This window comes from Tamandua tetradactyla, chromosome 21 (genome assembly GCF_023851605.1).
Source record: "Tamandua tetradactyla isolate mTamTet1 chromosome 21, mTamTet1.pri, whole genome shotgun sequence".
Classification (NCBI taxonomy): Eukaryota; Metazoa; Chordata; class Mammalia; order Pilosa; family Myrmecophagidae; genus Tamandua; species Tamandua tetradactyla.
This window is the reverse complement of record NC_135347.1, coordinates 13,211,619-13,463,054: the sequence shown is the minus strand read 5'-3', so window position 1 is coordinate 13,463,054 and position 251,436 is coordinate 13,211,619. Positions and strand designations below refer to the sequence as shown.

At 36.8% G+C, this 251,436-nt stretch overlaps 3 protein-coding genes and 4 pseudogenes across 9 annotated transcripts; 2 read left to right on the top strand and 5 right to left on the bottom strand.

Annotated features, from left to right (window-relative positions):
• Nucleotides 1-15,944: 15,944 nt before the first annotated feature.
• CDO1 (cysteine dioxygenase type 1) lies at nt 15,945-27,894 on the bottom strand. Its single transcript, XM_077138909.1, has 5 exons — nt 27,421-27,894; nt 23,478-23,555; nt 21,828-21,982; nt 17,489-17,658; nt 15,945-16,688 (listed from the first exon to the last, which is right to left on the bottom strand). Exons 1-5 carry the CDS (start codon nt 27,588-27,590, stop codon nt 16,659-16,661), a joined length of 603 nt encoding a protein of 200 aa, XP_076995024.1. The 5' UTR covers nt 27,591-27,894; the 3' UTR covers nt 15,945-16,658.
• A 6,367-nt stretch (nt 27,895-34,261) lies between these two features.
• On the bottom strand, nt 34,262-51,035 carry ATG12 (autophagy related 12). Of its 3 annotated transcripts, XM_077138906.1 has the most exons (4): nt 50,583-51,030; nt 45,720-45,856; nt 37,054-37,116; nt 34,262-36,269 (listed from the first exon to the last, which is right to left on the bottom strand). In XM_077138906.1, exons 1-4 carry the CDS (start codon nt 50,743-50,745, stop codon nt 36,210-36,212), a joined length of 423 nt encoding a protein of 140 aa, XP_076995021.1. In that variant the 5' UTR covers nt 50,746-51,030; the 3' UTR covers nt 34,262-36,209. The 3 variants fall into 3 exon arrangements, with proteins under 3 accessions (XP_076995021.1, XP_076995023.1, XP_076995022.1); XM_077138908.1 differs by lacking the exon at nt 45,720-45,856 and having other exon boundaries at nt 50,583-51,035; XM_077138907.1 differs by lacking the exon at nt 37,054-37,116 and having other exon boundaries at nt 50,583-51,033.
• Nucleotides 51,036-51,118: 83 nt separating this feature from the next.
• On the top strand, nt 51,119-237,101 carry AP3S1 (adaptor related protein complex 3 subunit sigma 1). Of its 3 annotated transcripts, none has more exons than XM_077138902.1 (6): nt 51,119-51,300; nt 128,319-128,410; nt 131,706-131,817; nt 166,002-166,073; nt 227,085-227,192; nt 236,385-237,101. In XM_077138902.1, the coding sequence occupies exons 1-6, from the start codon at nt 51,232-51,234 to the stop codon at nt 236,511-236,513; spliced, it is 582 nt and encodes a 193-aa protein (XP_076995017.1). In that variant the 5' UTR covers nt 51,119-51,231; the 3' UTR covers nt 236,514-237,101. The 3 variants fall into 3 exon arrangements, with proteins under 3 accessions (XP_076995017.1, XP_076995019.1, XP_076995020.1); XM_077138904.1 differs by lacking the exon at nt 236,385-237,101 and adding an exon at nt 235,069-235,161; XM_077138905.1 differs by lacking the exon at nt 236,385-237,101 and adding an exon at nt 230,504-230,554.
• On the bottom strand, nt 119,068-120,611 carry LOC143665469 (abl interactor 2 pseudogene; annotated as a pseudogene).
• On the top strand, nt 137,935-206,779 carry LOC143665473 (HIG1 domain family member 1A, mitochondrial pseudogene; annotated as a pseudogene). The gene is made up of 5 exons (XR_013166987.1): nt 137,935-138,792; nt 142,122-142,274; nt 166,002-166,073; nt 168,563-168,662; nt 193,337-206,779. The product of XR_013166987.1 is annotated as an HIG1 domain family member 1A, mitochondrial pseudogene (transcript).
• On the bottom strand, nt 138,861-163,093 carry LOC143665472 (homeobox protein Hox-A1 pseudogene; annotated as a pseudogene). Its single transcript, XR_013166986.1, has 4 exons — nt 162,976-163,093; nt 160,606-161,550; nt 143,033-143,093; nt 138,861-139,075 (listed from the first exon to the last, which is right to left on the bottom strand). The product of XR_013166986.1 is annotated as a homeobox protein Hox-A1 pseudogene (transcript).
• Nucleotides 199,071-203,480, bottom strand: LOC143665744 (putative E3 ubiquitin-protein ligase TRIML2 pseudogene; annotated as a pseudogene).
• Nucleotides 237,102-251,436: the final 14,335 nt, after the last annotated feature.

Sequence of the window (251,436 nt, the reverse complement as noted above, 5' to 3'; positions counted from 1 at the left end):
AAATGTGTGGATGTGCATCTAACAAGGTAGCTCATGTCTCTGATGTTTCCAAGAAACCATGATGTTACCTCTAAAAGGTTGACTAGTTGTCAACAATAAATGCTTCAGTGAAATTGGATGACAAGTACCTGGAGATTTCACTCTAGATAGGGTTGTTTGGAAATCTCTCCGGACAGATGACACTTGTGCAGAAATCTAATGGGCAAGTCACGTAAAGAGCTGGGAAAAGGTGGACCCCAGGTGGAATGAAGAGCGAGTACAGAAACTCAAGCATTGCATATGTAGAATGGAATGATTTCTAAATGTTGTGTTAGTTAATTTTTTTTTAATTAATTAAAAAAAACCTCAAGCAGGATGTAAGATGGGAGGTCCTGGCTTCTAAAGTAAAGGCTCCAACCAGCCTTTCATTGCCTACTCCTCCCCCACACAGGCTTATTCTTCTTCCTCTTCTAGCCTCAGGTCTTTACCCTCTTCTTTCTTTTACATCCCATCCATCCTTCCGCAACTAACAGGATTCCAAACCTCTATGTTCTCTCTCCTCCTATAAACTTATTTGAGCCCCTGATACCATCACTGCCACCATGTGTGACCTACGTGAATGTTGAGCTTGTAGAGGAAATGCAAATAGTCACAAATGGTGGCAAGCAGGGCCAGTCATGGTGGTGGGGGCAAGCAGGACAGCCAGGGTTGTCTAGGGCAGCCGTATAGAAAGAGCCCAACATTCTCAGGGATCTTCAAATTTAGATTTTGCCATTACTGCCACACATAAAGTTGTAGCTCATTTTTATGCTTTAAAAGTGTTATTTGTGGGTAGGCTGTGGTGGCTCAGCAGGCAGAGTTCTTATCTGCCATGCTGGAGACCCGGGGCTCAATTCCTGGTGTCTGCTCATGAAGAAAAAACAGAAAGAAAGAAAAGAAAAGTGTTATTTGTTAAACATTTGAAATGTAACTTTTTTTTTGCATGTGTTTCTTAAAAAAAATTGAAACCACAAAAAGTGAAAGTGATGCAAGCTTCTCTTTTTTGTAATACTTTTCTTTTAATTGTGAAAAATAACATATATAGAAAAAAGCAATAAATTTCAAAGCACACCACAACAATTAGTTATAGAACATATTTCAGAGTTCGGTGTGGGCTATAGTTCCACAATTTTAGGTTTTTCCTTATGGCTGCTCTGAGACACTGAAGACTAAAAGAAATATCAAAATAATGATTCAGGAATCTTACTCAAACAGTGGGAAATTCTGATTCTAATAGTATTCCTGAATGCAGCCTTTGGACTGTATTTTGAAAAAATTGTTAAGATTGTAGTTATGCGCCTATGAAAAAAAACAAAAAATAGTTTATTTCTGTAAGACAGTCTGCCCTCAATGTGATTTAGAATCAGGAGAGCAATGGCCTGAAAATGGGCCTATAAAAAAAAAACAAAACAAAACAAAAAAAACCACTGTCTTATAATTAGATTTGTCCTGCAAAAGAAAGCAAAAATGGGATGTGATTATGTATATGCAATCCTTTGTCTCTTTCAAAAGTCAGTGTTAATGAGAAAATATAAAAATTTACCTGCAAAAATTAGTGGAGAAAAGAAATACGTTCTCCCTGATTCAGGTCTAGAAGATGCATCAGAGCCTTTCTTTATTAATTCCGCCTTTGAATACCTCTTTACCAGAGATAAAAGAGCCTGAAATACAAATAGTCTCCCCATCTCTTATGCATCAGGGTACTCACAGCCAAGGTTGATGTCTAAAACCAGCAGCTGCGTCACAGGTAAAATATCATTTCCTTTGGCAATTGCTTACAGGAAAGACAAACAGGGAGACCCAAGAGGGTTTGTATATTTGCATACTTCATTCTCCACATCAGATTTATATAACTAGGAAAATAATATTCCACTCTATACAGAAGGCCCAAAGGAAATAAAAAGCTTAGTTATTACAATGTTAGTAACTTATAAGCCAAATTAGGCTAATATTCAAGAATACCAAAAAAAGAGTGAAAAAATAGGGTACAAATTAGTGAATTTTACATTTCTATATTTCTGGGGTTTTGTGTCTAACTTTATATTTGTGTCCGTTTGGTCAATGTATATGTTGTAGTTTGCTAGCTGCTGGAATGCAACACACCAGGGACAGATTGGCTTTCAATAAAAGGGAATTTATTTAGTTGACATATAGTTCTTCAGAGGAAAGGCAGCTAACTCTCAACTGAAGTTCTTTCTTACTTGGGAAGGCACAGGGTGGTCTCTGCTGGCCTTCTCTCCAGGCCTCTGTGTTCCAACGGCTTTCCCCGGGGTGATTCCTTTCTGCATCTCCAAAGACCTGGGCTAAGCTGCAAGTGCTGAGATGAGGTATGCTGAGCTGCTTGGGCTGTGCTACATTGTGCTCTCTCATTTAAGCACCAGACAATTAACTCAAACATCATTCACTGCAGCAGGCACACCTCTTAACTGACTGCAGATGTAATCAGCAACAGATGAGGTTCATATGTCATTGGCTCATATCCACAGCAATATATCTAGGCATCTTCACCTGGCCAAGTTGACAATTGACTCTAACTACCACAGTATATTTTCCTACCTCCAGATGGCAATACCAAATTAGCAAACAAAATTTCTTATAAGAGCTCGATTTGAATTTCCCAGAGATAAATAAGCATTTATAAACTAGTAGTCCTGGAATACCAGAAAGGGTGCAGATCCTCTAGGCACCAGTCTCCAAGGCCTTAGTACTTATAATTATGTAAACAAACCTGGACATTGGAAAGAGACTTGGCTACGTAGAATTTCCCAAAGGTAGCAGAGAACTGCCTGGGGAAATGGCAAGACTTTCCAAATTGTCAGGGTTACATCTTCAGGCAAAATAGGTTTACTAATTGGAAACAATAAAAAGAAGGGTGTAATTCTCATCAATACCAGGGCCACCTTATCTGTATTAAATCCCACCACGCTCATTTAGAACTTTTAAAAGTAAATTCAACAGACCAGGTCTCATTCTTTCTGTCTCTCTTATCCTTGTCCCCAGGGCCTCTTAAAATTTAGCTGAATATGAATGAACCAGTTAAGGCAGCTGATGGGGGAAAAGTTGGGTGCAGAATCATGGGGCAGTTGTGGGATTGGTTTTGAATTCTTTCTACTGGGCCTGGAGATTAGAAATGTTGCAGACGGGAAATGTTGCAGAATAGGTCATGTTTGTTTGGAATGAATTCCCCAATGTAAAATTATTTTTTTCTTTTATTAATACCTTTGCAACAGTAGCCATAGAAGTAAATCAATTATTAAAACATAAATAGCCTTGGGATGGGGGTAGTTGAATAAAATCTAATTTTGATACCATACAAAACTCAGGGTTCTCTGCCTGATGTGCATAATGGTCAGTTGATGACACTAGGGTTTCAAAGAGAGAGAAGTTTATTGCTATACATAATGCAGGAGATCAGAAGGCCTCTTAGCCCAAAAATCTGTCTCTCAAAGTTTAGGGTTTTCTCTATGGATTTAAACAAGGGAAAGGGGTGAGGTTATCAGTACAATAGCAAGTATAAACAAGGGTTGGGACTAGACTAGAAAAACCAACATAATCAGGGCTGAGACTAGGCTAGAAAAAAACATTACAGTAGTAAGTATAAACAGGACTGAGACTAGTTCAGCAGAGTTTTAGTGATTTTAGGTATTATCTTTTGGCTATTCTACAATATACTAGAAGGAAAAAAAAATCTATCATATATTGACTCAGTAACCATAATCATTTGTTAATTCTTAACTCTTGGTTACAACTGCAGTAAGTAAAGGAGAATGTCCTTGAGAGGTATGGAAAGTTATCCTGGATTTATATTTGGAACAAATTAAACAACTGTATATTTTCCAGAGCTTGATAGTGTGCTTTTGAGGTTGTTCGTAATTTTAGGATATTATCAAAATGAAGAGATATTTTTAAGTTCCAATAGAAGAAAAAAAAGGTTAATAAAGTTATATAAAATGCAGTGACAAAGTCTAGTCCCGTTACTGTTTTTATGATGACTTTTGAACCAAACAAATACAAATTGTCTTTTACTTGGGTATATTTTCCCTAAATTTATGCAAATTTTCTGACAAAATAAGATAGCATGATATTTATCAGATCTTTAAGATGGTGAAAAATGTAAGTTTCTGTTAAATGAAATTAAGTTATTATTTTTACAAACTTTATTTTAAGAATAATTATGTTTTGTAGGATGTTTAAAGACAGTATCAAAGATCTTTTTTGGTAACTGTTCCAACCCAGTACAACCAGGAGAGCAAAGAACATGATAGACAGAAGATTACCCATGAATCTAATTAGGGGCTTACGGACAAAAGGAAGATCTTCCCTAATGGTGGTTGGGAGATAAAACTCTTACTCTGCCCAAAGTCAAGAGAGAAAAAGTGTGTGTGTGTGTGTGTGTGTGTGTGTGTGTGTGTGTGTGTGTGTGAGAGAGAGAGAGAGAGAGAGAGAGAGAGAAAGAGAGAGAGAGAGAGAGAGAGAGAGAGAGGCTTGATCAGGAATAACTTATAAAGTTTAACGGTCTAGAGATTTGGTTACAATGGAGTTTCCACAGAATGTCATAAGATTTGGTTATTAGGAGATAACCAAAGGAGGGTTATCATATGTCCTGGTCATGTAGGTGGCTGTGTGACTTGCTCTCAAATGGAGGGAAAGGTGTGGCCTAGGCCCTTGGTCCTTTAAATACACCCCCACATAGCAGACTACATAGGCCATAGGACAGACATCGCATTCATTTACAGTATAAGAGACATAGAATATTAGGAGTCCCCTACACAGAGATAATGCTACAAAAGAGAGGCCGCCATGGCAAAGAAAGGAAATTAAATCATTTTACTGAAAATTGATGAAAACTGTGATTTCAGTCCTAAATGAGATTCGGTTCCAGATTTCTGATGTCCTGAATTCTGCCAGGCTAGCAGGGTATTCTATGTCGTCCAGCACACAGGGTCACAGTCCAAGGCAGGCCAGTGGCACCCGACAGCTGCAGTTCAGTGTACACTCAGCATTGAGATGTATTGTGCATTTAGGTTACTGCAGAAGCCTATTGCAGAAAGGTATTTGCTATGACATTAAGGGCAAAGAAAATACAAGTTAAATTTCCATTAATAGACAGATCCACACCTTTTCTGCCTGCGATTGCAGGGAGCTTTTTGGAGTCAAATCCACAGTTAGCCTGGGCATAATAAGTATCCAAAGACAGACATGCTGTCTCTGGGAGGTATGGGAGGTCATGGGTTGGTTGCATATACAATTTTACTCATTTTGTGTATAGGCTATAGTCTAATACTTAAATTTTGGGCAACCCCTATGCCCCGGGGCCTTGGATTCCCAACCAGCATGGCTGTACTGGGCAGAATCATGGCCAAGTGATTGTATTTTTCCCAATTTCTAATGCTTGTGGTACAGGCAAGAGCAAGTTGCCTTGTATGTCCAATACCTCATTGTGGCTGTAGCATTGCTGGTCCTTTTACCTGAATTTTCAGTGCTTGCTTGAGCTCTCATGGTTGCCAGTTCAACAGGGGCAAGTGCAGCTGCTCAGCCATGAATTGAGGCTGCTGAGGGCTGCATTCAGCAGGCATGTCCACTGCTGCAGAGGTTGCCTATCATCCTTGAATTGCTCTTTTAAAAGCCCATTCATTCTTTCAATTAACCCTGCTATAGTGGGGTTGTAAGGCAAATGAAATGTCCATAAGACCTCAGATTCAGTAGCCCAGGCTTGGCTTAGTTGTCTGGTAAAGAGGGACCCCTTCATCACCACCCACCATCATTGTCCACATGTGTGGGGAAACCTAAAAAAAGCATTGAACTTTTCTAAGCTACATATTGTAGCTCTTTGGTTAGCTTTCCCTACTGGGGAAGCCAGCAACAGTCCGGTAGCCATAAATATTGCTATTAAGGCATATTTTTCACCTTCAGATAAAGGAAGGGGCTCAATATAACTTGACCTGCCACCTGGCAACCAGAACCTGCTCACAGCCAATGTGACTGTGTTAATGAGGAAGCATCCTTGGGTGTCACAGCAAACAGGAGGGAAGGTGTCCATGATTTCTTTCAGTTGTTGCCTGGCGATGGGCACCTGGAATTGCTGTGCCAGTCTCCACAGAGTCTGGTACTTGCGTGTCCTGTTTTTCTATGTAGCCATTCAGCAGCCTCATCAATATTGGCTTTAGACTATGAATTTTTGCTAAATCAGTTGCTTTCAGTATTGTCAGGTAAAGAATCAATGTTACAGGCAGAGACATAAAACACAGTTACATTTCACTTGTTGCAAGTAGTCCAGATGTCTTCCCACATTTCTTTTCCCCATAAGGGGCAGCAGACAACAGTCCATTGCTCTTGCTTCCCTGTGGCCATCCACACTGCCAGGTCCTGGTACTTTACCCAGTTGTCAGCAGACATAGTTAATGCATCTTCTGGTTTGTGACCAATGACCATCTATCTATACAGGCCTTACTTCAGTCCATCAGCTAGTTTGCATAGTCCCAGTTTCCCTCCATATAGCGTCTGTACTAGTTTGCACAGCTACTACCATCCAGGTGACAGGCTGCCCATGTGCTGATCCATCAGTTTAGCAAGCAGATTTAGATAGACTGCCACATCCGTCAACGTTGGATACAGAGACAGCCACCTCGGGCAGATCAGCAGGGAGGGGTAGCATTGTTCTTCCACATTGGAAACCGGTCTCAGGATGTCTTGCAGTTTTTCATTTAAGGGGCTGTTGTTGAAAATGCTGCACTGTAGCAGATAAGCTTTCCATTTCATTAATGTGCTCAATTGCACACTGCCGGAGTGTGACTCAGTGACAGTATTCCATATCCACCCCTGTCTGGGGGATGGCCGTTCTTAATGTCACAGAGTATTTCTGAGTTAGTCCTTCAACTTGCAATAAGGCATTATGGGCAGCCCACATCTGTTTTCCTAAGGGACTGTACCACAGTTCAGCTCTTTTAACTTGCTTTGTTGCTTTGCAACAAGACCCACCCAAAGTCAGTATTTGTACTGGCCTTATCTAATTCACTAGAATTATCTGTGTCCATCCCCATAAAGTCTGAGCCAGTGCGATGGCCCATCTGGCTTTTTCAGAAGCAGCTTTCTGGGAGTTATCCCTTTCCCAAGGACAGCTTTTACTAATCAAAACATACACAGGTTTTAACAGTTGGGCTGAATGAGGCACAAAATGTTTCCAATACCCCAACAATCCAAAGAAAGCTATTAATTGTTTTGGCATATGCAGCATAGGAAAACAGTGTACCTTATGAATGATTACAAAAGGAATTTTGCCTTTCTTAACCATACAATACCCAAGAATTTGACAGGGCGGCCAAGGCATTGCAGTCCACATAATCAATTATCCATCCCTGGTTGTTAAGATGAAACAGCAATGAGCCAGAGGCATTTTTTAGTTTTGAAAAAGAGGTACTGGTTAACATGATATCATCAATATAATAAAAGAGAGTTACATTTTTCCATTTAGCAAATCCTTTGCCACAAGCCCATGGCAGATGGCCAGTCTATGTGAATAGCCTTATGGGACTGTGATGGCATTTTGTTCTTCCCAGGTGAGGGCAAAAATGGTTTGACTGGCCCTATTTAAGGGAATACCAAAGAAGTGAATATTAATTCTCTAAGGGATAGTGGACTCCTTTCACTCAAATCAGAAGTAACTTAAGCCTCGACCTTCTAACCTGGCCCACATCCCCTCTCCCCCAAACAACATATGATAATGAAGGACTCAACATACCTTCATCTGTGGATGGTCAAAGACAAATGAATAATTATGACATTAAGATTAGAAAACTCACTTTTTAATTGGCTAGTTTCTGAGACTAGATAGTAACTCCTAAGTAGCCAGCCAATGATGAACTGGGATAGAGACTTCTTTACGTTAGGGACTAAGACGAAAGGATCTTGTGTGCTCCTGCTAGCTGCTTGTACCTGTGAGTACCCTTTCTCATAAGGAAGAAATAAAAGAGCTTCTGCCATACTACATGAGTGTCCAAAGAACTAACTTGAACTAGCAATGCTGAGCTGGTAACGCTGAGCTGGTAACACTGAGCTAGTAACACTGAGCTGGTAAGGCTGCTCCATACAATTTCTTGTAGTAAAGAGGCAACCTTTGGAAATGCAGCATACAAAGGTGGTGTCACTCCACCCTTTGCCTCCCAAATTTCTTTTTTCTCCTTTTCATTATCAGATAAAGAATATATGGAATCCCAGTCTGGAGAAGTTAGGATATGCTCTTTTAGCTGGTTTGAAACCGTTGTCTACTCCATAAAAGCCATGTTTTTTAATCCTGATTTAATATTGTTTGGTGGGATCTTTTTGATTAAGTTGTTTCCATGGAGGTGTGACCCACCCAATTGTGGGCGAGACATTTTGATCAGGTGGTTTCCATGGAGATGTGTCTCCACCCTTTCAAGGTGGGTCACTTACTGGAATCCTTTTGGCGAGAACCATTTTGGAAGAAGCTTCAGAGCTGACACAGAAGAAACCTTTGGAGATGCAGAAAGAAATGCCCCCAGGAAGCTGTTTGAAAGGAGAAGCCAGAAAAGAAAGCTAGCAAATGTCACCATGTGCCTGCCCAGCTGAGAGAGAAATCCCAGATGTCATCGTCCCTTTCTTGAGTCAAGGTATCTTTATCTGGATGCCCTTTGTTTAGACGTTTTTATGGCCTTAAAACTGTAAATTTTTAAATTAATAAATTCCCTATGTAAAAGCCAACCCATGGGTTGTGAGGGTAGTTCAGTGGTAGAATTCTCACCTGTCATGCAGGAGATCTGGGTTTGATTCCTGGACCATGCACTTCCCAAAACAAATAAACAAAGAAACCAACAAAAACAAACAACTCAACAAGTGGTGCTGCAAAAACTGGTTACTCACATGGAAAAAGAATGAAATGTGATCCCGCCATACAGCATACAAAAAAAAAAAAGCCCAACCCATTTCTGGTATATTGCATTTTATCAGTAGTCATAAAACCAAAAGAGCCCTCTTAGTTTAGCATAGTGTCATGCTAATATTTCTAAACTCTTATCTACAAGGCGTAGCCTCTCACTCGATGCATCCTCCAAATCTGCTGATTTCTCTTTCTGGAATCAGTCCACCGCAATAGCTCCTGCAGACTAGTGGATTTCTCTATCTGCCTTGAGACAACCTGCCATAGCTGGCTGCCCCATACATGATAGCCAAATGACTGCAGTGCAGTCAAGCATGGAGGTGACCAAGGAAGCAGACCACCCTGGGATTACCCCAACAAAGCCCCGCCCCCAAACTCATGCTCTGTGTGGTTGGCAGCTATTTGGTCTCCTGCCTAGCTCACCAAATGTTCCAGCCCAGCACAACCCTGAGATCAACTAACATGCTAGACAGAAGCTTACCCATGAGTTTAATTAGGGGCTTATGGACAGGAGGAAGATCTTCCCCAGTGGTAGCCAGGTGGGAGATGAAAGTCTGTACTCTGCTGAAAGCCAAGAGAGAAAAAGACAGAAAGAGAGGCATGCCCCAGGAACTGCTTATAAAATTTACAATCTTGTGAAACTTGGTTACAATGGAGTTTTGGCAGGCTCACATATGATTTGGTTGTTAGAGGAGGGGAGGTTTACATTCTTTGACCTTTAATGTCTATCCTGGTTGCATCAGCTGCTATGTGACTTGCTCTCAAAATGAAGGAGGGGGCCTGGCCTTGGCCCTGGGTCCTTTCACTGACTTAAAGAATGTGAGTATGGAAAGTATACAGGATGTGCTTTGTTAGGGAAAGGAGAGTGGATTTGGTCTTATGAGTGTGTAGGACAGAGCCTGGGTGATTTTGGAAAGTTGTGGAAGTTTATGGAAGTGAATTTTGTACATGGTATTCAAAACTTACTAAAATCAGATAAGCTTGTTTATAATATTTTAAGAGCTTTTGTATCAAACTCTTTTCATGCAAAACTGAGGTTTAGTTTTCTCTCTGTGAAAATAATGCAGATTGTAGATCTGCTCTTCTTTTTTTTTTTAGAAAACAAGTATTACCCCAATGTTTGGAAAACAGACTTGTTATCTTTGAAACCAACGTTTTGCAAGGAGTCCTGTTCTTTAAAAATGTACCAGCAAAATACTGATTATATTTTTACAACATTGTTCCCTTTACATGTGCTATATTACAGTGTCAAAAAGCCTTTTCTTTCATTACCATTTTATGAAAATTTTTAAACATGAAGACAAGTTTAAAGAATACTACAATAAACACTCATTTAAATTCAACAATTGCAAAATTTTCCTGAGTGTGCATCTGTGTGTCTTTACAGGCATTTTTTTCCCTATTGAAAAACCTGAGAGTTGCTTTGATCATGGCCTAAATATTTTAGCATGTATCTCCTAAAAATAAGGAATACTTCTTACACAAACATAATGTTACTGGTAAATAAAATAATGTTAATAAAACAGTATGTTATTGATGTATAAAGAGTCAGATTGGTCAGTGAAACAATATGTTATTTAGAAAATAGATTCAAGAACTTTTGTAATTATATGATAAAAGTTTTTCAATTCACTGTGGATAAAGATAGACTTTTAGCAAATGGCGTTGAAACAACAGGATAGCCTTTTCTAAAAAAAGGCAAAATTGCATCACCACCTCCAACAGAAACAAGCTCCAGTAGATTAGATAGCTAATGTAAAACAAGCAGTATAAGGATTAGCAGAAAATATGGATCAATTCCAGAATATCCTGAAACTAAAGAAAGCATTTCCAACATGATTCAATATTCAGCACCAATGAAAGAAAATATAAGTTAATTAAGTTAGAGAGCTATTGTTTTGCATGACCACTACGCCTGGATACCAAGTAAAATTGAAACATGACAAAATTTGAGAAGGGAAAAAAAATATATATTTTTCTAAGTTGGGCAAAATATATGAACAGAAAATTAAAAGGAAGCTGTATCTTCAACATGTGAAAAGATCTGCAACTTTGTGAATAACAAGAGATATAAGTATAAACTGTATTTCTCACCAGCCAGTTTGTATATAAAAAGTTAATATTCATGTACATTTTAAATAATGTATTTTATTGATATATAATATATATTCCCATTCCATGTACTCGTCCAATGTGTACAATCAATGGTTCACAATATCATCATATAGCTGTGCATTCATCATCACAATCGATTATTTTTCCTTGTGAAAAATAACACGTACAAAAAAGCAATACATTTCAAAGCACATTGCAACAATTAGTTATAGAACAGATTTCATAGTCTGGTATGGATTACAATTCCACAATTTTAGGTTTTTACTTCTAGCTGCTCTAAGATTCTGCACACTAAAAGAAATATAATGATTCAACAATCACACTCATTTGTTAAACCCTACCTTCTCTGTGTAACTCCACCATCACCTTTGATCTTTCTCTTACTGTTCACAGATATTTGGGGTATGCCAGTTCTAACTCTTTCATGTTGAAGGGGGCTATTGATAATATGGGATGGGGGATGGAACTAGTTGATGTTTTGGAGAGGCTGGACCTTCTGCATTTCTGGACTTATCTGGTCCAGGGATCCATCTGGAGGTTGTAGGTTTATGGAAAGTTACCTTAGTGCATGGAACCTTTGTAGAATCTTATATAATGCCCTAGGAGTTCTTTAGAATTGACAGGAATAGTTTTCGCTGGGGGTTGGTAAGCTGTGATAGGTACTAATGTAGCTTGCACGAGGGTGACCTTCAGAGTAGCCTCTTGACTCTATTTGAACTCTCTCAGCCACTGATACCTTATTTGATACACTTCTTTCCTCCTTAATGTGTATGGGTAAAATTTTATTCATATACTTAGAGATTGTATAAAATTCCTAAAGACTTGACAATGTTCTCACTGTCCATATTATATCCTGATACTGATCTGTGTATGTTGTCAACACTATGATGATATTAGCCATGATTTCATATTCTTATAAGAATGTTACAGATCAAGGAAATGAGCAAATTTCCTTCTCAGTTACGCTACTTTGCTCTAAAGCTTCTCTAAAGGTACATGTAAGCTATAAGTTAGAGCATCATCTTCCACAAAATGGACTTTAAAAGAGAGGCAAGCCGGGTATATATATAAATTATGTCCTACCTACGTGTTAATTAACATAACCCTGGTAAAAGTGTAAAGGTGAGACAGGACAAAACTTACAATCTGTATTTGTGTTGATGACCCTAGGATAAGTCAATTGTCAGATGTTTTTATTTCTGTAAAAAGTTTCATTTAGAAAATGCTTCTAAGAAAATTAGATTCTAGAAAAGTCCTTACAACAGTCACATGTATTTCTGAGCTTTAATAATTTTTTTTTTAATTCTGAGGTGCTTTGCTCTTTTTATATAACCTGGTAGTTCTCTGGAACTTAGGGTGTCTGTGTAATGCCTGAGAATTAAAGTCAAAATACTCCAGCTCCTAAAAGACTAAGAAGCAACAGTAATTCTAAAAAAGATGACTTCAAACAACAACTGTTAAAAAGGCTCAAGGTAGAATCAGATTTCAGTTAAAGAGAAGAATGAGGCTGATCTAGTTGAGAACTAAAGTGAATTGGAATACATGGTAAAGGGTGATATTAACTGTGTTTTAAAACTTTAATATCTATAAGAGACCAAAAAAGGAAAGACTTATTTTGTACAAAAATTTAAGTGTTCCATAGCACACTATCTGACTTAACCTGTCTGGCCAGTTTATTTGAACAACTTAATTTGGGTTTATTTGACATGGAACCCAGTCTAGGAAATGAGATCTTAGTATTCTCTACAGGTTAATGTAATACCCTGGTGCATTTCAAAGTATTTGGGCTTAAAATGAAAAAGTATCTGCAAGATCCCTTGAGGACAGAGGAAAGAAAGTGTAGAATTGTTAAACTTTTCCACCTGAGGAATTTTTGCTATTCTCTCAAGGAATAAGGGCTCCTAATTTACTAAAACTATAACCAAAGAACTTTGTAAAATCTAAATCTAAGAATCTACTCCTTTTTGAGAAACATAAATGATCTCCATTTAAACTTGTGACAGACCTATAAAAATAAACTCTAAAATATGTGAGTCCTGCCTAATAAAAGGAAATATGCTAATAAACCAAGCCTTCGATCTTGAGGCATGCTCTTTTAAAACTTATTTTTGTAATGATGTAATGCCTAAGAGTCAACCCCTGAAAATCTCTGTGTTGCCTGAAAAAGGACTCTCTCTCTCTAAGCCAAACTCTGAAAATGAATTCACTACCTACCCCCCTGGGGGGCTATGTGGAACATGACTTCAGCGGTAAATTTTACTCACGCCATGGGACATGATTTCCAGGATAACCTCCTGGACACTGGATTTGTGATCAAAAAGGGGGTAAAGAAATAAAATAAAGCTTCATTGTCTAAGAAATTTCAAATAGAGTTAGGAGGTCATTACAGAGTTTACTATCATACAGGTCTCAGCCAGATATTGCCAATACTATTCCTGAAAAACCCTAGGGAACACTCTGTGTTCTACCTAAAAATTTGTATAAAGTTATTTCCCCAATGTAATAGTTATAAACTGCCTAATCATAATTCTTCTACTCCTTTTATTTATAAGAGTGTTTTATTTTTCAGATTAAAGCCTCTGGCTTGCTCTTAAATCAGTTATTACCTGAAGCTCAGAGATACCAGTCTCTCCAGGAACAACCAGTTGCACTCCTCTACCCCATAATGTTGACACCCCTTTTCAGCATGAAGACGTTAGAATGGTCCTCTCCCAGATAGCTCTCAAAATTGAGGAATGACCAAAAACAAGAGGGGCATTATAACCAAGAAATTATGATTTAACAAATAATTGTGATGAATCATTATATAGATGTCTTTTTCTTACTGATATATTGTAGAATAGCCAAAAGAAAATACCTGAAATTACGGAAACCCATGAATTGCAAATTATAAAAACTTCATGAATGACACCACCTTGTACCCCCTTACCCTGTTTTACAACTTTAGAGTCCTATAAGCACAAAGACAACCGTCTAATATTAATGATTCTGCCCAGAACTAACCATTGACTCCTTAATGTAATGGTTGGCTTAATTCTTCTAGAGCTCCACTGCTTTGCATTTATAAGTTGTCGTCACTTATACTTGTTCTTGTAAAGGTAACTCCGTCTTCCCTTGTTTGAATCCCTAGACAGAATTTTAGGCTAGTAGGCCATCTGATCTCCTGTTGTGTGCTTAGCAAAAAACTCCTCTCTTTGAAACTCTAGTGTCTCAGGAATTGGCCAGTTGAGCACGTCAGGCAGACAACCCTTCACTTTTATTCATTATCAGTGATTTGGGAAATTCTGAGTAAGGAAGAAGATAAAATTAACAGATTCACTGTCAGCCTTTTGTTAATTTCTCACAATATATTCAGAGGAAGAACATTTGGCCACACAAAAAGCTCTTTGAAGAGATTAAATAGGTGATTCACAGCTCCTCTCAATCAAACTAGAAAGCACCTAGGAAATTTAAAGGCATTGCTCTCAGCCACCTCAGTAAGTCAAAAATAGAGATGAGATTGTCTAAGAAATATCTGTGGATAGGCCCTTGTCTAATGGAGCAAATTCCCATGATTCAACAAGATTCTTAATTTCATACCCACAGAAACACTGCCAACTTTGACTGAAAGGGACAGGGGGTGGGTGAAGATTGTCAGACCCCCAAAATTTGATAAGCAGGAAACTGGCTGATTAAATCACTTAGATGCAACTGTAAGCTACTGCTTATGAAAAAAAAGAAGGATGACAGAGGGCAGAGCCTCAAACCACAGAGGATATTCCCAGTCCTTGAAACTAAATGGTGTTGGCCTGATTGGATTTTGAAATTGCTTATGACTTCTGACTCTTTTTCTTATGCCTGTTTCACCACTGTATTTTGGGAGATTAACTTTTTCTTTAGTTTCATAGGCCAACAGATGAATAGGAATTGTACCCAGTATAGATCATACCCAGAACCTCACTTATGCCTAAATTTAGATGATTTAGATAAGATTTTTAAGCTTTGAGTTGATACTGCAAAGTGATGAGACTTTGGGGATTCTAGGATAGCAGGAATGTATTTTGCACATAGGATTTATGTAAATCATTGGGGACCAGAGGACAAACTGTGGAAGGTAGAATCGCCACCAAGTACATCCATGTCCAAATCCCCAGAACCTATGACTGTGATCATACACGGCTGTACAATGCATCATTAAGGCCACAACCTTGTGATGAAGTTATCTAATCACATGTGTCCTTTAAAGAAGAAAAGCGAGTCAGGAGTAGGTCAGTGTGATGAGATGAGAGGACTTGATGCACCATTGTTGGCTTTGAAGAAGGCGCCTTGACCCAAAGAATGCTGGCAACTTCTAAAAGTTAAAACACTCAAGGCAACAGTTCCTACCTAGAGCCTACAGCAAGGAATCCACCCCTGCTGACAGCTTGCTTTTAGCCCCGTGAGAGCCATGTCAGTCTTTTTTTTGGGGGGGTGGGGGGGTGGCGGGAAGGTGCATGGTCCGGGAATCCAATCTGGGTCTCTCACATGGAAGATGAGCATTCTACCACTGAACCATCCATGCACTCAAGTTGTGCTGTTTTAAACAACTAAATTTTTAGTAATTTATTGTATCAGTAATAGAAAACCAATATCATACCTAAATCATAAAGTTTCTCCAAATTAAGTTAATATATCCAAACAACTTATAAACATACACACACAACTCACAGGCCAAATTGATTGCGTCTGTGGATCACATTAGGGCCAGAGGCCCTCGGGTCATTATATTTGGCCTAATTTGGGAACCTATTTGAAGCCCAAAAAGATAAATTGCCTTTTATTGTATATATTTTTTGCCCTCTCACATTCCCTAAGAGTGCTTTCAGCAGTCTATCAAAATCTACAAACATTTGATTTATAAGAAACTCTTATGTTCATCAAAAAGACAACAAACATAAAATTGTTCAAATTTACTTTTATTAAAATTATTTGGCAATTTTGGTAGCAGTACAAAGTCTTTGACTGTGACTACTGGAACATTAGACATGAGTTTATGTTTTGGCTTGTTATAGGTTTGGGTACATGTACTTTCTAAATCTCCTGCCCTGCATTTCATTACCTAATGTCAAAGTGCCTTAAGTTTCTCAATCTACAATAACCTATTATTCATAGAAAAGGAATTTGTAAAGTAAGATTGAAAAAAATAAAATCCACAGCTCTAAAAACCTTCCCTTCAAACATTAAAAACATACGAAGCATATTAAGGACATGTACAATTAGTCCACCAGGTAGCAAGGCAGGAATTTGAAGTCTGCAGTTTCTTGTTTTCACTTATTGCTAATTACAGTTCAGTTATCAAAGATATTCCAAAAGCTATAAAAACCCTTATTGACATTTCCGGTATGGCTCCAAAGGCATTAGAGGACAGAACCAGGAAAGCACTTGGTTTGACCTTTAAAATCACAGACCTTTTTCTTTATTGAGACTTTTCTTCTGTAGTAGCTCAGGACACTATTTGCTCACTTAATGCCTTACAATTAGCATCTGCCTTAGAGTAGATCTAAGTACTGGCTTATTTAAGTGTATTACTGGACAGCAAATGGTGGGAGGTCTTTCTCTCCATAACAAAGCATTCAGCAGACTTAAAATAAAGCTTCAGAAGGTTTGGTGCTCCTTAGTTGTTCTCCAGCGAACCTGAATTTGTCTTTAAGGAAGAAAGGAAAGTTACATAGGAATCTTTACACAAAGTGCCATGGCATGTTTTAAATTGTATTACTTTTTCAGCAGTGAATGACAACTCAGCTATGACAATGGAGCCCTATGGTTTTGTTCTGGCTTAAGAATCTCTCTTGGGAATTGGAATGAGGAAGACAAAGCAGGGCTGAAATGGCCAATTTATTTCACTGCAAGTAAAAGATGGCCACACCGTATTAGTGCTGCGTGCCTTATCATTTTTATGCGGAAATTGTTTCTTACGGAGGAATGTATTATTAGAATTTACTTTCACTGATAACATTATTCTCAAAGAAAAAGCAAACTTGCCAATCAAAACAGGAAATTTCTTTAGTTCTATCATTGGAAAAGTTTCTTAGTTTTTCAAGGCTGACTATGCAAGTTATTTGTGTTGTCCCAGCAAATAAGATCCATGAGTATTACTTAATAGCAGTAACAGTCATATCTAATAATATGGTTTTCACTCTAGTTTCATAACACACGAAAAAAAATTTCTTTGGGAATGAACATACATTTTAAAGTTTTTAGGAAGAAAATTCTTTGTATCTAATTTAATGTTTATTTATAAATTGAAACTATAGTCTCTAAAGTTAAAGAATTAAGATACAGGTACCTCTCCCAGAGTTGAGATTAATGTCATTCTTCAGTTCAGGAATACTTAAAACTTAAGATGTTCAAATAATATTTAGAACAAAATAGCAATGCATACAGTGTAATGTCAACCCAAACCTAGCAAAGCATTTAAACATAGGAGAGAGATGTTATACTTACTAATGGGGTCCTGATTCCAAATTTGCTATGGAACATCATGGTGACCTTGTTTTTATGTCCTGTTCTTTGATCAAAGGCGTGACATGTATCAAAAGGTGGACTGTACAAGTGAAGGCTCACAGCAGGTTCTGTATGACTGATATTCTCTACCCGATGTAAGCCAATGGAATCTAAACAATATCCAAGAGGGAAGAATAGATGAAGGAGTTTAGATGATATCAGAAGGTAATAAACCTTTTATTTACCTAAGCTCATGAATCAATTTTGATGGATATGGAGTTATAGAAATTATCTAGAATTGAAATTCTATTTAAAGATGGAAAGTGACATATATGTATTTGCTTCTGGTCCTTCCTGAAAACCCCCTAAAATGGTAGCAAAAGAATTTTAAAAGGAACAGATATCCAAAGACAAAGAAAATGGGAGAAGAGAAAATAGTAATGAAAGTTTGAAAGTTGAAAGTGTATGGATGACTTCACAGAGCAGAGAAAGTTAAATCCTAAACTCTACATGGGGAAAGTCAAGAAACAACCTGAAACTCCCAATAGCTCAGGAATTAGCAGCACATCACTTCTAGAAATGGGGGTGAAGGTAGAGCTAAAAATAAGATAGTTTGTTGAAAACCTATTTAAGAAGTAGAGTCTCAAATCCTTTTCACCAGCTTCTGCTCCTTTACCACCCCAGAAAACAGCTTTACTCTATGGAAAATATTACAATGGGTGAACGAAAGATTGGTAGATATCAGGCACAATAACAACAGAAGAATTAAGGAAAAATTTACACAATGAACGGCAAGATCCTCACTTTCTTCACCACCAGAATGCTATCAGACAGGGTTTTGTTCTCTAGGCAGAAGATGGAAAGCAGCTTCTCAAGCAATCTGATTAATTCAAGAAAAAAGCCTTAAAGATATTACCATCTGGAGTTCCTTAAGGAAAAGTCCCCACCAGATTATCCTAGATGTAAGTCCAGTCGAGAAACCCTGAACCAAATACCCAATGAGATTTATCATCCCTTATTCTAAAATGTGAGCACAACCAGAGACATCAGCATGGCTTTCAGGCTCTCGGCTGACCTGGGCACTGTCCACTGACCCTGGATTGAGAAATAAAGTGGCCCAAGACTGTGAAAAGAAAATAACATGAACACATAGTGCCAAAGACACAAAGCATTTGACCTAAGGTTCTAGTATGAAAGACAGTGGCCAAAACAACCTTAAAAAAGCAACTTGAAATACACACTACTCAGGAGAAGACTTAAACAAACAAAAACCCCATATCATTATTATCCTCAGAGAGATTTAAAAAATTATAAAAATGACAATTCAGAGAAAAAAGAGCATTGAGAAATAAAAAGATAGCAAAAATAAAGAACTGAATAGAAGAGTTTGAAGGAAAAAACTGAGGAAGATTCAAAGAACAAAAGGAAAAGAGAGAAAATAGGAAAGGTTGGTGCTTTTTTTTTTTTTTTTTAATCAGAGGAACAGTCCATGAGGTGTAATATCTGAATATTAGGAGTTTTAGAAACATAAAAAAATATATATCTAAGAAATAACTTGAAAGTATTTTCTTGAATGAAAGACAGACACAAATCTCCCGGTGGAAAGAACCCACTGAGTACTAAGCACAATGAGTGAGTCACAAAACAAGACACTTCTGGATCTTTCTCTGCCCCTAGTATTCTGAAATTTCATACTAATGTGTCTTGTTTGCCAAAGTTTCTAGAATGAAAAAAATAGGTTTCATAGAAAGGTCAGAATGGTATGTAAAATGGTGCAGGTGGGGAAATAGTCTGGCAGCTCCTCAAAAAGTGAAACATAGAATTACCTTATGACCCAGCAATCCCACTTCTAGGTATATACCCCAAAGAACTGAAAACGGGGATTGAACAGAAAATTGTACGTCAATGTTAATAGCAATATTTTTCACAGTAGTCAAAAGATGACAACACCTCAAGAGTCCACCAGCAGATGAATGGATGAACAAAATGAGGTATATACGTTGAACGGACTGTACTAAGTTTTAGTACATGCTACAAAAATGGATGATACTGATGAGACCGAAAGGAACCAGACATTAACGGAAAAATATTGTTTGATTCCACTTTTATTTCATGTATATATCTAGAATAAGAAACTTCATAGAGAAAGAAGATAGATTAGAGGTAGTCAGGAGTGGGGAATAGGAAGTTATTGCTTAATAGGTAGCATATTTGTTTGTGGTGATTGCAATTAATGTTGGCACCAATTTGGTTTGTTTTATTAATGATATAACTTCATGAGCTGGCATGATGATGAAGAAAGAGCAAATAATAAAAGCAGACAACTTAGGTTCTATTCCCAGCTAGAGAAACTAGGTTAAATTGAATAAATACCAACTTCTAGGATCTTCCATTTTCCTTATATTTAAAACAGTGGCCTAATTCTCACATCTGCAAACTCTGATTCTGTTAATATTCTGCCCTTTATACAAATAATTATTTGTTCTACCAATTGCAGGTATATATGCCATCCAATGCTTGCTAAAAAATCTTGCAAGGCAAGATCCTGCAACAACATGCCACCCATTCTTCAGAGAAGCCTCCAAGGCTCATGCATGAGTTATTCATTCTAGAATTTTTTTTGTCTTTGCCTCTTTGAATTTCATATACATGGTGTTTCCCTTATATTTGATTTTTTTTTTTCATACTGATGGATAGCAGTTTGGTCCAGGCCCATTACTCTTGCCCATTACATAGTCTTTTTGCCTCAATTCTCCCTCTCCTCATCTTATAATGTACAATGTTACCAAATGGATCAAGACATTGCTAATTAAAACTCTTTTTAAGCTAGTCTTGGAGGCCCAGAACCTGATTTTACTTGACTTTCATACCACTTCCCAGCCTAATCCCATTCTTCTTTCTTCTCTACAGATAAACCATTCCTGAATAGCTTTCATTCTTTGCAACTAACTATTCTGCTTTCACTCACCCTACTCCCTTGTATTTGAAACATCCTTCCCCCAGATCATTATCTGTCTCAACCCTATTTCTGCATCTGTAAAAGTTAGAGTTTGAAAATTTGTGGTCTTTGAGTTGTGTAATTAGTCTATAGAAATATTTAGTTTATGCCACCTAGTATTTACAGACTGGCAAAACCTAACATAACATTCAGAATTTCAACTCTGCAAAGGAAAAGACATCAGGACAATCTTGTGGAGCTGAGTGGCTACTGCTCCCCACTTAGCTAGTGTGGTAGACATTCTCCAGCTCATCACTGTCTTCACCACAGCCTTATCCCTGACCTGCATCACCCACTTACCTGCTTGGCTTCTACAGGTTTTTGCATTGGAGACTTGATAAACCTTCCTCTATACGTGACCTTTGTAAGTGACATACATTCCTAAACTAATGATCTAACACATTTAGACAAAGTATCAATGCTAATATGATTATTTAAGATATATGAAGAAAAAAACGCTTTGCCAAAGAAACCTCTGGAATACTTTATTTCATGTAAACAGGATAGCATCCCAATTTGAAATCAAAGCTTGGGTTCAAATCCTGGCTGCCACACTAAGAGCTATGTGACTTTGGGCAAGTATTTAATGTATGGACATCTTCATCTATAAATAAGAATGAAAAATATCTACCTCAAACAAACTTTAATGAGCTTCTTGGAAAGTCACTATCCCCTTGAGGAATATAAAAGTTATCAATGCCTCTCCTGAAAAGCATTATGGCTATTCCTTCTCATATTTAGGGAAAAGACTGAATTCATGGGGCAAGATATCTAGAAAGCACTGATATATAATATGCTTCGTAAAGTTATTTATTCTAGAATTTTACTCTTTTTTGGGGGGGTGGGGTACATGGTTTGGGAATCAGACCCGGGTCTTTGGTATGGAAGGTGAACATTCTACCACTGAACTGCCTGTGCACCCTCTTAAGGATACTCTTTTAAGCATCCTGTATATGCTGTTATGTATTTAGGGACTAGCTAGCATTCTTAATCACCTCCAGAATAGTTCTTTACATTTTCTAACACAAAGATTAATATTCCCAACTTGTTCTATCTGTTTTGTCCAAAAATTCTTTTGTCATATTTGTTCAAAAACTGTCCTATGTCTTGGCAGGTAAATCACTTTTCAGTGGATACTGATCTGCATGCATATGTGTTTTTTTAAGTGATTCCAATTCAGATGCAAAGGCTTAAAAAGCAAAACCCACTACTTTTAGGTCATTTCCCAAGTATATAAAATCATGACGCCATAATCCAGGACATGTCTAAACAGCCAGAAATTCAGTTAGGAGCTCAAGGTTATTCCCACCTGCCCTTAGAAAAAAAGGTATAAGATTTTACCATTAATGTAGGCACACTGGTTTTCCCTCAAGATTCTTTCAGACTTCTTGATCATCTCATTGGATTTTTTATCAGGCCAGGCAAACAGTGTCTCCTTTAGATTTCCCTGTAGCATCTTCATAAAGCAGTGGGAGTCGGTGTGATCATGGATACTGCTATATATACACAAAATGACAACGGAACTCAAAAGACGGCCCAGTATAGAGACCTGCAATAACAGTCTGCACAGACCTTCAGCTGCATGCTGTCAACAGGACATCTTCCAGGCCCAAATCTATCTGGTTGCATTTTTGAGATGTCCTCAATTTATTACTCAACATTGTTCAGGGGGAAAAAGTAATAAAATAATATGTCATCCCCATCAAAGCATATAAGGGATGCAGTTTTGATACATATTCTTATTAAAGGCCAACAGTTAATTTTCTTTAAAACCTTATCATAACACTACTTTGGTAACAGAATAACAAAACAAACTATTTTCTGCCTTCCACAATATATGGTTTTTAACAAGTCACTTAAGCTGGGCTAGAGCTTGATTATAAAAGTACATCATACTTTTTAGAAATGCTAAAGATAATTATCTATACCAATTCTACCATACTGTTTAACATTTAGTGTTCTTCCTGCCCCAGGCTTTTTCTCTCAAGTTCTTTTGGGCAAGAGAAGGAGGGAAGTATGTGTATTATGCTATCTTCCTAAAATTATACTGCAAAGTATATATAACGTTACTATTTTGCAGATTTAGAGCATATCCCTGTGATTACCTCCTAATTTTGGTGGGAGAAAGTGAATCGGATTTGGGAAAAAAAAAAGATTTATTCAAGTGATCTTTGTAGCAGTAAGAAAGTATTAGTTATAGAGTTGAGGAAAAGTCTGTACCTGTATATATTATTGGCATTTCATATGTTGAATTCTATTAACCCGTGCGCTCGCACATGCACGCGCGTGCACGCAGATAACTTGTTTCCTAAATCCTCAGAGCCTAGTGTTACTCCTGGTTAATAGGCTTCCAAAAAAATATTGAGAACGAATGAGAACAACTCCATTCCACCTAAGTAAATAAATATACTCTGTGGAGACCGTGGAGCTCGCCCTCAACTTCCCAAAGCCTTGCGAATTCATGTTTGTCTTCTCCCATCAAAAATGGGTCTTTCTATTTGTTCATTTGTTTTCTACCATTCTCAAGAGACAGAAGAGAATTTGTTTAAAGAGATAACAATACTCAGCTGGTCATAAAACCAGCAAACGTAAAAACTAAAGAAAAGTGGAGGAACCGAGTTTCAAAGTATTGTATCGATCATATTTGTTTAAAGTTGTTTATCCTCTAGGTAAAGAAGCTAAATAATTAACTTGAAGTAGAAATACCTTTTCTGAATTTGTGAAATGCTTTTCTATCTCCAGTATCTAGATCTTTGGTCTTTATTTCCACAGTCATTTTTTGGACTAGTTTTTATATTCATGGTGTGTATCTAAATCCCCTATGCTAATTTCCATGAACAATTTTTTTTATGGGATTGGGGAATACGGTGAAGAAATTATACAATGAGATTTGTTAGTACTCAAAAGATTTGTGGTTAGCTTGTCATTGCATTTCTCAAATGCTGTAATAGATGCTCTTAATAAATACCTGTGAATGAATGGTTGTATTACCTGCCATGTCCTTCGCCCCAACACAGAATCATCAGATTAAATTTTCCATTTCCTTGATCCACAAGATTTCGAGTATACCTAAAAAGAAAGTACTGGGAAGTTTGTATTTGGTTGATGGAACAAGCACTGGGAAAAATGAGTGTGTCACAAAGCATCATTCATTTACAAATCCTAATGTTTCTACTTAAACAACTTTGAAAGTGGGTTTCTAACTAGAAATCCTACACAGATGAAAACAAATATTTTTCAGAGTTAATTTTGGACATTTCTGTGTTTTGAATCACCGCCATTTGCTGAGATTGCTATTCAGTTTTTATGAATGGCATGGGAAAGGCAACAGAAAATAAATACAACCATATTCAAGGATTCTACATGAGACAGCCTCAAACTGAAAAAAGAGAATAAGAAGTTCTCACAGAAGGGATTGGCAAAGTCCATTACCTTTCTAGGCAAGAATGCTGCTATTATTATTGTGTGTTTTTTTTTCCTCCTTAGAGGAAATCCAGGACTTGAGAAGCAAGATTTCATTAAACAGATGCTCTACAATTCTCTTTAGTTCTTACAATAGCCCAGACTCAAAGCACTTCCAAAAGCACTCATAATGAAAAGTCCTTCACAAGGCGGGTGGGAGTTGACTGATGAACCAGAAGAAAGGAGACTATATTAGATAAATAAGGAATACTCCAAACCATTTACAATTAGGAAAAACCATAAGTGACCATAAAAACCAAACCAAACCAAAAAAACCCCTAAACCAAACCAAAACTACCACCATTATACCACCAAAAAAAGTTTCTTGGGTCAAGAGGTACTACAACACTATCTAATTAGCAAAGTTTGATAATTATGATATACATTTAGATTGTCATTTTTTAAGGAAAGGGATTTTTACTGTATTTTATTTAAATGTTTTATTTGGAAATACTTTCAAATTTACAAAACAGTTACAAAAAAATAATATAAACCCCATACAGAGAACTCTAACATACCCTTATCCCCCCAGATACCCAGATCCACCAATTTTAACATTTTGCCATCTCATTCTCTCTGCCTATCCATCAATCTATCAATCCATCTATCTGTCTGACTATTTATCAATTCATTTTCTGAACACTTGAGTAGGTTGCATACATTGTGCTCCTTGAACATTTAATACTGTCATATACGTTTCCTAAAAACAAGAATATTCACTTATGTATCCACCTTAAGTGCAGTTATCAAATTCAAGAAATTTAACATTTATGTAACGATATAGACGTATGTTCCAGAAATGTCCTTTTGGGCTTTTTTCCCTCCATTATTAGATCCTGTCCAGGATCACACACATTACATTTAATTATCACTATCTCTTGAGTGGCTTATTCTTTTTTTGTGTGTTTTTAATTATGGGTACATATCTACAACATAAACTTTCCCATTTCAACCACTCCCAAGCATGACATTCAGTGGAATTATTCATATTTACACTGCTGTAGTATCCTTACCACCTTCCCCATTTCCCCAAACAGAAACCCTACATCCACTATGCACTAACTCCCATTTCCCCTGCAGAACAGCTACAAAAATAATATAAACACTTTACACCCCACCAACAGTACTCTAATATTTTGCTTCTTTGAGTTTGCATATTCTCCAATATTTTCTTTGTGACTACCATGAGGCTTAAATTTAACATCCTAAATTTGTAACAATCTTGTTTGCTTTGATACCAACTTAACTTCAATGATATAGAAACTGTTTCTTTGCCCCACCTTTATGAAGTTATTGTCACAAATTGCATATTTATATATTTTGAATAAAAAAAACATTGATTTATCATTACATAGCATTTAATTCACAGTGAGCTCACTTTTGTGTCAAGATTCTACAGCTCCTTCTGACAGCTTAGCTGTCACCTCTCTAAGGTCTCCCTGGGAATCTAGTGCCTGGCCCACCCAGGAAAATATTCTGCTTGGGTCTTCTGTTTTGACCCTCCCAAGATCAGAGATAGGAATCCTCAGCAGTACTAGGACTCCTATTATATGCAAAAAAATACTATGGAATTGAATGCTGCTTTCCCATCTCCACCCCCAACTCCTCAGCTTCAACTACAGCCTTTATCTTAAAAAGCTTCATTGTTGAGCATTAGATAGCAGCTTTGATCGAGCAACACAATTGTTTGCACTTCAAAAGGTATGGAAGTCGAGATCTGGGTTGGATTCCTGGACCGTGCACCCCACCCCACACCCCTGCAGAAAAAGAAAAAAAAGGTACAGAAGCTGCCAATCAAATTCAAGGTCTTTTGTGATGCTCTTGTTGGAAAGATTAAGAGCTATTACAGCCTACCCTAGTTATTTTCACTTGGCCAATACATAGCAAGTCAGAAAGATATTATTATCTTAACATATATATGGAGGAAGTTTAGTAGTGATTTAGAATGTGGACTCTGAAATTATATTGCAGGATTTGAACACTGAGTCACTACTTGGTGGAAATATAACCTCAGAGTAACCAACCTCTTCATTGCCTACTAGTTTTTTCACCTCTAAAATGGGGATAAGAATGGTACCTATCTCATAGGGTGGTTGTAAGATAAATGAGTTAAAAGATACACAGTTATTAAAAGAATATGTGGCCCATAGCAAGATAATGCACACAAAAATGAAACAAAAACTAGACTTTCAAGTAGCTATATTATTAGCAACAGAATAACCTTCCTGAGTTGAAAGGAACCAAAGGAATTTCCTAAAGCCACTTGCAAATGGAAAATGCTACCTCAGCTAGGCTTTACTTCTTCTATTTCAAATCCTATTTAAAATTCAGCTGAAACAGTTCTTGTGGACAAAAGTTGACCAAACTTAACTGCGCATTTGTGGTGTGGTGACTAAGAGAAACTATTCCCAAGGAAAACCAACTCTTTCCTTAATCTTCCCTTTTAACTATCACTCTCCTTTCTCCCTACACTCAACACACCCAACCAAAATGCTCGAAGCGCCGGTTGACTTTCGAATTAGCAGAATCTCCCTCAGGCTGATTAACTTTTACTTCTGTCTTGGTGAAGAAATTCGTTTTTACTTTATCACCAAGCCGGGGAGGCAAAGCTTAACAGGGCACCTCACTGGAGCACATCTGGGAAACAGAGGTCTTTCGATTTAAATTCTAGATCCTCAGAGCAAAGGACAAGAGAAAGCAGATTGTTTAGGGTCTGTTTAATTGGTGAAACCTGATGGTGGGTTTAATGAATCCGAGTCGGGGAGGTATGTCAAATCAGCTTGGAAGAACGACCAGCAGAAATTGACAACGCTAGGACGCTATTTTACGGTAGTGAAAAAGCCTGCTGGCAGGTGCCTGGGTGCCGGCAACCGGTAGTTGTGTCCTACACTGACACTGCTTTCTCCTGATAGCTTGCATTCTCTCGGGAACAACCTCCCTTAGTCCAGACGGTCGGTCCTCAGGCGGCCGGCGGGACCAAGCCTCTTTGGGTCCGGCCGCGGGGGCCTCCCCGCATCACCCTGCCCGGGGTTGGTGATCCGCGCCGGGCCCAAGGCAGCCAGCTGAGTCCGAGACGCGCGCGGCAGGGAGGCGATGGCATTGTTCTCAAAGCCAAGAAGGCGAGCAAGAGTCGCGCCTTTGCAAGCGCGGGGCTTGGCGAGCAAGGAGAAATCAGAAACCCCCACAGCGGCGTGGTGGCCTCCCCTCGCGGCGCCAGCTAGGAGCCTTCGGCCGGCAAGGCCAGTGGGATCAACTTTCCGCGGCGCGCGGAGCTGCCCCAAAGCCTCTGGAGCGATGGGGGAAGGGGTCAGGGGCGCGGGGAGCGCAATCTGGGCTCCCCCGGTTCCAACCCCACCCCCCCTCCATGCCTTCTCTCCCTTCCCTCTCGTTCTCGGACTAAGAAAGAGGGCACAGCCTGGATTGGAAGCCCTCGCCCAGCGATCCTCGGCCGGCAGGGCCAGCGCGCGCTCACCTGTATTGGTCGAACTTGGCGTACACTGCCCACTCGGCGGGGTCGCTCTCGTAGGCTTCCATGACGGCCTGTACCTCTTCCACATTGATCTCGTCGCCGGCGAAGAGCTGGTGCAGAATGCGGATCAGGTCGGCCAGGGTCCGTGGCTTTAGCACCTCTGTCTGCTCCATTTCGCGCGGAGCTGGCGGCGCGCGAGTCTCACTGCTAGACTGCGGTGGACGGAATTGAGTCAACCGCGGAGCCGGGGCGAGGGACCCTTGCTGCCCGTTAGATATAGCTACAGGGACACACACGCACACGCACACATACAAACACACAAAATCCCGAAACTCTTCAGAGCCAAAATGCAGGAAACCGTTGTAAAGATATCAAGAACCACCCCCCCTTCGCCCTCGGCAGCGTGGCGGGTCTGAGCTCGCAGAGGACACACGACAGACAGAAATCAGGACCAAATCTGCAGGATCCAGACTCCCAGCCCTTTTTAAGCTCTCGGAATCAGCGGGAATGTACCAACGGCCCTCGGGGAAGAAGGGGTGGAGAAAGGCGGGGAGCAAGCAGAGAAAGGTGGCGGAGGCTGAAAAGCGTGTGGAAAAGACCGACGCACACAGCCCAGGCTGCCGGAGCACTCCAAGTCCTCTCTAGGGCCCCTTCTCTTCGGTTGTTATTGCGCTCGCGGTGGGCTTCCCGCAGTCTCTCCCCCAATCCAAGGGCCGCCCATCCCAAACCCTCTCCCTGCGCGCCCCCGCCGACTCGCATTTCTGTGTTGTGCGTACCACCTAGCGTGTCAGCACAAATTCAAGTATGGTGTAAAAAAAAAAAACCCTCTTTTTCTCTCACAAACACGCACACGCTCATGATTTCATCGATCACCTCTATGTGGATGCCTTCCATATTCCCCTTCATGGAACTCTGCTTCTGAATTTTACATGCAGAGTTCTATCTCCATTCAATGCCTTTTGGCACCTAAAACGTAGTATGTTTGAAATTCCTTTCAAGTATGCTTCTCTACTTCTGGAGGTTGTTTTTCTGCAACCAGGCACCTAGGGTAAAAGAAAACCTCACCTACCACTGCCTACTCTCTCCTTTTTGCTTCGTTTTTCCCTGTACATTTTTAACCATTGCCAATGATTAAATGATTGCCAATCATTTCGTATCTTCATAATATCTCTTGTTTTCCTGCCTTTCTATTGCTACTCCACTTGTTTAAAGCCACTATTCTATTTTGGCTGAATTACTGCACCGGCCTCTTTAACTAGTTGCCCTGGTTCTAGCTTTTCCTCATGGGAATCCTTTATTCACAGCTCCTAGATTAGATTAATTATCTTGAAGCTCAGAATTGATGATGCTGTCTCAAGGTCAGAAACTTTTCAATAACCCTGAATTGCCTCCGCAATTGGTTTGTCAGCTTAGCATTTAAGGCCTCTATATTTTGGTTCTTAACTACCTTTCTGATCTCTCACCCTTTACTATTCTTAACAAATATAACCTACAGCCAAATTGAATTGTCACTGTTTCGTGTGTTCATCAAACCCATTCTTTTGCTTAAACTTTCCTTCTGTCTAGATTCTAGAAGGTCATTTCACTATGTTCGAATCTTACATCAAGGTCCAGCTCAAATGTTTTACTCTCAGATGAATAACCTCTTCTTCTGAACTAGAGCAATTATCATTATCAGTATGTTTCTTCTGGCACTCACCATTACTAGCAGATATTGTATTTACTTATGTGGATCATCTTGATAGGGAAAACGTTTAGGTCCATTTATACTTTTTTTATATTCCCCTCAATGTCTAGCACACAGTGCATTGTGTAGTAGGTACTCAAGAAATATTTCTTGAGTGCACCCATGAATGGAGTTCAGAGAAGTATATGGACAACTGACTAGAGTAATTCAATTCTAGTTTTTCTTCAGGAACTCTGGGGTTGCGAGTTCAATTTCAACCTAGATCCTACCTCAAATCTGATTCTTAGTTTTATTTTTTTTTTTAAGTTTCTCTGCAAAGGACACCTGAATTCTTTCCAAAAGAGTTGCACACGAACATAATTCCTAACTGCCAAAAAAAAAAAAAAAAGGTTGGCATTATGAACTGTATTAACATAAGCAGAATGCCTACATCCAGAGAGATGGTAGTCCTACTGTCTCTGCACTGCCCAAAACAATGACTGTCACATTTTAAGGCAGATATTGACAAGGTGTACCTATCAGAGAAGGGAAATAGAATTATTAGAGCTCTGGAAATGTTCTTCTATCTATCCAACACATTTTTCAAAGCACGTACTATGTGTCAGGTACTGTTCAGAAAACTAAAAAGGCTTAAATTCTAATGGAGGGGAACATATATGCTGTAATATATGCTTTATACAGTATCATGGAGAAAATGCTGGGTACAATATACAATTGTATAAATACACAATGCTTTTACAATCTACAATTGATAAAGGTAAAGCAGGGGAAGGAGGGCAGATGATGGAGAGGGGTTGTGATTGTAGAGGGAGTTCAGGCAAACACTTTGATGAAGTAACATTTGAGCAGAAACTGAAGGAAGTGAGGCAAATAGTTATCTGGGGTAAGTTTCCAGGTAGAAGGAACGGTGAGTGGAAAAGCTGTGGGATGGGAGCGAACTTAGCGTTAGGATAACAGTACAGATGAACATGCATGTGGGTGGCAGGTTGTAGAGGAGGCGAGCACTGCAGGTCACATAGGTGTGAACTTCAGCTTTTATTCTTAATGGGAAGTCACTGAAGAATTTTGATCAGAGGAGAGGGCAGATATATAGAAGGCAATTAATATTAACAATTTGAGTAAAAAATAGTGGATTTGGCCAAGGTGATAACGGAAGAGATGAGAAGTGGTTAGGATTCTGAACACATTTTGAAAGTAAAGCTGTCAGGATTTGCTGATAGATTGGATGTGGGTGGGAAGACAGGAGTCAAGATACAGTCTAAGCAACCAGAAAGAAGGATTTGCCACTTAGTAAAAGAAGACTTGGGACTACTGGGGAAGGGAAACAAAAAGATATGCTTTGTAGACCTAGATATCAGAATTGGGAATAAATAGAATCAGCAGAGAGACAGATTTTGGCATGTCGAAAGAAAGTTCTAAAAGCTGTCTAAAAATGGATAGGGCTTCCTTCTGTCCCTACAAGTAATCAATAAGCTTTAAGTATTTTTGTTATGACAAATGCAAGGAACTAAGCTAATTGCTTTATAAGGATCTTTTTAACTCAAGCCGTCTTATCTTTCATAATATTAAGAAAACAGGTAAATCTAATGTCTAGTATCAAATGTCTTTTTTACTTATCATTTCTAAAAATTTTGGAATTAAATTCAATCTGAAAATCTCCCTCCTCACCCCTGCCCCATTAGAATGAAAGGTCAGAACAGGGATCTCAGTCTTGTTCCAATGTCGGAGAGAAAGTAAGCACTCAATTTGTGATTAAACAAATGGAAGGCTATGTGGTAGTTGGATTCAGTTGTCAACTTGGCCAGATGAAGGCACCTAGTTCTATTGCTGTAGACATGAGCCAATGGTACGTGAACATCATCTGTTGCTGATTACATCTGCAGTCAGCTAGGAGGCGTGCCTGCTGCAATGAATGATGTTTGACTTAATAGGCTGGTGCTTAAATGAGAGAGCTCAACGTAGCACAGCCCAAGCAGCTCAGTGTACCTCATCTCAGCATTTGCAGCTCAGTCAAGGCCTTTGGAGATGCAGAAAGAAATCACCCTGGGGAAAGTTGTTGGAACCCAGAGGCCTGGTGAGGCCAGCAGAGACCACCCTGTGCCTTCCCACGTAAGAGAGAACCTCAGTTGAAAGCTGCCTTTCCTCTGAGAACTAACAAAATAAATCCCCTTTTATTAAAAGCCAATCCGTCTCTGGTGTGTAGCATTCTGGCAGCTGGCAAACTAGAACAGATTTGGTACCACGGAGTGGGGTGCTGCTGCAGTTTACAAATACCAGATATGTTGGAATGGTTTTTTGGATGGCTAAGGGGAAGATGTTGGAGGAACTGCGAAGAGAATGATGGAGAAGTCCTGGAGTGCTTGAAGAGTCTGTTGGTGTAAACAGAACCACTGCCAATCTGGACAAAGGGGGATACAAAGGGACAAATTGGAGTTTGCAGAGTGAGAACCATGCACGCTCGGGTCTGAAGCCAAGAAACCTCAGTCAGGAGAGTGGACCCACCCATAAACATAGAAAGTGAGTTTGCCCTGAGGGCAGATGAGTCTCCCATTTTGTTGCAGTGGAAGAGTTGTGCAGCCTCAGGCCTTGGAAAAGGTATAGCAGGCTCCTTGGGGGGACTGGGGAGAGCCTGGCTGCCACCACATGGAGGGGCTGAGCGTGTGCACTGGAAATAGCAGAGAGCCCAGGGGTGGCCCTGATGCCTGGAGAGAGTGGAGCCGAGAAAAAGACGGTCTCTTTAATGTTCCGAGGTTGATTTGGAAAGAGGCGGGCCACTGCATAGGCCCTTGAAAGGGTGGGACTGCCACTTTCTAAAGCCAAAGGATAAATGACTTTCAGACTTTGAAATCCCATGGCGCTTGCCCAGCAAGTTTTACATCTGTTTCTTCCAATTTCTCCCTGTGGAAATGAAAACCTGTACCCTGTGAATATCCTCCTTTGCACATTGACACCAGACAACTTGCTTTGAGATTCACAGGTCCACTGCCAGAAGAGAATTTTCTGCACCTTAATATTGTTTAAGGTGATGCGTGTAGTTGCCAAGTTGACAAGGAGTGGACATGTGGTAGATTCAGTTGTCAACTTGGCCAGGTGAAGGCACCTAGTTCTGTTGCTGTGGACATGAGCCAATGGTACGTGAACATCATCTGTTGCTGATTACATCTGCAGTCGGCTAGGAGGCGTGCCTGCTGCAATGAATGATGTTTGACTTGGCTGGTGCTTAAATGAGAGAGCACAACGTAGCACAGCCCAAGCAGCTCAGTGTACCTCATCTCAGCACTTGCAGCTCAGTCCAGGCCTTTGGAGATGCAGAAAGAAATCACCCTGGGGAAAGTTGTTGGAACCCAGAGGCCTGGTGAGAAGGCATGCAGAGACCACCCTGTGCCTTCCCACATAAGAGAGAACCTCAGTTGAAAGCTGCCTTTCCTCTGAGGAACTAACAAAATAAATCCCCTTTTATTAAAAGCCAATCCTCTCTGGTGTGTTGTATTCCGGCAGCTAGCAAACTAGAACAGGTTATAATTAGTTTTAAGGCTTTTGACAGATAATTGTCAAACCGTCCCTTAAAAATCTAATACCAATTCACATTCCATTTAGCAAGGATATGACAAGGCCTATTTCCCCACAACTTTGCCAGTAGTGAGAATTACACTGTTTTAAACTATTGCTGATAGGCAATAATCAGCATCTCAAATTTTGTCTGTATTTTTTTTAACTGATGGGATTGAATGCTTTTTGTGCTTTATTGGCCATTTGTATTTTTTCTTTTGTGAATTTTAATTTTGTCAAATTTTCAGTTGGCTTTTGCCTTTCTTATTAATTTAGAAGTTTTTCAAATCAACCCTTCTATATGTTGTGTACAAGAAATATTTATATAAAAATTTAAACTATACACATTTTTATTCATTTGCTTTTCTAAATTTAATCATACTTGTTAGCCATACTTAAATTTATTACTCAATAATGAATATATATTGTATATATTACTAAATTCATTACTGATTACATATTTATAAGGAAATGTACTAAGTATTATGTGGGTGAGAACGGGGAAATAGAAAACAAATGGTCAATTTCCATGTACCTTACAAAAAAGGTATTGGACACATGCCTATAATAATACAGTTAAGTACTGTAATTGTGGTACAAGTTTGCAAAAAGAGTTCTTATGAAGGAATACTCAAGAGATTAAGATAAGCTTTAAGGAAGACTTACAATCTGAATTAGACCTTGAAGAAGAGACAGAATAGGCACTTTCAGAAAAGCAAACTGCATAAGCAGATGTAGAAAACAAAACAAAACACAAGGGTATACCCAGGGAATAGTAAATAACATAGTTTGGACTGAATAATGCTCTAGGGAAACAGTATTTGCAAGATAAGAGCAAACTTGCCGAATTATTATTTTCTGAATATTTTCTCCATGTGACCTATAGATGATTTTCCTACTGCCAGAAGCTTAAGCAGCATTATAATGCCCAGAAAAGAGAATCTGCATCAAAAGCAATTTTCATTTCCATGCCTCTTGAACAACACAGGCTTTCCCACTTTGGGTTACACCCAACTGAACTGGCTGGCTAATGCCACATAACTGGAGGTATAGTCTGCATTTCTTTTTCAGTTTCCTAATCTGATTATAGAATAGATGTTAAAGTCTCTTCAGAGTTAAAAACCTCTGGAAAATCAGAGATCCCATCTAAGTACCCAATCTTATTTTGATAAATGTTCTTAATTTACCTTATGTTCCAAATATGGGGAACTCTTTATAAAGCTCTTGGTATAGGCACTTTTAAATATGGAAGGATAATATTCTAATATCTATTTGTGTGCTGTGGGTCACCTTTGCACAGTAAGATAAAGCGTGACCTTATTAACATCTACTTTCTTATAATATGGAAAATTTAAAATATAACCTGAGAACACAACCTTTCTGCCCCCATTTCAATTATACTTAAGACAGTTTAAATCAGACGTCTGCAAAAATACTTGTGAATAAACCATATTTTAGTTCTAGTCACCCAAGAACTTATGGGATCCAGGCTTACAAGTAAATGTTGTCAAGTCAGCAAAGAATGATCAGTTTTTATTTTTTAGTGAGTATGAACAGATAATGTAAATATGGTTTGAAAAAGCATAAAGCCCTATATATATATATATATTTTCAGAGTTTTTGGGGAGAAAAACAAGGTATACATATTTAGCTAACCTTAATTTAATAAACTAATAAGTTATTTAGATAAAAAGAACAAATAAATCAATTTACACATCTAAACCTCAAGTATTTTTGATTGCTGAGGTAGTAAATATTCTATCATCTAAAACCTCAGAGGCAAAAATACATAAATTCAACATTTTTGCTACTTGTTAAATATATATGTGCATAGATATTGAACCCTCTTCAGTAAACTGTAAGTAAACAAAGTTAGAGAACAGATCTTTTTTACATTCAACTTATTTGACTTCAAAATTATACTTGTTTTATAGGGGTATGAGGGTAGTTCAGTGGTAGAATTCTCGCCTGCCATGCAGAGACATGGGTTCAATTCCTGGACCATGGACTTCACCCCCAAACAAACAAACAAACCCAAACATGCAAAAATTCAACAAAACGGTGATGCAATAATGGGATACTCACATGGAAAAAGAGAATGAAATGTGACCCTACCATACAGCATAGAAAAAAATACTTTCTAATTTTCAGCATATATACAAATTTCTTAGAAAAATTTCTTACCTAGTTGTTTAAGACATATTTGCACATTTCAACCTATATTTTTCCAGTGCTAATCACTGGCTATATTAATTTATTACAAAGGTTCACAGGTATAATGGGACTCAAATTCACATTTTTGGGTAGAAAATGAAAAATGAACAATGATTTCAACACTGTAAACAGAATTGTTCCTTAGAATTCCATAACATCAATGTATGGCAGATAACTAACCAAAAAGCTCATTCAGGGATTTAAGGGATATAAGTGTAGTTCAAATCTTTGAAAAAAGACACTTCTACTTCTAGTATGCATCTTACATACTTGTTATTTGGATATTCCGTTCAATTACTGGAATGTCTTTTTTATTAAAAAAAACAAACAACATAATATAGAGTAAAAAGTAAAATCTAACTTCATGCAATTACCTATCTAATAGCATCAGAAAAATGGCATGCTTTTTAGTCATTGCATGAAATACACGTAGTATCTAAGGCTATTATTTTCAATTATTCTTTGAAGGTTTTGAAGTTGGAAAATACACATGAAATAAAGATATTGCCAGGATTACCCAACAAGTGCTTTCGACACTACATAAATAAAAGATAAACACTGCAGTTATACCATTTGGATTCAAGAATCATTAAACGATAGGACAGAAAAAGACACTAAGATTCATTTATCTAGAATTTGTTAAATTCCTTGTTTCCCAATGAAATAATTCATTTTAAACTATGCACATTCTCTAACGCAGTCTTCCAGCTTGTCCTGGCTAGGTGCTTGCTAGAAATTATAGCAGCAGATTTCCCCCCATTACTACATGGCAAAAAAGTTAAACTAAACTGCTAACCCTTCTGCCAGCTAGGCTGCCCACTTCTGGTCAATGTAAGAAATACAGCCAGAAGGTCGGAGTTTTACAAGATAATAGTAGATATAAATGTAAAAAATAGGTATACCCTACACCCCAGACAAACCAAACGTCCCTGAATAAGAAAAAATAGGATGCTTTAGTAAATGAACTTTTATAGTGAAAAAAAAAAAATCAGTAGAGTGCTAATTCTAAAAGTAAACAATTTTAGTCATTTTTGAGACCTGGGTAATAAAGAAGCTTTATATAGTTAGTCTCTTTTTCAATATCTTGGAGGCAAGTCTGGATTATGACTAGCAGGCACAAAGGGTATACTCTATCTTCTATAATGATTTGTGTATTAAAGCAAGTTACATTTCTTGTGAGTTAACACTTTTTCAGTGGATGTTTTCTTAGACATAAGCATAAGTCATAGTAGATACATGCTGAGTAGATCATATCCTTAAGTCTCTTGCCACAAGCATCAAAGTGTTTTGGAGCTGTTTCCTCTGTGAAGATTAGTTTTAAGCAGCAAGTTGTTTTTCTGTTTCATCCCCATGCCTGAGATTTGCAGTAATGTAGGACCAGTTTGCCATCACTGCCAAAACACTATTGAAAAAAAAAAGGCAAAATATTAGTTTATTTTTAAAATAAGAAAACCATGTCATATGTCTCAAATATTCTCACATGTATGTTACCTATGTTATAAAGCTATTTCTTTCAAGAGATGCAAACTGCTATCTGACTTATTAATAATCATAAATGTTTATTAAAACCTATTCTTCAAACATCTTAGGTATGGATGGGCTTACATATTTTAATCTCATCCCTTCTTTACATCTTCATCCATAATGTCTGTACTCTGGCTCTTTTCTAATAGTGGTACCAGTATCTGGACTTTAGTCATTAATGCCATGAAACTGTAAGAAGCTGTAAAAAGACAGTCTTGTGTAGGAATTTTCCTCCTTTGACACTCCCTGGAGACTGATCTGGATTACTCATTGTACCAACAATGTAAAAGAAACTAGATGTAGGTAAAGAAGGGGACCTTAGTTTCTGAGTACATCTTTTGTTTGTATTAGGCATTTTTTGATTGTTCATTGTGAAATTTACTGTGATCATACTACATTTAAGGTATTAGAAAAGTAACAAGTAATATAGAACAAGACAGTCATTTCTTCTTTCCTCTGTAGACAATTAAAATGGCATGGGACGCACAGGTGGTTCAGTGGTGGAATACTTGCCTTCCATGCAGGTGACCCGGGTTCGATTCCTGGACCATGTACGCCCCCCCCCCCCCTAATAAATAGCATGTATCTCTTAAAATAAAAATGTGAATTAATGGTCTTATTATACATAAAAGTACAAACTCAAAAGCCGTAAATGGTTTTACCTCATAAAGCGTTCCAACTTCTTGGTCTGGTGAAGGGGCAAAGGACTGATTTACATAAATAAACTGCCAGAAAAAAAAAAATTAAGAAGATTTATTTCCAATGGCACCCTGATTTAAACAAGTAGTTATTTTAGGTTTCCTGATACCCAACTTTTTTTTGGTGCATGATCTGGGAATTGAATCTGGATCTCCCCCATGGAAGGTGGGCATTCTAACCAGATTTCCAACTTTTTATAACTAAGAAACTTAAAATTATTTTTTTTACAAATGGTTTTGGAAAGATTAAGAAATCACATTAAACATAATATTTTTTCATTTACTCATAAATATAGAATGTATGCTAACAAAATTTGATACACATAGCCAAAATTCAAGAAACCTTTTATTTTAGATAGTCTGTTCATTTATCTTGGGTAAATACATGGCATATGTTTAGGTTTTCTTTGACCTTTACAAACTCTTAAAGGTACTGGACTTCAGGCTATGTGTCATGACTTGCAGTCAAATGAAATAGAAAAAAAGTAGTATAACTGAAACAATGTCCTTAAGAACCTTATTGTTTAAAGGACCCATAAGTTTAGTCCATTTTTACCAAAATATTTCTAGTACTTAAAAAAAAAAACACCTAGAGATATTGAAACAAAACATCACAGCATGGAAGTGGCTTTTTTTTTTTTTTTTTGCACTTACTTAGTTTGAGTTGCTCTCTTCTGCTTTTGCCAAAATGCAATAAAAAAGAACATTTTTGTTGGAGAAGATGTGAGGCAAAGAGAACATTATATTTTTTGAGGGGAAAGTAATATGATGAAATCTTTATATTTCAATAACTATTTTTTTTTCAGTTTTTTAAAATTTTTATTTAAAAAAAAATACAAGCACATACATTCTTAACATACAAACATTCCATACACAATATACAATCAGTGGCTCACAATATCACTAGTTGTATACATTCATCACCATGTCAATAACTGTATTTTTTTAAAATTTTTTTATTAATCAAAAAAAAAGAAAAGAAATTAACACAACATTTAGAAATCATTCCATTCTACACATGCACTCAGTGATTCTTAGTATCATCACATAGATGTATGATCATCATTTCTTAGTACATTTGCATCGATTTAGGAAAAGAACTAGCAAAACAGCAGAAAAAGATATAGAATGTTAATATAGAGAAGAGAATTAAAATAATAATACTAATAAAAAAAATATATATATATATAAAAAGGAAAAAGAAAAAAACAAAAACAAAAGATACAAACAAACAAACAAAAAACTATATTTCAGGTGCAGCTTCATTCAGTGTTCCAACATGGTTACATTACACTTAGGTATTATTGTGCTGTCCATTTTTGAGTTTTTGTATCTAGTCCTGTTACACAGTCTGTATCCCTTCAGCTCCAATTACCCATTATCTTACCCTGTTTCTAACTCCTGCTGGTCTCTGTTACCAATGATATATTCCAAGTTGATTCTCGAATGTCGGTTCACATCAGTGGGACCATACAATATTTGTCCTTTAGTTTTTGGCTAGACTCACTCAGCATAATGTTTTCTAGGTCCATCCATGTTATTACATGCTTCATAAGTTTAGTCTGTCTTAAAGCTGCATAATATTCCATCGTAGGTATACGCCCCAGTTTGTTTAGCCACTCGTCTGTTGATGGACATTTTGGCTGTTTCCATCTCTTTGCAATTGTAGATAATGCTGCTATAAACACTGGTGTGCAAATGTCCGTCTGTGTCTTTGCCCTTAAGTCCTTTGAGTAGATACCTAGCAGTGGTATTGCTGGGTCGTAATCCATTCTGCCAGTCTATGTCTTTTGATTGGGAAATTCAGTCCATTACCTTTTAGTGTTATTACTGTTTGGATAATATTTTCCTCTACCATTTTGGCTTTTGTATTATATATATCATATCTGATTTTCCTTCTTTCTACACTTTACTCCATACCTCTCTTCTGTCTTTTCGTATCTGACTCTAGTGCTCCCTTTAGTATTTCTTGCAGAGCTGGTCTCTTGGTCACAAATTCTCTCAGTGACTTTTTGTCTATAAATGTTTTAATTTCTCCTTCATTTTTGAAGGACAATTTTGCTGGATATAGAAGTCTTGGTTGGCAGTTTTTCTCTTTTAGTAATTTAAATATACCATCCCACTGTCCTCTAGCTTCCATGGTTTCTGCTGAGAAATCTACACAAAGTCTTACTGGGTTTCCCTTGTATGTGACAGATTGTTTTTCGCTTGCTGCTTTCAAGATCCTCTCTTTCTTTTTGACCTCTGACATTCTAACTAGTAAGTGTCTTGGAGAACGCCTATTTGGGTCTATTCTCTTTGGGGTGCGCTGCACTTCTTGGATCTGTAAATTTAGGTCTGTCATAAGAGTTGGGAAATTTTCAGTGATAATTTCTTCCATTAGTTTTTCTCCTCCTTTTCCCTTCTCTTCTCCTTCTGGGACACCCACAACACGTATATTTGTGTGCTTCATATTGTCATTCAGTTCCCTGATCCCCTACTCAAGTTTTTCCATTCTGTTTCTTTTTGGAATTCAGATCTTCCATCCTCCAGTTCACTACTTGTAGCTTCTGTTTCTTTAGATCTACCATTGTAGGTATCCATTGTTTTTTCCATTTTTTCTTCTTTGTCCTTCACTCCCATAAGTTCTGTGATTTGTTTTTTCAGATGTTCTATTTCTTCTTTTTGTTCAGCCCATGTCTTCTTCATGTCCTCCCTCAATTTATTGATTTGGTTTTTGAAGAGTTTTTCCATTTCTGTTCGTATATTCAGCATTAATTGTCTCAGCTCCTGTATCTCATTTGAACTATTGGTTTGTTCCTTTGACTGGGCCATATCTTCAATTTTCCGAGTGTCATCCATTATTTTCTGCTGGTGTCTGGGCATTTGATCAGATTTCCCTGGGTGTGGGACCCGGCTGGTTGAAAGGTTTTTCTGTGAAATCTCTGGGCTCTGTTTTTCTTTTCCTGCCCAGTAGGTGGCGCTTGTCTGTCTGAGGGTCCCACCAGTAAAAGATGCTGTGGCTCCTTTAACTTGCCAATCCGAATCTCGCAGTTGGCCCGGGAAACCGCGCGTGGAGGGGGGGGTCGCCGGCCACCGCGGCTTGGGGGAGTGCTGGTCCAAATTGCCCAGCTGGCCCGAGACACCAAGTGTGGCGGGAGGGCCCTGCTATCCAATGTTCCCAGTCAGACCGGGGAGCCACGTGCGTGGAGGGGACCCCAGTCGCCAGCCGCCCCGGCTGGGAAAACGCGCGCCCGTCGGGTATCTCACCGCAGCGGATTCTCCCTGCCCGTTCAGCCGTTCCAGAATGGGGTACGCTGTCTTTTTGGTCTCTGTCGTGGCTCCAGGAGCTGTTTCGTATTGTTTCTGTTTCTTTAGTTGCTGTTCTGGAGGAGGAACTAAGACCCGCGCGTCTTACTAAGCTGCCATCTTCTCCGGAAGTGTATTTTAATAATATTTATACATATACAAATATATGTGTACGTAAATATATATGTATACATATACATACTGACTCATACCTGATAATTTATTTTTGACTTAATAGCACTGTAAGTATAACTGCACAAGTGTAATTTCTTCAATTTAATGGAAAATAAGTGGAAAAAGTGCCCACCAAAGGAAATATTTAAATAATTTAAAGAACATACATGCAATATATCGTATTAGCAATTATAAGGACAGATTAAATTTATACTGAAAAATTATAAATTTTGGAATGAGGTTGCATCAGAATAGTAAGAAATGTTTATAATATGATACCTGGTAAAATGAAGACTGATCAAAATTCATTTATGTATTTATATATTATTTTGGTGAAAATGGAGGCTTATTACAGCTTGTTAACATGGTATTGGTAGGAACTTGGAAGAATTCAGTGGAAAATAGGAATGGAGGCAGTTGGAGCAAAGTTAAATTTAAAGAACAAGTAAAATGGAATAAAAAATCTATGCTTTATGTAAAATTTTGCAAGTATATGCGAGAATGTATGGTTGTGCTATGCTAAATATTTTTTCAAGAGTTTGATGTCTGTCAAAGTAGCTTTTGATAATTTTCTTTTAAGAAAACAAAACATTTGCAAATAACATTCACTTTTCCTTTTAATGTCTACAATCAAATTCTAAGACTAAGCTTTCCTGAATTCACCTTTTTTTTTTTAAAAAAAAACAAACCAAAACTATATCAGAATAGTTGGTTGACAGATACTATCTTGGTCATAAACTATAACCAATAAATAGTGCTTTTGTTTCTCTCGCTGACAATACCGAATGGTGATTAAGAATATAGACTATACTGAGACAGATCTGGGTATGAATCTTGGCTCCAAATATAAATAACTTTTCTCAGCCTGTTTATTTATTTTTAAGATATGGAAAATAATAGTTCTTATACTTCTTGGGGCAGCTAGGAAGGATAAAATGAGATACTATTTCAAGTATCAACAAATGGTTCATAGTGTGTGACCTCAACAGACAGTTATTTCTGTTATATTATTTTTTAAATACTATTTTTTACTAGAGCAGTCGTAGGTTTACAGAAAAATCATGCAGAAAGTACTATTCATTCCAACCTAACACGTGTGGCTTTTCTCATTGTGTGTTACTGTGATACCTTTGTTTCAACTGATGAACAATACTATCATAATTATATCATTAACTACACAGTCCAGTTTACTTTGGGGTTTGCTCTTTGTACTGTACATTTTATGGGGTTTTTACTTTTTTCTGGTTACATATATACAGCCTAAACATTCATAATGCTGTGCTCCCATCACCACCATCCAACACCAAAAGTTTTTCATCACCCCAACCAGAAACTTTGTAGCAACTGAGCATTAACTCCTCATTCTCCTTTTTTTTTGTAAAACAAAACTAAACAGAAGTATCTTATTCCTTAATTGATGAGTTGGGGAATTTCAAAGTTCATAAACTATATAGGGGAACCCTAGTAAGAAGTAGGTTCTGCAAATCTCAACACAGGAAATAAAAAAAAGAACACTGATCAAAGAGGATCACTGGCAAGGGTATTTCAGGAGTGAACAGTGAGTGCCAGGCACTGGGGTTTATAAAGATTATGTACTAACTGTGCCTCCTGACAAGTGATTTATATTTGGGGAGTCTGTTTCTTTATATGCAAAATAGGTATCAGTGTGGTTGAGTGTCAAGTAAGGTATCACTTTATGATAAGAACAAGAGCAGCTAATATCATTGAGTGCTTACTCTGTGCCAGATACTGCTAAAGGTTTCTTTTCATTTCATCTCACATGAACCATGGGATAGGTACTGATATGTCATTCAAGTAGTTAAGTCAGGATTCGAGTCCATATCTGACTCCAGAATCTTCGCTCTTAATTTCATTATGTCACCTTACTTACAAAAATGCTAAAACACTTTGTCCACTCTAAGATACCGGGTAAATTATGTGGGGCCATTTTTGTGTCAGACTCGGTTCCCCAATCCAGGTGGCAAGATTAAGAGCGTATGATCCTGGAGTCAGTTTGAAATGGGAGAAATCCTGCTTGGGAGACAACAGCTTATAGTTGGAACTGCTAAACATTTCATCATTCTCCCTGTGGTAGAATGCACAGACACACTCTTTCTTTTTTATATTTCAAAGTATGGTTTTATCAATGCACTTTAGGACAAACCCCATTCACATGCCATTTTCTTCTGGAAGAAATACTGCCAATTATAAATAATCCCAGGAAAATTGTTCAAATATTATTTTAAATTAGGTTCATGCTTACATATCAGTTGTGCCTGGTTCATGGTTAATACAGTGTAAGGTTCTAACATAAAAAACTTAGAAATGTAACAGAAATCAGGGTGTATTTTAATGTGAATTCCCTGTAATACAGATATAATTTGTCTTTAGCTCCTGGTGGTTTAACTTTAAATTAACATGTTTTTCCTCTTTTGTTACATTTTAAATTAAGAGAAGGATGACACTAGTTTGTTTCAGCAAACATTCACTGAGTGCCTATCACGTAGGCAACTGTAGAAGGTGTAGAACTATGAAGATTAATATACTCTCTTCTCAATGAGCTTATGTATGATCTATTGGAGAGGAAGATACATACAAATAAATTAAGGAAACTATGGAGGGGAAAAGAACATCTTATGAGGTACCTGGCATACAGAGAAGTGGCATTAGGTTAGCCTTGTCAGAGAAGGCTTCCTGGAAGAGATACTTGAGCCAAGTGTTGTGGGATAAGCAGGACTTAACCATAGGTGAAGAGAGAATTATTAGAGAGGACTCTATAGACAAAGGGGACAAAGTAATACAGTGGGAGTGCTGGAGGATAGGACAGTAGAATAGATGAAGGAGAGAACTACAGAAATTCAATGTCTTTTTGTAACAGAAGTTAGCAACTGGAAGTGAGTTTAATAAAAAAAAAATTCAGTTAGTTCAGAGGAGATATACATATTTTTGTATACCATAAAGCTCCATATAAATACAAATTATCGCCATCATGAATCTCTTTGAAGAAAGAAGTAATTGATCTATATTGTGATCTGTCACTTTTAGAGTATGTAGTTACCCAATCTGTCACTTTTAGAGTATGTAATCATGGAAGCAAAACTTCTAAAATGTAGTCTTTTGCTAACTACTAGAATTTGGGAAGAGAATGTTATTTTAATTTTAATGAATAACGGCTTTTTTGAAATCCTCAGTGCCTATTTTTTTTCTATGTCTCTGATAGTTAATTTAGTTGTTTGAAAGCTCTTTCTCTAGTAGAATCCTCAGGAAAGATTCATGGAAAAGGTATTTCGTTTTTGTACATTAATAGTAGTCTGTGCCCTAATTCAGAGTCAGTCTTGTACAATATAAAATTCTTATCTCATGCTTTCTTTCCTTGAGTATCTTTGTTGTCAAAGTTTTATGATAATCTAATTTTCTTTCCCTTATAAGCCATGTCCTCTTTCTTTCCCTAGATGGCCAAAGGATGTTTTTCTTTTTCTTTCGTCTAGCAATTTTACCAGGATATGTCTTTGTGTTGGTTATCTGGGCTGATAGTCTCTAGTTTATGCTATGTTTTTTCAATCTATAGTTTCAATTTTTTAAAATTTACTTTAGGAAAGTTTTCTTGAATTATAGCTTTTAGTATTTTTGTTCCCTTACTTTTGTTTTCTTTTTTTAGGGATTCCCACTTTCTGTATATTTGTTCTTTGTTCATCCTCAAATCTAGTACTCTCTCTTGAATCTTTATCTTTCATTTCTTTTTTATTATTATTTTTATTTTACCTCTTCTTTCTCTTTAGGCATTCTCTGATATTTATGTGCTCCTATGTTACTTCTAGTTTAGGTTCTGTTTTAGAAATAATTCTTTCTTTTATTTGCAATTTTTTTCTTAAGCTCTGTCATTTCATTTCTGAGTTTTTTAATGATGATTTTTGTTGTTATTTCATCTCTGTATCATTTTCTTAAATGTCTTTCAGCTTATTCGAAATAGTTACAGTTTTGATCTGTCTTGTAAGCACATCTTTCTGGCATGATTTCATTGTGTGGAGGGATATTATTCTGTTCTTTCTCTCATAACATTATATGGGATTTGACCTTGATATGTGCCTGTTGCTCACTTTTACATGAAATTAGTTTTCCCCAACTTTTAGAGTGAGGTGGGGTCAGTGTAGCTTTTCTAACTTCACAGAGTGCCCTCTTCTGTTATTTTTCTATAGTGTTCAAAAATACGGTGACCTACTACCTTAGTTTTTTAGGTACTGTTTTCCTCTACTTTGATGGCCTTCCTTTTTGCTTCCTCATCTGATCAATTTTAATTTCACTCCTAGAAGTTTCTCCTCTGTGTGAGGTTCTGCCCTAGAAGGGAGCTAGGGTCTGTTTGGAGAGTTTTCAGAAGCTGGATTGCTCCACCCCTTCAGTCCTCCTTACTGCAGATATATTATAATCACCTGCTACTGAAGCATAACCCTGTCTCAATTTCAGCTACTCGTCACAAATTGGCCCAACTGCACTTTTTAGCAAACCCTGTTAACTATTTTGGGGTTCTCTTTTTCTCAGTTTTGTAAGATGCCGATCTTGTTGCTTGCATAGTCTGTCAGTACAGACATGGATAGCATGCAGGATCCTGTGGTATTGGTGGTTTGTCTCCACCAATTGTTATTTGAAGTTTACAAGGGTACTTTACAACCTAATCTTGCTATAAATACTGATCACTGCTGTCTAGCTGACTTTGTTTTTGGTGGGGATTTGGAGATTTAAAAACATGTATTATAACATAAAGATACGTTAGTTCCTTCACAACATATGGCAGAGATAAATGACATTATCAAGAATAATGGGAAAAAAGCAACACTGATTAACAAACAAACAAACCATAAAAACCCCAAACTTTTCTGTACTTATGTCCTCTAACAAATTTTTCTGCAAGGTATTCATTCAGTAATTTTCTGAAGAAAACAACCTATACGATAGGGAAAAATTGGTTCATAGTAAAAGCAAATCTCAATTTCATTTCAGAGTTTCCTAGAAAATCTATCAATAAAGCATAAAAATTCTACCAGCAAAACAAATAAAAAGACATTATTAAAGGCTCCATATGCATTTCTACATATACAACTAGATTTTCTTGCCCTTAGGAGTTAGGAACTACTGTGAATTTTTGTTGGAAATGATCAACACTGGTCTCATACCAACTGTTCTGAGGCCACCAGTTTAAGGAACTTTTTGATGAAGTCAATGAGTCCTTGAATGGTTCGGGTTCTCTCTACAGCCCATTTCTTTGTTTTCATGATGGGTGTGTCTCCCACAGCCTTAAGCAAAATGTCAACTGTAAAAGAAAAAATTACAATTACACCAAAATATCTAAAGAGAATGCGAATATAAAAGACTTTGAGAAAACTTTTTATCATGTTTTTGTTATTTTTGGATTCTCAATTCCCTAAAGGTCTCCTATGGGACTAATCGTTCAAGTGTACTGTATTGTAACAGGCAATTCCAAGTGAAGAAATTAATAGTAGTGTAGATGATACCACTGAAGTGAATACAAAATGATATGCCCCTTCTAGAGAGCAATATGGTAATACAAATCCAAAGGTTTAAAGATATACACTGACTTTTAGGAATCTAGTCTAAGAAAGTATGAGATGTGTAAAGGTTCACTTAAAAGGATTTCCCCTTCAATGAAGCATTTTTAATAGGGAAAAACTGTAAAATTTAAATATCCAACAAGAGGGAAATAGTTTTTTTTATGAGGATATGACATGATAGTATTATATGCTGGCATATCTCTCATTTTATGGCACTTCGCAGATACCGTGTTTTTTACAAACTGAAGGTTGTGGCAACCCTCCATCAACTAAGTCTACTGGCACCATTTTACTAACCGTGTGTGCTCACTTCATGTCTGTCACATTCTGATAATTTTCACAATTATTTCAGACTTTTTCATTATTATTATATCTGTTATGGTGCTCTGTCATCAGCTTACTAAGATAATTGTTCTGGGGCACCATAAAGTACACCCATATAAACTGGTAAGCTTAATCAATAAATGTTGTGTGTGTTTTGACTCTTCCATAGACGAGCTGTTTCCCTCCATAGGTCTCCCTATTCCCTGAGACACAACAATATTGACATTAGGGCCATTAACAACCCTACAATGGCCTCTAAGTGAAAAGAAGAATCGCACATCTCACTACACATCAAAAGCTAGAAATGATTAAGCTTAGTGAAGGAATGCCAAGGGAACAAAAAAACCTGGGTAACAGCAAACCTGTTGACAAAATGATTACTGAATATTTTAAGCCCACTGTCGAGACCTACTGTTCAGAAAAAAGGACTTTTTCCAAAATATTACTCCTGACAATGCCTACGGTCCTCCAAGAGCTTTGATGGAGATATGCAACGAGGTACATGTTGTTTTGATGCATGCTAACACACCATCCATTCTGCAGTCCATGGATCAAGGAGTCATTGCAACTCTCAAGTCTTGTTATTTAAGTAATACATTTTGTAAGGTTATAACTGCCATAAATAGTGATTCCTCTGATGGATCTGAGCAAAGTACAGTGAAAATCTTCTGGAAAGAAGTCACCATTCTAGATGCCGTTAAAGAACATTTGTGATTCACGGGAGGAGAGTAAAATATCAACATTAACAGGAGTTGTGAAGAAGGTGATTCCAACCCTCATGGATGACTATGAGGGGTTCAAGTTTCAGTGGAAGAGGTAACTGCAGATGTAGTGGAAATAGTAAGAAAACTAGAACTAGAAGTGGAGCATGAAGGGGGACTGAATTGCTGCAATCTCATGATCAAACTTGAATGGATGCGGAGCTGCTTCTTATGGATGAGCAAAGACAGTGGTTTCTTTGAGATGGAATTTAATCCTGGTGAAAGGCTATGAAATTGTTGAAATGACGACAAAGGATTTAGAATATTACGTAAAGTCAGTTGATAAAGTAGTAGCAGGGTTTGAGAGTACTGACTCCAATTTTGAAAGAAATCCTACTGTGGGCAAAATGCCATCAAATAGCATCATATGCTACAGGGAAATCTTTTGTGAAAGGAAGAGTCAATTGATGCGGCAAACTTCACTGCTGTCCTATTTTAAGAGAAATTGCCTCTGCCACCTCAACCTTCAGTAAGCACCTCTGATCTATCAACATCGAGGCAAGACCCACTACCAGCAAAATGACTGTGACTCGCTGCAGATCAGACCATGGTTAGGATTTTTTATAATAAAGTATTTTTTATTTAAGGTATGTACATTACTTTGTTTTGACATAATGCTGTTGCACACTTAACGGATCATAGCATACTGTAAACATATCTTTTATATGCACAGGGACACCAAAAAATTTGTGAATCACTTTACTGTGGTGGTCTGGAACCGAACCTACACTATCTCTGAGGGGATGTAGTAAAGAACATACTCTCTAAACTGCCTCTGTGTTCAAATCCTGACTCTACCATTTGCTAGGTATATGTATCTGGATAACCTTCTGAATATCTCTGTGCCTCCACTGCTCATCTGTAAAATGGGATAACAGCACTTACCTCATAGGTTTGTTGTGAGGAATAAATGAGTTCATACACATAAAGTGCTTAGAACAGTATCCAATAAGTGATTGATACTGAATTCTAAAACAATTAACCAGGCATTAAAGAAACATGCTATAAAACATTTAAAAGCATGAGAAAGTTCTCAAAAACCCTACATACAGAACAGTAGGTATTGTATGATCCCAATTTCATTAAAAAAAACCAAAATGCAAACACATGTTCACATAAACATGAAAGAATATGCACCAAAATGTTATTTTTCAGTAGTGACATAAGCAATTATTTAATTTATGCTTTTTTGTAACTACCAATTTTCATCAATGGTTTTTGTAATAAGGGAAAATGATAAGTTACTTAAAAGAAAATACAGGAATTAGGGGACCAAATAAGTTTCAGGGAGAGAAATCCTAAGGTTTTAATGATCCAATAAGCAGAGATGCAAGCCCCAAAGCTTTGACATTGTCTCCTGAAAAAAAAAAAGGCTACTCTGCTTAGGAAAAAAGAACGTACAATAATTTATTACTGCCCCCTAGAGTTAATTCTATGCTATCACATCCTTCTTGACCATTTTCGGTATTAAAAATTGACTCTATGGGGTCACTGAGGTTAATTTAAGTTTACACCTGAATAAGGTCATCTAGAACATATGATGCACAGCTTATCTTTCTGCTAAAGAAATAAGGAATTATCCTAGCTTCGGTTATCTTGGAAATGAGGATAATGGAGATAATTGAGGGGGTTTTGGTTAACTCAACTTCCATGCTTCTCTTTCTTGCTCCCTTAATCCTCTGGGGCTATAGATAGCAAGTCAACAATTAGGCAACTCAACAAAGTGAACCAGAAAATATTACAGATTGCTACTGAGAGAAGAAGGGTAGGAAGAAAACAAGGTAGAGGAGGAAAAGTACTTATTTATTTATTGCTGTACTCTGATTTCTTCTTGAACTGTAAAATCGATTTGCTTGTAGTTCTAAATCCTAGCTATACACTAGAACAGACTAAGGAAACATTTAAAAGATTACAGGCATCTTCATCAATTAAACCAGAATCTAAGTGGGGCCTTGGTACCGGTATTTTCAAAAGTTCCTCAGGTGATCTTAATGTGCTGCTAGGGCTGCAACCTTGGCCTGCTTCAAGAATCTTTTCTTTTTTTTTGGAAGCCAAAACTTAAATGAAAATTTAAATTAACCATATTTTACCAGGAGATGACAATCTCAGAATAGATATTCAATAGCCAGAGATTAAGCAAGGGGAAACTCAAATGCTAATAGGAATCAGAAAATGAGAACTGGATTTGTAAATGATGGCTCAATTAAAAAACAAAACGAAACAACAAAAACCCTTGTGGAGCAAAGAAAACATGCCTTTGGGCCAAATGTGGGTTGTGGGTTTTTATTTATAGCCTCAGTTTCACACCTTCAGGATCAAGTGATAAGTTTTTAACAGACCTTAAACAAACCAACAAACCCTTTTTTAGAGGACTATGTGCCTCTGCTTACAGTAAATTGGGAAGAAAAAATGGAACAAAAATCTAGAAACCCGTGAGACTCCTGTGAAGAAAGGTATGAGTGGTCATCTATAGAAAAAGTAACAGCTTTCTGTTTGTTTCTCCATTAGTGAATCATGTGGAGATGTCAGAATTAATTTCCCCAAAATGTAAAGGCAGTTTGACTTAAAAGGGGTCAGAGCTGGGAGCGACATATCCTCCACAGCCACAGAAACCGAAGTTCCACGAAAGGCCATGAGACCATAGAGCAGAAAGTATGCCATCACTACATTTTAAGACTCTATGGACTGGGAAAACTTGTTTAAAGACCAAGCTCAACTGCTCCGAATCCCAGATGTTGATTTTGTTTGCTCATAGGCTAACTCTACATACACTGTTTCCGAGCAAGTATCCTTAGGAATTTCTTTATTTTACAATGGCGAACTAATAAGTCTCAAGCAGTAAAGGGTTGAGAACAGCTACTTCTAGCAATGAAATGACTCGCTTACATAGATTCCAAAGTAGCAAAAGGCGATATCTATGTCTTTAGTTTTCCATTAGAATTTTTTATATCAAGCAAACTTTCCATTCTTTTGCTTCAAGGAATGAATTCACATGCAAGTGAAAAAAGAACAGGGAACTAGTTGGCGTAGATGCTAAAAGCTCCTGGGTTAAGTACCTGGAACTACCGAGAATCAATTCAGCCCCCACCTTCAAGTAGCTGGCAGTCAGGCCAACTGAAAGCGAGATTAGAATCTAATAATGCTGCGGAGGTCAAACACCGGGCATCACACTGATAGGGGACCCAACCAAGCCTAAGTAGGCATTAAGGTGCGTTCAGAGATGGCTTTCTTGAGAAACTCAACGTAAAGTCGAAAAATACGACCACCCTCCTTTCTTAGAGGTCAAGAAGCACGGGCCCTTCTCTACATTTTGTTCATTATTGGCTGCCATCCCATCACACGCGATCTGCCCACGGATTCCCGCCTCTGCCCACAAAATTACTTTTTTTCTTGGTGTCGCCGACAGGTTCTTCTGTCCCTGGGGAGACTGCAGCGGAAGAAGGAGGCTCCGGAGTAGCTGTTTCTGGGGAGACCTCCGTAAGTCCTTCGCCTCCAGCAGCAGCTGAGGCAGGGAACTGCAGCACTGCCTCGGGCTCTTCGGCCATCTTGCTCGGTGCGAGTCGAGAGCGGAAGTGGCGGCTGCACGCGTGCAGTGGGCGGGCCTCGTCCCGGGGAGCGTCGCAAAGGTGACGCCGCAGGACCCAACAAATCTAACAGCGAAAGTTCGAGTCCCCGCCTAATCCTCTATGGCGAATCCCTATCGCAGACCCCCGACGGTTAATACTGCCACGATTATTTTTCCCCTCAGCAACAGGCCTCCGGAGGGGTGTGGTAGGAGCGCGCTGGCGACCTCCGCCTGCGCATGCGCTCCTCAGACTAGTGCACTCAGGTCTGGATCTGTTTCCGCTCCCTGCACCTGCCCCACCCACGGCCCGTCCGGCCCCGCCCAGAAGCTCGGGAGCGCGCGCGCGCTAGCGGGAGAGGGAGGGTGGGGAAGGATCGCCGGCGAGATCCCGAGACTAGGCTCGCGCGCCCGCCCGCCCGCGCCCTGGCCCCCAGCGCCCACCCAGTCGGCCCGGCCCGGCCCAGCCATGATCAAGGCCATCCTTATCTTCAACAACCACGGGAAGCCGCGGCTCTCCAAGTTCTACCAGCCGTACGTGAGTATCCTGCCGTCGCCGACCCGGGCGAGGGGGCGTCGTTGGCGGTGGGCAGCGCCCAGCTTCGCTTCTTCAGGGCACCCCGCTCGGGCGTTGTTGGGCTTTCTCGCACCTCGGCGGCATTGGGCTCCCGCTCTGTCAACCTCCAGCTGGTGTGGGCAGGGTACTCCCTCCCCGCCCCATTCCCGTTCTCCGACGTGGCTGTGTGGGCTCCGCCTGTCGGTGGGCTGGGTGCTTCCCGCTACCCTGGCGAGGCCGTTGGAGACTTCCCGGTGCCGGGCCCACGCCCTTCGGGCAGCCGCAGCCCACCTGCGCCCCTCCCTTCTCTGCGGGACCCCCGGGTGCCGTTGCCTTTCTGCTGCGAGCAGCTTCTCTGAGCCGCCGACAGTCCCGCGGAGCTCCACCTCGCAGCTCCCTGGTTCTGAAACAGCCTTGGGGACTTCTCTCTGTTCTCCTGAGCACAGACGGGCTGCTGTTTTTCACTTCATCCTCGCATAGCGCAGGAACTTGGGCTTCCTACGTTTCGATAGCTGCATACTCTGCACAGCCTGTCCTGTATGTTTCGATACATGAGCGATTGCCCGGTGTGTCTTTCAGGTGTTTCTTGAATAAAGAAAAAGATAAATGAGAGCCTAACATTTTTATCAGACTTTCCCCCTAATGGTTATACCTTATTTATTTCCCACATACCTGGCGACGTTTGTAGTTGACCGATTAGAGCTGTGATTTTCAGCTGCTGGCTTGGCATTTTTCTGTGTAAGGAGATTTGCCCCAATTTATCCCCTTTTCTTTTGTTTTACTTCTCGTTTTTTTTCTACGTGTCTTGAATAGTAATATTCGTAATGATTTTCTTTTAGAAGTGTAAATATGCTTGATAAACCCAGGAGGGCTTAAGGTAGTAAAATTAAGGAATTTATAAATGATTGAAAGAGGACTGTCGGCTTCTATGCCTAGCTGAAGGTGAAGTTCACCAGGAGGCAAAACACAAAATTGAACTCTCAATATTAGGATTAATATGAAGATGTAACTGTTATGTTGTACTGATGCATTTGCTTAGAAGCAGAAGTAAACTTTCAATTAAATATTGAAGTTGTGCCAAGGCTAACATTTTTATGCAGATAAATCTCAGATGGAAATCATCGGTTCATTAAAAATTAAATGTCAATGTACCACTTTGCCTAAAATGATGATACAGTCTGTATAGGTGTTAGTTGAATTGAAAAATCTTGAACTTATTTCTTATTTCCTTAAGTAGTTTTGCAGAGATAAAAAGAGTATTTTCTACTACTCCTGTTTGGTTTTAGTTTAATATAATTTAAATTTTGATGCTTTATTTAAGCATTCGCTAGCGTTCTTTAATCCAGGATGAAATTTTACTTGATCCTACTGAGTTAAAAGAGTGCCATTAACTTTACATTGCTACCCATTCACCTAAAATATTGTACTATCCTTTATCGAAGGAACTTTCTCTTAACCATTTTGCCAGTGGCATCCATTCTCGGTGTAGAAAACGTGTGTTCTACTAGTTAATTTGTAAGATGGTTATGTAGAACTGAAAAAATTTATTTTTCCATATCTACATTTAATAATTTAGCAATATTCAAAATAGTAGGCTTCCTGGCTAATCTATAAAACCATGTAACCATTCATGCAGTGTAGAATTGAGCCACTCTACAGAAAAATGTATTTAACTTGAAAAATACAAGAAATTTCTTGTCCAACAATGAGCAAAGAATATCCTTGATCTCCACTCATTATGTAGCAGGGAAGAGGGAGTTACTAGAACAATGGCAGCCAAGATGATACTTTAGCCATTGCATGAGTGAAAGTGCTTGTGGAGACAGGGGACTAGGGGGTCATTGACAGTGTGGAAGGCGGACTGCAGGAGCTCTCTTTTTGTGTTATTCTCATACATTGATTTTTAAAAATTATTTTATTAATATATATTATATATTCACATGCCCTGTAATCATCCGAAGTGTACAATCAATGGTTCACAATATCATTACATAAATTGGGTTTTGCCTAGTGTATTTATTTTTGCCTTTCAGAAATAATTTGAGATAATTTGTTTATATATTTGCTTCTTCCACTAGACCATAAGCTGTTTGAGGGTGGAAATCTTTTTAATTCATTTATTCTGTCAGTTTGTCAACGGTTTTTTTTTTTTTTTTTTTTGCATGGGCAGCCAGCGGGAATTGGACCTGGGTCTGCGGCATGGCAGGTGAGAACTCTGCCTGCTGAGCCACCGTGGCCCACCCAGTCAATAGATATCTATTACATGCCTGCCATGTGCAAGCACTGTTTTAGAATCTAGAGATGAACAGATAACTTCTGCTCTTTGGCAGAGGGACAGACAAAGCTAAGAAGTAATAGAATATTTGGCCAGTCAGATAGTAATAAAATGCTATATTTTCATATCACTTTATTTATAAAAATAAAACAAGGAAAGGTGATAGGGAGTGTGAGGATGACTGTGTAAAATAGGGTAGTCAGGTAAGTCCCCACTGAAAGTGACATTTGAGTAATGAAAGTTCTTCCCTTCCATTGACCATTTCCAAATTCAACCTCTTGTTTTCAGCACAACTCAAACATCATTTAAGCATTCTCTGATGCTTTTTTTCATGCTGAAGTTTCTCTTGGTTCTCAGGATTTAATTTTTATCTTTATTATGACATACATTCTGTTTCACAGCCTATAATTCCTTGGGGACATCCTATATATTCCTTCAGGGGAGGTGTCAGATTTCAAATATATTTCTGTCACCTCAGCAATCAACACAGAGTCTTGAAGATAGAAAACTTGGTAAATCTGTATGAAATGAGTGAATGGAGTCTACTGGCTTAGAATGGAGTTTGGATTAGAATTGACTTTCTAAGATTCCTTTTAATTCTTAAAATTTAGTCCTTTGTTTAGTAGGGGTTTTAAGAATCCATGCTATTAACATAAAAGTAACAGTGGAATATCTTTTACTTCATATGTTTCTGTTTTAAGTTGAGAATAATCGCTGAGAAGTTCAGTGGAATTGACAGTTTTGAGTTAATTAAGCAACATCTAGGGTGTTACTACACTAACAGTTCCATACCCTAATAGGATGCTGTTGTTTCAGTCCATAATAATGGTTTAACACTGCGCAGTTTGAAAAATTGTTTCACCATTTGCCAACCAGTTTCCTATACTGCACTGGATTTCTGTCCCTCAGTTATCCTTCCTCATGATACATTTATAGGTTTATCTCATCCTTTAATAGCATGAATTCCTATTTCTGGCTGTGGTACAATTTTTAGATTTAATTGTGTTTCCAGGATACTAAGTGTAAGACATATCAAGAGCCCTATTTTGCCAAACAAAGTTTTGGTTCTTGCTGCCAGAGTCAGACATTAAGAATTCAAGGGCAGACTAGAATTTGTCATCTCTGTTTTGCCTTCTTTATCCTTGAGCTATGCCAGCAGAAGTTCAAATGTTTTATTTGATTTAATTGCCTCTTTAAATTGATGTTAACTCAGTAACTTGGCAACAGTAAACTTTAATGTTTTATTATTTGTATATTGTGGTAAATGACTAATGAAACATATTTGGTAAACTAAATGTATTGTTACATAGACCTCAAATAAAACAAAAATCCCCTTGGGTTATGATTCTTGTGTTAATGAACCATGACATATCTTTTGGTGAATCATGTTAAGAAGATAAAAATGTATTTCTTTTGTATTTGCAGATTTCAAATATATCTGTACTATAATTTGTGTCTGGATATTTTGTATCAGTGGAAACAATTAAAATAGTATCTATATGTTTGCTTTATATGTTTTATCCTTATTTATTTGTTACATTTGTAACACAGTATGAGTTACCTTAAGATCTTGAGTGAGAAAGACTTCCAGCCAAGAATTCTTTATCTAGCCAAGTTCTTCTTCAAAATTGAGGGAGAGATTAAAGATCTCCTCGGACAAACAGAGGCTAAGAGAATTTGTCAACAAGATTCCTGCCCTTTAGTAGAAAAACTAAAGGGGATTCTGTTGACTGGAAAAAAAAGAGAGCAGAGAGATGTCTTGAGGAGAGCACAGAATTGAAGAGTATCAGTAAGGGTAAATGAAAGGATACAAAGAGAGAGAAGAAAAGAATATATAGATCTGACAAATAAAAACTAAAGGATAAAATGGTAGACTCAAGAACTGCTCTTACAGTAATAACTTTGAATGTTAACAGGCTAAAGTCACCAATTAAAAGATACACATTGGCAGAATGGATTTTAAAACATGATCCATCTATATGCTGCTTACAAGAGACCCAAGAATATAAATAAAGTGAAAGTGAAAAGATGGAAAAATATCTTCTATGTAAGCTGTAACCAAAGGAAAGCAGGAGTAGCTATACTAATATCAGATAAAATAAACTAATAGAACTGAAATTTTCTGTAGTGCATAATCTAATTCAACCTATCTGTATAGCTCATTTGAACAATTGAAAAACAGGGAGCACAGAATAAGAAAGAGATCCTTTAATCCTGTATAGATTATTGTAATGCTTGGATACATCCTAGAGTATATTAAGCAGGTAACCAAAAGTATTGGCAAAGTCCCTTGAGGGATGGGAGAAAGAATATGGAACTGTTAAACTTTACCATCAGGGAATCCCCTGATACTGTGTCAAACTTTAGGGACACCCAAATCAATAGACCATCCTCAAGCAGGAGGCTTACTCTTGTGAAGCTTATGTAGGTGAGAAGCTCAGACTACTATAGGCATGCCTAAGAGTTACTTCTGGAGGGCCTCTTTTGTTGCTCAGATGTGGCCTCAGTCTCTCAAGTCCAACTCTGCAAGTGGAATCATTGCCCTTCCCCCTACATGGGCCGTGTCATCAAGGGGTAAAAGTCTCCCTGGCGACATGGGAGATGACTCCTAGGGATGAATCCAGACCTGGCACTGTGGTATCAACAATTCCATCCTGACCAAATGAGGGAAAAGACGTGTAATTAATAAAGTATCAGTGGCAGAGAGAGTTCACATAGAGTCGAGATGCTACTCTGAAGGTTGCTCTTATACAAGCTTTTAGTTAGACCTTGCTACCTATCATAACCTGCCAACCCCCAACCAGGACCATTCCAACCAATCCTAAAGAACACCTAGGGTAATATATAAGATTCCACAAGGGTTCCATGCACTAGAGTAACTTTCCAGAAACCTACAATATCCAGATGGGTCCCTGGTCCAGAGAAGTCCTGAAACCAACCCAGCCTCTCCAAAACATCTGATAGTTCCATCTCCCTACCCCATATTAGTGACAGACCCTTCCAATATGAGAAATTTAGAATTGGCATAGCCCAAACACTCCTAAAGAGATGGATGGAAAGATCAAAGGTGATGGTGGAGTTATACAGAGAAGATAGGATTTAACAAATGAGTTCGAAGGCTAAATCATTAAATTGATACCTTTTTTAGTCTCCAGTATTTTAAAGCAGCTAGAAGTAGAAACTGTAACCCATGTCAAACTCTGAAATATGTTCTACTTCTAATTGTGATGCTGTGCTTTGAAATTTATAGCTTTTTGTATATATGCTTTTACAAAAAAAAAAGGAGGGAGGGAAGAAAGTTGATTGTGATGATAAAAAAATGTTTAAGCCCTCTAGCTTTCTATATTCTGGAGCAGCTAGAAGGAAAAATATGAGAAGAACGTATGGTAGCCCATGAGAAACTCTGGGATCTGTCCTTGAACTACTTGTTGAAGAGTACTTTGAAAACTATTGCTTTTTTATTTCTTTGCTTTGAATATATGTTATACTATACAATAAAAAAAGTTAAAAATAAAAAATAGATTAATATCAGACAAAATATAAAGGTGCCATAAGAGACAAGGAAGGACACTATATATTAATAAAAGGGGCAATTCACCAAGAAGAAATAACAATCATAAATGTTTATGACCCAGTCAAGAAGCTCCAAAGTACATGAGGCAAACATTGGCCAAGAGTAAGGAGCAATAGACATTTCAACAATAATAATAATAATACTCTCCCATTCAATAGTGGGAGACTTCAGTACCCCTCCTTCCTCTATAGTTGAACAACCAGACAGAGGATCAACTGGGAAATAGAGAATTTAACGTGATAAAGGAATTAGAACTAATAGACATATATATAGATCATTACACCCCCAAAACACCAGGACATATATCTAGTGCTCATGTTAAGTTCTCCAGGATAGATCATATGCAGGACACAAAACAAGTTATAAATTTCATAAGATGGAAATTATTCAGAGCACTTTCTCTGATCACAAAGGAATGAGGCTGGAAAATTAATAATCATCAAAGAAACAAAACTTTCACAAGTACATAGAAATTAAACAGGCACCCTGTTCTAGTTTGCTAGCTGCTGGAATGCAATATACCAGAAACAGAATGGCTTTAAAAAGGGGAACTTAATAAGTTGCTAGTTTACAGTTCTAAGGCAGAGAAAATGTCCCAGTTAAAACAAGTCTAAAGAAATGTCCAATCTCAGGCATCCAGGGACAGGTACCTTGGTTCAGGAAGGCAGATGAAGTTCAAGGTTTCTCTCTCAAGTGAGAAGGCACATGGTGAGCGTGGTCAGGGTTTCTCTCCTGGCTGGAAAGTCATGTGGTGAACACGGTGTGATCTGCTAGCTTTCTCTCCTGGCTTCGTTTTTCATGAAGCTCCCCAGGAGGCATTTTCCTTCTTCATCTCCATAGGTTGCTGGCTGGTGGACTCTGCTTCCCTTGGCTACATTGTTCTGCTCTCTCAGAATCTCCAAAATGTTTCCTCTTTTATAACATTCCAGTATACTAATCAAGACCCACCTGAATGGGTAGAGACACATCTCCACCTAATCCAGTTTAACAACCATTCTTGATTGAGTTGCATCTCCAGGGAGATGATCTAATTATAGTCTCAGACATACAGTACTGAATAGGGATTAGAAGAAACACTGCCTTTACAAAATGGGATTAGGAGTAAAACATGGCTTTTCTAGGTACATATATCCTTTCAAACCAGTACACACCCTTATAAATAATCAGTGTTGGTCAAAGAGGAAATTGCTAGAGAAATTGGTAAATATCTGGAGACAAATGAAAATGAGAATACAGCATATTAGGATTTATGGGATGCAGCAAAGGCAGTGCTGAGAGGGAAATTTTAATGCCCTGAATGCCTATATTAAAAACTAAGAATGGGCAAAATTGAGGACTTAAGTGCTCACCTGGAGAAATTAGAGAAAGAATAGCAAACTAACCCCAAAACAAATAAAATAAGAAAAATAGCAAAGATTAAAGCAAAAATAAATGAACTGGGTAGGCCACAGTGGCTCAACAGTCAAGAATGCTTGCCTGCCATGCCAGAGGACCTGGGTTCCTCTGGTGCCTGCCCATGTAAAAAAAAAAAAAAATGAACTGGAGAATAATAAAACAACAGAATCAACAAAACCAAAAGTTGGTTCTTTGAGAAAATCAACAAAATCAGAAATGAGAGGGGGTCGTTACTATGGATCCTAAAGAATTTTAAAAAATCGTAAGAGAATATTGTGAACAGCTATATGCCATGAAACTAGACAACTTAGATCAAATGGATAAATTCCTAGAAAACACGAACTACCTATACTTACTCGAGAAGAAATAGAAGATCTCAGCAAAACAATTACAAGTAAAGAGATTCAATCAGTCACCAAAAGTCTTCCCACAAAGAAAAACCCAGGACCAGAAAGCTTCACAGGAAAATTTTATCAAACATCCCGAAAAGAACTAACACCAATCCTGCTCAAACTCTTTAAAAACAATTGAGGAAAGAGGAACGCTACCTCTCATTTTATGAGGATAACATCAGTCTAAAACCAAAACCAAAACCGGATAAACATGCTACAAGAAAGGAAAACCACAGACTAGTTTCTCTCTAAGGAACATAGATGTAAAAATTCTCAACAAAATATTTGCAAATTGAATCCAATGGCACATTAAAAGAATTATGCATCACGACCAAGTGGGATTTAAACCAGGAATGCAAGGGTGGTTCAACACAAGAAAATCAGTCAGCGTAATGTAGCACATTCACAGATCAAAAGGGAAAAATCACATCATACTGATTGATGCTGAATAAGTATTTGACAAAATTCATCATTTTTTTCCTCATAAAAACACTTCAAAAGGTAGGAATCGAATGAAACTTCCTCAATATAATAAAGGGCATATATGAGAAACCCATGGCCAGCATCATACTGAACAGTGAGAGATTGAAATCATTCCCCCTATGATTGGGAATGAGACAAGGTTACCTATTGACACCACTATTAGTCAACATTTTGCAACAAAAGAAAAAAAATAGATAAATGGGAACTCCTCAAAATCAAATGCTTCTGCACCTCAAAAGACTTTGTCAGAAAGGTGAAGAGGCAGCCAACTCAATGGAAGAAAATATTTGAAAATCACATATTGGAGAAAGGTTTGATTTCCTGTATATACAAAGAATATAGAGGATTTTACAGCTCAACAACAAAAGAACAAACACCCAATTCTAAAATGGAATAAAGATATGAATAGGTGTTTTTCTGAAGAGTAAATACAGATGACTCAAAAGCACATGAAGAGATGTTCCTTTTCAATGGCTATAAGGGAAGTGCAGATCAAGACTACAATGGATAGCACCTCACACCTATAAGAATGGCTGCTATTAAACAAACAGGAAGCTACAAATGTTGGAGAGGATATGGAAAAACTGGGACACTTATTCATTACTGGCGGAATGTATAATGACACAGCCACCGTGAAAGACAGTTTTGCAGTTCCTCAGAAAACTAACAACAAGTTGTTCTATGACTTGGCAATTCCAATACTTGATATATACCCAGAAGAGCTGAAAGCAGTGACATGAGCAGACATTTGTATACCGAAGTTTACAGTGGCAATATTTACAATTGCAAAAAGATGAAAACAATCCAAGTGCCCATCAACAGGCGAATGGATAAACAAAATGTGATATATACGTATGATGGAACATTATGCAACAGTAAGACAAAATGAGGTCTTGAAGCATATGATAAATGGATGAACTTTGAGGAAATAATGCTGAGTTAAATAAGCCAAACACAAAAGGTTTGTTACTGTATGATTTCGCTGTTATGACTCTGGTAAAGTTAAACTCAGAGGCTTACAATGTTGAATATGGGGGATCTAGAGGTACACAGAAGCTAAAGATGGGTGAACGGTTACCCAGTGAGGTTGAACTTAAAAGTAATTGAATGAATAGAAGTAAAGATAGTTCATTAGTGGGGTTATAAGTAATATTACCATATTGAAGGTGATAGGATTGAATGGGGTTGTACAGTCATACAACTGATTAACTCTACAGTTATTTATTTTTGCATGAACTACTTCAAAAATTTGTTCTTGTACAGAGAGTCAACAATAGAAGAGTATAGGGGGAAAACTGATATTGCAAGCAGTTGCCTATAGTTAACAGGAAGACATCAATGGTATCACAGTAATAACCAGGGGTAAATAATTGAGGGGGAGGGACAAATGATCAGGAGAAGTTCAGATTTGATATTTGGTGAGGCTGTACTTATTGGTACTTTATCTCTTTGGATCAGTGAAAATGGTCTAAAATTGAGAGTGCTGATGATTGTATAATCAAGTGGGGACACATCAGGCATGGATTCTGTATTTTGGACGTTATCCACAATGCCCAGTAGATGAAGGGGGCTGAAGGGTACAATGACTGAGATGCAGAATTGGAAACTGTGATGTATATACATGATAGAATATTGCGTGGCTACAAAATGTGATGAAGTCATGAGGCATACGATGAAGCAAATGAACCTTGGGGACATTGTGTTGTGCAAAGTAAGCTAGAAACAAGAGAACAGATATGCCAAGATCTCTTTGAAAAAATACTTCTAAGAAAATTGGAGCCTAGATTTTAAGCTCTTATAGCAGTCACACTTAGTCCGGAGTTGTAAGTGTATTTCTAGATTATAAGATGTGTATAGGTTGATATTTCCCTGCAACTTTGGGGACCTGTGACACCTGAAATTCAGAGCAGGAGTTCAGCAGCTCTGAAAGTCAGCATTACTACATACAACAATTGTTAAAGTAATGGAAAAAAGAGGTCAGGCTTCAGTGAGAGAGAAACAAAGCTGAATTGATTGGGACTAAGGTAAATGAAAATACAGGGCAAAGGACTTTAGTGTATGTATTCTTGAGCTTCACCTACTGTATGAGACCAGAGGCAGAGAGGTTTATTGTTTATTCTGAAACACAATCTAATTGACTTGCTTGATTAGTTCATTTAGACAACCCAAACAAATGGAGAGCAGTACGAGAATGATGCCTTGTCATTCTTGGTTTTAGTTTGTTAATGCTGTTGGAAATACAGTATACCAGAAATGGGTTGGCTTTTATAAAGGAAATTTATTAAGTTACAGGTTTATAGTTCTAAGACATTCAGAGAAAGATACCTTGACTCAGGAAAGGACTGATTACGTTCGGGGTTTCTCTGTCAGCTGGGAAGGCACATGGCAGCATCTGCTAGCTTCCTCTCCTAGCTTCTCCTTTCAAACAGCTTTTCTGGGTTACAACAGTTTCACACTGGCACTTTTTTTTATAACTTAATGTAAGGCCCAAATACATCCCAGACTCTGGTGGGCTGATAATTAAAAAGTATTGGTAGAGTCCCTTGAGGAACTGGAGAAAAAATATGGGACTACTAAATTTTTCCACTTGGGAAACCCCTGTACTCACAAACATTAGAGAATCCCAAGAAAATAAATGAAGCCCTTGATTTTGAAACTTGGCACTTATGAAACTTATTTTTGTAGCCGAGAAGCTAAGACTACCTATAATTTTGCCTAAGAGTTTCTCCCTGGATGTATCTTATTGCTCAAATGCAGCTTTTCTTTTTCTAAGCCCACTTTTCAAGGAAAACCATTACCTTTCCCATTACATGGGACATGACATCCAAGAGTATTTAAGTCTCCCTGGCAACAAAAGACATGACTCCCCAGGATGAGTCTGGCCCTAGTACTTTGAAATTTACAATGCCTACCTGACCAAAAGAGGGAAAGGAAATATAACAAAATAAGGTATCAGTGGCTAAGAGATTTCAAGTAGAGTTGAGAAGCTATTCTGGAGAGTATTTTTATGCAAGCTTTAGCTAGATATTGCTAATTGCCACAGTTTGTCAAACCCCAATCAATATCATTCCTGTTAACCTAAAGAACACCCAAGTCTTTATCTTAGATCCTTCAAGAGTTTCCTGCGCTAAGTTTACCTTTCAGAAACCTAAAATCTCCAAATGGTTCCTGAAACCCAGAGGGGCCAGCCTCTCCAAGAGCATCAACCATCCTCCTATTTCATATTTTTAACACCCCTTCTATTCTTGTTTGCTAGCTGCCGGAATGCAGCACACCAGAGATGGATTCGCTTTTAATAAAAGGGAATTTATTTCATTAGTTCTTCAGAGGAAAGGCAGCTAACTTTCAACTGAGGTTCTTTTTTACAAGGGAAGGCACAGGGTGATCTCTGCTGGCCTTCTCTCCAGACCTCTGGGTTCCAACAACTTTCCCCGGGGTGAATTCCTTCTGCATCTCCAAAGGCCTGGGCTTAGTTGCGAGTGCTGAGGTGAGGTATGCTGAACTGTTTGGGCTCTGCTGCATTGAACTCTCTCTTTTAAGCACTAGCCAGTTAACTCAAGCATCATTCATTGCAGCAGGCATGCCTCTTAGCCGACTGCAGATGTAATGAGCAATAGATGAGGTTCACATACCATTGGCTCATGTCCACAGCAACAGAACAAGACATGTTCACCTGGCCAAGTTGATAACTGAATCTAACAACTACACCTTCCTAACATGAAAAAGTTAGAATGGGCATAGCCCAAATATCCCTAAAGATTTGGAGAAGGAGGAGTTATAACAGAGAAGCTAGGATTTAACAAATGAGAATGACTACTGAAAAGTTACCTTGAAATTTCTTTTTTGTTTCCAATGTTTTGGGGCAGTAGCAGGAAAAAAACTTAAATTATGGAACTGTAACCCATATAAACTTTGAAAACTGTTCTATAACTATTTCTTAAAATGCACTTTAAAATTTATTGCTTTTTTGTTTATATGTTTATTTCATAATAAAATATGTTTAAAAAAATGTAAAGGAAAAGATCACTGTGCTCATTTAAGAGGATTATGTACCCTAGAAAAGCCATGCTTTAATCCTGATCCATCCTGTGGAGGCAGCCGTTTCTTTTAATCCCTATTCAATATTGTAGGTTGGAAACTTGGTTAGATTATCTCCATGGAGATGTGGCACACCCAATTGTAGGTATTAACCTTTGATTAGAGGGAGATGTGACCCCACCCATTCCAAGTGGGTCTTAATTAGTTTACTGGAATCCTTTAATAAAGGAAACATTTTGGAAAAAGCATGAGAGCAAGAGTTAGCCACAAGAACCAAGAGAACCCATGCAGACAGAGACCTTTGGAGATGAAGAAAGAACATGCCCTTGGGGGAGCTTCATGAAACAAGAAGCTTGGAGAGAAAGCTAGCAGACATTGCCATGTTTGCCATGTACCTTTCCAGTTGAGGGAGAAATCCTGAATATCATCGACCTTCTTGAACCAAGGTATCTGTCCCTGGGTGCCTTAGATGTACATTTCTATAGCCTTGCTTTAATATTGGATGTTTCCATGGTCTTGAACTATTCTTGCAACTATTTTTAAAAGCCATTTAATTTCTGGTATATTGCATTCCAGCAGCTAGTAAACTAGAATAGTCACCTAAAGTGGTAAGATCTTCAGGCACCCAGGCTGGCCCTTTTTGCATCCCCTTTCTGACTTGGAGTGGAGCTGGTTCATACGCTCAGTGTGGAACCTTAGTTCTGGTTCTGGAGGGTGTGGAATAACCCTCATACATGTACTGGGTACATGTATGTCTGGTCCAGTCTGTCTGGTGGTGGCCTGAGTGACTTGCTGTGCCAGAACTTGCCCTTTGTGTATAGAAATCAGCTCACTGCGCTTTCTTAAAGAATGTTGTGGGAAAGTAGTCTAGTCCTGCTGCATGGGGCAAGGGATTTCTTGCCTTAGGACACACACTGCAATGCCTGGGACCATTAATATACTAGTTCCCTAGGGAAGAGGGGACATTCATATCCACAGAACCAGAGGGATTCCTGGGACTGTGCTCCCATGCCCAACTCAAGAAGTATGCACAACAAGGATCATGTAGGCCCCTATGATTTGGCCCGGAAATGTATCTGAAACTCAAATGGATAAATCTCAAAGAAGAGCACTCACAAAGGTCAATCTGCAGAAAATGGGAAAGCTGTTTCCTTACCTTTTTGTTGTTGTGAACTCCTAACATTCAAGGAAGTTCTGTCATAACACTAACTGTGTATAAGCTTAATGGATCAACACCAAAGAATCTGAATTCCAGCAATAACATAATAAAATGTCAAACTATCCAAGTTCTCACAAAAGATTATGAAATATACAAAGAAACAGGAAGTGATGACCCAGGTCATGTTGGAAGTAAAAGCATTAGAAACCATCAACGAGGAGGATCAGATCTGGGACATTCCAGACAAAGACTTAAAAAAAAAAAAAAAGGTCCTAAGTATGTTCAAAGCGCTAAAGGAAAACATGGACAATGAACCCAAGGAAATCGGGAAAATGATAGATGGACACAAAGAAAAAATATTAATAGAGGGAAACCATAGAAAGGTGCACACAGAACTGGAAACAACAGTAATGGAAATTTAAAATTCTCTACAGCGTTCAAAAGCAGATTGAAGCTGGCAGAAGAAAGAAGTTGAAATTATTCAATATGAGGAACAGAAAGAATAAAGAATAAAGAAAAGTGAACAGAGCTTGTAGAATTTGTGGGATACCACTAAACGTACAGATATGCTATTTGTAGAAGTCCCTGAAAAGAGAAGGAAAAAGGACAGAAGGAATATTCAAAGAAATAATAGCAGAAACCTTCCCAAGTTAAACAAAAGACATGAATATGGACATTCAAGTTGATATTGAACTTCAAACAGAATAAATCCAAAAGGACCTGCAATGTGTCATGTTATAATCAAACAGTCAGATGCTGAAGATAAAGAGTGAAGTCTGAGAGCTACAAGAAATAATAAATTGTGTACAAGGAAGTCTCAATAAGATTAAATGCTGATTTCTCTTTGGAAACTACGAAGGAAAGAAGGCAGTGGGAGGAAATATTTAAAGTGATAAGAGAATCACCAACCAAGAATTTTTTTTTTTTTTTTTTTTTTTTTTTTTTTTTTTTAAAGGAAAGACAGAGAGAAGGAAGGAAGGATAGAAGGAAGGAAGAGAGGAAGAAAGGGAAACATCTTTTTAAACATTTTCTTGTGTTTTTATTGTATTTTGTTTCTCCATTTTCGTTACATGGGCTGGGGCCGGGAATCGAACCGAGGTCCTCCGGCATAGCAGGCAAGCACTTTGCCCGCTGAGCCACCGCGGCCCGCCCCCAACCAAGAATTTTATATATGCCAAGACTGCCTTTCACAAATGAATGAGATATTAATTCCCAGATAAAGACAAGCTGAACTTGCCGAATAAGCAATGATAGAGAATTCTTTAGACTGAAAGGAAAAGACACTAGACAGTGGATTAGAGCAGCATAAAGAAATGAAGCCCTTCTGTAAAGGTAAACATATTGGAAATTATAAATTCCTTTACTATTCTCTTGTATTTTTGGGTACATAACTCTCCTTTTTACTTTTTAAAGGTTCTAAAAGGCAAATGCATAAAATGTAATGCTGAATCTGTGGTTTTGGTCATATATCTTTGGCTAAAGATATAATTTGTATCAAGTACACCAAAAAAGGTGGGGGAATGGAGGGGTATAGGAACTGTATTCATGTATGCTATTGAAGTTAAGTTAGCATGAAAACAAATATGATTATTAGTTATTTAGGATGTTAAATTTACACTCCATGGTAAACACAAAGGTAATATCTGGAAAGTACATATACAGAAGCAAATGAGAAGGGACTCAATATGGTTCACTGCAGAAAAACTAAATATGAAGGTAGACATTAACAGAGGAATAGAGGGCCAATGAACATATGATTTAACATGTTAATACCAAACAGCAAAATGGCATAAGGAAGTGCTGCATTATCAGTGGTTATTTTAAATGTACATGGATTAAACTCTTCAGCCAAAAAGCAGAGGTTGACAGAATGGATAAAAATAACATAACTATATTCATTTACTAGAGACTCAACCTAAATACATAGATACAAGTAGGCTTTAAGTGAAAGGCTGTAACAATGTATCATGCTATTAACTGAAAGAGAATTTGTTCTATACTGATATCATATAGAATGGAGTTTAAGTAAAAGACTGCTACAAGGAAAAAAGAAGGTCACTGTATACTGATGATGGGGTCAACTTAGTGAAAGAGTCATAACAATATAAATATATATGCACCTAACAGCAGAGACCTAAAATACATGAAGAAAATATTGACAAGTTTGAAGAAATAGACAGTTCTACAACATTAGGAGACTTCAGTATGCCACTTTCAATAACAGAACATCTAAATAGAAGATCAATAAAGAAATAGAAATCTTAAATGATACTATAACCAACTAGACATAATGGATATAAAAGACACTTAGCAGCAGAATACACTTTCTTCTCCAGTACACAAGGGTCATTTCTAGGATAGACCATATGTTAGTCACAATAAAATAAAAATAAAAGTCACAATAAAAAAACTGAAATCATAGAATGTATCTTTTCTGACCATAATGGAATGAGACTAGAAATTGATAATAGGAAGAACTAGAAAATTCACACGTATATGGCTTAAACAAAACACTCTGAAACAAAAGTGAGTCAAAGAAGAAATCACAGGGAAATTAAGATACATTTTGAGACAAATGAAAATGAAGACAAAATATTCCAGAATGTATGGTATATGGCAGAGGCAGTGGTGAGAGGTAAATTAACAATTCTGCATGATTACATTAAAATAGAAGAAAGATTTAAAATCAGAGACTCACCTTACAACTGGAGCATCTAGAAAAGAAGAGCAAAATGAAGCCAAAACTAACAGAAGGAAGGTTAAAAATGAAAATTGGAGGGGAGATGTGATGGTTTGAAAGGGTATATGTACACAAGAAAAGCCATGTTTTAATCCTTTTATTTGTATTATTTCCATGGAAATGTGGCCCCACCCATTCAAGGTGGGTCTTAATTAGTTTACTTTGTGTTAATCATGGAGCTTTTAATTTAACATCCTAAATCTCTTAACAGTCATGATTGATATGTTACCTGCTCAGCTTCTGTAGCATATGCAAACACGGTCCCTGTACTCCTCCTTTCCTCCACCTTTATGTTGTTCTTGCCAGAAATTGCATCTTTATGTATTGTATATCCAATACCTTATATTTCACATTCTTTTATGCTTTTGCATTTTAAATCCTGTAAGAAGATACATATGGAGTGTGGTTATTTGAAGCTTTATGAACCCCAGAAAAGACCATGCTCTTTATTTTTTTTATTGAGAAAAACCTTCACACACATACTTTCTATACATAGTGCACAATCAGTGGCTTACAGTATCATCACATAGTTGTGTATTCATCACCATAATCAATTTTTAGAACATTTATTGCATCACTCCAGTAAAAGAAATAAAAAGAAAAAAGAAAAAACTCATACATACAATACACATTACCCTTCCCTCTCATTGACCACTAATGTTCCCAACTACCCAATTTATTTTACCCTTCCCCCCATTATTTATTTATTTATTTATATCTTATTTTTATCTTATACCCTAGTTATAAGGAACATCAGACACAAGGTTCTCACAATCACACACATTGTAAACATTGTATCTTTTTTTTTGCATGGGCAGGTACCAGGAATCAAACCCGGGTCTCTGGCATGGCAGGCAAGAACTCTACCTGCTGAGCCACTGATCTGCCCATATTCTGTCTTTATATGTTCATCTTCAAGAATCTAGGCTACTCGCACACAGCTGTACAGTTTCAGGTACTTCCCTCTAGCCACTTCAATGCACCATAAACTAAAAAAGGGTTATCTGTATAAGCCTAAGATTAACCTCCAGGATAACCTCTCGACTCTATTTGAGATCTCTCAGCCGTTGAAACTTTATATTATCTCATTTGTCTCTTCCCCCTTTTGGTCAAGAAGGCTTTCTCAATCTCTATTTTTTTAAAATTAATTTTTAAATTTTTAAAAAGTATAACAACAAACAAGCACAAACATTCTTACCATATGATCATTCCATTCTACATATATGATCAGTAATTCACAATCTCATCACATAGTTATATATTCATCATCGTGATCATTTCTTAGAACATTTGTATCAATTGAGAAAAAGAAATAAGAAGAAAACAGAAAAAAATTCATACATACCATACCCCTTAGCCCTCCCTTTCATTGATCCCTAGCATTTCAGTCTACTAAATTTATTTTAACCTTGTTCCCCCTATTATTTATTTATTTATGATATATAACCACATACATACACAAACATTCTTACCATATGATTATATGCATTCTTATAATCAGTAACTCACAATATCATCACAGTTGTATATTCATGTCATGATCATTTCTTAGAACATTTGCATCAATTCAGAAAAAGAAATAAAATGAAAACAAAAAAAAATTTATATATACCATACCCCTTACCCCTCCCTATCATTGATCACTGGCATTTCAATCTAAATTTATTTTAGCATTTGTTCCCCCTATTATTTATTTATTTATAATCTATATGTTTTACTCATCTGTCCACAAGTTAGATAAAAGAAGCATCAAGGTTTTCACAATCATGCAGTTAACATTGCAAAAGCTATGTCGTAATACAGTCATCTTCAAGAAACATTACTACTGGAACACAGCTCTGCATTTTCAGTCAGTTCCCTCCAGCCTCTCTGTTATGCCTTAACTAAAAAGATGATATCTGTTTAATGTGTAAGAATAACCTCCAGGATAACCTCTCGAGTCTGTTTGAAATCTCTCAGCCATTGACACTGTTTTGTCTCATTTCTCTCTTCCTCCTTTTGGTCAAGAAGGTTTTCTCAAATCCCTTGGTGCTAAGTCCCAGCTCATTCTAGGATTTCTGTTCCACATTGCCAGAAAGGTCTACACCCCTGGGAGTCATGTCCCACATAGAGAGGGTGAGGGCAGTGAGTTTGCTTTTCGTGTTGGCTAAGAGAGAGAGAGGCCACATCTGAACAACAAAAGAGGCTCTCTTGGGGGTGACTCTTAGCCCTAATTTTAAGTAGGCTTAGCCTATCATTTGCAGGTTAAGTTCATATGAACAAGCCCCAAGATTGGGGGGCTCAGCCTATTGCTTTGGTTGTCTCCATTGCTTGTGAGAATATCAAGAATTCTCCACTTGGGGAGGTTGAATTTTCCCCGTTTCTCACCATTCACCTAAAGGGACTTTGCAGATACTTTTTTATTCACTGTTCAAATCCTTTTGGAATTTATCGAGGTATCACTCTGAACAAACCTACAAACTCTCATGCCCTACTCAAGGTTCCATGTACTTACTGTGTTCGATTAAGCTGTCCACATAAATTATATTAGTAAATGCACTAGTCAAAATATAAATTTTGTACCAAATAAACATCTTTTGCTTTAGTCTCACACGTAAGTTAAAGTTTTAAAATATTAATTATCATCTGTTTTCAACACCCTGCATTATTGACATTCCTTTGTTCTTCCTCATGCAAAAACATTTTTAAATTTGTACATTTAGTCACTATCATTATACACTCTAGACATTCCTAGATTATACCATCTCAGTCTTTATCGTATATCTTTCCTTCTGATTTCATTTGTCACTTCTGATTTCAAGAGTCACTCTTGGGTGTGACTCTTAGGCCTAATTTTAAGTAGGCTTAGCCTATCCTTTACGGGGTTAAGTTTCATATGAACAAGCCCCAGGTTGTCCCCACTGCTTGTGAGAATATCAAGGCTTCTCCACTTGGAAAGTTGAATTTTCCCCCTTTCTCATCATTCCCCCAAGGGGACTTTGCAAATACTTTTTTGTTCTCTCTATTATTTATTTATTTTTAATCCATATGTTTTACTCATCTGTTGAAAAGGTAGATAAAAGGAGTATCAGACACAAAGTTTTCACAGTCACACAGTGAAAGCTTTATCATTATACAGTCATCTTCAAGAAACATGGCTACTGGAACACAGCTCTGCATTTTCAGGCAGTTCCCTCCAGCCTCTCCATTACACCTTAACTAAAAAGGTGATATGTATTTAATATCCATATTAAATACATATGGATATGTAAGAATATATAACCTCCAGCATAACCTCTTGACTCTGTTTGGAATCTCTTAGCCTTTGACACTTTATTTGGTCTCATTTCTCTTTCCCCTTTTGGTTGAGAAGATTTTCTCAGTCCCTTAATGCTGAGTCCCAGTTCATTCTAGGATTTCTTTCACATGTTGCCAAGAAGGTTCACACCCCTGGGAGTCATGTCCCACATAGAGAGGGGGAGGGCGGTGAGTTTGCTTGTCATATTGGCTGAGGGAGGCCAAGTCTGAGCAACAAAGGAGGTTCTCTGGGGATGACTCTTGGGCATAATTTTACATAAATTTAGCCTGTCCTTTGCAGGGATAGTTTCACAGGGGTGAACCCCAAGATCGAGGGCTCAGCCTACTGATGTGGTTGTCCCTACTGCTTGCGAGAATATCAGAAATTCTCCAAATGGGCAAGTTGAATACCTCACCTCTTCTCCCCATTCCCCCAAGGGGATCCCGCAAATACTTCTTTATTCACTGCCCAAATTTCTCTGGGATTTTTTGGGGAATCACACTAACCTGGACAAAACAACAAAATCTTACTTCCTATTCAAGATTCCATGTATTTATCGTGTTCAACTAAACTGACCATAAAAGTTAAATTAGGAAATGCACTACCCAAAATATAAATTTTACACCAAATAAACATCTCACCCTTTAGTCTCACCCAGAAGTCGGGGTTTTAAAATATGGACGGTATCATCCTTTACTCAGTCTCCTAGTATACCTTAGTCCTATGCATATCAGCTTCATTCATGTCTCTAGTTAAAGTCTGTTCTCTTTTTCAACTTTTTAAACAGTTCCTATATGGGGTACTCCTCACTTTTATAGCTTCATAGCTATGACTCTGAGTCTCAGGTGTCACATAAATACCCAAAGTTTCTGGGAAATACCATATTATATACGAACGGCTCAGTATCTCAGAATTTAGAATTAGCAGTTATACCTCATGAATATATGTGACTGCTGTAAGAGCTTACAATTTAGGAACCTTTACAATAAGCCCCAAACTTGATAACTCATACTCTCGACTTTAGTTAGGCCATGTTCTTTTAATCCATTCCTGTGGGTACAGACATACTGTAGGTGGGACCTTTTGATTAGGTTATTTCAGTTGAGGTGTTGCCACTCCATTCAAGGTGAGTCTTAATCCCCTCACTGGTGTTCTTTATAAGAGGATAAAGGACACACAGAAAAAGCCAAGAGAGCTCAGAGAAGCCCCACAGAAGCTGAGAGATGAAATTAAGAGAAGCTCACATACACACACAAAAGCCCCTGAAAAGGTGAGTGAGAAAGCCACTGAAGCCAGAAACTGAAAGCATTAAACCTGGGAGAGAAGAAACAGCAGACACTTGCCATATGCCTTCCCATCAAACAGAGGTGTCTTGGATGCCTGCTTGCCTGTCTTCAGAGTTCTGGTATCCTGTTGATGCCTTGAGGTGGGACATTTTCACAGCCTAAGAAGTGTAAATTGTAAGTTAATAAATCCCAGTTGTGAAAGCCAACCCATTTGTGGTATATTGCATTTCATCAGCTTTAGTAAGCCAGAACACGGAGTTACAAACCAAAAATAAAATAGTACTAGTGTGTGTAAGTACCCATGTAGTTAACTTTACTGGAGATCTATATCTCTTTATGCCACTTTGATGTACTATCTAGTTTCTTTTCCTTTCAATCCAAATATGTCTCCTTTCACATTTCTGATAGGGCATGTCACATTTCTGATAGGGGGACAGATTTCCTCAGCTTTTGTTTATCTGGAAATTTCTTCATCTTTCCTTCATGTTTGAAAGACAGTTCTTTATCTGGACGGTTTTGCTATATATAGAATTCTTTTGAATATATTTTGAATTCAGCACTTTGAATTCATCATCCCTGCCTTCTTGCCTGTGTGGTTTCTAATGAGAAGTCAGCATTTTCAGATTGCGGCTCCCTTGTACATGACATTCTGCTTCTTTATTGCTGTTTTTAGGATTCTCTGTATCATTGGTATTCAGCAGTTTGCTTATAGTGTGTCTGGGTTTGGAGCTTTTTGAGTTTATCCTCTTTGGTATTTGTTGAACTTCTTGGATGTGTATACTCTTGTCTTTTGTTAAATTTGGGAAATTTTCAGCCATAATGTCTTTGGATATTCTTTCTGTCCCTTTCTCTCTTCTTTCTTTTTTTTTGGATTCCCGTAATTTGTATATTGTTATGCTTGATGTTATTCCATAGGCCTCTTATTAAGCTTTCATGTTTCTTCATTTTATTTTTTTCTGCTTCTAAGACTGAATAATTTCAATAGTCTTATCTTCCCATTACCTCATACCTTCTTCTGCCTGATACAATGTGCTGGGAATTTAAAAATTTTAGTTATTGTGGTCATTAGCTGAAATATTTTTGTGTGGTTCCTTTTTATAATATGTCTATTTATTGAAATTCTTTATTCACATATTTTTTTTTCCCTGATGTCCTTTAGTTCTTTGTATCTACCTTTCCCTTTAGCTCTTTGAGTATATTTAAGACTATTTTTAAAACGTGTTTCTGGTATGTCCAACTGTCTGGTAGTCTTTTTTTGCCATTTCTGACGTTTTATCCTGCTCCTTTGATGGGCTTTTCCTGTTTCTTTATATGCCGTTTGTAGTTTTTGTTTTGTTTCTCTTTTTAGATTTTTTGGGAACAGAGTCTTGTGTTAAAACGTGCAAAGCATGTTCAAGCTAAATGCACATATTCAGGAATATAGAGTATATGAAAGGAAGGTGGCCTGCACTATATAAATAAATCCATAAATCCATATGGCTGGGCAGGGTTCTGAGTCCAAGAACTTTTTGTAATCTTTTGTTGCACACTGATATATTTTAATATTTTCACATGTAATTCTGATATTTAGTCCCTGAGGTGTTTCTTCCTTAAGTTTGTGTCCAGCTATCAATATAACATAGATTTCCTTAAGTGCTAGGAGCTAACAGAAACAAAGAAAAAAATCACCTATCACAGTCTTTGTGAATTTTTTTTCTTTTTAATTTTTTATTAATTAAAAAAAATTACAAGAAACACAAACATTCCCAACACATACACTCAGCAATTCACAATATCATCACATAGTTGCATATTCATCATCTTGATCATTTCCCAGAATGTTAGCATCAATTCAGAAAAAGAAATAAAAAGACAACAGAAAAATATAACAAACAGAAAAAAAGATTTTACAGGCCATACCCCTTACTGATCCCTTTCACTGATCACTAGCATTTCAAACTAAATCTATTTTAACATTTGTTCCCCCTATTATTTATTTTTATTCCATATGTTCCTCTCATCTGTTAACAAGGTAGATAAAAGGAGCGTCAGACACAAGGTTTTCACAATCACACAGTCACGTTGTGAAAGCTATATCATTATACAATCATCATTAAGAAACATGGCTACTGGAACACAGCTCTACATTTTCAGGCAGTTCCCTCCAGCCTCTCCATTACATCTTGGATAACAAGGTGATATCTACTTAATGCATAAGGATAACCTCTCAACTCTGTTTGGAATCTCTCAGCCATTGACAGTTTGTCTCATTTCACTCTTCCCCCTTTTGGTCGAGAAGGTTCTCTCAATCCCTTGATGCTGGGTCTCAGCTCATTCTAGAGTTTTTCTCAATCCCTTGATGCTGAATCTCAGCTCATTCTGGGATTTCTGTCCCACGCTGCCAGGAAGATCCACACCCCTGGTAGTCATGTCCCACGTAGACAGGGGGAGGGTGGTGAGTCTGCTTGCTGTCTTGGCTGGAGAGAGAGGCCACATCTGAGCAAAAAAAGAGGTTCTCTTGAGGGTGACTCTTAGGCTTAATTTTAAGTAGGCTTGACCTATCCCATGTGGGGTTAAGTTTCATATGAACAAACCCCAAGACTGGGGGCTCAGCCTATAGCTTTGGTTGTCCACACTGCTTGTGAGAAAATCAAGAATTCAACTTGGAGAAATTGAGTTTTCCCCCATTCTCACCATTCCCCGAAGGGGACTTTGCAAATACTTTTCCACTCACTGATCAAATCACTCTGGGATTCATCGGGGCATCACCTGGACAAACCAACAAAATCTCATGTCCTATACAAAGTTCCATTAACTTAAGGTGTTCAATCAACTATCTACATAAGTTATATTAGGAAATGCACTAGTCAAAGTATAGATTTGTGCCAAATAAACATTTTTTGCTTTAGTCTCACATTAGTTGAAATTTTAAACTATTAATTACCATCTATTTTCAGCAAACTGCAGTAATGACATTCTTTTGTTCTTCCTCATGCAAAAACATTTTTAAATTTGTACATTTAGTCACTATCATTATACACTCTAGGCATTCCTAGATTACACCATCTCAGTCTTTATCATCTATCTTTCTTTGTGATTTCATTTATGCCCCAGCCCTCCTCCCTCTATCATTCTCATTTGCGGCTTCATTCAGTGTTTTACCATAATTGTATTACAGTTAGGTAATATTGTGCTGTCCATTTCTGAGTTTTTATATTCAGTCCTGTTGCACAATCTGTATCCCTTCAACTCCAGTTACCCAATATCTTACCCTATTTCTATCTCCTGATGGTCTCTGTCACCAAGAAAATATTCCAAGTTTATTCACTAATGTCAGTTCATATTAGTGAGACCATACAGTATTTGTCCTTTTGTTTCTGGCTAATCACACTCAGCATAATGTCCTTAAGGTCCATTCATGTTGTTACATACTTCATAACTTTATTCTGTCTTACAGCTGCATAGTATTCCATCTTATGTAAATGTCCCTGTTTGTTTAGCCAACTGTCTGTTGATGGACATTTTGGCTGTTTCCATCTCTTGGTAATTGTTAATAATGCTGCTATAAACATTGGTGTGTAAATGTCCATTTGTGTCCTTGGCCTCGTGTCCTTTGAGTAGAGACAGCATATAGATGGGTCCTGTTTTTTAATGCATTCTGCCAGACTACGTCTTTTGATTGGAGAGTTTAACCCATTAACATTCAGTGTTATTACTGCATGGGTAGTACTTTCTTCTACTATTTTGCCTTCTGGATTTTATATGTCATATCTAATTTTCCTTCTTTTTACCTTTACTCAACGTCTTCCTTTCTATACTCTTCTCCACACCGCTCTCTTCTGTCTTCATATCTGTCTCTAGTGTTCCCTTTAGTATTTCTTGCAGAGCTGGTCTCTTGGTCACAAATTCTCTCAGTGATATTTTGTCTGAAAATGTTTTAATTTCTCCCTCATTTTTGAAGGACAGTTTTGCTGGATATAGAATTCTTGGTTGGCAGTTTTTCTCTTTTAATAATTTAAATATGTTATCCCACTGTCTTCTCGCCTCTGTGGTTTCTGCTGAGAGATCTGTGCATAATCTTATTGGGCTTCCCTTGTATGTGATGGATTGCTTTTCTCTTGCTGCTTTCAAGATCCTCTGTTTCTCTTTGACCTCTGACAGTCTTTGCGAATTTGCTCTGTGTTGGCTGGTGCTCTCCTTCAGAGTTTAGCTCTCCTAACAATGAACCTGAAGAATGTCCAGAATGAAAGTTAAGTGTCCTCTCTAGTCTTTTCTGAGCATGTGTCTTGTCTTGTGACCTAGGAATTTCTCTGTTTACACATATCCAAATGTTCCCTCTTCTCAGCTCTTTTTTGCTGCATCGAGATACTTTGGTGTGCTGGTTTGAAATGATGTGTGTACCCTAGAAAAGCCATGTTTTAATCCTAATCCCATTTTGTAAGGGCAGCTGTTTCTTCTAATCCCTATTCAGTATTGAATGTTTGAAACTGTAATTGGATCATCTCCCTGGAGATGTGATTTAATCTAGAGTGGTTGTTAAACTGGATTAGCTGGAGGCATGTCTCCACTTATTTGGGTGGGTCTTGATTAGTTTCTGGAGTCCTATAAAAGAGGAAACATTTTGGAGAAAGAAAGAGATTCAGAGAGAGCAGAGCAGAATGACATAGACACAAGAAGTAGAGTCCACCAGCCAGTAACCTTTGGAGATGAAGAAGGAAAATGCCTCCTTGAGAGCTTCATGAAACAGGATGCCAGGAGAGAAAGCTAGCAGATAATGTAGTGCTCATCATGTGCCCTTCCAGCCAAGAGAGAAACTGTGACTGTTCACCATGTGCCTTCTCATTTGAGAGAGAAACCCTGAACTTCATTGGCCTTCTTGAACCAAGGTATCTCTTCCTGGATGCCTTTGATTGGACATTTGTATAGACTTGTTTTAATCGGAACATTTTCTCAGCCTTAGAACTATAAACGAGCAACTTATTAAATTCCCCTTTTGAAAAGTCATTCCGTTTCTGGTATATTGCATTCTGGCAGCTAGCAAACTAGAACATTTGGTGAAGACCCACATTACCCCAGTATTAACATAGGATTACTTTGCTTCTTCTGAAACTGGGACCAGGAATCTGTCTTGAGAGCATAGGCAAGCTCCACATCAAGGAGTGGAAGAAAGGGGCCCTGGGTAGGGTATGAGAAAAGCTTAACAATTGCGACGCAGGGTTTTACTACTGTTTTAGGTTACCATTTTCTTGATTTAGTGTTTACCAGTTACTGCAACCCTTTTGATGTCTTCCAGAACTCTGAGAAAGATACCTACTTTCTTTGTTGTGCTAAGTACTTTTGTACTTTGTCATGGGGGAAGAATAACCAGGATTCTTCTCTAAATGTAATAAAATGAAATATATGAGAAAGGCCTGATGAACTTTCTCTCTAGGTGCCTCACATCCTCTTGCTTTAGGATTTAAGTGTAATTCCCATCCCAACTGCTGGTTCTTCAAGCACTCAGTCTTAAGTGGAACCTACCTTCATACACTGAGATTCCAGCCACACTCCCCATTTGGGACAGGCCTGGCAAAAAAACATACCACTGAATTTTCTTTGCTGGGACCTTCTCCTTTTTCTGAGCTACAAACGGATTCCTCTGAGGCTTATTCCTCACATTTCTCTTCCCTTTTTTTTTTTTTTTTAACATGGGCAGGCACCGGGAATCGAACCTGGGTTTCTGGCACGGCAGGCAAGCACATTTCTCTTCCTTTTAATTCAAAATATGTTTCTTTCTTGTATATGCTCCTTACATTCCTGATTCCATGCTTTGCCCCAATTTTTCTTTCTATCTTGAATGTCATCGAACCTGACACTCCCTATTTCTGAATTCTACCTATTGTGAATTCTGTTTGTTTTCCTAGATAATCTGTTATTTTTTTCCAGATTATAATCTAGTTGCTGAAAATAATGGTTTCCCTTGACTTCTTATAATATTTTATTTGTACTGCTTTTATGTTAGGGATCAACCTCTAACTTTTATGATATCAATTTCTTTCTCAGAACATAAAAAATGACAAGACATTTAGAAAACTAAACAATTTTAAAAAAATGATTATACCCATATTTTATCTCTTGTATTTGGTTATAAACTTGTTGAGAAAATATGTTTCTCTTTCATCTTGGCAATCCTCTATACTCTAACAACTAGGGATGTGAATTGAATGTGTTTTAAGGAAAAACTAGACTGTGTGTAGGGGACAGTGATGAAGATAATGAAAAAATTCACTGTTCGATTACAGAGATGTTTTAGTTTTGAAATTGCCTTTAATGACATATTTTATAGGACAGGGAAAGAACATAGGCAAAAATAGTTTTATTAATGGGTTACTGAATATTTAAAATTTATATTTTTCATTAATGTTGTAAAAAGAAAATGAAGATTGTTTCCTTTATTTAACTCTGGTTGTCTTTAAACTCATGTAATCTGGGAACTCTAACCAACTGAAATGTCTCTCTTGACTTTTGTTATGAAACTGTAGTGTTAGGAAATCAGATCAGCCTGAAGCAAACTACAGGCTTCTTTGTGAGAGCTGTAAAATAAAAATGATTGTTAAAGAAAGGGAAATTGTCTTAGCTGGGACTTTTGGATATTTGATTAAGATTTTAAGGCATTCTTTCCTGTATTGAATTTCTTAACTGAGCATTGCTGGTACTCTAAAAAAGATGATTCCAAGTGGCAGTCTTGAAACTCATATGAGAAATTCTTAAAATAATGAAGCATGTTTGAAGTGTGGCATATTTAGCCTGTTATTTCTCAATAGACAGTAATATAATGCCAAAAGAGTTCTTTCCTCCATAGGAAACCCCCTAATATAACTTTCCGTTATGTTGAGAATTTTAGAGTTTATTTTATAGATGATAAGGTCCAGATACTTGTCATTGTTAGTGCATCTTTATTTTATGCCGGGTAGTGTCCTGAGAGCTTTATGTATATTAACTCCATCCTCATAGCACTTTATGAGGTTTGGTACTGTTATTTTCTCCATACTCAGATGAGCAAAATTTAGACACAGAGAGATTAAGTAATTTGCTCAAGGTCACACAGTTAATAGACAGCACAGCCAGTAATAAACCCATACGGTCTGATCTCAGATTATATAGTCTCTTCTCTCCCTTCTTTATTTTTCATTTGTTTATAAAAGTTATACATACACATAGGATAAAAAATCAAGTAATTCTGTCACATTTATTATGGAAAATGGCATTCCCTCATTTTTCTTCCCGTAGGCAACTAATTTTAGCTAATTATTTTGGTATCTATGTTAATGTCTCTAAAGAACATGCTTGTTTTGCTGCCTGATTTTTCAGCATGACCTATTCACTCCCTGCTATTGAAAATGATTACTTATCTCTCCTTTCAACCCTTACCTTCCCTTCACCCTATCTCCATCCTTCTCAATCCTATTATTTCATAATTTTGGTTAGTCAATATTCAATGTTAACATTAATTTATTATGTAAATACTATCCTCAGGTAAGTATTGTGAACTGTGCTTAATTTTTCCTTTCTTGAACAAGATTTTATTTTCCCTGGAGTTGGTTAATTGCCTTTTCCTTTCATTTAGTATTTTATTTAGTATTCAACCATTCACATTGGTGAGGGAGGGCAGTGAGTTCACCTGCAGAGTTGACTTAGAGAGAGGCCACACCTGAGCAACAAAAGAGGTTCTCCAGGGATAACTCTTAGGCATAATCCTAAGTAGGCTTGTCTTCTCATTTGCAGAAATAAGTTTCATGAGAGCAAGCCCCCAAGATTGAGCACTTGGCAGTCCCCAATGCTTGTGAGAATATCAGGTCTTCCCAGGTAGGGAAGTTTAATATTTTCATCTTTTCCCCCAGTCCCTCAAGGAGACTTTGCAAATACTTTTCAATCTTCTGCCCAGATTACTCTGGGATGTATCAGTGTGTCACATCAACTTGTACAAACCAAGAAGAGCTCACTCTCTATTTAGGGTTTCATGTAATTCTGGTGTTTGAATAAGCTGACCATATAAGTTAAATTAGATAGTGTACTACATTTCTGAGTTTACGTATTTTCATCTTCTCTCTTTTTTCTCTTTGTCATTCTAGGCTAAGGGTTTGCAGTTTTATTGATCTTTTCAAAGAACCAACTTCCTATTTTGTTAATTCTCTCTCTCTCTTTTTTTTTAATCTTCTATTTCATTTATTTCTGCTGTAATCTTTGTAATTTCTTTCCTTCTGCTTTCTTTGGGTTTATTTTGTTGTTCTTTTTCTAGTTCCTCCAGGTGCACAGTTAGGTCTTTGATTTTAGTTCTTTCTTCTTCTTTAATGTGACATTTAAGGGTATATATTTCCCTCTCAGCACTCTTTTGCTGCATCCCATAAGTTTTGACATACTGTGCTCTTGTTTTCATTTGTCTGTAGATATTTTCTGATTTCCTCTTTAAGCCATTGGTTGTGTAGGAGTATGTTATTTTATTTGCACATATTTGTGAATTTTCCATTTCTCTGTTATTTCTTGCTATATTCTTTTGTGGCCAGAGAATATTCATTTTATAGTTTCAGTGTTTTTAAATTTTTCAGGGCTTGTTTTGTGATGTACTGTGTGGTCTGTCCTTGAAAATGATCTGTGTGCACTCGAGAAGAATATGTATTCGATTGTTGTATGGCGAAGTGTTCAATATGTATCTGTTAGGAATAGTTGGTTTAGGGTATCATTCAAGTTTTACATTTTCTTATTGATCTTCTGACTAGGTGTTTTACTGTATCATTGAAAGTTGTATGTAAAAGTCTCTTAGTATTAATATAGAACCATCAGTTTCCTTTCAAATCTGCCAGTATTTGCTCCATGTATCTTGGGGGTCTGCTGTTAGGCGTATATATGTTTATAATTATTACATCTTCTTGTTGAATTGACCCATTTATTGATGTATAATGATCACCTTTGCCCCTTGTAATTGTTTTTACTTAAAGTCTATTTTATCTCTGATTACTCTAGGTATCCCGGGTCTGTTTTGGTTACTACTTGCATGGTATATATTTTTTCCGATCCTTTCACTTTCAGCCTACTTTGAATTTAATGTGAATTTCCTGCGGACAGCATGTAGTTGGTTCATGGTTTTTAATCCATTCTGGCAAACTCTGCCTTTTGACTGGAGAGTTTAATTCATTTACATTTTTTTTGTATGCTGTGCAGTGGGGGTCACATTTCATTCTTTTCCATGTGAATAACCTGTTATTGCAGTAGCATTTGTTTACTTTTTTTTGGGGTGTGTGTGCATGGGTCAGGAATCAAACCTGGGTCTCCTGCATGGCAGGCAAGAATTTTACCACTAAATTACCCATGCACCCCCAGGTCTAATCCATTTACATTTAAGGTCATTAGTGATAATGCTGGATTTTCTATTTCTGTTTTGTCCTTTAGCCCTTGTAAGTCGTATACCTTCTTTGTCCCTCAAGTTTCCCATTAATGCTTCCTTTTTTATTTATTTCTTTTTTTTTTGTTGTACCACATTGAGTGCCTTCTCTTTTCTATCTGAATATTTGTTCATATAGTTTCCTTGTGGTTACCATGAAATTCAAATTGAACATTCTAAATATATAATAATCATGTTTGGTTTGATACCAACTTGACTTCACTAGCGTACACAGCCCTTTTCCTATACTCCTTTGTACCTTTACCTTTTTTATATTTGTTGTATGTCCAATGTACAAAAACTAATTTACTATTAGTTTTTATGCATTTGCATTTTAGCACCTGTCAGAAGTAAGTAGTTGATTTATATGTCAAACAGTACAATATAACAATACTGGCATTTATAATTACCCAAATGTTTAACTTTACTGGAAGTCTTTATTTGTGCTACTTTAAGCCGTTATCTATTGTTCTTTCCTTTAAATCTGAAGAATTCCCTTTAGCATTGCTTTTAGGAGTGATCTCATGATGATGAACCCTGTCAACCTTTGTTTATTTGGACGTATTTTGATTGTGCCCTCTTTTTTTTTTTTAACCTTTACTACTGTATAATATAACATATACACAAAGCAAAGAAATAAAAAAGGAATAGTTTTCAAAACACTCTTCACAAGTAGTTACAGGAAAAATCCCAGAATTTGTCATGGGCTACCATACCATTATCTCAGATTTTTCCTTCTGTTTGCTCCAGAATATAGGAGACTAGAAGGAATAAATATTTTTTTTACCATCATGATTGACTTTTTTTTTCTTTTTTTGTGAAAAATAGCATATATACAAAAACAGTAAATTTCAAAGCACAGCACAATTAGTTGTAGAATAGATTTCAGAGTTTGGTATGGGTTACAATTCTAGAATTTTAGGCTTTTACTACTAGCTGCTCTAAGGTACTAGAGATTAAAAGAAATATCAATTTAATGATTCAGCAATCATATTCGTTTGCTAAACTGTACCTTCTCTGTATAAACTCCACCATCCCCTTTGATCTTTCTTTCCCACTCTTTAGAGCTCTTTGAGCTATGGCCATTCTAACTTTTTCATGTTGGAAGGGTCTGTCACTAATATGGGATAGGGCGATGAAACTATCTAATGTTCTGAAGAGGCTGGGCCTTCTAGTTTTAGGACTTATCTTGTCCAGGGACCCATTTGGAGATGGTAGGTTTCTGGAAAGTTACCCTAGTGCCTAGAACTTTTGCAACATCTTATATATTGCCCTAGGTATTCTTTAGGATTGGCTGAAATGGTTTTGGTTGAGGGGTGGCAGGTTATGATAGGTAGCAATGTCTAACTGAAGCTTGCATGAGAGTGACCTCCAGAGTAGCCTATCGACTATTTGAACTCTCTCAGCCACTGATACTATATTAGTTATACTTCTTTTCCCCCTTTTGGTCAGGATGGAATTATTGTTCCCATAGTATCAGGGCCTTACTCATCCCTGGGAGTTAACTCCCATGCGTCCAGGGAGAGTTTCACCCCTGGATGTCATGCCTACGTAGCGGGGAGGGCAATGTCTCTTGCTTATTTTTACTGTTTCTTTTTTAGTTCTTGCACCAGGAATTGAATCCTGGTCTCTGGCATGGCAGGTGAGAACTCTGCCTGCTGAGCCACCGTGGCCCGCCCTCTCCCTCAGTTTTGAAAGAAGTCTTGTCAGATATAAAATTCTCAGTTCGCAGTTGTTTACTTTCGCATTTGAAGTAATTCAACCCACTGACTTCTTGCCTCCAGGGTTTCTAATGAGAAATTGGCATTAAGTCTAATTGAGACTCCTTTTTTATAACACATTGCTTTTCCCATGCAAATTTCAGAACTCCCTGTCCTTTTGCAATAGATAGTGTGAGCAGTACATGATGGTATGTATTTTTCTTCTTGTTTATCCTGTTTGGTGTTCTCTAGCCTTCTTGGATATGCATATTTATGTCTTTGGCTAAGTTTGGAAAGTTCTCTGTCATTATTTCATTGAATATTCCTTCTTCCTCTTTCGCTCTTCTTCTTTTGGGACTTCCAAAGCATAATACATATTTTGGTATGCTCGATGGTGACCCAGTGGAGTCTTAGCTATATATATATGCTGACTTATTTCAAATCTCTTCTTTTTGAGTTTCCTCGTTCTTTTTTCTGCCAGCTCCAAACTCCAGCAAAAACATTCCTGGGAAATTTTCATTTTGGTTATTGTGATATTCAATAATAGTTCTGTTTGGTACCCTTTTAAAATTTTTATCTCTAGAGAATATCTCTAGAATCTTAGTAGACTAAGATTCTCATATTGTTCATTCATTGTTTTGCTGATATCCTTTAGTTCTTTCTCTGTATTTTCTTTCTTCTTGGGTATTTTTAAGATCATTTCTTTATTAATTAAAAGAAATTTAGCAAACCAAATAAAATATTAAAACATATGATCAGTAATTCACAATATCATCATTTAGTTGCATATCATCCTTTCTTAGAACATTTGCATCAATTCAGAAATAGAAATAAAGACAAAAGAAAGAGAAATAAAATGAAAACAGAAAAGAAAAAAAAAAGATTATACCTACCATACCCCTTACCCCTCCTTTCATTGATCACTAGCATTTTAAACTAAATTTATTTTAGCATTTGTTCCCCCTGTTATTTATTTTTATTCCGTATGTTCTACTCGTTTGTTGACAAAGTAGATAAAAGGAGCATCATACACAAGGTTTTCACAATCACACAGTCACATTGTGACAGCTATATCATTATTCAATCATCCTCAAGAAACATGGCTGCTGGAACACAGCTCTACATTTTCAGGCAGTTCCCTCCAGCCTCTCCATTACATCTTGAATAACAAGGTGATATCTGCTTAATACGTAAGAATAACCTCCAGGATAACCTCTCTACTCTGTTTGGAATCTCTCAGCCATGGACACTTAGTCTCATTTCATTCTTCCCCCTTTTGGTCGAGAAGGTTTTCTTAATCCCTTGATGCTAAGTCTCAGCTCATTCTAGGGTTTCTCTCAATCCCTTGATGCTGAGTCTCCGCTCATTCCAAGATCTCTGTCCCATGTTGCCAGGAAGGTCCACACTCCTGGGAGTCATGAGCCACGTAGACAGGGGGAGGGTGGTGAGATTGCTTCTTGTGTTGGCCCATCTGAGCAACAAAAGAGGTTCTCTTGGGGGTGATTCTTAGGCCTAATTTTAAGTAGGCTTGACCTATCCTTTGTGGGGTTAAGTTTCATATGAACAAACCCCAAGACTGGGGGCTCAGCCTATAGCTTTGGTTATCCACACTGCTTGTGAGAATATCGAGAATTCAACTTGGGGAAGTTGAATTTCTCCCCGTTCTCACCATTCCTTGAAGGGGGCTTTGCAAATACTTTTCCACGCACTGATCGAATCACTTTGGGATTCATCAGGGCATCACTCTGGACAAACCAACCAAATCTCGTGTCCTACCTGAGATTCCAAGTACTTAATGACGTTCAATCAAACTATCTACATAAGTTATATTAGGAAATGCTCTAGTCAAAATATAAATTTTGTAACAAATAAACATTTTTTGCTTTAGTCTCACACATAAGGTGACATTTTAAAATCTTAATTACCATCTATTTTCAGCACCTTGCAATAATGACATTCCTTTGTTCTTCCTCATGCAAAAACATTTTTAAAATTTGTACATTTAGTCACTATTATTATACACTCTAGGCATTCCTAGATTATACCATCTCAATCTTTAACATCTATCTTTCTTTCTGATTTCATTTATGCTCCCAGCCTCCTCCCTCTATCATTCTCACATGCAGCTTCATTCAGTGTTTTAACATAATTGTTTTACAGTTAGGTAGTATTTACAGTATGCTGTCCATATCTGAGTTTTTGTATTCAGTCCTGTTGCACAGTCTGTATCCCTTCAGCTCCAGTTACCCAATATCTTACCCTATTTCTATCTCCTGCTGGTCTCTGTTACCAACGACATATTCCAAGTTTATTCACTAATGTCAGTTCATATCAGTGAGACCATACAGTATTTGTCCTTTTGTTTTTGGCTAGTCTCACTCAGCATAATGTTCTCAAGGTCCATCCATGTTGTTACATACTTCGTAAGTTTATTCTGTCTTAAAGCTGCATAATATTCCATTGTATGTATATACCACAGTTTGTTTAGCCACTCTTCTGTTGATGGACATTTTGGCTGTTTCCATCTCTTTGCAGTTGTAAATAATGCTGCTATAAACATTGGTGTGCAAATGTCCGTTTGTGTCTTTGCTCTTATGTCTTTTGAGTAGATACCTAGCAATGGTATTGCCGGGTCATATGGCAATTCTATATTCAGCTTTTTGAAGAACTGCCCAACTGCCTTCCACAGCGGTTTCACCATTTGACATTCCCACCTGCAAATGCAGCCCTTCAACTAACTATCTCCTTACAACCCTGAATAAACTGTAAGCTTTAAGTCTCTTCTGCCTCCTTTGTCTGGAGTGGTTGGACAATGGTCAGCCAGAGAGCTGGGCCCCCTACACTTTGAAATTGCTAACCAAAAGCTGTGATCACTGTTCAGCCTTGCCCATTCCTATTCTTGGGAAAGAGCATTTTTATGTCTCTTTCTGATACCAGTCTTTATTCACACAGTGAATAAGTGTGCCTCTTTCTCCACATCCTCTCCAGCACTTGTCATTTTCTGTTTTGTTGATAATGGCCATTCTGGTGGATGTGAGATGATCTCTCATTGTGGTTTTGATTTGCATTTCTCTAATGGCCAGGGACGTTGAGCCTCCCTTCATGTGCCTTTTGGCCATTTTTATTTCCTCTTATGATCATTTCTTTTAATGTATTTTTTTGGTTTTTCTGCATTCTGACTTTCTTTGTTGATTTTTTTTGTTTGTTTGTTTGTTTTAAACTATTTTTATTTGTCTGGCCCTTATTTCCTGCTTTTTTTGTTTGTTTGCCAGTCTTGTTTTTTGTTACCTAGTGAACATTTTAATGTTTAAAAATGGTAACTTCGGGATTTATTCACTGAGATGTATAGTCAGTAAATATCTCAGTGAATTAATAAACAGGATGTTTGTTTCTTGATTTTTTAACCAGCTGGAGATAAGGCAAAGATTTTCTTGAGTTTCAGCCTTCCTTTCAGTAAGGTCTTCCCAAGGTGAGTGCATTTTCTAGGGTCCTCTGTGTCTTTCTGGGCCTGTCTTTTGTTTGGGCTTGTGCTTGTTTGTTGTTTTGGAGTCCCCCTTTTTACTGGAGTTTTATTGTTTTCTCTGTTTCCTTGGAGACATATTTCTCTATCCCAGATGCTTAAAGCAGGCAAGCTTTTTCCCCAGACTGTCTGCCTCTATAGTTTCTTACACCTCTGTCATTGTCTCAAGCTGCTTTCCCTAGAGGAAAAACTTTTGGTAGATAGTCTTGCAAGAGAGGAGTTTCCCATGTCAGTCTTTTCCAGCTGAAATATGGTCAGGGACCTATGAAGGAGTATAGACTGACTCCATAGTACATTGAGAGGAGACCAGGAATGGCATCAAGAACTTCCATGGTTCTCCAGAGCTGAGCTTTCTTAACCTTCCCAGCAAATGCAGCCCTTCAACTAACTGTCTCCTTACAGCCCTGAATAAGCCTATCATCTTTAAGTCTCTTCTGCCTCCTTCTTTGTCTGGGGTGGTTGGACAATGGTTAGCCAGAGAGCTGGGCCCCCTACAATTTGAAATTGCTAACCAGAAGCTGTGATCACTGTTCAGCCTTGCCCATTTCTATTCTTGGGAAAGAGCATTCTTATGTCTCTTTCTGATACCAGTGAGTTAGCCAGGGACTGGACCTCAATGCAGCCTGCGTTGAGAGTGGTGGATGTTTTGTAGGGTACCCTTATTAGAAATGATTCCCTTCTTTTTCTTTATTTCTTTTTTCTGTTTCATTCAGTAATTGATTTTGAATTTTAACAGTTGCCTCTTCTGCATCTATTGAATTTATCTTTCTTCCCCCTTAATCTGTTAATACAGAAAATGAGATTACTCAGTTTTCCAATTTTAAACCAATTTAGCGTTACTAGAATAAACTCACTTTAGTCATGATATATTAACTTAAATTGCTAGACTTTGTAGATTTTTTTGGTATTCTTTGTGTTCATGAGTGTGATTGGCCTGTGATTTTCATTTTTCTCTTAGTCTCTTCCTTGTCTTTCTCTTGTCTGATTTTTAAAAAAGCACTTGCATTGACATGAATTCACATACCATTAGATACATATAAAGGGTACAGTCAGTGTTCTAGTGTATTCAGAGTTGCGCATTCATCATCACAATCAATTCCAGATAATTTTCACCTTGAAAAAGATTCACTGTGTTATACAGCCCCATGTTTCATCCTCTGGCCTTCCTTCTAGTGACATGTATGACCCTAAACTTTCCCTTTCAACCGCAATGGCCCTCATATATCATCGCGATAATTACACTCACAATAATGTACTCCCATCACCTCCATCCATTTCCAAACATTGATAATCAACCTTGTTACATATTCTGGCCAAACTTAGCCATCAGCTCCCTATTCCCTGTTCTCATTCTATCTTCTGGTGACCTCTGTCCTAGATAGTAACATCATGAGTTTGTTAGATATATTTAGTTCTTGTTAGTGAGGTCAGTATTTTTTCTTTTGTGTCTGACTTATTTTATTCAACATTATGTCCTTAAGGTTCATCCATGTAGCCAGATTTATCATAACTTCATTTTTTCTTATAGCTACGTAATATTCCATCACATGTATGTACAACTTTTTGTTTAGCTCTTCATGTTTGATGGGCCCTTGGATTGTTTCTATCTTTTTAATTGTGAATAATGCTGTTAGGAACATCAGTGGGAAAATATCTGTTTGCATCCCTGCTTTCAGTTCTGAGTATATACCTAGTAGTGATTCCTGGATCATATGACAGTTCTGTACTTAACTTCCTGAGGGACCACCAAACTGAATTCTTCAGTGGCTGCACCCTTCTACATTTCCACCAACAGTGAATCAGTGTTCCTATTTCTCCACATCCTCTCCAACACTTCCAGTGTTCTGGTGTTTTTTTTTTTTTAATAGTGGCTATTCAGTAGTTAGAAATGTTATCTCATAGTTTTAATTTGCGTGTTCCTAATAGCTAGTGATGTTGAACATCTTTTCATGTGCTTTTTAGCCGTTTGTATATCCTCTTTGGAAAAATATCTACTCATGTCTTTTGCACATCCTGACCAAAAGGGGGAAAAGAAGTGTAACTAATAAAGTATCATTGGCAGAGAGAGTTCACATAGAGTCGAGATGCTACTCTGGAGGTTGCTCTTACGCAAGCTTCAGTTAGACCTTGCTACCTATCATAACCTGCCAAACCCCAACCAGGACCATTCCAGCCAATCCTAAAGAACACCTAGGGCAATATGATTCCACAAGGGTTCCATGCACCAAAGTAACTTTCCTAGAAACCTACAATCTCCAAATGGGTCCCTGGTCCAGATAAGTCCTGAAACCTAGAGGTCCCAGCCTCTCTAGAACATCAGATAGTTCCATCTCTTTATCCCATATTAGTGACAGACGCTTCCAATATGAAAAATTTAGAATGGCCATAGTCCAAACACGCCTAAAGAGAGGGATGGAAAGATCAAAGGTTATGGTGGAGTTATACAGTGAAGATAGGATTTAACAAATGGATATGATTCCTGAATTGTTAAGTTGATATCTCTTTTAGTCTGCAGTATCTTAGAGCAACTAGGAGTAAAAACCTAAAATTGTGGAATTGTAACCCATGTCAAACTCTGAAATATGTTCTACGACTAATTGTGGTGCTGTGCTTTGAAATTTATTGCTTTTTTGTATATGTTATTTTTCACAAAAAAGGGAAAAAAGTCTATTTTGATGATAAAAAATATTAAACTTTCTAACCTCCTATATTCTGGAGCAGTTTTTAGAAGGAAAAAAATCTGAGAGGATTATATGGTAGCCCATGACAAACTCTGGGATCTGTCCTTGAACTACTTGTTGAAGAGTACTTTGAAAACTATTGCTTTTTTCTTTCTTTACTTTGTATATATGTTATCCTATACAATAAAAACGTTAAAAAAAATAAAGGGAGAAATAGATATTTCTGTGATGATATTTGGAGACTTCAATATATCATTTACATCAATTGATAGAACATTTAAAGAGAGGATCGATAAGAAAAAAAGGAACTTGAATAATTTGATAAATGAACTACACCTAACAGACATATACCGAAAATACACCACAAGACAGCCAAATATATAGTGTTCTCCACTGTTCATGTATCACTCTCCATGATAGATCACATGCTGGGTCTTAATATATTTTAGAAGATCTAAATTATACAAATTAATTTCTCTGATCATCATGGAATGAAGCTGGAAGTCAACAACTGATGGATGACTGGAAAAAGCAGAAAGCTTAAAAATCACACTCTTAAGAAATAAGTGGGTCAAAGAAGAAATTGCAAGAGAAATCAGTAAATGTCTTGAAACAAATGAAAATAAGAGCACAACACATCAAAATTTATTTTTTTGATTATCTGCTTAATATATTCTAGGATATATCCAGGCATTACATTAAGCTATACAGGATTAAAGGCCCTCATTCTTATTCTGGGTTCCTTATGTTTCAATAGTTCATATGAGCTATTCAGATAGATTGAGTTAGATTATTGCTACAGAAAATCTAGGATCCAGACAAAGTAAACCTTTCTTCGTTTGGTCTCAAAGAGTAGGTACTGTTCTAAAATACACACATCTTCCATACCCCTGTGTTCTGAATTACCTTAATTCCGACCTGATCAACTTTGTTCTTATCTCTGAATGCTAGGTTATAGATATATAAACAACCTAAGTTCAGAATTAATAATTACCACTCTGAACTAAATGTGTCTGTTGTAAGAGCTTACTAGTCTAGGCCCTGTTTTTTTTTTTTTCAGATAAAATATTATAAGTTTATTTAAAACTTAATTTTCACCTTGAGTATACAAAATACAAACTCCACAAAATTGTTCATTTTTTTTACTTTGTAGTTTACAAATATACAAAATAGAAGTTTGCTTAAATTTATATTACATATTTATTAAGGCAAGGAACTATATAGAAAAAAACATTTGTTCTGCTTAAGGCATACTCGGGCATAAAGCATTGTACAAATTATTGCACATCTGAAACCACAGTGCTTAAACAGACTGTCTGCATAACAAATGTTAAAGTAAACCAGGTGCATTTACCTGACTTAGGTCATAAATGTAGCTCGGAAGACAGAAATAGATTTTCCTTATCAAAAGTATGCAGCAGTTTTGAGAAATTTGGCTTCCTCGTTTGGTACCTTTAGAACCAAGATTCACTAAGCATCATCAGTTAGGCTATTAAAACGCATTTTCTGTACCTGAATTTCTTCCTCTTCTTCTAATATCATAATAATGGCTTTTTGAAGGCAAAGAGAATACAAGGTGATCTTTATACTTATATTGCATTGAAACACGATTCAAGGAAATGTGGCCTCCCCGCCCCCCCCAATGCATATAGATCTAATATATACCCTGATATCCACAACTTCCAGTCACCCCCTTGGCGTTTCCTAAGTCCGGGAATATTCAAGTTGGATTTAGAGTTGAAATGAATAGAAGATGCAGTCACAGACCCCATCTGTTCTTGGATTTGCGTCCTTTGGTTTCCTCATTCCTTCTGATTATCCATTCACAAGTTGACTTCGCTGGGAACTTGGCCATGACTGTAGTGCTTTCCAGCTGGGTTCCCCCCCTCACCCGGAAGACAGTGTGAAAGGTAGAAAATACTGAACTGTGTTCCGGCAACGCAGTCATCTCCACTGTTTGGGCTTTAAAAGTGCCTCTTCATGTGTAAGGCGAGGTGGTCCAACCTGGAGAAAACCCAGTTGCACTTCTGGCACTGGAAGGGGCGGTGGCCCGTGTGCTTCCGGTAGTGCCTTGTCAGTTCGTCCGAGTGGGTGAATTTCTACCCACAGCCGTCCCAGTCACAGTGATAGGGCTTCTCACCTGTATGGGTACGGAGGTGTGCCTTGCGATGAGAGCTCTTTGTGTAGGTTTTACTGCAGCCCACATAATCACAAGTGTGAGTGGCGGTCCTTTTCTGGGGCCATGACCTTCTCCCCCTCTTTGGCTTGGGCTCCTCCGGCTTACAGAAACCCGGTGGCATGAGCTCTTGGTAATGGAGCAGTGGGACCTGTGGCTGCAACTGCTCGGGCAGGAAAGGTGGGTAGTTGGGCCCGGGGTGAGGATGGAAGCCTGGGGGGAGCAGCAGGGCGGGGTGGCAGTCCCTGCTACTTAGCAGTTCCTCAGCATCCAGGGTCGGGGTAGTCCTGCTGGGGAGCTGCCGCCCCAAAGGGAATTCGTGCGGGGGTGGCTGGTGGCTGTTGCTAAGTGGGGGTCCAGTGCCCAAGTGGGCCTCCAGGTAGGCCCTGATTTTTAATAAGCATTTTTTGAAGGAGACCATACAATAATTTTTCTTTTGTTGCTGGCTTATTTTGCCTCACCAGATGTCCCACAGGTTCATTTACATCGTTGCATGCCCCACGACTTCATTCCTTTTTGTTGCAGCACAGTATTCAATCCTATGTATACACCATCATTTGCCAATGTACTTCTCAGTCCATCCTTCAGCCACCTGCATTCATTAGGCATCATGTATAATGCACAAAGTCCACAGTCCATCAGTACTCTAAATTTTAGATGATTTCACTGTTCCCAAGAGGAAGATAACTAATAAAAACATCCTCACCAAATACGAAATCTAAACTGCTCCTTAAATCTTATCCCTCCTCCTGTTATATACCCTTGCTGTTGCTGTGGTACTGCTGATGTTTTCCTGTTAAACATAGCCCATAGCATGCAATAGTAGTTTTCCCCTGTATCCTGGACTTAAACACTCTTCGTACATGAATCATACCTTTTTTTTTTTTTTATTAACTAAAAAAAATTAACTAACACAACATTTAGAAATCATTCCATTCTACATATGCAATCAGTAATTCTTAATATCATCACATAAATGTATGATCATCATTTCTTAGTACATATGCATCGATTTAGAAAAAGAAATAGCAAGACAGCAGAAAAAGAAATAAAATGATAATATAGAGAAAAAATAAAAATAAAAATAAAAAATAGAAAAATATATAAGAAAAAAACAACTATAGCTCAGATGCAGCTTCATTCAGTGTTTTAACATAATTACATTACTATTAGGTAGTATTGTGCTGTCCATTTTTTTTTTTTTTTTTTAGAAATCATACCATTCTACATATGCAATCAGTAATTCTTAACATCATCACATAGATGCATGATCATCGTTTCTTAGTACATTTGCATCGGTTTAGAAGAACTAGCAATATAACCGAAAAAGATACAGAATGTTAATATAGAGAAAAAACATAAAAGTAATAATAGTAAGAACAAAACAAAACAAAACAAAACAAAAACCTATAGCTCGGATGCAGCTTCATTCAGTGTTTTAACATGATTACTTTACAATTAGGTATTATTGTGCTGTCCATTTTTGAGTTTTTGTATCTAGTTCTATTGCACAGTCTGTATCCCATCAGCTCCAATTACCCATTATCTTACCCTGTTTCTAACTCCTGCTGAACTCTGTTACCAATGACATATTCCAAGTTTATTCTCGAGTGTCGATTCACATCATTGGGACCATACAGTATTTGTCTTTTAGTTTTTGGCTAGACTCACTCAGCATAATGTTCTCTAGGTCCATCCATGTTATTACATGCTTCGTAAGTTTATCCTGCCTTAAAGCTGCATAATATTCCATGGTGTGTATATACCACAGTTTGTTTAGCCACTCGTCTGTTGATGGACTTTTTGGCTGTTTCCATCTCTTTGCAATTGTAAATAATGCTGCTATAAACATTGGTGTACAAATGTCCGTTTGAGTTTTTGCCCTTAAGTCCTTTGAGTAGATTCCCAGCAATGGTATTGCTGGGTCGTATGGCAATTCTATATTCAGCTTTTTGAGGAACCGCCAAACTGCCTTCCACAGTGGTTGCACCATTTGACATTCCCACCAACAGTGGATAAGTGTGCCTCTTTCACCGCATCCTCTCCAGCACTTGTCATTTTCTGTTTCGTTGATAATGGCCATTCTGGTGGGTGTGAGATGATATCTCATTGTGGTTTTGATTTGCATTTCTCTAATGGCCAGGGACATTGAGCATCTCTTCATGTGCCTTTTGGCCATTTGTATTTCCTCCTCTGAAGTAATTCTTGCAAGAACTTATTTATAGTTATAGTATTAATTAGTGGGACACATATACAATGACTTTCAATCTTGTTTACCTTCAATATGGAAATATTACTTATAGACCCGCTAGAAAACTGCCTTCACTTCTATGTATTCCCTTACATTTGAGTTCAACCTCATCAGCTAACAGTTCACCCATCTCTAGCTTCTATGTATCTCTAAGTTCCCTGTATTCTATATTATAAACCTCTGATTTTACCTTTACATGGTCATAAAAGTGAAGTCCTACAGTATCTATTCTTTTGTGTCTGGCTTATTTCACTCAGCATTATATCCTCAAGGCTCATCCATCTTGTCATGTGCCTCAGGACATCATTTCTTCTTACTGCTGCATAATATTCTATCATATATATATACCACATTTTGTTAATTCACTCCCATGTTGATGGGCATTTGAATTGTTTCCATCTTTTGGCGATTGTGAATAATGCTGCTATGAACGTCAGTGTGCAAATGTCTGTGTCACTGCTTTCAGCTCTGCTGGGTATATACCAAGTAGTGCTATTGCTGGGTCGTAGGGCAACTTGACATTTAATTTCCTAAGGAACTGCCAAACTGTTTTCCATAGTGGTTGTACCATTATACATTCCCACCTAGCAGTGCATGTGTCTCAATTTCTTCACATCCTCTCCAGCATTTATAGTTTCCTGTTTGTTTAATAGCAGCCATTCTTATAGATGTGAAGTGGTATCTCATTGTACTCTTGATCTGCATTTTCCTTATAGCTAATGAAAATGAGCATCTCTTCATGTGCTTTTGAGCCTGTATTTGCTCTTCAGAAAAGTGCCTATTCATATCTTTAGCCCATTTTATAATTGGATTCTTTGTTGAATTGTGTGATTTTTTTGTATATACAGGAAATCAAACCTTGGTCTGATATGTGATTTCCAAATATTTTCTCCCATTGAGTTGACTGCCTCTTCATCTTTTTGACAAAGTCTTTTGAGGTGCAGAAGCATTTGATTTTTAGGAGTTCCCATTTATCTATTTTTTTTCTTTTGTTGCTTGTGCTTTGTGTGTAAAGTTTAGGAAGCTACCGCTTATTACTAGGTTTTGAAGATGATTCCCTACATTTTATTCTAGAAGTTTTGTGGTTCTAGTTCTTATATTTAGTTAATATATTTTTATTAACTAAAATAAAACTTTGAGTTAATATATTTTTAGGGTGTAAGGCAGGGGTTCTCTTTTATTCTTTTGACTATTGATATCCTGTTCTCCCATGCCCATTTATTGAAAGACTATTTTGCCCAGTTCAGTGAATTTGGGAGACCTTGTCAGAAATCACTGACAATAGATTTGGTGTCTATCTTCATACTCTCAGTTCGATTCCATTGGTATCTTTGTGCCAGTGTCATGCTGTTTGACCACTGTGTCTTTATAATAGGTTTTTTTTTTTTTTTTTTTTTTTAAAGAGAGAGGGAGGAAGGGAGGGAAAGACAGAGAGAAGGAAGGAAGGATGGAAGGAAGGAAGGGAGGAAGAAAGGGAAACATCTTTAAACATTTTCTTGTTTTTATTGTATTTTGTTTGTTTTTTACATGGGCTGGGGCCGGGAATCGAACCGAGGTCCTCCGGCATGGCAGGCAAGCACTTTGCCCGCTGAGCCACCGCGGCCCGCCCCTGTAATAGGTTTTAAAGTCAAGGAGTGATAATCTTCTCTACATTTTTAGGATGCTTTTAGCTATTTGGGGTCTCTTTCCCTTAGAGATAAATTTGATAACTAGCTTTTCCAAGTCTTCAAAGTAGGCTGTTGAAATTTTTTTTGGTACTGCATTGAATCTATAGATCAATTTGGGTAGAATTAACATCTTAACTGTGTTTACCCATTCTGTCCATGAGCAGGGAATATCTTTCTACCTATTTAGAACTCCTTTGATTTCTCTTAGCAATAGTGTTCTGTGTACAAGTCCTTTAGGTCCCCAGTTAAGTTCATTCCTAAGTACTGGATTCTTTTAGTTACTGTTTTGAATGGAATTTTTTCCTTAACTGCCTCCTCAATTAGGTCATTGCTTCTGTATAGAAACATTACTGATTTTTGCACATTAATTTTGTATCCCACCCCGGTGCTGAATTTATTAGCTCAAGTAACATTGCTGTAGATTTCTCAGGATTTTCCAAGTGTAGCATCATGTCATCTGCAAATAATTAAAGCTTTACTTCTTCCTTTTCAATTTGGATGCCTTTTATTTCTTTGTCCTTCCTGATTGCTCTAGCCAGAACTTCTAGCACAATGTTGAATAATAGTGGTGATAGTGGGCATCTGTGTTTCATTCCTGATCTTAGGGGGGTAGCTTTCAGTCTGTCTCCATTGAGTAGAATGCTGGTTATTGATTTTTCATATATGCCCTTTATCATATTGAGGAAGTTCCCCTTGATTCCTATCTTCTGAAATGTTTTCATCAGAAAAGGATGTTGAATTTTGTCAAATGCTTTTTCAGCATCAATCAAGATGATCATGTGATTTTTTTTCCCTTTTTGATTTGTTAATGGGCTGTGTTACATTAATTGATTTTCTTGTGTTGAATCATCCTTGCATTTTTGATATAAAGCCCACTGGGTCATGGTGTATAATTCTTTTAATGGTGTTGTTGGATTAAATTTACTAGTATTTTGTTGCGAAGTTTTGCATCTGTTTTCTTTAGGGAGATTGGCCTGTGGTTTTCCTTTCTTATACCGTCTTTAACCCAGTTTTGCTATTAAAATGATATAACTTCATAAAATGAGTTACGTAGTGTTCCTTTTTCCTCAATTTTTTTGAAAAGTTTAAGCAGGGTTGGTATTAATTCTTTTTGGAATGTTTGATAAAATTCTGCTATGAAACCATCTGGCCCTGGGCTTTTCTTTGTAGGAAGATTTTTGATAACTGATTGAATTTTTTTCCTTGTGATTGGTTTGTTGAGAGTGTCTATTTTTTCCTGAGTCAGTGTAGCTTATCTGTGTATTTCCAGGAATTTTTCCATTTCATCTAAGTTGTCTAGTTTGTTGGCATATAGTTGTTCATAGTATCGTCTTAATGATTTATTTTATTTCTTCAGGGCCTGTGTAACATACCCCTTCTCATTTCTGATTTTGTTTATTTGCATTCTCTATTTTTTTTCTTTTGTCAGTCTTGGCTAGTGACCCATTGAAAACATTCTTTTTTCAAAAACATTTTTTTTATTTGTATATTTTATCACCGTCATTGGTGATTCCTAAATTATACCATCTTAGTCTTTATCCTTTGTCTTTCCTTCTGGTTGGTTTCATACTTGCCCCCAGCCCTTTTCCCTCAGTCATATGTTCAGCTTCATTTAGTGTGCTTAGATTATTGTGCTATAATCAAGTAGTATTGTGCTATCCATTCCTGATTTTTACAAGCAGCCCTTATGCATAATCTGTATTCCTTCAGCACCATTTGCCCAATCTCTACCTTATTTCTATCTGCTCAAACCTGTGTTCTTATCTTCAGTTCTCCAAGTTCAATCATTAATGTTCATATTAGTGAGACCATACAGTATTTGTCCTTTTGTTTCTGGCTAATTTCACTCAGCATAATGTCCTCATGTTTCACGCACGTGGTTAGTATACTTCATGACTTTCTGTCTTCCAGCTGTGCAATATTCCATCATATGTATATACCACAGTTTGTTTGGGCACTCATCTCTTTTTTTTTTTTTTTTTTTTATTAATTAACGGAAAAAAAGAAATTAACCCAACATTTAGAAATCATACCATTCTACATATACAATCAGTAATTCTTAACATCGTCACATAGATGCATGATCATAGTTTCTCAGTACATTTGCATCGGTTTAGAAGAACTAGCAACACAACAGAAAAAGATATGGAATGTTAATATAGAGAAAAGAAATAAAAGTAATAATAATAGTAAAAAAAACAAACAAACAAACAACAACAAAAAAAACCTATAGCTCAGATGCAGCTTCATTCAGTGTTTTAACATGATTACTTTACGATTAGGTATTATTGTGCTGTCCATTTTTGAGTTTTTGTATCTAGTCCTATTGCACAGTCTGTATCCCTTCAGCTCTAATTACCCATTATCTTACCCTGTTTCTAACTCCTGCTGGACTCTTTTACCAATGATATATTCCAAGTTTATTCTCGAATGTCCGTTCACATCAGTGGGACCATACAGTATTTGTCCTTTAGTTTTTGGCTGGACTCAGCATAATGTTCTCTAGGTCCATCCATGTTATTACATGCTTCATAAGTTTATCCTGTCTTAAAGCTGCATAATATTCCATCGTATGTATATACCACAGTTTGTTTAGCCATTCTTCTGTTGATGGACATTTTGGCTGTTTCCATCTCTTTGCAATTGTAAATAACGCTGCTATAAACATTGGTGTGCAAATGTCCGTTTGTGTCTTTGCCCTTAAGTCCTTTGAGTAGATTCCCAGCAATGGTATTTCTGGGTTGTATGGCAATTCTATATTCAGCTTTTTGAGGAACCGCCAAACTACCTTCCACAGTGGTTACACCATTTGACATTCCTACCAACAGTGGATAAGTGTGCCTCTTTCTCCGCATCCTCTCCAGCACTTGTCATTTTCTGTTTTGTTGATAATGGCCATTCTGGTGGGTGTGAGATGATATCTCATTGTGGTTTTGATTTGCATTTCTCTAATGGCCAGGGACATTGAGCATCTCTTCATGTGCCTCTTGGCCATCCGTATTTCCTCTTCTGGTAGGTGTCTGTTCAAGTCTTTTTCCCATTTTGTAATTGGGTTGGCTGTCTTTTTGTTGTTGAGTTGAACAATCTCTTTATAAATTCTGGATAGTAGACCTTTATCTGATATGTTGTTTCCAAATATTGTCTTCCATTGTGTAGGCTGTCTTTCTACTTTCTTGATGAAGTTCTTTGATGCACAAAAGTGTTTAATTTTGAGGAGCTCCCATTTATTTATTTCCTTCTTCAGTGCTCTTGCTTTAGGTGTAAGGTCTATAAAACCACCTCCAATTGTAAGTTTCATAAGATATCTCCCTATATTTTCCTCTAACTGTTTTATGGTCTTAGACGTAATGTTTAGATCTTTAATCCATTTTGAGTTAACTTTTGTATAAGGTGTGAGATATGGGTCTTTTTTCATTCTTTTGCATATGGATATCCAGTTCTCTAGGCACCATTTATTGAAGAGACTGTTCTGTCCCAGGTGAGTTGGCTTGACTGCCTTACCAAAGATCAAATGTCCATAGATGAGAGGGTCTATATCTGAGCACTCTATTCGATTCCATTGGTCGATATATCTATCTTTATGCCAATACCATGCTGTTTTGACCACTGTGGCTTCATAATATGCCTTAAAGTCCGGCAGCGCGAGACCTCCAGCTTCGTTTTTGTTTCCTCAAGATGTTTTTAGCAATTCGGGGCACCCTGCCCATCCAGATAAATTTGCTTATTGGTTTTTCTATTTCTGAAAAATAAGTTGTTGGGATTTTGATTGGTATTGCATTGAATCTGTAGATCAATTTAGGTAGGATTGACATCTTAACTATATTTAGTCTTCCAATCCATGAACACAGTATGCCCTTCCATCTATTTAGGTATTCTGTGATTTCTTTTAGCAGTTTTTTTTAGTTTTCTTTATATAGGTTTTTTGTCTCTTTAGTTAAATTTATTCCTAGGTATTTTATTCTTTTAGTTGCAATTGTAAATGGGATTCGTTTCTTGATTCCCCCTCAGCTTGTTCATTACTAGTGTATAGAAATGCTACAGATTTTTGAATGTTGATCTTGTAACCTGCTACTTTGCTGTACTCATTTATTAGCTCTAGTAGTTTCGTTGTGGATTTTTCCGGGTTTTTGACGTATGGTATCATATTGTCTGCAAACAGTGATAGTTTTACTTCTTCCTTTCCAATTTTGATGCTTTGTATTTCTTTTTCTTGTCTAATTGCTCTGGCTAGAACCTCCAACACAATGTTGAATAATAGTGGTGATAGTGGACATCCTTGTCTTATTCCTGATCGTAGGGGGAAAGTTTTCAATTTTTCCCCATTGAGGATGATATTAGCTGTGGGTTTTTCATATATTCCCTCTATCATTTTAAGTAAGTTCCCTTATATTCCTGTCTTTTGAAGTGTTTTCAACGGGAAAGGATGTTGAATCTTGTCAAATGCCTTCTCTGCATCAATTGAAATGATCATGTGATTTTTCTGCTTTGATTTGTTGATATGGTGTATTACATTAATTGATTTTCTTATGTTGAACCATCCTTGCATACCTGGATGAATCCTACTTCGTCATGATGTATAATTCTTTTAATGTGTTGTTGGATACAATTTGCTAGAATTTTTTTGAGGATTTTTGCATCTATATTCATTAGAGAGATTGGCCTGTAGTTTTCTTTTTTTGTAATATCTTTGCCTGGTTTTCGTCTGAGGGTGATGTTGGCTTCATAGAATGAATTAGGTAGTTTTCCATCCGCTTTGATTTTTTTGAAGAGTTTGAGGAGAATTGGTACTAATTCTTTCTGGAATGTTTGGTAGAATTCACATGTGAAGCCGTCTGGTCCTGGACTTTTCTTTTTAGGAAGCTTTTGAATGACTAATTCAATTTCTTTACCTGTGATTGGTTTATTGAGGTCATCTATTTCTTCTTGAGTCAAAGTTGGTTGTTCATGTCTTTCCACGAACCCGTCCATTTCATCTAAATTGTTGTATTTATTAGTGTAAAGTTGTTCATAGTATCCTGTTATTACCTCCTTTATTTCTGTGAGGTCAGTAGTTATGTCTCCTCTTCCATTTCTGATCTTATTTATGTGCATCCTCTCTCTTCTTCTTTTTGTCAATCTTGCTAAGGGCCCATCAGTCTTATTGATCTTCTCATAGAACCAACTTCTGGTCTTATTGATTTTCTCTGTTGTTTTCATGTTTTCAATTTCATTTATTTCTGCTCTGATCTTTGTTATTTCTTTCCTTTTGCTTGCTTTGGGATTAGTTTGCTGTTCTTTCTCCAGTTCTTCCAAGTGGACAGTTAATTACTGCATTTTTGCCTTTTCTTCTTTTCTGATATAGGCATTTAGGGCAATAAATTTCCCTCTTAGCACTGCCTTTGCTGCGTCCCATAAGTTTTGATATGTTGTGTTTTCATTTTCATTCGGCTCGAGGTATTTACTAATTTCTCTTGCAATTTCTTCTTTGACCCACTTGTTGTTTAAGAGTGTGTTGTTTAGCCTCCACGTATTTGTGAATTTTCTGGCACTCCGCCTATTATTGATTTCCAACTTCATTCCTTTATGATCTGAGAAAGTGCTGTGTATGATTTCAATCTTTTTAAATTTGTTAAGACTTGCTTTGTGACCCAGCGTATGGTCTATCTTTGAGAATGATCCATGAGCACTTGAGAAAAAGGTGTATCCTGCTGTTGTGGGATGTAATGTCGTATAAATGTCTGTTAAGTCTTGCTCATTTATAGTAATATTCAGATTCTCTATTTCTTTATTGATCCTCTGTCTAGATGTTCTGTCCATTGATGAGAGTGGTGAATTGAAGTCTCCAACTATTATGGTATATGTGTCTATTTCCCTTTTCAGTGTTTGCAGTGTATTCCTCACGTATTTTGGGGCATTCTGGTTCGGTGCGTAAATATTTATGATTGTTATATCTTCTTGTTTAATTGTTCCTTTTATTAGTAGATAGTGTCCTTCTTTGTCTCTTTTAACTGTTTTACATTTGAAGTCTAACTTGTTGGATATTAGTATAGCCACTCCTGCTCTTTTCTGGTTGTTATTTGCATGAAATATCTTTTCCCACCCTTTCACTTTCAACCTATGTTTATCTTTGGGTCTAAGATGTGTTTCCTGTAGACAGCATATAGAAGGATCCTGTTTTTTAATCCATTCTGCCAGTCTATGTCTTTTGATTGGGGAGTTCAGTCCATTAACATTTAGTGTTATTACTGTTTGGATAATATTTTCCTCTACCATTTTGCCTTTTGTATTATATATATCATATCTGACTTTCCTTCTTTCTATACTCTTCTCCATACCTCTCTCTTCTGTCTTTTTGTATCTGACTCTAGTGCTCCCTTTAGTATTTCTTGCAGAGCTGGTCTCTTGGTCACAAATTCTCTCAGTGACTTTTTGTCTGAGAATGTTTTAATTTCTCCCTCATTTTTGAAGGACAATTTTGCTGGATATAGGAGTCTTGGTTGGCAGTTTTTCTCTTTTAGTAATTTAAATATATCATCCCACTGTCTTCTAGCTTCCATGGTTTCTGCTGAGAAATCTGCACATAGTCTTATTGGGTTTCCCTTGTATGTGATGGATTGTTTTTCTCTTGCTGCTTTCAAGATCCTCTCTTTCTCTTTGACCTCTGACATTCTAACTAGTAAGTGTCTTGGAGAACGCCTATTTGGGTCTAATCTCTTTGGGGTGCGCTGCACTTCTTGGATCTGTAATTTTAGGTCTTTGATAAGAGTTGGGAAATTTTCAGTGATAATTTCTTCCATTAATTTTTCTCCTCCTTTTCTCTTCTCTTCTCCTTCGGGATACCGACAACACGTATATTTGTGTGGTTCATATTGTCCTTGAGTTCCCTGATACCCTGTTCAAATTTTTCCATTCTTTTCCCGATAGTTTCTGTTTCTTTTTTGAATTCAGATGTTCCATCCTTCAAATCACTAATTCTATCTTCTGTCTCTTTAAATCTATTATTGTAGATATCCATTGTTTTTTCCATCTTTTCTACTTTATCCTTCACTTCCATAAGCTCAGTGATTTGATTTTTTCAGTTTTTCTATTTCTTCTTTTTGTTCAGCCCATGTCTTCTTCATGTCCTCCCTCAATTTATCGATTTCATTTTTGAAGAGGTTTTCCATTTCTGTTCGTATATTCAGCATTAGTTGTTTCAGCTTCTGTATCTCATTTGAACTATTGGTTTGTTCCTTTGACTGGGCCATATTTTCAATTTTCTGAGCGTGATCTGTTATCTTCTGCTGGCGTCTGGGCATTTAGTCAGATTTCCCTGGGTGTTGGACCCAACAGGTTGAAAGATTTTTCTGTGAAATCTCCTGATTCTGTTTTTCTTATCCTGCCCAGTAGGTGGCGCTCGTGGCCCACGTTTGTCTGCACGTTCCACCAGTAAAAGGTGCTGTGGGTCCTTTAACTTTGGAGAACTCTTGCCGTGGGGGAGGTTCGGCAGCCGAAGTGGCTTGGAAGAGTGCCAGCCGGCCCGGGGGTCCGAACGCGGAGAGGGTTGCCGGCCGCCGCAGCCCGGGAGAGCGCCCGACTGAATTTCCTAGTCGGCCCCAGGGCGCCAAGCGTGGCGGGAGGGCGCCAGCCGCCGCAGCCTAGGAGAGTGCACCATTCCCAGCCAGACCGGGGAGTCACGTGTTTGGAAGGGACCCCCCCCCCTCGGTCACCGTTCTCCGCGGTCTGGGGATTTCCGATCCAACTCTCTCAGTTGGTCCGGGGGGCCTCGCGTGGTGGGGGCGCCAGCCACCGCGGCCCGAGGGGACTGCCTGCCCAATTCTGCCAGCTGGCCTGGGAAGGAGAAAGGGAGGGACACCGGCCGCTTGCCGTCCCACCCGGGAAAGCCCGCGCCCCTCGGTGATCTCACCAGAGCTGGTTCTCCCAGACAGTCAGCCGTTCCAGGATGGGGTATGCCGTCCCTTTGATCTCCGTCGTGGCTCCGGGAACTGCTCTGTATCGTCTCCACTCCCCCAGTAGCTGTCCTTCCATTCCGGGCACTCATCTCTTGATGTTCATTTGGGCTGTTTCCATCTCTTGGCAATTTTAAATATTGCTGCTGTAAACATTGGTGTGCAAATGTCCATATGTGTCCTTGCCTTCAGTTCCTCTGAATATATACCTAGTAATGGAATTGCTGGATCAGATGGCAATTCTATACATAGCTTCCTGAGGAATTGCTATACTGCCTTCCGTAGTGGTTTTACCATTTTACTGACCACCAACAGTGGATATGTGTGCTTCTTTCTCCATGTCCTCTCCAGCACTTGCCTTTTTTTTTTTTTGACAATGGCCATTCTGGTGAGTATGAGATGATATCTCATGATTTTGATCTGCATTTTCTTAATACCCAGGGAAGTTGAGCATCTTTTCATGTGCCTTTTAGCCATTTGCATTTCTTCTTCTAGAAAGTGTCTGTTCATGTGATTTGCCCACTTTATAATTGGATTATCTTTTTTGTTATTGAGTATTAGAATCTCTTTATATATTTTGGATATTAAACTCTCATCTGATACATTGTTTCTAAATATTGCCTCCCATTGCATATGCTGCCTTTTTCTTTCATTGAAAAATTTGTTGGACTCACAAAAGTGTCTAATTTTGAGGAGATCTTATTTTTCTGTTTCTTTTTTCATTGCTTGTACTTTCTGTGCAAGGTAATCAACCTCGTATCAACAGGATGTATATTTCCCTTTATTTTTATCCAAAATTTTTATGGTCTTAACTCTAATGTTTAGGTCATTTTGAATTGATTTTTTAAATGTGGTGTGTGATATAGATTATCAATCATTATTTTGCGTATCTGTAGTCAGTTCTCCTGACAGCATTTATTGAAGAGGCTCCTGTACACAGAGTTGACTTGACTGCCTTGTCAAAGATCAGTTGTCTATAGATGAGGGGGTCTATTTCTGAACATTGAATTACGTTCCTTGGCCAGTGTATCTGTCTTTATGCCAGCACCATGCTTTTTTGACTACTATAAGTTTGTAATGTACTTTAAGGTCAGGTAGTGTAAGACCTCCCACTTCGTTTTTCTTTCTCAAGATATTTTTAGCTATTTGGGGCATCCTGCCCTTCCAAATAAATTTGATTCTTGTTTTTTTCTGTGTCTGCAAAGTAAGTTGTTGGGATTTTAATTGGTATTGCATTGAATCTGTAATTTAATTTGGATAGTATTGACATCTTTACTATATTTAGTCTTCTAATCCATGAAAACTAAGCTATCTTTAGTCTTCTAATGCCCTTCCATTTATTAGGTCCTCCATGATTTCTTTTAGCAATTTCTTGTAGTTTTCTGTTTATCAGTCTTTTGTACACTTTGTTAAATTTATTCCTAAATATTTCATTGTTTTGGTTGCTATTGCAAATGGAATTTTTTCTTGATTTCCTCCTCATGTTGCTCATTACTATTATATAAAAACACTAAGGATATTTGAATGTTGATCTTGTACCCTCTCACTTTGTTGTACTCATTTATTAGCCCCAATAGCTTTGCTGTAGATTTTTCAGGATTTTCAACAAATTTTATCATATCATCTGCAAACAGTGAGAGTTTTACTTCTTCCTTTCTAGTTTGGATGCATTTTGTTTCTTTTTCTTGTCTAATTGCTTTGGCTAGACTTCCAGCCCAATATTGAATAACAGTAGTGACAGTGGCCATCTTGTCCATGATCTTAGAGGGAAAGCATTCAGTCTTTCCCCTTTGAAGATTATTTTAGCTGTGAATTTTTCATATATTCCTTTCTTTGTTTTTTTACACTGTGAAATTTTATTTGGGTCAAATTCTTAGTACAGAGCAACAATTAAAAAAATTAAAAGGTGAATATTTCCCCCACTCATCTGGAGGTGGTTTAGTGGCACATACAAAACAGTAACATTACTGGCAGTAGACTGCATCCTCAAGTTTTCCTTCATGGATATCACTCAGCTGATCAGAGCATGAACCCTCCCTCTGGGAGCTAAAATTACAACTGGCCAGATCACAAAATGTTTACATTCTATTTGTAACCTATTTCATTAAGGAAAAGGTGCATGGACAAAAGTATCGTTAAAAACTGCTTTTCCATAGAACTCTGAAGTTTCAAAAGATGTTTCCATTTTAATGTGATAATAAGCTTTTGTTTTGTTTTGTTTTACAGAGAAAAACCCTCAGGATAGCTAGCAAGGATACACAGTTAGGCCCTATTGTTTCATTTGTCAATTTTGTTTTAAAGAACTATGAGATTCTCAATAAGAAATAGGGAGAAAGATCAGCATAAAGTAAATAAAATAATGAGCACAATGCCTCCATTTAGTAACTTTTATAAGGCTTTCTCAAATAAGGCTATTTGTTATGCTGTGCTTCTGCCTATGTTGAAATGAAATAACATTTTTGCTAGATACAGCTTATGGAGAAGACCATTTATAATGAGTATTGTTTCAGAAGGGTTAAAATGAAAATTTTAGTAGTAAGGGTGTACCTAAGTGCATCCTTTTAAATGACTAACATAGTCTGAATAATCTGATGGTATGTATCAAGACATGGCATAACTTTTCAAGTATCTTTCTGAAGACATCAAGTTGAACACTTTAATTTTTTAAAGAAAAATACAGCGCATTCAATTAAGATAGTTGTGGAGTATCATACCATTATCAACTAGCTGCTCATGTGAAACAAAACATCGAATCTCACCTAACTCTAAACTTCTGTGAATCTAAGTAAATGGCTGTGATGGAAGGAGGGATGACTGTCACCTTAAAACCAATCAGGAAGTGATTCAAATCACTAGTCACCTAACAAATTGGCCGTCAAACCCTTTTCAAAGGTAAAGGTGTGACCTTCAGGACAGGTACTCCACAAAAGGTGGTGATAAAAGATAAAGGAGAGTAATTCTTAATATGGAAAGAGGAAGAGTGCTGCTAAAAGAAAATGAAAAAAAGAACAAAAGCAAAGTAGCTTTCATCATTATGATGCCTCCCCCAAAGAAAAATCTTTTCTTAACATAAGAGTGTTAAAGAGAGCAGCTACCTTAAAGATCAATGTAAGGAAGCATGCAACATTAACAGCAGGAGGAGGAAGGAAAGGGGGTCAGTGGAAATGTCTTATCCAGTGACTTCCTAAGAACACAGCAAGAAGTATCAAGCCCTTGTGCAGTCCCAATCCTAAGATGCTAGGAACAGCATGTACTTCTGAGGGAGACAGAAAAATACTGAACACAACATCTTGAATGATACATTTATTCCAAACACAGTAGGCTGGATCTCTTAGGTCTAGATTTTGACATGTTGACATGATTTGTGCTTCTTGTTTATTGCCTTGGCCATATGGTCAAAAAATAAGACGAAAGTGTATTTTCAGTCATATCTGCATGGAATTTCAAATATTAATACCAAAAAAAAAAAAACTCAGCCTTTTTCTTTTTTAAAGGAAAAAGAGGAGTGGATACAAAAGTTAAAAAGTAGGACTTCAGGAGAAAAACCTCGCAGTAAATTCCCTCTTTCTTGATGAAATGATTGCTTACTGGCTAGCAGATTTTAGACTTGGATTAATAGCATGTAGCAAGATTTCTGCCTTCATTTGGAATTCCTAGTATTGACCTGTAATAGTTTATAAAAAAATAAATGGGGGGGGGATACTTATGATAAAGTAGGAAATACAATCCTCACAAACCATTAATAGCATGCAGTCTATGAAATACTGCATACATTTAAAGTCTCCAATGACTATAGGCCTGGCCCATCATCATTACATGGTATCTGTTCTAGTTTGCTAGCTGCCAGAATGCAATATACCAGAAACGGAATGGCTTTTTAAAAGGAGAATTTAATAAGTCAAATTCTACAGTTTATAGTTCTAAGGCCATGAAAGTGTCCCCATTAAATCAATTCTATAGAAATATCCAATCTAAGGCATCCAGAGAAAGATACCTTGATTCAAGAAGGCCAATGAAGTTCAGGGTTCTTGAAGCTAGCAGATGCCATGGAAAACATGGAGAACATGGCATCTGCTAGTTTCCTCTTCAGGCCTGTTCTTTCATGCAGCTCTCAGGGGAACCCCTGCATGTTCTCCTTCTTCATCTCCAGAAGTCGCTGGATGGTAGGACTCTCTGCTTTGTGATTCTGTGATGTTCTCTGTCTCTCAGAATCGCCAAAGGTTGCTGGCCAGTGGAGTCTGCGGTTTCTCAGCCTCGTGGCTCTGCTGTGACTCTCTTGTCATTCTCAAAAGACATTCTCTACAAAAAATATCTCCTCTTTTATAGGCTCCCCGTAAACTAATCAAGACCTGTTGGGTAGCTGATGGCTGGTTAGCCGATGGCTGGGGGTAAGTGGCTGTACTGAGTCAGTCACACAGACACAGAGCACACAACACAGGACTCAGGAGACAACCCTCAGGGGTGAGTGGAAGGCGTCTGCATTTTTGAGGAAGTGCACAGGCTTATATAGGCTGGGAGCATGCAGGGACACGTGTCGGGCTGGGATTGGTCACCGTTGTTGCTAGGGCGGAGGGCAGATTTAAGGTCAGCCATTTTGTGTTGCCTTGCATCAGCCACGACAGCCATGTTGGAGATATTTTCTGGCTTCTCCAACAAAGACCCACCTGGAATGGGCAGAGATAGGGCTCCACCTAATCAAGTTAAATACCCACACTTAATTGAGTCATGAGATAATCTAATTAAAGCTTTCAACATACAGTGCTGAATAGGGATTAGAAGAAATGACTGTCTTTGCAAAATGGGATTAGGATTAAGACATGGCTTTTCTAGGGTACATAAATCCTTTAAAACCAGCACAGTATCCTTCCAAGATACTCTATAGAATTCAAAACTGTACAAAAATTGAAAAGATACTGAAAACCCAACAAGGACTGTTTTTAAAACAAAAATCACACGTTAGTACTAAATAATATAGAAAAACACCCTTAGATTGCCCCTGCTGCAGACCTGCCATATAAAGAACATCACCATGTCTTCTGCACTTCCCAATGCAGCATGAATCCAACAAGCAAGTTCCCTTCCTTCTGACCCCACCAAAGTTCTGCTTCTTGCACAGGGGTCTTCTCAGCTTCTGTAGCCGTGAGCTGTAAGAAGTATTTGTTGGATTTTAAAACACCCTTTCCATTATTATTAATTCACTAAACTCTCTCAGCAAAAGTTAAGTAATGGGAACATCACATCTCAAAAATGTTTTCCTAGTTATACACCCAGTACTAAGAAGAGGTTAACCTATCCAAGTATAGTCTAGGTTGGGTCTATAAAAGAGCTAAAGACTCAAAGGATACTGAGGGCCATTACTTTTAAGAAAAACTAGGAATAGGTTGTGTGAAACGGCATATATATCGGAGGCAAGTTAATGAAAGCTAAATCCAAGTCTTGGAAAAATTTAAAAGCGAAGTTGCTAAGTTGCAATGTATAGGGAAAAACTGTTAAAAAAAATGTCTTGATAAAGGAACACACATAGCTGGGTGTCATTTAAATGTGTGATGAAATTTTGTGCTCATACACCAGATTAACAAGTGGAGTATAAACTTCTGACTGAACCATCTGGATCTAATACACTACTATACTTGTCCATCTTTCAATCAAATTCCTCTGTCATTTGCACTATATCACGTTCAAGACCTACATTTGAAATGTTAGGAGTTATTGCCTTTGTCCTTTCACCCAGCACAGGGAGATTACCTAGCAGCACTCTATTCTGGCCAAGTCACAGAGACTGGGAAGAACCCATGTTAATACCTAGCCATGAGCTGGCTTATCAGGTCATCACAGTGTTCACTTACTGAGTACGCCAAGCCCTCCTGGATTTTCTCAGTATTTTTCATATACTGACGACAGAAGTGAAGATTAAAGGCATATGCCTTGTGCTGGTTTGAAAGGATGTATGTCCCCTAGAAAAGCCATGTTTTAGTCTAAATCCCATTTTGTAAAGGCAGAATAATCCCTATTCAATACTGTATGTTTGAAACTGTAATCAGATCATCTCCCTGGAAATGGATTTAATCAAGAGTGATTGTTAAGCTGGATTAGGTGATGACATGTCTCCACCCATTTGGATGGGTCTTGATAAGTTTCTGGAGTCCTATAAAAGAGGAAACATTTTGGAAAATGAAGGAGAGATTCAGAGAGATTGATTGTTGATTTCAAAGTTATGTTAATTTTTATCTATGTGATCAGGTAAGTTTTGGCCTATTATCTTATCCTACTATTATATTCTTTGAGATATAAGGTTCAAACTTTTACAAAGGGAAGCCACTTCAGAGTCCAGTCACACAGAAATCGGGAGAGTATTTACCACTTCTAGAGCTACAGTAATAAAGAAGTCAGCAGCTGGTTAACACTGGTCATTAATGGCATTCAGAGAATACGACAGCAAATCTTTTATTCCTGGTGACTGTGAAGAAACCTGAAAATAACTGCTGTTCTTTCCCCCAAAAGAACAAGGTTTTTCTAGTGAAAGAAGTAAAGAAATAGTTGGTCTGACCTCCAAGAACCTACCCATCAAAATAGCACCTAAGGCAGGAGTTTAGGATGCCTTTGAGTGGAACATTTTTACAGTTCAATCTCTTCAGAACCTTAGTTGCCTTCATGTCTAGCTTTTAGATACTGTAGGACTTCACTTTTATGACCATGTAAAGGTAAAATCAGAGGTTTATAATATAGAATACAGGGAACTTAGAGATACATAGAAGCTAGAGATGGGTGAACTGTTAGCTGATGAGGTTGAACTCAAATGTAAGGGAATACATAGAAGTGAAGGCAGTTTTCTAGCGGGTCTGTAAGTAATATTTCCATATTGAAGGTAAACAAGATTGAAAGTCATTGTATATGTGTCCCACTAATTAATACTATAACTATAAATAAGTTCTTGCAAGAATTACTTCAGAGGAGGAAATACAAATGGCCAAAAGGCACATGAAGAGATGCTCAATGTCCCTGGCCATTAGAGAAATGCAAATCAAAACCACAATGAGATATCATCTCACACCCACCAGAATGGCCATTATCACCATATGAACCAGCCTACCACACTTCACACATCTGGGTACATTATCTGTTAGCAGCAACGCAGTGTCCTGCAACAGCACATTAAAGTCAAACTTGGGCACTTGTAACTACCCCTGGAATGTTTGGAGACTCAGATTTCATCATTCTGATAATCTGAAGAGAAACATTAAGGGATACAAGTCAGTTCAGCCTTAACTCGTTTGGTGCACTCCAGTGCCGAGAGAATACATAATTTACTGTGATAAAGGGAAAGTAAATCACCTGAAATAATTGTAAAAATGGTTAAATAAGGTATTTAAATATTGGTTCCTTCTTTTTCAAACAAGTGGGGAAAAGTATGGGATATAAGGTTACCCATTGGGCCTTGAGGCTAATCCTTTAGCACAGGTAGTGAAGATCATTTAATGTCACAGATTCTGCAGGAGGGGAAATCCTAAGGGTGTACAGAATTCCTGAGAGAAATCCCAGATTTTTTTCTGAATCAATATGATTTATTTTTAACTTCTTAGTTAGGTTGGTGTATCTTTGAAATACTCAGAAATGGTCACTTATTTTGATCCAGACAGTTCAGCATAGTACAAATTGTGATAGAAAGATCCATTTGTTCATACTCGGTTTGTTTGTTTTTGTTTTAATACTGGGGGATAATAAAAAATATATAAGTAGTTTTTTTTATTAATTACAAAAATTAAAAACAAACATAACCTTAAGATATCATTCCATTCTACATATACAATCAGTAATTCTTAATGTCATCACATAGTTGCATATTCATCATTTCTTAGAACATATGCATCGATTTAGAAAAAGAAATAAAAAGACAACAGAAAAAGGAATAAAACGATAACGGAGAAAAAAAGATTATACACACCATATCCCTTACCCCTCGCTTTCATTTACCACTAGCATTTCAAACTAAATTTATTTTAACATTTGTTCCCCGTATTATTTATTTTTATTCCATATGTTCTATGCTTCTGTTGATATAGTAGATAAAAGGAGCATCAGACACAAGGTTTTCACATTCACAGAGTCTCATTGTGAAAGCTATATCATTGTTCAATCATCATCAAGAAACATGGCTACTGGGTGGGCCACGGTGGCTCAGCAGGCAAGGACGCTTGCCCGCCATGCCAGAGGACCCAGGTTCGATTCCCAGTGCCGGCCCATGTTAAAAAAAAAAAAAAAAGAAACATGGCTACTGAAACACAGCTCTACATTTTCAGGCAGTTCCCTCCAGCCTCTCCACTACATCTTGGTTAACAAGGTGATATCTACTTAATGCATAAAAATAACCTCCAGGATAACTTCTCGACTCTGTTTGGAATCTCTCAGCCATTGACACTTAGTCTCATTTCACTATTCCCCTTTTGGTCGAGAAGGTTCTCTCAATCCATTGATGTTAATTCTCAGCTCATTCTAGGGTTTTTCTCAGTCCCTTGATGCTGAGTCTCAGCTCATTCCAGGATTCTGTCCCACATTGTCAGGAAGGTCCACACCCCTGGGAGTCATGTCCCACGCAGAGAGGGGGAGAGTGGTGAGACTGCTCGTCCTGTTGGCTGAAGAGAGAGGCCACATCTGACCAACAAAAGAGGCTCTCCCTGGGGGTGACTCTTAGGCCTAAATTTTAAGTAGACTTGACTTATCCTTTGTGGGGTTAAGTTTCATATGAACAAACCCCAAGACTGGGGGCTCTGCCTATAGCTTTGCTTGTCCACACTGCTTGTAAGAATATCAAGAATTCAACTCGGGGAAGTTGAATTTCTCCCCACTCTCACCATTCCCTGAGGGGGGCTTGCAAATACTTTTCCACTCACTGATCAAATCACTCTGGGATTCATCGGGGCATCACTCTGGACAAACCAACAAAATCTCATGTCTTACCTGAGATTCCAAGTACTTATGATGTTCAATCAAACTATTTACATAAGTTATATTAGAAAATGCTCTAGTCAAAATATAAATTTTGTAACAAGCATTTTTTGCTTTAGTCTCACACATAAGGTGACATTTAAAAATATTAATTACCATCTATTTTCAGCACCCTGAAATAATGACATTCCTTTGTTCTTCCTCATGCAAAAACATTTTAAAAATTTTACAGTGTACATTTCACTATTATCATACACTCTAGGCATTCCTAGATTATACCATCTCAATCTTTAACATCTGTCTTTCTTTCTGATTTCATTTATGCCCCCAGCCCTCCTCCCTCTATCATTCTCACATGCAGCTTCATTCAGTGTTTTAACATAATTATATTACAGTTAGGTAGTATTGTGCTGTCCATTACTGAGTTTTTTTATCCAGTCCTGTTGCACAGTCTGTATCCCTTCAGCTCCAATTACCCAATATCTTACCCTATTTCTATCTCCCGATGGTCTCTGTTACGAACAAAATATTCCAAGTTTATTCACTAATGTCGGTTCATATCAGTGAGACCATACAGTATTTGTCCTTTAGTTTTTGGCTAGTCTCACTCAGCATAATGGTCTCAAGGTCCATCCATGTTATTACATGCTTCATAAGTTTATTCTGTCTTAAAGCTGCATAATATTCCATCGTATGTATATACCACAGTTTGTTTAGCTGCTAGTCTGTTGATGGACATTTTGGCTGTTTCCATCTCCTTGCAATTGTAAATAATGCTGCTATAAACATTGGTGTACAAATGTCCATTTGTGTCTTTGCCCTTATGTCCTCAGAGTAGATACCTAGCAATGGTATTGCTGGGTCATATGGCAATTCTATATTCAGCTTTTTGAGGAACCGCCAAACTGCCTTCCACAGTGGTTGCACCATTTGACATTCCCACCAACAGAAATAAGTGTGCCTCTTTCTCCACATCCTCTCCAGACTTGTCATTTTCTGTTTTGTTGATAATGGCCATTCTGGTGGGTGTGAGATGATATCTCATTGTGGTTTTGATTTGCATTTCTCTAATGGCCAGAGACATTGAGCCCCTCTTCATGTGCCTTTTGGCCATTTGTGTTTCCTCTTCTGAGAAGTGTCCGTTCAAGTCTTTTTCCCATTTTGTAATTGGATTGGCTTTCTTTTTGTTGTTGAGTTGAACAATCTCTTTATAAATTCTGGATACTAGACCTTTATCTGATATGTTGTTTCCAAATATTGTCTTCCATTGTGTAGGCTATCTTTCTACTTTCTTGATGAAGTTCTTTGATGCACAAAAGTGTTTAATTTTGAGGAGCTCCCATTTATTTCTTTCTTTCTTCAGTGCTCTTGCTTTAGGTGTAAGATCTGTAAAACCGCCTGCAATTATAAGATTCATAAGATATCTCCCTACATTTTCCTCTGTTTTATGGTCTTAGACCTGATGTTTAGATCTTTGATCCATTTTGAGTTAACTTTTGTATAGGGTGTGAGATACAGGTCCTCTTTCATTCTTTTGCATATGGATATCCAGTTCTCTAGGCACCATTTATTGAAGAGACTGTTCTGTCCCAGGTGAGTTGGCTTGACTGCCTTATCAAAGATCAAATGTCCATAGATGAGAGGATCTATATCTGAGCACTCTATTCAATTCCATTGGTGAATATATCTATCTTTATGCCAGTACCATGCTGTTTTGACCACTGTGGCTTCATAATATGCCTTAAAGTCAGGCAGCATGAGACCTCCAGCTTCGTTTTTTTTCCTCAAGATACTTTTAGCAATTCAGGGCACCCTGCCCTTCTAGATAAATTTGCTTATTGTTTTTTCTATTTCTGAAAAGTAAGTTGTTGGGATTTTGATTGGTATTGCGTTGAATCTGTAAATCAATTTAGGTAGGATTGACATCTTAACTATATTTAGTCTTCCAATCCATGAACACGGTATGCCCTTCCATCTATTTAGGTCTTCTGTGATTTCTTTTAACAGTTTCTTGTAGTTTTCTTTGTATAGGTCTTTTTTCTCTTTACTTAAATTTATTCCTAAGTATTTTATTCTTTTAGTTGCAATTGTAAATTGAGTTCGTTTCTTGATTTCCCCCTCAGACTGTTCATTACTAGTGTAGAGAAACACTACAGATTTTTGAATGTTGGTCTTGTACCCTGCCACTTTGCTGTACTCGTTTATTAGCTCTAGTAGTTTTGCTGTGGATTTTTCCGGGTTTTTGACATATAGTATCATATCATCTGCAAACAGTGATAGTTTTACTTCTTCCTTTCCAATTTTGATTCTTTGTATTTCTTTTTCTTGTCTAATTGCTCTGGCTAGAACTTCCAACACGATGTTGAATAACAGTGGTGATAGTGGACATCCTTGTCTTGTTCCTTATCTTAAGGGGAAAGTTTTCAGTTTTTCCCTGTTAAGGATGATATTAACTGTGGGTTTTTCATATATTCCCTGTATCATTTTAAGCAAATTCCCTTGTATTTCTATCCTTTGAAGTGTTTTCAACAGGAAAGGATGTTGAATTTTGTCACATGCCTTCTCTGCATCAATTGAGATGATCATGTGATTTTTCTGCTTTGATTTGTTGATATGGTGTATTACATTAATTGATTTTCTTATTAATTGAATTCTTATGTTGAACCATCCTTGCGTACCTGGGATGAATCCTACTTGGTCATGATGTATAATTCTTTTAATGTGTTGCTGGATTCAATTTGCTAGAATTTTGTTGAGGATTTTTGCTTCTATATTCATTAGAGAGATTGGTTTGTAGTTTTCTTTTTTTGTAATATCTTTGCCTGGTTTTGGTATGAGGGTGATGTTGGCTTTATAGAATGAATTAGGTAGCTTTCCCTGCACTTCAGTTTTTTTGAAGAGTTTGAGCAGGATTGGTACTAATTCTTTCTGGAATGTTTGGTAGAATTCAAATGTGAAGCTGTCTGGTCCTGGACTTTTCTTTTTGGGAAGCTTTTGAATGACTGATTCAATTTCTTTACTTGTGTTTGGTCTGTTGAGGTCTTCTATTTCTTCTTGAGTCAAAGTTGGTTGTTCATGCCTTTCTAGGAAGTTGTCCATTTCATCTACATTGCTGTATTTATTGGCATAAAGTTGTTCATAGTATCCTGTTATTACCTCTTTTATTTCTGTGGGGTCAGTGGTTATGTCTCCTCTTCCATTTCTGATCTTATTTATGTGCATCCTCTCTCTTCTTCTTTTTGTCAGTCTTGCTAAGGGCCCATCAATCTTATTGATTTTCTCATAGAACCAGCTTCTGGTTTTATTGATTTTCTCAATTGCTTTCATGTTCTCAATTTCATTTATTTCTGCTCTAATCTTCATTATGTCTTTCCTTTTGCTTGCTTTGGGGTTAGTTTGCTGTTCTTTCTCCAGTTCTTCCAAGTGGACAGTTAATTCCTGAATTTTTTCCCTTTCTTCTTTTTTGATATAGGCATTTAGTGCAATAAATTTCCCTCTTAGCACTGCCTTTGCTGCGTCCCATGGGTTTTGATATGTTGTGTTTTCATTTTCATTCGCCTCGAAATATTTACTAATTTCTGTTATAATTTCTTCCTTGACCCACTGGTTGTTTAAGAGTGTGTTGTTGAGCCTCCACATATTTGTGAATTTTCTGGTGCTTTGCCTATTATTGATTTCCAACTTCATTCCCTTATGATCTGAGAAAGTGTTGTGTATGATTTCAATCTTTTTAAATTTGTTGAGGCTTGCTTTGTGACCCAGCATATGGTCTATATCTTTGAGAATGATCCATGAGCACTTGAGAAAAAGGTGTATCCTGCTGTTGTGGGGTGTAATGTCCTATAAATGTCTGTTAAGTCTAGCTCATTTATTGTAATATTCAAATTCTCTGTTTCTTTATTGATCCTCTGTCTAGATGTTCTGTCCATTGATCAGAGTGGGGAATTGAAGTGTCCAACTATTATGGTAGATGTGTCTATTTCCGTTTTCACCATTTGCCTCATGTATTTTGGGGCATTCTGGTTCGGTGCATAAATATTTATGATTCTTAAGTCTTCATGTTGAATTATTCCTTTTATTAGTACATAGTATCCTTCTTTGTCTCTTTTAACTGTTTTACATTTGAAGTCAAAATTGTTGGATATTAGTATAGCTACTCCTGCTCTTTTCTGGTTTTTATTTGCGTGGAATATCTTTTCCAAGCCTTTCACTTTCAACCTACGTTTATCTTTGGATCTAAGATGTGTTTCCTGTAGACAGCATATAGAAGGATCCTGTTTTTTAATCCATTCTGCCAGTCTATGTCTTTTTATTGGGGAGTTCAACCATTAACATTTAGTGTTATTACTGTACGGGTAGTACTTTCTTCTACCATTTTGCCGTCTGTATTTTGTATGTCATATCTAATTTTCCTTCTTTCTACACTCTACTCCACACCTCTCTCTTCTGTCTTTTCATATCTGTCTCTAGTGCTCCCTTTAGTATTTCTTGCAGAGCTGGTGTCTTGGTCACAAATCCTCTCAGTGTTTTTTGTCTGAAAATGTTTTAATTTCTCCCTCATTTTTGAAGGACAATTTTGCTGGATATAGGAGTCTTGGTTGGCAGTTTTTCTCTTTTAGTAATTTAAATATATCATCCCACTGTCTTCTCACCTCTGTGGTTTCTGCTGAGAAATCTACACATAGTCCTATTGGGTTTCCCTTGTATGTGATGGATTGCTTTTCTCTTGCTGCTTTCAAGATCCTCTCTTTCTCTTTGACCTCTGACATTCTGACTAGTAAGTGTCTTGGAGAACGTCTATTTGGATCTATTCTCTTTGGGGTGCACTGCACTTCTCGGATGTGTAATTTTAGGTCTTTCATAAGAGTTGGGAAATTTTCAGTGATAATTTCTTCTATTAGTTTTTCTCCTCCTTTTCCCTTTTCTTCTCCTTCTGTGACACCCACAACACGTATATTTGTGCGCTTCATATTATCATTCAGTTCCCTGAGTACCTGCTCATATTTTTCCATGTTTTCCGTATAGTTTCTGTTTTTTGTCGGATTTCAGATGTTCCCTCCCCCAGTTCACTAATCCTTACCTCTGTCTCTTGAAATCTACCCTTGTAGGTTTCCATTGTTTTTTTAATCTCTTCTACTGTACCTTTCATTCCCATAAGTTCTGTGATTTGTTTTTTCAGACTTTCCATTTCTTCTTTTTGTTCATTCCTTGCCTTCTTCATATCCTCCCTCAATTCATTGATTTCGTTTTTGTGAGGTTTTCCATGTCTGTTCATATATTCTGAATAAATTGTTTCAGCTCCTGTATCTCATTTGAACTATTGGTTTGTTCCTTTGACTGGGCCATATCTTCAATTTTCCTGGTGTGCTTTGTTATTTTTTGCTGGCATCTAGACATTTAATTACCTTAATTAGCTTGTTCTGGAGATTGCTTTCACTTATCTTATGTAGGGTTTTCTTACTAGATGAGTTTTTTGTCTGTTCTTTGACCTTCAGTTCAGCTTTTTCTGGGCCTCTAGCTTAGGTTTTTTTTTTTATTATTAATTAAAGAAAAAAGAGAAATTAACACAACATTTAGAAATCATTCCATTCTACATATGCAATCAGTAATTCTTAACATCATCACATAGATGTATGATCATCATATCTTAGTACATTTGCATCGATTTAGGAAAAGAACTAGCAAAACAACAGAAAAAGATATAGAATGTTAATATAGAGAAAAAAAATAAAAGTAATAATAATAATAATAAAAAGAAAAGGAAAAGGAAAAAAAAACAAAAGACACAAACAAACAAACAAAAAAATTATAGCTCAGATGCAGCTTCATTCAGTGTTTTAACATAATTACATTACAATTAGGTATTATTGTGCTATCCATTTCTAGCTTAGGTTTTGTTTAACAGGGGTTAATTTTTCAGTTCTTGTTTTCTTGTTTCTTGCCCTGCTTGTAAGGTGCCTTTTCCCTCCCCACCCTTAGGAGGGTCTGCATAGGTATTATAGACTCCAGCCGGGCTTTCCCAGACTAAACTGGCCTCCTGTCAGGGGGAAGGAGTCACCTGCGTCACTTTTCCCTGAGGGTGAGACCCAGCAGGTTAAAAGACTTTCCTGTGAAGTCTCTGGGCTCCGTTTTTCTTATTCTGCCCAGTATGTGGCGCTTGTCTGCCTGCGGGTCCCACCAGCAAAAGATGTTGTGGCTCCTTTAACTTTGGAAGGCTCTCCCTGCTGGGGGCGTGGTGGAGACAGAGGAGAGATTGTAGGCTGGTTTTAATGGCTTTCAATTGCCAAGCCCTGGGTTCTGAATTCCTTGAGAAAGGGATTCCACCTGAGTTGGGCTTCACCCCTCCCCTGGGGAAGGCACAGGTGGGAGACAGCCCTGAAAGCAGTCTGTTTCTGCCTATACCTGGGGCAGTTGCAGCCCAAGTAGTCCCGCCACTGAATCCAGAGGCAGCCAAGCCTCCGTAGAAACAGCCACAAAACCCTCCATTTCGTCCCCTTTCATCTTTTTCAGTTAGCCCAATAAGCGACCTCCGCCTTGACCAGGTTCACCTGAGCTGGGGGCCTATTTTTAGTAGTCAGAATTTGTTTATTAATGCCACAATTGGTGTTTGGTTGGACTCAGTCCCTGCTACTGTTAGAGTGTCTTTCCTCTCCCTCTGGGAAGCCACCTGTTGGGGAGGGGCACCAGGCGCCAGCCGCTGGCCGCCGCAGCTTGGGGAACTCACGGTTCTAGGGAAACTCGCAGCCGGTCCAGCTGGTCCAGACTGGAGTACGCTGTGTGTCCGGTCACTGTCGTGGCTCCAGGAGCTGTTCTGTACTGTTTCTGGTTATTGAGTAGTTGTTCTGGAGGACGAACTAAAACGCGTACATTGCTAAGCTGCCATCTTGGCTATAAGTAGTTTTTAATCATTTGTATACTTCATTCATTTCACTGGAGGGGAATGGAATCCCAGGGTCTTCTGACAATCTGGGAAGACCTGACTATTGTGAGGGAAGCACAGCTCTGCTGAGCTTTACTTAGAATAATGTATGAGGGACTCAACATAATTCCCAGGAAGGAGCCCAGTTGTTCCATTCATCACTCCCTCATACCAACCATTATCATTCTTCTTGATGACATAATGGCTCCTTCCTAAAACGATAGCTTATCATCTTTGTATTTTGTGTAATCATGAATTGCCACAACCTTTTCCAGGTAAGACCTTGGAGCCCACGGAGGGTCCTCTTCAGCATAAGGATCACTGTATTCAACTACAGCTGCTTTCTCATCTTCATAATCTTCTGGAGGAGGAGGGGAAGAGGAAGAGTCATCAAAGACTGTTTCTTCCACAGGTGGTAGTGGAGGTGTTGTATCTGAAATATTTTCTTGGACTCTGACCACAAATCCGTTAAAGGCAACTGAGGAGTTACCTGTAGAATGGAAGGAGTAGGAGGAGCAAGAGATACTGAGTTCTAGCTATAAAAAGGTCCTCTGTTAATCTGATTCTGAAGGATTGTTTGTGACTTCATGGAAGGAGGGCATCTATAGGGCATTTGTTGGGGGAGTATGGCAAGAGGCAGTTCTATTCATGCTATAGAACTGAACAGGATGACCTGGAAAAACACTGGGAGGAGATGGAGTAGGAACTGCAATAGGACCCCCACCACTCCCACTTCCACTGTTCTCCCGACTACTTGGGTGGCTTCCTCCACTACTTCCATTGCTGCTGGAAGTTCGATTTCTTTGATTCACAGAAGCTGTCCTCACAGAGCTCTGCTGCAAGGGAGCCGTATTATGGGTCGGGGTAGGTATATAATCATTTGGTCCCACTGGAGGACACACTGACTCCAGTGTGTGATAGGTGAAGTGCCAGTCCAAGTGTTCCTTTCCCTGACATAGGGGGACTTGGGGGTTTCTGAGTTGGAGGAGTTGTATGTGGCAGCCCACCCATCTTCATATTCTGGGTACTTACCTTTACTGCATGTCCAATATCATCTAGAATCATGTAGTCAGTCGGTTTCCTTATATAATGAACTGGTCATTCAAGGTTGGCTGGAGCAATAATCTTGTGTCCTTGAAGTGTTATTATTGGTGGTTAAATACCAATTTCTCTTCCTGTAATGTTCTCTTTGTGAATATCAACTGTTTGTGAAATATGATTGATTGAAGATTCCATTCTGTGTAGCTGGGATGTCTGTATATCTAGCATCTGCAGGACATTGTTGGCCAAGAAATTTATCAGATAGGCAACACTTGCTAAGGACTGAGTGGTGTAGTCTTTGGTTTCTTCTAGGGCTTGCTGCTTATCTGCTAACTGCATGTAGTTGTTCTTACAGTAATTAGTCACCCAGCTCCAGATTTGTTTAACTGTTGAAAAGGATCTGGTGGCCCCCCAGGATTTCCTCCTCCAACAGCATCTGCAGCTCCACCATTGTCACATCCTCCTCCTCCTCCTCCTCCTCCTTATACAGTCCCCATATATTCCCTTTTTCATGTTGAGGAAGTTCCCTTCTATTCCTGTCCTTTGAAGTGTTTTCATCAAGAAAGAATGTTGAATTTTGTCAAATACTTTTTCTGCATCAATCGAGATGGTCATATGATTTTTCTTTTTGACTCATTGATATAGTGTATTACATTAATTGATTTTTAAAAAATTTATTTATTTATTAATTAAAAAAATTAACAAACAAAAACATTAACATATGATCACTCCGTTCTACATATATAATCAGTAATTCACAATATCAGCCCATAGTTGCATATTCATCATTTCTTAGAACGACATTAATTGCTTTTTTGTGTTGAACTAGACTTGCATACCTTGAATAAAACCACTTGGTTCTGATGTATAATTCTTTTAATATGGTTCTGGATTAGATGCGCAAGTATTTTTTTGAGGATTTTTACATTTATATTCATTATAGTGATTGATCTGTAATTTTCTTTATTTGTAATATCTTTGTCTGGCTTTGGTATTAGGGTGAAGTTGGCTTCATAGAATGAGTTAGGTAGCTTTCCCTCACCTTCAGTCTTTTTGGAAAATTTTATCAAAGTTTGTACTAAACCTTTCTTGAATCCTTGGTAGAATTCTCATGTGAAGCCTTCTGGTCCTGGACTTTTCTTTTTGGGGAGCTTCTTGATGATTGATTCAATCTCTTTACTTGTGATTGGTTTTTTTGGTATATTCATCATCATGATCATTTCTTAGACCATTTGCATCAATTCAGAAAAAGAAATAAAAAGAAAGCAGAAAAAAAATTATACATACATACCCCTTATCCCTCCCTTTCATTGATCACTACTATTTCAATCTACTAAATTTATTTTAACATTCGTTCCCCTTATTATGTATTTATTTTTAATCCATATGTTTTACTCCTCTGTCAGTAAGGTAGATAAAAGGAGCATCAGACACAAGGTTTTTGATGTCTTCTGTTTCTTCTTGATTCAGTGTTGGTTGTTCATACCTTTCTAGGAAGTTGGCCATTTTATTTACATTGTCTAGTTTATTAGCATATAGTTTTTCATAGTATCCTCTCATTACCTCCTTTATTCCTGTGGAGTCAGTGGTTATGTCCTCTCTTCCATTTTTGATTTTATATATTTGCATCTTTTCTCTCTCTCTTTTTTTTTTTTTTGGTCAGCCTATCAATTTTACTGATTTTCTCCAAGAACCAACTTCTGCTTTTGTTGATTTTCTCGATTGTTTTCATGTTTAACTGAAAACATGAAAACTTATTTCTGCTCTAATCTCCCTCTTTATTTTTGTTAATGTTTGCCTCATGCATTTTTGGGGCATCCTGTTTAAGTGCGTATGTATTTATGATTGTTATTTCTTCTTGTTATATTGCCCCTGTTATTAATGTATCATGTTCTTTTTTGTGTCTTATAACAACTTTGAATTTAATGTCTGATTTGTCTGATATTAGTATAGCTACTAATATCACTATATTATAGTGATATTAAAAAGGACCACTTCTTTTTGGATACTGTTTGCATGGAATATTCTTTCCAGCCTTGCACTTTCAGCCTATTTCTATCTTTGGACCTGGAGTAGTCTCTTGTTGACAGAATGTAATTGGCTTAAAAAAAAAAAACCTGTTCTACCATTGTGTGTCTTTATATTGGTGAGTTTAAGTCTTTAACAATCAGTTTTATTATTGTAAAGGCAGTATTTATGTCCACCATGTTATCCTTTGATTTTTATATTTCATATCTTATTTTTCTCCATCTTTTTACCCTTTTATTTATCCTTACTGATAACTTCATTTCTACACTCTCCTCCAAGCCTTTCTTTCCTTTCAGCCTGTAGGGACTTCCTTTAGTATTTCTTGTAGTGCAGGTTTCTAGTTAATGAACTCTCTCAGCGTCTGTTTATCTCTGAATGTATTAACTTCTCCCTAATATTTGAATGACAGTGTTACCAAAAACAGAATTCTTTGAGGGCAATTTTTCTCTTTCAGTTTCTTAAATATATTGTAACACTGCCTTCTCACCTCCATGGTGTCTAATGAGAAATCAGCACTTAGTCATATTTGGCTTCACTTGTATGTTGTGAATTGCTTTTCCCTTGCTGCTTCCAGAATATTCTATTTTTGGCAGTTGACAATCTAGCATGCCTCTCATGTATAGTAGAAGGTCTATACAGATTTATTCAGTTTGGCTTTCATTGGCTTCTTTGATCTGAATATCAATGCTTTTATAAGAGTTGGGAAGTTCTCAACTATTTTTCCTCAAATAACCCTTCTACCCTTTTTCCCTTCTCTTTTTGGGTCACCATGACATGAATGTTTGTGTGTTATATGTTGTTACTCAGTTCCCAGAGACCCTACTTAATTTTTCCTATTCTTTTGACTATCCTTGTGTCTGTTTGAATTCACATGCCTTGTCTTCTAGGTTGCTGGTTTGTTCTTCTGTCTGTTCAAATCTGTTGTGGTGGGCTTCTAGTATATTTAAATTTCAACTCTACTGCCTTTCATTCCAATAAGATCTGTTATTTTTCTTTGCTTGCTTTCAAATTCTTTATGCTCACCGAGTATCTTAATATCCTTTATCTATTTAGCCATCTCTTTGACTTTGTTTAGGAATTTGTTTGAATATCTTTGATTAGTTGTTCCAAATTCTGTGTCTCCTTCAACTTTTTGAGTTATTCCTTTAGCTGGGCCATATCTTCCTGTTTCTTAATATGGTTTATTTTTTGCTGATGTCTGGGCATCAGATTATCTTGTTGAGTTTACTCTGACAGTTGGATTCTCTCCCGTCAAAGTTTTTGTTTTTGAATGGGTTTGTGTTAATGCTCTTCTTTGACACTTCATTCATCAGTATTACACAATCTGGGCTGGGCCAGGAACTGATGAAGGGTGTGCATACTAGCTCCACAGGGCTCTAGGGTGGTCAGGTGAAGCCTAAAAGCCTTTAATCCCATTCTTCACCCAAAAGCATTTTAGGTGTGCTTTCCTCACCTGCCACCAGATGGTGGACTTCGGCAACCTATTGCCCTCAGCCCTCAGAATGAAGCCTTTTTTTTTTTTTAACCTCCTTATCAAGTCCAGGAAATGGTGTAGCCACACCAGGTGGGTTGAGTTGAAATCACTAGTGGCCCCAGAAGTGCAAGTTTGCTGGCCAAAAGCAGGCACAGTGCTTAGACCATGTCCTGCTATATTCTTGGAAGTGTGGACTTCTGCTGCCCTTTGAGCCTGGGAATTGCCCTCCACTGGAGACCGAAGAATTGGATGCTTTCTGCTCCAAGGGTAGGGTGTGTGTGCCAGGCGCCAGAGCAGAGAAGGGTTCCAATTTCTCACCACAACTTTTCCAGCACTTTCCTAAGTGTTGTAGGCACTCCTTCTCCCGATATCCAGAGCCCCAGATCTGTTGTTGCGGATAGTTTCTGCATGACTCCTAGCTTTAGCTCTGGGTCAGAAGTGAGTCCAGCCTCTCCCTATTCAGCCATCTTGGATTCCTTCCTCATTGAATTTTATATCAGTGTTAAATTAGCTGCACAAAATGAATTTGGAATTGTTAATGCGTTATTTGTACTATGGGAGAGTTGTGTAAGATTGGAATGACCTGTTTCTTGGATCATTGGTAGAGCTTGGTATTAAGCTATCAGAACTGGTTTTATTTTTGGTGGGCATATTTTGATTACTATTTAGTCTTTACATTATGAAGATGGTATTACTAATGTGCTTCTATCTCTTCCTGAGGCAATTTTGGTAAGTTTTATTTTTAAGGTATTTTACCATTTCATCTTAGGTTTTCAAATTTATTGACAGAAGTTGCAAAAGAATGCCTTATTGTGTATTAAATCTCTGCAGCATTTTAAACTAGGTTCCCCTTTTGTTCTGTATATTGCTTATTACTACTTTATCACTCTCCCACTCTTTTTTCTTCTTTCTATTGATTAGTCTTAGCAGTGGCTTGCAATTTTTTGCCCTTTTTTTTTTTAAACTTTTTTATTGTATACTATAACATACAAAGCAAAGAAATAAAAAAACAATTTTTTAACTTTTTCATGGTATAATATAACATATATACAAAGCAAAGAAATAGAAAAGCAATATATTGTTTTTAAAGCACTTTTCAAAAAGTGGTTACAGAACAGATCCCAGAGTTTGTCATGGGCTACCATATGATCCTCTTATATTTTTCCTTCTAGCTGCTTCTGAATACAGGAGGCTAGCAGGCTTTAATACTTTTTTTTATCATCACAATCGACTTTTTTCCCTTCTTTTTTATGAACAATAACATATATACAAAAAAACTATAAATTTCCAAGCACAGCACCACAATTAGTTGTAGAACTTATTTCAGACTTTGACATGGATTATGATTTCACAATTTTAGATTTTTACTTCTAGCTGCTCTAAAATACTGGAGACTAAAAGAGATACCAGTTTAATGATTCAGCATTCAAATTCTTTTGTTAATTCCTGTCTTCTATGCTTAATTCTACCATCACCTTTGATCTTTCCATACCTCTCATTGGGGTTGTTTGGGCTGTAGCAATTCTAAATTTTTTTATATTGGAAGGGTCTGTCACTAATATGGGGTAGGGACATGTTACTATCTGATTTTCTGGAGAAGCCGAGCTAGGTTTCAGGACTTATCTGAACCAGGGACCCATCTGGAGGTTGTAGGTTTCTGGCAAGTTACTCCAGTGCCTAGAGCCCTTGTGGAATCTTATAAATTGCCCTAGATGTTCTTTAGGATTGGCTAGAATGGTCCTGGTTGGGGGTTGGCAGGTTATGATACGTAGCAAAGTCTACCTGAAGCTTGTGTAAGAGCAACCTCCAGAGTAGCCTCTTGACTCTATTTGAACTGTCTCTGCCACTGATACTTTATTAATTTCACATCTTTTCCCCCTTTTGGTCAGGATGGCATTGTTGATCCCACGGTGCCAATTCTGGATTCATCCCTGGAAGTCATCTCCCACGTCACCAGGGAGACTTTGACTCCTGGATGTCATGTCCCACATAGAGGGGAGGGCAATGATTTCACTTGCAGAGTTGGGCTGAGAGAGACTGGGGCCACATCTGAGCAACAACAGAAGTCCTCCAAAAGTAACTCTTAGGCATGCCTATAGGTAGTCTAAGCTTCTCTGCTACCTACATAAGCTTCGCAAGAGTAAGCCTCATGATCGAGAGCATGGCCTATTGATTTGGGTATCCCTAAAGTTTGACGCAGTATCAGGGGCTTCCCTGATGGTAAGGTGTAATAGTTCCATAGTCTTCTCCCCTCCCTCAGGGGACTTTGCCAATACTTTTTTGTTATCTAGTTAGTATGCTTTAGGATGTTTCCAGGCATTACAATAATCTATACAGGATTAAAGGACCTCTTTCTCCTTCTGTGCCCTCTGTGTTTCAGTTGTTCAAATGAGCTATACAGATAGGTTGAGTTGATTATGCACTATGGAAAATTTCAGTTCCAAATCAAATCTTTCTTCCATTGGTCTCAAAGAGTATACGTGGTTCTAAAATATAGATACTGTCTTCGTTACTCCTATGTTCTGAATTACTTTAACCCCAACCTGTTCAGCTTTGTTCTTATCTCTAAATATCAGGTTATGTATATAAAACAGCCTCTCAAAGTCCAGAAATAATAATCACTGCTTCGGGCTTAATGTGTCTCTTCTAAAAGCTTACAATCTAGGCCCCTGTTTTCTTATAAGCGTTTTCTCAAGGTGACCATACCATTGTTGTTTTTTTGTTTCTGGCTTATCTTGTCTCACCAAATATCCGACATGTTCATTCACATGGTTGCATGCCTCAGGATAATGTTCCTTTTTAGTAGCAGCACAACCTTTGTTCATAAATATACGGCATCTTTCGCCATTTTACTTCTCCTTCAGCCACCTACATTCATTGGGCATTGTATAGAGGGCCCAGAGTCCACAGTCCATCAACATTTTCCATTTTAAATAATTTCATTGTCCCCAAGAGACAGAAAACCAATAAACAAACCCTCACCAAATAGGAGATCTAAACCTCCTCTGAACTCTTGTCCCTCACCCCATTATTTACCTCTGCTGTTGTTGTGGTAGTGCTGATGGTTTCCTTTTGATCACAGCTCGTAGCATGCAATAGCAGTTTTCCCCTGTACGCTGTTTTTTTTGTCTTTTTTAACAAACTGACTTTTAGCCTCATTTATTCATTCTTGTTTAGTTCATTAATCTGTTCTTTTTACTGTCTTCCTTGTAATTTATTTGCATTTTGTTCTGCTGAACTTTTTCTTAAGAATTTTGAGATTTTTCTTAATACTTTGATATTTTTGTTGCTGTTGAGTTCTGATACCTGACATTGGAAAAATGTTTAGTCATGTTTTTTGCCAATTTTTAAATTGGATTGTTTGTCTTTTTATTGTTTTGTAGGGCTTTTAAATATATTCTTATGTGGTTTCCAAATATTTTCTCCCATTAGTAGGCTGCCTTTTCACCCTTTTGACAAAATCCTTTGAAGCACAGAAGTATTCAGTTTTGAGGAGATCCAATTTATCTATTTATTGTTTCATTGCTTGTGCTTTTGGTGTAAGATCTAAAAAACTACATCTGTCACTAGGTCTTGAAGATGTTTCCCTACATTTTCTTCTAGGAATTTTACGATGCTACTTCTTATATCTCAGTCTTTGATTCATTATTTAAATTCTCTGTTTCCTTATTGATCCCCTATTTAGATATTCTCTCTATTAAAGAGAGTGGTGTGTTGAAGTCTTCCACTGTTATTGTAGAGACATCTGTTACTCCCTTCAGTTTTGCCTGTGTTTGCTTCATGTACTTTGGGGTACTTTGATTAGGTGCATAAATATTTAAGATAATTATTTCTTCTCGATGATTTGTCCCTTTTATTAATGTATAGTATCCTTCATCTCTTGAATCATTTTTGCATTTAAAGTCTATTTTGTCTGATGTTAGTATAGTATATTGGTTTGCATTTTAGATGTTACTAATCACGTTGGCATTTCTTCATTAGTTATGGACCCCATATTTCCTTTCCTGTGAAATTCTTGTTTATGATTTTTGCCAATTTTTCTATTGCAATGGTTGTGATGCTAGCTCTTTTTTTATTTTTTTTTAAATGAGATATGAATTTCTTGGTTGAATTGAACAAATATTTATTAATTTGGTTTAGGCCATGCATATATAAGATAAGTAAGATGTATGGACCCTGATCTCAATTTACATTTAATAATGGCCTAACTTACTCAGTTGAAAACTCCAAACTTCTTGTATCTCTCTTCCATTCAAATACAGATCACTTACATGAGTTATTTATTGCTTTACCTCCTGCTTCAGTTTATTTGTTTGTAAAACAGTGTTCTACAACTAGATAGTTTTTAGTGTCCCTTCTAAAATCTGTGTAATTCATCTGTCCATTATTTTTCTTGGTGGTTTTTGAAACTTTGAAATGAACTTATTTTATTGTAGAAAATTATAAAGTGTTGATGTTTTAAAATTTTCATCAAAAAATGTTGGTTTTTCTTTCCATAAACTGTGATTTATATAAGTTTACCCTAATTGACATCTAACTTACCTCTCCAAGGGTGGATTTCCCAGAGTAATTTTACTACTTTTTATTTTTAAAATTCTTAAAATACTGTTAGATGTATAAACTCCATTCTAATAAATATGAATTATTCTTTCTCAGAGTGAAGATACACAACAGCAAATCATCAGGGAGACTTTCCATTTGGTATCTAAGAGAGATGAAAATGTCTGTAATTTCCTAGAAGGAGGATTGTAAGTAAAGCATTTCATAGACATTTCTTTGACAATATGATTAAAATATGTACTGTTTAATCAGTTTCTAGTACAAGTTTCCTTGTTTTGATTAATTGTGTTAGGTGAATTCATTACCACCTATGTCAATTATATATCTAACTGAAAGAATTTTTTTTAATGTGCACTTTTTTCTTTTAAAAAATTTTATAAGGGTATTTTATAAAGGTAATATATTTTTACAGTAAAAATTCAAACATTACAGGGAAGTATAAAATGTAAAATGAGTCTCCTCCTCCCAACCTTAGTCCTTCCTCCCAGTTTCTTGTGTTCCTTTCTAGAATATTAATTTTGCCTTAAATAACATAAAAAATAACCTTAGAATATTTCTTTATGAAATATACTATTTATTGGTTTGCATGTGACTTGTTTTCACTTCAGATTTTGAAAAGCTTTGCATATAAACACATCTAGAGCAACTTCATTCTCTTTAATGACTGTAGAATATTTCTTTAGGATGAAAGTTATTGTTCATAAAAATGTATTGTATTCCTTATTTTATTAAAATAAGGATGAAATCTATTTTTTGTGCATGTGTGTGTTGTGATTCAGCTAATTTTTCTATTTTTAAAATGAATAAATTAGTATCACTTATAATTAACTTGCCATCTATTTTAGAGCAATACTTTAAAAATAATGGCTACAATGTAAACAGCTTGCTCTCAAATAGTTTAATAAATGTCCCTTCCCATGTTTATATAATTAATATTTAAATAACATATTTCTTCATGAGAAGTTGAAGAAATAAAATTTAGGTGAGTCCCTTTTTCAGTAATCGTAGATTAGTCAAAGAAAACTAGCTTTCATATTATAAAAAAATAGTTCATTTAACAAAGAATCCATTCTTATATGACCATAATTTTTTGTAATCATGTATAAAGTTGACCTGAATTTCTTAAAAGCCTATTTTATTCGGTACTTAAATGTACAGAGACACAGTTATAATTTGTAAATTTTGCCATTAAATCAATCTAATATAATAGTTGAGAGACGTATACCTGCTTTCAGCTCTAATACATTCATTGTACTTCACTTCTAATTGCTATGAGATTTAAGTTGTCTTTATTATTAATGTCACCCCCTTCATGGAAGGCACATACTGTGTCAGAGATGAAGCTGCACATCTAGTCTAATCCTCACTGCGTCACTAACAAGGTGGTTTCCTTAGGTCATTTAAATTCTTTGGCATCCATTTACTTCTCTGTAAAATGAGAAATTTGTACTAAAGATTTAAAAAAATGCTCTGGTTTTATGTGTTGTATTGCCTTCCACACAAGAATTTGTATCAGCATTTGCTACTAGTATTATACTTGAAAGGTGAAATTATATATTTTAAGGTAAAATATGTACTTTAAAAAAAAAACAACTTTTATTTTTTTGGCATGGGCAGGCACCAGGAATCGAACCCGGATTTCTGACATGGCAGACGAGAACTCTGCCACTAAGCCAACGTGGCCCACCCAAAAAAACTTCTTATCTGGAAGTCTCAAACATTCACAAAAGCAGAGAGTATAGTATAATGAAGCCCAGCTTCAATGATTAACATTCTGCCGTTCTTGTTTTTCCCTACCTCCACTTTGTTTTGTTGGAGGTTTTTAAAGCAAATTTCAGATGTAATATAATTTCTACCTTAATACTTGAGTTGGTAATGCTAACAGATTCAGGACTTTTGACAAAACAATAGTATCGTTACTATAAGCAACACAATAAACATTAATATTAAAATATCATCATGTATTAAATGTTCTTGGTTGACTTAAAAGTCTTTTTACTACTGGTTTGTTAGCACAATGTGTTCTTACTATATCTTTGCTTTTTTGAAATAACATAATAGCTGTTTTAGGGGGGGAGCAGTTGCATGGTCTGGAAATCGAACCTGAGTCTCCCACATGGAAGGCGAGCATTCTACCACTGAACCACCTGTGCATACCCCATAATAGCTGTTTTGAAACTTAGTTTTCAAAAGTGTGGTCTTTTAAAGCAAAGCAAAGCAAAAGTTTGAGATAAATAACTAAGTTGCTGACTCAGAATGAATGGAAACTGGCTATTTATACTCATTTTGTCTCGGGACAATTGCAATCATATTTCTAAATTTAATTTCAGAGAATTTATGTATTTTTAAATATTTTTTTCTGGAAAAGTAATTATCTACTATAGTAGGAATTTTTAATTATTGCCAAAGATCTTTTCTACTTTTGAAATTAAAGGACATAAAGTTGTGTATTCTTAGAGAAATTGTTTGATATCAATAGAACGTCTAAGTTTAGTGTTATTTTTATTGAATAAGAAGTAGATGCTATTTGCCCATGTCCTGTTCGAATGTTCAGTTAGTTTTGATTACATTTAGCCTTGATTTTAAATTGTGCTGATGTTACAAAGGGTCTTTTGTGAATGGGGATTAATGTAAATTTAACTATGAAATAGCTAAACTGTTTAGAAAAGTTTGGAATGATTTCCTATTATGATTTAAAATATGCTGAAATTCCAATCAATAAAAATATTTGATGAAAGAATTGAGTGTCTCATAGCTCAAAGAAATCTTCAAGGCAAATCTATCCAAAATTTAGGTAATGTCTTTTTTTAAAATTCTGGTTGATAGTCTTAAGCTGTGTAATTTATTGTGACCCATGGGGTTAAATCTATGTCCTGTAATCTGAAACCTGCCCTTTGCTCTGTCTGCTGTCCTTCTTTCTGTTCCTTGAACAATATATACTTTGTTCTTGATGAAACAGCCTTTTTTGTTAGTTATCGTTGTCTGAAATGCTCTTCTGTAAACTTTTTCATGACCAATTCCTTATCATTAGACTCAACCTAAATGTCATTTTTCCTCCCTAATATCTGAAGTAGTGAATCCATCAATATGGCATCATCCTATTTTGATTCTCTAATTAGTGCTTTCTACTATCTGATCGTTTTCTTATTCATTTATTTATTACCCTTCATGCACTATCACCCTTCATGCACATTGTAGGTACTTATTTATTATCCTTCATGCACATTGTAGGTACTCAGTAAAAAGTTAATAAATGAATGAACTAAAATTCATCACCAAATTTTTTGACTTGACATTTCAGAAGAAAACAGACATCTTAGTTACTTAGTCTCTGAAATAAATTCTCTTGAATGCTTGTGCCATTAAATATTACTTTTCATTTTATAAAAGATTTTCAAACACATTACCAGTTTAATTAAGCAAATGAAAATGTTTTGCATTATGTTCTTTATAACATTCCAGTTGTTTTGTTTTGTCATTTAGGTTGATAGGAGGATCTGACAACAAACTGATCTATAGACATTACGCCACATTATACTTTGTCTTCTGTGTGGATTCTTCAGAAAGTGAACTTGGCATTTTAGATCTAATTCAAGTAAGTTAACATATGCTTCTCACTGTCTTGAATAACTATATTGACACTTTTATTTTTTTAAACTTGTATTTTCTGATTTCTATAAAATGATATTTTATTTGATAAGAAATATTGTTCCATAGTAAAGATTGGGTAAAAGAGGGATAAGGCATGTGGAAACAAGTAGATTAATTAAATTTAATTACTAATCACTACTAGATTCATCATGGCCGTTTTTCCTCTTAATGTAAGTTACCACAAGAAGCCCATGATTGATGGTTCACTAATAACATGTGGCTCTGTATATCCCATTTCTGACCCCAAACCCTCCCCTTGCGGTCTCCTGAAAAATCTTTCATACTGTCTCTGGAACTCAAAGTCAGTTATTAGCAAAATTCTTTTTTATCTTAATCCCCTTCTGTAATAATACCTTCAGCTTTTTGTTTTAATTTAAATTTGGCTTTCCTAATGATAGTACCTACATCTCTTTCAAATGGTAGCTGTTTTCTTTTCTGCTTCTTCCTACCATTGAGCCCTTGAGATGTTTTATTTCCTTCTTATTGGTACATCCAGACTATTCTTTCTTCTAAAACTCTTCCAACTTTGACTTTCATCTTTTCAAACTATGCCTTTCTGCCACCCTGTTGCAGTCACCTCTCATCCTTACCTCTCGTTCATTAAGATTTTGTCAAGAGGTGTTAAGGGTCTAAGTTGCAAGCTAAGTTAACCTAAGTTAACCTATAGCACCTCCTGGATGCTGGCAGTGGACTTGAGAATCCTAGGCCAATGACAAAGGACTTTAATTATTAACAGCAAAAGCAATAGCCAGAGTAATAGCATTTATTTGTCCTGGTTCCCCAAGTCCTAGTTCCCCCAGAGCAATGTGAAAAGGACCTGGTTATACCTGTAACACACACAGTAGGTTGAATTTCAGGAGGGGAACTCATAGTTTAGGGAATTGGAGTCTTTTATAATGAACGCTAAGCATTTCTGGCCTTGCCCTAGATGAGGGCACCGTGTCTTTCTTCCAGGGGTTAGGCAAACCCTTTGCTCTGGAGGTAGACACTCTTATTCTCCAAAGCTATTTGCTATACAGTATCCTTGCAAAGGTAGTCCAGAATGAAGGTCATCAGTGCCTCTGCTCACAGTATGTGCAGAAACATGAGACCCATGGAGAATTGTCTCCTGAGATTTTAGTTCCTAGTTCATTAGCATTCACCAAAACACTACTTGTGTTCTAATTCTGATGATTTCATTGTTCATGTAGGTAATTCTTATAATATGCTGGTGTCTTCAAACCTGGAACTCCTCTCCTCCAATGACTTTCCTTCAGTGACTTTTGTCCTCTAACCCACCTCACTACTTATTTCTAGACCTTCTTATTATCCAAACTGCAACTCTATTCTCTGTTTATCTCCTCTATTATCTTTTCATATCACTGTTTATATCACTATTAACTGTAACAATTCTTTGGACATGTTGGAACCCTCAGCCTTGTAGATCTGCCATTTTTCACTGTTCCTGATCTTCCTGGTGACTTACTTTTAGCAGCTTTAAATTCCGTGGCCAGTCATTATAATCATAACCTTTTATAGACTCAGCTCCTTGCTTATATGCATACATCTGTACATACCAACAAAAAAAAATCTCCCATACTCCTAGACAACTACTGTTATTTTCTCCTCTCCCTTCAAACCTCTGACATCTGTAGGATGTTGCTTCCCAGTTTACTGAGAAAATTGAAACAATTAGAAGACTTCTACAAGTTTCTACTATCTTCCTAACTACCTACATCTATGCTCATATACTCTGTCTTCTGTTAGAGATGAACTGACCATGATCCTAGCTAAGGCCAACCCATTCATTTATATGCTAGTTCCCCCGCTCCTTGTTGCTGTTGTAGTTCATCCTCTTTTTCCTGTAATATTTTTTCCCATCTAGATCATTCCCATCACCTAAAATATGTTCTCTCATTAAAAAAAAAAAAGGTACTGTCCCTACTTCATTCCCCAGTTATTGCCTCATTTCTTACCCTCTCTTATCAGTGAAACACTTTTAAAAAGTTGTGTGAGCATACTGTTTCACATTTTTCTTTCTTTAGCCCCACTGTTGCTGAAACCAAAGGTCAATTTTCAGTCCTTATCTTATTTGTTTGTTCATTTGGCTCTCTAGATCGGCTTATTTGCCTGGTTTTCGTCCTACTCTTTACTTGTTTTGTGTCAGTGTCCTTTGCTGGTTTGTCTCCTACCTCTAAATATTAATAATGTCCTAGGGCTCAGTCCTTTGACATATCTACTTTCTGACTTAATTCATTCACTAGGTGGTCTTATCCAAACGTTTTGTCTGTCTTTCTATCTGTTTATCTGTCTAGAAGACTTCCAAATTTGAATTTTTGACCCAGACCTTTCTTCTTAATTTCTGATTTGATCAGCTACCTGCATATAAAGCATCCCTATTTAACTATCTAATAAAGACCTCAACCTTAACATGTCCCAAACTTAGATCCAGATATTTCTTCAAAAAGCTGTACCTTCTGCAGTCTTCCCTATATCAGCTAATGACAACTGCATCCTTCAGTTGAAATAGCCAAAACCTGAATATTCATCCTTGACTCTCATTTTCCCTCACTGCATATCCTCTTTGGCAAATTCTGTTGGATGTACAGATTCTAACCATTTAACTTCCTTCTCTTTTGCCACCATCCTGGTCCAAGTCAACGACAGCTCTTGCCTGAATTTTTTTTTTTTTTTAAGTTTTTAGTTATATTAATTCTTTGGTGAAATAGCTGCAGAGTCACAGATCAAGTTACTGAGGAATCTTTACCCCTTCTTTTGACTCGCACCAACATTGGCCTTTGCAGTGCCCCTGACTTTCTTCATTCTGTTCTTGTGTTCCTTTTGCTGTTTCCTTGAAGTCTTGCCTTCTCATACAGGCTATGTCTTGTAAGTCTGTGTTTGGGTTCATTATTTTTTTCATTATCCAAGGACTCATAAATCATGCCAAAGCTAGTCATCATGCCACTGCCAAAATGGATTCTGAATCCAAATACAAAGATGACATCTGGTGGAGTCGTGTAGATTTTGGCTAGTTTTTCCCGAATTTCCTTCTTAGGTACCCTTATCTCTCCAGGGTGAAGAACATCGATGACCATTTGTTTCCACTGAAGTAGTCGGTTGTCATGAACTTCCTGGTCCAGATAGTTGCCATGTCATTCATTATGGTAGGTGATACTCAGGCAACCAGGGAAGAAAAGAGTCTTGCCTGGATTATTGCAGTAGTTTCCTGACTGGTCTCTCTCCTTCCAGTTTATTTTTTTCTCCCCTTGGTCTTTTCTCAGCATAGCAGCCAGAGTGATACTATTGAAATATGTCACATCTTATGCTTTTCCATTCTGAACCTTTTAATGGCTTCTCTTCTCACTCAGAATAAAAGCCAGATTCTTTACAGTGACCTAAGTGGCCCCTACGTGATCTGACCCCCTTCCTCCATACCCCATTACTTATCTTACTTCATCTTTTACCCTTTCTCCCTTTACTGTGGCCACAGTGACCTTGTTGCTCCTCAAATATATCAGGCATACTTTTACTTCAGAGCTTTTGTACTTGTTGATTTTGTACCTAGAATACTTTTCCATAGATATTTCATGGTTAGCTTTTTTATTCTTTCAGGTCTTGACTCAGATATCTTCTTCTCAATGTGGTATTCCCTGGCCATTTCTTCTAAAAATTTTACTTCTCTCTAACATTCCATAACCCATTTCCTACTTTGTTATTCTTTTCCTTAGTGCCCATCACCTTCTAATATTCTCTATATTTGACTTACTTTATTTTGTTTATTGTCATTTACCCTCATCAAAATATAAGTTCTAAGAGGGCCAGGACTTTTATCTTGTTCACTGATTTATCCCCATTACCTCAAACAGTGCAAGACACAAACTGTGTCTTCAATAGATAGCTGTTAAATGAAAGAGTGAATGTATTTAATGTGTCATCTCAAGCATTCTATATAAAATAACTGAGAATAAAGCCCAACAGTTATTTAGGAAGAACGAATTAGCTAGAAAGATCAAGTAAAGTAGTTGCTACATGCTGGTAATGTTTTGTTTCTTTGATATGAGATATAATTACATTGGTGTGTTTAATTTGTGAAAATCATCAAGCTCTATATACACTTAGGATTTTGTACTTTCTGTTTGTGTGTAACACTTGAAAAAAAGTTAAAAAATAAACTCTGTCATTAAAAAAATGTTGCTGCAAATCATTTTATTAGGTTAAGTTCATCAAGAGGAAAGGTGCTGGACTTGTATTATCTTTCTCTTTCTTGACACAGGCAGTGCAAAAACATAAGAGCATATTGTAGGTAAGTTGTAGATTTAAGAAACTGCATGCAAAAAGCAAGTTTTCTTTGCCAAACAGTTCCATTTTTTTAAAATCAGCAAAAAGGAGGCATGCTTTAAATATCAGATTATAAAATAAATGAAACATTAGTCAAAGCAGAAAACTTTGGTAATAAATTCTGAGCACCGAAGTTTAAAAATATTAAAAGTAGCTAGATTGAGACTTTATGCCAAAAGTTTGTTAATAAAGAAAAAAAGGAGAGACTCAAGTGATAAATGGAACTATTAATATCCCAGATTACTCTTTAATCCATGATTTTTAAACTGAGTTATGGAGAGGAACTAGATGTCAGAGAGGTACATGAAACTTCAAGTAATCTTGGCAAACATGCCTGGTTTTTGTTTTGTTTCTTCTGTTTGCTTTGTTTCTTCAAGATTAGTGATGATGAGGAAATGACACTTTTTTAGATAAGCATATATATAGTATAATGTAGAATATAAATTTTTCATTTCATTTAAAGCTTAAGAGGGGACTTCAAATAAATTTTAAGCCTAAGATGGATGCCGCCTAAGATCCCTTGGATATATGTTCACTTTTCCTCCAGGAGGTTACTTTAGAAATACTGTTAAATTTTGTTTTGTTTTAAGAAAAAGAAGCCAAATTTTATAAATCAGTGATGGTTAAGTGTTGATTAAGACTGTATATTGTATTGCTTTTTAACTGTATTCATTATTACATTTCTTTGTTTATCCCATATAGGGAGTAGTTAATTTGTTATGTTATTATTTCAGTAAACTTTGTGTTTCTGTAGAAAAAGATTTTTTGATATGGAACTGTGCTGTTTCTCTCTTACTTATCCATTACTCACTACAGAGAAGCAAATTGGTAGACCTACACATGACATTCCCAAACACTATTATCTCTTTACCTGAGCTGCCTACTGGAATTACAAAAAAGAAAACAGGAGAAAATAGTGCATTTCAAATTCAGTCTGTTTTATTGAAGAGTAATACTGTAACAAGAAAGATGTTTACAAACATGAAGTTTTCTAATAGTAAATCAGAAATATTTTACACTTGCTCTCAGATATTTAAATCGTCATTGTTATTTTATGCTGTAGTTATGATAGCACAGTTATAGCTCAGAAGGTAGTTAGATGGGGAGTTGTCAAAGATCCTATATCACAATCCAGTTAAATTCTATTGTGTTTTTTTAATTGAGATTATAATAAATGTGAATTTATATATTCACATAACATATAATCATCCAAAGTGTGCAATCAGTGGTTCACAGTATCATCACATACTGGGCATTCATCATCACAATCAATTTTTGAACATTTTCATTGCCCCAAAAATAAAAATAAAATTATAAAAGAATACCCAAAAGATCCCATGCTTCTCTGCCCCCTGTTGTTTATTTATTTTTTTGTCTTTTTATTTTCCTTACTCATCTGTCCATACATTGGATAAAGAGAGTGTCGGTCATAAGATTTTTACAGTCAGACAAACACATTTAAAGTTTTATAGTTATTCATCTTCATTCAAGGCTATTGGATTACAGTTCAGCGGTTTCAGGTATTTCCTTTTAGCTACTCCAATACACCAAAAACTGAAAAGTGAAAATAATCTCTTGTGTTTTGCAAAGTTTTTAGCCATTAATGCTCAAACATTGAAAATTTATATTGATATTAAATAGGATAAATTTTATTTATTAATTATACAATTATATGATTAAATAATTTATTAATTTAATTAATAAATAATTTATTATTTATTTAATAAAATTTATTTTAAAATAAATTTAAATAGGAAAATTTATATTGATATTAAATAGGAGAATTGTGTCATCATCCCATTACTAAAGTAATAGTGGTTATAGCTCTTTTTATAGATGACCCTATTGAGTTTTCACATGCTGATCTTTCATGTCATAAAAAAAAAAGTTATATAATTTACCTTAGTGATAGTCTGTCATTATCATGGGCATAGGAATAGTTGCTGACTTTCTCCTGTGATTACGCAGATCATTAAATACTTAAAAAGGTGTGTTGTCAGTTACTTTAAAAGCATTGGTTGAGGCATAATGGATGTTGTCGGTAGTGAAAGATTCTTCAACCAGTCATTATGTCTACCAACATAAATGTTTCTCTGACTTCATATGATGAAGATCAGGGATCTAAACTTATCTGAAAAGTTAGAGAGGCACTGTTAGGCCCCATTGGGATGGCAGGTTTTGCAGCAGTTGTTGCATATGGATTATACAAACTGAAGAGCAGGGGAAATACTAAAATGCCCATTCACATGATTCACATGTGTGTTGCAGCCCAAGGCTTTGTTGTGGAAGCAGTGACTCTTGGTATGGGCTATTCCATGTATTAAGAATACTGGGCAAAACCTTAACTTTAGAAGAAGAGATGCTGTCTTGGTCTTGTTGGTGGTTTTTGCTTTGGTTAAGACACTTCAAATTGAGGTTGCACGTATATGCTGAAAATAAATTATTTGAGTACATTCAAACAGTATTTTGAATATTGGCTTCTTTTCTTTCAGGCTTGATTTGTCTGGTGACAGAATTGCTGGTGACAAGTTCACCAACTAAGTCATTCAGGGAAATCAAGTTAGCACAAAAGAAACACGTCATTCCAATTATCTTCATAATGGTAAAATATCCACATTCTTAAACTCTTATGGTGAAATTAGTTCTAAAAAAAACAGCAAGCAGAATAGCTCATTGTTTGGGTTATGTAAGAATGCTATTTATCCCAATTAATTTAATTTATTTTTGACTACCTTCTGCACTGGTTTCGTATTTTGGTTTCTAGGGCTAGTTGACTCTTAAAAGAACTCTTTCAGAAAAGTGCATGGAGGGCAGGCCATGCTGGCTTGGTAGGCAGAATTCTCACCTGCCATGCTGAAGACTCAGGTTTGTTTCCTGGTGCCTGCCTATGAAAAAAAAAAAAAAAAGTGCATGGAATATAACATTGTAATGTCTCCCACAACTGAACTTATGTATGTTTAAACTAAATCTAAAAACCTGGTAACAGAGCTGCTTAGAAGTTGTATTTGTTTTACAATCATGCTTACTAATAAACATCAGAATAATTTAATTATGGATTCCATTGAGCTCTTTCATAATTGCAGAATTATATTTTTACTGTTGTTATAAGAATAACTTTTAAATGTCATCTTGAAATAGAAGTATGTAAAGTGCTAGTCAGAAAGCAAATGAGGACTTTAAATGTGTATAGTATTTGTTAATTTTCTCTGTAAGATCCACAAATATTAAATAAAACACATTACCTGTATTGAAGGTGATAAGTAATTTATGAAAAAGTTGGTTTGGCAAGGGATTATACACAAATTTGCTATACTACAGAATGCTTTGTTGCGCTTGTGAAATTTTCTTGTCTGACTTTACATTCCATGGTGATAACATGGTAAACATATAATTAAAGTGAGTAACCACATCAAAAAAAATTTGGTTGAATGCATAAGTGGTAGTTTATTGCTTTTGCTTCCATTTCATCAAACTGCCACTCAGAGCTTTTTTTAAAAAAATAATTTTTTTATAGTGAAACATAACATATGCAAAAAAAGCAATACATTTTAAAGTACATTTTAACAAGTAGTTATAGAACAGATTTCAGAGTTTGGTATGGGTTACAGTTCTGCAATTTTAAGGTTTTTCTTTCTATCTACTCCAAGATGCTGGAAACTAAAAAGAGGTATCAATATAATGATTCAGTAGTCATACCCATTTGTTAAATCCTAACTTCTCTAATTCTTCTTTCTTCTTTGATCCTTTTCCCAATCTTTAGGAATATTTGAGCTATGCGTATTCTAACTTTTTTCATGTTGGAAAGGGGTATTGACAGTATGGGATAGGAGGATGAAACTGGTTGATGTTCTTGGAGAAGCTGGCACCTCTAGGTTTCAGGACTTATCTGATGGCCTAGGGACCATCTGAAGGTGTTAGGTTTCTGAAAATTAAACTTAGTGAATACAGCTTATGCAGGATCTCAGATAGAGCCCTGAGTGTTCTTTAGAGTTAACAGGAATGATGCTGGTCGGGTTTGGCAAACCGTAACAATTTAGCAATATCTGGCTGGTGTGCTTAAGAGGAACCTCCAGAATAGCCTCTCAACTCTATTTGAACTCTACTCCAAGCTTATTAAGAATTGATTTCCCTGATTTGTCCTACCTGTAGTTTTGAGAGAGACAGCTTTAATGTAAAAGAGTAAAAGTGGAAAATTATAAATCAAGAGAGTTTATATCAAAATCCACTTGATCTTGCATATTCTTTACAGAACGTATCAAGAAAACACAATTATAAATAAGCCACTCAAATGATAATTGGAGACATTTATGTAATTAGGCATCTGTTATCCCAGATATGACTTCATATGATATAAAAACTAGAAAAAGCATTATTAGTATTTCCATATGGATTGATACCAGTATCTTATGAAATTGAATAATCAGCTTTTTTCTTCTTTTTGAAATTCCTTATAAGTTGGAAAAAAGTCATTCCTGTTTTGTTCCTAATATATACTATTTTAGTATGATATTGACTGCCATGTAAGCAAATTTCAGACTTGATAGCTAGCTTTTTTTAACAGTCCTTTCTATTATAGCATATCTTCATTGGAAGTGTTAAAATATTTACAGAATGAAAATAGAAGTTCATTAAAATTTAAGTTGGGTTGCTTTAGTTATTTATAAGCAGTTCATATTGTCCTCAATTAGTTCATTTTGACAAATTGATAAGGGGGTCTAAAAGTCCATGGGCTTTCTTAGTTTCCTAAGGGTACTCTAACAAAGAACCACAAATTGGGTGGCTTAAAACAACATATTTAGGGTGGGCCACAGTGGCTCAGCAGGCAGAGTTCTTGCCTGCCATGCCGGAGACCCAGGTTCACTTCCTGGTGTCTGCCCATGTTAAAAAAAAAAAAACATAAATTTATTATCTAATGGTTCTGCAGGCTATAAGTCTGAAATTTTGGGGATGCAGTTCTTTGCTTGCCTCTTTTTAGTTTCTGGTGGTTTGCCTGCAATCCTTTGACCTCAATCCTCGGTCATCACATGATGTTCCCCTCTGCCTCTGCCTCTGCCTCTGCCTCTGGGTTCAATTCCTTCTCCTTATAGGTATATCAGTCACTGGATTAGGGGTCAGCCTAATCTGGTTTATCCTCTTTTTAACTAATCACATTTTCAGAGACCCTATTTCCATATAAGATCACATTTACAGAACCAGGGATTAAGAATTGACCATATCTTTTTGAGAGACACAGTTCAATCTATAATGCTGGATAATTCTGAATTCCTGTTATTGCTTTCTGTACCATGTATACCAGTGATTATCAGTATCAGTCTTGCTTAGTATATAGGTAGGAAAAAATTGAAAACTAAATGCTAAATTTTTTTTTAACCCACTGTGCTAGAATATGCATTTAAACTAGAACTCCATGTAGAGCATTTGTTATTACTGTGATGCTGAGTGTTAAACTAGCTTTCATGAAATTATTTTACTTATGGATACTAGTGTTAATTTAGTATGGTGCTGAGAAAGTCATTAGATTTATACAGATCTTCAAATTTTTCACCTGCACACATGTGTGCCTGTTATGCCATGTTGCCTATAGAGCTCCTGAAAGATCAGTGAATTAAAGTAATCTGGTAGTAATTAAATCCATGCAGGTTATGCTGCGTACTACTTATAAAACTTTGGGCACGTTATTTAATCCATCTGACTCTAATTTTCCTCATTTACAAAATGAGAGTAATACCAAATCATAGTGTAGGTGTAAGCACTAAAAAAAAATTGTACCATAAAGTCATGGCTCAATGACTGATATGTAGTAGTCAGTGATTTTTAGCTAATATTATCATTAAAGTATATAATATTTATAGAAAGGTGTATAAGGTAGTGTTTCATTACTATACAAGCTAATTATTTAAATAAATCTCCTTTTATCTTTCTCATTTTTAGAAGCATTCTGTTGTGTTATGGCCTGGGATGAATACTACATGATGCCACAGTTATAATAAAAAATAGGTTTGATTGGAGAAACTTGTAAACTAAGAATACTTAAATGAAGAAAGATCCCCATCTTCTCATTATCATATAGCAAATTATGCTGAGGTAGGTAATAATAAAGCACCCTTGTCAGTGGGCAACAAATATACTATTTAAGTATTGTGTTATCTAGATTTAGCTGTCACCTACCTAAAAGAATTGTCTGGGAAAACTAGCTACCCAGCACTTGGGGAACGTGGGAACTGTAGCTTTAGCCCTGTTGCCATAGGAAGATGAGTTCTTTTGCAGTTCCTCCTGCTAGAGAAAGGGGGAGCCCCCACCCAGCTCATCTTATTTTTCCAGGCAATTCCAAGTGAACACCCATGGTCATTTTCAAAAAATCCTACTTGCTACACCTAGTATATTACTAGAATGTTAAAAAAGGCCATTTTAAATTAGATTTGTTCCTCATGTATTTGTGGGAAACCAGCAAAATATTTCTGTAAAACATTTGCTTCAGAAACTGTTAGAGTGGTTCAGGACTCCTAAAAATTATTTCCCCATATAATTTTCATGGCTGAGAGGTCTGATTTCCAATCATTGGAAATATAATAGACATTTCTCAGTTATTTATGTTCCCACTCAGTTATCTGTATTGCCACTTGTTCAGATTTGACACAATTGCATCAAATCTGATGATACCTACTTTAAAATGTATATGTCTTGCCAGGTCATCTTTGGGGAGGCCTCTTGGTGGTCAAGCTGGTGTTTAGAGTCAGATAAAATATGAGTTTGAATCTTGACACTGTCACCTAACAGGTACTAATTTTGGGAAAACTACTTAGCCTGTTGACCCCCGTTTGGTAGCCGATATTCATACTTACCTTGACAGCATTGTTGTGAGAATTAAAGCCAATGATATAAAGCAGCGAGGAGAGGTAGGGCCTAAAATATAATAGACATATTATTATTACTTACTTTCAGTGGTTAGCGAAGTATTTTGGAACCCACATACTTCAAGTCAGAATTTTGGAACTGGAAGCAATCTTAAAATTTATTTTCTGCCTTTCAAATGAAGTAGATTTAAGAGGATAACTCAGCTTACACTAGGGTTTTCCTTTGATTCAAGGTAAACTCTGTATTTCCTCCTGTAAAATGGTTCATTTTTAGGGAAGAATTGCCTAGGAAGAAGGAGAATGCACTTTCAGCTTAGTTAAAAAAATTTTATTTTTAAATATTTTTTTAACTTTTCATGTTGAAATAACATGACTTACTAAAAAAAACAAAGTGGCAAACATAGTACAAAGAATTCTTGTATACCATGTATCTTCAGCCAGGCTTCTCAAATTTAATATCTTCCATAACCACAGTACGACTATTAAAACCAGAAAATTAACATTGAGATAATGCTATTGTCTAATCTGCAAACTTTATTCAAATTTTACCAGCGTTCCCATTAATGTTGCTTTTCTTGTTCAGAGTCCAGTCCCAAGTTCATACGATGCATTTAGTTTTCATGTCTCCTTCGTCTGTCTTACTCTGTAACAGTTCCTCATCTGTGTTTGATTCGTTTCATACTTTGACCATTTGAAGAGTACTGGCCAGTTGTTTTGTAGGATATTCCTCAATTTTGATTTGTTGATTTTTTTTCATGATAAATTTAAGTTACATATTTTTGTTTAGAATACCAAAGAAGTGATGTGTCCTTCTTAATTCGTGGTATCAGGAGGACATGATGTAAGTTTGTCCACTATTAGTGATATTAACTGATTATTTGTAAAGGTGGTGCCTGCCAGATTAACCTACTGTAAAGTTCTACTTTTCCTTTATGTTTAATAAGTATCTTCTGGGTAATACTTTGAGGCTAAATAAATATCCTTTTTGTAGTCATATTTTTACTCATTAATTTTAGCATCTATTTTTGATTCTTACCTGAAACAATTATTATTGTGGTATTTACCAAATGGTAATTTTCTAGCATACCTTCAATATTTATTAGTTGAAGTTCCATATTCTACTATAAGGAAAATCTTTGTTAGATTTTTATTCATTTTGCTTTGTTTTCAATCAGTGCTCAAAATATCAATTGCACCATATTCAGTTATAGGTAGAAGAATACCTTTCAAGGCCAAATACCATTTTAAAAATCATGTTTTCTTGGAAATTTAAATATAGTTCTAACAGCTCATGTCAATATAACTTTTCTTTTTAATGTCCTCATGGGTAGCTTTTGTGTATAGAAAGAAATTATTGATTGCTACTTTCATTTTTTAAATTAATATTTGACTTATTAATCCTACGAATTAAAAAACCTGGTTTTTCCTTAGACTTTTAAATTCAACATACAAATCATATTGTCACTTTAGCGGAGGTGCCATATAATGTAATTAAATCTTGTACAGTGCAGGCAGTCCTTGGTTTGCACAATACAGTGTTAATGGAAGCTCATGTATATAGGAATGTTGTCATCACTACATTATTCATTGGCAAACCAAGTTCATTCTCTTATGTATAATTTTCAGTTAACATGGTACCAAGTAAAGTGAGGAGTACCTCCATACTAAACTGAATTCATGTATTTCATACATTTTGCTTTTGAGCATTTATCAGTTATTTAGGCAAGTATTTATAATTGGATTTATAAAAGTGTAATCACTTAGATAGTCTTACTATGCCACTTTAAAAAAAAATTTTTTGTGTGTATGTGCTGTATGGTGGGGTTCACATTTCATTCTTTTTCCGTATGAATATCTTGTTATTGCAGCACCATTTGTTGGATTTAAAAAAAAAAATAAACTTTTTTAATTGTGAAAAATAACATACATACAAAAATGCAATAAATTTCCAAGTACATTTGAACAAGTGGTATACAACAGATTTTAAAGTTTGGTATGGGTTACAGTTCCATGGTTTTTCATTTTATCTTCTAGCTGTTCCAAGGCGCTGGAGACCAAAAGAAATGTCAATATATTGATTCATCTGTCATATAAATTTGTTAAATCATATCTTCTCCATTATACTCTTCCTTCTCTTTTTGCTTTTTGGTGAAAAATAACATATAAACAGGATAAAAATTTCAAAGTACATTGCAATGATTAGTTGTAGAACAGATTTCAGATTTTGGTATGAGTTACAATTCCACAATTTTAAGTTTTTATTTCTAGCTGTCCTAAGGTACTGGAGACTAAAAGAAATACCAACATACTGATTCAGCACTCATACTCATTTGTTAAACCCTACCTTCTTTGTATAACTCCACCATCATCTTTGATCTTTCACTCACTGTTTAGGGGTATTTGGGCTATGGCCATCGTAACTTTTTCATGTTGGAAGGGGCTGTCAATATTATGGGATAGGGGGCCAGAACTAATTGATGTTCTGGAAAGGCTGGCCCCTATGTATTTCAGGACTTATCTGGTCTGGGGACCCACCTGGAGGTTGTAGGTTTTGGAGAGTTGCCCTAGTGCTTGGAATCTTTGTAGAATCTTATATAATGCGCTAGCTATTCTTTAGGATTGGCAGGAATGGTTTTGGTTGAGGTTTGGCAAGTTATGATAGGTAGCAAGTCTAACTGAAGCTTGTATAAGAGTGACCTCCAGTGTAGCCTCTCAACTATTTGAACTCTCTCAGTTACTGATACTTTATTTGTTATACATCTTTTCCCCCTTTTTGTCAGGATGATATTGTTGATCCTGTGGTACCAGGGCAGACTCATTCCTGGGGGTCATCTCCCACACCACCAGGGAGATTTTCATCCCTGGAAGTCATGTCCCACTTAGAGGGGAGGGCAGTGGTTTCTCTTGCAGAGTTTGTATGCAACATTTTTTTTTTGATGAGTTCTTTTCACTTTTTAAATTATATAATATAACATATATACACAAAGCAAAGAAAGAAAAAAAAAAGCAATAGTTTTTAAAGCACTCTTCAATAAATAGTTACATGGCAGATCCCAAAGTTTGTCATGGACTACCATACCATCATCTCAGATTTTCCCTTCTAGTTGCTCCAGAACATTGGTGATTAGAAGGAATAAATATTTTTTATATCATCACAATCGCCTTTTTTTGTGAAAAATAACATATATATGAAAAAGCAATTAAATTTCAAAGTATAGCGCAACAATTAGTTGTAGAACAGATTTCAGAGTTTGGAATGGGTTACAATTCCACAATTTTAGTTCTAGGTGCTCTAAGATACTGGAGACTAAAAGAAACATCAATGTAATGATTCAGCAATCATACTCGTTTGTTAAACCCTACTTTCTTTAAATAACTCCCACCCATCCCCTTTGATCATTCTGTTCCACTCTTTACGGGTATTTGGGTTATGACCATTCTAAGTTTTTCATGTTGGAAGGGACTGTCAGTAATATGGGGTAGGGAGATAAATGGAATTAGCTGATGTTCTAGAGAGGATCGTCCCTCTAGGGTTTCAGGGCTTTATCTGATCCAGGGACCCATCTGGAGGTTGTAGGTTTCTGAAAAGTTACTCTAATGCATGGAACCTTTGTGAAATCTTGTTACAGAAGAGTCCTTAGATGTTCTTTATTGGCAGGAATGGTTTTGGTTGGGAGTTGATAGGTTATGATAGGTAGCAATGTCTAACTGAAGCATGCGTTAAGAGTGACCTCCAGAGTAGCCTCTCGACTCTGTTTGAACTGTCTCAGCCACTGATACCTTATTTGTTACACTTGTTTCCCCCTTTTGGTCAGGATGGCATTATTGATCCCATAGTACCAAGGCCAGATTCATCCCTGGAAATCATCTCCCACACTGCCAGGGAGACTTTCACCCCTGAATGTCATGTCCTATTTAGAGGGGAGGGCAATGATCTCACCTGCAGAGTTGGGCTTAGAGACAGAGAGGCCACATCTGAGCAACAAACGAGGTCCTGCAGAAGTAACTCTGAGGCATACCTATAGGTAGGTTAAGCTTCTCTACTATATACATAAGCTTGACAAGAGCAAGCCTCAAATCAAGGACTTGGCCTATTGATGTGGGTGTCCCTAGTGTTTGACACACTATCAGGGGTTTCCCCAGTGGTAAAGTTTAATCTGTATTTTTTTCCTTCCATCCCTCAAGGGAATTTGCCAATACATTTTTTTTTTACCTTTTTTATTGTATACAATAACATATATACAAAGTAAAGAAATAAAAAAGCAATAGTTTTCAAAGCACTCTTCAAAAAGTGGTTACAGGATAAATTCCAGAGTTTGTCATGGGCTACCATACAATCCTCTCATATTTTTCCTTCTAGCTCCAGAATATGGGAGACTAGCTGGCTTTAATAGATTTTTATCACAACAATCGACTTTTTTTTCCTTCTTTTTTTTTTTTATTAATTAACGGAAAAAAAAGAAAAAAAGGAATTAACCCAACATTTAGAAATCATACAATTCTACATATGTAATCAATAATTCTTAACATCATCACATAGATGCATGATCATCGTTTCTTAGTACATTTGCATCGGTTTAGAAGAACTACCAACACAACAGAAAAAGTAATAGAATGTTAATATAGAGAAAAGAAATAATAATAACAATAGTAAAAAAAAAAGACAAACAAATAACCAGACAGACAAAAACAAAACAAACAAAAACACAAAAAAAACAAACAAGCAAACAAAAAAAACAAAAACAAAAACCTATAGCTCAGATGCAGCTTCATTCAGTGTTTTAACATGATTACTTTACAATTAGGTATTATTGTGCTGTCCATTTTTGAGTTTTTGTATCTAGTCCTGTTGCACAGTCTGTATCCCTTCAGCTCCAATTACCCATTATCTTACCTTGTTTCTACCTCCTGCTGGACTCTGTTACCAATGACATATTCCAAGTTTATTCTCAAATGTCGGTTCACATCAGTGGGACCATACAGTATTTGTCCTTTAGTTTTTGGCTAGACTCACTCAGCATAATGTTCTCTAGGTCCATCCATGTTATTACATGCTTCATAAGTTTATCCTGTCTTAAAGCTGCATAATATTCCATCGTATGTATATACCACAGTTTGTTTAGCCACTCGTCCGTTGATGGACATTTTGGCTGTTTCCATCTCTTTGCAATTGTAAATAACGCTGCTATAAACATTGGTGTACAAATGTCCATTTGTGTCTTTGCCCTTAAGTCCTTTGAGTAGATTCCCAGCAATGGTGTTGCTGGGTCGTATGGCAATTCTATATTCAGCTTTTTGAGGAATCGCCAAAATGCCTTCCACAGTGGTTGCACCATTTGACATTCCCACCAACAGTGGATAAGTGTGCCTCTCTCTCCGCATCCTCTCCAGCACTTGTCATTTTCTGTTTTGTTGATAATGGCCATTCTGGTGGGTGTGAGATGATATCTCATTGTGGTTTTGATTTGCATTTCTGTAATGGCCAGGGACATTGAGCATCTCTTCATGTGCCTTTTGGCCAATTGTATTTCCTCTTCTGATAGGTGTCTGTTCAAGTCTTTTTCCCATTTTGTAATTGGGTTGGCTGTCTTTTTGTTGTTGAGTTGAACAATCTCTTTATAAATTCTGGATAGTAGACCTTTATCTGATATGTCATTTCCAAATATTGTCTCCCATTGTGTAGGCTGTCTTTCTACTTTCTTGATGAAGTTCTTTGATGCACAAAAGTGTTTAATTTTGAGGAGCTCCCATTTATTTATTTCCTTCTTCAGTGCTCTTGCTTTAGGTTTAAGGTCCATACAACCGCCTCCAATTGTAAGTTTCATAAGATATCTCCCAGCATTTTCCTCTAGCTGTTTTATGGTCTTAGACCTAATGTTTAGATCTTTGATCCATTTTGAGTTAACTTTTGTATAGGGTGTGAGATATGGGTCTTCTTTCATTCTTTTGCATATGGATATCCAGTTCTCTAGGCACCATTTATTGAAGAGACTGTTCTGTCCCAGGTGAGTTGGCTTGACTGCCTTATCAAAGATCAAATGTCCATAGATGAGAGGGTCTATATCTGAGCACTCTATTCGATTCCATTGGTTGATATATCTATCTTTATGCCAATACCATGCTGTTTTGACCACTGTGGCTTCATAATATGCCTTAAAGTCAGGCAGTGCGAGACCTCCAGCTTCGTTTTTTTTTCCTCAAGGTGTTTTTAGCAATTCGGGGCACCCTGCCCTTCCAGATAAATTTGCTTATTGGTTTTTCTATTTCTGAAAAATAAGTTGTTGGGATTTTGATTGGTATTGCATTGAATCTGTAAATCAGTTTAGGTAGGATTGACATCTTAACTATATTTAGTCTTCCAATCCATGAACACGGTATGCCGTTCCATCTATTTAGGTCTTCTGTGATTTCTTTTAACAGTTTTTTGTAGTTTTCTTTATATAGGTTTTTTGTCTCTTTGGTTAAATTTATTCCTAGGTATTTTATTCTTTTAGTTGCGATTGTAAATGGGATTCGTTTCTTGATTTCCCCCTAGGCTTGTTCATTACTAGTGTATAGAAAAGCTACAGATTTTTGAATGTTGATCTTGTAGCCTGCTACTTTGCTGTACTCGTTTATTAGCTCTAGTAGTTTTGTTGTGGATTTTTCCGGGTTTTCGACGTATAGTATCATATCGTCTGCAAACACTGATAGTTTTACTTTTCCTTTCCAATTTTGATGCCTTGTATTTCTCTTTCTTGTCTAATTGCTCTGGCTAGAACCTCCAACACGATGTTGAATAATAGTGGTGATAGTGGACATCCTTGTCTTGTTCCTGATCTTAGGGGGAAAGTTTTCAATTTTTCCCCATTGAAGATGATATTAGCTGTGGGTTTTTCATATATTCCCTCTATTATTTTAAGGAAGTTCCCTTGTATTCCTATCTTTTGAAGTGTTTTCAACAGGAAAGGATGTTGAATCTTGTCAAATGCCTTCTCTGCATCAATTGAGATGATCATGTGATTTTTCTGCTTTGATTTGTTGATATGGTGTATTACATTAATTGATTTTCTTATGTTGAACCATCCTTGCATACCTGGGATGAATCCTACTTGGTCATGATGTATAATTCTTTTAATGTGTTGTTGGATACGATTTGCTAGAATTTTATTGAGGATTTTTGCATCTATATTCATTAGAGAGATTGGTCTATAGTTTTCTTTTTTTGTAATATCTTTTCCTGGTTTTGGTATGAGGGTGATGTTGGCTCCTAGAATGAATTAGGTAGTTTTCCCTCCACTTCGATTTTTTTGAAGAGTTTGAGGAGAGTTGGTACTAATTCTTTCTGGAATGTTTGGTAGAATTCACATGTGAAGCCGTCTGGTCCTGGACTTTTCTTTTTAGGAAGCTTTTGAATGACCAATTCAATTTCTTTACTTGTGATTGGTTTGTTGAGGTCATCTATTTCTTCTTGAGTCAAAGTTGGTTGTTCATGTCTTTCCACGAACCCGTCCATTTCATCTAAATTGTTGTATTTATTAGCGTAAAGTTGTTCATAGTATCCTGTTATTACCTCCTTTATTTCTGTGAGGTCAGTAGTTATGTCTCCTCTTCCATTTCTGATCTTATTTATGTGCATCCTCTCTCTTCTTCTTTTTGTCAATCTTGCTAAGGGCACATCAGTCTTATTGATTTTCTCATAGAACCAACTTCTGGTCTTATTGATTTTCTCTGTTGTTTTCATGTTTTCAATTTCATTTATTTCTGCTCTGATCTTTGTTATTTCTTTCCTTTTGCTTGCTTTGGGATTAGTTTGCTGTTCTTTCTCCAGTTCTTCCAAGTGGACAGTTAATTCCTGCATTTTTGCCTTTTCTTCTTTTCTGATATAGGCATTTAGGGCAATAAATTTCCCTCTTAGCACTGCCTTTGCTGCGTCCCATAAGTTTGGGTATGTTGTGTTTTCGTTTTCATTCGCCTTGGGGTATTTACTAATTTCCCTTGCAATTTCTTCTTTGACCCACTCGTTGTTTAAGAGTGTGTTGTTGAGCCTCCACATATTTGTGAATTTTCTGGCACTCTGCCTATTATTGATTTCCAACTTTATTCCTTTATGATCCGAGAAAGTGCTTTGTATGATTTCAATCTTTTTAAATTTGTTAAGACTTGCTTTGTGACCCAGCATATGGTCTATCTTTGAGAATGATCCATGAGCACTTGAGAAAAAGGTGTATCCTGCTGTTGTGGGATGTAATGTCCTATAAATGTCTGTTAAGTCTAACTCATTTATAGTAATATTCAGATTCTTTATTTCTTTATTGATCCTCTGTCTAGATGTTCTGTCCATTGATGAGAGTGGTGAATTGAAGTCTCCAACTATTATGGTATATGTGTCTATTTCCCTTTTCAGTGTTTGCAGTGTATTCCTCACATATTTTGGGGCATTCTGATTCGGTGCGTGAATATTTATGATTGTTATGTCTTGTTTAATTTTTCCTTTTATTAGTATATAGTGTCCTCTTTGTCTCTTTTAACTGTTTTACATTTGAAGTCTAACTTGTTGGATATTAGTATAGCCACTCCTGCTCTTTTCTGGTTGTTATTTGCATGAAATATCTTTTCCCAACCTTTCACTTTCAACCTATGTTTATCTTTGGGTCTAAGATGTGTTTCCTGTAGACAGCATATAGAAGGATCCTGTTTTTTAATCTATTCTGCCAGTCTATGTCTTTTGATTGGGGAATTCAGTCCATTAACATTTAGTGTTATTACTGTTTGGATAATATTTTCCTCTACCATTTTGCCTTTTGTATTATATATATCATATCTGACTTTCCTTCTTTCTACACTCTTCTCCATACCTCTCTCTTCTGTCTTTTCATATCTGTCTCTAGTGCTCCCTTTAGTATTTCTTGCAGAGCTGGTGTCTTGGTTACAAATCCTCTCAGTGTTTTTTGTCTGAGAATGTTTTAATTTCTCCCTCATTTTTGAAGGACAATTTTGCTGGATATAGGAGTCTTGGTTGGCAGTTTTTCTCTTTTAGTAATTTAAATATATCATCCCACTGTCTTCTAGCCTCCATGGTTTCTGCTGAGAAATCTGCACATAGTCTTATTGGGTTTCCCTTGTATGTGATGGATTGTTTTTCTCTTGCTGCTTTCAAGATCCTCTCTTTCTCTTTGACCCCTGACATTCTAACTAGTAAGTGTCTTGGAGAACGCCTACTTGGGTCTAATCTCTTTGGGGTGCGCTGCATTTCTTGGATCTGTAATTTTAGGTCTTTCATAAGAGTTGGGAAATTTTCAGTGATAATTTCTTCCATTAGTTTTTCTCCTCCTTTTCCCTTCTCTTCACCTTCTGGGACACCCACAACACGTATATTTGTGCAGTTCATATTGTCCTTGAGTTCCCTGATACCCTGTTCAAATTTTTCCATTCTTTTCCCGATAGTTTCTGTTTCTTTTTCGAATTCAGATGTTCCATCCTCCAAATCACTGATTCTATCTTCTGTCTCTTTAAATCTATCATTTTAGGTATCCATTGTTTTTTCCATCTTTTCTACTTTATCCTTCACTTCCATAAGTTCTGTGATTTGTGTTTTCAGTTTTTCTATTTCTTCTTTTTGTTTAGCCCATGTCTTCTTCATGTCCTCCCTCAATTTATCGATTTCGTTTTTGAAGAGGTTTTCCATTTCTGTTCGTATATTCAGCATTAGTTGTCTCAGCTCCTGTATCTCATTTGAACTATTGATTTGTTCCTTTGACTGGGCCATATTTTCAATTTTCTGAGCGTGATCCGTTATCTTCTGCTGGCATCTGGGCATTTAGTCAGATTTCCCTGGGTGTTGGACCCAGCAATTTGGAGGATTTTTCTGTGAAATCTCTGGGTTCTGTTTTTCTTATCCTGCCCAGTAGGTGGCGCTCGTGGCACATGTTTGTCTGCAGGTCCCAACAGTAAACGGTGCTGTGGGTACTTTAACTTTGGAAAACTCTCGCCGTCGGAGAGGTTCGCCAGCCGAAGCGGCTTGGAAGAGTGCCAGCCGGCCCGGGGTCTGAATGCGGGGAGGGTCGCCAGCCGCCGGAGCCCAGGAGAGCGCCCGTCTGAATTTCCTAGTCGGCCTGGGGTGCCAAGCGCGGCGGGAGGGCGCCAGCTGCCGCGGCCCGCCTGAGAGAGTGCACCGTTCCCGGGAAGTCACGTGTTTGGAAGGGCCCCCCCCCCGTCACCGTGCTCCGTGGCCTGGGGATTTCCGATCCAATTCTCTCAGTTGATCCGGGGGGCCGCGCGTGATTTCGGCGCCAGCCGCCGCGGCTTGAGGGGACCGCCTGTCCAATTCTCCCAGCCGGCCCGGGAAGGGGGAAAGGAGGGACTCCGGCCGCTTGCTGCCCCGCCCGGTGAAGCCCGCGCCCCTCGGCAATCTCACCGGAGCGGGTTCTCTCAGCCAGTCAGCCGTTCCAGGATGGGGTACACTGTCTTTTTGATCTCTGTCGTGGCTCTGGGAGCTGTTCTGTATCGTTTCTACTCCCCTAGTAGCTGTTCTGGAGGAGGAACTAAGATCCGCGCGTCTTACTAAGTCGCCATCTTCTCCGGAACTTCCTTCTTTTTTTGTGAACAATGACATATATACAAAAAAAACTACAAATTTCCAAGCACAGCACCACAATTAGTTGTAGAACTTATTTCAGACTTTGACATGGATTATGATTTCACAATTTTAGATTTTTACTTCTAGCTGCTCTAAAATACTGGAGACTAAAAGAGTTACCAGTTTAATGATTCAGCATTCAAATTCTTTTGTTAATTCCTGTCTTCTATGCTTAATTCTGCCATCACCTTTGATCTTTCCATACCTCTCATTGGGGTTGTTTGGGCTGTAGCAATTCTAAATTTTTGATATTGGAAGGGTCTGTCACTAATATGGGATAGGGAGATGGAACTATCTGATGTTCTGGAGAAGCCGAGCTAGATTTCAGGACTTATCTGAACCAGGGACCCATCTGGAGGTTGTAGGTTTCTGGCAAGTTACTCCAGTGCCTAGAGCCCTTGTGGAATCTTATAAATTGCCCTAGATGTTCTTTAGGATTGGCTAGAATGGTCCTGGTTGGGGATTGACAGGTTATGATAGGTAGCAGAGTCTACCTGAAGCTTGTGTAAGAGCAACCTCCAGAGCAGCCTCTTGACTCTATTTGAACTCTCTCTGCCACTGATACTTTATTAATTTCACCTTTTCCCCCTTTTGGTCAGGATGGCATTGTTGATCCCACAGTGCCATGTCTGGATTCATCCCTGGAAGTCATCTCCCACGTCACCAGGGAGACTTTGACTCCTGGATGTCATGTCCCACATAGAGGGGAGGGCAATGATTTCACTTGCAGAGTTGGGCTGAGATAGACTGGGGCCACATCTGAGCAACAGCAGAGGTCCTCCAAAAGTACCTCTTAGGCATGCCTATAGGTAGTCTAAGCTTCTCTGCTACCTACATAAGCTTCGCAAGAGTAAGCCTCATGATCGAGAGCATGGCCTATTGATTTGGGTATCCCTAAAGTTTGACGCAGTATCAGGGGCTTCCCTGATGGTAAGGTGTAATAGTTCCATAGTCTTCTCCCCTCCCTCAGGGGACTTTGCCAATACTTTTTTGTTATCTAGTTAGTATGCTCTAGGATGTTTCCAGGCATTACAATAATCTATACAGGATTAAAGGACCTCTTTCTCCTTCTGTGCCCTCTGTGTTTCAGTTGTTCAAATGAGCTATACAGATAGGTTGAGTTGATTATGCACTATGGAAAATTTCAGTTTCAAATCAAATCTTTCTTCCGTTGGTCTCAAAGAGTATACGTGGTTCTAAAATATAGATACTGTCTTCGTTACTCCTATGTTCTGAATTACTTTAACCCCAACCTGTTCAGCTTTGTTCTTATCTCTAAATATCAGGTTATATATAAAAAACAGCCTCTCAAAGTCCAGAAATAATAATCACCACTTCAGGCTTAATGTGTCTCTTCTAAAAGCTTACAATCTAGGCCCCTGTTTTCTTATAAGCGTTTTCTCAAGGTGACCATACCATTGTTGTTTTTTTGTTTCTGACTTATCTTGTCTCACCAAATATCCGACATGTTCATTCACGTGGTTGCATGCCTCAGGATAATGTTCCTTTTTAGTAGCAGCACAGCCTTCGTTCATTTTGTCATTTCGTCTTACTGCGCCATAATACTCCATCATATGTTTTTACCACATTTTGTGGATCCACTGGTCCGTTGATGGTCATTTGGTTTATTTTCATCTTTTGGTGATTGTGGATAATGCTGCTGTGAACATCTATGTGCAAATGTCTGTTTGTATCATTGCTTTCTGCCCTTCTGGGTATATACCAAGTAGTGCTATTGCTGGGTCATAGGGTAGCTTGATATTTAGTTTCCTAAGGAACCACCAAACAGTCTTCCATAGTGGCTGCACTATTGTACATTCCCACCAGCAATGCCTAAGTGTCCCAGTTTCTCCACATCCTCTCCAACACTTATCGTTTCCTGATTGTTTAATAGCAGCCATTCTTATAGGTGTGAGGTGGTATCTCATTGTAGTCTTGATCTGCATTTCCCTTAGAGCTAGTGAAAATGAGCATCTCCTCATGTGCTTTTGAGCCCTCTATTTGCTCTTCAGAAAAATGCCTAGTCGTATCTTTAGCCCATTTTTAATTGGATTGTTTGTTCTTTTGTTGTTGAGTTGTATGATTTCTTTGTACCTAGAGAAAATCAAACCTTTGTCTGATATGTGATTTCCAAATATTTTCTCCATTGATTTGGCTGCCTCTTCACCTTTTTGACAAAGTCTTTTGAGGTACAGAAGCATTTGATTCTGAGGAGTTCCCATTTATCTATTTTTTCTTTTGTTGCTTGTGCTTTGGGTGTAAAGTTTAGGAAGCTACCTCCTAATACTAAGTGTTGAAGATGTTTCCCTACATTGTCTTCTAGAGGTTTTTTTTTTTTTTTTTTTTACATGCGCAGGCATCAGGAATCGAACCCAGGTCCTCTGGCATGGCAGGCAAGCATTCTCACCTGCTGAGCCACCGTGGCCCTCTTCTAGAGGTTTTATGATGCTAATTATTATATTCAGGTGTTTGATCCACTTTGAGTTAATTTTTGCGTAGGGTGAAGATAGGGGTCCTCTTTCATTCTCTTGGCTATTGATATCCAGTTCTTCCATGCCCAATTATTGAAAAGACTATTTTGTCCTAGTTTAGAGGATTTGGGGGCCTTGTCAAAAATCAGTTGACCATAGATTTTGTGATCTATTTCTGTGCTATCATTTTGATTATCTGGTGTGCCACATTTTTTAAAAGGCTTAAGTATTTAAATACCAACTATAAACTTTATTTCTAAACGTAACAAAGTATTGAAACTGTTTTCACTTCATCACTCATGTTATTTTAACTTTTCTTGGCTTAAAAAAAAATCACTTAACCATTAAGGCAGCATTTTTTTTTCTAGACACTGAAGTTACTATTGATTTGAAAGGCTCTTGGCTTGATCTCAGGATTGAATCGTTTCTAACACACTGATAGCAGATGCTCTTCACACTAACAAAGGATTGGTCTCTTAGCCTACTTTCCTAACTTTAAGTCATATTACCTTCCTTCTACTTCCAGAAGTATGCAGCCTGCTAAGATTATGGCCAACATCATTCACTGCTTCAGCTGGATTTTATATTTCTTTTGTTTTCTTGAGATCTTTAAATGTCTTCCTCTTGGTTCCAGAGACACACTATTGACATTCCATTGGTTCATTTATTAATTGTTTTTGCTGTCTTTGAATTTTTTCATCTGATTTAGGTAGATGAAATCCACCCCCTTCTATCCCAGTATATGGCTAATTTATATTTTCTATAGATTGGATTATGCATATCTCTCATGGCTTTCTCTGCTTCTGTGGTCATAATACTAAAACTGTAAATAATTGAGTGACTGTGCTTTAAAAAATGCTGTGTAAAGCCTTTGTTTTTGGCTCTTATTTCTTTTTGTATTTCTTTACCTAAAAAGAAGTTATGAATGGGATTTTAACTGTTAACAAAATTTTTAATCTAGTAACGCTAAAGGAGTCTGCTTAATAAGTGATTTTGATTACGGATGTTTTGAGGCATCTTTTTATTTTACCTTGTGTGCAGTTTAATTTCTCCACTTATATATCATATTAATAATCCTAACTAGCATGTATTGGGTGCATTCTTTTGCAAGACACTGTACTGTCTTTCTGTATTATTTAGTCATTAAAAACTATGACATGCAATGGACAGGTAGAACATATGAACTAAAAATAAATAACGGGGAACAAATGTGAAAATAAATTTAGTTTGAAATGCTAGTGATCAGTGAAAGGGAGGGGTAAGGGGTATGGTTTGTATAAATTTTTTTTCTGTTTTTGTTTTATTTCTTTTTCTGAACAGATGCAAATGTTCCAAGAAATGATCATGATGATATATATGCAACTATGTGATGATATTGTGAATTACTGATTTTATATGTAGAATAGAATGATCAAAATAGGAATGTTTGCGTTTGGTGTTTTTTTTGGTATTTAAAAAATAAAATAATTTTAAAAAAGCTATGACATAGTTTTAAAAAACTGACATTGTTATGTCTATTTTACAGATGAGGAAACTGAGGTTTAAAGAGAGTTAAAAAACTTGCCTTCATGTCTCACAGAGGCAAAGCTGATATTTGATTACAAACATGCTAAAGCTTGTTTTCTTAAGTTCTGTTCTGAGCTTTCTCATAATAATTTCTTATTGCTACCCTTTAAGATACTGATTTGTAACTATAGATAAACACAAGGAAGTTTTGTTGCTAAAAGGGCATGGGAAATGGAGGCTATCTATTTGTGGATTTAGCATTTTCCTGAGATATATTTATCACTATCTTTTAGATTTATTTTTGAAATACTAGGTAATTATTAAAATGAATGAAAACTGAAAATACTATTCTTCAAATAAATTAAAAGTAATTTTCTCCCACTAGTTCATGAACCTTTTGAGGCCAGAAATGAAGTCTTTGGTCTTATGTCCCTGTTACCTGTCTAGCTACTTAGTGAATACCTGTTATACAGAAATTGACTTTAAACATTTTACCATTTTTAAAAATGAAACACAGGAGTGTGCTATTTACTGTCACTTCTAGTTCTTGGCTCTCCTTATCCTTCTTATGAAATCATAATGCAACAGCAACTTTACTACTTTTTTGTTGTGATTAGAATCCCAGGCCTTTTAATATTTTACTTTCTTTATTTACTTCAACTTGTAGATTACTTGTTTTTTGTATTGGTCTTGTCCATGTGTGTCTACCTTGGAGCTCAGGATTTCTAATTATGCTAAATACTTTTTGCCAAATCAAAAGAAAATGAATGAAAAGTTTTTTGAAGGCATTTTAAAGTCTTTGATTCTTTTTAACCTAACTTAGTGTTTGAGTGCTTAGTAAATCTTAAGAATTATTTTCATAAAATAAGATGTGGTTATAATGGCATTTTGCTGCAGAACAGTTTTTTTTTAAGTATTCACGTTATTATTCTGGTGATATTATTCTGGTTTAAATACTGAAAATGTTTCTGGTTTTTGGTTTTGTTTTTTTTTTTTCATTCTAATATGACAAACACATCACAAAGTCTTGGCATCCTGAGCTTGTGGTTACCTCACTTTTAGTATTTATCATCAAAATTACAATGTTCTTTCTTTATATGATTTTTTGTAATCATCTCGTTTTGAACAGCAAATTAACAATACTAGCTTCCTTTTATTACATATGTTTCGGGCACTTTATCTAAATTATTTTGTTCAATCTTTATGATAATCCAGAAGGATAGGTAGCTTAATCACCATTTTATAATTCTGAGACGTAAAGAGCTTAAGTGATACTCAAAGCCACATAGCTAGTTAGTGGTAGAGTAGAAATTTGAAACCAGGTCTTCCTGTTTTCAAAGCGTATGTCCTTACCATTATACCAAGCTGTCTCTGTAGACATCCCATATATTTTTGCCACTCCATAGTTTACCAGTGGTACAGTTCATGCTTCTGAGAAAAGTTTTTTCTCCTTTGCCCAATGTTATCTGTACATTAGGTAGGTTGCATTGATCATTTATTAGTACATGTAAGTGAAGGGAAAGTAGATAGCATTTAACCATACCAAAATAGGGATCTTCTTGTTAAAATAAAGATGACTGGAAATCTATGGGTAATCAATCAGTGGAACTGGAAAAAGTAAACATGGAAAAATAAAGGCTTTTACTGGAAAATTTTATTCTGCTAGTAGTCTAATAACGATTTTAAATTAAGGAAGTCAACTTCACGTCCCACACCAAAATCAATTGCAGATAGATTCCACCCAAATATGAAAAAAAATAGAATAAAACTTTTGTTTTATTCTGAAAGAATATCTTCCTGACCTTAGTGTAGGCAGAGATTTTTAAAATTGTACATTAAAAAAAATTAACCACAAAGAAAAAAGTTAATAAGTGGATTATATTGAAGTTTTTTTTTTTGAAACTTGAATATATTTTGTTACAGACATTTTAAGACCTGTAAACTCTGTTCTGGATCACACTCTAGGATATCAGAGCTATTCACGATTATACAGAAAATGTAAAATCAAAGGATAAATGATAGAACTCAGAGTGGTACTTCAGAGGCATCAAGACATTGTGTGACATGCAAAAGACTATTCACGAATCATACAAAATATACATTCATTGTGCCATCCATCAAACTAACAATTGAACTGAAAATACATCATATCCACTACAGTAACTGTGGAAGGAAGAAGCTGGTTTAGGTTCAGAATAATCCAGCACAAATTTTAAATGAAACATAACCAGAGATGCAAAAAGAAAAGAGATGGGGAAAGACTTAATATAGGAAGCCAGGTTTGTGAACCTTGTGCTCTGCCAGCCTTCTTAACTCACTGAAAGAATAAATTAAGGCTGCCCTCTGAGGCATCTGATTGGGTTTCAGAAAGGAAATTTATTCTTTCACCTATAATCATATATAAAATTGTACCAGCCATGAGAATTTGCCCACCCTGTTTGAGTCACTTAAACTAAACTTCTCTAGAAAATCTCTATAAAGATAAATCTCTCAAAGTATTTACAAAACAAACTCATACACATGAAACTGAATTAAATTAAGGAAGGAATGAATTGTGTAAACACACTCATCGTGCATCTATTCTTCATGAGCTCCAGAACTCTTTCTTCTCTTTCTGTCCTACTTTGAAGATCAGAGTAGAGACAACTGTAAAGATATCAATAGATAAAAGATGAAAGGCCTCTTCCTGGTGTGTTTCTGCTGGCAAAGGAGTCATTTTCCAAAGGGCATCTGAAAGGAACAGTAGGTTTCTGGAAATATCCTTAAAGGCTGGAAGGGGTTTTAGGGACCATCAGAAAGTTGATGCTGACACCCAGTCTGGATTAAGGAGTAAACCACCAAGTTTCTGGTCCAGATTCTCGGAAAACACATTTCTGGCCCAGGAGTTCCCAGATAGGATTAGAGAGAGACACTGTCAATGGAAAAAAAGATAAGCTAATAATGTGCTTTGGGTAAGAAGTCCCCACCTGAAAAGAAGCCTGGGAGTCTTGGACTGGGGTGGTCTCCTCAATGAGAGATGGTCGGGGTGTCAGGTACAGGGAAATCAGGGCAAGGAGCTGGACTTTTCCAAAGATTCCTTAGCCTTCTCATCGCTTCATGGCAAGATAGCTGGAGAGATGAGCGAGAGCCCTTCCTTCTCTCATTTCTTCTGCTTCATTCAGCTGTTCTGGAGCCAGATCTTCACCTGGATCTCATTGAGCTGCAGGGACATGGCAATTTCCACCCCGCAGGCATGCATCATGTTCTTGTTGAAGTGGAACTTCTCCAGCTCAGTCAGTTGGTTGGTGGTTTTGAAGTTGATTCGCACCGCATTGGATTGACCCACATAGCCATATTCTCCAACTTTCCTGTTTTGAGAGGGTTTCTTTCAACTTTCATTCAGTCAGAGGTCTGTGCTGGAGAAGACATCTGTGACACAGGAGAGTGACAGGCTTCTTGGTGGGTCTGCTTCCTGATTTAATGCATGGGGACTGTGAGACACACCGCAGTTCTGAGCACCATAGCTTGGGCCACAACTCGAGTAGAAGTAGGACACACCCAGGTTCCCAGGAGTCTGCTAGGTGGTTGACTTGGAGTGCTGATTGTGGTGGCAATGGTGGGGGCAAGGGCCGATCTGCACACCCCTGTCCACTAGGAAGCGGACTTGCAGCTGTTGCACTGACTGCACACGACTGGAGAACTGTAATCTTGTGGTTTGAAGGGTAGGCTTGTGCTGAGCAGTTCCCTGAGTTGCTTACACTGAGAATGGGATATTCCAAGAAGGAGCTCATTCTTACATTGTCCATTTGTCTCTGAGTGACTCAGTCCTGTGAAGCTCTGGGTGACTGTCCCAATTTTCTCACTTTCTCCATGGGGCTGAAGGAGAAAGATGATCTATATTTGAATTTCAAACTTCTGTTTTTCCAAGGACACTATTAAAAGAATGAAAAGGCAGACCACATGTTATATAAGATTCTACAAAGGTTCCATGCAGTAGAATTCAGAAACCTAAAACTTCCAGATGGGTCACTGGACCAGATAAGACCTGAAATGCAGAGGGACCAGCCTCTCCAGAATATCAACTAGTTCCATCTCCCTATCCCATATTGTGGAACGCTCCTTCCAACATGAAAAAGTTAGAATGGGCATAGCCCAAATACCCCTAAAGAATGGGAGAAAGACCCAAGGGGATGGTGGAGTTATACAGAGAAGGTAGAGTTTAACAAATTAGTATGATTGCTGAATCATTATATTGATATTTCTTTTAGTCTCCAGTGTCTTGGAGCAGCTAGAAGTGAAAATCTAAAATTGTGGAATTATAACCTGTACCAAACTGAACTCCGTTCTACAATTAATTGTTGTGTTGTGCTATGAAATTTACTGCTTTTTTGTATATATGTTATTTTTCACACACAAAAAAGAAAAAGTCGATTGTGATGATTAATGCACAGCTATATGATGATATTGGGAACCATTGACTGTAAACTTTGGATGATTACATGGTGTGCGAATATATAATATATATATATAAATTTTTTAAAGCCAGACCACAGAGTGTAAGATGATATTTGTAATAAATAGAGGCAACAAAGATTGTATCCAGAATTTGTAAAGAATTCCTAAACATCAATAAGAAAGAGACATACACACCAGTAGAAAAAATGAGAAGTCTTGAATAAGCACAGTGAGAAAAGATGTCAAAATGGCTGATAAATATGAAAAGATGCTTAATTTCACCACCGATTAGAGAAATAAAAATTAGTATCACGATGATACACTACCATGCAACCATAAGAATGGCTAAAATTAAGTAACAAGGTAGTGCGATATCTTATAGTCTTATCTGGTCCAGGGACCCATCTGGAGGTTTTAGGTTTCTGGATTCTACTGCATGGAACCTTTGTAGAATCTTATATAGCATGTGGCCTGCCTTTTCATTCTTTTAATAATGTCCTTGGAAAAACAGAAGTTTGAAATTCAAATATAGATCATCTTTCTCCTTCAGCCCCGTGGAGAATAAGTGCGTAGTGGAGTATAAGTTTGTATATTTGCTTTGAAAGTCTGGTAGTATTCACTTAGGCTGAACTTATGCTTTTTTATGGCCACACAGTTCTATTCTTAGGTGTACTTTCAATAGATAGGTGTATATGTGTTCATTAAAAGACGTTCTTAGCAGTACTAATCTTAGTGACCCTAAACTGGAAACAACCCAGATTTCTATCAATAGTAGAATGGATAAATATATTGTAATATATTCTGTGCACTGTGCATACTATACAATGAGAATGACTGAGTTATTGTGTTACATAATACATGGATGAATCTCAAAAAAATGATGAGTAAAAGAAGCTACTTACAAAAGAGTACCTATTGTATGATCCATTTGAATGTAGTTCAGAAGCAGGCAACACAAAAATAGATAGTGTTAGAAAGCAGGGTTACCTTTGATGGTGATACTGACTCTGATAGAATGTAAGGGAGATTCTGTAGTTCTGCTAATGTTCTAAGGCTTTATTAGGTGTTACAATGATATGTTTACTTTGTTGAAAATTCATCAGATTGTAGATTGTTAGGATTTGTGTACTTTTCTAAACTTCCCTGGAAGTTTAATTAAGAGAGAGGAACTGTTTTAGTTTCCTGTGCTGCTCAAAGTAAATGCCATGAAATGGATAGGGTTAAACAGTGGGAATTTATTCACTCATGCTTTTGAGGCCTGGAAAATGTCCAAATCAAGACATCATCAAGGCCAAAAGTCAGTCTTTTTTTCCTGAAGACCAGCTGTTGGGGATCCTTGGTTACTTTGTCACATAGGAAAGCCTATGGTGGCATCTGCATCTACTGGTCTCTCCTTCCTTCTCTAATAGGTTTTTCTGATTTCCATCCATTTCCTTCTCTCTGTCTGAATTTCATTCTCTTATAAAGGACTCTGGTAATATGATTAAAACCCATCCTGATTGACGTGGATGCACCTTAAATGAAATAACCTCATCAAAAGGACCCACTTACAATGGGTTTACACCCACAGGGATGGGTTGCATTTAAAAACATGTTTTGTTTGTTTGTTTGTTTCTGGGATACATACAACTTCAGACCACCGCAGGGATATAAATGGCTTTATCTCTTGTAATTTCTTTACTTGTGATTTTATAAATTGGTACTTAGATCATCTCTAAGTTAACATATTGTTGGAAAAGTTTTCATTTTCCTTTTTCAGTGGGAGAAGTGTTCACCTTTTTAGTCCTATTCTTACTTTCCCCAAGAAGTTTTATTTTTAGACTGCCAACTCTCTATCTAAGCATCATTATCCCATTCAGTCCTCATAGTAAGAATCTGCTATATTGAAAGAGGAAAACATGTCTTAAGTAGTATCTAAATTAGTTAAAAATAAAGAGAATAAAGACATTTCAGGAACATTTCACCAGAGCCTTAGGAGAAACAGATAAAACTGAGAGTGTGGGTAGATACTCAACATTTATTTACTGTCTACCACAATATTGACGCAAACTAAAAGCTCACCTGAGACTGACCTGTTTGTGTTTTACTCTTGGTCATCTTAATAACTTATCCTCTCCTCATAAATGACATTATAATCAACAGAATCATCTATATTCTAGGTTACTACAGACATATTTCTCGCAATGACTTTAGTATGCATTGGGAGAAATACAGCCTGTCACCTGTATTTGTACATAAAGCTTTATTGGAACAGAGCCATGCTTGTTTATTTATGTATTGTCTGTGACTGCTTTTATGCTACAATATATGACCTGCAAAGCCTAAAATATTTACTGTGTGGCTCTTTGCAAAGAAAGGGCTAACTCCTGATCTAAGACAATGTAGTTCATAGGCATGTAGTTATACATATACATACACATGGCTTCACCTGTCTTATCCAGCAATATTGACAGCAAGAAGGAGCCTTGCATTGTGGATCTTGAGGTTGGAGCAATTATAGCAAGAAGCCTGCTGCTTAGATTTTTATTAATTGCTTCATAGGATCACCTATGAGTAGGGTGACCGTACATTTCTGTTTGCCTGAAATAGTCCTGGTTTATATCTGTTGTTTCATGCAATTACTGATTATCTTAAATATTATTACTGTAATGTAGTGATAGTTATTAATAGCTATTTCCTTTTACTATTAGTAATACTGTCCTGGTTTGGATGATAAATTAAATGGTCATTCTGTGAAGATTACCACTGAGAAGGGTAGTGGGAATAGAAATAAGAATAGGATAGAAAAGTCAGTGAAACTATGCAAGACAGAATTTAGAAGATTCATTTTTGAATGTTCCTGTCAAGAGTGGCCTCCAAAACTACCTTCATGATTTACTAGAAAGAGTCATAGGCCCCAGAGTTGTTGTATTCATGGTTATAGTTCATTACAGTAAAAATATACAGAGTAGAATCAGCAAAGGTAAAAGGCAGATGGGACAAAGCCTAGAGGACACTAGGTACAAGTTTCCACATGTTCTCTCCCAGTGGAGTCATATGGATGGGCTTAGTGCCCCATCAATATGTGTCAACATATACAAAGTGTTCAACCAGGAGGGTTCTCTGTATGCTGGGTGATTAGGGGTTTTGTTGGTGTTCAGTCACATAGGCATGTAGTGCCTGTGGGACTAACCTTGCAAGCCCCAGACCCTGAGAGTAAATGGAAGTACTCATCATAAATCGTATTATTAGCAGTTTGGTACAATTGGTACAACTTGGCCCAAAGTTTTAGGCATGCAAAACCACTGTTATCAGACAGAATATTCCAATAACTTAGAGTCCAGTTCCCAGAAGCCAACCAAGGGCTAGTCCTAAAAACAGGCCTTGAAAATGTGCAGGGTTTGGGCAACCCCAGTCCTGCTGAGTTAGCCCTTTCTTGCACAAGGTCATGCAAGTTTGAACCCAGGTAAGTCTGATTTCATAGTCTGTGTTCTTTCCATAAGCAATTTTTAGTGATCATTTATACTTATTTGCTAATAAAAAATTACTGGTTATATTAGATGTGGTAGGAAATTTCACTGTGCCCATCTAGCTTGATAAATGTTCTAATGAGCTTTTGTTTTCTTCCTCACATGAAAATGAGGTAGCCTGCTTTGAATGTTAAATACTTTTGTAGGTGATGGTGTTAAGAATTTCTAGTTCTTAGTCCTTTTCCTTAAAATTTATTTTGGTTTGCATATTTATGTGTTGAAAAGTACTATACATGAAGAATAGTTTATAATTACACCATTTGTACTTCATTACAATTTTAATTTTAGAAAAGAAATGTGATGATAGTTACAAGAGTTGTAGCTTAGTGATGAATTATCAGCCTAGTAGATAATAGCTTTGAATGAACTTCCACAGTACTGAAATGCTTTTAACCTTTTTTCTTTTCTGTTTTCCTTAGGTATTTGTGGAAACATTAGACAAGTGTTTTGAGAATGTCTGTGAACTGGATTTAATTTTCCATGTAGACAAGGTACTATTTCCATATTGTCAAATCTAAGTTTTCTATTTAAGAGAACTGTTAATTTGTAGTTGTAAAAGTAAAAATTGATTTAGTGAATAATACTGTTTTTATTCCCTTGTTTATTTATTATTCAATTGTTTAAATTATTTTTACTGTAAGCCAAGAACTGTGCTTGGTGAAGATTCAGACTCTGGCTGGAGAAGTTCACATTTTGGGGAGGAAACAGTGGTATTAACAAGTAAGGATATGTTTAGCATGTTAATGGCAGCACATCTGAATCACCTACCTCTGCCTGGAAGGATATAAACAGAGGAAATTACCTTTAAACTGAATTTTAAAGAAATGGTAGATATTTACAAAACAGAAAAAGACAGAATAGCTCTTCGGTAAGAGATATAAATACAGGCTTTTTGTGAGAAGGGATTGATATTGATCAAGGAGGCTAATTTTGAAGAGCCTTTAGTAGTATGAATTTTGGACTTTTTCTTCTGAGGCATTTTAATGTTTTTAAGAAAGTTTTTATTGGTATTATTGTTGCTTTGTATATATTTTTAGTAAGAAAAATACTGCATTTTCTGCATTATGGTGAATTGTTTGGTAGGCCGGGAAATGAAAAACAAGGAAATCACTTAGGAGTCTCTTGCAGTAGTCCAGAAAGAAATGATAGTGACGGGGGTGGGGTGGGGGTGGTGTTGTAAGAAAGTAGTATTGACAGGACTTGATGACCTAGTGAAAGCTGGAGGTAAAAGAACAAGAATGAGGTTTCTACATTGTTACTGGCTATTGGTAATATGGAATTTAAAAGGAAGAGACTGCACTTTTACTAGGTACACTTTTTTTGTGTGGATTGTTTGTATAATTAAGTAGATCTTTTTGCTGAATGATTAAGCCATTGAATAACATAGTATAAAAATAATCACCCTAAAATTTTATGAAAATAGTTTTTTTGAGGTTAACCTTAGTGAGATACAATTTTGTATACATGAAAATTCAAGTGGGGTACAATTAACTAGTTTTGACAAATGTATACAATTATAAAACCACAGCTACAATCAACATCTGAACAAGGAATGCATTTTATTATTTGTGAGCATCAAAAGAACACATTTCTCTTTAGCCCAGTCCTCCAGATCATATTTCTCATTTCCTAAGTGATTTAATTTCATATATTAACTCAACTTGGACAGAGAATTTAACTTGATTCTTTAAAGCCTGTTTGTAGTGTTCTGCTTTTTTCTAATTTATATGCCTAACACTTTTCTTACAAATACTTGTTATCTTTAAGCATTAGGGTTTACAGTATTCAAAATGATATTTTAGTATGTGACTAAAATACTGATAATTCTATTTTTAAAATAGTGATTTTTTTTTTAAAGAAAATGGAGGATTCCATTGTGAAATGTTGTGGTGAGAATAAAGATCCTAAATTTGTTACCAGAGAATAAAATTTTTCCTTAATAAGGAAAATAAACCACACATGTACAACTTCCGTACATAATACACAGTTTTTTAAATTTCTGTTTTGCAAATAATATACATTAATTCTAGAAAATTCAGAAAATGTAAATAAGAGAGAAATAAATAGAACCCATCCCCATTCCAAAGATCATCTAGTGTTAACATTTTAGAATATACGTATTTCTAGATTTTTTGTACAAATATGTATCAAACAAATATATCTCAAACAAGAATGCCATCATACAATATATATTATTGTATATAGCCTGTTCATTTCACATAACAATGTATCGTTTTTTAAGAACCTGCAAAAATTAGCTGTGTTTTTCTCTCTGGATCAGGCTCTTGTTTTAATTTTTTTTTCCAATGTAGTGCGATAAAAATTTCAGGATACCAAGAGTCAGAAACCAGTCAAGTGATTATTTCCTGTCCCTACATTCTTTACCATTGCTTTCAGCCCTGTGTTGAAAGTGGGATTACTTTAAACTTTCAGGCAGCCCTGGACCTTCCAGAGTCAAGGATCCCCTCTCTGGCTTGGCTCATTTTGTCTTTGGGCAGACACGGAGAGTTTTGTTCACAGCCCTCAGCCATGCTTTTGGGTGATGGAAGGAGAAAGTTTGTGGAGAACCCTGGGTTTTTTTTATTATCAGTAGGATGGACTAGTTGGTGCTGGGTAGCAAGCATCAAAATTTTAGCCACGTAAAAGAATGAAGGTTTATTTTTCTTTCACCCTGTATGTTTATCAAGTTTTCCGTGCCATCCCTCTGGGACAAAGCTGCCACTATCTGGAACTTTATCAGTTTAATGTCAGAGAATAAAAAGAATTTTTATTGAGTAAATTTATCTGCTTTTCAAGATATCACAAATGATAGTTTTATCAAATGCTTTGCCATTACAAACATGAATCACTAACATTCCAGTCTTCAATATGATAGTTTCCACGTAATTTACTGCCTAATCCCTCAACCTAATCTTCTATTGTGATTATTATCAATTTCTTATTATAAAATTTTTAAGTACTCATTTCTTTATCAACCCAGTAGGCTGCTGTTGTAGTCACTCTATAGTGGCAGAATGGATCCCCTACTCAAAGTACAATTTGGATGTAGAGATTGATGATACCACACGTGTGCCAGAAGGGTATGAAAAGATTTATTACTCACATGAGACTTTGTGGGGAGAAGAGGGGAAGTGACTAGCTTGGACTTTTATGGTTAGAGGGGGGAGCTGGGGTGAGGATTTCCTCCTTACGGACCAAGTCTTAAGCTTCTCACCAGCACCCAAGAAAGGAGAACCTATACTTTTTTATCAGCTTTCCCAGATGTGGGACAGAAGAGAAAGGGAAATGGTGGGAAATGAAAGCTGTCAGCAGTCAAACATCAAAAATGCAAACTTTTTAATAGCTAAGTTATGATATAGTAATAACATCTAAAATTCCCCAAATACAGTTGCTAACCCAGTTTGTTTCTTACTCAAATTATATGTCCATTGTGGATTTGTTGGGAATGTCTATGTTTGTTGTTGTCCTCACTTGGGAAAGAGACACAGACAGACACCATTTCTGTGTTTTCATGATTGCTAAGACAGGGAAAAAGCAAATTGAGTGAAGCATGTCACATGACCATTCCAAACCCTAAAGAGCAGAATTTGCCATATTGTAATGTGCTGGGAAATATTTGGTGAGCAGTACCATTTTAGTACCTCCGTCGGGGATAGGACGGTGGGTCCATGGTGGTGTTCTGTCATAAAGTTCTTTTTTTTTTTTTTTTGCATGGGCAGGCTCTGGAAATCAAACCCAAATCTAGAACTCTACGTGCTGAGCCACCATGGCCTGCCCTGTCATAAAGTTTTTAATGACAGTTTAGATGATGAATGACAGTCACAATTCTCTCATCTTGTTCAGGCATTAAGGAGAGGTCCTTTTCTGTTCTCCAATAGAAAGGTCAAACAACAAAGCAATTTTGGAATAAAGAAACTTCACAGGAATTTTGCCAACTAATTTTCTTGTTGCAGTCTATATGATTTATCTTTTGAAAGGGGGCACACACATCTTAGTATGTTTGACATTTATTCTCTTAAAAGTATTTTTAACCAGCTCACTGAAATTGGTTATTATTATTACTAGAGAGTCCAATTTTTTTCTCTCAGAAGAGTATTTTATACCTTATTTTTTAGCTTTTACAAACTATACCTACCTAATTTATGACTGTTTCTAATAGGTTTCCCTACAGTTTATTTTACATGAAAGACAAAATTGAAGACTCTATCTCTGAGATGTGGAAAGGGAACCAACATAAATTTGTTAAAATATAGCATATGTCACTGAACTGTTTTCATTACCTATGTATCTCTAGTATAAAATACGTAATATAGGTTTTTGACACATTTTTCTTGGATTGTCAGATTTTAGAAGTAAGTCTCCACTATACTTCTTTCACCCATGTTGTTTGGAACATGCAACATTATTTTCCAATGTTCATTTCTAAATTTTAAGTAGTTGAGTCAAGATTATATGACCTTCTGTTAGCTTTTGAAATAATGATACAAAAAAAAATCTAAGATAAGTCTAGTTTGAATTTCTAAGTAGAGTTTCCTATATGTTTAGGGATTCTTATGGAAGTTAGACATACTTCATCATTGTTAAATCGTTTTCCAGGGAATAAAATAAACCAGCACTGCTTTCAGATAATTGGAACATTTCTTTCATTTTCTTTGATCTTGATTTTCAAACATTTAAAGCCAATTTTTTTTCTGTTTTCCATGTATTAGGAATTCTGAAGCTTTGAGGCTGCTTACCATATGAAAAGTTTATAAAACAAAATACCGTTTTAAAATATATTGCTTATTGACATAGGATGGCGGAATTCACCAGAATATCACATTCCCATTTTCCTATTGTCCATTTAATTCAGATAGAAATTCGAGTGTTGTAGAAACCTTTTGAAATTTGTATTGTGTTTTAAGAAATTAAGATAGGATATAAATTTTTTGTTCTAGGTTCTGAATTAAGGTTTTGGAAAATAAGTACATTTCCACAAATTTTTAAAAAGACAATTTATGTAACCATTTTTAGAAACATTTAAAACATCAAAGAGATCAGCAGGATAAATATAGAATGTATGTTGTAATTTCATAAATATACAGTTCCCTCATTCCTGAGGACTACATTTAAGACCTTCCCCCATATGTCTTCCTACTTTAAGAAAATGATGGTTGAGGAATTGGAAATAGAAATAAATATTTATGTTCATGGAACAGCATCTAATTTTGAAACTTTATGATATTGGGATATTTTACAAGATTCCTAATTCCTCTTCTGTTGATATAACAAAGTCTAGGTACTTTAGGAGGCTTTTTATTTGATTTGTTAGTCAAAGGAGAGGTTATAAGTCCTCTGATTTTGTTGTTCTCTTTTTTAATGACTTTATTGATATGTAATTCATGTGCTTACAATTCATTCATTTAAAGTGAATATACTGAATTCAGTGGTACTTCGTATATTCATAGAGTTGTCATTCTCCTCTTGTCCATCTCTTCTACACTTCCCCCTTTTTGCTTCTTTTCTCTTTACCACCCCATTGCTAAAGGGTACATCTTCTCTATAGGCTTTCCCTGGACTCATTTTTAGTATTCTTAGGCTTGGAGTTAGAATTGCCAGATTTAGCAAATAACAATACAGGCTACCCAGTTAAATTTGAATTTCAAATTTAAGAAGAAATAAATTTTAGTATCTGTATATCCCAAGCAATATTTGGTACATACATACCCTAAAAAAGATATTCAATGTTGATCTGAACTTAAAATTTAATTGGACATCCTGTATTTTATCAGACAACCATACCTGAAGTAGATTAAGTATTTCTGGTGGTAGTTTTAGATCAACCTTAGACCCTTTCTCTTCTATTTTTCCTGCAGTTGTTTTGTCATCTACCTTTACTCACCATAATGTCTTGAGGCATGTGGGATATGTGATACTGTGTTGGGGTTTGGCAGTTTTTTTAAAAAATTTTTTATTAATTAAAAAAAAATTACACGAAACACAAGCATTCCCAACACATACACTCAGCAATTCACAATATTATCACATAGTTGCATATTCATCATCATGATCATTTCCCAGAGCATTAGCATCAATTCAGAAAAAGAAATAAAAAGACAACAGAAAAATCTAACAAAGAAAAAATTTTATGTGCCATACCCCTTACTGATCCCTTTCAGTGATCACTAGCATTTCAAACTAAATCTATTTTAATATTTGTTTCCCCTATTATTTATTTTTATTTCATATATTCCTCTCATCTGTTGACAAGGTAGATAAAAGGAGCATCAGACACAAGGTTTTCACAATCACACAGTCACATTGTGAAAGCTATATCATTATACAATCATCATGAAGAAACATGGCTACTGGAACACAGCTCTACATTTTCAGGCAGTTCCCCCCACCCCTCCATTACATCTTGGATAACAAGGTGATATCTACTTAATGCATAAGAATAACCTCCAGGATAGCCTCTCAACTCTGTTTGGAATCTCTCAGCCATTGACAGTTTGTCTCATTTCACTCATCCCCCTTTTGGTCGAGAAGGTTTTCTCAATCCCTTGATGCTGAGTCTCAGCTCATTCTAGAGTTTTTCTCAATCCCTTGATGCTGAATCTCAGCTCATTCTGGGATTTCTGTCCCACGCTGCCAGGAAGATCCACACCCCTGGTAGTGATGTCCCACGTAGACAGGGGGAGGGTGGTGAGTCTGCTTGCTGTGTTGGCTGGAGAGAGAGGCCACATCTGAGCAACAAAAGAGGTTCTCTTGGGGGTGACTCTTAGGCTTAATTTTAAGTAGGCTTGACCTATCCTGTGTAGGGTTAAGTTTCATATGAACAAACCCCAAGACTGGGGGCTCAGCCTATAGCTTTGGTTGTCCACACTGCTTGTGAGAATATCAAGAATTCAACTTGGGGAAGTTGAGTTTTCCCCCGTTCTCACCATTCCCCGAAGGGGACTTTGCAAATACTTTTCCACTCACTGGTCAAATCACTCTGGGATTCATCCTGGCATCACCTGGACAAACCAACAAAATCTCATGTCCTATATGAAGTTCCATGAACTTAAGGTGTTCAATCAACTAGCTACATAAGTTATATTAGGAGATGCACTAGTCACAAAGTATAGATTTGTACCAAATAAACATTTTTTGCTTTAGTCTCACACATTAGTTGAAATTTTAAACTATGAATTACCATCTATTTTCAGCGCACTGCAGTAATGACATTCTTTTGTTCTTCCTCATGCAAAAACATTTTTTAAATTTGTACATTTAGTCACTATCATTATACACTCTAGGCATTCCTAGATTACACCATCTCAATCTTTATCGTCTATCTTTCTTTGTGATTTCATTTATGCCCCAGCCCTCCTTCCTCTATCGTTCTCATATGCAGCTTCATTCAGTGTTTTAACATAATTGTATTACAGTTAGGTAATATTGTGCTGTCCATTTCTGAGTTTTTATATTCAGTCCTGTTGCACAATCTGTATCCCTTCAGCTCCAATTACCCAATATCTTACCCTATTTCTATCTCTTGATGGTCTCTGTTACCAACAAAATATTCCAAGTTTATTCACTAATGTCAGTTCATATCAGTGAGACCATACAGTATTTGTCCTTTTGTTTCTGGCTAATCACACTCAGCATAATGTCCTTAAGGTCCATTCATGTTGTCACATACTTCATAACTTTATTCTGTCTTACAGCTGCATAATATTCCATCTTATGTAAATGTCACAGTTTGTTTAGCCAACTGTCTGTTGATGGACATTTTGGCTGTTTCCATCTCTTGGTAATTTTTAATAATGCTGCTATAAACATTGGTGTGTAAATGTCCATTTGTGTCCTTGGCCTTGTGTCCTTTGAGTAGAGACAGCATATAGATGGGTCCTGTTTTTTAATCCATTCTGCCAGACTATGTCTTTTGATTGGAGAGTTTAACCCATTAACATTCAGTGTTGTTACTGCATGGGTAGTACTTTCTTCTACTATTTTGCCTTCTGGATTTTATATGTCATATCTAATTTTCCTTCTTTTTACCTTTACTCAAAGTCTTCCTTTCTACACTCTTCTCCACACCTCTCTCTTCTGTCTTCATATCTGTCTCTAGTGTTCCCTTTAGTATTTCTTGCAGAGCTGGTCTCTTGGTCACAAATTCTCTCAGTGATTTTTTGTCTGAAAATGTTTTAATTTCTCCCTCATTTTTGAAGGACAATTTTGCTGGATATAGAATTCTTGGTTGGCAGTTTTTCTCTTTTAATAATTTAAATATATTATCCCACTGTCTTCTCGCCTCCATGGTTTCTGCTGAGAGATCTGCGCATAGTCTTATTGGGCTTCCCTTGTATGTGATGGATTGCTTTTCTCTTGCTGTTTTCAAGATCCTCTCTTTCTCTTTGACCTCTGACATTCTGATTATTAAATGTCTTGGAATATGTCTATTTGGATCTATTCTCTTTGGGCGGGGGGGACGCTGCACTTCTTGGATCTGTAATTTTAAGTCTTTCATAAAAGTTGGGAAATTTTCAGTGACAATTTCCTCCATTAGTTTTTCTCCTCCTTTTCCCTTCTCTTCTCCTTCTGGGACACCCACAACACGTATATTCGTGCACTTCATATTGTCTTTCAATTCCCTGAGTCCCTGCTCATATTTTTCCATTTTTTTCCGATAGTTTCTATTTCTTGTCGGATTTCAGATGTTCCGTCCTCCAGTTCAGAAATCCTATGTTCTGTCTCTCGAAATCTACCGTTGTAGGTTTCCATTGTTTTTTTCATCTTTTCTACTGTGTCTTTCATTCCCATAAGTTCTGTGATTTGTTTTTTCAGACTTTCAGTTTCTTCTTTTCATTCTTTCCTTGCCTTCTTTATATCCTCTCTCAATTCATTGATTTGGTTTTTGATGAGGTTTTCCATGTCTGTCGTATATTTTGAATTAATTGTTTCAGCTCCTGTATGTCATTTGAATTGTTGGTTTGTTCCTTTGACTGGGCCATATCTTCAATTTTCCTATTGTGATTTGTTATTTTTTGCTGGCACCTAGGCATTTAATTACCTTAATTAGTTTATTCTGGAGATTGCTTTCACTTCTTTTATCTAGAGTTTTCTTGCTAGATGAATTTGTTGTCTGTCTGTTCTTTGACATTCTGTTCAGCTTTATCTGGACCTTTAGCTTGAGTTTTGTTTAACAGAGGAGAATTTTTCAGTTCTTGTTTTCTTGTTTCTTGCCCTGCTTGTGCGGTGCCTTCCCCCCCCCCCCCCACACACACACACTTAGGAGGGTCTGCTTAGATATTATAGACACCAGCCAGATTTTCCCAGACCAACCTGGCCTCCTATCAGGAGGAAAGAGTCACCTGCGTCGGTTTTCCCTGAGGGTGAGACCCAGCAGGTTGAAAGACTTTCCTGTGAAGTCTCTGGACTCTGTTTTTCTTATCCTGCCATGTGTGTGGCGCTTGTCTGACTGCAGGTCCCACCAGCATAAGCTGATGTGGTACCTTTAACTTTTGCAGACTCTCCCTGCTGGGGGCTTGGTGGAGACAGAGGAGAGGTTGTAGGCTAGTTTTAATGGCTTCAAATTACCAAGCCCTGGTGTCTGAATTCCTTGATGGAGGGATTCCACCTGGGTGGGGCTTTACCCCTCCCCTGGGGAAGGCACAGGCTCCAGATAAGCCCCCCAAAAAGCTCACTTCTGCCTATGCCTGGGGCAGTTGCAGCCTGAAAAGTTCTGCCGCTCTATCCAGAGGCAGTCAAGCCTTTGTAGATACACAGGCACAAAAACCTGTTTCCTTCTTTTTTTTTCCCCCTTTTTCTGTCAGTCCTGCCCCCTTGGCGCTGGGGCTAAAATGAGCAACCTCTGCTTTGATCAGGTTCACCTAAACTGGGGGCCTATTTTTAGTAGTCAGAATTTGTTAATTACTTCCACAATTGGCATTTGATTGTGCCCAGTCCCTGCTGCTGATAAAGTCTCTTTCCTTTCCCCTCTGGGAAGCGGCCTGTGGGGGAGGGACGCTGGCCGCTGCAGCTTTGGGAACTCACGGATCTGGGGGGTGCTCGCAGCCGGTCCAGCTGGTCCAGACTGGGGTATGCTGTGTGTCTGGTCACTATCGTGGCTCCGGGAGCTGTTCTGTACTGTTTCTGGTTATTTAGTAGTTGTTCTGGAGGACGAACTAAAATGCGCACGTTGTTAAGCCGCCATCTTGACCTGGAAAACTGTGGTTTTTTTTTTTTTAATTCAAAGTTTTAAATTTTAGGCATTTCCTGTCTTCAAGTTATGAGGGCATATTTTATGTGTGTAAATAAATGTACTTTACCTTATTTTGTTTGAGAAGGAAATATGGGGAGGCAGGTAGCTAAGTGATCACTGTTGTCTTCAGTTTAGCCAGATTTTGTATTAATATTTTAACTGTGTTCCTATTAAAAAAAAAGTTATAAATCTAAAAATGGTAAATGTCCCGGGAGGAATATAGTTTAACAAGAATGAGAAAGATTATAAGCCATGTTTATTAATCAGTGTTCCTATGAGCTTTAATCTGTCTTTAATATATGTAAAATATTATACTAAATTTGAGGGCTTGGGAGGAGATAGCTATTTTGAAATAGATAATTATGTGTGTGTGTTTTGAATTATGGGTTTAAAAAATCTGTAAGACATGGTTTTCATTACCAAGAAAAGGAGGTCCTATAAACTTTATGAGTCTGGGCAGAAGGAAAAGATGCATAATTAACACCAGTAAATTATGAAAACAAAATATATTGGGAAATGCCTTTTATTGATTTTCTAATCTTTGTTATTTTTATTTAAATTCACATTTGGGGCAGGCTGCAGTGACTCAGCAGGTGGAGTTCTCGCCTGCCATGCTGGAAACCTGAGTTCAATTTCCAGAGCCTACCCATGCAAAAAAAAAAAAAAAAAATCACATTTGAATTTCCTGGGAAAACTACCATTTTTAAATTGGTTTAAAAATATTGGAGAGGCGGTCCCCTGAAACCGCCGCGGCTGGCGCCCACACCACGCGCAGCCCCCGGACCAACTGAGAGAATTGGATCGGAAACCCCCAGGCCGCGGAGAACGGTGACGGGTGGGGGAGGCCCCTTCCAAACCCGTGACTCCCGGGGAACGTGCACTCTCCCGGGCGGGCTGCTGCCGCTGGCGCCCTCCCGCCACGCTTGTTGCCCAGGGCCGACTAGGAAATTCGGACGGGCTCTTTCCCTGGCTGCGGCGACCAGCAACCCTCCCTGCGTTCGGACCCCGGCCGGCTCAAGCCGCTTCGGCTAGCGAACCCCCAGGACGGCGAGAGTTTTCCAAAGTTTAAGGTCCCACAGCACCTTTTACTGGGGGACCCGCAGACAAACGTGTGCCACGAGCGCCACCTACTGGGCAGGATAAGAAAAACAGAACCCAGAGATTTCACAGAAAAATATTACAACCTTGCTGGGTCCAACACCAAGAGAAATCTGAATAAATGCCCAGACGCCAGCAGCAGAAGATAACTGTCCACGCTCAAAAGATTGAGAATATGGCTCAGTCAAAGGAACAAACCAATAGCTCAAATGAGACACAAGAGCTGAGACAACTAATGCTGAATATACGAACAGAAATGGAAAACCTCTTCAAAAATGAAATCGATAAATTGAGGGAGGACATGAAGAGGACATGGGCTGAACATAAAGAAGAATAGAAAAACTGAAAAAACAAATCGCAGAACTTATGGAAGTGAAGGATAAAGTAGCAAACATAGAAAAAATAATGGATAGCTACAATGATAGATTTAAAGAGACAGAAGATAGAATTAGTGATTTGGAGGATGGAACATCTGAATTCCAAAAAGAAACAGAAACTATAGGGAAAAGAATGGAAAAATTTGAACAGGGTATCAGGGAACTCAAGGACAATATGAACCGCACAAATATACGTGTTGTGGGTGTCCCAGAAGGAGAAGAGAAGGGAAAGGAGGAGAAAAACTAATGGAAGAAATTATCACTGAAAATTTCCCAACTCTTATGAAAGACCTAAAATTACAGATCCAAGAAGTGCAGCGCACCCCAAAGAGATTAGACCCAAATAGGCGTTCTCCAAGACACTTACTAGTTAGAATGTCAGAGGTCAAAGAGAAAGAGAAGATCTTGAAAGCAGCAAGAGAAAAACAATCCATTACATAGAAGGGAAAGCCAATAAGACTTTGTGTAGATTTCTCAGCAGAAACCATGGAAGCTAGAAGACAGTGGGATGATATATTTAAATTACTAAAAGAGAAAAACTGCCAACCAAGACTCCTATATCCAGCAAAATTATCCTTCAAAAATGAGGGAGAAATTAAAACATTCTCAGACAAAAAGTCACTGAAAGAATTTGTGACCAAGAGACCAGCTGCAAGAAATACTAAAGGGAGCACTAGAGTCAGATGCAAAAAGACAGAAGAGAGAGATATGGAAAAGAGTGTAGAAAGAAGGAAAATCAGATATGATATATATAATACAAAAGGCAAAATGTTAGAGGAAAGTATTATCCAAACAGTAATAACACTAAATGTCAATGGACTGAATTCCCCAATCAAAAGACATAGATTGGCAGAATGGATTAAAAAACAGGATCCTTCTATATGCTGTCTACAGGAAACACATCTTAGACCCAAAGATAAACATAGGTTGAAAGTGAAAGGTTGGGAAAAGATATTTCATGCAAATAACAACCAGAAAAGAGCAGGAGTGGCTATACTAATATCCAACAAATTAGACTTCAAATGTAAAAAAGAGACAAAGAAGGACACTATATACTAATAAAAGGAACAATTAAACAAGAAGACATAACAATCATAAATATTTACGCACCGAATCAGAATGCCCAAAATACGTGAGGAATATACTGCAAACACTGAAAAGGGAAATAGACTCATATACCATAATAGTTGGAGACTTCAACTCACCACTCTCATCAAGGGACAGAACATCTAGACAGAGGATCAACAAAGAAATAGAGAATCTGAATATTACTATAAATGAACTAGACTTAATAGACATTTATAGGACATTACATCCCACAACAGCAGGATACACCTTTTTCTCAAGTGCTCATGGATCATTCTCAAAGATAGACCATATGCTGGGTCACAAAGCAAGTCTTAACAAATTTAAAAAGATTGAAATCTTACACAACACTTTCTCGGACCATAAATGATGTTGGAAATCAATAATAGGCAGAGTGCCAGAAAATTCACAAATACGTGGAGGCTCAACAACACACTCCTAAACAACGACTGGGTCAAAGAAGAAATTGCAAGAGAAATTAGCAAATACCTCGAGGCGAATGAAAATGAAAACACAACATATCAAAACTTATGGGACGCAGCAAAGGCAGTGCTAAGAGGGAAATTTATTGCTCTAAATGCCTATATCAGAAAAGAAGAAAAAGGCAAAAATTCAGGAATTAACTATCCATTTGGAAGAACTGGAGAAAGAACAGCAAGCTAACCCCAAAGCAAGCAAAAGGAAAGAAATAACAAAGATTAGAGCACAAATAAATGAAATTGAAAACATGAAAACAATAGAGAAAATCAATAAGGCCAGAAGTTGGTTCTATGAGAAAATCAATAAGATTGATGGGCCTTAGCAAGATTGACAAAAAGAAGAAGAGAGAGGATGCAAACAAATAAGATCAGAAATGGAAGAGGAGACATAACCACTGACCTCACAGAAATAAAGGAGGTAATAACAGGATACTATGAACAACTTTACGCTAATAAATACAACAATTTAGAGGAAATGGACGGGTTCCTGGAAAGACATGAACAACCAACTTTGACTCAAGAAGACATAGATGACCTCAACAAACCAATCACAAGTAAAGAAATTGAATTAGTCATTCAAAAGCTTCCTAAAAAGAAAAGCCCAGGACCAGATGGCTTCACATGTGAATTCTACCAAACGTTCCAGAAAGAATTAGTACCAATTCTCTTCAAACTCTTCAAAAAAATCGAAGTGGAGGAAAACTACCTAATTCATTCTATGAAGCCAACATCACCCTCATACCAAAACCAGGCAAAGATATTACAAAAAAAGAAAACTACAGACCAATCTCTCTAATGAATACAGATGCAAAAATCCTCAATAAAATTCTAGCAAATCGTATCCAACAACACATTAAAAGAATTATACATCATGACCAAGTAGGATTCATCCCAGGTATGCAAGGATGGTTCAACATAAAAAATCAATTAATGTAATACACCATATCAACAAATCAAAGCAGAAAAATCACATGATCATCTCAATTGATGCAGAGAAGGCATTTGACAAGATTCAACATCCTTTCCTGCTGAAAACACTTCAAAAGATAGGAATACAAGGAACTTCCTTAAAATGATAGAGGGAATATATGAAAAACCCACAGCTAATATCATCCTCAATGGGGAAAAATTGAAAACTTTCCCCCTAAGATCAGGAACAAGACAAGGATGTCCACTATCACCACTATTATTCAACATTGTGTTGGAGGTTCTAGCCAGAGCAATTAGACAAGAAAAAGAAATACAAGGCATCAAAATTGGAAAGTAAAAACTATCACTGTTTGCAGACGATATGATACTATACGTCGAAAACCCGGAAAAATCCACAACAAAACTACTAGAGCTAATAAATGAGTACAGCAAAGTAGCAGGTTACAAGATCAACATTCAAAAATCTGTAGCATTTCTATACACTAGTAATGAACAAGCTGAGGGGGAAATCAAGAAACAATCCCATTTACAATTGCAACTAAAAGAATAAAATACCTAGGAATAAATTTAACTAAAGAGACAAAAAACCTATATAAAGAAAACTACAAAAAACTGCTAAAAGAAATCACAGAAGACCTAAATAGATGGAAGGGCATACCGTGTTCATGGATTGGAAGACTAAATATAGTTAAGATGTCAATCCTACCTAAATTGATTTACAGATTCAATGCAATACCAATCAAAATCCCAACAACTTATTTTTCAGAAATAGAAAAACCAATAAGCAAATTTATCTGGAAGGGCAGGGTGCCCCGAATTGCTAAAAACATCTTGAGGAAAAAAAAACGAAGCTGGAGGTCTCGCGCTGCCTGACTTTAAGGCATATTATGAAGCCACAGTGGTCAAAACAGCATGGTATTGGCATAAAGATAGATATATCGACCAATGGAATCGAATAGAGTGCTCAGATATAGACCCTCTCATCTATGGACATTTGATCTTTGATAAGGCAGTCAAGCCAACTCACCTGGGACAGAGCAGTCTCTTCAATAAATGGTGCCTAGAGAACTGGATATCCATATGCAAAAGAATGAAAGAAGACCCATCTCTCACACCCTATACAAAAGTTAACTCAAAATGGATCAAAGATCTAAACATTAGGTCTAAGACCATAAAACAGTTAGAGGAAAATGTTGGGAGATATCTTATGGATCTTACAACTGGAGGCGGTTTTATGGACCTTAAACCTAAAGCAAGAGCACTGAAGAAGGAAATAAATAAATGGGAACTCCTCAAAATTAAACACTTTTGTGCATCAAAGAACTTCATCAAGAAAGTAGAAAGACAGCCTTCACAATGGGAGACAATATTTGGAAATGATATATCAGATAAAGGTCTAGTATCCAGAATTTATAAAGAGATTGTTCATCTCAACAACAAAAAGACAGCCAACCCAATTACAAAATGGGAAAAAGACTTGAACAGACACCTCTCAGAAGAGGAAATACGGATGGCCAAGAGCACATGAAGAGATGCTCAATGTCCCTGGCCATTAGAGAAATGCAAATCAAAACCACAATGAGATATCATCTCACACCCACCAGAATGGCCATTATCAACAAAACAGAAAATGACAAGTGCTGGAGAGGATGCGGAGAAAGAGGCACACTTATCCACTGTTGGTGGAATGTCAAAGGGTGCAACCACTGTGGAAGGCAGTTTGGCGGTTCCTCAAAAGCTGAATATAGAATTGCCATACGACCCAGCAATACCATTGCTAGGTATCTACTCAAAGGACTTAAGGGCAAAGACACAAACGGACATTTGCACACCAATGTTTATAGCAGCATTATTTACAATTGCAAAGAGATGGAAACAGCCAAAATCTCCATCAACAGAAGAGTGGCTAAACAAACTGTGGTATATACATACGATGGAATATTATGCAGCTTTAAGACAAGATAACTTATGAACCATGTAATAACATGGATGGACCTAGAGAATATTATGCTGAGTGAATCCAGCCAAAACTAAAGGACAAATACTGTATGGTCCCACTGATGTGAACGGACATTCGAGAATAAACTTGAAATATGTCATTGGTAACAGAGTTCAGCAGGAGTTAGAAACAGGGTAAGACAATGGGTAATTGAAGCTGAAGGGATACAGACTGTGCAACAGGACTAGATACAAAAACTCAAAAATGGACAGCACAATAATACCTAATTGTAAAGTAATCATGTTAAAACACTGAATGAAGCTGCATCTGAGCTATAGGTTTTTGTTTTGTTTTTTTGTTTGATTTCTATTATTACTTTTATTTTTTTCTCTATATAACATTCTATATCTTTTTCGGTTATGTTGCTAGTTCTTCTAAACCAATGCAAATGTACTAAGAAATGATGATCATGCATCTATTGATGATGTTAAGAATTAATGATTGCATGTTAGAATGGTATGATCTCTAAATGTTGGGTTAATTTCTTTTTTTCCGTTAATTAAAAAAAAAAAAGAAAAAAGAGAAGGGATAATTGGAGATGAAGGGATACAGACTGTACAACGGGACTGGATATAAAAACTCAGAAATGGACAGCACAATACTACCCAATTGTAATGCAATTATGTTAAAACACTGAATGAAGCTGCATGTGAGGTATATTTTTTTGTTTTTGTTTTTTTTTCTTTCTATTATTATTTTAATTCTTATTCTGTTGTCTTTTTATTTCCATGGCACTTAGTCTTGTAAATGCATAATCTAGTGGAGATGCAGGGGCAAATTGAGAAGCAAATATAACAGCTATTTTTAAGGCAACAGATAAAGCAAAGAATTATGCGTTCTGTTGGGTAGTATTATTTGGAGAAAGTCCACCAGGAAATGGAATGATTAGGAAAATGATTGGGGAATGCTTCTAAGGTCAGATAAATCAGACAGTATATTATATGCATGTTAATTTGGAGAAAGTGGATAAGATAGGAGGAGAGTTGCTGTTTTTACTTGGTCTGTTATGAGAATAAATCCAGAATGATATTTTAAATAAAATTAAAAAAATACTTTTAAAAAGGTGAATATTCATAGAGATAATTATAGTATTTAGAATTACATGTGAGGAGATTTGATGTTTCAAGCTGAGAAATGATTAACAAGTAGGGTAGGAAGAAATCCCTAGGTTTTAAGAAACTAGCATTCAGTTGTAATTTTTTAAAATTAGCAGAAGAGTAGATTGTAACAATAGAAACCAAGAACTGATTTCTACAATTAGTGTATCTGTTTTTAGCTCTTTTGTAAAGAATAAGGAAGAATTGGAAAAAAAGTCCAGTGAGCAAAATTCATCTCAGCAAAAGAGATAAGGAACAGGTTGAACAAACAGAGCACATGGCCCATGAAAAAGAACTACTGGAGGAGACAGATGAACACTTAAATTTTCATCACAATAAAAATTATTTAAGGAGATTCACATGCTATTCAGAAAAGTCTTTCTGGAGCTTAAAAACATGTTTTTAAAAGTAGAAAATTTTACTGAAATTATGGCTAGAAGATGAAATATAAAAAATAATCTCAAAAAACAGGATTGAAAAATTATGTGGTGAAAAAACATCAGGGTTTAAAATGTGCAGAGTTCTTATTTGGAATGATGGATGTGTTTTGGTAATGGTTGGTGGTGATGGTAGTACAGCATTGTGTACATAAGTAGCAGCACTGAAATATATACCTGAAAGTGGTTAGAAGGGGAAATGTTGGATTGTGTGTGTGTGTATAGTCACAGAATAATTTTTTTTTAAAAATCCATGGAGCTGCACTACACAAACAGTGATCCCTAAGTTAGACCTTACAGTGAACCCTAAGTTAAACCATGACTATAGTTAGTACTACAGTTATAAAAATGTACAATCATTAATTATAACAAATTCACACCAATGCAAGGTGTTAGTAATAGGGTGGTTTATTATACAGGTGTATATTATACAGGATTGTCTGTAAACCCACAATTTCTCTAATAAATAAAAAAAAGGAAAATTTTAAAGATGAAGGGTACATTAAAAATGTGATTATTAGGTGTCCCAATAGCAGAAAAAGAAACAGGTGGAGAAAGGAAATAATTAAATAATAACAGAAAATTTCTCTCAGCTTGACTTGAACCTACACATTGGAAGGGCTTACTGAGAAAAGATTTGTTCCCAAGCGTAGCCTGGTGGTACTTGAAAGATACAGAGAAAACATTACAAGTCCATGCAGAAAGAATAGGTTACCTGTTAGGGTGTTGAGGAGTGTGTGCTTGTGTCGTAGATTAGCATCAGATATCTTATCTGCAACATTAGAAACTAGAAAAGTGGCATCTTCAGTCTAATGAGAGAAAAGGATCAAAAGACCGTATTTAGGCATTTTGTTCTTAGCCCAGATATCCATTATCTGTCAGGTTTAAAGAAAATTATTTGAGAATATTCAGGGACTTAAAGAAGTTTATCACTCAAGTACTTCATTAAGGAGTTAGGTGAGGGAGAAAGACCCTAACTAAATAATACAGGAGCCAGACCAAATATGGAGGAAGATGAAGGGGAGAAGAAACTCTAATGAATGATGAGCTTTGATATATGTGAATTTATAAAAAAAAGAGTAGCCTGAGGATAGGTGATATTAACGATAAGTAAGAATTCGAAACGAAGCATATACTTTAAGGGAAGTTGTGATGTTTGAGTTTATGTGTCAACTTGGCTAGGTTATTTTGTCTAGTTGTTTGGTCAAGAAAGCACTGGCCTTTCTTGTAAATATGCCATAAGTACATTTAAATCCACTAAGTCAGCTGATTGCATCTAAGGCTGCTTACATCTACAATCAACAAAGGAGATTATCTTCACAGTGAGAGGAATCATCCGTTAGAGTCCTTAAAGGGAGAGCTGAAGATTTCAGCAGTCAGAAAAAAGACATTTCTATCTCTACTTCAGCCAGCCAGCTTCTCCTGAGGAACTACTTCAGAGTTTCAGCTTGCAGCATCTCCTGGGAAATCCAAACTTCATCTTCAAGTTTCCAGCTTGCAGCCTGCCCTACAGAATTCAGATTTGTAATTCTTATGATAAATCTCTTAATATTTATGTATTTGTTTCTGTTTCTATGGAGAACCCTGTCGTGGTCAGGTTCATGTGTCAACTTGGCCAAGTGGTGGTACCTGTTTGTCTGGTTGGGCAAGTGCTGCTGGCGTGTCTGTTGTGATGAGGACATTTCATAGAATGTAATCATGATCATGTCAGCTGCATTCACAGCTGATTCCATTTGTAATCAGCCAAGGGGAGTGTCTTCTGCAATGAGTGATACTTAATGTAATCACTGGAAGCCTTTTGAGGAGGATTCAGAAGAGACAAGGCTTTCTTTCTGCTTCAGCCGGCAAGCTTCTTCTGTGGAGTTTGTCCAGATGCTCCTTTGGAATCATCGACTTCACAGCCTGCCCTGTGAATTTTGGATTCTGCATTCACACGGTTACATGAGACACTTTTATAAATTTTATATTTGTGAGTGTTTCCTGTTGATTCTGTTTCTCTAGAGAACCCTAACTAATACAACTTGGTAGCAGGAGTGGTTCTTAAGAAACAGAATCTTAAAAATGGGTTTTATGAATGGTTTTCTGCTCTGACTGAACTCAAAGGCACTAAGGACTCTGATTCCCATAATCAGAATGACACTCCCAATCCATGGAGTGAATTGACAAAAGAGATAGTGAAAATACCACCATTCCGTTCTCCTAATACTTCACTTGTATGAAGACTGGCTCTGGGGGATAATGTTTTTGACACCTTTATGGAATTTTGCAGAAATAAGAGGTATAGAGATGTTGACTGGTTGTTGTTAGATACACTGGATACATTAAGGAGTGAAAGGGATGGGTTGAAGGCTTCAAACGAGAAGCCATCTAACAGATGTAGAAGTTTCTATGAATATCCTGAGGGAATATCTTTTTTCCTGTAGCCGTAGACTTGAGATCTCTGAAAATCAGACTCAGAATCTTATTGTTAGAGTAGCAACTTTACAACATAAACCAAAATCTCAGTGTTGCGTGGTGTCTGCTGTTAAAATGAGGGCATTGATTGGAAAGGAGTGGGACTCTGAAAAATGGGATGGTGACATATGGATTGATAATGATGTTGGGGGTGAGGTTGAAACCCTAGTCATGCTGAGTCTTCTCTAGATAACCCTGTAATATTCTGCTCTGAGGACATAACCACCCCACCTCCAGCCTGCCTTGAGGAGTTGGCCACTCAACCTCCACCTGAAGGGATTAGCCTTAGAGTGTTTAATCCTGTTTCACCAGATGAAACTGCAAATAAATGCCCTGAAGCAAGTGGCTTGGAAGATACTTCTAATTCTTTTCGTGTCCCACCCCCACTACCCCTCATTTCTTCCAGACCTATAACTAGACTAAAGTCCCAACAGGCCCATAAAGGTGAGGTACAAAGTATCACACATGAGGAGGTATGGTATACTCCAAAAGAACTGTGTGAATTTTCCAATTTATATAGACAGAAATCAGGGAAATGTGTGTGGCAATGAATTTTAATGGATAATGGTGGGAGGAATATAAGGCTGAATCAGGCTGAATTTATTGATATGGGCCCACTAAGCAGAGATTCTGCATTCAATGTTATAGCTCAGGGGGTTGGAAAAGGCATTAACAGTTTGTTTGGATGCTTGGCTGAAACATGGATCAAAAGGTGTCCGACATTACCTGAGGTTGAAATGCCAGAACTGCCTTGGTATAATGTAGATGAGGAGATCCAGAGGCTTAGAGAGATTGGAATATTAGAGTGGATTTATCATGCAAAGCCTGCTCTTACACCCCAGGAATGTCCAGAGGATGCACCTTTTACCAGGAAAAATGTAGTTCCACTTCTCTGTAGGTCAGATATTACTGTAGGAACTGCTGTCACTGAGCTGGAATCCTTAACCACAATAGGGAACCGGATCCTGAGTTGGCAGAAGCCAGGTGGCAGCACTTAATCGCCAAAACAGGGTAGACATAGCTATTATGATAGACGGCAAACTCAAAGCAGGAGTCAAAATTATATGACTCACAGATATTTGTGGCATTGGCTAGTAAATCATGGGGTATCTAGAAATACAATAGAAGGGCAGTCTACCAAATTCTTGTTTGAATTGTAAAAACAAAAGAGTTCTAGGTCAAGTGAACAGAAGTCTAACCTGAATTACAAAAACACAGAGTCACGGCCCCTTAATCAATTTCCAGACTTGAGACAGTTTACAGACCCAGAGTCCCTCGAATGAAGGGGAAGCCAGGTCCCTTTTGGAGAAGAACCCTGTTAAACTGTCACAAGTCTATACTGTTAATCTTCCTCCAAGCCTTCCCCAAGGAGACTGGCAGCCTTTTACCAAGGTAACTGTGCACTGGGGAAAAGGAAATGATCAGATATTTCGGGGATTATTAGACACTGGTTCAGAAGTGACGTTAATTCCAGGGGACCCAAAATGTCACTCTGGTCCACCAGTCAGAGTGGGGGCTTATGGAGGCCAGGTGATCAATGGAGTTTTAGCTCAGATTGTTCTCACAGTGGGTCCAGTAGACTCCTGGACCCATCCTGTAGTTATTTCCCCAGTTCCAGAATATATAATTGGAATAGACATACTGAGCAACTGGCAGAATCCCCGCATTGGCTCTCTAACTCATGCTATGAGGGCTATTATGGTGGGAAAGGCCAAGTGGAAGCCACTAGAACTTCCCCTACCTACCAAAATAATAAATCAGAAGCAATACTGGATTCCTGGAGGGATTGCAGAGATTACTGCCACTCTTAAGGACTTGAAGGATGCAGGGGTGGTGATTCCCACCACATCACCATTCAACTCTCCTATTTGGCCTGTACAGAAAACAGATGGGTCTCGGAGGATGACAGTGGATTATCATAAGCTCAACCAGGTGGTAATTCCAATTGCAGATGCTGTCCCAGATGTGGTATCATTGCTTGAGCAAATCAATACATCCCCTGGTACCTGGTATGCAGCTATTGATCTGGCAAATGCTTTTTTCTCAATAGATGTTAGTAGGGACCACCAGAAACAGTTTGCTTTCAGCTGGCAAGGTCAGCAATATACTTTCACTGTACTACCTCAGAGATATATCAACTCTCCAGCCCTATGTCATAATCTTGTCCACGGGGACCTTGATCGTTTCTCCCTCCCACAAGACATCACACTGGTCCATTACATTGATGATATCATGTTGATTGGACCTAGTGAGCAAGAAGTAGCAACTACTCTAGACTTACTGGTAAGGCATTTGCATGTCAGAGGATGGGAGGTAAATCCAACAAAAATACAGGGGCCTTCAACCTCAGTGAAATTTCTAAGTGTCCAGTGGTGTGGGGCATGTCAAAATATCCCTTCTAAGGTGAAGGATAAGTTGCTGCATCTGGCCTCTCCTATGACCAAAAAAGAGGCCCAATGCCTGGTTGGTCTCTTTGGATTTTGGCGACCACATATTTCTCATTTGGGTGTGCTACTCCGGCCCATTTATTGAGTGACTAGAAAAGCTGCTAATTTTGAGTGGGGACCGGAACAAGAGGGGACTCTGCAACAGGTCCAGGCTGCTGTACAAGCTGCTCTGCCACCTGGACCATATGATCCAGAAGATCCAATGGTGCTGGAAGTGTCAGTGGCAAATAGAGATGTTGTCTAGAGCCTTTGGCAAGCCCCTGTAGGAGAATCACAATGCAGACCCTTGGGATTTTGGAGCAAAGCCTTACCATCTGCTGCAGATAACTACTCTCCTTTTGAGAAACAGCTTCTGGCCTGCTACTGGTTAAGATTAAACGCTTAACCATGGACCACCAAGTTACCATGAGACCTGAGTTGCCTATCATGAGCTGGGTGTTGTCTGACCCACCAAGCCATAAAGTTGGGCATGCACAGCAGCACTCCATTGTAAAATGGAAATGGTATATACAAGATAGGGCCAGAGCAGGTCCTGAAGGCACAACTAAGTTACATGAGAAAATGACCCAAATGCCCATGGTCTCCACTCCTGCCACAATACCTTCTCTTTCCTAGACCGAGCTATGGCCTCGTGGGGAGTTCCTTACAGTGAATTAACTGTGGAAGAGAAAACTCAGGCCTGATTTACAGATGGTTCAGCACGATATGCAGGTACCACCTGAAAGTGGACAGCTGCAGCACTACAACCCCTTTCTGGGATATCCTTGAAGGACAGTGGTGAGGGGAAATCTTCCCAGTGAGCAGAATTTCGAGTAGTGACCTGGTTGTTCATTTTGCTGGGAAGGAGAACTGGCCAGAGGGGTGTTTGTATACTGACTCATGGGCTGTTGCTAATGGTTTGGCTGGGTGGTCAGGGACTTGGAAACACCATGATGAGAAAATTGGTGACAAAGAAGTCTGGGGAACAAGTATATGGACAGACCTTTCTGAGTGGGCTAAAAACATGAACATATTTGTATCCCATGTGAATGCGCACCAGAGGGTGACTTCAGCAGAGGAAGGTTTTAATAATCAAGTGGATAAGATGACCCGTTCTGTGAATACCAGTCATCCTCTTTCCCCAGCAACTCCTGTCATTGCCCAATGGGCTCATGAACAACCTGGTCATGGTGGTAGGGATGGAGGTTATGCATGGCCTCAGCAACATGGACTTCCACTCACCAAGGCTAACTGGGCTATAACCACTGCTCAGTGCCCAATCTGCCAGCAGCAGTGACCCACACTCAGCCCCTGATATGGCACCATTCCCCAAGGTGACCAGCGAGCTACATGGTGGCAGTTTGATTATATTGGACCACTCCCTTCATGGAAGGGGCAGTGATTTGTTCTAACTGGAATAGACACATACTCTGGATATGGGTTTGCTTTCTCTGCATGCAGTGCTTCTGCCAAAACTACCATCCGTGGGCTTACAGAATGCCTTATCCATCGTCATAGTATTCCATAAAGCATTGCTTCTGATCATGGAACACATTTCACAGCAGATGAAGTGTGGGGATGGACACATGCTCATGGAATTCTCTGATCTTACCATGTTCCCCATCATCCAGAAGCAGCTGGATTGATAGAAAGGTGGAATGGCCTTTTGAAAACTCAATTATGGTGCCAACTAGGTGGCAATACCTTGAAGGGCTGGGGTGATGTTCTCCAGGAAGCTGTATATGCTCTGAATCAGCATCTGCTGTGTGGTGCTGTTTCTCCCATAACCAGGATCCATGGGTCCAGGAACCAAGGGGTAGAAATGGGAATGGTACCACTCACTATTACCCCTAGTGATCCACTAGGAAAATTTTTACTTCCTGTCCTTGCGACCCTAATCTCTGCTGGTCTACAGGTTTTAGTTCCAGAAGGGGGAGTGCTTCCACCAGGAGAAACAACAATGATTCCATTAAACTGGAATCTAAGACTGCCACCTGGTCACTTTGTGTTACTTATGTCCCTGGATCAACAAGCCACAAAGGGGATTACATTGTTGTCTGGGGTGATTGACCCATCAGGGGAAAAATCAGACTGCAACTACGCAATGGAGGTAAAGAAGAGTTTTCTCGGAATATAGGAGATCCCCTAGGGTGTCTTTTAGTATTACCATGCCCTGTGATTAAAATCAATGGAAAAGTGTAACAACCCAATCCAGGCAGGATTACCAATGGGTCTGAAACTTCAGGAATTAAGGTTTGGGTCACCTCACCAGGCAAAGAACCACAGCCAGCTGAAGTGCTTGCTGAGGGTAAAGGGAACATGGAATGGGTAGTGGAAGAAGGTAGTGATAAATATGAACTACGACCACATGATCAGTTAAAGAAACCAGGACTGTAATGCTGTTTTATTCATGTTGTGCTATTCAAGTTGTAAGATATCAAGTTTAAGAATGACTATTACCCAAGGACTTGCACCCTATTCTGAAGAGATAATGTGTTTCCAGTTACATGTAGGACAGTTGAATATTGTTAGGTGAAAGAAAGAATGTGTGTTTTATTTTTTTTTGTATTTAGAAATTAGGTATGGTTTGAGGTGATATGTGTAGCTGCCAAGTTGACAAGCGGTGGACTGTCATGGTCAGGTTCATGTGTCAACTTTGCCAAGTGGTGGTACCTGTTTGTCTGGTTGGGCAAGTGCTGGCCTGTCTATTATAATGAGGACATTTCATAAAATGAAATCATGATCACTTCAGCTGCATCCATAGCTGATTCCATTTGTAATTAGCCAAGGGAAATGTCTTCTGCAATGAGTGAAGCTTAATATAATTACTGGAAGCCTTTTAAGGGTGATTCAGTCGAGACAGGGTCTCTTCCTGCTTCATCCAGTGAGCCTCTCCCATGGAGTTCGTCCAGACCCTCCATCAGAATCATTGGCATCACAGCCAGCCCTGTGAATTTTGAACTCTGTGTTCCTATGTTTACGTGAAACACTTTTATAAATTTTATATTTGCGAGTGTTTCCTGTTGATTCTGTTTCTCTAGAGAACCCTAACTAATACAAACCCTAATACAGAAATCCTGATACTGAATGAGCAAATTGTAGGAATTGGGAATGGGGAGAGGATGGGAGGAAGGTAAAAGTATACTGAATCTTATCTTATAGGGGGAAAGAAAATAGGGGATAGAATATTTTAGTAGGGAAAATGGCCTCAGTGGAGAAAAATTTGGTATCTGCTTTGCAAATAATAAAGTCATACATGTTTGATTAAGAGAAAGGGAGCAAGAAAGAGATAGTAATCATTAATGAAAAGTGCAAACATGGTAGAATCATTTAAAAGGAAAAAGGTAGTATGAATAAAATCTGATCAAACCCATCAAATGTTGGGAGAAAAAGAGGAAATAAATTAAATATAAATATATCATCCGATACCCTAAATATAAATGGTTATGATGGGATGATGGGTTTCAAAAACATGGTGTGAATAAGAAAGGCAGGAGTGTTTACTTTTATTTACCAGTTTTCATAGTAACATGTTAGTTCTCTGATCCCACGAAAAGTAATCATTGAATTTTTATTTTTATTTTTTGGTATCCTCGTAGCATGAGCTTTAGCATATTTGTTAGGTTTCAGTCCACTGCAGATAGTATTCTTTTTCATGCTCACATTGCCACAGTTTTGGCCAGGGGCATCCTCTTCAGGTTGTCTTCTGAGTCCTTGTGACATGACCCTCATAGAACTTTGATTGTTTCTTTGTGTTCAGGTGCACCTAAGGTTCCAGGTTAATTTTATTCATTTCCTGCTGCAAACTTATAATCCGCCATTCCTCAAGAAAGACTTGATTCCTTTTAGTGGAGAGTGATAATTTAGAAACAAACATCTGGGCATTCCGTATGTTCACTGCTATTTGGGTGATACTAACTATAAGTCCTCTTAGTGGACCAAACTGGGAATAGATGAATGTATACACACAGAGACATAAAACACACATGCCTATTTCTATATCAATATATTTAATATCTTTACATATTGAAAATCATCAAATTGTTCTTGGTACCTCCAATTTTAGTCCAAAACCACAGAATGTATTCTAGCCTTCTCCCTTTCCATGTTTGAAATTTGCTTCTTTGATAGTAAGAGATTATTCCCATTATTCTCAATACATTTACTTATTTGCTCAATTCTTCTTTTCTAAAATCAAACAGCTGACTGGGCAAGTTAAAAGTTAAACTGCAGATATGCCAGCATCCATACTTCTCTGCTAGCACCACTTATAAGCTACGCCCCAGACATACTAGACCCTACCCCACCTACCAGGCAAGTTGGTAGAGACTTCAGTCCTACTACAGGAGAAAGAAGAAAGAACTTTTCTTGTGTTTAAATGTATAAAAAGAAATTACCTAGAAAGTTGAAAAAGAACTTAATAGAATTTCTAGGAAAGGAAAAAAATGTCAAAATTAACATTTTCATGAATTGGTTTAAAGATAGACATATCTGTGCAAGTTGAAAGATGGAATGTTTTCCAGAATGCAGCATAAAGAGACAAATAAGATGGGAAATATGAAAGATAGTTTGCATGTTGTGCCAGTTTGAGTACGTTGTGTACTCAAGAAAAGCCAAGTTCTATAATCCTTATTCAGTATTGCTGGGTGGGAGCCTTTTGATTGTTTTTATGCAGATGTGACCCACAGAAATGTGCATGATAACTTCTAATTAGATGGTTTCCATGGAGATATGTCTCCTTTCATTCAAGGTAAGGTTGCTTACTGAAGCTTTTTAAGGGCAACCATTTTGGAGAAAGCTTGAAAGCCACCAGAACCCACAGAGCCTACAGAATGGACAGAACCCTGGGGAAGCCATTGAATATTCCTGGAGAGAAAGCTAGCAGACTTCACCATGTCCCTTTTCAGCTGAGAGAGAAACTCTGAATGTCATGAGCCTTCTTGAACCAAGCTATCCTTCCCTGGATGCCTTAATTTGGACATTTTCACAGCCTTAGAACTGTAAACTTACAACTTAATAAATTCCCCCTTTTAAAAACCATTCCATTTCTAGTATATTGCATTCTGGCAGCTTACAAACTAGGAACACACATCATGGAGGATAGAGTGAGAAGGTTCTGATAAACATTTATTTTTCGTTTTAGAAAGAAGAGGAGAGAAAGAATGAGGCAGATTCAATATCTGATGATCTAATCGCTATGAAGTTTGCAGAACTAATGAAAAAGTAGTTTGCAAATAAAAGAATCATGAGCATATTTTTAAAAATATGCATCTAGACTAAGGATAATGAAGTTGAATAACAGAAAGATATCTTAAGAAGCACACAGAATAAAAGACAGGCTACCTTCACAAGAACAATGCTTAGATTGACAACTGATTTCTCCAAGAGAGCAGATGTTAGAAGATAATATGTTGCAGAAAGTAACTACAAAACTAATTCTAAAATGAGCAAACACAGACATTGTCAGAGAAACAAATAATGGGAAAATTTGTTGCCAGTAAACCCTTACTAAAGGGAATTCTAAATGGGGTTCTGTATTCATAAAGAGGTCTGACATTGGGAAAGAATGAAGGTGAAGAGCAAAGAAAGTGGTAAATTTGTGGGAATCAAATAATATTGGTTGTTAAAATCCCTGTGGGATTAATAAGAAAAAATGTCATGAGCATTAAAATGCAAGTTCAGCAATAACTCGTAAGCCTGAAAGAGTTAAAATAAAGTTGGAGTATTCTAAGGTTTCAAGTTTTTCCCTCTGTCTTGAGTAATTTTGAACTTTGAGATTTGAGATATTCATATTCACTGTAAGCAATAAAATGCATTTTGTATAAAAATAGATTTACTTTAATCTGTTACTTGACGTTATTATACCCCTGCTGCTATCCACTGATCAACAATTAGCAAATGTCTTCATTATAGTCATCATGTTATATACTATTCCTCTGCGTTTTTATCTTGAAAATACTACGAAGTCTTTTATGATAAGCTAACAAAATATATTCCTAGTTCCATTCAAGGCTATTTTTTAAATTTTCGCACTTGAGAGTTTTCTTTCATGATACAATGTAAAGAAAACGTAGAAGCTTAGATAACACACCAGATGCACTTGCAAAAGACTCCAGGGCTCATTGCAAGCTGATTCTTAGTGGTTAACAAGTATGAAATTGGTATTTGTCGGCAGTGACTTTCCATTGTGTGGCTTTGCATGCTGCCATATTGGAGAAGTCAATGTAGCAAGGAATTAAGAGCAGTCTAGTTAACAGCCAGTAAGGAACCGATGCCCTAAGTCCCATAGCCCATGAGAGCTGAATATTGACATCATCCACTGAGTGAGCCTGGAAGGAGGTCTTAACCTGTGTTGAACCTTAAGAAAACACCTTGATTATAGTCTTGTGAAGGATCTCGAAGTAAATAACCAGCTAAACTATGCCTGAATCTCTGATACGCAGAAATTGTGAGATGTTAAGTGAAAAAAAGAAAAGTAAGTTGTGGAAGAATAGTATTCTCTGTCAGCAGAACTTGGCTCACAACTGAACTGGTCTCATGACAATGTTAACCAGATTACTTTAAAACGGATTACTTTCTTAGCAAATGCTTTCTTAAAGTTAATAACATTATCAAGTGAAAATGATGAATTGTATGTATCAGATGTTATGTTAGAGAACAATTTTACCAAAATTTTAAGTACTCTTGGATTTAATGAAATCCAGATAAATACGTTATAAGAGGATATATTTTGGAAGCTAAATGTTTTGTTTATTGGTTTTAATGCTGACAGCAATGCAAGTCTGACTCCAGTAAAAAATCAAAGATACCTATTTTCTTATTCAAAATTTTAATTTCATCATCCAAACCTTTGTGGAACTAAGATAGGAGAAGAAAATACCATATTTCCTTTCACTTTTCAACATTTCTGAGACCTGGACACATTTTATATTCTTTTTTTTTTTTTTCTTTTTTTTTTCTTTTTTTATTAACGGAAAGAAAAAAAAAAGAAATTAACACAACATTTAGAAATCATACCGTTCTACATATGCACTCAGTAATTCTTAACATCATCACATAGATGCATGATCATCGTTTCTTAGTACATTTGCATCGGTTTAGAGGAACTAGCAACACAACAGAAAAAGATATAAAATGTTAATATAAAGAAAAGAAATAAAAGTAGTAATAATAGTAAAAAACAACAACAACAAACAAACAAACAAGCAAACAAAAACAAAAAAAACCTATAGTTCAGATGCAGCTTCATTCAGTGTTTTAACATGATTACTTTAAATTCACATTTTATATTCTATCAGTTATCATAATTTAATTGGCAGTATTTTTCCAAAATGGCACATTAAAATAATGGTGTTTCTTATAATAGTGTTAACTTTAGATTTGAAGAAATACCAAAATGTAAAGAGACATTTATGTACACCATTTAGAATTGCATATATGAGTATTAGTGGATTTAGAGTTTAAACATTTTATCAACAAGTGAATATGCATATATTAAAAATTTATTATTGGCTTAGTAAGAATATGACCCAAGAGTACATAAATGGAAATTTTATACTAACATAATTTAAAATTTATCATTTCATCATAATTGACTATTTTGTCTTTTTTAAAAAAATCATGTCTTATGGTATTATAATTTTTAGAGTAGACTTACAACTCAGCTTTAGGCTAAATTTTTTTTAACTTCTCACTTTCTTCTTTTTTGGGGGGCAGAAGGAAAATTTATTATTTTATATAATTAGAAGTCTACAGAAAGGAAGGTTTCTACTTTAGCACCTCCATGACATCTTTAAGGGCCCAGGTTCTTATCTTTCTGCTCTGCTTTTAAGAACATCTTGGCTTTTCTCTAGGCAGGATGGCTGCTGTTCTAGGCATTGCAGAGAAAGACGGTAGTGTGTAATAAGAGGAGATGAATTGCTCATTTCTTCCTCTCACTTTTTTTTTTTGCCCTTTAAAAAAGTAATTTATTATGTTGCAAGTTTATGGTTCTAAGGCCATAAAAATGTCCAAACTAAGGCATTCAGAGAAAGATATCTTGAATAAAGAAAGAGTCCAGAACATCTCTGTCAGCTGGGAAAGGCATGTGACTGGCATCTGCAGGGGTCTTTGGCTTCTGGTTGCGAACAGCTTCCCTGGAGGGCATTTGCATTCTATATCTCCAAATGTCTGGGTCTTCTGTTGACTCTGAAGCAACTGTTCCCCAAGCATCTGAACTTCCTACAAAATGTTTTCCCTTTTAAAGAACTCCAGTAGACTAATCAAGACCCACCTTGAGTGGGTAGAGTCAGATCTCCATCTAATCGAAAAGTCACACCCAAAATTGGGCATGTCACAGTTCCATGGAAACAATTCAGTCAAAAGATCACACCAACAACTGGGTATGTCACAAACCCATGGAAACAATCCCATCAAAGTTTCCACCTAAACAATATTGAGTCAGGATTAAAGGACATGGTTGTTCTGGGGTACACACACTTTCAAACCAGCACATGGGTTTAAAGAAACCATGCATAAAATGCAGGATTACCATAATACCACCCCACTGACACCCTGCATTGGTGTGGAAAATTTGTTATAATTGATAACAGTACAATTATAAAAATGTTGTATCAACTGTCATCTAGGGTTTAATTTGTGGTTCACTGTGTTGTGTAGTTCCATGGATTTTTTAAAATTTTTTATTCTGTTACCATATATACAATTGAACATTTCCCCTTTTAATCATTAAGATATTTCAGTGCTGTCAGTTATGTTCACAATGTTGTGCTACCATCACCCTCATACCAAGGCCAGGCAGAGACACCACAAGAAAAGAAAACCACAGATTCACTATCTCCCATGAATATAGATCCAAAAATCTCCAACAAAACACCAGCAAACTGAATCTTAGAGCATTTAAAAAAAAAATTAGACCCCATAATCAAGTGGGACCCATCCCCAGTATGCAAAGTGGTTCAACATAAGAAAATTAGTGAACATAAATACATGACATTAACAGGATGAAGGGCAAAAACCACATGATGTTTCAACTAATGCAAAAAAAGGCAAAATCCAGCACCCCTTCCTGACAAAAACACCCAGAACATTAGTGTTCTAGTTTGCTAGCTGTCGGAATGCAATATAGCAGAAACAGAATAGCTTTTAAAAAGGGGGAATTTAATGAGTTGCTAGTTTACAGTTCTAAGGCCAAGAAAATGTCCCAATTAAAACAAGCCTACAGAAATGTCCAATGAAAGGCATCCAGGGAAAGATACCTTGGTTCAAGAAGGTCGATGAAGTTCAGGGTCTCCCTCTCATCCGAGAAGGCACATGGTGAACACAGTCATGGTTTCTCTCTCATCTAGAAGGGCACATGGCAAGCAAGGCATCATCTGCTAGCTTTCTCTCCTGGCTTCCTCTTTCATGAAGCTCCCCGGGAGAAGTTTTCCTTCTTCATCCCCAAACTGTCGCTGGCTGGTGGACTCTCTGCTTCTTGTGGCTTCTCGTTCTGCTCTGCTCTCTCTGAATCTCTCATTCTCCAAAATATTTCCTCTTTTATAGGACTCTAATAAACCAATCAAGACCCACCCAAATGGGTGGAGACATGCGTTCTAGTTTGCTAGCTGCTGGAATGCAATATACCAGAAACAGAATGGCTTTTAAAAGGGGGAATTTAATAAGTTGCTAGTTTACGGTTCTAAGGCCGAGAAAATGTCCCAATTAAAACAAGTCTAAAGAAATGTCCAATCAAAGGCATCTAAGGAAAGATACCTTGGTTCAAGAAGGCCGATGAAGCTCAGGGTTTCTCTCTCAAGTGAGAAGACACATGGCGAATGCAGTCAGGGCTTCTCTCCCAGCTGGAAGGGCACATGGCGAACACGGCGTCATTTGCTAGCTTTCTCTCCTGGCTTCCTGTTTCATGAAGCTCCCCGGGAGGCGTCTTCCTTCTTCATCTCCAAAGGTCGCTGGCTGGTGGACTCTCTGCTTTGTAGTGTTGCTCTCTCTGAATCTGTCATTCTCCAAAATGTTTCCTCTTTTATAGGACTTCAGAAACTAAACAAGACCCACTCAAATGGGTGGAGACATGTCATCCCCTAATCCAGTTTAACAACCATTCTTGACTAATTCACATCATCCAGGGAGATGTTCTGATTACAGTTTCAAACATACAGCATTGAATAGAGATTATTCTACCTTTATGAAATGAAATTTTGATTAAAACATGGCTTTTCTAGGGGGCATACTTCCTTTCAAACCAGCACAATTAGGAATAGAAGGAAACCTCCCAACAAGAAAAAGGACACATATGAAAAAACTAACGGCCAAAATCGTGCCCAATGATGAAAGACTGAAAATTTCTTCCAAGATAAGGAACAAAACAAGGTTGCCCCCTGACATTGCACTGGAATTTGTTGCCAGAGCAGTTAAGCAAAGAAAAAGGAACAAAAAACATCCAATTGGGAAAAGAAACAAAACTTAAACTATTTGCAGATTACATATTCCTTTAAACAGTAAAGTCATGGAAAATCCACAATAAAGCTCCTAGAACTAATAAATGAATTCTGCCAATGTTTTAAGACCTATGTCTGAAGTTCTTTACCTACACATAAGGACTCCAGTTAATCTGAGGCTGTATCACATTTCTTCACAATCCTATATTGCATATGCATTTGTTATTCTAGTCAGCGTAGAGCCCTTTTGTTATTCATTACTCAATTTAAGTGCTACCTCTTCCACTAAATGGGGATTGAAAGTCACAGGAATGCAAAGGCTTTGGGGTATCTGAGTTCCAACCCAAATGCAAAATATCTTTTGTAGAAATGCTTTCACAAAATCTTGCTCTTAACTTTCTGACCTCTCTTGGCCTTGGATTTCACACTAAGGAAGACTGAGGGTTAACAGTTACCACAAGAAAGAGTGGTACAGATGGTGAGGCAGTCTGAATTTGTGGTTTCATTTGGGATACAAAGAGAAAATATAGGCCTGAGAGCTCCTTGGAAGGTTGGGTAAGAGAAATTGTAAATGAGAACTCTCTCTAGAATGATATTTGCCCATATTCATAGTCTAGGAAAGTTCTGACTTTGTGCATTTGTTCCCTCCTTTCCTTTTTAAAGGAGGAAAGACCCTGGAGGTAAAATCACTCCCCATAATGGATCCTGTGAGTAAGAATTTGTCTCTGGAAGCTTTGAGTCTGTCACCCTTTTGGCTTGCAGAGTCCTTATATATGCTCAGCTGCCACTTTGTAGCCTTTTCTACATCTGCTTCCCAGTAATGCCTCCCTGAGGTGAAGCTCTTGACACCAAACACAGTGGCACTGAAGTCAAATCTCTTTGGGTCATCAGGTATACATCCTGGAGGGCATTTCCAAATCTCACACTACTCAGATCTTCAGATAAAACTAGAAAGGGATGAGCTGTTTCAAGATCCGAAGTTATATGTCTTTGGAATACTCTTAGCATTTCACTCATTCCTGTTATTTGGCCAAAGCTCAGGTTTGTGATATGGGCAGGCTCTAGACACTGAAGCAGTGGTGACTCACTCCTTTCCAAAGAATATCTTGCATTCTGGAGCAGTGCTAAGGCAGATTCCCCATACTTCTTCTCTAGCTCTGTGATGAGCTGCTGATCTGTGCAGAAACTCTGACATCACTCTCCTTCAGTGTATTCGTGTTCTTCTTCCCAAACTGTTTACTCTCTGTAGCGTCTCCTGGTACTTCTCCTCTAGCTCTCTGGCAAACCTGATCAAGGATGCAGACTGGCTTCTCTGGTATTAGGTTGAATACACATCCTTGTAGTTTCAAGAGGTTCATCTCATTATTTTCCTTCAACAACCGGAACCTTAACCTATATTCAAACTTAATCATCTCTTAGAAATTTTGCTCCTCTCTCTGAATCATCACCATTCTTTCTTGCATATCAGCTAATATTATTTTAGCCACCTTCAGTTTCTCCTTCAGTGTGTTCAATAGCTCCTTTAATTCACTGCAACCTCTTCTGTTCCATACACCTTGTGATTCTTATGCTCTTGGGACAGGAAACATTTGACACAAAGGTGATTTGGTCATCATCACAGAGTAACTGTGGTGGTTCCAGGTGTTTCACATGGTAGTAATCTGGGATTTTTTGCAGAGATTGGGGTCAGAGCCTTTTGGACATCCTGGCATGTGTTGCTAGTTGAAGATAGGACTATTTGTGTTGTTTTGTTTGTTTTGGTTTTACTTTTTTTTTCCTTAATTAAGAACCCTTTCTTGAACATAACATACAAACATGAACATTTTTATGATATGATCATTCCTTTCTTGGTATATAAGGAAAAACTCACAATATAATCCCCATGATCATTTCTTAGAACATTTGCATCAATTCAAAAAAAGAAATAAAAAAAGAAAATAACTCATACATACCATACTCCATATCCCTCCCTCTCATTGACTACTGATATTTCCATCTACCCAATATAATTTAGCCTTTGTTTCCCCTATTTTTTTCTATACCCCTTACCACTCCCTTTCATGATCACTAGCATTTCAGTCTACTAAATTAATTTTAACATTTCTTCCATTATTTATTTTTATTAATTTTTGAATTTTTAAAAAAATAGAACAAACTCAAACATTCTTAACAAATGATCATTCCATTCTACATATATAATCAGTAATTCACAATATCATCACATAGTTGCACATTCATCATCATGATCATTTCTTAGAACATTTGCCTCAATTCAGAAAAAGAAATGAAAACAGAAAACGATTCATGCATACCATACCCCTTAGCCCTCCCTTTCATTGATCACTAGCATTTCAATCTACTAAATTTATTTTAACATTTGTTCCCCTTATTATTTATTTTTATGCCCTATGTTTACTCAACTGTTGATAAGATAGATAAAAGGAGCATCAGACACAAGGTTTTCACAATCACACAGTCACATTGTGAAAGCTATATCATTATACAATCATCTTCAAGAAACATGGCTACTGGAACACAGCTCTACATTTTTAGGCAGTTCCCTCTGGCTTCTCCATTACATCTTGACTAACAAGGTGATATCTGTTTAATGCATAACAATAACCTCCAGGAATCTCTCAGCCATTGACACTTTATTTTGTCTCATTTCACTCTTCCCCCTTTTTGTCGAGAAAGTTTTCTCAATCCCTTGATGCTGAGTCCCAGTTCATTCTAGAATTTCTGTCCCACATTGCCAGGAAGGTCCACACCCCTGGGAGTCATGTCCCATGTAGACAGGGGGAGGGCGGTGAGTTTACTTGTTGTGTTGGCTGGAGCACAAAAGAGGTTCTCTTGGGGGTGACTCTTAGGCCTGATTTTAAGTAGGCTTGACCTCTCCTTTGTGGAGTCAAGCTTCACATGAACAAGCCCGAAGATTGGGGACTCAGCCTATTGCTTTGGTTGTCCCTACTGCTTGTGAGAATATCAAAAATTCTCCATTTGGGGAAGTTGAATTTCCCCCCTTTCTCACCATTCCCCCAAGGGGACTTTGCAGATACTTTTTTACTCACTGTTCAAATCACTGTGGGATTTATTGGGGCATCACTCTGGACAAACCTGCAAAACCTTATGCCCTACTCAAGGTTCCACATACTTATGGTGTTCAATTAAGTTGTCCACATAAGTTATATCAGGAAATGCACTAGTCAAAATATAAATTTTGTACCAAATAAACATTTTTTGCTTTAGTCTCACACATAAATTAAAATTTTAGAATATTAATTTCCATCTATTTTCAGTGCCCTGCAGTAGTGACATTCCTTTGTTCTTCCTCATGCAAAAACGGTTCTAAATTTGTATAGTCACTATCATTATACATTCTAGGCATTCCTAGATTATACCATCTCAGTCTTTATCATCTGTCTTTCTTTCTGATTTCATTTGTGCCCCCAGCCCTCCTCCCTCTATCATTCTTACATTCAGCTTCATTCAGTGTTCTAACATAATTGTATTACAGTTAGGTAGTATTGTGCTATCCATTTCTGAGTTTTTACAATCAGTCCTGTTGCACAATCTGTATCCCTTCACCTCCAGTTACACAATATCTTACCCTATTTTTGTCTCCTGATGGTCTCTATTACCAATGAAATTCTCCAAGTTTATTCACTAATATCAGTTCATATCAGTGAGACCATATAGTATTTGTCCTTTTGTTTCTCTCTAATCTCACTCAGCCAACTGTCCTCAAGGTCCATCCATGTTGTTACATACTTCATAACTTTATTCTGTCTTAAAGCTGCATAATATTCCATCATATGTATATACCACAGTTTGTTTAGCCACTCATCTGTTGATGGACATTTTGGCTGTTTCCATCTCTTCGCAATTTGTAAATAATGCCACTATAAACATTTTTCTGCAAATGTCCTTTTGTGTCCTTGCCCTCATGTCCTCTGAGTAGATACCTAGCAATGGTATTGCTGGGTCATATGGCAGTTCTATACTTAGCTTCCTGGGGAAGTGCCAAACTGCCTTCCACAGTGGTTGTACCATTTGACATTCCCACCAACAGTGGGTAAGTGTGCCGCTTTCTCCACATCCTCTCCAGCACTTGTCGTTTTCTCTTTTATTGATAATGGCCATTCTGATGGGTGTGAGATGATATCTCATTGTGGTTTTGATTTGCATTTCCCTTACAGCCAGGGAAGTTGAACATCTTTTGATGTGTCTTCTGGCCATTTGTATTTCCTCTTTTTAGAAGTGTCTGTTCAAGTCTTCTGCCCATTTTTTAATTGGGTTGTCTGTCTTTTTTATGTTGAGTTGAACAATTTCTTTATATATTCTGGATACCAGACCTTTATCTATCATTTCCAAATATTATCTCCTATTGTGTGGGCTGTGTTTTACTTTCTTGATGAAGTTCTTTGATGTACAAAAGTGTTTAATTTTGAGGAGTTCCCATTTATTTCTTTCTTTCTTCAATGCTTGTGCTTTGGGTGTAAGGTTTAGGAAACTGCCTCCTATTATAAGATTTATAAAGATATTTCCCTACATTTTCTTCTAACAGTTTTATGGTCTTAGATCTAATATTTAGGTCTTTGATCCATTTTGAGTTAATTTTTGTATAGGGACTGAGATATGGATCCTCATTCATTCTTTTGCATATGGATATCCAGTTCTCTAAGCACCGTTTATTGAAGAGACTGTTCTGTCCCAGGTGAGTTGGTTTGACTGCCTTGTCAAAGTTAAATTATTCATAGATGAGAGGGTCTATGTCTGAACACTTTATTTTATTCCATTGATTAGTATATCTATCTCTATGCCAGTACCATGCTGTTTTGACTGCTGTAGCTTCATAGTACACCTTAAAGTCAGGTAGCGTGAGACCTCCAATTTCATTTTTCTTTCTTAGGATACTTTTAGGTATTGGGGGCACCCTGCCCTTCCAGATAAATTTGGTTATTGGTTTTTCTATTTCTGAAAAGTAAGTTTGTGGGATTTTAATTGGTATCGCACTGAATCTTTAAATCAATTTAGGTAGAATTGACATCTTAACTATATTTAGTCTTCCAATCCATGAACATGGTATGCCCTTCCATTTATTTAGGTCTTCTGTGATTTAATAATTTCTTGTAGTTTTCTGAGTATAGGTCTTTTATATCTTTAGTTAAATTTATTCCTAAATAGTTTATTCTTTCGGTTGCAGTTGTAAATAGAATATTTTTCTTGATTTCCCTCACAGATTGTTCATTACTAGTGTGTAGAAACATTACAGATTTTTGAATGTTACTCTTGTAACCTGCTACTTTGCTGTACTTATTTATTAGCTCTAGTAGTTTTGCTGTGGAATTTTCGGGGTTTTCAACATATAATATCATGTTGACTAACACTGGTGATAGTGGACATCCTTGTCTTGTCCCTGATGTTAGGGGGAAAGTTTTCAGTTTTTCCCCATTGAGGATGATGTTAGCTGTGGGTTTTTCATATATTCCCTTTATCATGTTGAGGAAGTTCCCTTCTATTCCAATCCTTTGAAGTGTTTTCAGCAGGAAAGGATGTTGAATTTTGTCAAATGTCTTTTCTGCATCAATCGAGATGATCATGTGGTTTTTCTGCTTTGATATGTTGATATAATGGATTACATTAATTGATTTTTTTATGTTGAACCATCCTTGCATACCTGAGATGAATGCTACTTGGTCATGGTGTATAATTATTTTAATGTGCTGCTGGATTCGATTTGCTAGAATTTTGTTGAGGATTTTTGCATCTATATTCACTAAAGAGATTGGTCTGTAGTGTTCTTTTCTTATAATATCTTTGTCTGGCTTTGGTATGAGGGTGATACATTGGTTTTGTAGAATGAGTTAGGTAGCTTTCCCTCCTGTTCAGTTTCTTTGAAGAGTTTGAGCAGGATTGGTACTAATTCTTTCTGGAATGTTTGGTAGAATTCACATGTGAAGCCATCTGGTCCTGAACTTTTTTGGGAGGGGAGCTTCTTAATGACTGATTCAGTTTCTTTACTTATGATTGGTTTGTTGAGGTCGTCTATTTCTTCTCAAGTCACTGTTGATTGTTCATGCCTTTTTAGAAATTCTCCATTTCATCTACATTGTCAAGTTTATTAGCATAAAATTATTCATAGTATCTGCTCATTATTTTCTTTATTTCTGTGGGGTCAGTGGTTATGTCTCCTCTTCCATTTCTGATTTTATTTATTTGCATCCTTTCTCTTCTTTTTGTCACCCTCACTAAGGGTCCATCAATCTTACTGATTTTTCTCATAGAACTGACTTCTGGTTTTATTGATTTTTCTCAATTGTTTTCATGTTCTCAATTTCATTTATTTCTGCTCTAATCCTCTTTCCTTTTACTTGCTTTGAGGTTAGTTTGCTGTTCTTTCTCTAATTCTTCCAAGTGGACAGTTAATTCCTCGATTTTTGCCCTTTCTTCTTTTTTAATATAGGCATTTGGGGCAATAAATTTCCCTCTTAACACTGCTTTTTCTGCATCCCATAAATTTTGATATGTTATATTTTCATTTACATATGCCTCGAGATATTTACTGACTTCTCTTGTAATTTCTTCCTTGACCCACTGGTTGTTTAAGAGTATGTTGTTGAGCCTCCATATATTTATGACTTTTCTGGCACTCTGCCTATTATTGTTTTCCAACTCCATTCCTTTATGATCTGAGAAAGTATTTTGTATGATTTCGGTGTTTTTAAATTTATTGATACTTGCTTTGTGACCCAGCATATGGTCTGTCCTTGAGAATGATCCATGAGCACTTCAGGAAAAAGCGTATCCTGCTGTTGTGGGGTGTAATGTTCTGTAAATGTCTGTTAAGTCTAGCTCATTGATTGTGTTTTTCGAATTCTCTGTTTCTTTATTAATCCTGTGTCTAGATATTCTGCTCATTGATGGAAGTGGGGAATTGAAGTCTCCAACTATTATGGTAGATGTGTCTATTTCTCTTTTCAGTGTTTGCCTCATGTATTTTGGAGCATTCTGGCTTGGTGCATAAATGTTTAGGATTGTTATGTCTTGTTGTTGAATTGTTCCTTTTATTAATACATAGTGTCCTTCTTTGTCTCTTTTAATTGTTTTACATTTGAAGTCTAATTTGTTGGATATTAGTATAGCTACTCCTGCTCTTTTCTGATTGTTGTTTGCATGAAATATCTTTTCCCAACCTTTCACTTTCAACCTATGTTTATCCTTGGGTCTAAAATGTGTGTCCTGTAGACAGCATATAGATTGGTCCTGTTTTTAAATCCATTCTGCCAGCCCATGTCTTTTGATTGGTGAGTTTAATCCATTAACATTTAGTGTTGTTACTGTAAGGGCAGTACTTTCTTCTACCATTTTGCCTTTTGGGTTTATATGTCATCTCTAATTTTTCTTCTTTATACCTTTACTGATAGTCTTCATTTCTACACTCTTCTCCACAGCTCTCTCCCCTGTCTTTTCCCATCTGTCTCTAGTGCACCCTTTAGTATTTCTTGCAGAGCCAGTCTCTTGGTCACAAATTCTCTCAGTGATTTTTTGTCTGAAAATGTTTTATTAATTTCCCCCTCTTTTTTTAAGAACAGTTTTGCTGGGTATAGAATTCTTGGTTGGCAGTTTTTCTCTTTTAGTATCTTAAATATATCATCCCACTGTCTTCTCGCCTCCATGGTTTCTGCTGAGAAATCTACACATAGTCTTATTGGGCTTCCCTTGTACATGATGGATTGCTTTTCTCTTGCTGCTTTCAAGATTCTTTCTCTTTGACATCTGACATTCTGATTAGTAAGTGTCTTGGAGTATGTCTACTTAGATCTATTCTGTTTGGGGTATGCTGCACTTCTTGGATCTGTAATTTTAAGTCTTTCATAAGAGTTGGAAAATTTTCAGTGATAATTTCCTCCATTAGTTTTTCTCCTCCTTTACCCTTCTCTTCTCCTTCTGCAACACCCACAACATGTATATTCGTGTGCTTCATGTTTTCATTCAGTTCTCTGAGTCCCTTTTCATATTTTTCCATTCTTTTCCCTTTATTTTCTTTTCCTTGTTGGATTTCAGATATCCCGTGCTCCAGTTCACTAATCCTGTCTTCTGCCTCTTGAAATTTAACATTGTAGGCTTCCATTGATTTTTCATCTCTTCTACCTTGCCTTTCATTTCCATAAATTCTGTGATTTTGTTTTCACAGACTTTTGATTTCTTCATTTTGTTTGTTCCCTGCCTTCTTTATATCCTCCCTCAATTCATTGATTTGATTTTTGATGAAGTTTTCCATGTCTGTTTGAACATTCTGAATTAATTGTTTCAACTCCTGTATCTCATTTGAATTGTTGGTTTGTTCCCTTGAGTGGGCCAAATTTTCAGTTTTCCTAATATGATTTGTTATTTTTTGCTGGCGTCTAGGGATTTAATTTCCTTAATTAGTTTTTTTCTGGAGATTGTTTTCACTTTTTTTAACCTAGGATTTTCTTGCTGGATGACTTTGTTTTCTATCTGTTCTTTGACATTCAGTTCAACTTATTCTAGACTTCTAGCTTAGGTTTTGTTTAACAGATCAGAATTTTTTCAGTTCTTGTTTTCCTGTTTCTTGCCCTGCCTGTATGGTGCCTTTCTCCCTCCCCACCTTAGGAGGGTCTACTTAGGTAGTATAGACCCCAGTCAGATTTTCCTAGACCCAGTTGGCCTCCTGTCAGGAGGAAAGAGTCAACCTGTGTCTGTTTTCCCTGAGGGTGAGACACAGCAGGTTGAAAGACTTTCCTATGAAGCCTCTAGACTCTGTGTTTTTCCTATCCTGCCTGTATGTGGTGCTTGTCTGCCTGCAAATCCCACCAGCATAAGGTGATGTGGTAACTTGAACTTCAGCAGACTTTCCCTGCTGGGCATGTGATTGCGGCAGAGGAGAGGTTATAGGCTGGCTTTAATCACTTTTCCAGACCCTGGAGTCTGAATTTCTTGAGGGAAGGATTCCACCTGAGCTGTACCCCAGACCTGTCCTGGGTAAGGCATAGCCTCAAGACAAACTCTCAAACAAGTTTAATTCTGCCCAAAGCTGGGGCAGTTGGAGCCTGAGGATTCCCGCAGCTGTATCCAAAGAGCATTCAAGTCATAGAAACACAGCCACAAAAAAGAAAATAAAAAAAGTCCTTTTCATATCAGGACCACCATTCCTTGGGTTTGCCAATCAAGAGCTTAAGCTGAGAATTAACATCAAGGGATTGAGAGAAACTTCTCGATCAAAAGGGGGAAGAGTGAAATGAGACTTAGTGTCAATGGCTGAGAGATTCCAAACAGAGTTGAGAGGTTATCCTGGAGGTTATTCTTACGCATTAAGTAGATATTACCTTGTTGTTCAAGATGTAGTGGAGAGGCTGGAGGGAACTGCCTGAAAATGTAGAGCTGTGTTCCAGTAGCCATGTTTCTTGATGATGATTGAACAATGATATAGTTTTCACAATGAGACTCTGCGAATGTGAAAACCTTGTGTCTGATGCTCCTTTTATCTACCATATCAACAAAAGAGTAGAACATATGGAATAAAATGAATAATAGGGGGAATAAATGTTAAAATAAATTTAGTTTGAAATGCTAGTGGTAAATGAAAGCGAGGGGTAAGGGGTATGGTATGTATAACTTTTTTTTCTCTATTATCATTTTATTTCTTTTTCTGTTGTCTGTTTATTTCTTTTTGTAAATCGATGCAAATGTTCTAAGAAATGATGAATATGCAACTATGTGATGATATTAAGAATTACTGATTATGTATGTAGAATGGAATGATATCTTATTGTTTTGTTTGTTAATTTTTTTAAATTAATAATTAAAAAAAAGGAATTCATAGGGCCATGTGCATGCTCAAGACAAGAGCCATATGCAAAAAGAATCACAGGGACCCCTAGACTTTCCCTTGTGCTGCCCTCAAACCCATTGTATAGATAGGCCCTAAAGGAGTGCACTCACACAGGTCAATCTGCAAAGACTAGGAAAGGTATTTTCTCTTTTTCTCCTTCAACCCTCCTTCCCTTTTTTTTTTTTATTTTTTTGTAAAAAAAAAAAACAAAGAGCTTAAGTTGGTGTTGCTCTGTGTATCTCCAGGTCCTATGTGCCCCCTCTTTTCCTTCAGGGCTCAGACCCTTTCAAGTATTTTGTGCTGTCTGATCCAGAAAACCTGTTTTTTTTCTGTCATCCCTGCCCCCTCTGCCCCAGGGCAAAAACCAGCAACCTCAGCTTTTATTTGAGATTCAGCTGAGCTGGGGGCCTATTTTTAGTAGTCAGCATTTGTTAATTAATTCCACAGTTGGAGCTTGATTGCACTCAGCCCCTGTAGCCAGTAAAGTCACTTTCTTATCCCCTCTGGGAAGCAGCCTATGGGAGAAGGGCACTGACCACCACAGCTTGGGAATCTCACGGTTCTGGGTAGATTCGCAGCCAGTCCAGCTTGTCCAGACTGGGGTAATCTGTCTGTCCAGTCACTCCCGTGGCCCCAGCAGTTGTTCTTTACTGTTCCTGTCTATTTACTAGCTGCTCTAGGGGAGAACTAAATCCTTCACCTCACTAAGCGATCATCTTGGCTCCCCACCCTTGGACCTAGTTTTTGGACTATTTGTTTTTGATGTGAACAGGAAAAAGATTGGCAGGTTTCTTCCATGTGTAGACACAGTTGGCAACTGCCATGCCCACGTCAAGCTCCAAGGTCTGAAGCATAGAGGTTTGGCTTATTCTAGGCTCTTCAAATCAAGCAAACCTTTGGGAGACCTTGTGTTTTCTTTGTAATCCTGGGTATTTCCTTTAGGGAAAACAGCCAGAACAAGGAGACTGGAGGGCTTTTATCTGCTCAGTTGTTTCCTCAGCTTCTCTCGCTCTCTCTCTTTCCCTGCATCAGGTATGCAACTGTCTCTCTTGCTCTTTTAACTTATTTTCAAAGGTACAGAAAAGTTGCAAAAATAATACAGAAACAAAATAGAGAACTCCAATGTAGTCCCTATTCATATACCCAGGTTTACCAACTTTTAACATTTTGCCACATTTATACTATCTGTCTGTCTGTCTGTCTGCCTATATTCTAAACATATGAGACTAGATTGCATACATCATACGCTATTAACACTTAATACTTCCATATAAGGTTCCTCAGAACAAGGATATTACTTAGGTGATCATAGTCAGTACAGTTCTCAAGCTCAAAAGAACTGTACTTCATGCAGAGGACCTCATTTCCAGCATAAGTGATAGGAAAATAACTTTTGTGCTCTCTGAAAATAGGTAATAATCCATAGAAAGGAATCTAAATAGTTTTACTTTGTTCTTTCCTTTTTCAAAATACTTTTTTAGATTCTTAGTTCAGTCTAGTAGAAGGCTTGTAACTTTTAAAAAGTGAAATGTGCATGATTTAATCTTTATCCTATTCTCCATTGACTGTGTAGACTTTATTCAGTAAGCTACGCCACTGTCTGTAAGCACTATATGTAAATATTCAGTACAAACTATGTAGTAGTGAAAACTGTTGAATGCAAAGTAATGTCTTGTCTTTTAACTTTTGAATTTTAAGCTAATTGATATAAATGGTTTTAAGGGAAAATATATTTGATATTTATTGGATACACAAAACATACTTTATATTTTGAGTCTCAATGAGATCATTTAATATTGAATATATTCTAGTGGTTTTAAGCAAATTTCCACGTTCTGCAACTACATGTATATAATAGAGTTTTTTCCATTTAAGCACATCAATAATAGAATGCTTGCCTTTTTTTTTTACCATCAGTAAATATTCAACATCTTTATGATGCTGCCTCTTAACCTCTTAAATAATTTAAATGTGTACACAGCCATTCTTTTGGTTTAGACCTTTCATATCATTCCTCTGCATCATTGCCATGATCCCTTTCATTTTTAGAAAGCTTTTTTTAGAGTAACTATGAACATGTTGAAATTTTTCAAAATGAAGACTATAAAATTAAAAGTCAGTCCCCATTCTTCCTTAATCCTCAAGTCCCATTCTTTAAATATGTAGTCTCTATTAAAAAGTATTTGTGTTACTCTTTAGGAATTTCTGGGCATATCCCAGTGTGTGTATACATGATTTTTTTTTTTTAACATTAGTGGGATCATAGATATTGTTACTGTTCCATGCTTTTTTTTTTCATTTAATGACCTATCTTGAAATCTTCAGGAACCTGAAGATTTTTTTCACTCTTAAGTATATGATAATTCATAGAGTAGATTCACCATTTTACAATTTGGAATTTTTGTTTGCTCTTGCTACCACTGTTACATTGATCATTTTCATACGTGTGTGTGTGTGTGTGCTTGTTTGAAAGGATCTATGTCCCCTAGAAAAGCCATGTTTTAATCTAAATCCCATTTCATAAAGGCAGAATAATCCCTATTCAATACTGTATGTTTGAAACTGTAATAGATCATCTCTCTGGAGATGTGATTTAAACAAGAGTGACTGTTAAGCTGAATTAGGTGATGACATGTCTCCACCCATTTGGGTGGGTCTTGATTAGTTTCTGGAGTCCCATAAAAGAGGAAGCATTTTGGAGAAAGAAAGAGATTCAGAGAGATCAGAAGCACCACGAAGCAGAGTCCACCAGCCAGTGACCTTTGGAGATGAAGAAGGAAAACGCCTCCCAGGGAGCTTCATGAAACAGGAAGCCAACAGAGAAAGCTAACAGATGATCCCATGTTCACCATGTGCCTTTTCACTTGAGAGAGAAACCCTGAACTTCGTCAGCCTTCTTGAATCAAGGTATCTTTCCCTGGATGCCTGTGATTGGACATTTCTATAGACTTGTTTAATTGGGACATTTTCTTGGCCTTAAAACTATACACTAGCACTTTATTCAATTCCCCTTTTTAAAAGCTGTTCCCTTCCTGGTATATTGCATTCTGGCAGCTATCAAACTAGGACAATATATATCTTATACCTGTTTCTTTCATGGTTTCCATGATTTACATCTTCTTCCTCTTCTACCTCTGCCTTTCAATATATTCTTTATTTTCTTGCAGAGCAGTAAAAGTAATATATATGCTATGATTCCATTTGTGTAAATTAAATATACTTAACATACATATAACAAATATGTTCATAGTAAGTTTTCTAAAAGAATATATGATACATTTAACTATGATTATCTGTGTCTTTATTAAATATGGATTAACTGTATTGGCCAGAGGGGATGTAAAAACAGAAGTAGTGGGTGGTACAGACTATTCATACAAATGACTTAAAATTTTAACTGTGTGCCTATATTGATGTTTTAGAAATGCCCAAAAATTAAATATATAAGTTATGATCTATGTCCAGAAGCAGCTATATGGTAAGGTAGATAGGGCACATCTAAAATACTCTTGCCAGAAAAAGCAGTCTACATCATTAATGTGATATTCACTCCTTTCCGCATTTAAGTACAATGAAAGTCCAGAAAAAATAGTGAAAACTCATTGAACTCTTTATTTCAGGTGAACATCTTTGTCAGGGTTCTCCAGAGAAACAGACCCACAGCATAAACACACACACGCACACACACACATCTATGTATATGTAAATATTATGAGATTTATTATATGAATTGACTCATGTGACTGTGGAAAATTGGCAAGTCTGAACTCCGTAGGGCAGGCCACAAGTAGGGAGCAAATTGGAAACTGATGAAGGTATCATTTTATTCCTCAGGAGAAGCTGCTGTCTGAAGTAGAGATAGAAATCCTCTTTCTGATGACTGAAATCCTCATTCCCCCTTTAAGGCCTCTAATTGATTGGATGAGGAGATTCTTTCATTGCTGAAGGCAGTCTCCTTTGTTGATTGTACATGTAATCAGTGATAGATGCAAGGAGCTGATTTAGTGGATTTAAATCCATTTATAAAATACCTTCACAGTAACAATCAGGCTAGTACTTTCTTTTTTTTAAAATATATTTATTGAGAAACATTCACACACATACAGTCCAACCGTATTATATAATCAGTGGCTCACAATATCATCACAGTTAGTGTATTCTTCAGTATGATCATTTTTAGAACATTTGCATCACTCCAGAAAAAGAAATAAAAAGAAAAAAAAGAGCTCACACCTCCCATACCCCTTATCTCTCCTTCTCATTGACTCACAGTATTTCAATCTACCTCATTTTACCCTATATCTTCCTCTATTATTTATTTTTTATCCTAATTTTTTTTTTACTCATCTGTCTGTATCCTCTAAAAGGAATAAAGTCACTTTTTTTTTTCCTTGCATGGGCAGGCATCAGGAATCGAACCCAGGTCTCCAGCATGGCAGTTGAGAATTCTGCCACTGAGCCACCATTGCACCACCCTACACAGTCACATTTTAAAAGCTATATGGTTATACGGTCTTCTTCAAGAATCAAGGCTACTGGAACATATTTCAGTAGTTTTAGGTACATCCCTCTTTGCTTTCTTAACCTAACTGGACGCCATTATCTAGCCAAGTTGACACATATACTTAACCATCACAACATCAAAGCAGTTTCTTTGATTAGTTGTCTTATAAGCATATTGTCACCCTCTCTTTTATTTCCATAAAAATCTGTTTTGAATAACATTTATAAAACAAAATGTCACACGAGGCCCCCCGGAACAACTGAGATAGTTGGGTCGGAAATCCCCAGACTGCGGAGAACAGTGACCGGGGGATCCCTTCCAAACACGTGACTCCCCCGTCGGCTGGGAATAGTGCACTCTCCCGGGCTGCGACAGCTGGCGCCCCCCGCCACGCTTGGTGCCCCGGGCCGACTAGCTAATTCGGCCGGACGCTCTCCCGTGCTGCGGCGGCCAGCGACCCTCCCCGCATTCGGAACCCCAGGCCGGCTGGCATTCTTCCAAGACGCTTAGGCTGCCGAACCACCCCTACGGCGAGAATTTTCCAGAGTTAAAGGACCCACAGCAACTTTCACTGGTGGAACCCGTAGACAAACGTGTGCCACGAGCGCCACCTACTGGGCAGGATAAGAAAAACAGAACCCAGAGATTGCACAGAAAAATCTTTCAACCTGTGGGGTCGAACACCCAGGGAATCTGACTAAATGCCCAGACGCCAGCAGAAGATAACGGATCACGCTCAGAAAATTGAACATATGGCCCAGTCAAACGAAGAAACCAATAGTTCAAATGAGATACAGGAGCTGAAACAACTAATGCTGAATATACGAACAGAAATGGAAAACCTCTTCAAAAACGAAATCGATAAATTGAGGGAGGACATGAAGAAGACATGGGCTGAACATAAAGAAGAAATAGAAAAACTGAAAAAACAAATCACAGAACTTATGGAAGTGAAAGATAAAGTAGAAAAGATGGAAAAAACAATGGATACCTACAACGACAGATTTAAAGAAACAGAAGATAGAATTAGTGATTTGGAGGATGAAACATCTGAATTCCAAAAAGAAACAGAAACTATCCGGAAAAGAATGGAAAAATTTGAACAAGGTATCAGGGAACTCAAGGACAATGTGAACCGTACAAATATACATGTAGTGGGTATCCCAGAAGGAAAGAGAAGGGAAAAGGAGGAGAAAAACTAATGGAAGAAATTATCACTGAAAATTTCCCAACTCTTATGAAAGACCTAAAATTACAGATCCAAGAAGTGCAGCGCACCCCAAAGAGATTAGACACAAATAGGCGTTCCCCAAGACACTTACTAGTTAGAATGTCAGAGGTCAAAGAGAAAGAGAGGATCTTGAAAGCAGCGAGAGAAAAACAATCCGTCACATACAAGGGAAACCCAATAAGACTATGTGTAGATTTCTCAGCAGAAACCATGGAAGCTAGAAGACAGTGGGATGATATATTTAATTACTAAAAGAGAAAAACTGCCAGCCAAGACTCCTATATCCAGCAAAACTGTCCTTCAAAAATGAGGGAGAAATTAAAACATTCTCAGACAAAAAGTCACTAAGAGAATTTGTGACCAAGAGACCAGCTCTGCAAGAAATACTAAAGGAAGCACTAGAGTCAGAACCGAAAAGACAGAAGAGAGAGACATGGAGAAAAGTGTAGAAAGAAGGAAAGTCAGATATGATATATATAATACAAAAGGTAAAATGGTAGAGGAAAATATTATCCAAACAGTAATAACTCTAAATGTCAATGGACTGAATTCCCCAATTAAAAGACATAGACTGGCAGAATGGATTAAAAAACAGGATCCTTCTATATGCTGTCTACAGGAAACACATCTTAGACCCAAAGATAAATATAGGTTGAAAGTGAAAGGTTGGGAAAAGATATTTCATGCAAATAACAACCAGAAAAGAGCAGGAGTGGCTATACTAATATCCAACAAGTTAGATTTCAAATGTAAAACAGTTAAAAGAGACAAAGAAGGACACTATATACTATTAAAAGGAACAATTAAGCAAGAAGACATAACAATCATAAATATTTACGCACCGAACCAGAATGCCCCAAAATACGTGAGGAATACACTGCAAACACTGAAAAGGGAAATAGACACACATACCATAATAGTTGGAGACTTCAATTCACCACTCTCATCAATGGACAGAACATCTACACAGAGGATCAATAAAGAAATAGAGAATCTGAATATTACTATAAATGAGCTTGACTTAACAGACATTTATAGGACATTACATCCCACAACAGCAGGATACACCTTTTTTTTAAGTGCTCATGGATCATTCTCAAAGATAGACCATATGCTGGGTCACAAAGCAAGTCTTAACAAATTTAAAAAGATTGAAATCATACACAACACTTTCTCGGATCATAAAGGAATGAAGTTGGAAATCAATAATAGGCGGAGTGCCAGAAAATTCATAAATACATGGAGGCTCAACAACACACTCTTAAACAACAAGTGGGTCAAAGAAGAAATTGCAAGAGAAATTAGTAAATACCTAGAGGCAAATGAAAATGAAGACACAACATATCAAAACTTATGGGACGCAGCAAAGGCAGTGCTAAGGGGAAATTTATTGCCCTAAATGCCTTTATCAGAAAAGAAGAAAAGGCAAAAATGCAGGAATTAACTGTCCACTTGGAAGAACTGGAGAAAGAACAGCAAACTAATCCCAAAGCAACAAAAGGAAAGAAATAACAAAGATTAGAGCAGAAATAAATGAAATTGAAAACATGAAAACAATAGAGAAAATCAATAAGACCAGAAGTTGGTTCTATGAGAAAATCAACAAGATTGATGGGCCCTTAGCAAGATTGACAAAAAGAAGAAGAGAGAGGATGCAAATAAATAAGATTAGAAATGAAGAGGAGACATAACTACTGACCTCACAGAAATAAAGGAGGTAATAACAGGATACTATGAACAACTTTACGCTAATAAATACAACAATTTAGATGAAATGGACGGGTTCCTGGAAAGACATGAACAACCAACTTTGACTCAAGAAGAAATAGACGACCTCAACAAACCAATCACAAGTAAAGAGATTGAATTAGTTATTCAAAAGCTCCCTAAAAAGAAAAGTCCAGGACCAGATGGCTTCACATGTGAATTCTATCAAACATTCCAGAAAGAATTAGTACCTACTCTCCTCAAACTCTTCAACATAATCGAAGTGGAGGGAAAACTACCTAATTCATTCTATGAAGCCAACATCACCCTCATACCAAAACCAGGCAAAGATATTACAAAAAAAGAAAACTACAGACCAATCTCTCTAATGAATACAGATGCAAAAATCTCAATAAAATTCTAGCAAATCGTATCCAACAACACATTAAAAGAATTATACATCATGACCAAGTAGGATTCATCCCAGGTATGCAAGGATGGTTCAACATAAGAAAATCAATTAATGTAATACACCATATCAACAAATCAAAGCAGAAAAATCACATGATCATCTCAATTGATGCAGAGAATGCATTTGACAAGATTCAACATCCTTTCCTGCTGAAAACACTTCAAAAGATAGGAATACAAGGGAACTTCCTTAAAATGATAGAGGGAATATATGAAAAACCCACAGCTAATATCATCCTCAATGGGGAAAAATTGAAAACTTTCCCCCTAAGATCAGGAACAAGACAAGGATGTCCACTATCACCACTATTATTCAACATTGTGTTGGAAGTTCTAGCCAGAGCAATTAGGCAAGAAAAAGAAATACAAGGCATCAAAATAGGAAAGGAAGAAGTAAAACTATCACTGTTTGCAGACGATATGATACTATATGTAGAAAACCCAGAAAAATCCACAACAAAATTACTAGAGCTAATAAATGAGTACAGCAAAGTAGCAGGCTACAAGATCAACATTCAAAAATCTGTAGCTTTTCTATACACTAATGAACAAGCTGAGGCGGAAATCAAGAAACGAATCCCATTTACAATCGCAACTAAAAGAATAAAATACCTAGGAATAAATTTAACCAAAGAGACAAAAAACCTATATAAAGAAAACTACAAAAAACTGTTAAAAGAAATCACAGAAGACCTAAATAGATGGAAGGGCATACCGTGTTCATGGATTGGAAGACTAAATATAGTCAAGATGTCAATCCTACCTAAATTGATTTACAGATTCAATGCAATACCAATCAAAATCCCAACAACTTATTTTTCAGAAATAGAAAAACCAATAAGCAAATTTATCTGGAAGGGCAGGGTGCCCCGAATTGCTAAAAACATCTTGAGGAAAAAAAACGAAGCTGGAGGTCTCGCGCTGCCTGACTTTAAGGCATATTATGAAGCCACAGTGGTCAAAACAGCATGGTATTGGCATAAAGATAGATATATCGACCAATGGAATCGAATAGAGTGCTCAGATATAGACCCTCTCATCTATGGACATTTGATCTTTGATAAGGCAGTCAAGCCAACTCACCTGGGACAGAACAGTCTCTTCAATAAATGGTGCCTAGAGAACTGGATATCCATATGCAAAAGAATGAAAGAAGACCCATCTCTCACACCCTATACAAAAGTTAACTCAAAATGGATCAAAGATCTAAACATTAGGTCTAAGACCATAAAACAATTAGAGGAAAATGTTGGGAGATATCTTATGGATCTTACAACTGGAGGTGGTTTTATGGACCTTAAACCTAAAGCAAGAACACTGAAGAAGGAAATAAATAAATGGGAGCTCCTCAAAATTAAACACTTTTGTGCATCAAAGAACTTCATCAAGAAAGTAGAAAGACAGCCTACACAATGGGAGACAATATTTGGAAACGACATATCAGATAAAGGTCTAGTATCCAGAATTTATAAAGAGATGTTCAACTCAACAACAAAAAGACAGCCAACCCAATTACAAAATGGGAAAAAGACTTAAACAGACACCTACCAGAAGAAGAAATACGGATGGCCAAGAGGCACATGAAGAGATGCTCAATGTCCCTGGCCATTAGAGAAATGCAAATCAAAACCACAATGAGATATCATCTCACACCCACCAGAATGGCCATTATCAACAAAACAGAAAATGACAAGTGCTGGAGAGGATGCGGAGAAAGAGGCACACTTATCCACTGTTGGTGGGAATGTCAAATGGTGCAACCACTGTGGAAGGCAGTTTGGCGGTTCCTCAAAAGCTGAATATAGAATTGCCATACGACCCAGCAATACCATTGCTAGGTATCTACTCAAAGGACTTAAGGGCAAAGACACAAACGGACATTTGCACACCAATGTTTATAGCAGCGTTATTTACAATTGCAAAGAGATGGAAACAGCCAAAATCTCCATCAACAGAAGATGGCTAAACAAACTGTGGTATATACATACGATGGAATATTATGCAGCTTTAAGACAAGATAAACTTATGAACCATGTAATAACATGGATGGACCTAGAGAATATTATGCTGAGTGTCCAGCCAAAAACTAAAGGACAAATACTGTATGGTCCCACTGATGTGAACGGACATTCGAGAATAAACTTGAAATATGTCATTGGTAACAGAGTTCAGCAGGAGTTAGAAACAGGGTAAGACAATGGGTAATTGAAGCTGAAGGGATACAGACTGTGCAACAGGACTAGATACAAAAACTCAAAAATGGACAGCACAATAATACCTAATTGTAAAGTAATCATGTTAAAATACTGAATGAAGCTGCATCTGAGCTATGGTTTTTTTTGTTTTTGTTTGCTTGTTGGTTTGTTTGTTGTTGTTGTTTTTTACTATTATTACTACTTTTATTTCTTTTCTTTATATTAACATTTTATATCTTTTTCTGTTGTGTTGCTAGTTCCTCTAAACCGATGCAAATGTACTAAGAAACAATGATCATGCATCTATGTGATGGAAATATGTCGACAATATGAGTTAGGGTTAGCTAAAAAGCAGAGTTTTTATCACCCTGTCTCTTACTTACTCTGCCAAAAATTTTTCCCCAAGTCTTGGAACATGAATCCTTCTATCACTGTACATGTCATGTTCAGCTTTTAAGTTTCCTCTTCACATGTGACATACTCCACCTTAATTGTCATCACCTTGATAATAATTCTCATTCCTGTACATGTCTATTTCCCTGAAGGTCACCTAATGTATCATACTTCCTCAACAAAAATACCATTTTTAGGCATTTATTTACAATAATTGGAATTATATTTCCTTAAAGATTTAACTTATAAGATCCTTCTTTATAGATTCTCTGTCTCTTCTGAAGATTTCTGAATATGCTTTCATAGGAGTTATTTTTGTTTTGATGCACAAATTTTCATCCTAGTCCTTATTTCTTAAATTGACATAAATTCACAGATTTCCTTGGGTACTACCCACATTTGCAGGCCACCCATATTGTGATAACTCTAAACTGTGTTTAGGTAGAAACTTCTACAATACTGATGTATATGGTTTTCACTAATATAAGGCTTTATAGATGGTTTTCTGAGGTGTTTCTGGAAAGATAGTATGCAGAATACTATGGATAAGGAGGTTTTGAATCTACAAGGGAGACCAAGCAAAGTACGGGTTGGGGAGTTGCTCTAACATTATTAGCCTTAACAGATTTTGCTTTCTCATGAGATTGTGTTTGTTTTTTTTAAAGAGGGGCAGGTTCTACAGCTAAAACAGAAGTTTTAATGAATTGCTGTCCTTTGCAATGGCCTTCCTGGATACTCTTCTTGTATATAGGACCTATTAATTTTATTTTATCACCTAATCATTTTCTTGACCATTAATTGCATTTTAATAGATTATGACTAAAAGTTATTTAATTGTAACAATTGCATTCATTGTTATGGAAGAAAGCAAGGAATTGGACTTGGGTCACTCAGACTTAGGTTTGAATCCTTACTTTGCCACATATTAACTTACATGCTCTAAGTAAGTTGGCTTATTCTCTTAGTTGTAACAAAGGTTACTGTGAAAATTAAATTAGGTACTATGAGTAGAATGACAAAGCATAGTTTTAATAAATGGTATCTAGTATCAGTTATGCTACTAGTGAAAGTGGTGATATTTAACATTAATTTTCAAAACAATTGTAGTTTCTGGTTTGGGTATGTATTTATGTTTGTATGTGTGTATGTATGTGTGTTTGGCATAGGAAAGTAGTTTTATATAAATCTTTTTTCAGACTTTGTGCATGAGGTGTTTATCTTCCAAAAATGAACATTTGGTAACTAATGATAATAGGATATTTTAAAAATCATGAATATATTTATGTGAAATCTTCTAAAGGAGTGAGAATTGAATAATATAATTATAAATTTAATCCAAAAAAAAATTTTTGTTGAAAAAAATAGCCTTATAATAGCTGATACATAGTGTCCTAAATACTTCACACAAATTATTTCATTTAATTCTAACAACAACTTTATGAGGTGCTTATATTATTTCTGTTTCTGTTTTACAAATCAGGTGTCAAACTTACAGAGGTTAAAGTAACTGCTCAAGTGCGTACAACTAATAAATGGTAGAGCCTGCATTTATCCTTGTCTAATTTTAGAACCTCCATTCCTATTTTTTCTTTTTCTTTTTTTTCCATTAGAGAAGTTGTGGGTTTACAGGACAGTCATGCATAAAATACCAGACTCCCATACACCACCCACCAGTAACACCTTCAGTTAAATTCGTGTGGTACATCTGCCACCATCAATGATAGTGCCTTTTTATAATTGTACTATTAATTAAGGTCCATGGTTTAACTTAGAGTTCACTGTCTGTGTAGTACAGTTTCATGGATTTTTTTTAAAGTTTCATTTTGCTACTATATGTACAATCCAACACTTCCCTCCCTTTGATCACATTCAGATATGTATTTCAATGCTATTAATTTGTGTTCACAATGTTGTGCTACCATCACCACCATCCATTACCAAAATATTTCCATCATTCCAAATAGGACCCTGTACAATTTTTTAAGCCTTAACTTCTGTTAGAGCCCCTGCTTTCAGTTCTCATGAGTATATACTAGTACTGGAATGGCCGGATCATAGGGCACTTCTATCCTTAGCTTTCCGAGGAATTGCCAAACTAGATTACAGCAGCTCTGTACCATTTTACATTGCCACCAGCAATAAATGAGTGTTCCTACTTCTCCCATTCTCTCCAGCACTTGTTATTTTCTGTTAACAGCCATTCTGATGGTGTGAAATAGTATCTCTTGGTTTTGATTTGCATTTTCATGATCGCTAATGATGTTGAGCATCTTTTCCTGAGCTTTCTGGCCATTTGTATATCTTCTTTGGAGAGATGTCTGTTCAAGTCTTTTGACCATTTTTAAATTGGGTTGTCCCTCTTTTTGTTGTTTGGTTAAAGAATTCCTTTATCAATACTGGATAGTAATCCTTTATCAGATATGTGGTTTCCAAATATTTTCTCCTATAGTGTAGGTTTTAATACTTTCATGATAAAGTCCTTTGTGGATGAAAAGCTTTTAATTTTGATGAGGTCCCAGTTGTTTTTTCTTTTGTTGTTTCTGTTTTGGGTGTAAAGTCTAAAAAACCATTGCCTAATACAATGTTCTGAAGATGCTCCCCTATGTTTTCTTCTAGGAGTTTGATAGTTCTAGCTATTATATTTAGGTCTTTGATCCATTTTGAGTTGATATTTATATATGTTGTGAGGTAGGGGTCCTCTTTCTATTTTTCTGTAAATGGAGTTTTCCCAGCACCACTAATTGTTAAAGACACTACTCTTTCCTAGTTGAGTAGTCTTTGTGACCCTATCAAAAATCAGTTGGCTGTAAATGTGTGAGTTAATTTCTGAGCTCTCAATTCTATTCACTTGGTCTGTATGTCTGTCCTTGTGGAATACCATGATGTTTTGATTACTGTGGCTTTGGAAATACATTTTAAGATCCAGAAGTATGAGTCCTCTGATGGCCTTCTTTTTCAAGATGGCTTCAGCTATTTGGGCTCCTCACCTCCATATAAAATTGGATGATTGGATTCTCCATTTCTGCAAAGAAGGTTGTTGGAATTTTGATTGGAATTGCATTGACTTTATAAATTGCTTTGGGTAGTATTAATATCTTGACAATATTTAGTCTTCTAATCCGTGAGCACAGATTATCCTTCCATTTGTTTAGGTCTTATTTAAATTCTTTTAGCAATGTTATGTTGTTTTCTCTGTGCATATCCTCTACATCCTTGGTTAAGTTGATTTCTAGATATCTGAGTTTTTAATTGCTATTGTGAATAGAAATTTTCCTTGATTTCCTCTTCCAGTTGTTCATTGCTTATGTGTAGCAACACTATTGATTTTTGTGTGTTCATCTTGTACCCTACCATGCTGCTAAATTCATGTATTAGGAGCTTTGTTGTGTATTTTTCAGGACTTTCTGTAGATAGAATTATATCATCTGCAAATAGTGAAAGTTCTACTTCTTCTTTTCCAATTTAGATGCCTTTTATTCCTTTATCTTGCCTAATTGCTCCAGCAGGAATTTCAGTATAATGTTGATATCAGTGGTGGCAGTGAACATCCTTGTCTTATTCCTGGTCTTAGAGTGAAAGCTTTCAGTCCTTCACTATTAAATAGGATGTTAGTCATGGGCTTTTAATTTATGTCCTTTATCATGTTGAGGAAGTTTCCTTCTATTCCTAGTCTTCTAAATATTTTTACTAAGAAAGGATGCTGTATTTTGTCAGAGGCCTTTTCTGCACCAATTGAGATGACCATGTGTTTTTTTTCCCTTCATTTTGTTAATGTGGTGCTTTATATTAATTGATTTTCTTATGTTGAACCAAACTTGCATACCAGGGGTAAATCCCACCTGATCAGGGTAGGTAATTATTTAGTATGCTATTTGATTTGACTTGCTAGTATTTACTTGAGGGTGTTTTGCATCTATATTCATGAGAGATTTTGGTCTATCATCTTCTTTTCTTGTGGTTTCTTTATTTAGCTTTGGTATGAGGATGATATTGTCCTAGTACAATGAGTTAGGGAGTGTTACCTCCTCTTCAGTTTTCTGGAGAATTTTGAGCAGATTTGGAGTTAAATCTTCTTGGAATGTTTGATAGAGTTCCCCTGTGAAGCCATCTGGACCTGGGCTTTTCCTTTTGATTACTTGACTCAATTGCTTTACTAGTAATTGGTTTGTTGAGATATTCTATTTCTTCTTGATTCAATGTAGGTAATATTTGTGTTTGTAGGAATTTGTCCAGTTAATCTAGATTATCTAATTTATTGGCGTATGGTTGTTCATAGTGTCTTCTAGTCTTTATTTCCACAAGGTTGGTAGTAACTTCCTCCTTATTAACATTTCTCATTATCATTATTTGTATCATCTCTCTTTTTTTTCTTTGTCATTCTAGCTAAAGATTTGTCTTTTTGTTTCATCTTTTCAAAGAACCAGATTTTGGTTTTGTTGATTCTGTTGTTTCTTTGTTACTGATATCCCTCCAATGGTTCTTCCGTGGGGTTCCTGGCTTTTTACTAGCTGCCCTTGAGGATGAAGTAAGTTTCAAACTTCACCATTCTGCCATCTTGCCCAGCCTCCTTTTGTAATGTTTTTTACTTCAAGTCCATTTTATCTGGCATTAGTATAGCTGCTCTATCTCTCTCTTGGTTACTGCTTGCTTGGTAAAAATTTTTTTATCCTTTTACTGTCAGCCTACTTCTATCTTTGACTTTAAGGTTGAATCTCTTGCAGACAGCATATAGTTGTAGCATGCTTTTTAAATCCATTCTATGAATATCTACCTTTTGACTGGAGTTTAATCCATTTACATTTAAAGACCCTACTATTAATACATGTTTTTCTTCTGCTGTTTTGCTATTTATCTTTTGTTTGTCTTACATCTTTTTTTCCCTCACTTTCCTTAAAGCTTACTTTTATATGTAGCTGCTTTTTAGTGTTATACTATATTGTGTGCCTTCTTATTTCTATTTAGAAATATTTTTCTTCTGTTTTCGTGTATTACCATGGAGTTAAAATTTAACATCCCAAACATAACATTTGGTTATATGTTATATAACATATTTGGTTTGATATCAACTTAACTTCAATAGCATGTACATATATTTTTCCTATTCCCCTCTGTTCCCCGGCATTTTTTTGTCTTGTTGCCACTTATAACTTTCAACATTTATATGCCCCCAAACCTAGATTTATAATTACTTTTTATGCATTTGCATTTTAACTTCTGTAGAAAGAACGAAGAGGGGTTTCACAGTAAACAGTAATAATGGCATGTATTATTACCCAGATGATTATATTTACTACAAGTCTTCATTTGTGCTGCTTTGAAGTACTGTCTAATGTCCTTTCCTTTCAATCTGAAGAACTTCCTTTAGCATTGCTTGTATAGCAGGTCTGATGGTGATGTATTCCCTCAGCTTTTGTTGATCTGAGAATGTCTTACTTTCTCCCCATTTTTGAAAAAAATCTTTCCAAATATAAAATTCTTAGCGGGCAATTATATTCCTTCAGTGACATAAGTATTTGAACCCACTGACTTCTTGCCTCTGTGTTTTCTGATGGGAAATCAGTACTCAATGTAATTGGGATTTCCTTGAACATAACACATTGCTTTTGTTTTACAGCTTTCAGAACTCTCTGTCCATTGCATTTGATAGTGTAATCAGTATATGAGAGCATGTATTTTTCTTCATGTTTATCTGTTTGGTGTTGTGTTCTCTGAGCTTCTTAGATATGTTGAGTCGTATCTCTTACCAGTTTTGTGATATTCTCTGTCATTTTTTCTTTGCCTATTCCTTTTGCCCCTTTCTCTCTTCTCCTTCTGGGATCCCCCATTAGGCATATGTTGTTGTGTTTTATGGTGTCCCATAGCTATCTTAGGCTGTTTTCATTTTTAATATGTCTCTTTTCTTTCTGCTCCTCAGCCTGACTCATTTCAACTGTCTTTTCTTCAAGTTCCTCATTTTTTTTTTTCCTGCCACCTCCATTCTGCTTTGAAACCTTCCTGTGCATTTTCTCATTTTGGTTTATTGTGGTCTTCAGTGCCAGTTGCTGTTTTGGTTTGTTCCTTTTAAAAATTTGTCTCTTTACTTATGTTCTTATATTGTACACTTGTTGTTTTCCTGATAATCCTGTAGTTCTTTCTCTGTACTTTCCTTTATCTCCTTAAGCATTTTTTTATTAATTAAAAAAATTAATGAACAAAACATTTAGAAATCATTCCATTCTACATATATAATCAGTAATTCTCCTTAAGCATTTTTAAGATCCGTTATTTTTAAAGGCTTTGTTCGTCATGTCCCCATTCTCATCAGCTTTGTTGGTGTTTTCTGTATTTTTATCCTCTTTCTTTGGATGAACACTCATTTCTTGTTTCTTTGTTCGTCTTTTATGCTTATCTTCCACAATGTGCATTTTAATATTTTAAAATGTTAATTCTGTGATTAGCATTTAAACCCTGGGGTGGCTGTTTGATGTTTTTTTTAACCAGGTGGAGATAAGATGGAGATTTTCTTGATCTTCACCCCTTCTCTCAGGAAGCCTCTGTCTTGTCCAGGGCTTTTTCTTGGTAGTTGTTTCAGAGTTTCCCTGTTTACAGGAGTTTAGTTGGCTCCTCTGCTTCCCAGGGGGCAAACCTCCCTCTCCTGGATATCTGAAGATTGTGGACCTTTGTCCTAGACTGTTCCCTTCTATAGATTTTTACACTCCTTTTATTGTCTCAGACAGCTTTTGCCTGGAGGGCAAATTCTAGGAGGAGGGTCGCACCTTAAGGAATCTCCCAATTTGGTCTTTCCCAGTCAGAACAGGGCCAGAGACCCATGAAAGGTTCAGACTGGCTCCAAAGTGCCATAGAAAGAGGGTGTTAGGAAGGGCACCTAAAATTTCTCTGATGGCTCCCCAAAGCTGAGCTTTCCTGGCCTACCCAGCAAATACAACTCTACAGGTAACTTTCTTCTTCAGTCCTTGTGAAGCCATGTGTCTTGAAATCTCTAGCACCTTTGCCCCCTGTCCAGGGCAGGTAAAACAGTAGCTGCCCTCATAGCCAGAATTTAGCAATCCAAATTTGCTCATCAAAAGCCAGGATTATTGTCCAGTCATGCTCACCCTTTTTCTTGGAGAAGAGGATTTTAAGTCCCTTGCTTTCAGTAGCAGCTAGCCAGAGACTAGATCCCAGAGTGCTGTGTCTTGAGAATGGGGGATGGGTGACAGTAACCCTTAAAACAAAAAGAGCAGTTTGAGATTTTACCCTAATTTATCAGCCTCTTCTTTCCACTCTTCGCTGGATGTTGTATAGTGTTCTGTCCTCTGTAGTTTCAACATAGTTGTTTTAGATGGTTCTTGCCTGTTTGGTGGAAGGACTGAGCTCTCTACTCTGCCATCTTCCCTAGCAGTCTCCTTGCATACCATGGGCTTCCGTTCTTACCCAGCACGCTATCTAAAAAAAATTTAGACTATTCTGTTCTTTGAAACCTAATTCATTAAGCTCTGAGTTGTCAATCTTTTGATTCAGTAAATATGACACAAACTTCTGGGTTATCTTTTTCCTCCCCATTGGAAGGCACTATTATTAGTTTTTGTAAAATGTGTTTGATAAGAAATCTAAATAATACAAATATAGAGGTTTTGGAGGTAAAAGTGCCATAAAAGTACTCAAAATAAAAGAGCATTTCCTTTAAAAAAAATCTAGTTTGCAGTAGTACTGTATTGCTTCATTAAGTACATTGAATAAGTATGTAAAATAACCTTGTAATTGTTGGCTAAGAATCTGGTATAAAAAACCCTTGTAAATCTTCTTTAATGTTAAATTTGATACAATAATAATGGTAACTGATATTTGTAGAGCATTTCTTTGTTTCAGGCAGTTTCAATGGCTTACCTCATTTAATCTTTTCAACTTTGCTTAGAAGGAAGTACTATTGCTATCTTTGTTTTATGGTCCTTTAAACTTAGCTTAAAGAGTTGACTGCCTAAATTCTAAGTATTAATGAAAGTAGATTGTGATCCCTCAGTATAAATCTTTATAAAATGACATAACAGAATTTGAAATAAAAACTGGTGCCATGAAACTTTTTTTAGTGAGTTTTCTTAATGAGTATGTGTTATTTTTCCTTTAGGTTCACAATATTCTTGCAGAAATGGTGATGGGGGGAATGGTATTGGAGACCAACATGAATGAGATTGTTACCCAAATTGATGCACAAAATAAACTGGAGAAATCTGAGGTAAGAATGGAAAATGCTCTAGTTAATGAAGATCTAAACCTGGATCATGATTATTCATGATTTGTAGCTTTCACTGTTCGTTCTTCAGTACCATATTTAGGTATAGCTGATATGCTTATTCTGTTTAAAAAAAAAAAAAAGAAATATACGCATTTTGGTAGTTGAGTGTTCTGTCACTACTATCCTCCAGATAGCTTTGTGATTTCTTATAGCCACAGTTGTAACTGCCTTGTGTTATAAACGCAATTCGATGATCTTAATGCTTAAAAAAAATACTTATTTTAACAACGGTATCTAATATTTGGGAAATCCTAGTACTGATATTTTAAGGATGTATCAAGTTATTGTTACAAAACTATTTCTGGAAGGGGAAAGGAGAAGAGGTGGAATTCTCGTGAAGAAATAATGCTGTAAGTTATAATATGTGCTTATCAAGTCTGAGTACACATTGGAAAAATAGATTCATTCCCTTAATCTTTTAATTCTGGGTCCTTCAGAAAGGTCATGGACCAGCTATGCATGTATTTATGTCTTTTATTGCATTCTATAAGAGAAAGATTTGGTTTGATATAGATGGCTAATTTTGTGCTGTTAGGGTGAATGACCAACCAGCACTTTAGTGTTATAAAACCCTTTAGAATTTTAGCGACTGTCCTCAAATATTAGGCTGAATATCAGCAACAGTTGCTATGCTGAGCTACTCAAGTTCACATTATTTTGGATTCATTCTTATTACTATTGCAAAGGTTTAGAAAGGTGGATAATCTCAGTATCCCATTTAATTGTGTATTTGTTTAGGACACTTCTTACCTTTAGTATTTATAGTCATTAACTCAGATTGGAAAAATAAATTTTATCTATAATTATTAGTACAAGTTTAGAGGTTTGGTTGATTTAAAGTAAATATTCCAGCATTAATATAACGAAAGGTGAGTTCTGAAGAATTTTTATCTTTTAAAGGCTCTACTTAACATAATGATATATATGCTCATTTGAATTGAATGAAACACAGATTGATGGGTAAATCTGAAATTTAGGGGTTAGAAACAGTTGAAGTTTGTATAGAAACACTTTTCAGTGTTCTGTTTTAAATTAATATAGTCCTGGGTGGGCCACAGTGGCTCACTGGCAGAGTTTGCACCTGCCATGCCAGAGACCTGGGTTTGTTTCCCGGTGCCTGCCCATGTTAAAAAAAAAAAATTAATATTGTCCTGCATTTCTCTTTATCTTACTTTTTCACCTCAATTTGTTGCAAAAGGAAGAGCTACTTTTTTACCCTAATTTGTTGGAAAAGGAAAAGCTTGTTTGGTGAAGAAAAACTTAAAATTATGGCTTTTTAAAGTAACCTTATATATTTTGTGTGTTCTATGGCCAATTTTTTTAAGTATTGGGTTTTGAATTGGGAAAACATAAACTAGGTTAATATGGAAAATTTTGTTGTAGGACAAGGAATAGGACTCAGAATACTTGCAGTATATTATTTAGTATAGTTGACTTGCAAAATATCCTTTAATATAGTAAAAGATTTTTACTTAGAGCCTAAGCTGTAGTTTTAAAGTCTTAAAGTGATAACTTGAAATGTATGGAATCTGTTAAACATTGCTTTACAAAACTGTATGGTTATAGATTTTAGATACTATGGGACAAACAGTGATGCAACCCATTAATAATCAGCCTCAAATTAGTGGATACCTGGATTATTTGTTAATTATTTATAATCATCTCTATAAACATATTGATCATTTGTTTGGAATTTTCACATTTCCAGGTACTTAACTCCTTTCCATTGGTGGTGTCCTTTTTTCTTTTTCTTTTGCTCCTTAATGTGCTGTGTATAATATTGACAAAAGTCACAAAGGACCTATAATAATTGCATAATGTATATTTGCTTTCGCATCATCCAGTGAGACTTTATTAATGAGTTTTTTTTTTTTTTAATCCATAAAGAGCAGTAAACACAGAATTTACATTTATGGATTGAAATGGTTATAAGAATACTATAACTTTTAAAATTCCATTCGCAGAAACAGTGCCTTTTAAAATAGTTTAGAATGCTGGTGAATACTTCTATTATTCACCTATTGATCATATTTTATCATGTATAAATCATTTGTTATCTACTACCAAATTAGTTTTTCTTTTTGTCCTTTACAAGAAAATGTGTCTTTAATTCTTTTACTGGGGATAAGCCACAATATTATACATTATCAAGTGTTTCTTTACATTCAATATCTGCTAAAATTTTAGTTATAAAATAGGATTTTGAATCAAAGGCAGACCATTTTGATTTGATTGCATTTAAGAAATGTGGAAAATTTTTTTGTTGACTTTGCATAATTTTATGGTAATTTGCATATATTCAAGTATGTTTGGAAGGCTACCAACTTTATTCCAGACACATTCAAATAACAAAAATGTTCATGTGGGATCCATTTCCATGCTACTTAAACTAGTTAGATCTAGCAGATATATGACTCGGCAGAATAATACAAAATTATTTGAAAACACAATATAAGCTTTTAATTAATCTGACTCCTTATGATTTATTATGTGAGCAAAAATTTACCAAGAAAGACTTAATTAAAATCTAGAGTACAGTGATTGATGATAAGAATTAGTTATGTTTCTTTTTAATTTCATTTAAGTAATGATTAGGAACAGTATTAATCTTTTAAAAATCATCCTGTTTTACCTTTCAAAAAATCAGCCAGTTTTCATTTAACTCTCATGGATATTTTCTTTTTCTGTTCCATCTCTACAATTAGGATTTTAACATTAAATTGCCTGCTGGGTTTGGAAGCTGTAATATAGCCTGAAACAACTTTTAAAATATAATATCTAAGTGGCTTTAATTTTTCAGAAATTGGAGATTTTATTGTCTTAATGGTAGTATATTTCCAGTTATGGATGAAAGTGGATCAGTTTAATTCCCAAAACCTAGACAAGTAGAAGCAAAGCTCTCCTAGATGCTTAAAGAGAGGTGAAGCAAAGATAATCTCTGAATGTATTTTCCTCTATTCTATTTTAATAGAAGAATGGGTTATAACATTGGCATCTGGGGAAAGGAGGGTTTAAACTGGGAGGCTGGTTGGATTTGGGGGAAGTGTAAAAGGCACCCTGGAATATAAAGGACTCCCTGGGGGTGGAGGAAGAGGGGTGGGGCTGTGGAGACTTGGTAGCTTTTATGTATTTCATGTTATTTTTTAAGATGGGTAAATGGGTCTAAATTTAGTCACTATTTTTTAAAAGTCAGTCCTCTTTTTCCGAACATCCTGATCTTTCTAGCTCTTTCCCATTCTTCTCTCTTACAGACCTTTATCTTTCAGTCTCCCAGACAGGACAGGTAGACAAGGTATTGCTGACTTTGAGAAAAATTTACTTTAACAAAGGGAAAGCAAAATGATGTCAAAGGCAATTAATTATTTAGGCCAGACTCAAAAATTCTTTGTGTTAATAAACCCATACAGTCCCTGTAGCCTATTTTCCATTCTAGTTCCTCCTTGTAGTTTCATCTTTTATTGGACTTAGTGTATTTTACTAGTTTATCATTGATGTCATGTTTGTTCTGTTTTGTCTGCCTTCATTGTAAAAGAAAAGTTTAAAATTTCAATTTTTGTTCATTTTTTAAACATTGTCATTTAACTTAAAATTACATTTGTAGAAATGACAATTCAACTTGTATATTAAAATCGACAGGTTTTTTTTTTTTTGAGCATATTATGGCAGAGCCAATCTTAATTTAACTATCATAGATCTTTTCTTTTCTTTTCTTTTCCATCCATAAATTAGGATTTTAGCATAAAACTGCCTGGTGAGTTTTGGAAACTGTGAATTTAAAAACCAAAAGCTGGATCTTTAGAGTTTTGCATACCGGTGGAAAGCTTAGAATATAGTGATAGTTAAAAAGCATTTTTCCCCCCAAAATGGTTTTCAGTTCCAAAGTCTTAACAGAATTGCCTTTACAATTTTGACAAGCAGGTTGGCTAAAACTAGCCAACAAAAAAATAAGGTTAGAAGTCTTCTAAAACTTGAATTAAATGTTCTAAAAATGTAATTAAATATACTGACCAAAATAAAATGGATTTCCATTGTAGCAAACCTTCTCATTTCCCAGCATGTCTTAATCAAACTTAATAAAATATTGCAAACCCTGGAAATTTTTACAAGTTCACCTTGGAAAATATGGAAATGTTTTAACTAGACATCTAGCTTGATAAAAAATGAAAAATTTTCTGATATTTCCTGTGCACTTTTCATGCCATAAATTAACTATGAAATTACTTTAAAAAAATTTTTGGTTAGACAGCAATGAGCAACATTTTTGTGCAGAACCATTTCAGGAAAAATAAAAATGTTTATAGGCCTTTATTTTAAAATTTCAAAATGAAAATAATTTCTTGAGTCCTTTGGAGGAAAACAGACCTATAAAATTAACAAGTTATATTTCATACCTTACTAATTAGAAAAATGTCAGTGAGAATTTGGCATTGTATTTTAGCCACTATATTACTACTCTTTGGATGTGTTTGAGAAGTAGCAACCTAGAGGCGGCTTTATAATCTCTTATCCTGAAATGAGGTTCAGCTACATCATGAAGCTGTGATACCGCTTTTGGTCTTTGGATCCCATGCCACTTCATCCTGATATATAAAATATATAGTGCCCTTATTCACTCCATAGATCCAAATCACTGTCAGTTTCTTTGATTTATGGTAACTGCTATTTTGTAGCACAAAAATCATCAACCACTTAGATCTCTTAACTTCCATCATTAGAACTAGTGATTAGCCTTTTTTAAATACCAGGTTTCTGTTTTCAAAGAATAATGAATAAGAAAAGTGACCCTAAAATACACATTTGGATGGTCACCTTGTGGTGAGTTGGTTTTGCCTCTCTTCCTTGAAGTGCACAATTACTTTGTTCTATAAAATTGTGGTGAGGATCCCTCAAATCACTTATAATAGTCAGACTAATCATATGAAATCCATAAATGTCATTGGTCTGCTATATTTATTTCACATGGCAAAGTCTGTGTTAGAAATTAACACTATAACAGAAGACAATGTATAAAAAAATTACTATATTTTTGGAAAGTTTTTCCATTTTTAGACATTCTAATTTTGATAAAATTGTTCATAAAATGCCATAGTCATGCTCACTGGAGAATTGTCATTTGCATTTCTAAACTGATTGTTTATAACTGCAGACTAAAACACTCTTCACAATAATAACAAGCCTATTATAGGCCCCCAGGTAAAAATTATTTTTACCTTATATTCAGAAGTTAAAATATTGAAATTTCTATTTTGCTCAAAAACATGCTTTCAAAATATGCTATCATTTTGTTAATGATTTTGAGTCTGAAACCATTTAGTACTGGGTTTATTAATGTTGGTGTTCTTTTTACCACTGTGCTGGTAGGTCACAATTACTAGTGTGCAACTTCCAGCAGGAAGGGTGGGTAATACATACAAATGATTGGAACTGCCATCTTTTTATACTATATTTCAAGCCTTAAACGTCTTTAAAGATGGTAGGATGGTATTTTTTGACTTAGATGAAATAAATATCTAGATTATTACTTTCCTTTTCCTTCAAGAAAGTTAATTTTCTTACTGCATGAGGAAAAGGAAGCTTTCAGTTTCTATAAATATATTTTAGTGATGCTGCTTTTTTAGTTTTGTTTGCACATATTTCGTTTATTTTTGGGTCTGGCAATTTAAAAACAAAATAAAAAACAAATCATATTCATCCATTACTATCTTTGTGATTCAAGTGCTTGAAATTTCCAAGAGTATGTCTGTATAAGTCTTCTATCTGTTTGGCCTCATTTTGGTATATTTGCAGACTTCATTTTGTTTTCTTTCTCTTAATTCTGTTAATTTATTTAATTTCATGGGAGAGAAAACATGATCATTCTTTTATATACTGTATTTCATTCTTTCATCCAATTCATACTTTTAACTGCTTTGGATTCATATATTTGTTTTTGTTAGTGGAGTTGCTGCAGTTTACCTGCCATGGTGGTGCGCGAGTATAAAATAGATGGAAACAAGTTATTTCTCCAGTAGGGTTTCATTCTTTTTATTTCTGCTTTGTGTCAAATATGTAATCTTAAATCTTTAAGAATTATGTTATTGTGAGAAATCTCTTATTTTGCATTTTAAATTTTACATACTACTAACAAGTCAGTTAAATTTATGTCTTGTAAATTTTAGTGCTGAAAAACTTAAGTATTAGTAAAAGATCTTACCACTTTGAGTAGATATTTCTGAAAAAAAATCTTAAGATAAAAATTATTTTATACCTCTGGGTTAGCTAACTGATTTCCTAATGGCAAATTGCCTCTTTTACATTTGATGCTTTAATCAAATGTTTCAGACTTCTCTTTCATGGAGGCCTGATGATGAAATTTGTTTTATAGCAGTTCTGTTGTGGACTACCTAAGAATTGAGTAATGTGAAATTTTTTTATTTGAGGCAGTATATATATACTATATATATACATATACACATTGATAGCTTATTTAAATATCTACTTCTTAAGATCAACAGCCCTTTTAAAATTTTTATTCACATTTTATATTTCTCTCTAGAATCTAATTTCTTCAAGTGTTAGTCCAGTTAAAAGTTCATTGAAGTACATATTACAGTTTTTTATTTCTTAAATTCACGATATACTTCACAGAAGTGTTGAACATGCTTGAGAAATAATTTGATTCTCTTAATTCATTTGCGTGTTCTGAATAGTTACCATTCTTTGCATGTCTATGGCTTGCTGCTTATGTTAGAAGAATTGTAGTTTATTGTACTTAGAAATTTCTTAGTTATTGTGCTTGGTATTACAAATAAGGACTTGGCACATATATGCTATTTAAATCAATTGTTATATTGACTTGATGTATTCTCATTAACAGCCAACAGTCGGCACCATCTTTGATCACAAAGAAACAATTTAATCTAATGAAATTTAGATGCACTTTTTATCTTCCTTTTCTTTAAGTTCAGTTTAGCTGATCATAGTACAGGGTATTAAGAAAGAAAAAAAAGGCTTTGTGTCATTTTAATACTCGAAAAACTATACTTACTATTTATACTACATGACATCCAGTAAAATACACACATGCATACACTTTCACATTCTCTCTCTCTTTTAGTAATAAAATCCTTTAATAATCATGACTTTTAACATATTGATATTCAAATATTTTATCATTGCTTTCTTAAAGTCATCATCATTTTACCCTGTATAGAAGTTCTAAAAAAAAGTAGTAGCAAATTGGTCTTTTAATTAGAAAAATTACAGAAATCTTCTAACCTGGAAAATGATACTATTTCCAGGATTTCTGTAACTTTGTAAAATAATTTTTTCCCTTGGCAGCCAACTTAATTCCTGGTAAAAGTAAGGGAGTCTACAAGATGGTAAACTGTTTGAATTGGATTCTTCTTTAATCCTAAACTGTTCTAAATTTTGGTAGCTAGAAGTTAAACTTGAAATGATCAAATCAAAGACACCTTTGAATATGATACATCCTACACTAAATATTATCTCCAATAACTTTTGGAGGAGTGGGAGGGAAGTGGGATATATATATAACAAAATCTGTATTGCTTCAAGTTGATGTAAAGATAGATGTCAAATTTTTAGTTATATATCAGAAATAATTAACCTTCATTAAATTATGAAAATTAGATTCTCCAACCCTAATCTTAATCTGTCTTTAACTGTGTTTGGGGTTTTTCATCCATATCACTCTTATTATTGCCTGTATGGACCATAATTATTATTAATACTATTTTACTAGTTTTTCCAATTCTGAATTGATAATCCTTGGCTTTTATTTCATTGTTTAACAATGTTTGTGTCCTTTATTCAGCAAATAGTTTACACTGGCCTATTTTGTATCAGTCAAGATTTTTCTCAGGTAACAGCTTTATTATTATTATTTTTTTAATTAACAAAAGAGGTAGGAATATTTAAGAGGAGAAAGCTAAAATTATGGAAAGAGACTTTAAAATAGTGTTTCTAATTACATAGACATTGTTTTTCATGTGTGTGTAATCTAAGCAGAGTGGAAGATTTGTTTTTATTACTTGTCTGCTTTTGTGCAAGATGATGCCACTGACCTTAGATGTGCTTTTTGGCTTTGCTTTCTTATGTAACCTGAATAAAAATTGATGAAATATAATTGGTATATAAACTAAACCTCAGATATGAAGGCTGTTAATGTAGCTGCTGAGAAAAATGATATATATATATATATGCATTTTAATTTTATTTGTAAGCATATCTCAAAATTATTTCACAAATTGTAAATTTCCCTACTAAAGGAAAGCCAAGCATTATGTAGTAGTGATATTTACTGGGAATTTTGAAATTCATTAATTTTATATACTATCTCATGCATTTATGCTATTCTCTAAATTTTCACACTGTGAACTGGGCAGATATTATTGAGTCTACTTTATATGACAAAATATTTTTAATCTGTATTTTTACTAATGCATCAAAAGGTTGAAATGATCCTTATCGTGCAGCCTCATCTTTAGGCAGAGCTGTTCTCTTTGGATTGGGACTTTATTTAAAAGCCTGATTTAAAAAATGTTCCAGAACATTCCTAGGAAAGCTAAGAAGAGTCCCCACAATTAAAAAAATAATAATAATTCTTAAAATATTTTGTTTTGAAGTTTTAAAGGGTTTAGCCCTGAGTAAAGAGACTAAACAAGCATGATATATTACTTTTAATTTCTATTTCAGAGAACATATTAGTAATAAATGCCATTTTAAAAGAAAAAAGAAAAAATCGATAGTGATTTTGCAATAGATGTTTATAGGGAAACTAATGTAAAATATGCTTCATGCTTATAAATCAGTTAAATTAAGATATAGGTGAAGATCTCGCTTTTGTCAGTTGAATATTATTGTAATCTCTAGGTAGTAAACACTAATTTGTACTCAGATCTTTACATTGTTATCATTGCATGTATTCACTATATTTTTTTAATATGTCAACTGTTTTCTCTTTATAGATTAGTATTTCAAAGTAACCATCCCATAACAATTCAAACAACCATCTGGTCTCTATCTTGTTATATGAAAATCTTTAATCATTGTCCTCCATTCTGAATGTCTTATGATGAGCCATACCTGAGTTGTACATTTTCTTTTTCTTTTATTTGCTTCTGTATACAGGCTGGCTTAGCAGGAGCTCCAGCCCGTGCTGTATCAGCTGTAAAGAATATGAATCTTCCTGAGATCCCAAGAAATATTAACATTGGCGACATCAGTATAAAAGTGCCAAACCTGCCCTCTTTTAAATAAAAAAAATTAAAAAGGCTATTTCCAGGTAAAATCCAGGGGGAAAAGTCATCTAAGTTTACCATGCAGTTGTTTACCAAAAATAGAGGAAGAGAGACTTAACTTTTGCTCTTGGATTAAAGACAAGGTACTGTATAGAAGTTGTATAAAATCAGTATGTGAACTTCAATGTTGCTTTGTTTTGCTCAGTGATTTTAAAGAAATTAAATAGTTCCAGTATGATTTTTTTGTTTTGTTTTCTAAATTGCATTCCTATGCCCACCTAAAGGCATGCCTTTATGTATTGGCTACTACAGTATTTTGAAAAGTGTTTGAGACATTTCTTTAATTTATGTACAATCAAAAATGTTGGTGTTTTGTATAGATCACAAGTGTACCATTCCTTAATTCTGTTTGTCACAATTGTTATTTAAAGAACCATTTATGTATTGCATGAAAACTTTATGAACTTTTTCTCTTCGTTGAAATAAACTCCAAAGTAGCTGGACTTCTTAAGTACTTTTCTGTTTGCCTGATGTCTACTTTAGCAATAATTTTTTTATGCCCCTCTGTCTCAACAAAGTAAATAAAAGTATATTTTATCACTGTTAATGCTGATTTATTTAGTTATACTCATGTTTTTAATATTCAGAAACACACTAAATTATTCTGAAATTCACTTATTTAAGAAATCAAGAGTCATGAAGCTCTTATATTGTATGTGCAGGGTGGTATCTGAAATGGTAGAAGACAAATCTTTTTCTAAAATATATATTGAGAAATTGTAAAATCCCATACACACTTTTTTTGTTTGCTATATGGCAGGGGTCACATTATTCAATCATCCTCAAGAAACATGGCTACTGGAACACAGCTCTACATTTTCAAGCAGTTCCCTCCAGCCTCTCCATTACATCTTGAATAACAGGGTGATATCTACTTAATGCGTAAGAATAACCTCCAGGATAACCTCTCGACTCTGTTTGGAATCTCTCAGCCATTGACACTTTGTCTCATTTCACTCTTCCCCCGTTTGGTCAAGAAGGTTTTCTCAATCCCTTGATGTTGAGTTTCAGCTCATTCTAGGATTTCTGTCCCACATTGCCAGGAAGGTCCACACCCCTGGGAGTCATGTCCCACATAGACAGGGGGAGGGTGGTGAGTTTGTTTGTTGTGTTGGCTGGAGAGAGAGGCCACATTTGAGCAACAAAAGAGGCTCTCTTGGGGTGACTCTTAGGCCTAAATTTTAAGTAGACTTGACCTATCCTTTGTGGGGTTAAGTTTCATATGAACAAACCCCAAGACTGGGGCCTCAGCCTATAGCTTTGGTTGTCCCCACTGCTTGTGAGAATATCAAGAATTCAACTTGGGGAAGTTGAATTTCTCCCCATTCTCACCATTCCCCAAAGGGGACTTTGCAAATGCTTTTCCACTCACTGATCGAATCCCTCTGGGATTCATCGGGGCATCACTCTGGATAAACCAACAAAATCTCATGTCCTGCCTGAGATTCCAGGTACTTATGGTGTTCAGTCAAGCTATCTACAAAAGTTATATTAGGAAATGCACTAGTCAAAATATAAATTTTGTACCAAATAAACATTTTTTGTTTTAGCAAGAAGGTTTTCTTAATCCTCCGATGCTGAGTCCCACATTACCAGGGAGGTTTACACCCCTGGGAGTCATGTCGCACGTAGAGAGGGGGAGGGCAGTGAATTTGCTTGCCATGTTGGCTGAGAGACAGGCCACATCTGAGCAACAGAAGAGGTTCCCTGGGGGTGACTCTTAGGCCTAATTTTAAGTAGGCTTACCCTGTCCTTTCCAGGATAAGTTTCATATGAACAAATCCCAAGATTGAGAGTTCAGCCTATTGATTTTGTTGTCCTCATTGCTTGTGAGAATATCAGGCCTTCTCCAGATGACGAAGTTGAATTTTCCCTCCTTTTCACCATTCCCCCAAGGGTCTTTGCAAATCAGTCTGGGATATCAGGGCATCACTCTGGACAAATCTACAAAATCTGTTCAAATCAGTCTGGGATTTATCAGGGCATCACTCTGGACAAATCTACAAAATCTCATGCCCTACTCAAAGTTCCACGTACTTATGGTATTCAATTAAACTGTCCATATAAGTTATATTAGGAGATGCACTATTCAAAATGTAAATTTTGTACCAAGTAAGCATTTTTTTGCTTTAGTCTCACACATAAGTTAAACGTTTTAAAATATGAATTACCATCTATTTTCAACACCCTGCAATATTGGCATCCCTTTGTTCTTCCTCATGCAAACACATTTTTAAATTTGTACATTTAGTCACTATCATTATACACTCTAGGCATTCCTAGATTTTGCACCATGCTATTTTGACCACTGTAGCTTTGTAATATGTTTTAAAGTCAGGTGGTGTGCATCCTCCCACTTCATTTTTCTTTCTCAAAATATTTTTAGCTATTCAGGGCACCCTGCCCTTTGAAATAAATTCAGTTCTTGGTTTTTCTATTTCTGAAAAGTAAGTTGTAATAATTTTAATTGATATTGTGTTAAATCTATAAAGCAATTTGGGTAGAACTGACATCCTAACTATATTTCATCTTTTAACCCATGAACACAGTATACCCTTCCATTCATTTAGGCCTAGGTCTTCTATGATTTCTTTTAGCAATTTCTTGTAGTTTTTCTGCATCTAGGTCTTTTGTATTCCTAGTTAAATTTCTTCCTGTATATTTTATTCTTTTGGTTGCCATTGTAAATGGAAATTTTTCCTTGATTTCCTCCTCTTATTGCTTTGTGACCCACCATATGGTCTATCCTTGAGAATGACCCATGATCACTTGAGAAAAACATGTATTCTGCTGTTGTGGGGTGTAATGTTCTATAAATGTCTATTAAGTCAACTTCATTTGTCCTTTTATTCAAAATCTCTGTTTCCTTATTGGTTCTCTGTCTAGATGTTCTGTCCATTGATGAGACCAGGGAATTGGTCCATCTGTTACGGTAGAGCTGTCTTCTCCCTTCAGTCTTGGCAGTGCATGCCTCATGTAATTGGAGGACTCAGGCTCAGTACATAAATATTTGATCATTATGTCTTCCTTCTGAATTATTCCTTTTATTAATACATAGTGTCCTTCTTTGTCTCTTTGAGTTGTTTTAAATTTGAAGCCTAATTTGTCAGAAATCAGTATAGCTACCTCTGCCCTTGTTTGGTATTGTTTGCGTGAAATATCTTTTTCCAGCCTTTCGCTTTCAACCTATTTTTGTCCTTGGGTCTCAAGTTGAATCTCTAGACAGCATATAAAAGGTCCTGTTTTTTAAGCCATTCTGCCAGTTTGTGTCTTTTGATTGGGGAGTTTAATCCATTAACATTAAATGTTATTTCTGTAAATGCAATACTTTCTTCTACCATTTTGTCTTTTGGATTTTGTGTGTCATATCTAATTTTTTTCCCTCTTTTTTACCCTTATTGATAGCCTTTATTTCTACACTCTTCTCCAGACCTCTCTCATGTCTTTTCTCACCTGCCTGAAGCTTTCCCTTTAGTATTTCTAAGAGCTGGTCTCTTAGTCACAAAATCTTTGAGTAACTGTTTGTCTGAAAATATTTTGATTTCCCCCTCATTTTTGAAGGACAGTTTTTCTGGGTATAGTATTCTTTGTCGGCATTTTTTCTCTTTCAGATTCTTAAATATATCATACTACTACCTTCTCACCTCCATGGTTTCTGCTGATAAATCACATAATCTTATTGAACTCCCTTGTATGTAATAGATTGCTTTTCTCTTGCTGCTTTCAAAATTCTCTCTTTGTCTTTGCCATTTGAGAATCTGATTAGTAAGTCTTAGAGTATGTCTATTTGGATCTATTCTGTTTGGGGTACATGCACTTCTTAGATCTGTAATTTTATGTCCTTCATAAGAGATGGGAAATTTTCAGTAACTATTTCCTCCATTAGTCTTTCTGCTGCTTTTCTCTTATCTTCTCCTTCTAAGACACCCGTAACACATATATTTGCACACTTCATGTTGTCATTCAATTTCCTGAGACCCTGCTTATATATTTTCCATTCTTTTCCCTATTTGTTCTTTTGTGTGTCGGATTTCAGATGTCCTGCCCTCTAGTTCAGTGATCCTTTCTTCTATCTCTCCAAATCTTCTGTTATAGGTTTCTGTTGTTTTTCTTTACTCTCTTCTATTGTACTTTTCATTCCCATAAACTCTGCCATTTGTTTTTCCAAACTTTTGAGTCCTTTATTATGTTCACCCAGTGTCTTCTTTATATCCTCCCTCAATTCATTGATCTGATTTTTTATGAGATTTTTGCATGTCTGTTCGAAATCCTGAGTTAGTTGTTTCAACTCCTGTATCTCATTTGAAATGTTGGTTGGTTCCTTTGATTGGGCCTTGTGTTCAGTTATCCTAGTATTACTCATTACTTTTTGCTGGCGTCTAGGCATTTGATTTCCTTAGTTTATTCTGGAAGTTGTTTTCAGTCTTTTATCTAGGGTCTTCTTGTTGGATGGCTTTGTTCTCTGTCTGTTATTTGGCATTCAGTTCAACTTATTCTAGAACTCTAGCATAGGTTCTGTTTAACTGATCAGAATTTTCAGTTCTTGTTTTTCTGTTTCTTGCCCTGCCTATATGGAGCCTTTTTTTTTGAGGAGGAGGAGGAGGAGGCGGGTCTCCTCACATTTCCCAGAGTGGAGAGGTCCATGTCTCAGGAGGAACGTGTAGCCAGTGTCAGGTTTCTCTGAGGGTGTGACCCAGTGTGTTGTGAGACTTTCCTATGAAACCTCTATACTGTACTTTTCCTATCCTGCTAAGCATGTGGCGCTAGTCTGCCTGCAGCTTCGTGCCAGCCTGAAGTGATGCAGTGCCTTTCATTTCTGCAGTCTCTCCCTACCAGGGGCATGGTTGAGACATAGGCTGATATAGTAGGCAGGCTTTGATTGCTTCTGTTTTTTCAGCCCCTGGGGCCTGAATTCTCTGATGGAGGGCTGCCACTTGAACTCTTTTCTTGGGGAAGATGCACTCTTAAGGGAATAGTCCACCTGACAGTTTACTTTGTCCCTCAGGCATGCCTTAATTATGTCATTGCCTGAGGCAGTACTGGAGCTTGAGAGTGCTAGCAATTTGATCTAATGAGCTGTTAAGAAGTTTAAAAAAAAAAAAATACTTTTCAGAGTGGAACCCAGGCTGTCTGGGTTTACCAAACAAGAACTGGAGTTGGTACATGGCTTTCTGTTCCCATGTTCTCTGTGCCCCATTTTCTTGGGTTCCAGCCCTTTTCCAGTATTTTGTGCTAACTCAAAAAGCCTCTGGTTTGTTTTATTTTGTTTTCCTCATCAGCCTTGCCCTGCTCTGCCTGGGCAAAAACTCCTGGTTCTTTTAGTGTTTATTCCAGGTTTACTGTTCTTGGGGCCTATTTTCAGTAGTCAGAATTTCTTAATTAATTCTGCAGTTGGAGGCTGGTTGAGCTAGTTCTTTACTATTGGTAAAGTCTTTTATTTTTTCCCTTGGGGAACTAGTCTGCCCTGTCTGGTGGGGAGGCACCAGCCTTCACGGCATAAGAGATTTACAGTTCTGTGTGGGATCTCAGCTGTGCCACCCATTCCAGACCTCTCTTTTGGTTACTAATTGCATGGTATATTTATTTCCATCCCTTCACTTTCAACCTACCTGTGTCTTTGAATTTTAGATGAGTGTCTTGCAGATTGCATAGAGTTGGGTCAGGCCTTTTTATCTATTCTGCCCATCTCTCCCTTTTTTGCAATTTTTTTTATGGGCAGGTACCTGGAATTGAATCTGGGTCTCTGGCATGGCAGGTGAGAATTCTGCCACTAAGCCACCATTGCACCACCCCCAATCTCTTCCTTTTGACTGGAGAGTTTAATCCATTTATGTTTAAGTTACTACTAATAAGGCAGGAATCCCTTCTGCCATTTTGTTATTTAGTCTTTGTAAGTCTTATACATTTTTTTTGTCCCTCAGTTCTTCCATTAATGCCTACGTTTATATTGATTTGTTTTTTTTTATGTGTTGTATCATATTGAGTGCCTTCTCATTTCTATCTGGATATATTTTTTGGATATTTTCCTTGTGGTTATCATAGGGTTAAAATTTAGTATCCTAAATTATCAAGTAGTCATATTTTATTTGATGCCAACTTAACTATAATAGCATATACATATACTTTTCCAATACCCTGCCATCTCCCCACCTTTTTTATTTAACTTATCAGTTATAACTTTGTATAGTTTATCCTAAAACCATAGATGTATTACTTTTTATGCATTTGCATTTCAGCATCGGTAGGAAATAAGAAGTGGAGTTACATAAAAAAAAAAACAATGCTGACATTTATAGTATTGGCATTTATAATTGCCTAAATTGTTACCTTTACCTAGAGATCTTTATTTCTTTATACTGCTTTGAACCTCTAAAGTGTTTTTTTCCTTACATAATAAAGAACTCCCTTTAGCATTGTTTGTAGAGCAGGTCTTGTGGTGATGAATTCCCTCAGCTTTTGTTTATCTGTGAATATCTTAATCACTCCCTCATTTTTGAAACAAAGTCTCACCCAATATAAAATTCTTGGTTGGCAATTGTGTTTGTTCTCCACTTTAATTATTTCAACCCACTGGCTCCTTGCCTCTGATTTCTTGATGAGAAATGAGCACTCAATCTAATTGGGACTCTCTCTTTTACATAACATATTTTTTTCACTTGTAGCTTTCAGAACTCTCTCCTTGTGTTTTGCATTTGACAGTTTGCTCAGTATGTGATGGGGTATAATTTTCTTCATGTTTATTCTGTTTGATGTTCTCTGAGCTTCTTGGATGTGCATATGTTCCTCTTTTGTCAGATTTAGGAACTTCTCTCTCATTATTTCTTTGAATATTCCTTCTGTGCCGTTCTTCTTTTTCTGGGAGTAACATAATCCATATATTTGTATGCTTGATGGTTGTTTTCATCTACTGGTTGTTTTCATCTGCCAAAGTTGCCAGAATACAACACACCAGAGATGGATCAGCTTTTAGTTAAAGGGGATTTATTTAGTTAAAAATGTATAATTCTTCAGAGGAAAGACAGCTGACTTTCATCTGAGGCTCTCTGTTACCTGGGAAGGCACACAGCAATATCTGCTAGTCTTCTAACCTGGCTTCTGGGTTCCAACGTCCTTCCCCAGGGCAATTTCTTTTTGCATCTGCAAACATCTGGGCTGAGCTGCATGTGCTGAGATGAGGTATGCTGAGCTGCTTGGGCTGTGCTGCATTGAGTTCTCATCTGTCCTCTCTTTAAGACCCCAGCTAATTAAATTAAACATCACTCATTGCAGAAGGCACTCCCCTTAGCCTACTGCAGATATAATCAACCATAGTTGAGTTTCACATGCTAATGACTCAAGCTGACAGCAACAGAACTAGGCACAATCACCTGGCAAAGTTGACACCTGAACCTAACTACCACAGTGGTGTGCCACGATTCTCTTGGGCTGTTTTCACTTTAAGTGTTTTTTCTTTCCATTCCTCAGCCTGACTCGTTTCAGTTGTCTTTCTTTCTTCTGACAGCTCCAGTTGGCTGTTGAATTCTTCCTGGGAATTTTTCATTGCAATTATTGTGGTCTTCAACTCTAGAAGTTCTGTTTGGTTCCTTTTTAAAATTTTTAATTTCTCTACTCAGGCTCATTCATTGTTTTCCTGATAGCCTTTGTTCTTCTCTGTATTTCTTTCATCGCCTTCAGCATTTTTAAGATCATTGTTTTTAAAGTCATTGTCCAGTATGTCCACATACCATCCTGCTCCTCTTCTTTGCCTGTGTTTTCTGGCTAAAAGTGCCTCTTCCTTTGACTGTGCTGCCATTTCCTGTTTCTTTGTTTGTCTTGTAATATTTTGTTTCACACTGTATATTTTAATGTTTAAAAAAGTCAACTCTGGGATTTATTCCCTGAGATGTCTGTTTCTTGATTTTGCAACCAGCTCTTACAAAATCTGGTTTTGTAGATTTTCTACGAAAAAAATCTGTGTCAGATTTTCTTGAGTGTCAGCCCTCCTATCAGGAAGGTCCACTCATGGTAAATATGAAGTACACAGTCCTCTCTGTCTTGTCCTGGGCTTATACTTGCTAATTATTTGGGAGTTACATTTTTTTTTTTTTACTAGAATTTGAATGCTTCCTCTATTTCCCAGGAAGCAAACCTCCCTCTCCTGGATATTTCAAGCAGTAAGCCTTTGCTGCAGGCTGTTTTTCTCTATTTTTTCTTATACTACTCTCATTCTCAAGCTACCTTTGTCTGGTTGTCTAGTTCTGGGTGGGGGAACGTTCCAGAGAAACGTTTCCTAAGTCAGTCTTTCCCAGCTGGAACAAGGACAGGAACAACAGGGACACAGACCATCTCCAAATGCCTTTGGTAAGGGGATCAGAAAAGGTGCAAGTAGCTTTATGTATGGTTCCCCAAATTTGTTCTTTCTTAACTCAACACCTGCCCAACAATTCAGCCCTTCAGTTGTCCCCTACAGCTCTGGAGAATTGAAGTGTTTTTAAGTCTCCTCAGCTACCTTTCTCCTGGGCAGAATGGAACAATGGCCACCCTCAGACCTCTCATGATCTGAAGTAGTTAATCCTAAATCGTGATTTGTGATCAGCCTGTGCCCACTCCTGATCTTGAGGAAAGAGGATTTTTATGTCCCTTTCTGGCACCTGTTAGCTAGCCAGGAACTGGACCCCACAGCGACAAACTGTGAGAGTGGGCAATAGGCACTGGTAACCACCACATGCTCTTTACCATATAGTGTATCAGCCTCTTTGTCCTACTCTTTTCTGGATGCTGTATTTACTGAAGTCTGGAATTTTGAAATAGTTGATTTAAGACAGTTCCTCCCAGATCTGTTTAACTAGTTCTGGTGGAGGGTCTGAATCCTGGAGCTTCCTACTCCATTATTTTCCCACAATCATACACATTTTTTAAGTCTGTCATCTCATCCTTTCTTGCCCAGATGATGAAAAATAATTTCAGTGACTATTTACTTGCTTTTGAACGCAAAACACATTTGATTATTCCATCTCCAGTTCAAAACTTAATATTTTCTTAAGTCCCAACACTCAACATTACTAATTTCTCATAATTGACCCACATTTTCTTATTTGGTCTTATCTTGTGAGTGAAATTCCTCTTCCTCTTATGCCAACATTTTCCTTACAGTTCTAGTTCCCTTTTCCCAACTTTTCTCTTTTAAATGCTTCCTCAGCTTTAGCATATAGGAATTTTACTCCATGAATTTGAAGATGTAAGAAAAGATATTTCATTTTTAAAAATAAAATAGCTCTAAACCCCATCCTGTTGGAATAACAGGAAATTTAGTCTGTGATTATTGGGATTTCCATTAGCTTACGTATGTGTAAAAGTCCTAGGGAGAGCCCTGGTCTTCAGTCATTCAACAAATGTCATTTATTAAGTGTTTACTGTACCACATAAAGAAATCTCTGTCCTGATGTATCTATATATAGTATCACATAGAGTACCTGCCATTTTTTTTCCTTTGTTTTGGGAGGGAAAAAAAAATGAAGATTTAGTTTTGGTTTGGTTAGGATCTGCCAAAATTAGGGAAACCTCTGGGCTAGGCCACACTTTAACCTAAAGAAACAGACATAAAAGTTCCACACTCCTATTTTCTATCAAATACAGTGACAAACAATTGAAATCTTTCAGTCCTCCCCCTGTCATTCCCTTCCTTTTTCCTTTCTTCTTTTGTTCTGTAAATAGTGAGCATCAGCTGTGTGCCAGGCATTGTTGTAAGTACTAGGTGGATAAGATGTAGCAGGGAACAAAACTGACATAGGTTCTATTGAGCATGAGTTCAAGTGGCAGAAAAACCAGCAATAAAATGTCAGGTGGTGATACATGCTATAGAGAAAGATAAGGCTGGGCTAAAAGAATGGAGAGTGTAGGGTAGGGGGTGAGTTGGACTGTTGCAGTATTGCATAGTTTAAGTGGAGGTAGGCATCGCTGATAAAATGACATTTAAGCAAATATCTAAAGGAAGTAACAGAGCCACTGGGATGTGTGGGGAAAAGTAATGCAGACAGGAAAATAGCAAGTGGCATAGCACTGGGGCAGGGGTAACCTTGTTGATGTTTGTGAAACAGTAAGGAGCTAATAGCAGAATGGGTAAGAAGGAAGATAAGTTACTTTCCCTTATTGTCATTCTACCACAGTGTTCATACCTGAGAAGTTCACAATAAGGGATATTAAATGACTAATCTTTTAATATTTTGGAAAGTAATAGATCAGGAACTTCCAGTTAAACATAGAATATCGAACACATTTACTTTTTCAAACCCCATTAAAGTGATAATAAAGAGTTTTTTGTTTTGTTCTATTTTATTTAATGACATAAACCCAGTATGACAAAGAGATCCAGAGAAGTGATATCAGCTATTTGGAATGCTTCTGAATGTGTAGTATATGATTGAGCAAAGCTGAGAAAGCTGAAATTTAATTTGGCAATGGAATCTCCATAGAAGCATGTGGATTTGCACTGCAGAACCCAGAATGATTTTAGGTATTAAAGGTACTGAAAACAGGAAAATTGGCTAGAAGTCTATTTAGAAACAGATAGACCCTCAGATCTCTTTCACCGTATCCTGAAACTTAGCACTGTTCTTTTTACCCCCTGCAAGAGGTTGCATGTATACACACATCTGAGGGCAGGCTATTGAAGTAAAAGCCAGATTATCTGAAACCATACATTCTTTATTGGTGGGACCTCAGGTCGCTGTCCCTCCTTCAACGTCCCAGAATGTTGGCAGCCAGGTTTATATGCCACCTTATCTTAGGTAGGAGAGTCTAGCCTATTTTTTCCCAGGGCAATTGGCCCAAGAGAAATAACCTGCAGAAGATGTTTTGAGTTTCTCCATTGTAATAGACCACCCACGTAACCCTGCACTAAGGCCTTTATGTTGAAAAGCCTCTCCCATGCACACAGAGTTTGCAGTCAGCTTCTTAGGGTCCTATATATGTGCAGACAGCCAAAGTTTGCCAAACATTTGAGGAGAGCTTCTAATATGAAAGGTGGAGACCAAAACAAACAACAAACAAACAACATCCCATAGCAAACTGTTGGGAAAAACATTTTTTTTGAAAAAGTTATTATTATATCTGGTATATCAGACAACTTGTTTTTTACTTCAAACTCCTCTTGGCCCCCCCACTGCAGCTAATGCTACAGTGGCCGGTTCTTCATAGCTTCACCCAAATGCAACTGGATATTTTGCCTTGCTATAACCTCATGCTTGCTGCTCTGGGACTTCTCTGTGCCCCCAGCTCGAATGCTTGCAGGAACCCACTTGGCACTCATTGGTTGTGCAATTTGGAGGTAAAAGGAAATTAACAGCATACTGACACCTGTAAGTGGAATAAATACTTCTTTTCTGTATCTGGGGCAGACAGTTTTGAGAGTATTTCAGAAAGATTTCTCATCAAGTCCCATGGGATTTAGAGACAGTTGCCTGAAGCAGTGACCAATTCCCATTTTAATGCATCTTTTTTTGACTTTTCCTCCTTCTCTATTTACTTCTCCAACACTTGCCTATGATTACAATCCCCATAAAAATGCATGTGCATAATAAGCCTTTGTTACAGGCTCTGCTTTCAGGAAACACCAGAGTAAAGGAAAATCAAGACTAGGAGCCAAAAAAGGAACATTTGGAGAACAAAATTAAGTTATTGGAAAATATTATAGCTGAATATTTAATGGAAGGATTGGAAAATAAAATTGAGGGGATTCTCAAAAATGTATAATGAAAAGACAGAAAAGGAAAGATAAAATTAGAGGATCTCCTCAGGTAATCCGATATCTGGCAAGTAGGAATTCTAGGAGAGTGAGGAAAACCAGAAGATGTAGGTGAAAATATTTACCAAAAAAAGTTCAAGATTGCTTACATCATAAGAACATATGTTACCAGATTGAATGAATGGCCCACCAAGTACCTAGCAATTAATTTTTAAAAGACACACAAGGTACGTCATTGTGAAATTAAAGATTATCATTGTTCTAGTTTGCTAACTGCCAGAATGCAATATACCAAAAATGGAATGGCTTTTAAAAGGAGGATTTTAGTAAGTTGCTAGCTTACAGTTCTAAGGCTGAGAAAATGTCCCAATTAAAACAAGTCTGTAGAAATGTCCAATCAAAGGCATCCATCCAGGGAAAGATACCTTGTTTCAAGAAGACTGACGAAGTTCAGAGTTTCTCTCAAGTGGAAGGGCACATGGCAAACACAGTCAGAGTTTCTCTCTCATCTGGAAGGACACATGGCGAACACTATCATCTGCTAGCTGCTTCTCCTGGCTTCCTGTTTCATGAAGCTCCCCAGGAGGCATTTTCCTTCTTCATCTCCAAAGGTTGCTGGCTGGTGGACTCTGCTTCTCGTGGCTATGTCATTCTGCTCTGCTCTCTCTGAATCTCCCTTTCTCCAAAATATTTTCTCTTTTATAGGACTTCAGAAACTAATCAAGACCCATGCAAATGGGTGGAGACATGTTGTCATCTAATCCAGTTTAACAACCACTCATGACTAAATCACATCATCCAGTAAGATGATCTGATTATAGTTTCAAACATACAGCTTTGAATAGGAATTATTCTACCTTTATGAAATGAGATTTTGATTAAAACATGGCTTTTCTAGAGGACAAACATCCTTTCAAACCAGCACAGTCATGGATAAGAAGATTCCAAAGTCTGTGGGAAGGAAGGGTAAAACAAATGAATGCAATGTATCGGGATTTGAAGCCAAAAGACAAGGAGATATGACTTGAAAATTCTGAGAAGTAATTTTCAACCCAGAATTCTATACTCAGCCACCCTATCAGTCATATACGAAGTTATAGTAAAGATGTTTTCATACATGGAAAATCTTAGAAAAAATATATTTCTTGTGCCCTAAGAAATTAGGATGCTACTGCAAAGTGTGTACCACCAACATAAGGACTGCATCATGGAATCTAGCAAATAATAGATGTGGCATGGAAGGAAGGTGAAGGAAATTCACAGGGTGTTGATAATCTCAGGACTATAGCTTTGTGGCAGACCAAAAAGACATTTAGTCTAGACTGAAGTAGGAAAATGGGTTCAGGGGAGGATGTTTCCAAGAAAAGGAAATAACACATTTTAGTAGACGTAGGAAATATATTATAGGCTTAAATAAATTCTTTGTTATTTGGTTTGATTCTTTTCCAAGTTTATTGATGTAATTCTAACCTTGAAATTAATGGAAATAGTTTTTGCCTGTAAATAACTTTGATACTTAATATAATAAAATTGGGAAAGGGGAGGGTCTTTCTTTCAAATTTTCATGTTTCAAGACAGCTGTACCTATAGAACATCAAGTAATTGACCTAGATATTTGGCATTTAGGAAGTTACTCCACAGTGTTTTCAGTATATGTAGAATGCCCAAAAGGAAAGAGCTTTATTTTGTCAAAGGTGTAAATGATTTTTTTATGGGTCTACAATATCTCTGACGTACAAGGAACTCACAAATTAGTAAGAAGAAGATAGCCAATAATTACAAAGGATAGAAATAGGTAAATCATAGAAGACTAATTCTCAATGGCCAACATGTGTAGAAATACTTAACCTTAATAGAAGTCAGTGGAATGCTTAAAAGAACGATGAGATTTTGTTTTCACCTATCATTTTGACACAAATTAGAAGGAGTGGCAGCATTCAGCACTAGAGATGTAGGGAAATGGCAATTCACTTATATTACTGGTGGAATATAATTTACTGCAACATTTTTAGAAAAAGAGCATGTCCAATTCTGTGAAAATTAAAAATACATCACACTAGACACAGCCTTGTGACTCACTTTGGGGGCTGTGCTGGTTTGAAAGGATGTATATACCTTAGAAAAGCCATGTTTTAATCCGAATCCCATTTTGTAAAGGCAGCTGTTTCTTCTAATCCCTATTTAGTACTGTATGTTGGAAACTAATTAGTTTATCTCCATGGAGATGTGACTCACTCAAGAGTGGGTGTTAAATTGGATTAGGTGGAGATGTGTCTCCACCCATTCTAGGTGGGTCTTGATTACTGGAATCCTATGAAAAAGAACAACAAGAGGAAAGGTGAGGAGATTCAGAGAGAGCAGAGAAGAGCAACATAGCCATGAGAAGTAGAGAGTGCACCAAACAGCGACCCTTGGAGATGAAGAAAGAAAACGCCTCCCAGGGAGCTTCATGAAACAGGAAGCCAGGAGAGAAAACTAGCAGATGACGCTATGTTCTCCATGTGCTTTTCTAGATGAAAGAGAAACCCTGACTGTGTTCACCATGTGCTTTCTCACTTGACAGAGAAACCCTGAAGCAAGGCCTTCTTGAATCAAGGTATCTTTCCCTGGATGCCCTAGATTGGACATTTCTATAGACTTGCTTTAATTGAGACATTTCCTTGGCCTTAGAACTGTAAATTTACAACTTATTAAATTCCCCTTGAGAGCCATTTCGTTTCTAGCATATTGCATTCTGGCAGCTAGCAAACTAGAACAGGGGCTATATATTCATATATTATTTCTAATGTATCTTTATATACAAAAGTATTTATTACATCAGTTGTTTATAAAGCAAAAACAAACCTAGAGATACCGTAAATGCCTGCCAGTAAGAAATGCTTGAATTAATTGTAGTAATTATAGTGCTAGTAAATAAAAATAGTAAATATTTTTCAGTTATTAAAAAGAATAAATTAATCTAAAAGTTTGAAAATATATCCTGTTGACAAGTGTGCTGGTTTGAAAGGATTTATGTACCCTACAATAGCCATGCCCTAATCCTAATCCAGTTTTGTGGAGGCAGCCTTTCTTTTAACCCCTATTCAGCACTTTAGGTTGGTGATTTGATTGGATTATCTTCACAGAGATGTGGGTCACCCAGTTGTAGGTGTTAATTAGA

Bases quoted from the DNA above. Each gene is read 5' to 3' on its own strand.
- ATG12 (XM_077138906.1), bottom strand. From the start codon at position 50,745: ATGGCCGAAGAGCCCGAGGCAGTGCTGCAGTTCCCTGCCTCAGCTGCT. The intron at 45,857-50,582 runs GTAATTTTGTGG...TTTCTTTTACAG, and splicing joins CGGCGACACCAAGAAAAAAA to TTGACATTTTGCTTAAGGCT. The intron at 37,117-45,719 runs GTATGAGACCAG...TTTTTCTGGCAG, and splicing joins TGGTGGCCTCAGAACAGTTG to TTTATTTATGTAAATCAGTC.
- AP3S1 (XM_077138902.1), top strand. From the start codon at position 51,232: ATGATCAAGGCCATCCTTATCTTCAACAACCACGGGAAGCCGCGGCTC. The intron at 131,818-166,001 runs GTAAGTTAACAT...TGTTTTCCTTAG, and splicing joins GCATTTTAGATCTAATTCAA to GTATTTGTGGAAACATTAGA. The intron at 166,074-227,084 runs GTACTATTTCCA...TTTTTCCTTTAG, and splicing joins TAATTTTCCATGTAGACAAG to GTTCACAATATTCTTGCAGA.
- CDO1 (XM_077138909.1), bottom strand. From the start codon at position 27,590: ATGGAGCAGACAGAGGTGCTAAAGCCACGGACCCTGGCCGACCTGATC. The intron at 21,983-23,477 runs GTAATACAACCA...GTGTATATATAG, and splicing joins TGGGGCGAAGGACATGGCAG to CAGTATCCATGATCACACCG. The intron at 17,659-21,827 runs GTAAAATCTTAT...GATATTGTTTAG, and splicing joins CCAGTGTGCCTACATTAATG to ATTCCATTGGCTTACATCGG.